This window comes from Pipra filicauda, unplaced genomic scaffold (assembly GCF_003945595.2).
Source record: "Pipra filicauda isolate LSUMZ 115617 unplaced genomic scaffold, ASM394559v2 scaffold13_size5146498_pilon, whole genome shotgun sequence".
NCBI classification, from domain to species: Eukaryota; Metazoa; Chordata; class Aves; order Passeriformes; family Pipridae; genus Pipra; species Pipra filicauda.
The window spans coordinates 3,741,792-4,024,679 of record NW_024103874.1 but is presented as its reverse complement, the minus strand read 5'-3'; the positions used below and the strand labels follow the sequence as shown (position 1 = coordinate 4,024,679).

The 282,888-nt window shown below is 47.5% G+C and overlaps 7 protein-coding genes across 12 annotated transcripts in view; 5 read left to right on the top strand and 2 right to left on the bottom strand.

Moving 5' to 3' along the window:
• GATA5 (GATA binding protein 5) overlaps positions 1 to 5,406 on the top strand; it is a 12,582-nt gene extending 7,176 nt beyond the window's left edge. The window contains exons 4-7 of the mRNA XM_027710701.2: positions 2,082 to 2,207; positions 3,128 to 3,215; positions 3,781 to 3,905; positions 4,911 to 5,406. Of these exons, the coding sequence (XP_027566502.1) occupies positions 2,082 to 2,207; positions 3,128 to 3,215; positions 3,781 to 3,905; positions 4,911 to 5,066 (495 nt within the window). The 3' untranslated portion in view covers positions 5,067 to 5,406. The remainder of the gene's footprint in view (positions 1 to 2,081; positions 2,208 to 3,127; positions 3,216 to 3,780; positions 3,906 to 4,910) is intronic.
• Positions 5,407 to 58,128: 52,722 nt separating this feature from the next.
• RBBP8NL (RBBP8 N-terminal like) lies at positions 58,129 to 71,785 on the top strand. The gene is made up of 13 exons (XM_027710685.2): positions 58,129 to 58,195; positions 59,497 to 59,539; positions 60,004 to 60,099; positions 60,449 to 60,561; positions 61,586 to 61,658; positions 62,929 to 63,095; positions 63,577 to 63,659; positions 65,068 to 65,231; positions 66,244 to 67,048; positions 67,454 to 67,562; positions 69,543 to 69,604; positions 69,894 to 70,020; positions 71,192 to 71,785. Exons 1-13 carry the CDS (start codon positions 58,129 to 58,131, stop codon positions 71,308 to 71,310), a joined length of 2,028 nt encoding a protein of 675 aa, XP_027566486.1. The 3' UTR covers positions 71,311 to 71,785.
• A 7,944-nt stretch (positions 71,786 to 79,729) lies between these two features.
• On the top strand, positions 79,730 to 102,685 carry CABLES2 (Cdk5 and Abl enzyme substrate 2). Of its 2 annotated transcripts, XM_027710577.2 has the most exons (10): positions 79,730 to 80,232; positions 92,817 to 92,888; positions 93,086 to 93,178; positions 93,890 to 93,967; positions 95,408 to 95,516; positions 96,073 to 96,238; positions 96,991 to 97,094; positions 97,503 to 97,609; positions 98,924 to 99,128; positions 99,579 to 102,685. In XM_027710577.2, the coding sequence occupies exons 1-10, from the start codon at positions 79,730 to 79,732 to the stop codon at positions 99,717 to 99,719; spliced, it is 1,578 nt and encodes a 525-aa protein (XP_027566378.2). In that variant the 3' UTR covers positions 99,720 to 102,685. The 2 variants fall into 2 exon arrangements, with proteins under 2 accessions (XP_027566378.2, XP_039234469.1); XM_039378535.1 differs by lacking the exon at positions 92,817 to 92,888.
• Positions 102,686 to 103,759: 1,074 nt separating this feature from the next.
• Positions 103,760 to 107,567, top strand: RPS21 (ribosomal protein S21). 2 transcript variants are annotated; one of them, XM_027710432.2, is made up of 6 exons: positions 103,760 to 103,777; positions 104,200 to 104,287; positions 105,306 to 105,369; positions 106,402 to 106,473; positions 107,268 to 107,323; positions 107,505 to 107,567. In XM_027710432.2, the coding sequence occupies exons 2-6, from the start codon at positions 104,238 to 104,240 to the stop codon at positions 107,512 to 107,514; spliced, it is 252 nt and encodes an 83-aa protein (XP_027566233.1). In that variant the 5' UTR covers positions 103,760 to 103,777; positions 104,200 to 104,237; the 3' UTR covers positions 107,515 to 107,567. The 2 variants fall into 2 exon arrangements, with proteins under 2 accessions (XP_027566233.1, XP_039234483.1); XM_039378549.1 differs by lacking the exon at positions 103,760 to 103,777 and having other exon boundaries at positions 104,164 to 104,287.
• A 31,261-nt stretch (positions 107,568 to 138,828) lies between these two features.
• LAMA5 (laminin subunit alpha 5) lies at positions 138,829 to 226,848 on the top strand. Of its 2 annotated transcripts, XM_039378531.1 has the most exons (81): positions 138,829 to 139,182; positions 145,094 to 145,246; positions 176,585 to 176,702; positions 180,393 to 180,511; positions 180,877 to 181,047; positions 181,250 to 181,347; positions 186,183 to 186,298; positions 187,181 to 187,299; positions 188,109 to 188,199; positions 188,354 to 188,488; positions 188,928 to 188,990; positions 190,176 to 190,316; positions 190,676 to 190,813; positions 191,064 to 191,198; positions 191,688 to 191,822; positions 193,343 to 193,480; positions 193,626 to 193,678; positions 193,870 to 193,969; positions 194,429 to 194,481; positions 194,888 to 194,993; positions 195,815 to 195,914; positions 196,114 to 196,270; positions 197,929 to 198,067; positions 200,858 to 201,000; positions 201,095 to 201,201; positions 201,885 to 202,038; positions 202,375 to 202,535; positions 203,026 to 203,134; positions 203,617 to 203,714; positions 204,256 to 204,457; positions 204,853 to 204,979; positions 205,154 to 205,293; positions 205,969 to 206,084; positions 206,362 to 206,573; positions 206,804 to 207,008; positions 207,184 to 207,328; positions 207,883 to 208,023; positions 208,384 to 208,548; positions 208,708 to 208,809; positions 208,895 to 208,978; positions 209,225 to 209,455; positions 210,002 to 210,115; positions 210,361 to 210,488; positions 210,732 to 210,812; positions 211,241 to 211,455; positions 212,080 to 212,180; positions 212,643 to 212,823; positions 213,030 to 213,173; positions 213,255 to 213,406; positions 213,489 to 213,599; positions 214,473 to 214,584; positions 215,154 to 215,324; positions 216,172 to 216,368; positions 216,464 to 216,580; positions 216,657 to 216,811; positions 217,034 to 217,175; positions 217,405 to 217,507; positions 217,593 to 217,706; positions 217,827 to 218,006; positions 218,126 to 218,268; positions 218,481 to 218,657; positions 218,921 to 219,057; positions 219,499 to 219,652; positions 219,795 to 219,928; positions 220,045 to 220,207; positions 220,700 to 220,828; positions 221,039 to 221,190; positions 221,573 to 221,705; positions 221,986 to 222,126; positions 222,319 to 222,449; positions 222,533 to 222,700; positions 222,796 to 222,928; positions 223,041 to 223,198; positions 223,306 to 223,492; positions 223,773 to 223,925; positions 224,012 to 224,171; positions 224,278 to 224,408; positions 224,509 to 224,599; positions 225,175 to 225,294; positions 225,435 to 225,585; positions 225,797 to 226,848. In XM_039378531.1, exons 1-81 carry the CDS (start codon positions 138,895 to 138,897, stop codon positions 225,798 to 225,800), a joined length of 11,076 nt encoding a protein of 3,691 aa, XP_039234465.1. In that variant the 5' UTR covers positions 138,829 to 138,894; the 3' UTR covers positions 225,801 to 226,848. The 2 variants fall into 2 exon arrangements, with proteins under 2 accessions (XP_039234465.1, XP_027566504.1); XM_027710703.2 differs by having other exon boundaries at positions 204,259 to 204,457; positions 225,435 to 226,848.
• A 101-nt stretch (positions 226,849 to 226,949) lies between these two features.
• Positions 226,950 to 233,858, bottom strand: ADRM1 (adhesion regulating molecule 1). 2 transcript variants are annotated; one of them, XM_027710712.2, is made up of 10 exons: positions 233,746 to 233,858; positions 232,809 to 233,019; positions 232,444 to 232,560; positions 232,241 to 232,364; positions 231,725 to 231,811; positions 229,551 to 229,632; positions 229,200 to 229,321; positions 228,622 to 228,779; positions 227,783 to 227,885; positions 226,950 to 227,175 (listed from the first exon to the last, which is right to left on the bottom strand). In XM_027710712.2, the coding sequence occupies exons 2-10, from the start codon at positions 233,016 to 233,018 to the stop codon at positions 227,069 to 227,071; spliced, it is 1,110 nt and encodes a 369-aa protein (XP_027566513.1). In that variant the 5' UTR covers position 233,019; positions 233,746 to 233,858; the 3' UTR covers positions 226,950 to 227,068. The 2 variants fall into 2 exon arrangements, with proteins under 2 accessions (XP_027566513.1, XP_027566509.1); XM_027710708.2 differs by having other exon boundaries at positions 229,092 to 229,321; positions 233,746 to 233,799.
• Positions 233,859 to 234,841: 983 nt separating this feature from the next.
• OSBPL2 (oxysterol binding protein like 2) lies at positions 234,842 to 269,961 on the bottom strand. 2 transcript variants are annotated; one of them, XM_027710705.2, is made up of 15 exons: positions 269,868 to 269,961; positions 268,939 to 269,037; positions 256,023 to 256,187; positions 249,648 to 249,795; positions 249,360 to 249,435; positions 248,041 to 248,175; positions 246,875 to 246,972; positions 246,015 to 246,197; positions 243,370 to 243,477; positions 242,594 to 242,683; positions 241,822 to 241,942; positions 239,853 to 239,981; positions 239,576 to 239,699; positions 238,816 to 238,906; positions 234,842 to 237,564 (listed from the first exon to the last, which is right to left on the bottom strand). In XM_027710705.2, the coding sequence occupies exons 3-15, from the start codon at positions 256,057 to 256,059 to the stop codon at positions 237,462 to 237,464; spliced, it is 1,443 nt and encodes a 480-aa protein (XP_027566506.1). In that variant the 5' UTR covers positions 256,060 to 256,187; positions 268,939 to 269,037; positions 269,868 to 269,961; the 3' UTR covers positions 234,842 to 237,461. The 2 variants fall into 2 exon arrangements, with proteins under 2 accessions (XP_027566506.1, XP_039234467.1); XM_039378533.1 differs by lacking the exon at positions 269,868 to 269,961 and adding an exon at positions 269,311 to 269,606.
• Between the last annotated feature and the right edge of the window lie 12,927 nt (positions 269,962 to 282,888).

The window sequence follows — 282,888 nt, the reverse complement described above, 5'->3', positions numbered from 1 at the left end:
TGTATAAATAAACACTGAGCACAATGTTGAAGTCAACAACTTCCTAGACAAGGTCAGAATGGTACAAAGGCTGCGGGGTGGAGCCAGGCAGAAATGCATTTTCTTTCAAGAGAATTGCTGGGAAACCAGCAATAATGTATTGTACCCTCGTCCTTCAGTGAGCAACAGTAGCCTTGACTGTCTCTTTCTTGCTAATCTGGCAGGTTGTTGTGCAGGGGCAGGTTCTCATGGGGTTTCTCAGATTAAAATTGTAATATTTGGTGGTAGAGGATGTTTTTTTCTCTCACTGGCTGCGTGAGGGGGAGCCAGCCTGCAGAGTGTTGCACAGGAGATGCAGAAGGCACATGTCGCTGCCCCAGCAGGAAGCCCATGAGCAGTGCTGGCAGGGTGGGCCAAGCTCTGGCAGGGCTGGTATTGCCCTTGGGCCACCAGAGCCACAGGTCTCATTGCCATCTCAACTGGAAGCTGCAGACAAAATGTTGTGTGAAACAGGGACAACCTGTCCCTGCCTCCCAGGGACCAGCAGTGGCCCAGAAATTTTGGGGCTTTCCAAAAGGCTTTGAATTGGCCTCCTCCCATCCACAAGTGATGACAGATTGCACCAGGAACAGTTGTTCCAGGCTGAGTGCCTCCAAATTCCCCTCTGTGCCCACAGCAGGAGTTGGACCTCAGAACCCTTACACCCATCAAGTGTTCACCTTCCTCTGCTCCCATCAATTGCAGGATGAACGGCACAGCCCCAGCAGCTGAAAGGCTGTAGCTGCTCCTGGATCTTGCTGTGACACCATGTCCCACATTAGAGACAAGGTCTGCTATCTCATCCCCTGTGCCAGGCTTGTCAGCTCACACCCCCATGTATTATTATTATTGCCTGGTTTATTTCTTGAAAGCTGAATCATTTCCAAAGCAATACCACTATTTGCAAATAGTTGCTGAGACCTCTTTGCTGAGCAACAAGTGAATCAAACCTTGGCCATGTCACTTATGCCTCTTGAAACTCAAAGCTGATCTTTATGTGACTGCTAACCTTGTAAAAACATTTCATTTTTATTCCTACTCTTCCCACCTCATTTGTTATATTGCTCAGTCAGGATATCAGGCAATAATGGAAAAATAAACAAACAGGGAGTTCTTTATTGCCTGCATCACCTATCATCTGCCTTTGAGTGGATTCAAAGTGATTTTTCTCAAGGCTGAAGAACATCTTTACACACCTGAATGTGGAGAGCCTGAGATATTACTTATGCCACAGGTACCTTATACCTAGTGAGATCTTTTACTAGAATAGGTTTAATACTTAGTGTTTAGACACTTCCAAATGAAATGTCTACTGAGCAGACAAGTCTGTATAAAGAGAGATGTGAATTTTCCAGTGGCTTGGAGGAAAGTTGTCAGAAATAAGTTTGCTGCTTCTGCCAGAACATTTTCCTTCTCCATTTGGAATTATTAATATTTCAGAGCCAGCAATCACTGCACTCATAAAATATGTCATTAATTAATGTCTGCACGGTGTTTCTGCAGCCTTTAAGAGAACAGATGATCTGTGAGACGTGAAGAATAACCTCCCTGGTGTCACCATGGACCAGTTCAGTTCGGTTCTGCTCAGTTCAGCCAACTGATTCCAGTTGTCTTAAACCAGAGATTAATTGGGATGTTGATAACTTTAGCAGTAGTTCTGAGTGCAGAAAAACAGAGGAATTCATGTAAAGCATGAGGAGTTTTCTTCATGCTTTTAAAGTCCAGCTGATATTTTCCACCTCTTTCTCCATCTGAATGGATCTCCTGGAGGGAAGTTCTCTCTGCTCTGAGTCCTGATCACTTCCAGAAGATTTGTTGGAAGTTTGTGAAATGAGTTGCAAGGATACTTGCCATGTTTATAGATCTCAATAACAAAAAAACCACTTGCAAATTAGAGTGATCTCATTTGAATGTAATTTCTTTGATCTGAATTTGGTTATCACGTGTGTTTCACATTTTCCAGGAAAATGGCGTAGTTGGAGATTTTATTTTTGTGGGAAAGGAAACTTCCCAATTCATCATTCTTATGTGTGCACTCATGTGTTTGTTTGCTTGTTTTTAAGTCTTCATCGAGACGTGCTGGCCTATGTTGCACTAACTGCCACACAACCAACACCACCCTCTGGAGAAGGAACGCCGAAGGGGAGCCCGTCTGCAACGCCTGCGGGTTGTACATGAAGCTCCACGGGGTGAGGAACATGTCCACACTGGGAGGGACCCTTTGGTTGTTGGGATCACTGCCCAGCAGCTCTGGGAGATCAGGTGTGGAGCGACCAGCCCCTAGACTGGACCCAGAAGAGCTGAAACCCAGTCCTGTCTCCTTGAACAGTTAAAAGCTCAGTCTACTGGGGTTTCCCAGGCAGGATAAGGCTAAGGGGGTACTGAAACACTCAGAGTGCCCAAAGAAACAGTGGATGTCCCATCTCTGGAAGTGCTCAAGGCCAGGTTGGATGGGGCTTGTAGCAACCTGGTCTAGTGGACAGTGTCCCTGCCCATGGCAGAGGGGTTGGAACTAACTGGTCAACCCAAGCCGTCCTAGGGTTCTATGACAAAGAAAGCTTACCAGGCTCCAGTAGCTGGAGACTGAAGGTCCCCAAACCCAAACTTTTATATATACTAATTGAAAATGTGTGAAGGATGCTGAGGAGCCCACATGGAGGCTGGCTGATGACATTTATCCCCAGAGGATGGGAACTGTTGATAACATGCCCATCAGCCAAAGAGAACACTCCATCCCTCCATACAGGCTTCTTCAAACTTCTGCCATAAGGGTTGAAGTCTCTTTACCCCATGACTCTTCCATCTGAGCCATGTAGGCTCTCAGTGTGCCAGTGTAATTTAATAAGGCCCTGTCATAAAGGTCACTAATAAATCAGGAAAAGAAAAATAAAAAATAAAGGAAAAAACAAAATCTGTGGGAAAACCTTAGCTGTTAGCCTTATACATCTTCCAGCCAAGGCCTGTTGCAGAGAAAAATAGCACTCAGTGAAGGACAAGGACTTTAGGTGCTTTGCATGAGCTACAGCACGTAAATAGGAGAGCAACACATGTGTGGAAAGGAGCTGAGCAAAATACAATATTAATGATTCCAAACTTTATGAATGTCAAGGTACCACGACCTCTGGCCATGAAAAAGGAAAGCATCCAGACGAGGAAAAGGAAGCCTAAAAACATTACCAAAGGCAAAACCTCAACAGGTACAGTGCTGTTATCATCCATCCTGAGGGCTTGGAACACAGTTCACCTCAACATGTCTTCTGCAAGAAATAGATAATTAGAAAATAATATTGTGATTTTTTTTCCACTGATGATTGTTTTAGATCTAGGGTCTGTATTTATTCTCATGTGAAAGGAAGATGCTGGGTGGGAATCCCAGTCCTGTCATATTCCTGTGGGGTTCCTTATGTGGATACCCAGATCCAGCCCAGCAGTGCCCACGTTCAAGCAGATTTGGGCTAAATTGAGTAATGGGAAAATATATGGGTGGGAATGGCATATTAAAGATTGAGGGGAATGTATCATGATGCATTCAACATTAGCCCATCCATCCTGTACCAGCACTGCCAGACTGTGAAAGGGTTCCCTCCTCCTCCATCAGCATCTTGGCAGCCAAATACAAAGACTTACACTGACAGAGATTTGGTAGAGAAAGAACAGTAGGATCACTCCATGAGATGTGATTATTGTCATTAAAATATAAATTTCTTTAAGAGTAGGTTTGCACCTACATTGCTTCACCACCCTCTACCAATTATCTTCCAGGATCTACAACTTCGGCCACTAACTCCCCTTCTTCCATTACCAACTCAGACAGCACGGTCACTTTAAAATCAGAGCCCAGCACAACCTCGCAGTATCCCGGACAAACCATCGTGTCAGTGTCCCAGGTGAGGCACAGGGACCTGCAGCCATCCCCTGCTGGGCTGGATGATCCACACACCTCCACAGCCACTGACCTGGGAGCCCCTGACCTAAGAAATTAGGTCATTGCTGCCTCAGATTGAGGAAAGCAGGGAGCATGAGCCAAGACATCACAGACCAGGAAGGGCTCCAGCCTGTTGGCTCCTCATCAGCTCTTTCGTCTTGCAGTGGGGAACTGGGAGGTCTGAGCCCTGCTGTGAGAGGCGATCGGTGGTGAAAAGGCTTCAGTGCAGAGCTGAGTTTAATTTCCATCTTCTGCCATGAAATCCTGGTAGTCACAACCCTGTTGAGTTGGTGAGATCAGCCCAGGGTGGAATCCTCTGTAGTTCCCAAGGAAAGGCTCCCTGGGCAAACACTGTCTGCACCTTATAGCCCCGAGGTGCTCAGCAACCACAGACCTGTCAGAGGCCTCAGGGTGCTTGTGCCCTGAGCTTTCCTTTGGGGTTGGCTGCTATTTCATATTGATGGAGGAAAAAACAGGTCTAAATCAAGCCACACATCAAAATTTTGTGACCCAACACTGTCTTTCTGTTGAGTCTAAGCTCTTGCTGAGTTGGACACATGTGCATGGAGGGGAAGCTCAGCCCCAGCACCCAAGTGTCTGGCGCAGCACCAGTTACACCGTATGGGATAGGGGTTTTTTTTTGTTTGAAACCAAGAAATCTGGTTTGTTCTGAGCTCTGAAAAAATATATCCACACCTAGAGATCTCCAAACTGGACATATTTAATCAATAAATAAATGCAGGTGGGCCCTGGGATGCCTCCTCCCTGCCTGGGCATTGTGCTTGCTTGGAATGGAACACCCTTCCTGCCCAGCTCCAGGCTGTTCCAAAGGACAGTTGTAGGCATCAGGGATAACCCACGCTATTCCATCCTAATCCTACCACTGTGCTGTGACACAGGGCTGAGTGACCTGTTGGCTAATAACTATTGGCTTTCTAATGCCTTTCTGCTTCCCTCCCTGGGGCAGGCACAAAGCCAGTCGGACGAGGCGCTGGCCAGCGGCCACGGCGAGTTCAAATTCGAGCCCGAGGACTACACCTTCTCCCCCACCACCATGGCCCCGCAGCCTGGGCTGAGTGTGCCACTTCGACAGGACTCCTGGTGTGCCCTGGCACTTGCCTAGAAACCCTCAACCTCCAGCAAAAAGCCTCGGGACCAATGTTTTCGGCTGGCCCCGCAAACGGCCGATGGACAGGAGGACGGGCTGCCCCAGCGCCTCAGGACTGCAGGGTGTCCCACAGCCACAGGACAGGTTTCTCTTGGAGGATGTATGTGGAAAAGCTGGATGGGGCTGAGATGGCTCTGCTGTGGCACCAGCTCCCCAAAAAGCTCATCCTTCCCTGGAGCAACCCAGGGCTGCCTCCCCAAGGCCAGAACCTGGGGGCCACCTCCACTTTCCCGGGGAAAGCCTTCCTCCTTTGAGATGAAAACAGCAAATAAATGCATCCCAGAATCTATGTTTATTCGCAGTGATTTCTCCCTCCTATGTCTCCTCTGTGTGCAATTTATTCCACTTTCCAATAAAGACTGTAATAACATGGCACCAAATAACTTAATTTTATTAAAATGTAAACTATGTGGCCTGCCTTATGTTTTATTGGCCACAACAGGAAGAAAAGAGAAAAAAAAAAAAAGCAACGGTTGTTTTAAACATTTATTGTTTTATATTAAAAACGATCATCTCTATAGAGTGTTAGCTTCTGAAGTGTTTCGCGTATCAACACTGAGCTGATGAGTCATACATGAAATAAACACACTGCTCTTCCCTTTCCAGCTCCAAACAAAGAGTTTTTCATTGTTATTTTAGGCAAATGACATGACAAAAATGGTCAAAACCTCCCAATAATAAAAGAATACAGAAATGCTGTTTTCTCTTTTTTTATTTCCTCACAGGTTTTGATATTGCCAGCTCTGAGCATTAGAAAATCAGAAGTTAGTCCTCCAAAACTTAACAGAAAGGTTTGAAGGATTGAAAAATAAAGGATATGTTGGAGTTATATCTTTTGCATCCAGTTTTGGGGATGTTTTGAGTGGAGGATTTCCAGCTTTCAGCCATGCAGAGCAGATTACTTTTTAATTATTTTAATGAAAACCAAGTAGAAAACAATAATTTCTTAGAGCTGAGCTGTAGAAAAAGATCTTCAGTGATGCAAAAACATCACATTTTCAAAAGCTGGCAACAGCATGTTTCTACAGCTTCTTGCAGGTGGGAGATGGAGAGATATGCTCTGCTGGGGCATGCAGGGGGGTCCTGGAAGTCCTGAGGAACCTGGGGGTGAAGAGAAGACCACAGTGAGGAGGGGAGATGGGTGGGAAATGAAGGGGGAGCAAGGTCATGAAGTTACTTATGGCCTACTTCATTTGTTATTTCTAAATAAAATCCCCAGCCTGGCTGGACAGCTATTTATGGCCAGGAAACTGTCAAGTAATAGTTCCTTTATATAGAAGTTGACCTGTCCACAGCTTCCTGGAGCAACTCTTCCTCTTGTCAGAAGAGATGGATCGCTTGATTTTTATTATAAACAACAGGCTAAAGATGATCAGGGAGAGTGAATCTGACATCAAGTCACAACTCAGCTGAGATGGAGGATGATGCTTTCCACCATGCAACCCTTGCTGGAGGAAAGGAGATGCTCCAGGCACTGGGGAGCACTGGTCCCCTCCAGTGCTGCCATAGCTCAGCGTTTGTTGGCTCAACATCACCCCGTGCAGGCGGGGGGGGGGGTTCAAGCCACCCTTTTATTAAAGCCCATGGATGAAAAACTGCCTCTGGAGGAGTATTTATTGTGTTTTCAGAGCCTCATTAGCAGCTTCTATGATGCAAAGCTCCAGTGCTGGGGCAAAGGCTGTCACAGAGTGGCATCCCTCCAGCGCCAGGCTCAGCACTGGCACACCACGTTTGCATGGCCAGGCTCTACCCATGGATCCACATCTCCACCGTTTGTTTTTCCACTCTCCAGCCTGCCAACATCCGCAGCACAGCCAGGCACAGCCATGCAGCAGATAAGCCAGCAGCACGGGGCTGGCGGGTGATTCCGTCCCCAAATCCAGCCCAAACTCTGCCTCTGGGAGTCAGGAAAAGGGGTGATGTGGCCCAGGCTCAGGCGACCCACAGGCGCCCGAGGTGACGTGCCAGGACACAGGCGGGCAAGAGGGAGCAGGAGCCCTGGGTGTAGCATGAGTAATGCTCCCGGGCAGCTCCCCAAACCCCGGACTTCACAGGCAAAAAAAAAGGCAGTGCAACACAAGTCATGGCAAGATGATTTCTGTGGATAGTGGCAGGGGGTCCCCGCTTTTTCATCTGCATGACCCCGAGGAGGAGAGTCATTTTAAAGGCAAACAAGGAGACCTAAACAATGCCAAGATGTTGACACCAGTGGCTCCAGCGGTTTTATTTATGGCCTGTTGGTAACCGTCGACCGGGTGTCGGGATGCTCCGGGGGCTGGTGACAGACGAAACAAGGCAGAGGGACAAGAAGTGAAACAACTGGGACATGTAATTTTTCCTTCCTGCTCGCTTCCTGCACTCACTGGGTGACATCATCCACAAGGCTGGTTTTTCATTTCTTGTGAGTGTCTCCCAATCTTTCACTCCCATTTCCAAGGCAGGAGCCATCCCTGCAGACTTCTGTGTCTTGGTCTCCTAATGACAGAGGCAGCATGTCTGCACAGTCCTGTGGGAGAGGGGGAATTCCTTCCCTCCTGGTTCTTGCACCCACAGAGGAGCCAGCACCCCTGTGCAGCTCCCAGCCTTACAGAGCCACGTCCAGGGGGATCCATGCAATATTTAGCCATTCCCTCCCCAGCTGCCACTTTGAAGACCTTCACTAGGGGATCCACATCCCTTTGTATCTCTCATTACATGACAAACAGGAGCATCTGCCCCGATGTGTGAACAAAAGCCAAGGGAAAGTTTGGGTCTTCCCAGCTCATGCTACATCCTCAATCCTGCTCCTGCAGCCTCCTGGCCCCTGGTGGCCCAGCCCAGCTCAGCCCCCACACTCTTATGAGTTTGAATGGCTGGGGTGGCTGCAATGCAGGATATCAGACACAAAACTGAGGTCTGGGAGAACCAGACCCCCCAGCTGACCAGGTTATGGGTTTCTGTCCCACCCCTCCTGGCTCCAGGAATTGGTTTGAGCCTGCCCAGGCTGTGCTAACAGCAGCTCCACCACCCTCTGTCAGCAGACTCACCCCTCCCTGCCCCATCCCCAAACAAGGCTGATTTGCAGATATACTTCAGAGATCGACTTTTACTTCTCTTTCCCAAACCTTGGTGCTCTCTCCCCTTCCCAGGCATGGGGTGTATCTGCTTTCCTACAGGTCTGGTGGCTGTGGACAACTATTATGTTTACTCTTGTTGTACAGCTGCCTCGGAGCTATCAATTGCCTTTGTTCAAAGGTCACCTGCCCAGATGATTTTACAACACAACTACAATGATCTGTTCCATTTTGCACTTTATACTGATGCCACAGTGATTTCTACCAAGTCATCGAGTGAGTAATGAAGCACTTGAGCCTATAAACACGTTGTCCTTTTTTATGATCATATTAATAGCACAATAAAATCATTGCTCACACAAGCAGTTGCTTTTAAAAAAAAGTTTCCTTTTGATTTCTTCATGAAAAATGGAAACTTTCGGTTTCTTGTCTGCTGGACCCCCAAGCCCCAGACTCTCAAATGGGGTGTCACTCCTATGCTGGAGCACAGAGAGACACCATTTTTACTGTGTTGCACACAGAAATCTCCAGCACAACTCGTGTGGCAGCTCAGCTGTCGATTGGGCTCTGCCTAAATTGCAAATAGCACCCAGCTGGGAGAGAGGTTTGAGTCTCCCTTGGCACAAGCCTTGGGGACACACAAACCCCAGGTGAAGCTGTGCACCACTCATTAGGCTGATTTGTGCTGAGGAATGTGCCCATCGTGGTTATAAGGGGATAGGGGCATTAAGTTTCCTTTTCTTTGTCCTGTGGTTGATAAGTCTATGAAACACTGTGTGAGTCCAAGAGGTTTTTCCTGGAAATTAGGTGAAAGCAAGGCTATGAGCCAGGTACAGCAGTGCTCTAGGGGCTGAAGGGGTTGTAGGGCCCTGTTGCTGGTTTTTAATCTCTCTGGAAGTGCTTGGTGATATAGAGAGGCAAATTCCCTTTTACCTCCCAATCCCTGTCCACTGCTTCCCTGCTCCTCTCCAATGCCTTTTATTGCCAAGGCAGTGTCATGCAGCAGCCAGCAAAACAACTCCTGTTGCTTTCCAGGTCAGTGTGCTGCAGTAATTAAATATCCAGACTATTTCCTTGTGTAGCAGCTAAACCAGAGCTGAATATTCAATCTCACCATTGTATGCATAGAAGAAGAAAACAAATAGCACCACTCCTTTAATCACATCAGGTGGTCCTTCTTGGAGAAAGCTTTGTGTCTAGGGGTTGGAAGGAGGTGGCATCTCCAAGAATTTCTTCTGTTCAGTATCAAATTTACATAGAATAACCCAAAAGACACTTAATCAGGAACAATAACAACTTCTGCAAAGTGGTTTTATTTCAAAGAAGCTCCTTTTCAAGGGGAAGCTTGGTGAGCAGCAGCACATTCCAAAAAGGCTCTTGTTAAAGGGAGTTTATACCCACACAGTTGTCTTCTCCAAAACTCCCAAAATCCCATGTTTCAGTAAAATTTCTGCCTGAGAGCATGACTGCATGGATACAGCAAGTGTTGAGAGAAAGGATGGGGAACAGTATTGGACTGTCTTTATAGTCAAACTTAACAAAAAACAGTTTTATCTACAATTTTCTAAAGCTCTGGGACTGCTGGAATTTACCAGCCTTTGTACTGTTCTTGCAGGCTGACTTTAATGTTGTTAGAAAATGCATTAGTATTGGAATTTAAAGAAAGATTTTTATAGCAAGGACTTCCACAGCAGTGTTAGATGCGGCCAATAGCAGACCTTGACTATTGTGTTGTTTGAAAATGTTGGAGTCTGAGCTGCTTCCAGGGCCAATTTCTCAGCTGACACAAGGTAATAGTGCTGAATCACTCCTCCATAAAAACAATTAACTCATTAATAGGTTGCTATTTGTGTTTCCTGATGATCTAGAAGAAAACAGGAGGAAGTGGGAAAATTTTATCATTCACGTAGAAAATTCTGTTTTGTCTTGGGTGCAAAACTAGTTTCATGCTTGGGAAAGCTTTGGGATCCCTAATCTTGGGAATGAGTGCAAATGAGAGCACATGTGGGGGAAAGGATGGCTAGAAAAGAATAAAGTAATGGTGCCTCTCACGATTTTCTTCCAACCAAGCAAATGGCTCAATGTAAACATTGGTAGAAACTTCCAGCCCTTGTCCCGGTCTCATCTGTGCTCACATTTCCCTTCTCCAGAGAAAGGCATGGGAATGACCCTCCTGTGGGCCCACCTGAAATATTGCCTGTGGGAGGGAAGCAGAGGTGGGCACAGGCAGGACATGGAGCAGGGCCCCGATGTCACTGTTATTTCAGGTGTCGGAATCGTTCCTCCCATCTGTTCACTCCCTGCTTGTAATACAGAAGAGTAGCTCTGGCTCGTGAAATGCATGGGAATGACGGGCATTCAGCCACGGGAGCCTGCTGTAACACCTGACTTGAAGAGGTGCTTCAGCTGCCTGTAGTGATATGGCTCAGTGAGGGGTTGGAAATGCTGCTGGAGACCCCACCCCTCCGTGTGCGAGCAGCAGGACTAAGGTGAGCAGCCAGGTGGAATCGGTGTTAATCATTTACCCCCAGTGTGATGGAGGTTGTAACAGACACTCTCTGTGTGTACAGGGATCTGTAAGCATGAGTGTTGAATGAGGAAGCTGCTGCTCAAAGGGCACCATAAAGTGGCCTTTTGGGGAGGCAGTTTATTCAGATCCACCTTTGTTTGCTTTGTGGGAACACGTTCCACTGCCTTGGTGCTCTGTCACTGGCAAGGCCAGCACCTCAAGGCAGCGCAGATGGGGATTGCAGGGTGACTGCCACTCCTGAGTCTGACCTTGACATCTTTCCTCCCTGATTAATAATGCCTCAGCACCAAACAAGAGCAGAGAACTCAAGGTCACCATTAGCCGTCGCCTTCCGTGTTCAGGAATAATGGTGGTGTTTGAGCCTCACTCCATTGGAATTCCCTTGGAAGCATGTAGGCTGGCTATTCTGCTGACCTAAAGCATTTTAAACCTATTATGTCATCATGGATATAATATGTATAAATTTCTGTATTAAATAATGCAGATATAATAACAAGGCAAGATTTGGGATTGAGTTGGCACTCAGGAGTAGATGAACATGTTGCCATCACCTTCCTTCAGGAGGAAAAAGTGTTAATCATGGACTGTTATCCCTCCATAACTTAGTTCATCCTAGTCAACAGCAACCCAGACCTTACTATCTTCAGCTTGAATTTCTTCAGGTCATGACCCAAAACAGGTTTTCCCCAGGAGCAAATCATGCCTGTGTGCTGAGTCACTAGAAGGATCTTACAGTTCCATGGGAGACAGACCAAGATAAAAGCAAAGATTAAAGGGACTTTATTCCTGGATGAGTTTTTCTCTTGGTCCATTGCAGAGCTTGCTCCTAAATCCAGCCTTGCATCCACAGAAGAGGCTCTGTGAACAGGAGCTTGGTCCTGTGCTCTGCATTCAGGGTGAACGTACATCCATGGTCTGTGGCTCCCAGGACAGTCCCAACACATGAAAGGCCTCACACCTTCCCTTGGAGGAGGCTGAGGACCTAGCAAAGCTGCCCCAGAAGCATCACTTCAGCAGGAAAGTTGGTCTCATCAGTATTCCCACAGCAGGCTTTGCTACATGCCCAGGAGCAATTGACAGTGGCTTGAGCTTTGCTTTTAAATCATGCAGCTTTGCCTTATATTAACACATGATTAGAAAGGATTTTGCAATTTAAAATATTAATAATGGTTAAATCATTTCTGAGCAGCAAGTTTTAATAAGACTGCTCCTTCTCGGACGGGCTCTGCTCTGATGTCATTGACTTTGACATTGCTGGTTGCCCTTTTCTATAGACAAAGATGCAGAACTGGTTTGTGACTTCCTCCCTTTCCCCTGCTGTCTGGGGTGCCCATGGCACTTCAGTTTCAGAGCCAACGTTATCTTTGCAGTGTTAATGGAAATAAATCTGGGGAGAGGGGAGTCACATCTGCCCCATCACCTTGAAGTGACATGACTGGGAGAGCAGGAGCACCCTGGAGTGATCATGGGGAGGAGGCCCTTGGCCTGCCGTTGTCATCCACCCCTGGAAATTGGTACCTATGTCTAAAACAAAGTGCAGACAGGAAAAGCACTGCCTTTTACCATTTTGGTGGGGGGGGAGGGTTGGACAGCCAGGACAGACTGGAGACACCACAAGCTGCTTTGAGATGTTGGTACTTTTCCTTCTCAGGAGTTCTGGGTTTCGGAAGGTCTCTGTGCTCGCACAGACTGGATTTTCTTAAACTTTTTAGAGCCTATGTTTGTTCTAAAATGAAGATACATCTTGACTTTTCTTTTTCTGGCTTGGTTCAGGCATCACCAATCATTTTGGTTACAGTGCTGTCAATGGGGCTTGTAACATAACCACAAAATCGGATACATCTGGAGAACACTGAGCAAGGTCACCAGGGACAGAGTTCCTTTTGGTTTTTAAAGGCAGCCTGGATAAATGGCAACCAAACCTTCTTGCATTTGCAGGAGGCAAAAGCCAAAAATAAAACCAGAATTGCATTCATGTTTTCCAGTTAAAATAGCTGTCTTCTATCCCTGTAATTAAATCCAGTTTTGATTTTTCAAAGAAAGGCAGGCTAAGGATCAGTCCATAATTAGTAGAAAATTGGTTTGGATAGGATAGAAATCTACTTATCTCTTCATCAGAAACCAAATCCAAACAAAACCAGAATCTGATTTGAGGTTTATAAGCCTTTTTAAATGCAGCATTTGAGTGCTTCTGAATTTCTCCAAAACTAGGAGTTAAAAAAAAAAAAATGTCAGGGAGAAATCCCTGTGATTTCTCAGTCTTACTCCGAAGCAGGAAATTTAGGGACTTCCTCCTAAGGTTTCTTGGGAGACCGACGTGCTTTTTGTTATCACTGATGCCTTTTCTTGAGGTGCACAATTGGTCTGCAGAAAACACGGCCCAAATGTTTAGGTTATTTTTCCACCCCAAGCCCAGGCTGCCCAAACGTGGTGATTCATTAAGGAGGCTGCGCTCCCGCTAATCGCCAGCTCGGGTCCAGGCTGCGGCCAGCACGGAGCGTATCCTTGGAGTGGAGCCTTATCTCGGGAGCTTCCTGAGTCTGCAGAATTGAATGAAAGTCTCACCAGGAAAAGTGGTTTGTTTTGCTTTTAGTTTGTTTTGTAAGAAAGCTGAGAATTTCCCTTCCCAGCCAACTCTGAATTGACGACAGGGAAGCTCACGAGTTTCAGTGCTTCAGATCCTCAGGTTCTCTGGACTTCAGAAGTGCTAAATTCCTTTAAAAAAAATATAGCTAAGCATTTTCAGTCCTCCACTGAAATTACTAATTCAGTTCTAATACGGCAAGAGGCTGTGAAAGTGCTGCCCCTGTTGTCAGTAGATTTCCTTCCCTTCCTCAATGAGATTTTTGGTAAGACACTGGTAAAATGTTTAATCTCTACCAGATTTTCAAGCTTGGCTCCCTACCTTTAACCCTGTATTCACAAGGGCACTTTCTGGTGTCATCTTCATGTAATAAATCATCTGTTGCATCCACACTTCAGCAGTGACTGGAGCTGGGATGTCATGAGGAAAAGTGGACCTTGACAAAAGTCCAGCAGGAGGTCAGGGGCAGAAACAGCCCTGGTTTCTTGACTCTGGATTTTGTCTTGCTATTAGGGTAAAACCAATCTACATTGTAAAGTTTGGATTGTGTTTGAGCAATGCAACCACTGCTGGGAGTAGACAGTGGGCCTGGGTTAGTCCTGCCGATGAAGCTGCATCTGCAAACCCATCCTGGAGTGGAGCTGAGCTGCTGTAGAGGAACCCTGGTCATCCCCGCCAGCACTGTGCTGTCCTCCTCAGAGCTGGCATAATCTTCCTAAGAAAGGTCATTTCAGGCTGAAAAGCAACAAAGATGCTCCATTTCAGACCAAAAAGGGATTTTGTTGGGGTGGGGGGAAATAGACTAAATTTGGTAAACACTTAACAAAGTTCCCTTAATTTAACAACAGCTTTTATTAGATTGCACTTGTCCAATGAGATTAATGGACGTTTTCCTTTGAAACTCTGGGAGTCTTTCCTAGACACTGGGAATAAGTAGGCTCCTTCAAATGTTCTGCTTCCTACAGGATTTACTGGCGAAAGATTTAATACAATTCAGCACAAACATTTTAACCTTTCCATCTAAAATGCTGAATTCAACCGTTTCCTGAATGTGTATAATTTAAAGGCTCGTGTTTTCCTGTGTCATGCTCTCTGAAGCATTTTATGTCGCCTTGCTCCTATTGACTCTTTTAAGAAAACACTCCATGAGTATACAGTCACTTTCAGATAACTCAGATGTTTACTTTATGAATGAAGGAGGAAATTGAATACTCAAATAAAGTTATGCATCTAAGTGCCAGGAGCTAACTGCCCTCTTAAATTTGCTTGTCTTCTTGAAAGAGTCTTTAAATACAATTTATGACGTAAAGAGCCTTTCCGTAGTGCTGAGTAGGATCTCCACTGTCTCAGTTATAAATGGATGCTCTCAGCAGCTGCATGTAGCTCTTGATGAAGTCTAGCCAGGGACAAATGCTGGACTTTCAGGAGCTCACGTGCATCCCACTGATCTGTGCGGGGTGCAAATAAGCAGGCTGCTGTTTTGACGAGGTTATCTGGTACAGACAGAGCTACAAGCGGGTAACTAAGGAAAAGGAGGGTTTCTAGCATCATCTAACCACTGTCACACTGAACTTTAATATTAGGTTTAGATCTCACAGCTGGGGGAAGTGGTGTGTGGCTGCCTGGGGGAGCAGTGTCTTTTGTCGTCCTGTTTCTCCTGCCCGTGGTTTGGAACAACTTAAATCTGATTTGTATTTAGGGATATAACTCAGGCTAGTCCCTAGTTATCCTTGTCTCTGCAGTGTGTTAGGACCAGAGGTAATTGTTTTTTCCTTAAAATAGCTGGCAAGCATGATTGAATTTGTATTGAATTAAAAAATAAAGCAATTCCCCAGTGAATTAACCTTGCAGACTCCCCAGGCTGTTTCTCCACCCCTTTCCTTCAAGGGAGTTTCTCCCAGGACCTCATTCCACTGCACTAATGAATTGCTACAGTAATGGGAATATGATTGACATGTTAAATGTCCTTCCTTGAGCCAGAATGATTATAGGAAGATAAATATGAACAGGCACATGTGGCTGGTTTGGCTCTGCCAGCAGAGCTTTGTGGAAGGCTTGGAGGATGCCAGGGTGCCAGAAGGACTCAAGTGAAGCCCTCACAGTAGAGATCTAATACTCCTAAGCCATCATTTAGCACAGGGCTTTTCAGGTTCACATCCAATTACAATGCTTTGACATATATATATATTTGTTTATTTACAAAAAGAGGAAAGGTTTCAGAGTCCCTTTGGTTCCTGTTGGCTGGGATTTGATCACAGGATGGGGGAACAAGGTTTATTTTCGTGGATCCCAGTTGGATGTGGGAGTTTTGTGGCCTTCAGCTCTTTTCTTCTCAGCAAAGCCACAACATGCTCAGAAGAGAGTGACCATAAAAATCTGCCTCCTAATGTCCAACACCCCTGTCCAGAAGCAGGACCAGGGGCCAAACTCTGCTTCACACAAATAACCTTTGAGCCAAGGGCTGATGTCACCTGCACCCTGGGCAGTGGGCAGGGAATGCAGGGACTACCCCTGAATGGATTATTCAGGGGCCAAAAAGATGAGGTCTTTTAATGCTGGAGTAATTGAGCAAGTGTAAGATAAAGGATGCAGGAACTCAAATGAGACTGTGACCTCCAGGGTGGGGGAGAGGGCCAGATCTGGAAGGGTGAATTGATGGGAAGAGGCATTGATTTGCATCCAACCTCCCCTTCAGCCTCACTGTATCTCCCCAGCATGGAATTCTCCACATTTCCTACAGTCCTTTCTGATGTAAGCATAGGAAGTTTTTGGGACATGAAGGAGATCCAGAGAGATCTGAGTATTCCTGATGGCTGGTCCCTCTTACAGAGCACTTTGCACAAGGGCAGTGACAGGAGAGGAAGGGTCCTAGACCTTCCTCTCCTCTCCCGAAGTCACAAATAGCCCTGTCTGAGGGAGGTTCTGGGGGGTTGTGGCAGGTGAAGGCAGACCTGTGGGCCAGGCAGGGGTCACTCACAAGGTCCAATCTCTCTCGCAGCACAGGCTGCACCACCAGTGGGATCCCTATCGCACACTAATATTGGATTATGATCGTGAGACTCCACAATGTCACACTGATAAGGGTGAGGGGTTTTTCCCTCTATGAGCCTGTTTCATTTTAACACGTAGGTATGTCAAGTGAAGGGAATATTTTCCCTTCTGCATCAGACTCCAACTTTGCTGAGGTCATTCACGGGAACGTGTGTGCAAATGTCAGGGCTGGCAAGGAGAGTGGTTATGGGGTGCACGGTGTTCCAGAGGCTGTGGGGAAGGGAAGGGGCTGGGTGGGCAGCCCTGGATGGGAATGGGATCCTGTGGATCCAGACATGGTGAAGGAAAGACTGATGTTCATGAGCCGCTCTGGCTGAGCTGCCTGGGTCTGTGTTTCAGAGGTTACTGCAGTATTACAAGGACAGTTAAATCATGAATAGTTCCCAGTTTTCCCAGCCTTATCCAGGTAGTGTTTCTGGAATAGGCTAGAAGAGACCTTAACTTTTACTTTCTCAGGTCCTTCTGAAACATGCAAGAGCTTGGTACAGTCTGTGAGGATACCTCAGATCTCTGTACTGTCCATTAGTGGCCAACATGAGTGCTTCAAATGCAGAGGTGGACCAAGGTGTGATGGAGGAAACAGCTTGCTTCACTGACTGAATGAGAAAGTGCTTTTGTAATCCTACATAGAATTTTTCACCAGAAATTGATGTTACTGAGAGAGAAATACCCTGGGGACCGAAAAACTTAATACTGCTTCCACTTGAACATGGCCTGCTTGCACAGTGCACCCCCAAGCCAGGTGACATTTGAGGAAAGAGAGGTAGGAGTCATTTGAAGGAGAAAAATATAGTGGCAAAAAGCAAATATGCATTTGTAAACTCCATTGTCTGGGGCTGGTTCCCACACAGGCAATCACCTCCTCTGTCCCTCCAAACCCAAGGGTCCCTGGGGGAGAAGATAATGTGGTGCTTGAGGAAGTGCACCGTCTTCTCTTGGGCTGAGCTCTAATTAATGAATTAAAATGTAGAAATGCATCACAGCTTGTGTTCCCCGGTCACTTCCTACTGAACAACCCCTGCAAAACCTCTGCCAGCTCCATGAGCATCCAAGTCAATACCGTACACCAAAATGTCAAAGGGGACAATAGCAACTAAAAATAGGCAAAGACAGGAATTTGCCTATAATATTTTTATCCTTGGAGGATTGCAAAGTTATATATAGCTAATAGAGAAAAATGGGTTTTGTTACTCAAATGAGGAAAATAAAAGTTGTGTCTGTTTAGCTGGGTAACTGGTTTAGTGTCGGTTTAATTTCAAATCTAATAACCTGCTTTTGGCACTGTACCTGTCCACACTTATCCTGGGGCTGTTGCACAGCTGTGGGCTTCCTGGGGGTGCTGGGGGTCAAGTATGGGTCACATATTAAAGGCACTGAGTGTTAGTGGGGGATTTTACTCCCTTCTCTTAGTTGCTATTAAGCCAAGTAGGAGAGACGGGTGGAGGGCAGGGCTCGAATTGCAGAGGCAGTTTGGAAATGGGCTTGTGCAGTTGCTGCTGCCTGGTCTCTGGGCCACAGACCAACATGCAAGGTGGCTCCTGACATCATCTTTTACTCTTCCAGTTTGTGCTGGAAACCTGCCATCCATGTTGGTCCTTGAAGGGACAAGGAGACAGGAGCAAGTCAAGGCTTCTGCTCCCTCTGCTGACTCTGGCTGTGGGCAGGAGGCTGAGCCTGGGCAAGCTCCAGGGCCAAGTTCCAATGGTACCTGTGCCCAACTCACCATGAGCATCACCAGGGTGGGAACCCACTCCCAGAAAAGCCATTTGGTAAATACTCAATAGGGCATTTTTGCCTTACAGCAGAAATAGATGAATAAACAGGAAATAGGGGGTTGAGCAACTGTTTCTTTTTTCTTATGTATCCCTATGACAAACTATGACTTTCACCAAAAAGTATCTTGATGATAAAGCACTCAGGATCCGACACTGAATCAAAGAAAACTTTGTCATTGAATTTAATGGGAACATGTTCAAGTCTGTAATCTGCAACTAGAACTCTTTGCTTTTTTTTTCCTGCAGATCCCTTTAATCCTTTAGCAACCATGTGTATTTTCCAAAGAGGTTTTCTGTATGTCCCAGGGGTATAAAATCACAGTGGGAAAGAAGTGCTGCTCATAACCTGTGAGCAACCACAATCTGCCTCCCTCTCTGCTGGTAACACCCTGTAGATATTTGCTTCTCAGAGATTAGAGGAACAAAGCTAGGAGAGAGCAGCGTTCCATTATGGTGGAGCATATAATATTGTGATTATTACTCATGCCCTCTGTCTAATTAATCATTTTGTGTGTTATTTGAAGGCAAACAGGGCCTTTGGTTCATTATCGCTTATACATACACAGAACTGGAGTCACTTCAGTGCTGTCAGACTCAGTTAATCCCTGCCTGGGTTTTGTACATGTCTGGGTATCTGAATCATGTACATGGCAAATGATCTACTAATATGTTTGCTCCACCAGTTTGTTCATATGGAGCCAAATATATGAAAGCATTCAAACTCCGGAAAGTGCAGATATGGTCCTAATGGATTTGACAAAGGCACCTAATGTTAAAGGTTGTGGAAAAAGGGGTGCTGATGAAATGCCCTTTTTTTTTTTTTTGCTTTCTTTTCTTTTAAAGTATTTTGTTTGTACTTCTTTTATTATTTATATTTTATCCTGCTCAATGTTTTAAACTGAGAGGCAGGAAAAGGGATCAGGAAAACTCGGAATTCTATGAGAATAGAATTAGGGAGCAAAAATATCCATTTAATCTGAAGAAGAGGAAACGGGTGATTGCTGAAGATGGGTGTTTTGTGGTACCCAGTACAGGAACCAGACTATGAGCTGCAGCTCAGCCAGTTACCAGTTACTGGGGTGCTGCATTGGTGGCATTAATCACAATGGCCACCAGGTTATCCAGGTAGCTACAAGGTGCAGTTATCCTGCCTGCTCACCCCATCCTGCCTGCCCACCCCATCCTGCCTCACTGCATGGCAGCACTCTGAAAATCTGGGCCATGAATTTTAAAACTTAAAGGATCTCTACATCCTTTTCTGCACTGCTCATCTGTACAAGAACAGAGCCTGCTTTCAGGCTCTGCACTTGGAAGGCTTCACATTAAGACTGTAACATTTTGATTACAAGTGATATAAAATGCAGTTCGCTTTATTTCCTAATTAATGACAGTACATAAGGCAACAGTAAACTCAATTGCTTCCAACAGCTTTTTATATTCACTTGGAGGCATTTACAGAAATATGACTTGTATACCCAGCAGAATCTTCCCTTGACCAGATGTAGAAGGAAAGCACTTTTATTGGCTCCATGATAATATCACTAAAGAGGAAACAAGCTATAAAAAATAATAAAAAAAAAACAACCCACACTGAATTTGAGAGTTGCTAAACTGAAAGATACAGAAACAAATACAGAGAAGATAATAAGACCTTTTACTTGATAGTGCTGTCCTGTGTAAATAACGCAGACACACTGAATAAGTCTCTCTGCAGTGGCACTCATTAGAAAGACATACATCAGCCCAGAGCAATCACTTTGATTGTTCCCCAGCTTCTTTTCACAATAAATGTCTGCAGACCCTCCAAGGCTGGAGTCATTCTGCTCACCATGTGTCCCTGCAGATACACAGCCATGCTGCAAACAGGGAACTGCCATGTATTCCCCACTCAGAATCTGGGGCTCATTGCTTTATAGACCAAATTTCAGAAAAAGTCCTAGTCCAGGAGAGTTGATTAAACAAGATTGTTCAAACAGGCAAAGAATGAAGCACCCTCTTCCATAAGGAATGAGCTCAGCCAGGGAATATATTGACCAATGGCTTTCTGGCACATAGATCTTGCCTCTGGTTTGCATCTGCAAACAGGTGAGATGCTCCTGAATTGCAGTGAAATCCATGTGGATGTTGTCTTCCTAAACATCAAACCTGTTCACCAATGAGTCTAATTAACACTTTTTTTGCTTGAAATTAAAGATAATGGAGTTCTGCACACATTGACACTGCAAGAACTCAGCAGTAGATTTTCAGAGGTGTGACATGTCTGCGTCTCCCTGGAGCATGGGGAGAAATGTGGGATTGCCATGTTCTGCCTGGAACTCCAGGTTGGAGAGTCATGTGTCCATAGGATAACATGGGTGTCAGGAGCTCAGCACCAAGGCAGGAAGAAGTTACACCTTGTGCCACCCAGACACAACAGGAGGGGGAAAAACAGTAAGTCCAGGGGAAATCCTAAGAATTTAGATGAAAACCTACAGGTGGGTAGCTCAGATATACCAGCTCTGGTTTATTGCTTAGCATCAAGTCATAACCTGCCTAATAAACGACTGACACAGTTTTGAGAGGCTGCAGCAAGGACAGTTTTTAGTGTTGGGATCACCTTAAACAGCTTCTTCGACTGGCATAATGCCCTAAGAGGAAAAGTGCCATCAACTAATCAGAAACATCAGCAATCTCCTCCTCAAGTGATCTGACTGGAAAATAAGAGCTACTGTTAGTACGTGCAGAACAACAGAACAGGTTGTGTACCTCATTTAAATAAGTATAAAATTCAGGTGTTGTGCATGCAAAGAGCTTTATTAAAGGAAAATTGAATCCTTTTGCATTGCCGTCCTTCTTGGATGAAATGCCATCACCTCAGCTTGCAGAGGCACAGCACAAGAACCCAGAACCCACACTGAAAACCATGTGACCCCTGGGGGAGCTGCAAGAAGTCTAGAGAAGTGTTTGGCTGAAAGTCAGGAATGAGCTAAATTTCCTAAGGTAAATTTTCTTTTTTTCCCTTGGTTTTAAATATTTTGCCTGGGGAAGGTCCAATGAAAGGACAAAATAAGCGGGCATGGGAGACTACAGCCTTTGGCAGCATGATAGAAGTGTAATGTAATAACAAAAATAAGCTGAAATCCAGTCAGAGTGAAAATGTATAAGTTGAGGACAGATTTGTCTTTGTATTTGGTAGTCTGAAGCTAGAGAGATGGCTAAATGATGCCCAACAAGCAGAAACACTAAAGCTGACTTTGAAGCATAAAATTTCACGGTTGCATGGGAAAAGATGAGCAGTGAGAGTTAAGAATGAGCAAGACATCAAATAAATTGTATAGCACTGCTCCTAGGTGACAATAACCCATTTCTCTCCTCTCGGTGTCACAAGTGTTCTCTTCTCCATACATGTTTTACAGAAGGATGGGACAAAGCCAGCCCAAGCCCTTCTCTTGCAGAAGGAGGGCAGTTGCTGAATGTCCATCTTCTGAAGGCAACTCTTACTTTGTCCTGAACATCCTGCTGTGACAATGGAAAGAAAGATATCACCTTTAGCAAGGCTGGAAAATGGGAACTGGAAAGCATAAATATATGGAAGGGAAAGCAAAGAGACATATGCATTTCCTGAAAGCCCCTTCCTTTGTGACGGTGCAATCCTCACAACTGAATCAGAAGTTGTATTTGCTCAAAAGAGTTAATCTTTATTAACAGCCCCAGAATGCCCTTCAGCTGGTGCACAGCCTGGTTCAAAGGTTTTCAAGAAAAACAACATACCATAAACCAAAGGGCAAACACTAATTGGAAGCAATGTAATTCTGAAAACAGCAATACCTTTTTGTGGGTTAATAACCGGAAATTAAATTTCATGTATGTTAGCAAAACCCATCATAAAGCACCAGGTGAACAAGGGGCATGGGCAATAAGGGCAAGGGTTTGGAGCACACATAGTCACTGTCTGACAGCAACCCTTATTCCTTGGCCACAGTCAATACGCCCAAAGGATTAGTCTTCAGCCTTGAACTCCTGTTTCAAGGAAATGGTTTGTACAACGTGGCTCCTGTTGCTGCTTTGGTGGTGGAATAAGGAGGGTCATAATTCAGCTGTCCTCAGAAGCAGCACTGCTCTGCTCACATCCAGGCACGTGGAGTCGGAGCAGCAGCAAAGGGTTGCTGTGACTTGTCCCTCCAATCTGATGTTCTCCCAATTCAGTTCTCAAGTGCTTGGAATGACCTTGCTGTCTGCACTGGATACACAACTCAAAGACAAGTCTTAAAAATGAATAGAGTTTCAATGTTAAAATGTCATGAAATGGAGAGCAGGTACAGGCGCATGCTGGGATTGGGTTTGCTGATGATGGCATTGCCTGAAATGGAAACTCAGCTAATATTTGGACTGCAGGGTGTGTGTCTCTTATAAGGAAATGGCCTAATATGGAAAAGGAGGCAGAAACACAAGGTCAGATCCTCTCTCTTCTGCCCTCATTTCCTCTTCTGGCTGCACTGGTTGCCCTGACACTGCAGCAGAGTCAAGGGACTGATGTCTCCACGATCAGTCTCCAGGCTGCCTCTCACCAGGGATTCCTGCAGTGCAAACCCCCACCCCATCCCAGGGCACTGGCAGCTGAGAGGGGTGGATGCTGGGCAGGGATGACAGATAACCTCGAGTTCAGTGAATTCTTGCAGCTGACACAGGCCTGAGGAGATGGATCCCACCCAGAAGTTGTCCTGACTCTGCACAACATAATAAAGTCACTGCTGGTCAAGCCAGACTGGTCACAACATTTGGTTGGAGATACCTATGGACCATCTCTGTTCCTGGGAGCTCAGTTGTGAATAAACAAAAATATGGCCTTAGGTAGATGTTGTGTCTGTGGTGGCAGTTCCTCCACCTGTGGAGCCCACACCTCTGTTTCTTGATACACTACAGAAACATTTGCTGCTATTTGCTTTATTTCCAGCTGTTGGTGGTTAAGCTGAAGGGTGGGAAGGCCAGAAAGCCAACATATGCCTGAGCAAGAGAAAAAGCTCTCCATCCACACCATGGGCTGCAGAAAGGACAGTGACAACCAAGTGTCCCCGAGAAGGGACAGCTCTTTGCAGCTGTGAACCGTAAGCTCTGCTCGCAGCAAGCTGCTGCTGCTCAGGGTCTATTTTGTTTTTGCCTGTCGCTGTGTTTGTGAGACTTTTTGTCTGTAGGCCTCTCTCCCACTGAACCCATCCATCACCAGCGCTGACAGAGGTTCCTGCTGCCCGAAACGGCCAGGAAGACTCAGTGGAGCCAGAACCTCGGGGGTCAAGTCCAGGTTGTCATGTCTGAGTGAACGCTGCTCAGGATACACGTGGCCCAACGTCATGTTTGGAAGGCAGTGGAGGACCGAGAGGGAGGAGAAGGAAGGATAGGATGTAATCTTTCATCCCGAGGGGAGGCATGTGGGATGGGAATATTTCATTTTGCTGCTGCTGATGGTCTGGCCCCGAGTGGGTGGAGGAAGGGAGTCCCCAGCACAGGCGGAGAGCAGCCACTGTCTCTGCAGCCCTGGCACGGCTCTCCTGGTCGCTATTTTTGGCTGCAGAAAAAACACAAAGGCAAGGAATGTTGGGGACATCAAGCTGAACTCAGGGATGCTCCTTGTGTGAACAAAGAAATAGGAGAAGGTCTAAAGGTGCAAGCATCCCATAGTCAGGGTCCAGAGCACATGTGAGGAAAGCTGTAGGCGTTGCACTAAAGTGATGGACACGGGAAGGAGCTCAGGATACGCCAGAGCAGCTGCCTCCCAGCTGACCTGAGAGAGCAGGTGATGGATGCACTGGGCTTCCTTACTCTCCACCTTCCCCTTCACTCTCACCAGCAACTCCAGCAGCACCAGTAACTAAATAATACCTGCAGCTGGTTTTACTCAGAGCTATTGCCCAAAGGTCCCTGTAACACATCTCTCAATATCTCTGGTGTCAATGCCTGACTGGTCCAGGCTGGCAGCCTCAACCACAAAATGTCATGTCTGTCATGGGTTGGGAGCATTGCCCTGAGGCTGAACTCTTATGGGCTATCCCAGCCAGTGGGGACAGTGACATGCCACAGTCCACCTCAGCACTCCACTTTATATCAGACAAACCCCACAAAGTGACCCTTGCTTCACACAGTGGGACTATGGCCCCAGGGATGGGCACCCCCTGAGCTTCCCTCAGCCAGGCAGATGCCCTGTTGAGCAGTGACAGTGGGTACAGTGGTCACGACCCACTCCCAAACTGCACTTTATTTGGTTCCATATCCCTGGAAGAATGCTTTATCCCCCACAGGGCTGCCTCCTGTCCTGGGAGCAGCCCCAGCCAGCACACAGAGGAGCGAGCACCCAGTCACACTCACATTGTTTCAACACATTTGCTTAATTAGTTTATCAAGAAATGTGTTTGGCCTCGTCTGAGGGAAATGCTCTCTGTCATTCCCAGGCATCCTGCGGGGCCCCGGGGAGCTGACAGACCCTGGCTCCTTCCTATCTCTCCTTAACTCCATTTGCTGGGCCTATTTCCCATTATTTTTTTTTTCCATGTAGCACTCCCTACCATTTTGGGATTAAAGTAATAGATAACAAAATTATGCCTAAAAGAAGACCATGACAGGTAGAAGAACAATGTAAGTAAGAACTGGGAAGCTTATTTGGAAAAATGTTAAATTGATGAAAGTGCAGGAACTTCAAGTCATTTTTTTTACCACTCCAGCTAAATTCTCTGTAGATTGGAGTCACTTCATAGAAGTGGTGGTGAATGAAAATTACTAATTAAGCGTAAAATATTAATTCTGTGCTTCCCTATGTGGAGCAGAGGAAGCTCCATCAATGTTGTGTGGCCCAAATGAGAGATTGGCATTACCACATCCACCCCAGCTGTAGTACACGGGATTACTGGGGTGATACAGGGGGTCCTGGCTGCTTTAGTAGCTAAAAAACCAGCTTTGCTGCGATAACAGCTGATCATTTTTAAGAGATTCTTCCTATTCTAATCCTTTCCATGACTCCTGATGACAGTTTTGTGTGTATCTCATGTTGTTGTTTCCTGTTGCTTTATAACCATCTTCTATAAATTAAATTAATAATGTGGGAGTTTTTTGGTGAGAAGAACATAATCATGGGGCTCTCATTGGTTCTCCTCTCACAGCTGTGCTAGTGGCAAGCTAGCAGACAGTGAGGAAGTCAGCACTTGTAGGTAGTAACCTACTGCAGCTGGTCTTCTGGTCCATACAGCCAGTTAATTATTGATTGGTGAAGTTCCATGGTGTCTTAATTGATGTTTCATGGGCTCAACAGCTTGTTTTCCAACTCCCTTTGTGTCTCAGAGCCAGGGAGCTGCTGTCAGCCTTGTGATCCTTACACAGCAGCCAGTTTATTACCTGACATTGGTACTACCAGAGCAAATTACTGCTCTGGGCAGGGCTGGGGCAAGAGGGATCTGAAGAGTGGGACCTCAAAAACCAGTTCTTGACTTGGTGGGCTTGGTGCAGATACGTCTATTCTGAAATGAAAGCCTGAAGATGAGATTTGACTTATGCAAGCTGCAGAACAAAGCAATACTAGTTTTTTTTTTCCTCCTGATAGTCACCCTTCTCTGTTAAACTAAACCAAAATAGCCCTGGTCAGGCAAAAAAGAAACTTAGTTCAATGCCTGGAAGAGGAACACAGGAGGTGTTTTCAGACTAGTTCTCTCTTCCTAAAGAATATTCCCCCTAAAGGATTCAAAATTTAGCTGTGGAAGTATCACATGCTATGGCATCAGTGACATTCAGCTATCACATCATCAGTAACATTTTGGTCTCTGGGCAGGCAGGTTCCTGCTCCTGCAGAACCAGCTCCAGGAAAGACAGGAAAGCTCAGCATAGACCTGTGGCTCTGATGTGGATGCTCCAAAAGTCCTGTGACTATTTACAGTGAATCTAAAGGGGTTTCTTTATCTTTAACACTATTACTTAGAGCTCAGGATTGTGGGTGAATCGTATCACCTAAACAGTAGATGATACCACCTGAACAGCAGCATGGCCTGGGTGTGCTGGCAGCCCAATGCCAATGCTAAATCTCTGCCCATCACTAGTGGGGTGTGGAAAAACACCCTTTAACTGCTTCTATTCAAGTTTTAGTAGCACTGATGGGACCACTGTGTGATAATGTATAATGGCTATTCTGTTGCCTTTGTCTTATTGCTCCTGCTCATAATGAAACTTGTGCATCCATGAGGTCTGTCCCCTCTGTCCTAAGTCAGACAGGAGACACTGTAATCATCCATCTGGACAGTGATGTCTTTCTCTTCCCTTAAGATTGATGTCATTCCACTTGTCCTGGTTGGGATTAGGAGAAGCATGCTTGCAGCTCCCATTATCACAGTGCAGACGATGCGGGATGGAGCCAAGGGCAGGTGGTGTTGAGTGATCTTTGCCAGGGGCCCAGTTGGCATTGCCAAAGCATTCAGGGCTTTCCTCCAAATGCTTCCACCACAGAGAAACATGAGTTCTGCTGCCAAGGGTACAGGAATGTCACTCAACTCGGAGACAACACGCCATTGCACTGTGACAGCCACTTCAGCAGTCAGTCCAGCAACGCTCTGTAAAAACAAAAGGTTGTGTCTCTGTGCCAGGAGGACTATCTTCACTTGCAGTGGAATACATTAGATGTCTGGCAATTTCAGAGAGCCTTTCTCAATAAAAACGTGTGGGAATGGGAGTGATGAGTTACACAGCAGTGTCCTCTATAGTTCAAGGCATGTTGGCTAAATATATGTTGCATTCCTAGAGCTCTTGTTAGGATAAATGTTGTACATGTTACACCCAAAGTCTGCTTTCCTTCCCCATCAAAAGCCCCTCTAGATCCAAAGCTATCTGATCCACTTACATCCTGGATTTCTTTTGGTTTGTTTTTTTGGGGGGTTATTTTAGCAAATGAATAAAGGTGGGTGCTTGCTTCTCAGACAAGCTGTGTTTGAAGGAGTCCCTTCCTTTACAGAAGGTCCTCCTGCAGCTCAGTAACAATAGCATGGTGTCCACAAGGCCACTGCAGCCTGCCAAAAATCCCAAAAGTACAGTGTGAGACACTTCCAGCACTAGCACTCAGTATAAATACTCATTGCTGAAGAATAAAAAAAACCCCTCCTTATAAAGGGTCCTAAACTTTAGGTGACATGTGAGTTAAGAATACAGGAAACTGTTCCCAGGGCTATGAATATGTGCTTAAATGAGCATGGAACTGAGTGATAGTGTGGATAGAACATGTATATGACTAATGTATATGAACATGTATATGAAACAAAAGCATCTTATCCCCTCCTATATTCCTTCCAAATGGTTCAGGGATGGTGTTACTTGCTGGAGTATTAGGAAGCACATAAGTATACACCAACCTCATTCAAAGTACATGAAGGGCAGCTAATTAAAACACTTCAAAGAATCTAGTAATCCAGACTGGGATTGAGAAGGGAGCATCAGTCTGCCACCACTGCTCTGCTGGAAGGGCTGTTTGTTGCCTTCTATATTCCAGATTTCCCAGGGCTGTCATATTGTCAAACACTGTCATGATCTGTGAGTCTTTATTCCCAGATAAAGATGTGAACTCCCGGCTCTTGTCACAGATAACGGCACAAAGCAGTACAACGGCGATACAAAGACTTAAAACTCGGCTTCAAATACACAGCCATTTGTTACTGTCCTCAGCCTGAGCCAGTCGGCTGCAGGTTGTTCACAACTGGGAGAACTGAGCTGTGAGAGCTCATCTCAGCCTTCTCTGATTCCTTGTGGACTTTTATCCTTCTGTGTTGCCGGGCCAGTGCCTCTGTACCTGCCATCAGCTGCTGCGGGGCTGCTAAAGGCTTGTTACAAAGTGAGGATGTGTAGCCTTCAGGTCCCTCATGCCAAAATGCCAAAATTTCTCATCTGTGGCCCCATGGGCATCATTCCTGGCAGAAGGTACTTCATCAATGCTGTTTGATTCTGTAAGAGCTGGCACAGCTGGAGTGGGTCCACATCTGGCCCGTGGGTTTCTCTCCTGTTGCACTGAAGGTCAAGAGCTGAGATCTCTTTTTCCTGTTGTGAGTGTCAGACTCATCTCTACTGGGAACCTCTGAGTCTGGTTCATTTGCTACATCACAGGAAAGTTCTCAAAAAAAGTCAATTTTTACAAGAAAACATGTTGTTAAATGAAGACACATCTGGAATCTTCTACTTACAATGAGTTTAGAGTACAATTATATTATCTTTGGAGTAGTTCACAGTAAGAACCACATCTTCTGAAGATTCTGCCATTCCTTTAAGTAGAGTTGCACCAACTCTGGGCTCAGGTAGCTGATTTTTGGGGACTATTTGAATTTCAGATGATGTATTTCATTACCTACTTAGAGCCAGAAAAGCTCCCATGTCTGTCCCTGGTAGAACACACTTCAAAAATAATTCTCTGCTCTCCCGTGTTGCAAGTGACCTTTTCCATTGAGGTGGAGGCTTGTTCTGTGGTGGTCTCAACATCCTCCCTTCTCTCAGCCCATGCCAGTGCCTGTGACGAGGCAGGGACCGGCAGCGCCTGCCGGAGGCAGGGCTGGAATCGGGATTCCCGGTGCGGGGCCGGGGCCGGGCTCCCATTGTTCCCGGCCTGCCCGACAAAGGGTTAAGTAAATGTTTGGAGAAGATAAGGTGCCCTGTTGACAAGCAGCAGGCTCCAGCGGTCTCAGCAGGATCTCTCCCAGCGGTGATAAATGGGGAGGTTTTCAAAGTGGGATCAGCAGACGCCATGGAGAGGGCGGTTGCTGATGCCGTGATTGGCAGGGGGGAAGGAATCTGAAGGTGTTTAATGATCCCACACTCTGCCGCAGCTTTTTTAAAGACTCTGTGTCTAGCCAGAGGAAAATCCTCTATCGGCCGCACAGGCTCATGCTCTTTTTTGTTGTTGTTACCTTTTTTTTTTTTCCCACTAAAACATGGGAACATCCACTGAAAGGGATTCTGATAAGGACCCTCTGGGATTCCTCATCCTCTCGTATCGGTTTTGTCTCCTAATTTTCCCTTTGAAGTGCCCCTGCATATAGTAGGTGGACTGTTTAGTTTGGCTAACTTTGGTCAGGAGCTGTTTGGGGGAAATAGTGTGTATTAAACTAAACATGTGGTGGTGGTTTTTTTCCTCTGCATACTGTATTATTCCAATTACTGGCTTGCCATTCCTTTGCTCTAGCAAATATATAATCAAATGACATTAAGGGTAAAACCCTCAGAAGGATGTGACATTATTGGGTATTCAGACCATTAAAGGTCTGAAATAGACCCCAAAAGCTGTTTGAAGGGCTGAAGATCAAATACTTTTTTTTCTTGATAGGCAAAATATTTTCTGTCCTCGTCTCTGGCTCAAAGCTGCCCTTGGCACTAGGAAAAGCTGCAGTGGTAGTGTGGGAAATAGAATAGAATACTTGAGTCTGGGAGGACGAAACTTTGCCATGTGCATTCATGGGCTGCCTCTCAAATCAGGATTTTGGTCAGTTGTATTCTCTGCGGAGTGAGAAACAGGTAAAAAATGCTGTCTGGTCCAATCTACACCTGATTTACACCAAGAGAACTTAGACAGCTGGGAAAATTCATGGATAACAGGGATCCAGGCACAGGGAACAAGCTCATCTTTGGGCCAACCTCATCCTAGAAAGACTGGGATGTATGGATAAGTCCTTTTTGGGGGAGAAAGCAGCCTGGCTGGTGCTGGTGCTGTTGACCTGGGCGGGCTGGAGGGAGCAAGGAATGGGAGGCTGCTCCCCTGGGCAAAGATGAAAGGAGCCGGGTATACCCCAGCAAAGGGCCAAATGAGTCGGGACATGAAAAGCGGCGGAAAGTATCTGAAGAATGTAAACACCAAGGTGGAAGAGGAATTATTTAGCATGTTACAGGCTTGGAACTAGGTGTGAGGGGATGGAACAACAAGGAAAACTCACCCTTGCTAACAGGGAAGCTTTGTTAGCGGCCGAAGGTAGAAAGGGAAGAAATGGTTTCAGCAGAGCAACTCAAGAAGTCTTCTCGTCTGGAGGTTGCTGGGGCAGGGAGGCAGTTGCAGCCACTCTCTAGTGGTGTGTATTCCTGCTCTCTGCTGCACTGCCGAGCCTGGGCTGGGAGCCAAGGGGGTCACGCCGAGAACAAATAGGATTTAGTGATCGTAAGAGGGGAATGCGAAATGCCCGAAGGAATTTTGATTGAAATTTTATAACTTCAAGAAAAAATCTTTTGCAGATAAATCAGGAGGTGGTTTAATAAACAGTTTGAGAGATTAGTATTGAAACAAATCCTAGTTAAGTCTCAGCAGAGGAGTGAGTAAGGGAAGACCACTGCAGTGAAAGGACGTCAGGGGTATTACATGCACTAAACAGAAGGCTTTCCAAAAATATAAACAATCTGGGGAGGGGGCAGATTGGGAAACCTGTAAAAATAAGCAGAACCACACTAAAACCACATTAAAAGTCTAAGCAGTGGAGCACAGTCAAATATTGAACATGGGACTGTGAGGGTGCTTTCATCTCATGGCATTGGCCAGACCTGTTGTGCCCAGACGGGAGCCCAGGCCAGGTCCCCAGGGGCGTGTGAGGGTTGAGGGCCACAGCCTGTGCCATGGTGGGACCCTGGTGAGATGTGGCAGCCTGCAGCCACGGTGACCAGCATCCTCCTCCAAAGATCACACTTGAGATAACAGGGGAAATATCCCTTTAATGAGTATCCTAAATGCATTAGACACTAAGCAGATGTCTTCCACACAAGATTTCCTAGTATCTGAAGTAATAAAAGGGACTTGCAGCTAAAAAACTTAATAGCAAAGTCCGGAAGATCTGCAGGACACAGTGATCCAAGAATAGACAAAAGGAACTGGCAGAGTGTGTGCAGGTGACTTACACAGAGTGAAAGCTGGGCCAGTAAAGTCTCTCTGTAAGCAGCAACCTACAAGCCCAGGAATAGGTCTGCAGGGATCTTACCCATTGGAACAAAACCCAAACTCATTTCCACTACAGAAATCTGTACATTGGTCAATAATGTCACTAAGAAAGGATATGGGGTGGAGGCAAGGTTCTTTGACTTGGGAAATAATTTGAAGCCAGGGTCCAAAATGAGCATGTAATACATCTTCAGCCCCACATCCCACTTTCTCTAAAGCACCTATGGAAGAGCAGACACATTGCTCTTTGCCCAGATCCTGGGTCACTTGCCTGCCTGCAATGAAGCCACAGTGATTCCCACGTGAACAGACCAGGAGCTTCAGTTCAGAGCCATCCATCAGGTACATTTGACTCCCTGGATACCTGTTACCAGCATCTCTGTACCCACACTTCTTGCATCAGTGTGGGCAGCCCCTATAATGAGAGCTGCCATGCAAGAGGGTCTATAACAGCAGAACCTCCTCAGCCAGAGTGGTGGAGGGAGCTGCACACTGATGCTGCAGGCACAAGCAGGTTTTCTTGGGTGATGTCCAGCACAGGAGCAGAGTGTCCAGACGGAGCTGGTGGCAGCCTCAGGTATCACTGTTACATCTGCCAGGACCCATCCAGACGAAGCATTGCTGGTCCATCCAGCTCATCTTTTGACTACCAACTTTGCAACTGTGCCACCTGGGCTCGAGCAACCAGCCCTGGTCTGAAACACTCATGCCACCATCAGAAGGAAAAGGAAATGGCCCGTCCTTGGATGATGTGACCTCTGCTGAGGGGAAACTGAGGCACGGGCAGAAGGGGACTGCAGAGAATGATGGAGCAGATGGTGCCTCCATCCTGGTCCTCTGGCCAACACTCCCCACCAGCAGCACAGTGACAGACCCTGTAGATGTTCATGGAGGGCCTATTTTTAATCACCTTTCCACTGGGCTTTTGCAACGCCCCATTCACACTTGCTCTGTGAAAAAGGATGTCAGAGCAGATTAACAGCTGGTTCCTGCCTGCTCCAACAGCTCTGACAATGCATCCCTTCTTCTCAAGGTGACAGGAACATGCAGCTGCCTAATGGGTACAGAAGTGTCTATTCTTTCCCAGTGACATTTATTGTGAAATATCTGAGTGGGACTGAGAGACATGCAAGGCTTTCCCTCCCTTATCAGGCGACCCTGGTCAGTGTCCTGCTGTCAAGGACTAAAGTAATTTATGTCAGAGCTGCAAGTGTTTACTTATCTGCCCCAGCGCCCAGCTCAGCCGAAAGCAGCCAGACTGGCTCCAGTGGGGCTCACCAGCCTTTTCCTGCCGGTGGGAAAAGCTGGGTGCCGGCCCTGTCCCAGCCAGCCGGGGCAGGAGGGGCGAAGTGGGGCAAGGAAAACCTTCCCGTGGCTCCGGCGTTGGGGGGACGGTGGTCACAAGGATGGGAAAGGCAGGGCTGCGTGGGCAAGAAGTGACATCCCATAATGGCAGGGACTAAAGCAAAGCCTGAGCAGTGGCACAGGGTATCTGCACACATGGCATGGGCCGAGGCATGAACTTAGAGAGGGTTTTTCCAGTCGGAGCAGAGCAGCATCCAGCTGGTGAAGGCTGTGGCAGGTCCCTGCATGATTTCCCTGGGCACCACACCTGGGAGCCCACAGAGCACTGGGGAAGGGTAGGAGACCTGCTTGACATCTTCATACCCTCCTGGTTTCTCATCTTGTGGACCTCTGGGGTTTTATTGAGTGGAGGGTTTGTAAGGGCAGAGGGGCTCCAGGGAGACAGAGCTGTTCAGGGCACAGGGACAGCCCAATACTGGGGATTGCTGGCTCCATAGCAGCTTGGTAAGAGCATCCCAAACCCGCATGAGCCTTGTGGGTGCCTTTAAAGGACTTCTCCAGTGCTTCTGTCTTGTGTCATGACAGAAACCAGAGATTTTAGTGCATCTGATCCTGAGATTGTACAACTTTCCCTCAGATTCAGTTCCAAAACTCCAGTTTTGTAAAGCAACACAATTATCCAGGCAGTCCTTCCTGAAGACTGGCCACCATCCGTCATCCCAAACAGAGGAACAACTTTCATCTCGTCTGGAATCACACACCCGTCGTGGCACAGGAGAGATGAGCACGGGCCTGGTAGCTCTGCTCCCATGGGTGACTCCTTCCTGATGTATGTGCCCAGAGATAAATATTAGGCTGTGGTAGTTTCCTCTCCGAAGCTCACAAGCTCTTGTTGTCAGGCCGGGGAAACCTTTAACCAGTTGGGATGTCACAAACAATAGATTAAAGGAGACAGACTATCTCTTGCTAAATGAGCTGTTATTCTAAATCAGCTTTTTCTTCTTTTTCTTTTTTTTTTTTCAACCCAGGACACTCCTCGGGAAAAAAAAAATATTCCACTGACATTGTATTTCTCTTGACAAATATTTTTCTGAGCTGTCTAGCTGTCTCCTCTTCCCACCCATCAGGGCATGATCAAAGGGCTGGTCCTGCACCGGGGAAGAGCTGCAAGTGCTCAGGGTGGTTGTGGGGCCCTGATCCTGTGCTCCCATCGCTGTCCAGTGGCACTGTCCTGAATGCTGAGGGACCTAGTGTGTTCTTTGATATTGCAGCAATGTAAAATCCTCCAGAGGTGCCCTTTAGGGCCATTACAGTGCCATTGGTCCCCTACCCCACATCTGCAGGTAGTGGCTTGGAGGAGCTGGTGGAGGAAGGAGGTTGCTCCCTTTGGGCCACCACCATGTCCCTGTGAGTCAGACAGGACTCACTGCATGACTCGTGTCCTAAGGCAGCTCCTCCACCCCAGGCTTGGTTTTGTGCCAGCGTAGGGACTGGGCAGGGCTGTGAGACCTCTCACCCCAGGAGTGATGCCAGAGGGATGGCAGAACGAGTGAGGCTCCACAAGGTGCCTTTCACCTGGGAGAAAAAAGTGCATCTGCAGCAGGCAGAGCAGGAGCCTGATGCCTGTTCAGCTTGTTGGTTTGGTTTTTTTTCAAACACTGATAGATTCCTGAAGTGCAGGCTGATCCCATGAAGTGTAACCCCTCCTATTTTTTGCTCAAAACCCAAAGCTCAGCAGTCAATAACAAACAGCACCAGAGCTAGTCCCTCTGCTATCTGACAGAGGCTCATATGCAAAAGTACAAAAGCCTCACTTAAAAAAAAAAATCAGATATTTATTATGCCTTTGATGTTCCATAAGAACAGTTGTGGCTTCTGCTTAGTCTCCAACATCCGATTGACAATTGTTTATTAGTTTTAAAATAGCTGAAATTCATGTCAAACATTCCGCATGTTAGAAAAATGTTTATGAAGTGTTATCATAGTTTATTTAACTGTGAATGTTTAGGAAACCAGCATAAAATATAATGGACCACACAAGGCTCTGAGCAGCCCAACAATGGTAGGCACGTTTTATGGACCACGGGGAAGAGCAATGTCCCCTTAACTTCATGGAGAATCCTTGTGGCCCTTGTGGCATCAGGAGACCAAGAGAACAGGGTTTTGGTTAATTTTAAGGGTGTTCCTCTTAAAAAGTTTTCTAGAGCAATGCTCACAATTGCAATTTTTGCAAAACTGGGTTGATCACAGGTTTTAAATCCCAGGAGGGAGCGACCCCTTTCTATGAGCCATGAGGCTTTGCTGATGGACACTAAGTGCCTTGAGAGAGGTTTCAGATGCAGGACATTAATATTCATGCATCACGAACAGTCACAGTACACAAGCATAATATACTCTGCCTTAATATTTATGGTGTCCAAGGTATTGCAAATTTGGCTTCATATTTGGGATAAATATGTCTTTCTCACAGGTTTGGATGGAATTTTTAGTCTTTCTTTCTCCACATTTGCCATTTCCAGGCTGAGGGTGTGCTGGCAGCTGACCATGCAGCCAAAGCCTCTTCGCGTGGTCCTTTACATGTGCTGGGCTGGAGCAGGGCAGGCAACATCTTCCAAACACAAGACGCCAAATGCAATCTGGGCAAGCAATGCCTATCCTTTTCCAGACCCTTCTGTTCTGCTTTGCAGCAAAACCTCTTCACCTTTAAGGGATCAGAAGAGGTGCAGCTAAACATCATAGAATCCTAGAGTGGTTTGTGTTGAAAGGGACTGTAAAGATCATCTTGTTCCATCCTCTGCCATGGGCTTGGACACCTTCCATTAGACCAGGTTGCTCAAAGTCCCATCCAACCTGGCCTTGAACACTTTCAGGAAAACCTGTGCCAGTGTCTCACCACCCTCATAGTGAAGAATTTCTTCCTAATATCTAATCTAAATTTACCTCCTTTCAGTCTAGCTAAAGACATGTATTAAACCAGGAAATGCTTGCAAGCCTACTCAGCAGCATCCCAGTATCCCTGTTCTGTTCAGGATCCCTGGATGTCAGTGAAATATATAGCAGAACCATTTCTACAAACAGTGGCCAAAACCAGCTGTTTGCCATCCATGGTTGCACACGGCAGATCAAATTTTAGAAATTCCCCATTTTTGTGAGCTTTCCCTTGAAACCTACAGATTTAGCAGCAGAACAGGGGAAGGAAATGCCAGGTTATTCTTCCCAGTGGCTGACAGAAAAGTGGAACAATAGGAAGGGATATTTTAGTCATTGGGTTAAAAATGCTTTTTTCCCCTGAGAAAAATGAACTCATGGGTCTCCCTATTGTTCCTGAGCCCAGATGAACCCAGGAAGCAGAGATGCTCCAATGCTGTGAGCTTTTTCTAGGACATTTCTCCAAGCCCAGAATCAAAAAGGAATGATCCACGCCCATATTAACTGATTTTATCTCTGACATTTGAATTTTACTTCAAAACCTCATTTCTTTCATTGGTTTTATTTTTGACCACTGGCACACAGGTGGGTCTGGTTTAAGTAGTTTTGCTTGCCTCTTGTTTTACAATCTGACATTACTTTGTGCCTGTATCTCTGACCTCTGGGGCCCAATCCTGTTCCCATTTAATAAAAATTGCCACTGGTTCCATGGTTGCAGAATGGGCAGAGGGAACGGTTGACACACCAGGCTCAGCACAGCAGGGTCACTGCCCTCAGTCACTGCCAGCACCACCAAAGTTACCAGTGTCTTACTGCTGTTCTCGTCACCTTCATCTGAGCATTCTTCCCCTCCAATCATAAAATTTCTACTTTTGATATTTTAAAATCTTATTTCTCATAAAACTCCAAAGTATGAAAATTTCTTTTAAAGAAATATACCATTAATGTATCTTTATGATGTGCAGCTGATGCTCACAGCATGGGCTATGACTTTTTTATGTTCCCTACTTGTCCTTGAGACATTTTATTTTGACACCATATCCTTACATTCTAAATTAAACCATATTTTTATTATCTGTTATATACCAGTAGACAGCAGTGCCTTAAAGCTGTTGTACAGCTCCTCATGTCCATCTCAGGGCACCTTCCCCTCTTCCTCTACACTTCCCCCATCCCTCCACCTCTCCAAAAAAGCATGGATTGAGTTATCCATGCTGACAGCAATTTACAGTGCCCATTAACAGTCATATAAATTCCAGTGGATCAAGGAAGCTTGGAGTATATGATATTCAGGCACAGCTAATAGCTCTGGGCTAATTGCCATCTCGTGTTTCTGCTCTCGAGCCCCACTGTTTATATCTTCAGTACAAGCAAGCAGTAAAACAAGTTTCCAGGTTCCTGGAGTCACCCAAGGAGGGCTGGGAGCTGCTGGCTCCAGTAGCAGGCGGAGGGCTGGAGGTGGCAGTCATTTCCCATATTTAATGTGAGCTGCTCCTCCTGATCTCGTAGGAAATGAGGTCGGTCTGATAGAACCTCTGCAATAGTTGTATGGGAAACAACAGCGTCAGCTTGGTGTTACTATGGCTCTTATCATGGTTTGAGGGAACAGTGGTGAGGCTGGAGACTGTCCTTGGAGCCACAGCTCTTTATGTTGCCCTGTCCATCGCTCCCACATCAATCCATGGTCCTGGCAAGCACTGCTGGCTCTCTGCAGGGAGAGGCTGAGACTGGCTCCAGAAGAACCTCATTTATACAAGCCCCCCCTAAGGGTGGTGATCTGCCACCTCATACAGACATCCACACACACCCCAAAATCTGGGCATCACACTCTCTTTTTGGGGGGAAAAGAGGAAATGTGTGTGCTAGCTTCCAGGTCTCCTGTACCCAAAGAGGAACTTCCCTCCAGTGCAAACCCTGGGGTGGTCAGCAGTGCTGGCCCCCAACCCTGTGATGATGGGCTGCAGGGACCTCGTGGGGGTGGCACCCCAGCCTTTGCAGCCCTTCCCTCTAACACACCTTGCTTCCATGTCTTTCTGATCGTGTTTCAGCATGGAGAGCAGGCCAAACCTATTAATATTGGGTAGGAGTTTCACCCTCCCACCCCAAACACGCTCTCCCGAGCTGCGCCTCTCCTTCCCGGAATTTCAGAATTTGCTGTTATCCCCAGCTATTTGCTGACTCGCTCGGTTCGGTGGCTTTCATCCTCCTCATCACTCCCAAAACTTTTGCTTTGACTATTTGTAGAGCTGATCCAACTCTCTTCCAATATATTTCTCTTCTTTTTTTTCTCTTTTCTTTTTCTTTTTAATTTGAAATTAAAAAAAAATGGTTTTCTGCTGCATTTTTTTTCCCCAGAAATTTATCAGCAGGGCTGAAATTCTCTTCCTATGAAATATTTGCATTGATAGAGACCTGGGACTCTGGGAGGTGAATGTGTTGGACTGTGAAGGATTTGCAAAATTCTACTATCATGGCAGCCTGGCCACTGGTCCCTTCTGGGCCACTGCTGAGGGACAGCAAGCCTGAAACTCCTTGGGCAAACTTTTTGCACTGCTTCCCACTAGCTCTGCTAGGCATTGATTTTATCCTTAAAAACCCCAGAAATTAAAGTAGAGGAGAGGCTACATGGGATCTGTTGGTATATTGGCTTGCACTGGATGATACTCGTCCAGAGTGAAGTGACTTCTATACACCTATTTTTCCTTTCTTTATTACTATTTTATTATTTTGACTATTGGAATGACTAATACAATAGTCCAACATTATTTTGAACATGCAGAGTTGCACTTTTCAGCGAATAATCCAGTTCCACCACAATGAAGTTCACACGAGGGTTTCAGCAGCCCCTTTTCTCAGCCATATCCTGCATTCCCATCCCAAACCCCGGCTCACGGTGGGCTTATAAGACAACCAAAAACCCTAATGGAGGAAACAGGCCATTTCCTCTTTTTTTCACAGTTTGTTTTTTCAGGTTGGGCTCTTGGTCTCCTTGGAGAGGTCCAGTGAGAGGGACTCAGGTGGGCAGCCAAGCAGGGAGGGTGACTTGGCTGGTGTTGGGAGAGGAGCCATGGTGGGGGGGAAGCAAAGAGGGGGCTGTGTGAGACACGTTTCTCCCCACAAAGAAGCAGCAAAGCCATGGACACCAAATGAATTCAGGTTTTCTCTTCTGTGATTTTGCAGTAAACCCAAGATCAGTAAATTGATTTTCGTAGTAATAAAAGCTGAACACTCATAACCCCCAAAGCGATAAACATTTTACTGCTGTTTAGAATTTATATTTTATTTCTAGGCTTTTCCTTGGATATGCCCTGAGGGGGAGGATTTTATGCGCAGCTCTATAAATGAACTGAGTGCAAATATTTTTATTTTCTGCTAAGCATCAAAATTTTTATGCATTCTCGTGAGGCCAAATGCACTTCTTAAAAGTACAGTGAGCCAGCAGAACAACTTGGTTGGGGTTTTTTTCTGAAGAAAAAGCATTATCAATAAAAAAGGTGGGCACCAGACACTGGGCAAAATAGACTGGACACAATAAGTACCAATATCTGATTTTAACTCTCTCATTTCTTGACATTTAGTTGGAAATAATCAGGTTATTTCCTGTGTTTATGAGTCCCTGTAATTCCTACTCTGAGACACAGGAGAAGATACTTAAGTGCCTCAAGAAGAATCATTCATTTCCCTCTGGTTCTTGGATCAGTATTTCCTTGTCAAGGTCTCAGAGTCAGGTCTTCTGCTGCTGTACAGTAGCAAGGCTTGGTAGCTTGGGCTGGTGCTGAGCTGATTTCCACCCCTGAGAAGCTGGTCCACCTTCTTAACTGTAGTTTTTAATTTCTAGGAAGATGTGCAGAGAGGACATGCAATGCTGTCTTAGTGCCTTGGGATGTCCCAGGATGTTGAAGCTCAAAATAACAGCGTGGTGATGGATGAGGAAGCTATTGCAGGTGCATTTTAGAGATTTCTGAAATGTTAGAGCTATAACTCTTCTCTCTTTACAGTCCTGGGAGGCCAGAATTCATGGCAAAAAGGTACACCTGGCTTTTTATGCAAAGGGATAAAAGAAGCAATTCATATAAATGATATTAATGCTCTCTAAAACATCCTGGAAATATTCCTTCTGTAAAATACATATGACAAATATCGATGACATCTCATAAGGTGACCCAGATGATTCAGCACTTGGCTGCACATGAGTAATGTGGCCATCCCTCTCCCTATAACCACTTTATGCCATGTAATGCCATCCAGGAGAAGATGTACAGTGTTTACTTCATATATAATTGGAGGCTGGGGGATCCAGATGCCAGATTTCATCGAGCTCTCTTAACCATTGCAATGTCTGGGAAAACTTGAGGTGGGCAGGAGCCTTGTTTGTGTATTGCTGTGCCCAGCTGAGGGGCTGCCAGGGCAAGGGCCTCTGCTCTGGCTTTGCCCCCTCAAACATGCCCATTTACACTCCCTTTTTATTTCCACTCAATATTAAAAGCCACTTGTATCCTACATCAGCACAACAAGGGGAGAATGGGAGATGGAGAAACTTCCCTCTGCTTGGCACCAGCTCCTAAATTGCCTTCTCATCAATGAACCCCTACAATGAGCCATGCTTAATGAATCACAATGTTAATTAACACACACATAAATTCAGCAGCCCTGGATGCATGATGGCTGCCTCCCTCTGCTGCTCTGAATTCCTCCCCCTCATCATCATCACATCTTCTGGCTCTCTCCTTCATTAGTTTTTATTTGATGATTTAATACCACCGTTAGCCAAAAAATTATCAGTGCTACCATGCATGCACAGCAGACTGCAAGTCAGCACTGTAAAACATGAGGCAATTCATGCTGCAAAGATGTCACACAGCTAAACAAATCTGTCCCTCATTTCCACTGAGGACCTAAAGGACGCAGAGATAGGAAAACCTGGATAGTAGCCATGGATGGCACTTGAGTCTTGCAGGAAGAAAAGCATGTAAAAGTCAGGTAAAATGAAAGAAAATGTATCTTCTTTGCAACAAATCTGGCTACTCTGACCTGAAAGGAGAGGGGCAAAAATAATAGGAGTGGTATTTTAATGTGTTTTCTTCTCATGAGTGGACAGTCCCACAGCATGATGGACTGCCCTGGTAGAATCCAATCACAGCCATGGGCCGAGGAGCTCTGGGCTGAATATAAAACCATGAGTTGACACTCACCCTCCAGGGTGCCTTTTCCTGCCTATCAGCATCCACTCAACATGCTCCCATCAGTTTGAATTTTGGGGACCCAGCATCAATCACTATGGGGAGAAGAGTTTGACACCAGAACCTCTGGGTGGGCTCAGACTAGCTGCTTTTCTAGTAGCTAGTACAAATTTTTTACAAATTTTTTTTGTAAAAAAAATTTTTTACAAAAAATTTTTTAATTTTTTGTAATTAAGAAAGATTACACAAACTATTAAGCCTTTATTTACCATTAATTACTTGAGTTGACCAAGCCGTGGGACTGACTTATCAGCCCCACACGTTGCAGACTCATCCTGAGCACCAGGAGCCAGAGGAGCCCTTGGACAAGAGCAGAATTGGGCTTCAAAAGGGGCATCTGGAGAAGGATGGGTGCTTGACAACCTGGCTCTCTAAAGCTCTTGAGTTGCCAAAGGTGCTGCTGCAGCCATTGCCTTTTCTGGGATTGCCCTGGGATGCTGAGCAGAAGGGAATATGTTAAGTGTCCCAGGCACTGACAGCTAAACATACACACAGCCTAGATAGCTTGTGCTCCAGATAAAGGAGAGAAAACATCTCCTTGAGAGAAAACACAGGATTTCTCCCTCTGCCATCCTTCATCTCTGTTGACTCCTGATTTCTATCTCCAGCCCACCGGGAGGGCGGCTCCCAGCTGCCATCCCTTGGCCACGGGGAGACACTTTCTGCAGGGCAGAGCAGCCTTCCCTGCAAACCACATCATCACTGAGGTTCCCTTCAGACTATGTGGGTTTTATGGGCTAAACTGGTGGTCTTTGCTGGTGGTGGCTCCAACAGGACAAGGTCCCAATGACAAGGCACACCCCGGACCACCCCTCACCCCCCCCCTTTTCTCTAGGCATCCTTCTGCACTATGCAGTGCAAAAAAATATTGCAAATGCCTTTCCTTTGGCTTAGAGTGAGTGAAATGTTTCTGGATCAAAACCAAATATTCAAACTCTTTCTTCCTAACATCCAAAGAAATCCAGAGGGTTTTGTTTTGGGAGAAAGAAGAGAATTGAAAAGTGGTCTGCACAGGTTAGACACAGAGAGAGGTGCATGTGGGGGTTTAAAGAGGAAAGCACCTTAAGAGTAATGTTAACTATTTAAGACTAAGTGCACTGAACGATATACCAGGAGGTTTTTGTCCATCAGGCAAGAGTTTGGATCAATTTGTTCTGCATTTGCACCACTATTGATTTCCACTCCTGGACTATTAGTGCTGCCAGGGACCTGCCTGAGGGTGAGGGCTGCAAGCTCTACTGGAAAATTTTTGGCCTCATCTCCACTTTTCACGTAAGAAAAAAAACCTCAGAGGCTGTGCAGCCCCTCAGAGGTCCCTTTACCTGGCTCATATTTGCCAGGTGATGGATGTTGTGATCCCAGGCAGATCCCCCCATACTGATCTTCAGGAAAGCTGCTGAGCCCAAGACAAGGATGGATTGGGTGAATAGGCACGAAATCTTCTGCTAATGGCCAAATCCTGCTGCCAGCCCAGACAGCTGGAAGGCTGCACGTGTGCCAGCGTGAGCAGACTCCCTTCCTAAAATAACTTTTTGGGACTGATGCTCGCAGGGCTCAACATTTTCAAAGGTGTTGGTGAGATGCTTTGTTATGACGCGCCTCGTTGGCCCGATGAACAGCGCGCCGTCTTCCCTGATAAGCATCAGAGGGACCAAACAACCTTCAGGGAAATTAATTGGAAAACCACATCAGTCTTTCTCCCCCCCCACCCCAGATTCACAACCCCGTGTACCCGTGGTAATGTCACCAGCTGCCCTCAGTGACAGCAGAGCAGAACTCTCTCATGGAAAAGCAGAGATTTCAGGGATTTCCTTCCCTCCTGCCCCAGGCAAGGCAAAGTCTCTCTGGATGTGTGTTAGTGTGAGTCACGTTTGTTTGACCGCAGTGTTTCGGAGGATTTAAATTCAGGATTTTGCACACGCTGCTTCAGTCCTGCCTTTTTGATTTTCCTTATTTCTTTAATACAAACAAAACACCTGAAAATGGAATATTTGTACCCCGCAGCTCTGCAGTCCTTGGATGTGAGAAATCTCTCCTGGAATTTTTATAATGCTGAAATATCACAGAATGGTTTGGGTTGGGAGGAACCTTAAAACTCATCTTGTTACACCCCTCTGACATGGGCAGAGACACCTCCCACCACGTTGCTCCAAGCCCTGTCCAACTTGGCCTTGAACACTTCCAGGGATGGGGCATTCAAGGCATCCACAGTTCCTCTGGGCAACCCGTTCCAGTGTCTCACCACGATCACAGAGAAAAATTTTTTCCTAATACTTTATCTAAACCCACCTAAATATCTAATTATGGTCACTGCAGTCTAATATATAATTATAGCCACTGTCTCCCTTTGGGACAGGGAGATATCACAGTCCTCATCCATCAACAGCAGAGGAAAAAGAGATAAACCACTTCCAAACCAGTGGGACCAGCATCACCAATTAAGTGATAATTACCTTTAGTTATTTCTCTACAACCTTGTCATTTTGATAATCTTCAGGAGGGGGGTTGAAGCTGCAGGGACAGGGTCTCTGCATTTAACCTGAGACTGCGCAGCCACCACGCTCCTGCTGGGATTTGCACCAACACCAGGGTCCTGTTGGAGCAGCAACACAGAGATGGGGGAAAAGATTATTGAGAAAGGAAAGGGCTCTACTGCACCCAGATATAGATTAATAAGTGAACCATTCATCTGATAGGGACACGAGGGAAGTTTGCAGGTATTGAGCCCCACTGCAATTCAGTAATACCACTTGGCTTTATCTCTTGCCTGAGTAACACAAACATTTATGGAATTACATTTTAAAGCTTTTAAAGGTATATTTAAAACGTGTTTTCTTTGAAGTGTTATCTTTGCAAGCTCTCATATGCTGATAAAACCCATGTTTAGCAGCCTCACAAGGAGTGCTCAGAAACTGTCATTTTGGAGATATTCCACTGTCTTTGGCCAGGGACAGGGTGGCCTCCACGAGGGCTGTGCCGCTGGCATTTGCCAGGGCCCTTTCCTGGCAGAGCCACAGTGTTTGCAGGAAAGCAGCAGTGGGAGGTCTGTTGTGGTGGGACCAGCATGGCGGTGAGTTGATCCTTGGAAGTGGGTGACATTCTCAGAGGCTGAGCAGCTCCTCCAGGGCTGTGATGCTTTAACACAACGAAGCAAGAGCCCTGGGTTTTTGCAGACATCGCTGCCTGAGAGTTTCACTTCCCTCCCTGGGAACCTTCAGGAGAAGGGAAACAGCGTGGCGAAACAAATGACTTCATTCCAGGCTGGTTCCAGTTAGCATCCCCAATCCCTCCTCCCAGCCCTGCCCAGAGATGAAGACATTGTTCAACAGCTCATCACTCACCGGCAGGCTCCGCGCAGGCAGCCAACGCACATACCCCAAGCCTCATCCTGCAGGCAGAAGACTTGACCCAAAGCTCCTTGACATCCATGGAAAGGCTCCAGTGGATTTCTCTGGGTCTTGGATCTCAGCAAATGTTGGCAAACTCCGACGAGGCTAATGGGAACGTTGCTGGCAGCACAGACTGACGGGTCAAGCAAAGGGAGAAAATTAATTTATCAACCAAGAGAATTTGTCTTCCCTTGAAGTTTCCAAGGAGTTTCTTAACAGGATACTCGTTAACATACCTTTGAGGGAGGAGAGACGCCTCTCTACATGCCATTTTACATACCAACAGCTCTGGATTGGCAGTGGCCATATGGCAAATAGCTCAAGGGCGTGGAAATATCTCTCCCATTCCCTTTGCCCCTTTTCTGGTCCTCCCCAGCTCTGTAAAAGCTGTCTTGCTCCTGACCTCCACCCTTGACTGGAGCCGAAATCTTGGTGCTGGAGCCCAGCCACGCTCGCTCCAGCCCTGCTCAACCGTCTTTATGGAGTTGCTTTCATTCATTTTCTTCCCCCCAAACATACCCCCCCACCTCCAAAATCACCAGGCACAACTTGTCTGAACCTATGCCGAGCCTGATAAGCTTTTGGCAACTGCAAGAATAAATTGCTTTAATAAAAATGAAAACCATTTTGGGGGGTGGGGGGAACAGGGAAGGAGGGGAAGCAAAAGCAAAAATAATGTGCAGGCGAGGGCCCATGTGATCACCTGGCAGGAAGAGGCATTCCCAAATCAAGGCATAAATCATGGAGCTGAGAGCAACCGGACCAGCGTGGGGGCAGGCAGGGGAGCCCTTCACCTCCGGGTTTTATGTGCATGTTCATTTCTGCAAAGAGCACGGAGCGGGTGTAGCTTCTAACGGGTGATGTAGAGGAATGTGCTAAAATACTTCCCAAAAGGAATTGCACGCTGGACTGGGCTCCTGGGGAGGACTTGGCAGTGGTTTTGCTGGGGCGGGTGTGCTTGGAGCCCTTTGGGAAGGATGCACAGAGGAAGGGGAGAGGGAGGGTTTGCAGGAGCCATCCCCCATCCATCCTTGTGTGCCAAGCACGCTTGCTCCATACCATCCCACACCAAGGCAAGGGAGGAGATGGGCAAGGGGACCCTGCAAAAACCACATCTGGAAGGTTGTGAATTGGACACAGCCCTTGGCATGATAGGGGAGAATTTGTCCCAAATCCACCACGGTACCCCAAGGAATTTTCACACTTGGAGATGGACTTCACAGAGGTCCTTGTAAATACATTGGATGATGTTGTCTTTATTTGTGCTCAGGAGGAAGGGACATAAATCCTGGGCTGGCACAGCTTGAGCTGTGGCACTGCACAACTGCATATGCCACGCTCTGAGTGTCACACCAGGGAGACACCGGAGAGCAGTGAGGGGGTTTTGCAGCCTAACTTGGTGGGCAGCCACTATTTATTGCCTAAAGGTTGATCAGCCACCACTGAAAAACAAATAACTAGGTTTTCTAGGGGTTTTTTCTTAAAAAATTATTATATAACTGGAGACTGGTGAGAAACCAGTGATAGATTAGTGGCACTGGATACTCCACAGCTGGTTTGACATTCACTTCAACTGGACTCAGGCAAATCATCTCTTCATGACTTTTATTGTGGTGTGATCACTTTGCTGCTGATTTTCCATCATGGGAAATAAGAGACGAAAACAGAGAAAAAAATCCAACTTTGGCACGTTCAGAGTTTGTAAGTTGGGTGTTCAGGTGCTGCCACGCTGGAGATAACACATTAAGGAGAGCCAAGGAGAGCTATGAAGCATCTTTCGTTCCAAGGATCTGGGCCAGAAATGAGGTTCAAAACAAGTTTTCTTGTCTTTAAAACTGAGATATTATTGATTAATTAATTACAGAGGAATAAATGACATAGTTGTGTGTTATGGGTAAACCATTTAAAGCCTAAGGGCTGTCAGGAGCCTTTCCAGTGAAAAGCTTTGCTAACGAAGCAGTTGTGAAAAATATTTACTGCCAGAGTTTCTTCGATTGACATTTGTATCTTCTCTAATTTGCCAAACTGTGAGATTGGAGCCATTTTCATGGGACTATAATTTATGGGCAGGGTTTTTCCTTCACTTTGCAGTGTCTGTGTAAAAAAAACCTAAAGCCTCTTTTACTCTGAAAGTCACACTTAATTTTTTATTTCTTTTTGGCCAGGGGAGGAGGGAGGGGCAAGGGAAAATGGATATTGTAGGAGATAGAGCAGAGATGGAGCAGTAAGAGATAGGAAGGACTGTTAAGTGCAGTTTCTCAAGCTATGGGTCATGACTGCTTAAAAGAGAGCCAAGACACTTCAGAGGACAGCAGGGTCATCCCTGATTTGTCCAAGTGGAAACCAGCTGAAAACAAACCTGGATCCTTTCTTCCTGTAGAAAAATTGATGAATTTTCTACAAGATCAGCATCCTGGTAGAGCTTGGATGGGAGCGTGAGTTGGAAGAGGGGCTGCCTGGCTATCCTCCATTCCTGGGCAGTGGGAGTTGGCTGTGATCACTACCTATGTGTTTCATGTTAGTGAGGAAATGGTTAAAAAAAAAAAACCTAATTGCATTAATGTCCTCCTTGCAGAAGGAGGGGAAGGCAGAGTTGGGGGGGGGAGAACCCCAGCAGTGCAGCCTGTTTGTGTTTCCCCAGCCTGGGCCGAGCCACTGCTGACTGAGGGGTGGCATGAAGATGGATGAGGCAATAAGAGGACATTTTCGTAAAGCTTCAGAAATGTTGATTTCAACAGGCTGATTTGCTGAGAGAGAGGGGAATAACTTCTGGCACAGCCCACCCAGTCTTCAGCATCCTCAGCATGGAGCCAGGCACCCTGAGCTCTGCAAGCCACGCCATCCACAGAGCCAGACTGGTTTTTTAGGGTATAAAATATTTATACCTTGGGCTATTGGGAAAGTGCGAGCAACAGCAATAAGAACAGGTGAATTTAAGTGGGATCACAAAAACTTACGTGTTTCCTGACTAGACAAGTTGTGCCAAAGCCTGACATTGACAGCTACCTTCCCATCATCTTTTTGCACTTCATTGAGAACACCTGTCACCCATTTTTCTGATGTCTTTGTACTCTCCTGCATGTTTCCAGCACCTTGGAAGGAAAGAGCTGCACACCCAGAGCGTTTGCAGCCCAGATGGTGCAGGTTCGAGAAGGTAAAGGAAAACTGAGCCAGAGTGGAAAGGACTCATCTGCTTCTCCTTCCAACAAAGAGAAAACACTCACACTGGCTGCCCTTCTCCCACCTGATCTGGTGTTTTGTCTTTTAGTAATGGAAATTTAAGGTAGGTTTTTCCATGAGGACTTCTGAGATCTGAGCATTTCCTCCAGGATTAAAGCAGCTCCCTCTCCCCTGCACCCTGTGCCACCCAGTGCCACCCCACGCAAATTCAGGATGAGGTGGTGCAAACACAGTGCACAAAGGCAGGATGCCTTTCTTATTTTATTTAAGTGCTTACAGCACCATAAAACTGGTTTTGCTTAGCCTCTCCTTATCCCACTTTTATAGAGCCTTTCCATCCCTTCAAGGCGAGAGAAGCAACCAGCAACCTCCTTGCCCTTGTCCTGCAGGTGATGATGCTCCATCCGCATCCGTCGGGTCTGGCAGCCAGCGCTGCCCGGTGTGATGGGACCCCTCCCAGTTTGTGGGCTCCCAAATCCTGACTCAGGCGATGTCCCGGGGCTGTGTCCTGTGCAGGCAGCTGCAGGCAACGGAGGCGTTTCAAAGCCAGAGAGCAGCCTCTGGTGGAAGCTGCCTGCTATGCGTGTGCTGCCTTCTCGGTGTGTGCTGTGTGCTCTGTGTGCTGCCCTGCCACAGCTCGGCAGTGCTGGCAGGATGGGGAGGCTTATCCAGGGAATATTTCGTTCTCTCATTGCAGCACCTGCCTGGTAACATTGACCTACTTCCCCTTTATATTCTGCCTTTGTTTCTGACTGTCCTGCTGAAATGAGCCCAGTGATGCTGCTTGTTCTTGCTGCAGGAACTCTGAGCATCAGTTGGTGGGTTTGCTCTGATGGGGTTTGATGAAAAGCCCAAGAGGATCAGGCTCTGAAGTGCCCTCAGGCTGATATGTGATGAGTGACAGGACAAGGGGGAATGGCTTCAAACTGACAGAGGGCAGGGTTAGATTAGATATTAGGAAGAAAATCTTCACTATGAGAGTGGTGAGGCACTGGTACAGGTTGCCCAGAGAAGCTGTTTGCTTGATCCCTTATGTCTATAAGTTACTGCTAATGATGTAGGGATGTTTTTGTCAGCACCCTAATGGGCTTTAACAGCCCTGAGCATCCTCACCTGGGGGCTTCACTCACATCCGTGGCCTAGGAACCCATTTTAGCCCAGCAGGAGACTGTCAGCCCCTGTCCCAGTGATGCTGCAGGATGCTGGTCTGTAGCTCTGGCTGTTTCACCATGAAATCACATGGTGGCCTGGGCTCTTGAATGAACCTGCATGTGATCTCCAGCTCTGCCCTGCTCTGTGCTCAGGTACTACAGCCCAGCCCATGGGGAGCATCCCTGCTGGGTGTCTTTAGTCCCCTGTGGTGGCCCCCTCAGTGGGAACAAATAATGTCCTTTCTTTCATGACATAGGGGAATTTTTTCCATTTTATTGATCCTATGGAGTGAAGGACAAGCTGCATCCATAATAAATGTTATTTTTGGTGACCAGTTTGGGCGAAAGCCTAACCCTCTCTTATCCTTTGCTTTTGGGTGGGGGTCAGTATGTGTTTCTTTCCTTATTTTTATTTTCTTTTCCTAGAAAAAAGGGGTTTGAAATTTTTTTAAAATTTTTATTTAAGTTCCCAGTTGTAAAGAAACTGATGTCCTGTCCCTGGCTTTTAAGCCTGGAGGCAGAGCAATCTTTGGTGCTATCACAGTTCCTGAGAGCAGTCTGTGTGATCACCAGCAGACACCTGCAAGACAAGGTGGAGGTTACATGGCGATGCTTCCCAGAAATGTCCATTTTTCCTTCTGCATCAGCACAATGCTTCCAGACAGCTGCTCCTGCCTCGAGCCACCTCACTCCCACATGCAGCTGCTACCATTAATCCCACTTTTTGGTGTTTCCCCTCCCAGTGCCCTGTGGGAGATGCAGCAGACGGAGCAGTCACTGAACCATTGGAGGCAAGCATGGGATGGTGTTGGTGCCCCCATGGCTCATGCCACATGTCCCACCATCACTGCATGGAGGTCTGGCTGCTGCAGGTGATCTCCCCAAGCTCCACACCTCCCTATTACCCCACTGCCCCTCCCGTGATGTCACGGGGCTGGTCTGAGCAAGGACCTCTCTTCCACGTGGTTTCCACTAATTCTACCACCACAAACATCAGCCTGAGGTACCAGACCATATCAAGCCATCAATCTCTAATTGTTGTATCCACCAGTAAAACAAAAAGCCCAAAGGGAAAGGGAATACTGAGGCCAAGAGCTCTCTCTGCCCATTGCACGTGGCTCATGAGAAGCCTTGGATGGAAAACAGCCCCCTTAGCCCTACACTGTGTCCCTCCTGCAGAGAAATGAGTCAGGAATTTCATGCACGTAGAGCAATCACCAAACAGTCCCTACAGGTCTGCCCGGGACCACAGCCTCCCGAGCAGCTGCTTGTTTACCTGCCACCCATTTCCATAGCATGGGCGTGCAGCTGCATTCCTGGGAGCCCCAGCTGCTCTCACCTGCCTGACCTGTCCATGCTCGGGGAGCAAAGCTCGAAGCCACTGTTCAGCAGCAGAGCTGCAGATGGGTGATGTGATTCCTCCAGGGAAACACTGCCAAGGATGCTCAGCGCTCCTCTGGGATGACTGAGGAGCCAGACCAGCAGATGCAGTGTAAGGCAGCACAGTGTAAGGCAGCACTGCTGGTGGATGGATGGGACTTTACACCAGCTGAGGGTCTGAGCTGTTGGTTGGGCCCTGAGTTCTGGGGACGCACAGTGCAGGATGACTCAGAGGAGAAGAAGCTCAGCCTATCCAAATCCCCTTCCAGAGGAGTTTTCCCTATCCACTAGTCCTGGAATATCACAGGGAAACCACCCTCCCCAGCTTACGTGTCCTGTTAAGCAACAGGGACGCGTCCCTCCCGAGTCGGAGCCACGCTCGGAGGTGGCTGTGCCAGCACAGCAGGGCCCCGCGATCACCAGGCAGCTTTCAGCTGAGCAGGATGTGCTGTCTGGGTCCCAGATATGTAGGCAACAGCTTTTTATTGCTTTTTATCAGTGCCATGCTGATGGGGAACAAGTGCATCTCTTTCTTTCACAGTCCCTGCGTGCTGCTGCTCTCTGCAGCAATGTGGGGGAAGGGGGAATCCGTGCCAGCATTTTCCCCAGGGGATGCTGCACTTCAAAGGCTCAGGAAGTGTCCATTTTGCCTTCAGCTCCACCAGCCCACGGTTCTGGGTGGAAGCTGCTTGTGTCAGCAGCTGGAGCTGGGATGCAACCCAGGCTAAGCCAGGGCTGCTGGCCAGGATCAGCACCCAAGTCACCCAGCCTTTTCTCACTGGTCCCCAAAGCATCCCCAGCCACTAAAAAGTGCCCCCAAAAGACAGTTCAGGACCACAGGCTTTCATTATGTACTTGCAAATAGCCTTTTTGTCACTTTGGGTGCATCCCTTCCCCTCTCCCAAGTGTTTGGGCTAGGGGCTGTTGTGTGCCCTAGTTTAGTTGGACATTTCTGCTGTCACATTTTATTTCTCTTTTTCTCTTCCTCTCAGAAAGTGCCAAGTTATATAAAATGAAAAAAAATCCCATCTTAATGGTGGATGAATTATTTAAAAGGGTCTGTTTGCTAATGTGATTGACTTCAACCAACAGCACAGGTTGAGCCGTAATTATGGGAAAACAATCAAATCTCTATCTGGGTTCACACCATACTGGTCTTGCCACTTTTTGTATTATAGCAGAACCTGTTGGGCGACTTTAGTTAAGCTGAGCCTCCTTTCTGCTGCTGGGGCAAAGAAACACAAACCAGTAGAGCCAGTCAGACTGCAAGGAAAAATTATGGCTTATTGTCTGTGCAAGTTCACCCACACTGCTCACTCCTGTCTCCTGCGTCCCAGATGACCGTGTCCGGATCACAACCTAACTGAGCTCAAGGAGTCAAGGAAGAGACACAGACACAGTCCTCCAATGTGAGTATTGTGCTTGCACTGACTTTTATCTGCCCCCTGGCATCCTGGGCTGTGTTACGTAGTTGGGAAGGGAGCTGGCGTGAGCCATGCACAGAGAATTGCCCAAAATTTGCTGAGCAGGGCACCGGGAGAGCTGTCACTTGGTGCTGGCAGATGGAGCCTGGTCCAGCTCCCATTTGATGGGCAGAGGCTGTTGTGTCACAGATTTGCTTGCTTTTCTGTCCCCTCTTGGAGTTCGAGGAGGAAATTTGGATTTCTCTAGCAGCTGGGGAGTCCAATGTTTCTGTCAAAGTGGCGACTCTGCCTCTGCAGGAGTGCAGGGTCGATGGGGAGCAGGGCTGAGTCCATCTGGGCTGTGCCGCCGCTGCCCAGCCGGGACCCCAGGGCTCTCCTCTGCTCTAACAAAAACTTTTCCTCTGGCATTTTCCACTTGAGTGTGAGAGGTAATGAGATATCCGTGCAATACAAAATGCAGAGAAATGGCATCCAGCTCTGGCTCAGGTGGAGTGAAATAGCTGTGGCGGGTCAGAGCGATTTGTGGGTGTCAAGGTTTATGTGAGTACCGGGGAATCTGGTGGCGTTTGCGTTTAAGGAGCAGGGACCATCAAAGCCTTCCTTAAGCAAACACCCAGGCTGTGTGACAGCCGTGGTGTGAGCAGAGATGGGGCTGTGGCCGTGTGGGATGCCCTGTGGGAGCGTGTGGGCTGGCAGAGATGCCCATCCTGGGCAGGCAGCACTGCTCACCTGGGCATTAGTGCTGGGCACTGAACGGGCATCTGATCACACCTGATCCACCTTCCATGCAGCATCTCAGGCAGCACTGGACTGCACCAAACCATGCACGTGCTCAGCAGTAAATAAGTTTCAATGGGGTTGTGGGTCTCCCTTCCCACCCTGTTTCACACTCTGAATTGGTCACATCTCTGTTGCCAAGGCTAAGAATAAATTTGCTCCTTTTTTCCTCCGTGGCAGCTTGGAGCTGGGTTGTGGTGGCCCCTGTTAACCAGGTGAGGTGGCCCTCTGTCCCCCTCCTCCATCCCTGTTGTGTTCTTCATGGGACATCGTGACAGTGCCCTCCTGGGTTGTCCAGTTCTGTTCCTTCAGGCAGCACAAATATTCAGCAAGGCTGGAGCTCACCTCCAGGCACAAGGTACCTGACTGTTACTGACTGCTGTAGTCCCTTTTTCCTACTTTCAATCCTGGAGGAAGGAAGTGATGGTGGGATTGCTGCAGGGGAGAAGCTGTGTCCACACACGCTGCCTCCTGGCACAGGGGTTTGTTGCTGTGGGTTGAACTGTCCCCACCGCCTGTTCCTTGTCCCTTCTGCTGGAACAGTCCCCCAGTGGGGAATTTTCTGAGTGCTCTTACAGGGTAGATGATCACAGATCCTCCCACAGCTTCACTAGAGGATAGAGGTCACTGATGCACAGTATGGATTCAAAACCCAGCCTGGGTAGCAAAGTGTCCCCAACACCAATGTGTCACCAGGCATTTGGGACAAACAGAGATGCCTCAGTCCATAAAAATGCCCAACTGTAGCTGTCCCATCTGTTGGGTGACACAATGTGGGGCTGAGCTCATAAGAGAGGACCCATCCTTGGTGCTGTAGCAGGGCTAAACACCTGGGATGGTTTTTCAGGACTGACTCTTCCTAGCACATTACTCCATTGTTAAACAGTGCTGAAGAGAAAAGTTGATTCAGTCAAAGACTTCCTCACCAAGGGAAAGAGATCTGTTCTTTCCATTTACATGGCCATTAGCTTGACTCAGGGTGCCCGTGCACTCACTGACACAGCAGGAGCAGGGGTTGCCAGTTTACAGCAGAGTGGTCGCAGTAGAACTTCATGCCCCTTACCCCCTGCAAGGCCTGCTTTCCCACACAGGACCAGGAATGATGAATTCCCCATGTCAGGAGCAGTAAGGGCTCCAAGGCATGCTGCCATGGAGGTCTTCTGCCATGGAGGAGAAGACAGTGAGACCAAGATGCTCTCCAGGCACCATGTACAGCATAACGGCATCACAAGCAAACTGTGGGGTGATACCATCCTTTATCAGAGATTCCCAGGGTATTTTCCTCCCACTTTCCCCAGCCAAGGGCTCTGGGGCTCGGGGAGAGAGTGGGAGTGTGTTAGCTGGGCTGGTGGAGGCAGTGACCACGTGCCTCCGCTCCCAATGGGGCCTTGAGCTATTCCCTGAACATCACCACTTCTCCATTAAAACACCTGAAACACGCGATAATGCTTCGTTACCCACTTCCCAGAGCATTTTGAGGTGTTAATTAAGTAATGTTTACAGAAGCTGTGGTTACCCCAAGATGCACAGGCAGATAAGTGGCTACTCTTAACAATCTTCTGAATCCTTGTGCAGGCACACAAACCTGCCCATGGATCTGTCCAAAGCCCACCATGCTCTGTGGAGCATCATGGCATGACTGGTGGGTCCAAATGTCATTCCTCCTCAAGTGGAGAGAAGAACAAATATTTAGTGTTAAACCTCAGCAAAGCAGCAGAAGCTGAGGAGTGGGAGGACAAAATCTCCCTACCAGCTGGGTACAGTGCAAGGAGAGCCCCCCAAACTGTTCACTTGGCTATATAAAAGCCAAAATCCATTTCCTGGGTGTATTCAGGTATTGCAGAGGACCAGCAGCTCCTGCTTTAGTGATCCTGCAAGGCCAGGGCAGCAAAGACTGTGTTGGGAGGAGGGATGTCCCAGTTCCCAGGGAAAACAGGGGGTCTCAAGCAGAAATGAGGCAATGAAAGAAAACCCCCATTGTTTTGGTGGTTGCCACAGCAGTTAGAAAAGCAGGAGCTGCCTCCATAGGGCTGGGGTGATGGGGTAGAAATTAAACTGCTGGGCTTGTGATCACCGTGGCTGTGCTATATTATGGCAACAGAGACTTTATGGGGTAGAAGTAAATCTGTGTGCAGGTTGGGACTTGAGGCTGGAGCTTTATCTTGGAGGATTCACTCCTGTTTTCCTCTCCCTGCGATGGGACACGTCTGTGCACACGTGAGCAGGGACAGCATCTCCCCGGTGCTGCCGGTCCCATTTAACCTGTTCAGGGGGCTGTGACCAGCACCAGTCCCCAGCAAACCCGAAGGGTCGTTGAGGCAGATCATAGCCCTGCTGGAGCTTCACAGCACCAGGGTGGGACCCCCAGCAGAGGCGACTCTGGGGCTGGGTGTCAGCAGCAAGAGCTTGCTGCAAACCGGCCCCTGGGCTGGCAGAGCAGCACGGAGCAGCTGCCCTGCTTCTGGGAGGATTTTCAGGTTGTGCGAGGTGGAGAAAGGCACCAAATCCTCCTCCCTGGAGAAGCAAGAGCCAAGGCTGCTCCTCCTGTCTCACCTGTTGGGGGGTAATTTTGCAATCTGCCAGCCCCTATCCAGCACCCACAGCAAGCCCAGTGCAGCGGAGAGCAGGCACTGGGCTCCATTTTAGGACAGCCTGTGCCATGTTAAGTCATGTGAATAAATAAATACCCAGCAAGAAAAAGAAACCCTCAACACACACACAAAAAAAAGCCCTCTTCAAACTGTCAAGCTCACAGTACCTCAGCAAAGAGCATTAGCTCCACAATGGCCTGCGAAACACTCCTGGTACTGCAGATTTTTCATGAGTGATCAGGCAGTTTTTCTGAGTATAAATTTGTTTTATAATTCTAAAATTAGACCAGGAACATAGTAGGGTAGCCAAGGAAAGAAAGTTTGGCTGGTCAAAGCAGGTCTGCCCGGCAATCACCCAATGAGGAGTGTATTACATCAATCCAGCCTGGAGCTGAACAACTCCAGCACTGCTGATGGGGAAATATCTGGTGGCAAATCCATTAAGCTTCACTGATCCCCACGGTGTTAGAATGTCACAGTTCTGCCTTTTTTTTTTTTTTTTTTAAGATTTAAGCTTGTTTAGCTAATGAGCTTCTTTATCCTTCTGAAAGGAGACAGTGCTGAGGGTGGGGATGTGTGTTGCTTACTGTGAGCATGGCAGGCAGTGCTGGGAGGCCAGGAACAGCCCAGGCACCAGGGAATGGGGGACAGCTGTGCTGTTAGAGCCGTTGTCTGAGTCCATCCCCTCCCAGGGCCATCAGACAGGACAGAAAATAACCTCCCTGCTGCTCTTCCTTTCCCCAGCCGGGAGCATCCCGCCCCAAGGATGCCATCAGTACCCAGGCATTGCCTAGGGCTGTTCCAGTCCTGTGCATGAGAGCTGACGTTCCTGGGGGACCCTGTGCACCAACCTGGACCCCTTTTCCTGCCCTGAGCTGACCATCAAGACATGAGGAGAGCAGGTGAGCAAAGCCACGGCAGTCAACAACTGCCCTGCCCCGGGTCTTGGATTTTCCAAACCCTCCAGATTTAGGGGCTGGATGAGGAGTTTGCCTTTGGTCCCTGACACTGGGGCTCTGTTTGCAGAGGGCACCCGTCACTTTGAAATACATCCAGCCCTGCCGGAACACCAAAGGGCTGCTCCCGGCCCCTCCGCGGGGCCACATCCGGCACCGCTGGGTGTATATCACAGTGACAGCTCTGGAAAGGGCTCAGGGCTGTAAATGAAATCCCTGTCTCAGGGAGTGAGCTCCACACCGAGGGACTCTGTGGTCTGGGCTTCGTCAATAAATCTCCTTCAATAAATCCTCTGGAGTGGGACAGAAGAGTGGGGGGCTGCGGCTTCGCGCCTTGACCAGTCCACACCGGGTGAGAAGGGAGCAAAGCTGAACCCCTCAGAGAGCCTGGGTTGCTCTGCTGCAGCAAAAGGCTGAATACCGGGTACAGATACATGGGGAGCAGTGCTCATGCAGGATCTCTGTTACAGCGTGTGTGCACAGACCAGAGACCCAAAGTCCTCTCCAGGTTTGCCACAGAGAGGCTGTCCTGTCTGCAGGCAGGGTTGGGTGCTGGCATCTCAAAAGCACCAAAAACAGCAATAGCATTTCCCCACTGATTGGATTTGCAGCAGGTCACAGGTCCCTGCCCACTTGAGGGCTCTGAGGAAAAGAAAATCAGGAGTGAACCCCAACCCTGGTGGCACCACAGCCGTGCATGAAAGGCAAAGCTGCTGCCCACACCCCAGCCCCGAATCTTGATCTGCCAGGCTCTGCCCACAGCGCTGAGTCACAGCTGCAGGGATCGGATCTGGCACAGAGCACCTGGGCTGCCCCCGCGCCCTCCACCTCCCACCACATCCCAGCCCAGCCCTACCTGCCTGAACCACAGGCTGGCACCAGTCCCAGCCAGGGTGTCACCTTGCCAGGATGTCCCAGCTGGAGCCTTGTGTCCTGAAATGCTGGGTTCAGCCCTTGGAGACACCAGCCTTGGGGAATGGGCAGCACCAAGATGGGCAGGGGCTGATCCAGCCCAGAGAGCATTGTAAGGAGCTCATGCAGCACCCTGGCTCTGTTCCCAGTTGCAATCCCTTCCCAGATTACAACAATAGGGAATGTAATGGGAATTAGTACCTAAGCACTTCAGAGCCTTCCCAGCCAGCACTTGGGCTTTCAGTCCCATGACAGCAGTGGTGGGTCTTACAACCTCCCTTCAGCCCTGGGGAGGTGCTGTGCTCAGGGCAGAGCCAAATTTAGGACTTAGTGATCCTGGGAAGTCCTTCCCATGAGTATCAGGGGTTGGGGTTTTTTTCTATTTTGCAGTAGAGTCAGGTGTTGTTTCTCCTGACTGGTTATTCAGCTGTGGCTCTTGGGGCTGAGTAGGAGAGATCAGTTCCCAATCCCACTTCACAGTAGCCCATCTCAAGCTGCGTGAGCCGCCACAAGCCACAACGTGCCTTGGGTAGCTTTTATTTGCTGGGATAGATCACTCAGCCCTGGGAAAGGGTGGGTTATTCCCGGGGAAGTGGGAGCAATGAATATTTTTAATATTTTTTTCCCAGAGAGTGAGATCTCTCTCTACTTGCACCAGATTTGCTCAGAAGCCAAACGAAGTGACTCTGGGATGGTTCATGTTCAGGCAGCTGTTCTGCTGATCCGAGCGTGCCGAGAGCACGCGAGCCGAGCTCACTGTCTGTGCTTGCTGGCGCGTGCCTCATTTCTTTTGAAAATCAGATGCTTTAGGGGAAACTTTCTTCTTCCAGCTCTGCATGCCCACATCTTGCATATGCAGGCAATCTGGCACACCTCTGCTCTGCGCGCAGATAAAGGCACAGGCGGGCTGCCGGCAGCGAGCCGGGCTGGGAGAGGGCTGGAACCCAGTGGAAAACTTCTCATGCCGCCGTGGGGCTGTAAAACCCAGCTCCCAGCCCACTCTTCACTTTCCAACAACAGAGGGAAGGTTTTCTCCCTGGTCATCTCTTCATGGCTGAAGGCTCAGTGTCCAGGTGCTTTGTTGGGATTGGGATTACTGGCCATGACTCACTAACCCAGCATGACTTTTAGGGGAGAAGCTTCTGTGTGGTAATGCTGAATGCCTTGCTGTGGAAGTCTGTCTTCTCCCAGAATGGTTTTTGTGGTTCTGGAAGACCCCACAGGTGTTGTGCCCACCCCAGCTTCCCGCAGGGCTTGGCTCTGCACACCACCTCCCCTGGTTTTCTGTAAAATTGGGTGAAAAACTCTGGTGTCTCCGAAGGTTCCCAAGAGGCTGCAGCCAGCAGCCATGCAGAAAGCCTGGGTGATGACAGTGAGGTGGCTGAGTGGTACGTGTTGCCTCTGTAGAAACTGTGTGTGGTGCCAGAGGGAGAAGTGATGCTTGGACCCATCTCCTGCTGGGCCCATCGGGGTCAAGCACCAACGCTGCTGCGAATTTTCCCACCATCAGTTCCCATGTGGTCCTGGCACAAGTCCTGCAGTCCCCTCTTTATCCTCGAGAAAATGTCCTGCCCCACCTCGTCCCAGAGAAATGCAATTTAAACAGCTCAGCAGGTAGAGGAAAAGCCTGATTTTCCAGCTGGGCTTTCAGTTCTCCCAGTTTCCAAGACATGCTCTTTGCTGTGCTCAGAGCTGAGGCAGGGTGGACAAAAATGCATCTCATGGTTTAGCAAATGATTTCCTTTCCTAGCTTTGGGCTTTGCCCCAGAACACCACATGCACAAGACTCATCTCTTTTATTGGACTTTTTCTTTCTATTTTAGGCTGAAACCTGAATAATTTGAAACAAAAGGACATCCTCGTGCAGGAGCAGCGTGTGGCTCAGCCCTGAACATGACCACAGAGAGTTTTGCAGAGTTCCTGAACAAGCTCAAGGAAATCCATGAGAAAGAGGTCCAAGGTAAGGAGACATGAGATGTCTGATCAAAAACTGGCCAAGGTCCATTTCTGTGTAATGCCACTTTGATCTGTTTGGTTTCAAATAACCAGAAGGGAGGAGGAGCAGGTGTGGAACTCTGGGGATTAGTGCTGAGCAAGCATTACCTGTGGGGATGTACTGGGATGTGGGATCACAACCTGGCCCTCAGGGGAACACCCCCTCTGATGGCACCTTGGTGCTTCTCACCAGTGGAGAACAAAGTTTACTGAGAAAATCAGTAACATTTTGGATGATGAGGAGGAGCAGAAGAGAGCACCCAAGGCTCCTGGAGAGCGAGCCATGGCGGTGCTCAGTCCCTGCGGGAATCCCACTTGCTCCAAGCGTTAGCCATGGGGGATTTGGCTCCTTTCCTGCTCCTGGTGCCATAATCTGTGCTAAAGGTGAATTGGGAGGTTTGCAGAGGTGACACACACACCTGCTGGGCATCTGCTCCAAGCAACGAGGATTGGAGTACATTTGGATAGTGAAGGATCAAAGGGAAAACAGAGAGATGCAATAATCTATAAGACAGAAGCAGCAGGAGATGAGGCTCTGTTAAAGAAAGCATTAGAGTCAGGTTGGATAGTTTATTCCTCTAGGGAATAAATTATTCCTCAGGTCATACATTATTAAAATAAAACCCATTAGGTTAAGCAACCAAATGCCAAATACAATTGTTTTCCTATTAGAATAATTCCCAGTATCAATATTATGAACAAAACATCAGCACTTTTGGAGGATTCTGGCTTATGAATTCATTCTTCACTTGTGTAATTTCAAGCCGTGTGAGAGTTAGAGGAAGCTGTTGAGCAATTTAAACCACATGTTTACATCTACTTTGCATAAAATGTATTTGACAGGATGTAATGTCTGCAGATCCATCAACCAAAGCCGTTCTTGTTCAGCTGTAAATATTCTCCAAGATGCTTTCCAACCCTGAGAGCTATAAAATACTGCCCACCTGGGAAATGTATGCTGTAGCAAGAAATAAGTAGAAACAAAACTAAACCAGACTTCTGAGGGGGTGGGAGGCAAATGCAGATGCATTAAATACTCGGAATACAAAATGTGCTCACATCCTGTGAGGTTTTTCCAGCTATATTAAACTGTGGTGGTGTTTCACACACACAGTGTGTTATTCCTTCTCGGAAATACGGTTTGTAAATCGATGAGATTTCTGCAAAGCCACGCACCTTCCTGAAGTTCCATCGCTGCAGTTCGTTTCTGAGTGCCAGGGGACTGGCAACAAACACCCACCTCTCTGCCTCTGTTCCTTGTTCCAGGTCTGCACAGCAAGCTGACGGAGCTGACGACGGAGAAGTGCCGGTGAGCAATGCCGAGCCCACCCCACCCACGCCGCGGTGGGACAGGGGGTGGAGGGGTGGTTACACTGCTTAATTTTCAGACCTCCCGAGTTCTCCTCCAAAACTGATGGATTTGGAGAGCACTGCTTGCCTTTCTGGCTCTGCCAAATTCAAACCTTTCGGGAGTTTTTACCACACAAGTCCCCAGCACAGGCAGGGCTTGGTGTGATCCCAACCTACCTCCAGTTCGCCTTCCCACTGGCAAGTGATGCTCGTGCCAGCTTGTGATTATTCTCTTGGGAAGCAATAAACTGTGAGGAAGCGAGTTCCTAACTCCAAGGGAGGTGTCACAGGGCAGCATCTGTGCTCTAACACATTTGTTTCCCCTCCTGCCCCACAAGCAAAAGGGCGCTGTGAATCGAGGCACAGATTTTGGGGAGAAATCCAATAACTCCCTTTTTTTGTGTGTTCTGTTTTTTCAATTAGTGATGCTCAGAGAATTGAAGAGCTGTTTGCTAAAAATCACCAATTGAGAGAACAACAAAAGGTCCTTAAAGAAAATGTAAAGGTGTTAGAAAACAGGTAGGATTTGTTTTTTAATAGGGTGCTGCTTAGTGGCAGCAACTGCATCATCCTAGGGGGAGACTTCGGAATTTGCTGTCTTCCCAGTAAATAGCACGGGAACCTCTGTATTGCTCATACTCAGCTGCTGGGAGAGCTGGAGGAGTCTGAGCACATGCAGAGGAGCTTTCCTAAGCTCATGATGGTGGGACTAGATCTGGGGGGGTGGAAGGGTCAGTGATAACCCCTCTCACCAATTTGGGGTGACGGGCTGGGTGTTCACACTTCTCTGTGGGGAGGGCAGGAGCTTATTTCCCCCATGGAAACTGTGTGGTAACAAGCTGCTGGCCGTGGTTTTTCCTTCCTCCAGGCTGCGAGCAGGTCTCTGTGACAGATGCATGGTCACCCAGGAGCTGGCCAAAAAGAAGCAGAATGAGTATGAGACCTCCCATTTCCAGAGCCTGCAGCACATCTTCATCCTCTGTACGTACCACTGCCCGCTGTAGGCTCAGCTTTGGCTGGCTCAGCCTTTGCTCAGTTAATGCCTCTCCCAGATACTTGCACAGGAGCCCTCGTGGTGACCATGCACCCAGAAGGGGTTTGGGGGTGGGGAGAAGGGAGGGAGCAGAGCTGTGGATGTCAGCCACACCCCCCAAGCAGAGGTAACAAAGCAGCAGAGCTGGGGTTTGCAGTCCTCTGCGCCTCCAGAAAAGAAATGCCAGGCCATGTCAGCTGCAAGGAAAAAAGATGCATTTGGCATGGCAGGAGCAACGCTCTGGCAAAGACAGGAAAGTCACAGCAGCAGCTCAGCACAGGTAAATGGAAATCAAGCAACACGTGTGATGGATCTTCTCCTGAGCTTTTGGCAGGGCTCCCAGCACTGCTCAAGGGTGGGGGGTTTTTTCCCTGGGGATTAGGCTGACCTCGGGAGGGTCCTGGGGGTAAGGAAGATAAGGCATTTAGGAGGGATGGAGAGGTGCCAACAGCCCTTGGTTTATCTCCCCTGCTATGCCACTGCTCCCCGAGTGCTGCTTTTGAGCAGGAGCAAGCCAAGGCAGTCACCCACCCTGCCCGCGGCCTCCTCACTGCAGAACCCGCCCGGTGGGTGATCTCAGCTCCCTCTGGAATTTGCCTGATCCCACCCCAGACCCCCAGTCCTCCCCCTAACTCAGCACCTGCTCATCAGGGGCGGCTGTGGTGTTCAGGGCAGGATGTTGGCTGTGTCCAACCCACCACACCACGGCCGCTGCTGCGTCTGGGTCGTGCTCTCCCCCTGAGCTGGACGAGCTGCAAGCAGACCCAGTCCTGATGAAACCTGAGTCAGAAAGTTGCTCCCTTTTATCCCTTATCCCTGCACATTTTCAGAGAAGGAAGGAAATTCGGCATCTCTCCAAAACCTGCTGCCGTTTCCCCCCTCCTCCTTCCCTGGGGACCCCAGCGAGCTGTGGGGAGTATCAGCTCTCTCCTTGCAGCACCTGAACCCTCAGCACAATCTCTGTCCCTGCAGCTAATGAGACAAATCGCCTGAGGGAAGAGAACAAAACTCTCAAGGAAGAACTGAAGAAGCTCCGGAGCATGGAGTAAGTGCTTTCCTGGGTTTCATTCATTCTCAGGGGTGTTAGTAAGGACAGGGGCATCCCCACAGCTGAGCAGGGCTATGTCCAGACTGCAGCATCCTCAGGGGTATTTTAGCATCTAATTCCTGTGGATTCCTGTATGTATTAGACATTGACACATTCCTAATAGTCTCAAAACCCTTGTTGACCTTTGCTCGCTCCCCTGTTAACCAGCATCCAAGGATTCAGTGTTTGGGGAATAAGGGTATTCAACCCCTCTCCTCCTCATGGGGTACAGCTCATGGGAAGCAAAGTCCTGGGCTGCTCAGCTTGGCCATGGACCTCCACCTGGGCTCTTCCATGGCACCAGCTCCCCTCCTGCAGCAGCCAGGTTGTGTTTTGGAGGAAGGAGAGCGACACACAAGGAACTGTGATGCAGTTAAAGAGGGAGAAGAGATCAGCACCAACAGGTTCATATCCCAGCAGAGCACTGTGCTGAAAGCCAAGTAACCTGCCAGGCTGGCCAATATATACAAATCAGCTCATTCCTCAAGGGTTTAAAGTCCAGAGGAATTAGCACTGAGGAATTAGTTTAGAAATGTGTTTTCTTTGGAGCACAGGAGCACCATCCACTTAAAGAGAAACTCTGGCTTTTACTCCCCAAATGCTTCTCAAGACCTGACTAATTCCAGAGCTGTAGGTTGGGCAGGGCTTGATGAGTGCTCCTGCTCTGCTCTGCTCTCCCTGGGATGCTGGATAGGAAGATTTCCAGCCAAACATCTATGTCTCAGCATCAGAGTCCAGCCAGGACTTTGTCCATGACATAAACATGTGTCTCCAAGACTTAGTCATTCCCTCATAGTCATCAAGAGCATCAGCCCCTCCATCCTGATATGGTGACAGAGCACAGCCACCACATCCTCATTCTGAATCCACCCCTACATCAGGCTGAAAGCCCAGCCAGGGACATACAGGTTCCCACAGGGCTTTTGCAATAGTCACAGCTGGGTCCTGGCTTACCCAACGTCATGGCATCCTGCGATGTTACCCACAGCCAAGTGGGGCAATCAGACCTTGAGCTGTCGTGCTGGCTCTGTCCCATGCTCCAGACTGCAGCTGAGCTAGTGATAAGCTTTAGTGGAAGGAGATGAGTCTGAAGATCCAGTATATCCACATACACACTTACATAAATATGCATATTTGTATATCGGGCTCAGAGCTCTCAGTACAGTGGCTCCAAAACCTTCCTTCTCCTACCCCTTCCCATTAATTCATGTCCTTTTCCTTTCAACAGGGACAGGGCAAAGAACCCAGGAGTCACCTCCAGAGAAAGCAGCTCCACGCCAAGCTCCCCATTGCCTTTACTGTCCCCGGTGAGCAGAAATGTTGGCAGCGAGAAAGGAGCTCACAGGGAAGCAGAAGAAGCCCACCATGATGTGGCAGACCTCAAACTGGGAGAAGGTGGGTGTTGCTGGCTCCTGCCACCCTTGAGGGACCTGGGAACGGGAAGAGTGACAGAGTCATGGTGCAAAACTGCTCTGGGAAAGGGTCTGGAGAGCGAAGGCCAAGCTGTTGTCATCTCAGATGGACATTGCCATGGGTAGAACAGGTGCTGGGGGAGAAATGTACATCAAAGGAGAAACACACTGCTCTGCATTAGAGAAAAAGAGTGTTTGGGAGCCCTCACTGTAACACAAGTGATGTGCAAGTGTGGATCCACCACCTGTTTCATGCAGAGACCATGTTGTTGCCTTGCCCAACCACATGTGTAATGGAGGGAACGTTCAATCAGGTGCTGGCTTGAGCCAAAAGGAAATTTTGACTCAAAGTTTTCAGTAAGGGGTGGTTGGTACCAGCCAGTGGGTCCCTGGGAGGCTGTGAGACTCCAGCACACTGCAGGGCAGGGCTGCAGCAGCTCTGGATGACTGTGTCTTTTTTGCAGAAAAACCTGCAGCACAGAGAAGCTCTCCAAGCAGCAGGACTTCCCCAGGCACTGCCCTCCAAGAAGTCAGCCTTGCAGAAATGGTGAGTTGTCAGAGATGGTCCGATGTCCTCAGGCCTTCTTCCCACCGCTGTGGTCATCTGAACTGGATCAAGACAAGCAGATTGGGATAGGGAAAGAGTAAGAGGCACTCAGAGGGTGAAACAACTAACCAGACTTGGGCAGTGCCAAGGAGGGCACCTACCAAATGCCAGGTGCATTCTCTCTGCAGAAATTGCCACTTGCTGCAAGCAAAGCATGTGAAGTTTGGCACAGGCTCCTGTCCCTGCTGTGAACATGCACATCCACGTTTGCTCCTGTGTTTATCCTTCATGACAACACATCCAGCATCCTTGAGTCCTCTGCCCATTGCTCTGGTTCCTCTCTTAGATGTCTTGCTGGGGAAACCTCTGCGGAATGAAGGAGCTGGGGAGATTGTGCTGAGCCGCATTTCAGTGTAGCTTATTCTGAGCCATAGAGCCAGCTCTCCATTACCTGGGTGAGCAAGGAGCTGGAGCACAGTGAATGTTGGAAAAGCCTGGAGAACGTGTAAACTGTGGGAGTTGTGGGTACCAGGAACAAACACACCACAGCAGCCCTGCCCAAGAGCGGATACAGGTGTCTCTCCATGTGCAGCATAATGAATATTGGTATTTTCAGAGGGCCTGGTGTTCAGTGGTTGCCATTTTGTGCATTGATGCAAACACAAACACAGAGAGTGTGCCAGCTGAGGGTTGCTGAGTGATATGGTGACACTGGGTGCTGGGAGGTGAGACTGCAGGACCTGGAGCCCTGTTCCTGGTCATGGGAAATCAAGCCCACAAACACACCCACATAGGTGCTTCTGTTTTGGCACAGGTTTTGCTTACCTGACCTCCACAAAAAACTTGAAAGATCAGATGAAAAGGGGCTTTGGTAAGGCTGCAGGCAGGCTGTGGGAATAATTAATAGGGATCACAGGAAGGGCTGGTGACATCTCCAGGTGGGCAGGGAAAAGTCAAGTCAGAACATGTGGTGAGCCTTTCATGACAGCTGATGGAGATGATGATGTCCTGGCCTCACAACCAGGTACTCCACTAGAAATACACCCACCAAACCTGTGTGTGCCAGGAGCTTACATGAGTAAAGGCTAGGGAATTTGCAGGGTCTTATCTTGGTTAAGCCACTGAATCATGACTTGAGCAGAGACACAAGACCTCCTGCTCTACAAATCAGGGCAGCCCAAAAACTGAGAGTGCAGTAGATCCTGCCAGAAAGCATAAGGGGGAAATTTCCCAGTAAAAATTAATAAAAATCTGGTCAAGCTGTTGACCAGAATCATCAAACAGAGCACTCAGGAGCTGCTTGTCTTGTTCTCACTGGTAAAGAGATGCATCCCAGCTCAGCTGGGCTCCCTGTAGCCCGGGGTGCACAGCAGAATGGCTCACCTGGACTTTCTCCCCTCTGCCACAGGCATCCCAGAGGATTTCCAACCAGCTGCATGGAACCATTGCCCTGGTGAGACCCGGTTCCAGGCCCTGTCTCCTGGAAAAGAGCCACTCAGGGACAGCAGTGTCACCACCAGCGAGGAAGACTCCTCTCCCTCCGGAGCGCGAGCACAGCCCCAGCCTTGAGGCGTGAGTACCAGCTCCTGGGTCGTGGTGTGGGCCTGACCCATGGCCCAAGGCACTGTCCCACTGGGCAGACTGAGATGGCCGATATTCACTGTGTCTGTCCACCTTCCCCTCCAATCTTCTCCCACAGCCTTGGGGAGGGGGGAATCTCCCAGTTTATACCAGTAAAAAATGACTGGAATGCAGCCCAACAAGATCAGCCTCTCATTATTCCAGCTTCTCAGATAGACCCATAAAGTGAACCAGGTGCCCCCACCTCCAGCTAGGAGAAGGACTTGTCCCACGGCAGGCAGGAATCCCTGCTCCTCCTTATCTATTCTAATGGGCTCTTCTACAGGGCTCAGCACTTACCAGGATTTCATGGATTTCAGGAAGCACAGAAGGCTGAGCAAGGCTAGTGAGTTCACCTGTAGCAAGCTTTCCAGAGTGGGAGTAGCTCTGCTGAGCATTCCTGGGAAAAGCTTGCACTCATGGAAGGGAAATAACCAGTGATAGCAGGGACTGGGTTTACAAAGCAGGTTCATGCACTGTACTAACCTTCTTAGCATGGCTGTAAAAGGCTCCCATTGAGTAAGATTAGGGCAGAGTGGGCTGTTCTTCTGTCCTGGGTGTCTTCAGGCCCACCAAGGCACTAAGAAAGCCCAGGAGGGTGGGTAGGATGCTGCTGGCTGTAAGGCATGATTTGAAAAGTTATGTCTCAGCAGCAGTGCTGATGTGAGTGGTCACTGCATCCTCACCCTCACTCAACCCACTGCTGGACCTGCTGTGGCCCAGGGACAGGGGATTGCTGCTGGATAGGAATGGTTTCCTGCAGTGTGTGCAGTGAGGAGACCTGCTGCCTGAACCCTCCATCCACCAGGACCTTCTTCCCCAGCACCCAAAGGCAAGCATGATGCCAAGAGCTGCAAGAGGGCACAGAAAGAGCAGGACAGACCATGTACATACCCTGCAGGGCTAGGAAACCACAGGAAAACCCTCTGTTTAAAATGATGGTTTTTTTCATTGCTTTTTTTAGTTATTTAACAGCAAGTAAACTGGACTCCCCCAAGGCTGCTCCATCCTACGAAAACCTAAAACTGACCACCCGGAGAGAGCAGCTCTGCCTCCTCCACAAGCACCTTTCCCTGCACCAGCTAGGGCTGACGAGTCACTGCACCTCGGCTGAGCGGGACGGCAGCAGCTTCTCCAGCCATTTGCTCAGGACCAAAGATGCCGAGGGCAGGACACGGTCACGCGACGGCTGGGAAGATCACGCAGCCTTGCTGAAGCTCCCTGCCACCATGGTGTACGTGAGGGATCAGCACCTGGAAGAAAAACTGCACCTCCTCAAGCACCGGGAGCGGCTGCAGCACCTCCTCATGCAGCAGTGCCAGCCAGGCCAGCGGGCAGAGGGAGACACCAAGCTCGCACCTGAGGAGCGGCCCCTCTCCCCGTGGCTGAGCATCGCGGCGGGATGCAAGGAGGAAAGGTCCTTCCTGGAGGATGCCGCGGATGGGAAGGAAGAGAAGGAGCTTTGGCTGAGCCGAGACCGCCCCGAGCTCCGAGCAAAGGTGAAGGAGGCAAGGGATGATGATGCAGACACGCCACTGGATCTGTCAGACTCCGGCCGTGGCAGGGAAACAGACTGGCACCACCGCCGGGAGCTGCGGGGGTGCGGCAGCCCTGGGGAGAGCCCTGCTGAGCTGACAGCCCGCGGCCCTAGTGGGAGACACAGGGCACAGCGGGACGACCTGCGCTTCCCCTACCACTGGCCCAGTGCCACCCGGGCACTGCCTGGTGCTGCCAAGCAGGAAGAGGAGGAGGAAGAGGATGCAGCTGTGGTGAGTACAGCTCGTGTTGGCACCAGCTGTGGCCCCTTCCCCTCCCCAGGGTGTCCAGCACTGCTGCTGGCACCATTGTGACCACTGTTAGGAGGATGGCTTTGATTTATGTGATGCCAGCTTACACATGGCAGAGCCACAGCTGCTCAGCCTGGGCTCTCATTCCCCATCTCCCCTCCAGTGCCTGTGGGGTTTCCATCTGAGCCCAAGGACAGGCAGTGTCTGTGCCCCTTCCTGCAGGCTGGTGCAGGAGGTGTGCTGGGCTCCCTGCAACACACCACAGCACACAGAAACACCTCCGTGATGCTCGTCCCCATGGGTGTCGCACATAAGGGCTGGGGACAATCCTTTCCTCCTGCCTGGTGGCAACAGCCTTTGTGCTCCCTGTATCCCTGTATCCCACAGCTCACGCTCTCACGGGCACATCTGACAAACAACTCCACACCGAGCAACCCGGAGGCCCTTCCTGAGTCTGGGGTGAGACGGGATGTGAGTGCACAGAAGGGAGAACCAGGTAAGAAGCCCCAGGCAAATGTGACATTCGAGAAGGCAAGAGCAAAAGGTGCATTTTGGCAAAGGCATCTCCCAGCCCGGAGCTCTGTGCTGGGCTCTGCACATACCTGCAAACACACTAACAGGAGAGACCCTTCCAGGGACCCAGGTGCTCCTGGCTCCCAACACTTTTGGGCCATTGGGGGAAATTCAGGTTTCACATTTCTGCCCTTGAGAGATCAGTTTTCAACCCTAGAGATGTCCAAAATTCAGGCTCAGTATCTATAGGGAGAAAGTAACTTCAGCTGTTATGGAGAAAAGCCCAGTGTCTCTGCCCAGCACAGTCAGGAGCCACCCATGGGGTGCCCTTGCTCACCTTGCAGAGCACCCTCCTCTCCATGCCTGGTGGCATGGAATTCCCAGGAGCTAAAGAGGTCAATGTAGCTCCAACCTATTGGAAAACCCACTCCAGAGTGAGCAGCAGCAAGATAATGTTGCTGCTCCAGCATTACCCCCCCCGTCTCAGGGAAGTAGAAGCTCAGAAGTCCCCAGGAGAGATGGGGAAAACACAAGAGGTTTGCAGGACCAACACTGGAAAACCATCCCTGTCTGTCCCCTTACTCCAATGCGTGCCCTGTGCTGGCACAGCACACAGGGTTGAGCATGGAGACAGGGATGCTGGTACCTGCAGCAAGTAGATCAGGATGCTCTCCTGCTTTTTCCCCTGCTCCATCCCCCACAAGAGCCCTCTCAAGGCATTCTCCCTGCCTGACCACCAGGGGACACGGGTGCCATGTTTGTCCAGGTGGGTGGGAGGCAGCAGCCATGGAGATCAGAGCAGGAAGCACGTCTGCTGAGAGCTGCTCAGTACCAGTCTTACTGGCTTGACCAGAAAGTTGAGCTCTCCTGGATTAGTTGGTCTGGGCGTGTCAGAGTGGTTTGGGAACACTCTCCGGAGCAGGATTTTTCACGGTGGAAAAAAAAAAAAAAGGGAGTCCTCTGTGATTTACATGCTAAGGAGATATCATCATGGCAGAAGAATTTCAGCTGATTACATTCTGAGTGTGGGAATACAGGACTTTCTTCAGTTCTCACATTAAGGTTGACACAAAGCCCAGGAAACAAGACACAAAAACTTCTGCACTTTCTAGTGAACCTTAACCTGCAGAAGGATAAGGTGAGGATGGGATCAGGCCACAGGGACTTCAGGAGTGCCTGGAAGCAGCAATGTCTGCTCTCCCACCTGGGCAGGGAGGCTGCCCTGCTGAGCCCCACCCCAGCCAGACCTGGTGTCATAACCAAGAAGTACTGAGCTTCTGGAATGCTCCTGCCCCTCTGAAGAGGGCACAGCCCTGTCCCCAGCCCTGTCTGACCTCCACGGCCAGCCCAGGTGTGCTGCCGTGGGTGCAGTCAGGGTGATGCCACCAGCAGCAAGGTTTGGCCCCCAACTTGTGCAGATTCACTCTGTGCAGAGGTCGAGTGTGTGCAGGTTTATGTCTGGAGTTCTGTAGCCTTGAGGTCTATGTGCAGCAAAACCTTTTGCTGGGCAGAGAAGTGTCACCCCTGCCTTTCCTTCCTCTGCTCCTCAGCACATGTTTCCTGCCAAGAGACACTGACCAACACCAACAGCAAATGTGTGAAAAATATGTCCCCACCTGGGGCTAAAATGGGAAGGTGCAGTCTGGGGTTTAAATACCCCTCAGCTTCCCACCTGAATGTAGCCACAGATGTAGGGGCAACACTTGCAACTTTGGTGTAGCAAAGTCCTACGGATACACCTTTACTGGGAGCTGGTTTCCCAACAGAGTCCTGTTGGATCATCCATAAACATTCATTCCAAGCCACTAAGCTCGCAGTGTCTCTGCTTTGCAACACAGTTTATTGCTAAACCTGTTTTCTGCCTCAGTGGCTCTCAGAGCACGGACCAGTGGCTCTGTGTCTGCTCATAAGCTTGTCAAGCCTCCTGCCAGCCAAAAAAGCCCTTCTTTTTGTGTTTCCTTAGATGAAGATGATGCTGAGTCTGGGAAGCAGGAATCCGATGAGCCAGACACAACGGACAGCGAGGTTGGTTTGTTCTCCTCAGCCATCAGCTTAGGCTGCCGGGTCCAAGAGGCATAAGACAGGTTGTCCCTGCCCAAGCTCCCTGCAGAAGGTGCCAAAACTCATTCCCACCCTGTTACACAACTTGTTGCTGAGGGATAGAATTATCACTCTTTCCAGCTAGACAAGAGTGTTTATGAACAATAGCATTTGTCATCACTCCATAGGAATGATCACAAAGGTCCCTGGCAATGCCACTAGCTCCCTGGGAAATCCAGGGTAGTTTGTAGACTGACTGTTCTCATTGCTATAGGGGGCTGCCCCATATGAAGACGAGATCCTACAAGAAGCCGAGGCTGATGGGAAATACTTTTGCACCAAAGACAAAGCTCATGTGCAGCAGAAGAAGAGAAAAAGAGGACAGGATCTTCGGCTGAAAGGTAGGGAGGAGGAGTCCCTCGGGGCATCAGCTCGGGGTCACAATTTCTGCTGCTTCCCAAGAGGCTCCTGTGAGAAAAGCGTGAGGGAACCGAGGGCAGAGGGGAGGAGGGTTCTTCTGCCGAGCACATACCACGCTGTGCTGTGTTTTGGCAACACCTGTCTCCAGCTGGAGGAGCCCCCTGCTAATGGTTAGCCAGGGCAGCCTGGGCAGGGTGACCAGGAGAGCACTCCTGAGCACCTAAGCTAACAGAGCTGTGTTTGCTTAGCAGGTCAGGGAGGCAGTGACTGGGGAAGGCCAAATTCCCAGGGGTGAGTTATTCACATGCAGAGAAAGGTTTCTGTCCATTCTGTTGATCTCCCAGTGTGGCTGGGGAGGTTTCCCTGCTGACAGAGGAATGTGTTGTACTCATGTTTTCTACAGGTGAATAAGCAGAAAACTGCTCCTGATAAGGGTAAGGATAAGACAGACCTTTGTCTGTCAGGCCTTAAAAAGTGCTCTGTCAGACAAACCCTGCTGCTCACCCCCTCTGTACCAGCCATAAAGACAGGGAAGTGTTGACCCAATTATAAATGCAGAGAGGTCTGCTGCTGGAACATGAAAGGAGATTGTTTAACAGCCCAGCCTTCAGAGGGGTCTGCTTACTCAGGGTACACCACCAGAGCTGAGTGACAAGAGGATTTGCTCTACAAAATCAGCCACTCAGAGCAGTGGGGGGGAAGATGCCCTGTACACCCCAGGGCAGACACATCCAACCTTCTAGGACAGGATGGAGATGTCCCGAGTGAGGACTGAATGCAGCTGTGGTAGGAATGGGGCGATGGAGAGGCATAACACTTCTCTCAGCATGTGGTGTGGGCCATGTACCACACTGGAAGGGGGGAAAATACAAGGAATACATCCTGCTGGTCTGGGTACCCTCTCAGGTATGCTCCTGCATCAGGTCAGTTCTCTGCCTATTTCTGCTTTACATGTTGTTTCTGTGTCCGGGATGACAACAGCCTCCCCTGGATAATCCACACCTCACTTGTGAGGTGTTTCTCTTGGTCGTTCCTCTGCTGAGTTTTGCTTCCTCCTGCACTGTCCCTATTTTGGGATGAGGCCATGCTGATTCCATACGTGTAAATCCATTGCTCTGTGGTTGACTCCTGCTGTCATCTTGCTGTTTACAGGAGCTAAGAAGTCAATGAGAGGAAGAAAGAAAATCAAAGTGGAGCAATGCTCAGTGGGGATCACAAAGGAACTGGAGAATTGTTCTGCTTCCCACAACGATACCTCTGAGGAGAGTTAACAGCAGGGCAGGATGAAGTGACATGGAGGGCTCGGAGGCCTCAGCATCCCACCCACGCTGGGAGTGAATCCTTCTGTCATGCTGGGCCTGGCAGTGGGAATTCATAAGGACCCACTAATGGGTAGAGCACTCAGAAACTCCTCACTCAGTGCCCCAGGAGAGGCTAGGCAAGGAAGAGCCATGCAGGTGATCCCCAGAGCAGCCAGGTCATTGCTGGTGGAGCAGCACATTCAGCCACCCCAGCCTTGCATTGGAGCAGACCCTCAGACTGGTGCTAAGAGGAGGAAACATCTCTTTGCAGCACTCACCCTGGATCAGAACAATGATTCTTCCCTGGGATTTCATGCTTGGAGAACAGACTACCCAGACCCCCTTCCTCATGTAGGATGGCCTGGTGGCTGGTCAAAGGGTGGTGACCAAGCTAAATGCTGCATGTACAAACTTGCTTTGATTAAATCCCTACCCAAGTTTCATACATATGTGGATCTTCTTTGACCTGGAAAAAAGTCCATGGTTTCCTTTTCCAGTTAAGTGAGGAGCAAGCACATGAGTGGACAGGTGGGATGTGTCCCTAGAGAGGGCAGGGAGAAGAGCATGGGAAGGGAGGGCTTGGGTGCTCCCTCTCCCCAAGGTGTTCTGCATGCCTGGAAAAGGTCAGTGTGTGAGACCTAGCTGTGGCTCACAGCAGAGCACCAGCTCAGCAATTCACACTAACTTTGGCAGGATCGCTGGGAGCTGTTTTTCACATGGATAAACTGTTCTTAATAATATTTTTTTCTGTTGGGCTGAGATGGGAAGGACTGCAGTGAGCATCCCTGCAGCCACAACATCGCTCCAGGAGCCAGGCTGGGGTGTTCCTGGAGCACAGCTGGAGAACAGGGGGACAAAACAGGAGACCAGAGAAGGAGTGCCAGAGCCAGTACTTTCCCTGGTTGGTGCCCCATCATTTCCTTTACCCACAGTTATTTCTATTTAAACGTGTGTTTGTCTGTCCGTTCACAAGAGCGAAGGCGAAGCGCAGCCAGCCAAGAGCAGCATCTTTATCCTGCAGCACCTTCCCGCCTCCCCAGCACCAAAATCTCACTTTAAGAGGGGGAGCAGGGGCGAGAGGGGGTCCAGCCCTGCACGGGGCAGTCCTGCACCCAGCCGGGCGGGAGCGGTGGAAGCGGTGCGGGAGCGGTGGAAGCGGTGCGAGAGCGATGCGGGAGCGGGAGCGGTGGAAGCGGTGCGGGAGCGGTGGAAGCGGTGCGGGAGAGGTGGAAGCGGTGCGAGAGCGATGCGGGAGCGGTGCGGTTGCGGGAGCGGTGCGGGCGGAGCGGCGGGCGGGCAGTGCCGCCTGCTGGGCACCGCCGGGCAGGGCCAGGGCCGCTCCCGGAGCGCGGGGGATGCGGTTCGGCCCCCGGGGAGCACCGCAAGGTCTGCCCCGGATGGCTCTGGAGCCACGGAAAGCGGACCGGCAGCGGGGATGGAGCGGGGGAGTCCCGCGGGGCGGCTACTGCCAGGATAGCTCAGAGCAGCTAAACTTCCCGGGCTGGAAAATAACTGAGACGGTGCAGCAGAAGGGTCTGGAGCACAGATCTGCTGAGGGAGCTGGAGGTGCTCATCCTGGAGAAAAAGGAGGCTCAGCGGGGGACCTTATCGCTCTCTGCGACCACCTGGAAGGAGGTTGTGGCCAGGTGGGGTTTGGTCTTTTCCCCCTGGTAACAAGTGATAGGTAAACAGGAAATGGCCTCAAGTTGCACAAGGGAAGGTTTAGATCGGATATCAGGAAAAATTTCTTCACCAGAAGGGTTATCAAGCACTGAAAAGGCTGCCCAGGGCAGTGGTGGCGTCACCAGAGTTGCAGGGCTGATTTTTTCCAGCTCAAAGCGTTCACCAGATCACGGCCATGGGAAGGGGATCAGGGTCACCATTGTCGCCTTCCCCCCTCGGTCCCGGGCAGACAGCACTGAGCCTGCCCCTCCTCAGACCGACTTGCAGGGGGCAGCAATACCCAGAGCAGCACTGAACACGGTGGTGAACTGGATAAAACTGTCTTTTAAAAATACCACAGCCAAAAAAAAAAAAAAAAAAGTCGAAGTGTAATCCCATAAAGAGGCCCCTCAGACTGTAAGAAGTAGCCTAGGATGGGGAGAACTGAAGAGGGAGGGAACTTTTATAGCACATAAAATAATCACCTCCCTATGACAATCCCTTGATAAGCAAAGGTGCAGAAGTCTTGCCAAAAATAATGAAGTCCTCAATTTCTTTTTTTCCCACAGAATTTTTTTCCCTCCCTTTGCACAAGACCACCACAGAATCCACTTTAATTTATAGGACTTTAATTTTTATTTATATTGCTTCTTGCCTTCTTGCAGCAGGCATTTTCACTCGTATCTTCTGCAGGGTGTGTTTGAGGGGCTGGCAGGGACACATATTTCATAGTTAGGGCAGCCCCATAACTATAAAAACAAAAAATAGTTTTGTCAGGTCTGACTAAAGTGCTCCTCTGAGCAAGTTGTTGCCGTAAATTAAACTTTATATGCTGCACTTGATCTAGTGCTGGAATTTCTCTGCTCCAACCTAGGCCCTGGCTTGCTGTTACCTTCTCACCATGTTGCAGAAAGGTGAATAATTGCTGAGGTCCATTAATTGTCATAATTATGCTTGTCAGTCTTTTGTTCAAGTCATTCTTGACAGGTGTGTATTAATCTGGTGATATGCAGGCAGCAAGCCTCTGACTTGAACTATTCTGCTGTAAGGAAGAAATCTGAGCCCTGCAAGGAGCCCTGGAGCTTCACAGAGGTTTCCATGTGGACGTTCAGCTCCGCCCGAGGTAACGTGTTTGCAGGAACACACAGGGCAGCGTTCAGCCCAACAGGCAGATCCTGCCTTCCCTGCAGCCCAGCAGCCTTTAATAACCCACTGAAGTTTGGCTAATGACTCCAAGGGGCATCTGTGTGCCAGACCCAGCAATCTATGCTTTTTGCAGAGTTAATCCATTTTGTTGCCACAGTCCTGCTTAGTACGAGAAGGAGGTTTTACACAATAATCTTCAGAAATCCACTGAAATTACCCTCAGAGCAATACAGCAGAAGGGAAGCTGTCCCATGAGCAGATCAGTCCTTCTGGCAGCTCACGTTTGTTTTGTTCAGACGACTTACAGCTCTGATGTCACCAGTGATGTGGTGTAGGTAGGACATCTGGGCAGGCAAACTGGTTTCCCAGAGGAATGGGTTCAGAGCCCAGCTTGGGTTCACTCAGGTCAGGGGCCGGATTTGAAATTGCACAGAAGTCTGGGAGAGCGATGGTGTAACCATTTCTGTTCGCTTTTAGTCCATCCAAAATAGCAACGAGTGGTTCCCTTATTGCCTGTCAGGCCAAACAATTCTGGTAACAGACCATTGCAATTCTTTTGCTTCCTGATCCTTAAGCATCTGCACATGCTTAATCATCCTCACAGCACAGATCCCTGCTCTTAGCTCACAGAACCCCCCGATCCTCCCTGTGCATCAGCCTCCCACTAAACTGACATTTTCAGCTACTCTCTAGACTTGATTTGTAAAATTTTGTGAGAAATAAATTTATGCAAGACAAGCTGTGAGTATAAATCTCCATCTCAGGCAAAAAAAAGAAACCTGCCACGACACAAAGGTTCCTCTGTTGCATGTGTAAGGGAGATGGTGCTGGGCAGGAAAGTAGGAAGTGCAACAAGCTCAAAGCAAAAGGGAACTGTGCTGGGGATGTGGCTGGCTGCAATGCAGGAACCAAAAACCACCAAAACCAAAGATATGCATGTCAGATCCTCCCCCCTCACAACCTTCTGTGGTGGTATTGCTTTCATGGCAATAGATGACTTGAAGGTGATTTAATCCATGCCCTTTTCATGAGCCTGAGCACCACCTTCTCTGCAGTGAAATGCTTTCAGCTGGGGTCTGGTCAGCCTGCAGTGCCCATTTATAGTGCTGGCTTTGGAAACACAGCTTCACTCTTCCGTTCACCGCAGGAAAACTCATTCCAAGCATTACTGAAGCCTTGCTTAAATCCTGTTTTGGGAATTTAAGTGGGATGGGCATTTTTATGTAGGTCCTTCCCAGGGTCATATGTGCCCTGAATGTCTGAAAAAGGCAGCACAGACCCTGGCAGCCTCCTGTGGTGCACAGGAAGGAGGGGACAGGGACAACTCAGGTGTTCAGAATGGAGACAAAGACAAGCCTTTAACTTTTGAAAAGAGGCTGTGAAGTCATGGATAGGTTTAGCAAGTCCAGAAAGCAGTGGTGGTTCTTGAAGAGAGAGATTTTGGGGAGTTCCTTTGCTCCTTTATCTCTAGCAAAGTTTACTGTAGGAGTTTTTAAGCCAAAGTTCATGTTCCTCTTGCATCCCTTGGGTATCACAGCTTTCTGCTCTGCCTTGAACATTCTCACCAAGCCTTCAAGAGTTCCCCAGCTCCAGCAGGGCTGTGCTGCACACCCTACTCATGCCAAACCTGCTTTTGGATGTGCTGAGCTCCAGGAGGACCACTCCAGAAAGCACATTTTGCAAGATTCTCTCATGAAAATTATTGATTTATTAATAACAGCGCGTAGTACAGCACCACGTGCTTCGGGGGAGAGGGTTTGATTCGTTTATTCACAAATCCTCATGTAAACACCGCGTAACAATTTCGTGACTCAAGAACAGGGCCCTCCTGGGTGCAGAGAGAGATGACTCAATCAATCAGCTCCTTATCTTTTGAATACTTTGTGTCACGCAGGAGAGCCTGAGTCATTTTCCCAGGCGCACGGTTATCAGCACAGAGGTCTGCTGGCAGTGTTTGCCTCCTGGGGATCAGCAGCTGATTTTGCTGTAACTGTGACTCTGCAGCGAGAGCAGAGGGTTGTGTCACCCCTGCGGGTGAGCACATGGCAGTCCAGGGGACACGGCCACTCCGCTCCAGCAGCGGCCAAGGGAAACCAGGACTCACAACTGGAACCCTCTGGAGGCAGCTTAAAACCACAGCAGGTCACGCAGGTGGGACTGACAGCTTGAGTCAAACCTGGCTTGACAGGGTTTGGGATGCGGGAGGAAGGCGATGAAGACGGATGTGCCAGCAGGGAGCAGGAGTGATCCAACATGTGAGCGCAGTTCGGAAGGGTCTCATCATTTCTTACATACGTAACACACATAGGAAATGTGTTTTCTGAGACATACTGAAGAGGAGGAGGAAAATGAGCTCAGGAGAATGCACAGTTCCAAAAATGCAGTGGTTGGTCTTTAGATGGATGTGGTGAGTGTGAAGCTGAGCTCCAAAGAGCGCTGGTTCCCTTGGGTGTGTTGATTTCAGGAGAGAATTTAAAAGGATCAAGCTATGATAGAAATTTGGGTCAAATTTCCAAGGTCCTTGGATTAGAGCCTGTTCAGAAGAGAGGGGACAGTAAGCTCTGGGTGCATGTGGCACTTACGAATCATCCTCCCAGAATTCTGAGACCACCCTGGTACCCCATGAGGCCTCTTGGATCCCCATTCCCACTCTCCTTAGGATGCAAAAATGTGTACAGAAATTTCTGGTACCTTAATACCACCAGTTCCTCCAAATGGAAGCTGCTCTTCTGGTTCCCAGCCTAAATATACTTATGACCTGTTTATCTTTGCTTGATTTTGGGCCATGATTTTGCAAAAAATATAACACCCAGCCCACATATGTACTTTAAAATGCTGTCTCATACCAGATGCTTAGACCAAATCCTGCAGTTCTTGCACATAGAAAAATCCTTGTGACCTTGGTGACTCTACTCCCCATATATTATTGGAATAAGGACTTGCAGGCTTGTCCTGTTCCACACCAGTTCCTTATTCCAGCAGCCCCTGACTCCTCAGACATGTATCCACACAGCCCAGGGCTTCCTTTAAGGCAGAGCAGAAGCTCCAGGAGCAAAATGAGCATGAGTTGAGTATTGGAGATTCAGAGTGATGCTTTATATCTGTGCGATAACATTGTTGTAAATGCAAATCTATCTGTCTTCCTCTTTGTCCAGGGATTTTGAGGTGGTTAAGGCTGGAGTGGCTTCAGCCCAGAACTTGAAGCTGCTGTGCAGCAGCAGGGTGGAGAGTCCAGCCATGTTCCAAAAGAGCATCCCCCTCCATGAATGAGAGAACGTGTATGAGCTCAGGGCTCCTCTGTCCCCCCACACCAGGGATTCCCTGCAGGGAGGAAAGGTTGCTCAAGGTCGTACCCAGTCGCTTTCGTTTGTGGGAGTGATGCTGATGTGCCACTCATCTGTTTTAGCGTCAGATTCCTTGAAACAGAGCACTGTGCTCTCTGTACTCAGACACCGGGAGCGAGTTCACCTGTCAGATGTAGATGAAAGCTCCCCAACATTAACAGCAGCAACACTCAAACTGCTAAATTCAGCTTTGAAGTTAGCAACCCACTAAGCCACGGAGGCTGCTCCTTTCTGTGCTGACTCAGTGGGACGATTTACATCCCACAGCTATTTTTACAAGGAAAGAATAACAAAAAAGCCACACATTTATTTTTCAAAATCCAATCTTGGGTTCTAGAGAATTGTTTGCAGCAAGCCTACATAGGTTTCCATGCCTATTTATCCCTTGGCTTATTTGATGGTCTTGCCAGCAGGAAGGATTTTAATTCCTTTTTATCCCAAACTATTTTTTTCCACAGCTGTGATATGAGATGGTTCTGCCAAATAATTTAGGCTCAAAACCTGACCTATATTGAATAGCATAAGATACTGAGGATGTTCTCGAGATTTTAAGAGGAGACTTTGTATTTCACTGTAGGATTTTTAATGAAAGCCTACAAGAACACATTGTCTTATGTTTCCTATCCTAATCCTATTATTATTAATAAATACTGTAAGACATGTTGATGGCCCACTTTCAACAGTATACAAAAAAGGATCTTATGAAACAGCCATATGAAAAGACATAAAACCTGTATGTGTTTTATAGGACAGTTTCAAAATCTATCTTTTGTTCAGTGCCCATATTTCAGTCCAGACATTGGTTTGATTGCTGATGTAGACCATAAGCAATATCAAGAGTTGTCATGTAGCTTCTTCAAGCATGTTTGGCAAGAGCATTCACCATTCTAAGGGTCCAGTGCAAATACATTAATACCTACTTAATTACATACATTTCAGTAGTCCCTCATTAATGGCAAATTTGATCTGTACCTTAACATATGTACTGTGTGGGCAAAATCCCGCTTGGGAGCACAAGCTGCATGTGAAGTGGGAAGCATGGGAGTCTGCATTTCAGTTTCAGAGGAACACAGAGGCCACCAGCACCCACACGCTGCTGTTCTCAGCCCCAAAGGGTTCATCACGTCCAGCACAGCTTCCAAACCTCCCCTAGCACAGCTCCCAAACTTTCCCTTCCAGGCCCAAGGGCATGGGCATCATCAGAGCACATCGATATCCCCAGAGGAAAGGAAAGGGCAGAGCTTTCTCTCTTGGCAGGCAGTCAGAGCATCATCCTGGGATGTGGCAGACACCAGCTCAAGAGCCTGAGGGGTATGTTTATCCCGAGCAGTATAAACACGCCAGTCTGGGAAGCGACTGAGATGCCTTGAGTTACTTTGTGGAGATAAATACTAAGTTTATGTTCTCCCAGCCCCGGGTCTGACTTGCCCATATACGGCCCACGATCAGCATTGCCTTGGTTTTGCTTCAGAGGCTGGGAGCGTGGGGATCCATCCCTTTGCACGGGTTTCGGGGCTGCTGGTGAGTCTCGGGGCTGTGCACGGGGGTCTGCACCCTCGGGGTCGGCGAGCTGGGATCCACCTCAGCCCTGCGAACTACAGGAGGGCTGGGTCCCAGGCTGCTGGGATGGAGCAAGAGGATCGACCGCCTTCATCCGCTTTTGTAGGAGCGCTTTGACGCGCACAGCCGCCCGCGATGGGTTTAACAGATGTGCCCTCCTGCCTGCAGGAAGTCCAGGAGGCCTTGGAAAGGGAGACCACCAGTGCGACCGAGGGTTTGGGTGGGGAGACGGTGGGTGGAGAAGTTTTAAAACAGTCATGCAACGGGACACGGTGGGTATTTGCGAGGGGACACGGTGGGCGGTTGTGCGGGGACACGGTGGGCGGTTTTGCGAGGCCACGGTGGGCTTGTAGCTGTGGTAAGGAAGCACTCGGGGGAGGAAAGGGCTGGCAGCGCGACGCCCCGAGGGTGCCGGTCCCGGTCCCCCCGTCCGCCGGGGCAGCCCCTGCCCGCCCGGGCCCCCCCCCACCAGCGCTGCCCGGGCCGGCGGCGCTAGGACCCAGCGGAGCCCCACGGGCCGGCGCGAGGAGGGGCGGGGCCACCCGCCGCGGGCCAATGAGCGCGGGGCCGCGGCCGGTTTCATTTGCATTCGTGCGCGACGCAGCCAATGGGCGCGCGGGCCGCGGGCCGCGCTGCGCTCCTGCCGCCCCGCCCGGGCGGCGCGGCTCATTCGGAGAATGGCCGCGGCCACGGCGTGCGGCTCCCCGCCTCCCCGCCCGCCCCGCGAGCAGCCGCCGCCGCGCAAGCGGGGCGACTCCCGGCGGCGCCAGGCCGCCCTCTTCTTCCTCAACAACATCTCCCTGGACGGGCGGCCGCCCTGCCCGCCCACCGAGAAGCCGCCGCTGCCCGCCGGCCCGGGCGAGGGGGAGGAGGCGGCGGAGCCGGCCGGAGCCCCCCCGCGCCTGCTGCCCCCGCCGCCCGTATGCCAGCCGCCGCCCGCCCTGCTGCTGCCCGGCGTGCCCGCGCTGGCCGCCGCCGGAGCCAAGGGGGATGCGGACACCGCCCGCGGGGGCATCTTCCTGCCGCAGCTGCTGCTGGGCGGCCCGCTGTGCCCGCCGCCCCCGGCGCCGCCCGCCCTGCCGGGGATGCTGGCGGCCGCCAAGCCGGGCGCCCCGGGGCTGCTGAGCCCCTCGCAGAGCGCGGCGGGCGGCGGCTTCGCGCTGGAGGCGCAGCGGCAGAGGTGAGTGAGGGGACGGGTCTCGCCGGGCCAGCCCGCCCCTGCAGCCCTGACCCCGCGGGGCGTGGGAAGCGCTGGGACCCCCCGGGGCCCTGGGAAGACACGGACTTTCCCAGGGCCCTCGGCCGGGCGGCGGCTCCGGGAGGGGGGAGCGGGGCATGGGAAATGGGCGCCCCCGGGAGAGCGGCCGTGGGAGGCGGCGCCGGCCCCGCTATGGCCCCGGGAGGGAGCACCTGCCCCGGCAGCCCGGCCGGAGGTACGCGGGGATCCAGCCGGGGAGCGCTGCCCATCCCGGCATCGGGAGCGCGGCTCGGCCCCGGGGAAGGAGGATGCCCCGGAGGATGAGTGGGATCTGCGGAGGGGATCGCTCGCTGAGGCTCTGGCTGCAGGTCTGCGGAACCCCGAACCTTGCCTCTTGCTTTTCCCCAGCCCCAGTTTCTGCGTTTTTCTGTTTCCAGATGGAGCTGTCAGGGTCACTGCTAGGCAGGACGCTTCCTCCGTGCACGCTGCTTGTGTCGTGCCTTCTCCTGCTCTCTGCTGCTTGTCTCTGCAGTAACTCTGTGTATTAATGAATGCTTGTGCGCTGGGAACTTGGAATCAGCCTCGGGGGAGGATGCTCTGGCCTTCAGAGCAGGATTACTATTGCATTTCCAAGGGACTTCTATCAGCTTGGAAGTGTTGGTTTTCTAATCGACTGGAAGGCAGGCTCTTGCTCAGATCTTGGGGATTTGAGCTCTGAAAGAACTCTTTTCAGGCCCTTTCTTGCATAAACAGCTCTGTAAAGTGAGCTGGCCCTCTGAGCCTGCAGATAGGCAGCAGTATCAAAGGCTTTAAGTCTCTGTGGTCTTTACAGTGGCTTCCAGAGCTTTGTCAGTGAGCTGAAATAGAGATGTTGTCAGTGCCTTAAAGCTGGGGAGCTTGCTAATGCAGTTGATGGGTATTCTGTTTCAGTGTGCATCTCACAGTGGAGGTGTTCTGTGTATCCCCAGGAAACAGCTACTTGGAGGCTCACGTGGATTTGAAGAGAAGTAGCTGTTTTTCAGTAATGTCTGGGGGTCCTCGTGTGTTGTCCCGCCTGTGATGTTTTTCCTTCTCGAACTGTTACTTACCAGCCATTGCTTTTCTTGGAGAAATTGAAGCTGGGCCTGCTCTCTGGATGTCCTGGATGCACAGATTGCACTGTTGTGTGCTGCTTGTTGAGCAGGAAAGTCTGAAGTGAGGGCGTTACTGTGGCACAGCTCCTTCCCAGCACTCTGGTCCACAAGATCCAGCGCACGAGGTGCTGTGCGATTTCATTTCATCGCTTTAATATTGTAGGTAGAGCCCCTGAGGGCAAGTTGTGCATTAAGAGCTTCACAAGCACAGTCCCCTCTGTGGCTGTGGCATTTTGTGTGCCCGTGTGCATGGAGTTCTGAATTGATGGATCTCATGTAAATGGTTCAATCCTTCCCCTTCCTGCTCCAAGTCAATAGGATGCTAAGAAAATATTCCTAGGATCTTCTCATTTGATGTCCCCTTTCTTTGGCACCAGGTTTTAGCTGTTCCACTGGAGTAATTTCAATCAATCCACCTGAAAAGAATGATGAATCAGAAATAAAAGGTAGAGAGAAGTGCAAGGGGCCAGTCAAGGGAATCAAAAGGCTTCTGCCTGAGTAATGACAAAACAGACCATGATTTTTCTGCTTGGAAGAGATAGCTGAAAGGGTATGTTGTATGGCATCAGTTTGTATACTACTTTCAGGGTGATTTGGAGTGAGAGTTCATCTGGTTTTTATCTTTAAAGAAAAAGAGCATCAGCTGAAACTATCAGACAGAAGATCCACGTCTTTACATGGAGATACACACGTCTTCTGACAAAAGGACAGTTTTATGCTGCCTGTGGGGATGTGTCGGACCCAACATATCTCATTTTTTTTGTTGGCAACTTGCAGGGTGAGGGACTTAAAGCACTTTATTTTTTCACTGGACAGTTCTGTGCTTTGTACTGCAACAAAGCATCCCTTCATCCCCATGGAGCAGAGGCATCTCCTCTTGTAAATACACAAGGAATGATTTGGGGACTTCCTTTGCTGCTGGATGGTGGTGGTTGAGCTTCCTCCCCTTCTGTGTTGGGTGAGCTGTTTACAAAATAAGATTCAGAAATCAACAATTACAAAATGGGTTTTCTTTTACTGGGAGTTGAGAATCTGAGTATTGTTTTGCCATACAGTGATGTTGCTACTCTAGATTAACTGCCTGCATCCTGCAATGGTAGAGGCATGTGAAGTGATTGGAGGAAAGCAGGAGGTGGAATCTGCACTGCCATCCTGGACTTTTAAATCCTTGGTGCCCGCTTAAGTCAGGTGTTCTCAGAGTCCTTTTTGAGTCACTGTCAAGAGCTGCTTTGAATTTTCTTCACTGGAGTCTCTCTTAAATGTTCCAGGAGCACAGTCTGAGGGTCTCCAGGTTCGCTCCACCCATGTTCAGTGACCAGTGCTGCTGCAATCTGTGCCGTGACTGGGGATTTCATTGTGCTGGGGCTTGCCCCAATCCATGAAGATCTCTGTCTAGAACTGATGGTATCATTGGGCAGAGTTTTATTGCAAAACTTGATCTTGTTTGACTTGATTGAGAAGTTGCAAGAAGCTGATGAGACCGGCCAGTGTGGCTCGGGGCAGGTCGAGACGGCACCTCTGCCAGAGTTGGTGGTTAGTTATTAGCAACAGGCAGGACATTCAGCCCAGGGAACAAGAGATCTCACCTGATGTAACCTAGAGTTCCTTGGAGTTTCTCAATAGCTGTCAGATCCTTCAGGATGGAAACTTCAGCAGAGGAGGCACCTTCATTCTGGATGCTCGGTTTCTCCATGCTGCTGGCTGAGCATTATAAACTTAATGACTCTAACCTTCCACTTTTGTTTTCCTAAGGAATATTCTGTTTACAGGATCTTAAATTACAATGCTGTGTTATACCAGCTTGCCTAATCTGCTTGCCATTTCTCTTCCCTTCTCCTTTTCCACCTTGTTCTGTTCTTTTGTTCTTTCAAAGAACAAGCCTCACAGAAACCAGTGGAGGGAGGGCAGCAAACGGCGAACAAATCGGCATTCACAGATTTTTAATGAATTTCTGCAGCTGGGTCTGAAGCTGGCAGAGCTTTGTGGGGAAACACAGATAACAGAGGGCCCTGGAAATAGCCAGGTTATGAAAGCACGGAAAATGGAAACAACAGCCCTGAATGTCAATGTTTGTTGTGCTTCTGAGGCTTCAGTATAGTGTAATGTAAAGCAGCTGGTTTGGCCATAATTTGCTGCATTTTGCTGGGCCTAAGAATAAATACAGAGAGTAAATTATTTGCGACTGATGCTTTAATGTCCTTGGAGTTCAGTGGTCAGGGAGCTGAACTGAGTGTTCGTGATAGCTCAGTCATTTCTGATTTATCAGCAGATTTAGGTCATTTTAAGAGTGGGAGTTCAAACAGTAGTTGATAACAGCAACACTTTGGAACCAACTTTGCTTTTAAGTCTTAATTGGATGCCAGATTGCTGACATAGGTGTGATCAGATTAGTTCCTTGGGTGGAACAGCAGAAATGCTTGGTCAGGATTTTATGGTTATGATGGTTAATGTGTTGTTTTGTCCTACTGTCAGCTTAGCTGCTGTTGTCACTTCAAGAAATATAAATATTTTTATAAAAACCCTTCTCCTAATAAACAGATTTTGTTGAGATGGATGAAATAAAATGTTCAAAAGTCTTAGTTTTGATTTTCAGCCTTATTTGGAATAAGCTGAACACATGGTGCTTTTCAGAAAGCAGCAAGACCTGTCAGAGCTGGAAAGCTTTGACCTTTCAGAGGTGAACAGTACGCTGGGATGTGCTGCTCGGGGCTGGAAGTGAACATATTCTAAACCTGAACTTTATTTAAAAGTCAGCTGAAATGTGAAGGCTGCAGACTCCTCCCCAGCAAGCGGGTTGCTTCAGCAGATTTCTCTCATATTTGCAACTGCAGGTGAATTGCATGTGCCCAACATTAAATATTTTATAGCTGCCTGTAGTCATTCCCAGCCAGGTATATTAACCAGGAGAAGTAAGTTGTCTGCCTAGCAGGAAACTTGGAGATCAGAAAATCCATGACCTTGTATCCTGCACACCTCTGTGAATGGGTCTGGATCAGACAATCTGAGACACTTGTAGCACCAAGGTTATTTGACCTCTTACATTTAAGAGAGTCCAGAGGCTTAAAAGTAACAGTGCTCTCCAGGCAGGAGTGGTCTGTGCAGAATTAACTACACTTGCAGCTGATTTTACCTGTGGACGGATTCTGTAGCTTTTCAAAGGGATTGTGCAGGAGCCCTGGCAGCAGGTTTTGGGATGCTGCAGGATAGGAGATGCTCTGGAAGTGCTGTTTCCACCTTTCCTTTTCCTTTGCTGCCAGCTCAAAGCTCCTCTCCACAGGAGGTGATGAGGGTGGTCAGAATGATGTTGTCATGCTTTAAGTAAAGAAGTCATCAGCCAAGAAAGAAAATGTTGCTAAATTAAATACAAAAAAACTGAAAAACTTACTTTTTGCCCCCCCATTCAGATCACCAGTGAGCAAGTCCTGTAGGAGTGTTTCAGTCAGAGGTTCCTTATCCTGGTGTTCCACTGCTGTGGACTGGAATGTACTGTCAAAACCTTCTATAGCAGCACAGCATTCATGGCTGTTTAACATTTTACTTTTCAGATTTATTTTACAGGCTTCCTTCGAGTTAGGAAAAATAACAAAAGCTTCACTGGACCATTATTTTTCAAGTGTAACTCTTGACCCTGGAGTCTGCAGGATCTCTGTGTACTGGGTTAAAACATCATTTCTTTGAATCACAGTCAAAACCAGTTATCTCCTCTCTCCTCCTTGCCTTCCTCCCTCTCCAGATCTCAGCTGGTGAAGTGCCTCCTCCCCAGTCTGAGCACTCAGAGTTTCCAAAACTCACGTTGAGCAGCAGCTGAGTACTGTGGGTGCACGAAGGACATATTTAAGTTGTCAGTGTCTTTGCCATAACTCTGCTTAGCCCCAAAGTCCTCTTTGATACTTGCAGAGACGTGGGCTGCCCAAATTTGGATCTGCTTTGCCAACTGGCAGGGATGGATATCTTGCCCAGGTGGGGGTGAAGCTCCTCCATCAGGGCTACGTGTGCTCTTGGCACTGTGACTGAGCTGGTTCAAAAGAGTTACTAGCAGTGGTTCTCAGCATTTTGTAATTTACTGTGAACTGTGGGATGAGGCAGAGATGGAAGAATCTCTGCTTTCCATTCAAAGGAGTAGTTCTGAGCCACAGACAAGCTCTTCTGCTCTGGGTTTGGGTATGGTTTCTTTGGTTTGAAAGGGAAAAGAAAACAGATGGAGAGGAAGTGAGTCGCAAAATTCTCTATTAAATATATTTTTTATTTCCTGCACTGTGTGTTTTTTAGCTATATTTAGTATATTAAATGTAATTATTTAGTTATATATAGTATATTAAACCCTGTGTTCCTCCCGTTTTCCATCTGTCAACCAGTTAAAGCTGTGAGGCTGTCAGGCTGAGTGAGCTTGAAGATGTTTTTGAGCCCTCTTTTGAAGGTTGTTCTGAAGTCATCAGGCTCTGTGGTTTGAGTTTAGAAAATGCACAATGAAACTTGGGCTCTTTAAGGAGCACGAGATACTGTTGATAGAGCAGGTGACTGCAGATGGAGGGTGCTCAGCTAAAGCCACTCTTTCAGGCCAGCTCTTCAAACACAGAGCTTTAAACTCCTCTAACCTTTGGTTTATAGCTGTTGTCTGTTTAACCTACTTAAATCATTATAGTTCATTCCCTGGAAAAGGTGTTCAATGAAGAAACTTAATCTGGTCTGGTAAGTGCAAGCAAAGCAAAGTGTTTCACAGGGCAGCCCTCTGATTCACGAGAATACTGAGTCTTTTAAAACTAAGAGCTTGGTTCTGGCTGACCCCACTGCCGAGGTTCCTCTCCCCTTTCCAGGGAATGCTCCCCTTGTTCCAGCCCTTGCTCAGTGTGGTGGTACCCAAGGTGTACCCAAGCTGCAGACCTGCCTCGGAGCTGGGTAGCTGTTTCATTCTGGAGTCCCCACAGCACAGGCTGAACTGCTGCTGGTCGGAGCTGCTTGCTCAACAACATGGACAGATTTGCACTTGCTCTGCTGTGGTTGCTACAATTAAGCATAAAATTTTGCCCTGGTGAGGTTGCAGCCTCTTGACTGTGGGTTGGAGGGGATACCTGATGCAGTAGGAAGAACCAACTGCCCATAAAAACACTGTGAGACCTCTCTAAGCTTGCTTTGACTGGGTTTTGTCCAGTCACCTGTTTTAAATTTTCCTTTCCTTCCCAGTTAAAAGCTTCTCTTTTCTTTTTTTCCCCTTTTTTTTTTTTTTTTTTTTTAAACTCAGGATTTTTGTTGTGCTGAAGGCTTTTATTTAACAAGGCACGTGATGAAATGACAGCATCATCTCTCAGTGGAGTGCATGAATATTTCTAGCATAATGCCCATAGTGTCATCAAGGACACACTTTGCGTTTCACGTGCCTGTTTTGGTCAGCAGTTCAGTGCTTAGTAAGCAGAGCACAGAGCACAAGGGAACCACGTTGGTGAGCTAAGAACACCTCCAGAAACTGGTAGAAATCCAGAGAAATACTGGTGGTGTCCTGGCCAGCACATCTAATCTGCTTTGTGAGAAGCAGCGGGGATTTTAGGATTGGGCTCTGGGCACAGCAAACCTTACGTCTGGTTTGGTGGTTCTGTCGCAACAGCTGGCTTTCACAATGCTTACTGGAAGGCATCATTTGATCCTTGGATTGTCTAAACACTCTTAGCACCAAAGCAATATGATTTATGAAACGCAATGAATACAAAGCTCGTTTTCTATTAGGTCTTAATCATATGTGGTTGTGAATCAGCAGTGAAGTAGCAGCTGCTGTGAAGATTATCTAATTTCTTGCCTTGTTAGTATTTAAAACTCTCCAGGCTTGGTGAGCTTCTTCCCACTTACTCTGCCTCCACCTTCATTCAAATTATACTTCAATTCTGTTCCTTCTCATCTGTCCCGCAGGCTGTGACACATTCTTGCCTTGCATGTGGTTTTACTGGTGTTGGAGGAGTGCAGCAGTGCAGTGTTTGGGACCAGCAGGAAAGCCCCTGGTGCCCTTTCAGTTTTGCGAACAAACCTTGCATAAGAACACAAAGGTGAAGGAATTAGACCTCTTCCCTCCTCCTGAGGTCTCACAGAGGGACCTGCTCTGAAGCCTGAAAGTACTTCTCGTGCTCATGTGCCTGATTTCAGTTTACTCTCTAAAATTAAGATTACTGGAGGAATAAGTTAAACTACCCCTACTGTGAGACTTGTATTTATTCTCTGGCAGTCTGATACTTAAACAAATGTCAGAAAGAGCTCCTGGGACGGTGGCCTGCAATCCAAACTGCACGTTTGTGGTGCCATAAAACAGCAAGTAGCTGACTTTGTGAAGCAGGAGCACTGATGTCTGTGCTTACTGTTGGTGATGCAAAGTGTCTTCTCTACCACTGCCTCTCAATGAACATCAGAGCTGAAACCATCTGTCCATGAAAGTGGCATGCACAGTGCTGGGCACTTCAGGGTACAGATTCCTTGTGAAGTCATTTGTTTAACAAAGACATGGTTTTGATGTGATTCAGTATAAATGACTGACTTCGTTTTGGCTTTAATTACTGAGAACTTGTTGCTACCAGTGATCTGTACTCAATCTGCTTTTTAGCAGGAAACTCGTTAATGTGAGCGCCGAGGGTGGAGAGGCACAGGGCACTGATAGCAGAACAGGGATGCTCCCACTCCCACACTCTGGGATGCAAGCCTGGAAACATTAAATGTCTCCTGGGCAGCATAAGAAATGGCTGTTGCTAAAAAGTAAGCTTAAAAACTGGGACTAGTTTTCTCAATCCCTTGATGCCTGTGTTTTACCTAGTGAAACCCAAGCACGGTTCATATCTGTTTGCTGGCTTGCCTGTGAGGAATGAAAACAATACAGCTTAATCTTTAAAGTATGTCTTGGAAAAACAAATCTGACAGGTATGTCTTCCTATTGTAAACAGGATTTGGGATCTGGATTTCTTGTGCAAATTGCCTTTGACAGTTGTTACTAAGCTAGTGCTTCCAAAAACCAATAAATTATTTTTGTCCTTGTTATATTAATAACTCAGCCCCTTGACAGCTGTGATTGTACTGAAGCCTGTAAAGGACCTTACAAAGGGACATCTCATTAAAATAAAACTCGAGTGAGAAACAGGAAACCAAATTCTATTAGGCCCTAATTTTACACGGTAATTAAAAATCCTTGACCTCCCCCACGCCACCCATCTATTAGCAGTAGGGATGGCTAAAGAGCAACAGAGGATATCAGCCTTGCTGCTAATTTTAGTCCAGTGCCTGGGGTGTGTGCCTGCGTGGGTACAATAAGCAGCATCAGCAGGGGGAGGGATGCAGCTCCATCTGAAACAAATCCACCCTGCAGGGCCCTTTGGAGCAGGTCTCCAGCCATGTCACTGTCCAGCTCTTGCAGCATCCTTGAATGGTTTTGTCACAGGGCTTGGTGATGCTGGAAGTGATGAGGGTGAGAAGTCGTGGCAGGAGGTGAACTCAGGGTGCAGCTGAACATGGATTGAACTCTGGCTGTGTGGTGGGCTCAGGGTGCAAGCCTGTCCCTCAGAGGGGTGGGGGTTAATCAGGGTGGGGGGAGAATCCCAGTAAGGTTTTAGAAACTTCCAATTTCACCCTTCAGGAGGGAGCGAGGCCACCTGGTCTGTTCACCTGCTGTGGCAGAAATGAAGGAATCAGAAGGGCAAAAGGGAAAGGAGCTTCAAAATGGCCAAATGGCAACTGCACACAGGTTTAAGAAAGATCATTGGCCACTGTAAGGTCCAGTATTAGGGGTTAAGGCCCAACATTAAGGGGTTAAAATGAGTTTTTGAGGGCTGTTTGTTGCAGAACCTGGGAGTGCTGAGCAGGGTCTTGGGTGTCCAAAGGGCTGCCCCACTGTCCCTCAGAGGACACAATGGCCCAGAAGCAGGAATGGAAGAGGCTTGTCTGAGCCTGAAACCACATCTGATAGCACAGGATTAGCATCTCTTACATTCAACTGTAATAACCTGCTAAAGAATCAGAAACTTGGGCTTCCAACTACAGCAACATCCCCAGACTTTATCCTTGTCCTCTTGGGTGTCTGCAGGTAGCCCATTGTAGGTGGGAAGCTGGAAAATACTCTTGGCAAGCCATTAGAAAGGTCAGTGCTCTTTAATCTGGAGCTGTGACTTAACCAGCTTTTTCCTTTCAATTTACAAGAGGGGAAGTGTAGGGATTACCAGTTGCTATACATAGATTGCTCTTAGCTGTGTCCTGTTCTCCTGGGAGCACTTAAGAGCTGTGTCAACCTTGGGGCTGGAGATCCCATGTGCTGCTTGTCCAGAGTTCACCCTCTGCAGAGAGTTTCTCTGCCAGTGCTTGGTGGGCAGGACCAGAAGAGGACAACTCTGAAGCTGAAACCACTCAGAAGTTGGGTTTCCTCAGTGGGAGATCCATCAGAAAGGATAAATGTCTGGGCTGCCTACTGCTTCCCAGGGCAGGAGTCAAAATGTAGCGCTGAATGTAATTTGTTGTGGTTTCTCTGAACATAAGGGGGTTTTGTGGGCTTTTTTAAAGTGCGTGTTTAGCTCATACAGGACTTGGCAGCAGTGTTGGATTGCGTGAGTCCCCGTGTGCTCATGGAGATAACAAGCCAAGGCATAATCCAGAATTCCTCTGCTTGATAGCCCCTTATCTCTGGGCATGTGGGGGTGTGTGTGTGTTTCTCTCTTGGTGGGTCCCCTCCAGGTGCTGGCTGTGTAAACACAGTTGCTGTTTTTAATGATATAGAAGGGTCCTGCTTTGGCCTTTACTGGCTCCTGAAACAAAGGGAAGCAACTGAAAGTGACTCCTGGCCAAGGACATACAACCAAACAAACCCTATATAGCTTATCAGGGCAACAGCTGGTACTGGCAAACAGGCACGTTTGAACTTTCTTTAGGGTACTGTTGGAATTACAGCCTGCTTCATGGAACCCATAAACATTTTAACATTGGATACTTCAATTTCTAATTGTCAGGTCGCACATGGGTAAGGGTTTGTGTAAGGTAACTCACAGCATATGTAGAGATGTTGGTATCCTTAGTATTTAGGTTGCATTTAGCAACAGACACACTGTGTAAACTACTTAAAATCCTTTGAATTCCAGCGGATCAGGCCAAAAGTAAGAAGTGTTATCCCAGATGAAGCTGCCTAGCATGGGATAGGTGATTCAACATTTTTGTGTCATCGAAGCTGGCAGTCACTGGAGCCATCCTGTGCAGCCTGTTGTTCAAGTGTGAGTTGGTGGCATGAGAAGAACTCTCAAACTAAAGCAGATGTGTGTGTGTGTGTGTGTGTATTTATAAGACTACTCAAAAAGTGTTAAATTTTGCTGCATACTCCAAGTACTGCACTAGCGAGTCTCAGACTGTGGTGAGGGTGCTGTGTTGCTGTAAAATGTTGGATTGAGCATAGAAACTATTTCAGGTTCTCCGGATTAGTTAGAGGTCTGTATGTAAACTCCATTTTGAGGTTTGAGGGAGAATGTCATGCTTAGCATCAGGGACTCCTTCAAGGTGACAGCTTCGCTGAGGACAGAAATTATTTACAAGTGTAGCTAAAAATGAAGTTTCCTGTTGGCAGAGTGGGGATGAGTCATTGTGGTTCTGAGTCAAGGGGTGGGATCTTCCCTTTGCTGCATCAGGGTTTTACTTCCAGATATGCTCTCGGAGCAGCAGGCTCAGGTGTTTGTCACTCTTGTCCCTGTTACTGAGAAAACAGGGCGGTGTTCAGAAGTGTAACACCCTGGATGGGTCTCCACCATGCAGATCCTGTGCTGACACTGGGGGTGGTTGCATCTGCAGCGCTGTGGAGTTAGTGAGGCTCTAGCCGTGGCTCTCCCAATCCATCCTGTTTCAGCAGCATCCTTTTACAGAACTACATGCTTTTTTTGTACCAGTGCCTGTTGGCATTGGCTGTGTTTTCCCTTTGCTTGCCATACATGGCGTCCTTCTGTCTCCATCCAGCCAGGTCTCCCCTGAGAGGGGAGGAAATCTGTGGATGTTACCGGCTGCCTTTGTGCCAGGAGGTTTGTGATCACCTCCTCATTTTGGGAGGGTATTTTTATTGCATTTTAGATGGCAACATAGACTAGAGAACCATATGTTTGTGAAAGCATCAAATGCTCCTGTGCTGTTCCTGTTGAAAAGCAAAAGAACAATAATAATTTTAAAACTGAAGTGCTGGCGAAGGGTGTTGAAGCTGTGCCAGGAATGTTCTCCAGCAGCACCTTAATGGCTGTTGATTTGTAGGAGGCTGTTTCTAGCAATACTGAAGGTGTTAGTCCTGTGGGAGGATTTACCTCTCTTGTGTTTACAGAAATGGACACTAATTTTTCATCCTCCTACCTGTTTGAGTCATGGGCTTTTCTTTCTTTTAAGAATGCCTGAGCAGCTGAGAGTCTGCTCTGATGCAGTTTAAAGTTTGATTTTTATTTTTTTGTCATAAGTAGATTTCGTCAAACCAGAGTCCTGCAACTTTTGTCTCCTGTGCTGCTTCTACACTGACCTTCATGGCAGTTGAGTTACTGTGTCACTTGGGAAGAAAACCTTGGATTTGAACACACATGGCTTGTGCTAAAAGTGTAGCACAATGTATGCTTAAAAAAAAGTAGAAAATATGGATTCTCAGTTGTGGTGTCAGCATTTCGCTGGTGGCAGTTTAATCCGAGTGCATTGTTCTATGGAAATTGCAGTCACAGTTGCACAATTCATTTGTAAATCTCTACTAACAAAGAAGGACTTCACTTGGACAAAAATAATGTATCTTACTTTGGCAAAGTCTATTTTTTTTGCTTAAACGTAATATCCTATTACTGTTGCACTAACTCACATGATTCCTACTATTATTCTTGCATCTTCCATTCTGGGACTTCAGATGTGTGCCAAATACTTTTTACTTCCTCTAATAACCCTCTCTATTGTTTTCCGGAGAGATCTGTCAGTTTTATTGAGCTGCAGCTATAGGCTCTCAGTCTGCTGACTCCTGCAGCTGGAGACAAGGGTTCTGAATTGAGAAGACACACAGATGTTTGGTCATCATACAGATATACCTATATCTGAACATAAATTAATTAAAAATTACTTGTTCCCTTGCTTTGATGAGGGGAGCTTTTTGCGACATTTCTCGTCAGATTTTAAATCGGTGTTTGGAAGCTTTTTGATGTTTTAATGCAGTGGTAGGTGTTCCTCTTTGTGGACAGCAGTGAATGCTCTTTTTAATGAAATTGGTGTAAATACGTATTTCAAGGGTCCTGGAGGGGGAGACAAGTTCTTGGCCTTTTTAGGAACTTCACACTCTTAGTTAAGCGCTCTTGCAACAACAACAACAACAACAAAAAATTCCAGAAAACCTGCCATTTGTCCTAAGAGCTCGTAGATCTGTTGCAGTTCATAAACTCAGAGGCCATGAACTAATATTGTTCACTCTTCGTGGTGTTGTACATTTTACAGAAGGCGTTTTATCTCCCAGCGCTGCTCTCTAGACTTTTTAGAAGACATAGTGGAATATGCCAGTGTACGAAGGTACTTTTTTCAAAAGCAGCATTAATCTCAACTCGTTGCATGCAGTCCTCTCCTCCCTCCACCCTCTTCCACGCCAATATCTGAGGTCCTGCATGCTAGTGCTGCCATCTGATCATACAACTGGCATGACTTTTTTTTTTCGGAGCACTTAACAGATTTTGGGGGTTTTCTTTTTGTTTGTTTTTTTATCGTTGCAGAACCAAGCATATATCTGGGTCTCCGAGACACAAAAGTTTGAAGAAGATGCACTTCATCAAGAACATGAGGCAGTATGACACCAAAAACAGCAGGTAACTTGTGGAGATCAAGGTTCCCCCTGTGCTCAGGTGCAATAGGATGTGCCCAGAAGCAGATTCCAGTTCCATGGAGCTAGATATTTAATATCAGTGGGAATAAGGGGATATCCTTGGGGCCTTGTTAGTTTTATACAGACTTCTATCAAAGGCATTAGGTGCTCATATCTGCAACGTTTGCAGCAATACACTGGTGGTTCTGCCATCCTACTTGGAGGAGGTTATATCATTCTCTCTTAACACCTTCCTTATCTCTCACACACAGAGAGGTCAGAGCTGAGGAGGATTTAAGGAGAATGACTTGGTTTAGCTGAATTCTTGGCTCAGTTGCTGAGCAGAAGAGAAAGGGGCGGCTGTGTTCATGTTTATTATTAACAGAAGTGTGAGGTTTCATCTAAATGTAAAATATTATCTACCTCTTTCCACAAGGTTTATATAAAAATTACGTAAATATAGATATATATTTGAAGACTCTCCTTTGAGGAGTTCCCAAGGTGATGGCACTTACTGAAGGCTGGAGTTTTATATAGAGCTTAACCCCAAGGACCTGCAGGGTCACATGAAACCTCTGCTCTTCTGCTGCTTTCTGAAAACATAACATACATAGCAAAGTCTATGTGACTTGCAGAGCAAGACAAGAAGAGTCTTGTGTTCATATTGCATAAAAAGCTGCTCTGTAACTTCTGATCTTTTCCCATCTGCTTACAGGATAGTGTTAATCTGTGCTAAACGAACACTGTGCGTGGCTTTTTCTATCCTACCTTACGGGGAGGGTTTACGGATCAGGTGAGTCTGTTGAACTGCTTTGTGAAATGTCTGGTCTGTTGTTTCAAAAGACAAGGCTCCTGTTTTGAAGCAGGTGAAGTTAATTAACTTACCATTCATGGGTAAGGGCAAGGACTTGCTGTCAGAGCTGTAAAACCAGATATTGCCACAGTGTCAAAGCATTCATTCAAAAGAAAAATAGCGGGAAAGGTAGACTGTTCTTCCAGTGTTTACTGACATTTTAAAGCACTCCAGTCCTGTAAAATCTCTGAAACCAGCTTTGAATAGATGGTGTGATTGGTTGCTGTGTAGGATTTTCTGTACTCCTAAAGTGGTCAGAAATCAGCTGTCTTTAGTGCCACAAACAATGGTATGAGCATAAACGCACAGGGAGCATCAGGGAAGGATGCTGCTGCCTTCAGTGGAAACCCTCAGGGGTTTATAGTGAATTTACACCTAAGTAAGTTTAAGATGCTCTTCTTTTTCTCAGCTCTAAGCCATGAATGTCACTGTTTGCAATCTAAGAAAAGCAGAAACAGTTTAGAGCGATTTGAACTGCTTTTAGTGTTTGGATTACATTTTTATATACAACTGTCAGTCTGATCACTTACGAGAAACAAAATCTGCAAACTAGATTTCCCTGCATCTCTCCTCAGTCCCTTGTGAAGTTTAAGTTGATTCTGTGAAGATCTGCAATCTGCAAATATACCATAGAAAATACTAATTCTATTCTGATCCAATTCTGGCAAAACAATTGTGTTGTCACTTCTGTCCTGTACGTAACTTATGGACAAAGGAAACGGATGCTTAGTGGTGGGAATTGTATTGTATGCAAATACATCACTATAAAAATAGTTGATGGGAAAATATTCCCTCACATAATAGAAAGGCAGCAAGGTCACTGGAGCTATTTCAGAGCGGTTCTGAGCACTGGGCTGCTCTGCTTCTAAGCTGGCAAGGCAGTTCTTCAACTGAAAGCTGGTTTTTTTGGATTGGAATATCAGTGACAAAGCTGTGTGTTGCCATTGCTGACACAAAGTCCTGCAGCTTCATTACTAATTTGAGTTTGTGTGCACAGGGGTTGGGAAATTGCACTTGAAAGGCAAGTTTCTAGCCCTGGAAAGCTAGTAATGTACGTCATGTTTGCTGTGAGGTGTTTGAGCATTAGTGTGTTAGGAATGGTGTGGTCTTGTGCAGAAAGACCATATCAGAAAGTTAAGTTTTGGTAGGTGTATTGGTACAGATTTGCATTAAAATGAGATTAACAACTCCAAGTTCTGAAGAGAGTAGTTAAAAATTCATGCTTTCTCTGAGGTGGGACTGAGGGGTTGCCCGGTTCCCACACAAGAGAACTCTGACCTGGTTGTTGGCTATATCTAGGGAATGGAACTGGGGTTTGCCACAGAAGAAACTGGGCTCGTACTGCATTTTGTAATAGTGCCCTTTCTTACCTGCATTTAGTGATCTGAAAATGGAAGGACAGAAGCAGCGACATCCTTCTGGGGGAGTTTCAGTCTCCACTGAGATGGTGCTTGGACTGGAAGGAGTAGAGCTGGGTGCTGATGGCAAGGTAAGGACACTTATATTTTCACCCTGGAACCATTTCATACTGGGACAAATCACTTAATTTATGCAGCGCTTTGCTGTCCATAAAGTGAAAGCTATGGCTTTTCACACCAGTGGAAGTTTTAGATCCTTAGTTTGAAATTCTGGCCTGTGATAATGTTTCTTCTGAGAAGGCTGTTGAAGCTTGTGATCACTTCTGCCTCTGTTTCTGGAGAACTGATTTGACTTTGCTATCTTGGGCAACATGTGAGTGATGTTTTGATAGAAACGCGGGTCAAATTTAAACCCCTTTAGTGAAATTTATATTCTGCCAGAATTTTACTGATGTGATTCTCCCCTTTGCCACACCACCAAATCTCCTAAAACACTTCCATTCTGAAGTTGTGGAAACAAGGCATACCTTATCCAACTTTTCCCTTTCTTCCCGTCCCACAATTTCAAGGTCCCGACTCCCAAGTACAAACTCCGGGGGCTCTCTGAGCTGGAAAATCCTAGATGTCTGGAAATAGGCTTTTCAGTAAACTTCCCCCCATAACTACTACAACGTTCTCTTCTTTCAGGTTGTGTCCTATGCAAAATTCTTGTACCCAACCAATGCTCTGGTTGTTCGCAAAGCCGACGGCTACGGTGCTGTTCCCTTGTGTCGAGCCAGTGCTCCACGGAGTCTTCCTGGATCAAGATACAAACCTGTGACAGCAAAAACAATACCAGCAGGGACAGACATTGGTAAGGACAGGCACCAGCTCTGTCATCTCTCATGCACACAGCAGAAAAGGCACAGATCTGTCTGAGACAATTGCAAGAGGTCAGTGCGTTATTGGGATGGATTTGCTGCAGCTGGAAGGAGACTGGCTTTAGCAGAGCCTAATGAAGAAGGCTCATTAGTGAAGTCTAAATGACAAGCCTTAGGAGTGAGACTTCCACATGTTCCTTACATCCTCCATATATCTGGCCTAGTTCTGATTATGCCATTTAAGGAGCACAAAGCTTTTCCTTGGAAATGTAAAGTTTTATATTACTCACTAAGAAGCATCTGGTGTACATGGATCCAGGTGGTTCTCCTTGCCTTCTAGCACAGGAACAATGCATAAGCCAAAGAATTTGTGCCAAGAGTCCCTTTTTCTCATGTAAAAGAGCAAACCTGACAACTCTGCTGTCTGTTAGATATAGGCAAAAGAATTCAGTCTTGTGCTCTTGTTTACTGGGTATATTTGTAGGTGGCAAACTCAGTTTGCACTAAGTCTGAAATGGTGCATCAGGCACATGGTCGAGAAAGAGCTTATTTGGGGGTTTTTTAATAATTTTAAAACCTGACTGGTATATTTACAAATGCAAACGTGTGACTGTAGCTGAAGTTTACCCACATTATGAGATCTGTCAACACTTAGTGTTTGCTGCCTGAAAACTTTTTTAAAGAGGAAACGGGGAACTTAAAGCTCTGTATCTTGTGACCCAATGTGCTTTCCTTATTCCCTCAGGAAGTGAAGCTGGGGAAGCTGCAGAGTATGATCCAAATCTTCTGGATGATCCTCAGTGGCCCTGTGGAAAACATAAACGTGTTCTCATCTTTGCCTCTTACATGGTGAGTGACTGGCACTCCTGAACAGGGGAGCAAGTGAGTGCCTGGAAGATCCTCCTATAAAGAATTTGCTTGAGGAAGAAAAATTCCTCTAGGAAGAAAAAGTTGAGTCTTTTTTGATAATTGATTAGGAAAACTACAAACAGTTGAGTTTGTACAGTGAACTTGTTGAGGGCCAACCCGGCACCTATCTTCATGTTGTCATTTACTTCTTGTAACCATTTGCTTACTAGTTTAAGACTGTCTGTAGTTGGGCTTCAACATGATCAATTAACCTTAGGACATTTCAGAAATGTTAAATTGTGAATAATAAAACTCAGGTTTGCCTTTGCATTAGTGTCCTTGGAAGATTTCTTCAGTTCTCAGTCCTGTTCACAAGACAAATGATAAATTTTGCCTCTTGTGTTTCAGACTACAGTCATAGAATATGTGAAACCATCAGACCTTAAAAAGGATATGAATGAAACCTTTAGAGAGAAGTTTCCTCATATTAAGTTGACACTGAGCAAAATTAGGAGGTAAGAAATAAGCACTGAGTAATGAGAACATCATCTACACTGCACGAGGCTGCTTTTATCTTCCACTTGTATGGAGCAAATACTAGATCTATTAATAGCATATATGATTAAACACTAATCTCCTGTTGCCAGTTGAGCTGACTGTAGAGTGACAGCCCTGTACAGGAATGTTTAGGGTGCTGAGAAAGGCTAGCAGTTGGTTTCCACAGTTCCACCTAGAAGGGTTTTGTTTCACCTACTGTGGGGTACTAACACTACCATCCAATTAACAGTGAAGCAGCATTAGCTTTGAAGCAAACACTTGTAACCTGATTGCTTGGCTGCAGTGCACTCCCACTCCAACTGGATTGGCTTCTGAGCCCTCTGGCTATTTTTGCCTTTCAATTACCAGACTCACTGATAACAATGGCCTCTAACAAGATTCTAGGATAAAGGGTGTGAGATCTGGGGAGTCTTGGTAAAGAAAAACATTTTGTGAACGTCATGCAGAATTTCTCAGCTTCCAGTAAATGTATCTGGGCACTCCTCAGCAAGGTGCACTGTTGCACCTTCAGAGAGCTGTAATCTTGCTGGTGTTACAGGGTGATTAATACAGTCAGGGCCTGCTGAAATAGCAGCTTAAACATGATTCTGCTGAATCAGCAGGGCCAGGTGTAACTCAGCTCCAGGTGAAGGTTTGCTTGGGCAGTCTGTGTTGAGCCAGGGTCCTGCATACTCCTCTTTGTTGCTGTTTGGAGTAATATGTTCACACAGAGAGCTTGCAGGTGTAGTGTGGGTGGCAGCCAGGAGAGGTACCACTGCCTCCAGGTCTACCTTAATGCTGAGGTGAAGGGCTGGCTGTTGTGGGGAGTGTGTAAACCAGGCTGCCTTCGCCCTCACACCTGGCTCTTATACAAGGTGTGTAGTAGACAGGTCTCTACACAGCAACTGCTGTGAGCTGCACAGCTCTGATGTGGTTTTCTGTAGGTCAGAGTGGTTCAGTCTCATGATATGAATCACAAACCATTTTGTAAGCCAAGAAGGAATCATACAGCAATAGCCTGTGTGTCAGTGAGGCAGCTAAGCCCTGGTTTTTGGGCAGATGATGAGAAACTGTTCTACCACAGCGGATGTTGCCAGCCAGGTTAAATCAGTGTGTGCAGCAGCACCAGCTTGCTGCCAGCTGGACTTTTCCACTCTAGGATAATACTTGTCATGGTTTTCCACATAGGAGTCTTGCCCACATGCTCCTCTGAGTTGCCATACTGCAGTATCTCTAGAGCATTTCATAAGAGCTGTCATGTTTGGGGGGGGTACCTTTTTTCCTATTCCCAGTTTGAAGAGAGAGATGAGAAACCTGAGTGAAGAGTGCAACCTGGAGCCCGTTACTGTCTCCATGGCTTATGTTTACTTTGAGAAGCTCGTCCTCCAAGGCAAACTCAACAAACAGAACCGCAAACTGTGTGCTGGTGCTTGCGTTCTGCTCGCAGCCAAGATCAGCAGCGATCTCAGGAAACACGAAGTTAAACACCTTATAGATGTAAGTACTGTCAGACTTCTTCCAGGTGTTGTCAGAACCTTCTCTCTAGTTCATAGGTGAAGACAAACATTAAAGCCAAGATTTTCAGCAACGCGTGCTTGCATTTAAGACCAGCTTTCCCAGGCAATTTTATGTCTCATTAGGGCCCTTGATTTATTTTTTTAATTCATTAAATTATCTGAGTGGTGCAGGCTAATGTCTTACTGATCCTACAGTAAAGTTATTTTTGCACTTGCATATGTTTGCCTGAGAAGCAGTAACCGTTGTGTGGGTGTCACAGCTGAGCTGATAAGCTGATCTCTGGCAACACATTTTGATTCTGTAGGTACAGCTCAGGCCGTGCATTGCTGACTCCTGTTTTATGCTGACTTAATTTAGCAGTGCCTTAAAATCATCTGGATTAACTGATTCTTCCTCCCCCTCCTTTGTTTTGTTTTGTTACTGTCATAGAAACTAGAAGAGAGATTCAGATTCAACAGAAGGGATCTCATCGGTTTCGAATTCACCGTCCTTGTAGCTTTGGAACTGGCTCTTTATCTTCCTGAAAACCAAGTTTTACCTCATTACAGACGGCTCACACAACAGTCTTAACCAAAGCTCCGTTCCCAGCTGGCAGCTGGCAGTGCCAGGGATCGCATCCCTGGATGCTGCTGGTGGAGGTGCCACTGGCCTCGCCGTGCGCGTCCCGCCGCGGCTCCAGCTTGTTTGGAAGGCTGCAGGGTGTTGTCAAACTGTCGAGTTGTGTGTTGTGGACACGGATGCCAAGCCTGGGGGATGGTACGAGAAGAGTTAATGAACTTTTTGTTTTCTTTTGGACGTTTAAAGCACAAATATTCACCAGTCAGCTGTCACGGCTGCTTATTACTCCTTATTTATCTTTTTGGTTTTACTAAAACTGCTCTTCCCTATGAAGAATACTATGGTATTGGTTCTTTTTTCCTTTTTTTTTTTTTTAAGCATTTATTCTATTCCTTGAAACTAAGGGAAGCATCACTTCCATTCCAGTGCACCATAAAGTTCAGATATTTCTAAGAATCTTCTCGCATTTTTACATTAATGAAATGCATACTTTATTTTTTTAAAGATGTGCCTAAAACTGGCTGGTCTGGTACCAGTGCTTTTTAAGTTAGTTCTGTTATTTAGTGGGAAATCCTGAATTTGTATAGCCATTTATTCTTTACCTGCATTGGCCTTGCATACAAGGAACATAATTCCAGTATGTCTGCACTAAGGATACACAGGGCATCTGTTCTATGATTCTGTAGATCCATAAGTAGTGAGATTGAAATTACTCCATTCCAATTTATTTACTGTTAATACCTTAAAAATACACATTTCACTTAAAAAAGGAAAGGTGGTTTGAAAATCTGTCGTGAAGTACCACATGTTGAACAAGGTAGCTGGGAAGTGATTGCCGTCCTCATTCACTCTTCAGTGGAAGAGCGCTCGACTAAGAGCAATTTGCTGTCAAATGTATCATTTAGGGTTTTTATTTGTTTCACTGTTCCATAGCCTGAAATAAGCACCTTTTTAATATGACTGTATTATATATGGTCTTATGTGCTCTGAGCAAGTATGAAGTCAGTAGAGTTACTGCTGCCAAACAAAGCCAATGAAACAAAGCATGCTCGGTATTTAAAATGCTACTTTTTTTACTCGGTTCTTCCAAGCGTTGCATCACTGTGATGGTCCTCATAAAACTGGCATTTCTTGCACATCTGAGCAGCCACCAGCTGGTGCCCAGCAGCGCTCTAGAGCGTACGCACAGGTTAAATAACTTCTCTGAACATTGGCTATTCCTTCGTTTGTTTTTTTAAATATCCAGGTTGGGAATGAATTCTTGATTGTACTTGGAACCTTCTGTGGTATTGGCTCTTGGGTTTATTTTCTGAAGCAATATTATAAGTAACTGTGTCCGTTTGCAAGGAACAAAACTGATACTTGGCTATTTGGATTGAGAAATTTGTAATTTAAGTTTGACTCCTAAATGAAACACCAGACCTTGTGCTGAGGTCAGGGACTTGCTATCTAACATGTAAAGTAATGTAAATTCCTGTTCCTTGTATTAAATGTTGGTCGTAGCCAAAACCAAGGCTGAATCTTTGCTCTTCAGCCTTCTTTTGTCTGAAGCTAATTTGGCTTCATTAGAATTGCAGCAAACTTTACTGGAGCCCCTTCCTCTTTGAGTAGGGTTCGAAGTGTATTTTTCATATATAATAGTTACAGTGACTATCTCTTTTGTAGCTGTGTTCAGCTGTATGTAGCTTCAAACTATTTGTGTAAAATTTAATATGCTTGTGATTTCTCTAACACAGAAGGATTTTCCAGTCTCCATAAGGTAGCTAATAGCTTAGACAATAAGCTTGCCAGTTATCTTCTCAAAGGTTTAAAAAATTGCCTACTAGTTAAACTTTCTACTGAATATAACTGTGCTTGCATGCAGAAATAGTGATGTACTAAACATCTAGTGTGTAATGAGCCTCCAAATTAGCAAACAGTGGTGGAGACAGCTGAGGTGGTCCAACATTTCCTCAAGGCTTTGTGGAGGGGACAGAGGTACAACTGAGCAAAGAAATTTCTCACAGGGTGTCTCCAGAAAAGCTTGGTTAGTATGAATAAAATGAGAAAATATCTTTTCTCTGGGAACTTCTTTGTTTAGTGTATAAAGAGCTTTATGTAACAAAATTAACTTTCCTTTCTCACCATCAAAGGGGAAAAAACTGCTCTTTGGTTTGCAACACTTTGCAGTCTCTATTCAGTGGAAGTTTGTCTAGTTGAAGTGGCCATCTGGGCTGTAATTACACTCCCAGAATCACGTCACAAACCGGCAAGCTTTTGTTTTCTTCCAGGAGAACAAATTAGGATAAGGAGCATTAAATTACAGAATGCTGAATGTTGTCTTAATAGTTATTCTAAAACTTGGCTTGGGCACACACTTGAGTTCAAAAGCTGTTGGGAGCACAGGCCAAAGATGACGCAGGGCAGCGAGTGCTGTGCCAGTCTCTGGCAGAGCCTGGGGTTGGGGTGATGCTGCCCAGAGCCGTAGCCTGGGGCTTGTACATCAGGCACCTTGTGTGTCTGTGCAGAAACAGCCCTTCTGCAGAGATACACCAGCTCTGTGTGTTTGTGTGTTGGTTTTTCCCATTTCCAGAGCGCAGCTCGCAGTCCTGTGTGGGGAATCTCTCTCTTTTCACCTAAAAGCTGCCACCATGTGGCAAAGGACTATTAGTACGTTTTCTGTTCGTAAACTCAACGTGGGACCCAAAATAAAACCCAGATCTGCCAGTTTACGTTTTCACAGCCAAACTCCTCTTGCTCTGAAGAGAAACAGGTTTACGTTCGGGGGGGTCTTTTGCTGTGTGAAGGTGCTGCTGGGGTGGCTCAGCATGGAGAACTCTCTTGATAAGAGGCTGTACATTTTCCTGTAAACAATACTGCTCTGGTTTTGTCATGCTCCATTATTTAAATGTCTGAGTTGTAGCCTAGTTTGTTTTTTGGGTTCTTTTTGTTCTTTCTGTGAAATTAAGATGCTGTGAAATAAAACCTGTTTTCATACATGTTTTGTAACCAAATGTCTCGTTCTGGAATCACAGAATGGTTGGGGTTGGAAGGGACCTCTGGAGATCATGCGGTCCATCCACCCGGAGCAGGTGCCATAGGAACATGTCCAGGTGGGTTTGGAATGTCTCCAGAGAGGGAGACTCCATGACCTCCCTGGGTAGCCTGTTCCAGGGCTCTGCCACCCTCGGTGTAAAGAAGTTCTTTCTCATGTAGTGGTGGAGCTCCCTGTGTTTTTGTTTATAGCCATTGCTCCTCGTCCTGTCACTGGGCACCTCTGAAAAGAGTCTGGTACCATAGAATCATATAATGTTAAGAGAGTCATGGACATGCCATGCCATGCCATGGACAGGGACACCTCCCACTAGACCAGGTTGCTCAAGGCCTTGGGGCATCCACAACCTCCCTGGGGAACCTGTTCCAGTGCCTCACCACCATCACAGGGAAGAATTTCTTCCTAATATCTAACCTAAATTTCCTCTCTTTCACTTTGTACTCATTAATTTTGTACCCATTAATCCTTGTCCCATCACTACCATCCTCTTCACAGGTGCCTTGGAGATATTTATATGCACTAATGAGATCCCCTATCCATCTTCTCCAGACTAAACAGGCCCAGCTCCTGCAGTCTCTCCTAAGAGAGATCATCGCTCTGGTACCCGCTGGGCCCTCTCTGGAAGCTTGGGATGAGGGTCTTCCATGAGGGGCCCGGGGGCGGTTTGGCCACGGGATTACAGAATAGTTCGGGCTGGAAGGGACCTCTGGGGATCACCCAGGCAGGGTCCCCTGGCGCGGGTGCCACAGCAACGCGCCCACGTGGGTTTGGAACGTCTCCTGACGGTCCCGCAGGTACGTGGCGCTGTGACCCCGGGGAGGGGGAACGGGACAAAGACCCCCCCGCTCTCTGATCCCCAGCCGGGGGGACACAGCCCGAGCGGCCCGGGGGTCAGTGCTTGGACAGCCCATCCCCGCGGGGACGGATGCCCGCTCCCGATCCCGGTGCCGCCAGGGGCGGAGCGGGAAGCGCTCCCGTGCCCGCGTGTTTCCGTGTCCGGCCCCGCCCCTCCTTTTCCGCCCCGGCCGCGCGCGAGGTGGGAGCGATGGCGGCGCCGCTGCGGAACCGGGGGCTCGGGGGCGCTCTGGGGGGCTTTGAGGGGGCTCTGCCCGCGGTGTCCGGGCTCCGGGGCGCGGCCCGGGAGCCCAGCCGGGCTCCGGCACCACCTCACCGCTTCCCCAGCAGGGCCAGCCCCGCTCTCTGTGACCAGCGACGGCACCCGAGGGAGCGGCTGGAGCTGTGCTGGGGGGGTTAGGTTGGGTATCGGGAAAAGGTCCTTCCCCCAGAGGGTGGCCGGGCACTGAACAGGCTCCCCAGGGCCAAGGCTGACAGAGCTCAGGGAGCGTTTCGCTCTCGGGCACATGGTGGGAGTGTTGGAGTGTCTGTGCAGGGCCAGGGCTTGGACCGGGTGGTCCTTGTGTGTCCCTTCCAGCTCAGGATATTCCATGATTTTTCCAGGTATTGCTGCTTAGTGCCTCAGCGGGGATCCCGACGAGATGCAGAACGACGCCGGGGAGTTCGTGGACCTTTATGTTCCTCGGAAATGGTGAGCGGGGCCCGCGAGGGGCCGGGGCTGGGAATGGGCCCTCTGCAAAGAGGCTTCTTGTAGCAGCGAGTGCCGGGGGTGGTGGGGAAGGTTTACTGTCAGTTTCTGTATTTTTAGGTACCTTGTGTAAAGTACGTAAAGCAAAGACTAGAGTTGAGAACGCTCTGCATCTCCTGTTCCAAAACTGCCAGCCGTGATTAGGGTGGCAGTGACAGCACATGGAATCACAGAATGGTTTGGGCTGGAAGGGACCTTAAAGCTCATCTCATTCCAACCCCCTGCCATGGGCAGCGACACCTTCCACTATCCCAGGTTGCTCCAAGCCCTGTCCAGCCTGGCCTTGGACACTTCAGGGATGGGCAGTCACAACTTCTCTGGGCAATCTGTGCCAGGGCCTCACCACCCTCACAGGGAAGAATTTCCTCCTAAAATGGTTCCCATCAGAAGTAAACATGTGTTTATAGCACACAGGTGTCTCTGTGACTCTGTTGCAAGCTATGGTAGTGAACCTGTTAAGTAATCACATATCCTAATAGCACATCATAAGTATAATTTTGGTATTGTAGTAAATGGACAGTAGGAAGCTTTTTAAAAGTGTGTGTATGCTAAAAAAATATTACAAATAAACCATTTATATGCACTTTATTACGTTAGGTTAAATATTATTTACTACCTGGGATTTCTGAGGGTTTGCAACTTGAGTGTCTTTGACAGCTGTAGTGGCTTCCAGTGAAAAAGGCATAGAAACTACAGTCTTATGAATTACCTTGATTGCTACATCTTTTGCATTTCAGAAAAAAAAATAATATTCTGTGTTTTCAAGGCCTGCATGATGCTACCAAGTGAAAGTTTCCTTTAAATATACTTAAAACTGCATTTTAATTTTCTAAGTACTGAAAGTTTAAACTGTTACTGCCTAAATTTCTTGAGCAGTTTTATTTTGCCTTTAGTCTTGGCTTTAGTAGTTTTTTTTTGTCTGTCTTCTTTTTGTTTAAATATATCTTGTTTTATTCCTTAGCTCTGCTAGCAACCGAATCATTGGTGCCAAGGATCATGCTTCCATTCAGATAAATATTTCTGAGGTAAGTTTCTTAACAGAAGTATGTGATGAGAGAGCTACACCTTTAAACTTCTGATAGAAGTTGAGAAATAAAACAGCATGTGATGCATCTCAAATAATTCAATAAAGAAAGCCACAGTCGACCTTGACTCCTGCAGGTTCCCAGTTAATGCACGTGGGCCTCGGTTGATTTAAGCTCCTTTTAGCATGATTTGGGGGTTTTTTTCCTATTTGTTCGTTCCTTTTCACCTTTCAGGATTTCTGTAGACACAGTGTTCCTGTAGCTCATGAGCCATAGAGCTTGATTTAGTTCTTGAATAGGAGACCACAAGGCCACGTTCCCATTTTTTTTAAACATCTGAGTCTCTTGTGTTAGCTGACTTTAAAAAGTGCTCTGTTTGTGATTTCCTGTAAATGTTAAGGCAAATACTTTCCTTGTTCACCATGTTTCATTCCTTCAGTGATCCCTATTTCTTGTTTTCAAAGGATCAGAGATGAGCAGAATGTGGAAACAAACCCACCTGGTATTATAGGGTTCACCACACTGTTTAATTTCATGATTTATATTGTTTTGTCATTTTTCCTGTTAAATTTCTCAGCAACTGGAGAAAGTGAGACAATTTATGTCTCTCAACTTGGGCATTTTCCTAACTATGTAACAAGTCTGTCCCCTTCCCCCCTTCAGTTCAGTTTTCCAGGATACTGACCTTAGTTAAAAGAAACATGAAACAAAATTGTAAAAGTAGGAAAAACCCACAAGTAGACTTTACACTGAACTTTGTACAGAACTCAGATTTTTTTTCTTTTAGCTACCACTTCTTGTTACTCTGTGTGATCCACTAAATTTTATAGCTGCACTATGGAATTAACTATAAATTTGCTGTGCAGAGATCATCTGTAGTTGACCTTCTAACTTCAGTATTTGCCCGGAGTTTCTGTAGTTTACTTGCTCAACACTGCAAGTGTTTTTCTGCAGTTTTTAACTTTGCAAGTGTGATGTAAGAGCATAAAACCTTATAAGAATCTGTGTGCAGTAACTTGGCTGTAATTGCAGGTTGACAAGGTGACAGGCAGAGTGAATGGCCAGTTCAAGACTTACGCCATTTGCGGCCCAATCCGGAGGATGGTGAGTGCTTCCCTCACCTACAAAATCATTCTGCTTCCTGACGTGTTGATTAGTAATTAATGAAATGTATATTTGGCCCTGAAAACACAGTGTGTCTTCACCTCATTCTCAAGCAAGCACTTTTGTGGGGGTAATGGAAGACCAGAACGGTCGGGGGTTGGAAGGGACCTTAAAGATCATTCAGTTTGAACCCCTTCCACTAGAGCAGGATGCTCAGGGCTCCATCCAACCTGGCCTTGGACACTTCCAGGGAGGGGGCAGCCACAGCTTCTTTGGGCAACCTGTGCCAGGGCCTCAGTTTAAGTTGGAATAATCAGTTTCTTCTGGGTTCTTGTTTGTTTGTTTTCTTAATACTTTGGTTTGTAGAATTACGTATGTTTGTTTTTTTTAAATCATTGAAGGATGAAAGTGATTTCTTTTAAGAATGTACCAAGACACTGAATATCTGGCTTTTATCTGTTGTTTACAATTATTTGAGAGGATACTACAATGACTTCAAGTTGTTAAACGTGATGTGAAGCTTCTTAGAGTTCATCACAAGTCCACTTACCCAAAAGTATTATCTTGTAAATGCAAATGTGTATTTTATCAAGTTAAAACTGTTTCTTATCCTTAAGGATGACAAAGAATTAACAGTTTATTTTGAAAACACTAATCTGTCTATAAAATGTAAGGATCTGTGGAAGGCATTGTGCATTTCCCTGCCAGCATTAACTGCTGCAGCTGCCTCTCTTTTCAATGTGTGTCAGCAATTACTTGGACACTTCAGAATATTTTTATTTTCTTTCTTAAAGGGTGAATCAGACGACTCCATTCTGCGCCTGGCAAAAAATGATGGGATTGTTTCCAAGTACGTGTGTTTATCTTATCCTCTGACTCTTGCAGGGGTAACTTCCATACCCAAATCCAGCTTTTAGGATGACAGTGTGTAGGCTGTATTTATAGGATTACACAGTTGCTCAAAAATATTTACTTGAAGCTGTTGAAACAAATTGGTTTGTAATAACAATGTTTATTTCGTTTTCTTCTAGGAACTTCTAACTGAAGAAACTTCGGTATGGGACATGTGATGTGAAATAAACAGTTTAAACCTACATTGTGCTGTGTCTTTTGTTCGATTCGTAAACATCAGTGGATTTATTATGGTTAATCTTAAGAGACTTAGAGATGTGTCTTAAAAAATATACAGTTTCTGATTGTGAATTCTTTAAATAAATCAGCTTGTAAGGCAATGCCAGAGTTGAAATTCAAGAATTTCCACTTCACTCTTTGATTCACTGTCATCTTTCTTTTCCAGAGTTAATAAGTTTTGCAGTTGTAGCCCAAGTGCTTTTTTGATCTGTAGTAGAGTGTTTCAGCTTGCTGGTTTTTCAGTGGAAAAACTAAGGGTATTCTTCTCATTTTGTTATCACAGTTTATTGGGTTTTCTCCTCATAGAGGGTCACAATATTTATTCTGCCATTGACACATTCTTTAAGTAAATTAATGAAACTGAAATTCATGGAAAACTAGCTGGGAATACTTACATGCTAGTAGATTGCTTGCCATGTGAGAGAGACTTAAAAGTTTTGCATTTTTACTTAGGACTTCAATGTTGAAAAGTGGGGAATAATTTTTTTTAATTGAATCAGTTTTTTCTCAAATCATGAAGTAAATTAGGATTTAGAGTGCATGCCACTGTGTAGACACAATGAAGTACATAACTAAACCTTTATTTCAGGAGCAATTTCAGCAGTCAGAACTCAGCAGACTGAGTTTTAGCATAGCCATAACCTAAAACATCTTTGGCTGCACATTCTCTCTTCTCACTGATAACACTTGAATTTACTAGTACTCCTCTGAGCTGATAGTATTTTTAATAGATAAAGTCCTGGATGTTTTGAGTAGTGGCAACTCGGCTAAAAAGACCAAAAAACAGGCTTCATGTTGAATTCACATTGAACTTAAGACAGAAAGCACATGAGAGAGACCTTTTAAATACTAAAATTAGAGGGAAAAAATGAACCCACACTTCATTTTTGAGCTATGTTCTTCTGACATTTAAGTTAACTATGAAAAATGCATTTAAAAAAAAAAGGGGGGGTGGGGAATGGTGAGGGAGGATGACAGTTAGTTGTGATTCTCCTAGAAATAATTCATTTTTCCAGCAGATAAATCTGTGAAAACACTTTCTGGAAAGACAAATACAGTCTCCAAACTGGAGAGATTTCAGCTTGGCATATGTCCAATCCTTATTACTTTCCTTTGTACACAGTAAGAGCAGATAAATTTTAATTGGACTTGATGGGTTTTTTCTGACATATCTTAAATTAGCTGCTTCTGCCTTGGCATTAGGGTAGAACTTTAAATAAAACCACTAACTGTTTACTGCTGATAAATGCCTGGTTTACCAAAGAGTTTAGATATTGTTGACTTGTTTCTAATCCCCTGGGACTCTGTTCATCCATGTGGATTTCAGTGGAATTCCTCCATAAGGCACAGTGAACTGACAGCTTAAAAGTTCAAGACGAACTTGAGGTCTCTCAGATGTCTTTTTGAGCAATACAACCCCATTAGCATACAGCTGTACCAAATTTACACTTCTGTTTTAAGTATTTAAGAACAATGTTGTAATTTAAAATGTTCTGGGCTTTGTCATACTGATTGTTGCCATTTGGTTTTCAGAACTTAAGAAAAAAAATTGAAACAAATTACTTTTTCATTAATTTCTTGTCAAAGTAAGAAATGTAATGGTGCCATATCCTAAAACAGTTCAGTTGGGAATGAATTAGTGCTGTGCTAAAGGCTTCCTGGAGTTCATGCTGTTGTCACCAGCAAGACTGCACATGAGTCTTACAAGAATTTCTGCAGAATCCTAACAGGGGAGGACACGTGTCCCTTTAAAAATGCAATTTTCAGTTGCATTTTCTAGTATTGTGATGTAAAATGTTCTTTGTTTTCCTGGAACAGGAATAGTTCAGATGCTCGAGAGCCATGAAAGGGAATGAACTGTACTTGTACTGTACAAGATGGACAGAGTTGCCCTTACATGGTTACATTGCACCAAGTCGTGAAATTCTTTGCTGTTACTTACGAGGACTTGGCAGTGGCATCCTAAAGACATCTGATTTAACTGGGGCTATTTTAGTGTCTTTGGCCAAAATTTTGCTGCTCAGGCAAGAGCCTATATGCTCCTGAAAACACCTGGGGGTTTTTGTAGCTTGTAGATGTCTCATAATACTGATTTTTCTTCTAAGCCTTGACATTCTTCTAATGAACTACATGGTGTTGAAAAGCTGCTTTAGTCAGTCTCAGCTGTAAGCCTGTTGTGATCAGAGACCCGGGGTGAGGAGGTCACTGCTTCTTCTGTTGCCGTGGGCACAGGATCAGCAGCTTTGATAACATCACCCCTCTGCAAGGTGCCAAACAGGCACAAGGCTGGGAGAAGACAAGAGGCAACAACGTGCTTGCCTGGCATCATTCCTGCTCCACTGCACAGAGGAGCACTGTGACTGGAGAGGGATAAAAAAGGCCAAGAGTGTCCTTTGCCTTCATGTGTGTCCATCCACTGCTGCTGCTCTGCTGCCTGGCTCGGGCTCTTGAGGAGTTTTTCTGTCTCACTAGTGCTGCCTGCAGAAGGGAACCTGGGACAGCTGTGCAGGATATAATTTATTTTCCTAAAGCATGTGGTGATGCTGGAGGTGGCTGAAAGCCTACCTAGAGGCCTGAGCTAATCTAGTTGCACTAGATTTGGCAGCAATTTTGTTTTTCAGTTGGATGTTATGGAGAGCTGTCTATTCCCACCTCCTGTTTTGTTCAATTGCTGTCACTCTTAGTGATACACCAAGATAAATACACCTCTGCTGCAAATATGACTTTGAACAAGTTAAAGGAAGGTTTTGATTTTAGTAGGTTTTGATTCATTGATGGCTGTTTGCATTGAGGCATCCCGGGGGAGCAGCTTCCCTGTATGTATGCTGGACTAATCAGCCATGGAAAAAAACAAAGAAAACCAATTAGGCTTTTTTTTCCTACTGGGAAACACGCTGTTGTTTGATATCAAACAGGAGTTCTGCTTGGCTGAATCCTCAATAGGAACTGCAGGTGCTGAGATTTTAAGAATTAAGAACAGTTAATAATGTCAATGTGGGATTCTTTTTTTAATGCATGATGATGAAAAATGTATCGATGAAAAATGTACTATTTTAACATCTGTTCTGAGATAGCTGATAGTAAAACTAACATGGCCAGGCTGAACCAGGCATATTTTGCAGTGTACACCCCTGAGCTTTAGTTTGTTAACAAATCCTGTTCTTTGATTTCTTTCTACAGGATTGGGACCGTGGAGAAGAGCAGGTACATGCCTGTTTTGACAAGGACTGGGGCCCCTGGGTTTGGGAGTTCCTGTTTGCAGTCCTAGGGCTGACCATGGCCGGCTGCCAGTGCCCACCCAGCCACTCCCCACTCCTTCTCCACAACAGGACAGAAAATAGGGTGGAAAAGCACGTGGGTGACAGCAGGGAGATCACTTACCAATTACCATCACGGGCAAAACAGGAAAATCAATTTATTGCTTACTAAAACAGAGTTGGATGGGGAGAAGCCCCATCCACCCCCTTTGCCTAGGCTCTGCGTCAGGGGATACCCGCAGATCCCCAGCCCCAGGGCTCGTGGGGCTGCCCTTCACAATCTAATTTTTATTTACCTCACCTGCTGCTCACTCCCACACCCCCTTTCCCCACCGTGCCCTGGCATTGCTGAGGGGCTCAGCCATGCCCTGTGATGGGGCAGCTGGAGCCATCCAGACCTGGCTGTGCCCAGCCTGAGGTGGCCGTGCCTCCCCCCTGGAGACCCTCCTGCCAGCGCTGGGCACCCAGCACAGCTCTCCCCTCCACCAACAGGTATTTAATCCAAACCCTTTTGTTCCAACAACTGCTGATGGCCTTCAGCAATTCCTCCGGTTTGTGTCACGCTTCTCCTGTGTCAGCTTTATAGGGATACGTGTGTGTTTATCCATGTTTCTCACCTGGGAAAGCAATGGTGCTCTGAGGGTGAGGTGTAGTCATCCATCAGGCACCTGATAGTGTCAGGACTAAGATGCAGATCGTGGAGCCCCAGAGCTGTACTTAATCTGCTAATTCAGGTGCTCTTCCAAGAGGATGGAGAACAATCCTTGTGCAGGGAGGCTGGGATTGTGGGGCATTGATTGGGGGTCACTGCAGGGATGGAACTAAGAGTCACACACTGCACTTTGGCAAGCTGGTTGTGAGCTGGGACACACCACATATATCAAATTGAGGTTTTACTTACCTGGCACTAAATGCAATAATCATTTCACTGTTTTCCAGGGCACCAGAGTCCTGAGAAGCACCTTGATCCATCCATCGATGCATACCAAAATACAATGTACTGATGTCCTGATGTGAAGTCACTCAGGCTGTCACACTCTCACGAGCTGCAGTGCCTGTCAGGTAAGAAAGTTAAACAAAAATGCTAAAATCCCATGTGTTGTATTTCACAAAACAGTATTTTCATTTAGTGTTTAGCACAACTCTGTACAGGTTACTCATTGAGCTGGGAAATGTGATAGTTTGTGCTCTAGGCAAAGTGTTTCGAATGTCTGAGGCTAAAAAAAAATAGCACTTCAAAATAAATTGGGTGGGGAGGTGGCAGAGGTTATTGCTTGCTGCTTGTCCCTGCTTCATTCAGTTCTTTCCCCTACAAGGGCTAGAAAGGCTGGGTATTTAATTTTCCCTTTGACCAGTTTGAGGCTAAAAGAAAGGGATTTACATGCCTGATTTCTGTTCTGGCCAATGGAGCCATGCTTACAGCAAACTCCCTCTGCATTCCTGGGAAAATGGGGTCATTTGTGCTGGATCACCCAGCCAAGCATGGATCTGTGACTGTACAGCTCACAAGCCAGCTGTGCCGAGGAAATAACAACCTTAAAAAGTTGACTCTGCAATTAAGTTCCGTGTCTGCTGATGGGACACTTTTGCTGCTGTCTTGTGTCTGCTCTCAAGTGCCTGGAACCAGTATCCCAGAGTTAAGTGTATTACCTGATAATCTCAAACTTGGAAGAGTTTCCAGGCAGGCTGACCAAAATCTGAGGATCTAAGACTGCCCGTACCCAAGAATAAGTAAATAAAAGGAAGCTGATCCCAGATGGTGCTGATTAAAACATGAACTACAAAGGGAGATTAAGGAAGCAGCTTTCAGGCTGCGAAGTATATTACCTGAGAGGGAGCTTGATCATTGTGCACAGAGCTCATATTTCTGGAAACCCAGCACATCTTGACACAGCACTGCCTTTGGAGAGCCTGCATCCTCCTGCAGAAGATAACAGAGCCAAGCTTTGGGTCTTCTGATTACAGAGGGAATTAACATCTCGGCAACACATTGGAGACAAACCCCATTCAGGTTAAAGGGAGGCAATTGGATAAGATTTTTCTGACCTTCTCCCAGATGCTGCACTTGTCTAGGGAACAGGAGGCTTTGCAGGTGTGGGACAGGTGACAAGGTGCCTGCCTGCCAGGAACACTGCAGCCAGTGTTCACTTCTGATCTCGGTTGAATGGGGACCTCCTTTGGTCTTAAGGCCCCAGGAGCAGATTTTTTGTTTTCCAAAATATATTTATCACATATCTCTGTGACAGTCAAGCTTGTTTGAGACTCTCCTGACGGGAAAGTTGATCCTTGCCTCACTTGGAACAGTGCTGACTCACTGCCCTAAGTCATAATTCCCAAAAAACTTTAAATATCCAGGAAAGTCTCATACACATACATGCATAACAGCTTTCCATATGGTTATGTAAAAATCTCAAACTATGGCATTTCACCAGGTACCTTGTGACTCATGTCTGCTCTGCTACTCAGCCCTCATTGTTTTCAGTGCCTTTAAAAAAAAAAGAGAAGAAAAAGTGCTGTTTGTTTCTGCAGAGCAGAAAGCTCCTCCTGGCGTGCTTCCCATGAAATGTGCATCACAGGCATTCCAAAAAACTAGAGCACTGGGATCAAGGCTCAGGAGACCTAGTTTCTACTTACAACAGTGATGTTTGTTTTGAGCAAGACCTGTTGACTGCTACGTCCTATACTGGAATTTACCCATCTCTCAAATGAATGTGATTAAAAAAGCAGGAAGCTTTGAATCAATTTAAGGGGTGCTCAGAAAATGCAATATGAGGTGGCGCAGTTCTTTAAATAACTAATACAAGAAGTATAAACTTTTAAGAAGATCTACAGTGAACTCAGTAGAGTTGAACCAGAGGCAGGTGTAATAATTTACTATTTTAACCCCTGGTTTTATCTGCTATTCAGCAGGGAAATTGTACACCCTCAATTATCAGGACATGCAAATAAAACAGTGTAATTTTTCCCATTTTTAATCCAGTACCATTTATGGAGGTAGGACCCTTTGAGTGTTTTTTCTTCCTTTAGGGAGTGGGCCATATCAAGGGAGGGTCATATCGAAGTTGATTGCTGGAAGGAATTACTCTGATTTACAATGCTCTGCACCTTGAGATAACTCCTCTGGTATTTGGAGACTCTGAAATGCAAAAAGCAGTGCTCATGGGGAGCCTGCTCTCCATGTCACCCCTTTCTTGTAGCAGTAGCTGGGTCCCAGGAGTCGTGAATCACAAAAAGGACTGGTCCTTGTCAGCCCACTCCAAGCTGCAGCTGCCATGTCTGTTCCTACTGCTCTGGCCCAGTCTAAAGACTTCTCGGATCTCTAAGGTCAATGGAGCCTTTAATGCAAATTCACAGGATACCATTAGCCTTAGATTCCCATCTTCATGAATTTGCAAGAGACACCCGACACTCTCCAGAAGTGCTCAGAGCTGGGAACAGAACAAACCAGGAGAAATTCCAGCAAAGGGGGAGGTGACTGATTCCAGCTCCAGATAACAGTTGTTATCAGAAAAGCTCATAAATCCACCCAGTTTAAACAGTGTCAGGCAGCATCTCCTGCTGCATTGTGTGTTGCCTCAAGGGATCTATAGCTGCTTGTTCTGATCAACGACTTCCATTCTATCTTTCAGGTTCCCAAAAGTCACTATTTCCTGGAAAATGTTTGTGGGAATACTAGTTCTGAGTGTCTGTGTAGCCTTAGGGAGAAGGAGCAGAGCATGTTGCTGTTCTAATAAACAGCCCCGAATTACTGTTTGGCTGTCACTTGGGTGGCTGGAAAATGCACTAGTGATTAAAACAACATATATTGGCAAAAACAACATGCCAGAAGTATGGGGTTTGTTTAAATGTTGGGACATCCCCTGTTGGGATCTGATTTTCAAATGTCTGGTGGAATACGAAGTCTTCATTGAGACACAGTGCCAGTGTTTCTCCTGGCAACTGTAAGTAGACACCTAATAGCCCCATGCTTTGAGAAGCACAAATGCATGGATGCCATCACCTTCTGTGTGTCACTGTCACCCTTCTTGTGTCATCACTGCCACTGCAGAGCGTCCCTGCACCTTGGCAGATGCAGATTACTTGAGGAGGAGACATAAGACATGGTAATCTATGTATCTTAACTCTAGTTTTGCCTCAAGCATTTGTGCAGAGGTACTATGGCCTAATAACAATGAGGCAGACCTTTGGGAGAAAATAGAATTTTAATGTTTGGGAAAAAAAACCTACAGCTTTACCATGGAAAACTACATGGATTTGCTGTTAAAGAATGATGTGGATGTGAGAAGATGAGCATCCCTGGCAAGGAGTTGGTCCCAAGTACAGTGTCAGGCTGACGCTCATGTGCTCCGAGTGATTTCTCAACAACTCCTTCCTGCTACATGAAAAAAAATATTTGCATTGTGGTCAGCCATCCCTTTTAGGGATGTGCTGCAGCAATTATGAGAAGCAAGAGGGAGTCATGACCTTGCTATTATTCTAGCAACTCAGTGGATTTATTTGAGCCACATTTTGTCTCTTCCAGCAAACAGTTCAGTAGTTTCCAATGCACCAAAAAGAGCATAAGGGGATTCTGCCTCCACTGTCATCACTTTTGAATGACCTTGCAGAACAAAGAGTAGATGATGAAGTGACCTCATAAAATACTCTTTTAGGAAAACAGCATGTCATACACTGCTGGGATGAATTGTTCGGAACAGGATACTGGGAGTAACCTTTCACTCCACATAGTGAGAGAGAGAAAGGTATGAACCTGTGGGACTTTGTCAGTCAAGCAGATGTGTGAAATCTCTATGGCAGCCTTCAGTGTAGGTGGGGATATAGAGGGGAGAAGATTGTCTCTTCTCCCAAATTATAGTGTTCAGCACCTTGGCTACCTTCACAAGAGTGTAATAGCCCTTCCCTGACCTCTGTGGTGAGGAAACTTGGGTCACAAAAGCTGTGTCCTACTACATATCCAGGTAACTTCTAGATGGGCTGGTTGTGCCTAAGTACAACAGTAGCTGGTCGCTGAAACCCAGTGGCACCAAGGGTGACACAGTGCAAAGTGGGATTCCCAAATAATAGCTCTGGGGAGCAGCATTTAGGGGAAGAAACTGATAAAATGAGGTAATAGTGAGTCACCTTTTTTTTTCCCTTACTCTTGTAAAAAGTAACTGAAAGAAAGGAGCAGATGAAAATGTTTGGTGTTTAGTGAAAGGTTGGGCAGCAGGCTCTTCTTACCATCCTGAAAGGAGCTGCTCAGCACCGCGTTCTTCTGCACCCTCTGGTTAATCTTGGAAAGAAGCAGTATATCCCTCTCTGCTCCTTAGAAATGACCTGAGCTGAACACATGGCTGGAATCCTTTTGATAAGGTCCAAGACACAGAACAGCTTCCTACATGCTGCCTCGAGGGCAGACCTGACCGTCTGACTCCCATTGTAGTGACATTTCAGGAGCAATTTTATTTGTTCCGGTCGGCTTTAATTGAACATCTGGGTTAATAACAGGGAGATTCCCAAGGTTGGCATAAGAGTCGGGAAGGAAAAGGAGTCATTTTGGAGTTCTTCCTTAATCACAGCTCCTTTGTTAGAAATGTTGGTGTTATTTAATTGAGTGTTAAATCCCAGTCACATGAGCACCCTCGAGTGTAATCTCCTGTGATAAATTGCCCAGTACTCGTGTCAGAGACACATTCTGGTCTCCAGCCTGTGCAAGACTGAGGGCCCTGTGATTACAGCTGACTTTTGGAGAGGGAATGAGGGAGGAATGGTTTTTATTTCAGTTTAAATTGATTTAAAAAGACAATTGACTGCAGATTTGGATGAGGACACTGTTCTCTAATCTGCTTGAGGTCTTTACAGATGTAGTTACTTTTTCCATGCTTTTCAGAAAATGTTTACAGGGTCCAGGTCTTATCAGACAGAGGCAGACAGCCCTTAGGGGAGAACAGACGATTGTACAAGGTCATCTCACAGGTGGGACAGAAGGAAGGGAAAGGGCTTGTTAAAGGTTAGGTGGGAGCTTGTTATCTGTTGGAAGCAGTCAGATCTCTAGGATTTGGAAAGAGAACTTGAAAGTGGAAATGGAAACTAGATATGAAGAAGCAACTGAGCAGATAAGAGGAGGATGGGAAGGAAAACCTGTAAGTCTTCAAGAAAACCGCTCTTGTGCTACATTCTTCTAATATTTCTGCACGTTATTCTACTCATTCTCCCCCTTCAGAGATTTCACCCTATGTTTTGGGGTCTCTGAGATCAACCAGAGCCAGAAAGATAGGCCAGAGGCAGAGCAAGGTGCTGGCATTCCCGGGGGGCACAGATGCCTGGGGTGAGCATGCAGGGGACAGTAAATGGCTTCTGGGATGCTCCTGACTCCACTGGCACTGTGTTCCCCAAACGTTGTGAATTAGAAAGGTGGCAGCATCTTTGAGCTGTGCACCAGAGAGGTCTCTGCTCTCAGACCTCCACACTTGGATAGTGGGCAGAATTTGTTGGCCTCAGATGCAGGTCTTCATTCCACTGTGAAGCCACTTACATTTATACCCAGCTGAGAGGGCAGGTTTAGCTTTGCTCAGTCAGTCTCCATTTAGAGATTCCTCACCTGATGTTTCCTTCCCTCTCAGGGCAGCAGCAAAACAGCACAGGGCTCCGTGCCTGCACCCAGGAAGGTGGTGGTGTGCACCAGCAGCCGAGAAATTCACTGGGAATAAAGCCAAGAAACCATGGATCTGCAGCAGGAGAAGAGCAGCCCTGTAGGAAGCAGTTTGGAGCATGGACACATCCAGGTAGGACAGAGATGTGGCCCAGACTGGCTGCACCTGTGTGCCAGATACAGACAGCTACATCTGGCAGAGGCGTGGTCTGGAGTGACCGGTCCTGGTGTCAGGCATCTGTCTCCCTTCTGGAATGCAAGGCTTGTGCTGAGACCAGCTCCTTGGGTGCTGTTTCCCCTGTAATGTTAAAGCTCTGGCACTAAGGGAAATGGCAGTGTGTGCTGTGGTGTGCTCAGGACACACAGCCTGGCTGAGTCACTGGACTGGGATGTCCCCTCTCTGGGGTGCCTGTTCCCGGCGTGCCGCCTGCCTCCAGCCCAGCAGCAACTGTGACAGGACCCCTTGTCCCACCACACACACAGCACATCCTCTGGCATGGCCCTGCTGATAACAGCCTGTTCCCTCAGCCCATCACAGGCACATCACAGCCATCTCATTTTATCCAAACACCACTTCCCTCCCCAGTCCTGAGTCATCAGTAGGCTGATATCAGTGCCTGTGTGTCAGTACCAAAGAATGCCTGGTAATATCCCTTTTTCTCCTCAGCTTTTCCCAGCTCCCTTTAAATTCAAAATAATTTGTGCCTCCTTATGACCCCAAAGGCACTACTAAACAAATGTATCAACATGAAAGTAAGCATTTTAATCAGTAAAATGCAAGATTTTTTTAAAAAATAATAACAAGACCCTGCAGGGAGAAAGACTGAGAAAAGAAGAGCAAATGAAAAGAAATGCTCTGTATGTTCTGGCTGGGAGCCAAAGGCCCTCTAGGCCAGGTTTGGATAAAATAGGGCTTAATTTCTGGTGTGAGAAACCGCTAGAGTGAATCTGTAGCAAACAAAGGCCAATTCACAAAGGGACATAGGCCAGGGTTGGAGGAGGAGAAGGCAGCCTGCCAGTTCTGCCAGCTCCCGTGATTTTATCATATCTTGCAATATCAGATGTTTTACTTGCAGCTTCCTTTTCCACTTGCATTTTTTTTTAAAAAACTGCATTTCTACTCTTGAAACCTGTAGGGAAGAACGTGAGGTACACTCCAAAGATGGCCCAGAAAGCAAAATGAAGATAAAAGACACTAGAGTTCATTAACTTAAAGAAAATTAAACTGAGATTCTTAAACAAGCCTCAGGGAGAGGAGGGTTTTTTAAAAAAAAGTTTGGGCTGGGCAGTGTGAAATGCCTTCTTGTACCATGAACAACTGTTTACATTTGAAAAGAAATGCTGTGTCAGCAGTGCTAGGGGGCTCATCGCTCAGTGACAGCATTATCTCCCTGGAGAGCTTCCAGTGCCAGAGGAGTGTGAGATCCCCCAGATCTCCCAGGGCTCAGCAGTGCCCTCTTCCAGACCACCACAACCTCTCCTCTGCACATCACGGGGGTCAGAGAGATGACATAAAGCCAACTGTGGTAACAGGGTGGTACAAACCTACCAAGGGAATTCTCTCCATAATGGGAATCTTGCCCAATTCTTAAAAGTCCATTTTTTCCCTTGGGAGCCTAGCAGAGAGCATGTACCCAGAACAGTGGCATTTCCATCACATCCCACAGCACGGGTGGTACCGACGGGAACGAGTCGCGCTCCCGTTACGTTCCCTGATTCGTTCCAATAAACAGAGCAGAGAGAATGGCTTGTTCTGAAAATCTAAAGCTTTTCTATTAGCTGCACGCTGTGCTTAATACCCTTGATAATGAAACAGTTGGCCAGTAGAATATACTTTGTTTTTTCTCTAATTGCTCAGATCCAGGCAGTGTGTTCGGGAGTCAGCTCTCAAACAACCCGGCATTTAGTGCAGCTACAGAAACCAGTGGCACTGTGTGCAGCGGTGACAGCTTTAGAGTCCCTCTCAAGAGGCTGTTGGGGATGCAGGATTGCTTCCCCAGGGGTCATCCCTGTATTTTCCCATGATATTATCTGATTTTTGAGGCCAGTTGCGGATGCAGGAATTCTGCCCACGCACATTTCTTCTGGCTGCTGTAGGTCCTGGGATGACAGTAGGTCGGCCCACACAGGGCAGCCTGTGGCCATTTACCAGCCCACACCAACATAAGCTCAGTCCTAATTCTTGATTTTGAAAACACCCTTATGGGAGTTGTAGGAAACACAACTTTGGTGTCATCATGTCCACTTTGGATTTACCTCAGGCCACCATGATTTGGGCTTTCCCCACACAATTTGTGATTGAGCACAAGCAATGTGAGGTGCATCTGTGGAGTGCTTTTGGCTGTTTTGGGGTTCAGTCCCAAAGGAGGCACTTCTAGAAACTGTTGTTTGAATTGCTGTCATTTTAGCAGACAAAATAATTAAGTTTTGAAGATACTGAGCTAAGGAGCTGAGATGTCATGATGTAGTTGGTTGAGAGGAGCTGGGTGTTACTGGAGGATTCAAGCCCCATCCCAAAAGCAGGGACACTGAATATGGTTTGGGAAGGTGAGGGATGAGACAACACTGCAGTTTGCATGACAGCTTGTGGTAGAAATCCAAATTGCTCCATCCCCTCTGTGCTGGAGGGGTGCTGCCAGGCATAGGTGGATACAGACTTATATACACCCAAGGCACCAGCTCCAGTGACAGCCACTCTTGTAGCACCGGTGACAGATGTGTTACCTTTCAATACAAGTGTACTGGGAGTGATGCAGGTTTTCCACTGTGGTACACAGGCTCAATGTGACTAATGGAAGGGAAACAAGGAGCGTTTGACCCTCGTTAGTGTCATAATTTCAAGTGATGCCCACCCTTTCCCCATTTTACAGCCGCGGGGCTCTGACAAAGAGGGCTGTGTTCTTGCTGTGTATGATTAACTAAATCCTGTGTTACATGTAACAGGCTGAATGGGGAGCTGAGGACACTGTTTGCAAAGATAAAGGACGTGCAACTGTACTGGCACAGGCAGTGCCTCTGCAGGAGTGGGTTTTGAGAAAAAAGAGAGCCTAGGTCATGTTTTCATCTTGTTTGTAGCTGTGGTACTTACAGTACATGAAATTTGAAAAATCCCTTTGTTTGGCTGCCCTCAGGCTTCCCACGTGGAAAAAGGGTGTGTGGGGATGGGAGTGCCCACACTGTGAACACAGTGTGCTCTCTGCTGCTTGCACTGCCCAGGCTGATCCAGGCAACGGGGAGGGAAGGAGAACTCATTCACCCACGCAGGCAGTGGGAATTGCTTGGTTACCACCATCATGGAGGGGAGCCTCTGCAGGTCACCCATCAGGGAAGCCCCCCAGGGACAAGGTTCTCCTTTACAAAACCTATTCTCTTCCCTGCCTCAACCCCAGTGTTTCACACTGTTCAGACACAGACATGCTCAGACACCACTTTTTCCCTACTGTTTCCACTTGCCTCTGTTCTCCTGAACCAAGATCACATATATCAAAATATTATAAGGGTCAGCTGCTTGCAGGATGAGGAGGTACAGAGATTTCACATGCTAATTCATCTCAGCATCACCTGTCTCCTCTGCTCATCATATAACACTGTTTTTATTACTCATAAATTTTCAAGTGGAGTAAAGAAGTTTGGGCAGCTCAATTTGACTGAAAATGCTTTTGGAGATTGACAGGAACAACACTTATGTTGTCACATTCCAGCATAAGCATACCTTTCACCTCAGATAACTGGGATAAAAATGATATATTATGATGGTGTTCCAGGTTTAGTTTCACCTACAGCTTCTGTACATTATATGGCAGCAGCCATTAGAAATGAATGATGCCAGAACCAGACAGAGCCTGTGCTCTTAATTGTAGGGGCCATTTGCTCTGCTGATGACAGACAGTGTCTGCCTGTGTACACTGACTTCACCTGCTCATGTGTTTCTGATTTTGCTGCAGTGTTTGGTATGGAGGCAAGTGAGAATATCCCTTTCGTACCATCTGTGTTGGGTTTTCTTCCCCCCAAGTGTTCTGAAAGATCAGCTTGTACTCAGAGAAGTGTGATGCCTTTGAACTGATTGGAGAGACGCCCACAGGAATCCATGCCCACTTCAGGACCTGGTCTAGGGGACACAATTTGGAAATATTATAGTCCAGAAACTTCTCCACCTCCCCCTGGTGTGGCTGTGTCTTAGCTGAGGTTGCTGCCCACAGCACAGCCCCTTCCAAGCACATTTGCTCAGGGGAGGAGCAATTGTGGGGGCAAAAATGATACAACAGCCCTTGCACTTTATTGCCCAAATATGAGTCCTGTGCACGTAGAAGTAGCTCAGCATGTCCTAGTGTGGTGTTTATTAACACATAGGGCATCACTTTTAATGGGTTTATGTTGGTGTAAATATTCAGCATGAGTTAGGGTAGCCAGTAGGGTTGGGACAAGCGTGAGATCTATACTAGATGCTTTCTGAAAGTGACATTAGGACAGTATATTTTGCCTTTTTTTTTTTCCTGTTTGCAAATATCTGCTTGTCTGTGTATGTACACAGTGAGTTTCTTTTGTAATGAATCTTCCCCTGTTTGCTAATTGCTGCAACGCAAAGCCCTGCTGCATTTGGCATCTGGTTTCCTATAAACACCTTCACTTCTGGATATTGCTTTAGTAATCCCAACAAAGCCATCCTGACAGCTCCAACTGATTGTCTCCATTCATAAAACTGCATCTTAATACCTAATCCTCACCACTGCTGCCAGCCGGGCAGTTTCATTGTTAAAAAGATTAAACTATTATCCCATGCAAACACCAATCTTTAATTTTTAAATGTTAGGCTAGAGTCTTCTGATGATGGAAAATGCCAGGATGCATGGGACACTGTATTCTCTAGAGCTTTGTGGCCAACATGTTTAAAGCTCAGTGAAATATAAGTTACTGCCTCATTCGTTACTTCTGTGGGTGAATTAGTGTCCCTTCCCCCAACCCAAACTCAGCTGGTTTGAAACTCAGAAATGAAAGTAAAGCATCTTTTGTTTTGCTTTTTAAAGTTTTTTTTAAATTCTGTTTGAGTCACGAGCTAAAATTATAGTTGATTTTGGACTATTTACAGCACAAGGATTTTAATAGCAGGCGCTCACTGAAAACTCAAAGAACAGTCCCCAGACATGGACAAGTTAAACTCTTTGCTGGGTCTTGTACTAATACCAACTTTTTCCCATGGTTTAGTATCAGACAGACATGATCTAACCGAGGTGCATTTTGAGTCTGATTCCTGCTCCCTCAGAAGAGCAGACTGCTTGGCTGACATATTTAGGTGGCTTTCATGAAAAGTCATTTGTACCACACTGGGCTTTCAAGCACCTTTGTGTTCTACCGAGTTCTGCTTTGAAAGGTGCGATGACACCCCAAGATGCTTTTTAAATTAAGCCGGTTTGGCTGATGGGAAACTAATGTAGAACAGATTTAAGTAGCTTGAGTTACAATCACAGATCCCCGTGAGATTGCTTTTGGCCAGCTAAACACTTGCTAAAGGATGACTCACTTAATCTCTGTCAGCATGGCAGACGGTGCATGGTAAAGCGCACCGGCGGATGTGTCGAACAGAAAACCTTTGTCCAGGCAGCCCCTGGTGTGGGCACTGCTGTGAGCCCTGGAGAGGCTCACGGGGTGGGTGCAGATGCCTGGTCTTGCGTGTGAGCAAAGGCATCAGAGGCTGGATACGTGGGGGTGGGACACCAGGCCATGGGGGGGGGACATGGGGCTTTGGGGGTGGGACATTGGGCCATGCACGTTCGTTCACGTCACTTGCTGGAACTGCTGAGCTGTTCCATGCAAGACCTGGAAAGTCAGCATGTCTAGAGAAAGTGATTAAACAAAGATACAGGGCCTAAGGAAATGCCCTGGTTAGCTGAGATTTATGAGCCATGGTCGGATATGTCACTTGAAACTGCCAAAACAGAGGGGGATGGGTTCTGGTCCCTCTGGATGTGCTGGAGAGCTGCAGGCTGTACTCTCCCATCCATTTCTTGTCAGTGCTACAATACAGCTGTCTGAGTGTTGCCTGTAGCTTCAGGTACTAGGCTTTTCGTGGTGTTTCTTACCCTCTTTTTTTTCCATTAGTAAAAAGAATTCTGCAATCTCGCTTATATTTTATATCTTCAATTAAAAATTATTAACATTTTCTTCATGGAGTTGGCTTTTTTTGCTAATTTTTTACTGAGCAGGAGAGCTGAGTGCGATAGAGCTGCAGTATGGGCTGAAGGACAGATCCCTAGGTTTGATCCATAGCTGTTGATGTGGTTAGGGAGTCTCTTGCTGACATTGTGCATCTAGTCTATAGCAGAAGGGTTATGTTTTCATAAAGCAGCATCTCTCTGCTTTGCCTGAAGTACAAGGGTGATGAGTTCATGGCTTGTGCTTCAGTTATTTCTGCTCTTCTGTTCTGGAAATGAAGGGTAATCCCCAGCCTCCAGCTCCTGAGACTTCTTTTCAGAGCCAAAAAGAGCCAGTGTCCAAGCTGGGAAAAAGATAAAGCAGAGATGCACTAACTACAGTGCTCTGAAGATCCAGGAGTGACCTGTGGGCTGAGCACCTGTCCTCTCTCCTCTATTTCTCCTGCACAGCTGTGATAGGTGTGAGAAGTGTCAGCTCACCTGTGGCAGTTGTCCCCTTTGGCACAGATGTTTTGTCATGCCAGGAGGTGACTGGGAAAAACACCAGCCATGAAGTATGGAGATCCCTGGAGTGGTGACTGTCTTCATCTCAAAGAGGGGATCTTCTGGTACATTTTGTGTTGAAAACAGTTTATTAGGGGGGGAAGAGGAGATGCAGGGGCTAGAAATGGTAGTCAGGCAGGCAGGGGGGTGATTTCAGAGGAGAAAAATGCTCATGAACCTCTCTGCTCCTCCCAGGCAAAGAAGCTGCCAGCCTTCATGTGGCATGTCATTTGTCAAGCTGTCACCCGGGGGCCCGTGGGTTCACCCAGGAGGGAGCGCGGGGCACACCTGTAACCTTTGCCTCCAGAGCTGTCTGCGGTTGTCCCCAAGGCTTGTTTCTGACTGCAAAGGCAGCAGTGGGCTGTGGGCGAGGTGGGGAGGGGCTGTGGGTGTTCATACCTGCAGGGGTGGGAGTGGGGAGTGTGCTGAGTGCCCTGGAAAGCCTCAGCTCCTCTGCTGTAGGGCTGTGTTGTAGCTGAAGGCACACTCTCCCCTCACAGCGAGCAGCAGCACAGCTCATCTCTGCCCCTGTCACTGCAACCCAAACCCACAGAAGATCCATTTTTGGGGAGGGATCCCTAGTGCTGGATTTGCTCATGCTGTGGGTGGTTAAGAGCTGTTTCTGAAGACTGCTGGTCACCTTTCTGGCATGCAGAGCACCTCCCAGACCCGCAAGCAGACAACTCCTGCCTAAAGGTTGGGGCTTGTTGGGTTCTATTTGGAAGTAACTCTTCCTCTCCCCATCAAAGATCTGGGCATGCATGTTCAGATTTTCCATTTAGTGCTAGTTTCCAGATATTATAGGTGCTTAGTCTGTGTGGTTTATCTTGCAGCAAAGCACAAAAGAAGAGCCCCGTGCCCATTCCTGGCTGTGCACAGGCAGGACAGCAGCTATCCCACTCCAGCGGTGGGCTGGGCAGGCTTTGTGTGTGCTGAGGGTATGAGCTGCAATATGCCAACAGAGACAATATGGAAATGCAAAACACACCTGGTAGGAAAAATGAGTGGGTGCCAGCTTTTTCTGAAGCAATGTGTGAGTATCTGTATCGAGGGAGTGGTCTTGAAACCAGGGTAAAGGCTATCAGGCCGGTAAGTCCCACTCTTCATGGTTATTGTATAATTTATAGGGCACTTCAAAGGTATCAAGGCACTCTGCAAGAAAATACTGGGGGGAAATCCACTCCCCAGGAAGTCTGCACTATGACCTTACAAGCTCTAAATCCCCAGCTCTCTCTTTCTGCTGTAACCTGGAACCCCTTTCTACTCCAAAAAGTCTCCTGAGGTCCCTTTTCCTTCCCTTCCTCAGTTACTTTGTTCTTATTACATGTAAATTTATGGATTAAAGCAGACACTATTCTTGATATTTAAGAAGATGCTGTTGTGCATTGGGGAATCAATTTCATTTATTAGCTACTGAAAAATTACAGATATTTTTATTTTTTTAAGATCTTGCTCCTCCTTTGTTGTTATTTTGTTTTGTTTGTCGATGTTTAGTTTTTTAAATATTTTTCTTTTAACCTCTTAGCTCCAAAGGGAAGTGGAATCTGGGTGGCTAAAGTATTTCTGGTATCAGGGCTGTAGCACTTGCTGAAGATCAAAGGAACCTTTTCAAACATCATTGTTGCCATTAAGAGGTGGCAGACGCATCTTAAATAACCAGCCTTTTCATCCAAAGAATCCTTGATTGAGACACACTAAATCCAGCAGTGTGGGCTGGACTTCAGCTACTTTCTGTTCAATTTGGGCAGCCCAGCTCTTCTCTTGTAGCTGAGCTTTGGCTGCAGTGAGCCCCCAGGGGATGATCTGACCTTTAGTATGAATTTAGATCGGCGCTGTGACTTCTCTAAATTATGACTGCCAGAGGTCTTGGGGTCACGGTGCTCTATCGTCAGAGCACTCCCAGCTCCCAGCACACTCCTGGCAGTGTGGGAGAAGGGATGTAATTATTCATAGTGATTAAAAAAAAAAAAAGAAAGAAAAATGTGGATGTAAACTGGGTGTAAAAATGACAATCTGCTGGGGTGTGTGCTTGTTGTGACTGCTGTGTATTTAGAGATTCTTCTGATGATATAAATGGTACCACCTAAATTACTGGTGTAGGGCAGCAAGTTAGCTCTGCACATGTGCCAGGTGATGTTCTGCCACCTTATAAATGGTTAAAGTAGAAGAGCTGCTCTCTTTGCTTAGACAAACAGGGTCTCTGTGTGAATAGCTTGCAACCCCCAGTCATAATCCCTTTCTGATCTCTTGTTATAAAAATGATAGATGGAATGGAAACTCCATAAAGATTAGTAATCACCAAAAGAGTGGGGAAAAGTATTGGGAAGAGTTATAAGGTTTTTCTGCATTCCTGAGGATTTCTGCAGGGATTCCTTTTCCTTAGTGGAGCTTGTGCTTGGAGGAGCTCTTTTCCTTTCAAACTTGCTGTCTGGAGACAGTGGAGATGTTTGTGGAGGCTTTTCAAGTAGTTCTAAAGAAATCTGGCATGGATTCCTTGTAACATAGTGCCTTAATTTCTGCAGTTGTGAAGCAGGGTAACAGGATGTATGTACTTGTCAAAGAATTTGGGGATTTACTGCCAGCTCAGATGGTGCTGGGATGTTCTCAGGGAAGTTCTGACTGTGAAGCATCACTGCTACATGGCAAAACAGCAACTCTGTCATTCTATACATTTCAGCTTATTCATGTGGGTTCCCTTTTTCTTAATCTTTTGCATGCAGGGCAGCACTTTCAAACACAGATATTGATCTTGAGTGTCTGGTGTAGCATGTTTGATTTTCAGAACTTCATAGTTTACCTTAAAATGTAACCATACAAATGTGGATTGCAAGTCACATCTTTCTTTAAAAAAACTCCAAACTCGGTCCTATTTGTGAAATACTCTGGGGTTTAAAAATGTGAAGGTGGATCTTCCCAAAAACTGAATAGCTGAAAACTGGGTTATGACAGATGCAGACTTTGAAAAATCCAGCCCACTGCGCATATGTGGGATTTGCTGGATTTAAAATAAGTTTGTGCTAACTGGTGAGAGCAAGGTAATTTGGAGGAGAGGAAAATGCATTCAAATCAGGCTTTACCCACACCTCTAAGTTAGGATAACGTTGGTCTTGAGATCCATCTGTAACGGTATATTCAGAGGTTCGTGATAGATTGGAGGAGGTTAATGACTGATTAACTGCTACTGCAGGAGTGGTGAAACAGAAGAGCTGAACCTCTGCTGGCTCCTGCTTTGTGCTCCCTGGGTGTAAAACCAGTGAGTTCCATGGGGGTCCTGAGTGGATCAGCAGCAGTAGGTCACCACGAGCTGCTCATTTCACAGAGCTGTGCCTTGGGGAGGCTTTGGATGCACTCGACAACAGAGATGTCCCCATCCTTTGGGATTGGATGGGGTGGGGGGTGAAGATCTTAAGTCCAGCTGGTGCAGGTGGTTCAGTGGGTCAAGGAAGATCTGCTGGGAACAAACCCATCAAGCGCTTGTGGTGGTTGCACGTTGTTTCACCTACACTTCTGCTGGGTTTTCCCATGTACCTCCCACCCTCTGCAGGGCCTTTGGACCGTGTTCAGAGCAGCTGTGTCAGGTTGAACAGCTCCAGGGACAAAGTTGGGCTTTCATTAAGTAGGAAGGTGTTTGTGGTATGTTGCCAAGATGGTGTTTTATTGCAAATTATCAATGTAAGCAGCATCAGAGACCACCCAGATCTTTCCCTGAGAACATGGCTGTGCTTTGAAACTCCTGTCAGTGGCACGAGCTGCCTGTCCTCTGCTGATGCCATGTGCTGTGAGGTGAGACATTTTTCTGTTATCCTATGACAGTGTTTTATTTCAACGTGTAGCATCTCATCTGCTGTGTCTGCAGTCCTATTTTATCTACCTTACAGCTGGGAAACCGGGGTGCAGGGGAGCAATTCTGCCAAGACCATGTAGGACACTCATGAAAAAGGACTCAATCCAGCAGCCAGATAAGCACTTAAAATATTTTGATTTTTTTTCTCTTTTGCTGCCGATTACTGCAGCTCATTTATCTTTCCTGACTAACTCAGCTATCCCATTGCAAATCTGGATTTGGCTGGAGAGTACTTCAGCAAAACATTTGGGATTTTGCCCTGACAAGATCTGTAAGGCTGGCTGAAACAGCACAACTTATGCACGCTCCAAGAATTGAGAACTGCAAGTGCATTGACCTGTCTGTCTGTCCCACCAAATGGATGGATCACTTTCAGTTCTGACCTAATGACACTCTACTTTGCTATACATCATTGCTCTTAATATTAGGAACTGCTGTCTTAAATGTCCCTTTCAGCAACTTGTAGTGTATACCTGTGTTAACAGCCTCGCACAGAAATAGTTGTGCTTCTAGAGGCCTGACTTGTGCAGTCTCACAGGGAGGGCTATTCCTTAAATGGGTTAAGATAGCTTAAAAAAAATAAACTGTAAAAAGATTGTTTACACCCCTTTTTATAGCTGGGTCAGTTCACAGCCTGGTTCCACAAATGGTTCTGTTGGCACAACCAGAAAGGGAAGAAGGGCAAAAACTGATTAGGCCAAGGCTGCTGCCAAAGACAACATGTTGTCAGGCCACGGCCTCGGTCCCTCCTGTGTGGGGAGTAGGTCTCCTCCATTCCCTCCAGCCCTAAACATGATCAACAAATAGCAAAAAAGAATCTGATGCTTCCTCTCCCAAAGCCAGAGAGTGCCTGTAATAATAAGAATGCGATAAACATCCCAAAGCATTTAATCTACTTTTTCAGTGAGCTGCAGGCCAGGGAACAGCCAGAGAGATGTTAAGAGCAAAAGCAGAATAGATTGTAATTAACTTTAAAACGCTGTGAAACTCGTGCTGCTGTGTGTGGCAGGCTCACTTTGGAACAAAGTTGGGTTTAGTGCAAGTTCTAGTCGTGGTATCAAGTCAAGGCTTGTCCAGAGAAAGTGTATGTGCCTTTATTAGCATGCAAATCACATACCCTCTTTATTACACTGTCTCTGCATCTCTCCCTCTAGAGTTGTTTAATAGAAGCAGGCAAGAACTAATTAAATTCCTTTATTCCTACCTCATCCTTGAAGTGCAGAGCTCAAGGCAAGAATGCCAATGGGCACACGCCCATACCCTCTGTGCTTCCAGCACGAGCGTGGCATGCCTGACCTCCACCTCATTAGGGAAGGAATAAATCCCCTAGCATGAAGATGAGAATGTCAGGCACTATATGCATAAATCACATAAGGAGTTTCCAAATGGCTTTCATCTTGGGAGTCCTTAAAAGTTCAGAGCTGTGGATCAATCCAGAGTGGATACCTTTCAGCAGTAATTCCACATCTGAAGTACTTTAATAATCTGGCTCCTTTAAATAAGATTCTAAAAGCCCAAGCCAGACGAAATGGTAGTACACAATCAAGCTAATTACTTTAATTACTATAAAATTATCAGACAGTGTATTTGTAATTTTAATCTCCTAATCCGCAAAGTACCTTTTTCCCTTTAGTGTTCCTAAAGAAAGTAAAATAGCTTTTGGTTTCCTTGCCAGCTTTTCAAGGATCTTTGAAAACTGAGGAGAAACCTCCCACAAATAGCCCAGCTGTGGTTATGAGGTTTCATTTTTCTTTATTTAAAATATTATCCCCCATATGAACGCAAAGCATTTAAAAGCAGTAACAGGATCTATCCCTGCAAACCAGCCATTTGAGTTTAAGAAGATTTCTTTGGTTACCTGAACTGTACAAAGGTAATGCACAATATAAACCTTCCTTAAAGTGCTGAGGAAATTGGAGGTTATGGCAAGGGAAGGAAACCTCACGCTGAAAACCAGTAGTCAAAGAATGAACCCCAGGCTACTCTCTGTTATGTTTCCAGCTACCTCATTTGAAGTGTTATGGCTGGAAAACTGCACTCAAAATTTTGCACTGAAGGATCCCAAAGTGCTTCCTCATGGTATAAACAAGGGTTCTTGACCTCCAGGGCTGCAGACATTCTACATACCAGCTCATCTTCTGGGATGATCCAAGATTCTCCAGTGTAGCAGGGCTGCTTGTAGAGAGGCTGTTTCAGCATCCCAGCTGAACCTCTGGAGCTCCCAGTGTGGAGAATCCCTCAGGCTGCCCAGTGATGAGAGCTGGCAATGGCTTCACCACTCACCAGCCCTTGGAGCCGAGTGTAGGGCCCATTGTGTTTCTGATCTGTGTAAATCCTGACACACTGTCAGTTTTTGTGCTTGCTGTTTGACCTCCTGGAAGGCAAACTGGAGAGGCTGGGCAGAATGTGTGGGATTTTACTGAAGTTTATTGGACCTACAGGGTCCAAAGCAGGGCTTAGCTGTTAAATTCATTTTTTGCAAATTTAAAAATGTGCCTACACTGGATGGTTGAGCATCTCACAGCTTTTATTGTTATCATACCCCATGGCTGCTACTTCTTTTCAATTTGAGTTGATGAAGAGAGGCAAAGAGAAAGATAAATGATGTGTCCAAGGTCATGCAGAAAAACAGTAGCAAAAGGATTTGAGCCTCAGCCATAGTCTAAGTTCTTGGCTGTGGCACCATCTCTCTGTGTGATGTCTGAAACAGGCTCATTGCTCTTCTGTTTTGGAGAAAGCACTAATTTTCCTATTTGCTACCTCTTCCTACTGGAGGGGATTATTTTAAAACACAAACCAGCAAAGCTATTCCTATTAAGCTACTGTAGGAATAATCTGCATGGAAAAAAACCCTGAGATGCTTTCCCAAATAGGAAGCAATTTAGATTTCAGATTAATGGCTGTGACAATGGAAATATATAAGATCTTTTCCTGATAAGGAGCCCAAACCATGGCTAGTTCTTATCTGTGGTGGACACAGGTGTGAAAACTCACTTGTGCTGCACAGGATGAGCAAACACTAATGAAAGGCACAAATATCCCTGTTACACAGAGCTCCCAGCCTGCAGTGTCCATTTCTAGGGTGAGTCAGCTGGTGCTGGTGAATGGCTTAGGAGTGAGCAATATGCTTTCCTATATCCCCTGTAAATTGACTCTTAAAACCTGGTTCCCATACAACTTAGTGCAGCACAAAACCAAACCATGAGTCCTCGGTGCCGGCAGAGACTGTGCTGCTGTGTTCATTTTTTCCTTGCTGTTAAAGAAGCCAATTTTCAGGATCAGGCCATTGAGTCATTCTCTCTGGGACCCATAAATCCTTAGTCCTGACAGTGAAAGGAGCTTCACAAAAGGAAAATTAAGGATTGGAGTGGACAGCTGGGATGGATGGAGCCAGCACAGGGAGCAAGCCCAAGTTTGGAGCAATGATAGTGCTCTGGGCTGTCAGCTGCAGTTTACAAAGGAACCGCTTAAGTTTCCCCCACTGTCACTGCCCAGTGGGAGGGATGGTGCCAGCCTTCCTGGGGACAGCAGGGCTGCAGTCCAGGGCTTTCTTTGCAGGCACCTGCTCAAACAGAAGAAAATGTCTCTTTTGTGCAAGCCTTAAGCTGTACATGGTCAGCAGCACGTACCTGAGCAAGTCAGACTCCACACAGCACAGGGGCGCGTGTGCATGCAGAGCCAGGGAACTTGGGAGGGAAGTGAGGGGAGAGAAGGCTTGTTCAGATCTGAATTTTGTGGCAGAGATGTTGGTGAGGTCTGTACATTGAGTGCTTCTTGCTTTGCTTTGCATGAAGACCCTCAGCATTCCCCACGTGTTCCGCTCCCTGATAAGGTTAACGGGATAAAGAAAATGTTACCAAATGCATTTTAACAGATGACTGCAGTTAGCACTCAGCTGTTTGGCTGCTGGTTTTTCTGTCTTAGGAAATGCAGAATGAGAAACCCCAGCTTGAGCTACTGAGAGAGGCAAGATGAAAATGAGGGTTGCAGAGTGAAGCTCCGCAAATTTCTCTTGCACTTGGTCAAACTACAAATAATCAGATTAAGCCATAACTGTGTAAATGGGGCTTGAGTGTGTTTGCTCTGCTGACTTGGTCATGCATTCAGGACGTCCAGAGTGGTGTAACTACAGCCCAGGAGTATTAGTCACGCTGGGAGAACTTCAGTGAATATAAGAGGGCTTCATCTGGGCAGTTACCAAGGCAACTCTTGCTAATATTTCATTACAATGCTTTCGCCCTCTGCAAGTCCCATGGATTAGGACTGGGAATCTCAAAAAGAAGAGCTGATTGTCAATATTGTGCTTGGATTGAATGTATCCCAGAGGGGAAAAAAAAAAAAAAGGTAAAGCGTTTCCCATAGGCAGAGCCCACAATGCACAGCTGGAGCTAAACTCCATCTGTCATCCAACACTGCCTTGTGCCCTGAGGAGAATCTTGGGTAGTAACTAATCTCCCTCTTTCCAGCTCTGAAATAAGTGGAAAATGCAGGTATGGACTCATCCTCATCTGTGTTGAGATGATGCTAAGACACCCTGCAGCAGGGCTGTGCCAGGTTCCACTGAGAGTGGCTGCAGCACAACTTGCACCAGTACAGGCTGGTGCCCTCAAACAGGGCCTTCAAAATGTGCTGCAGATGTGCTTAAATCAAATAGTGCAAACATGAGGGTGTTTGACATTGATGGTGTGTGCCCTGGATACCAGCTCCTTCCGTTTGTCCTCATTGATCTCTTTTATTCCAGAGCAGTTATCTTCTCCCTCACCTGTTGTTGCCTTTGCCCTGTCTGAAGGGAGAAGAAAACACAAAACTTGTGTGTTGAGACTGGTTTTTATTTTTTATGGCTGGAATGTGTCTCCACTGCTTCATTCAATTTTGTGCATTTCTAAATATCAAAGTAAACTGCAGATTGGAAGTAACAGGAAAATTCCAACTGTAAATGTTTGTTCTGCTAAGTCCTACAAGTCTGTTGGGCTGCTGGCTCTGTGCACCTTCCTCTAACTGTATCTCTTGTTGCTGATTCCTTTAGGGAGCCACAGCCTCTGTGTATTGGACTGGGCAGCCCCTTCATCTGGAAGAACACACATGAAAACAAAAGGGTATTTGCTTGTGTGGAATATTGGTTGAGATGCTCCTTCCTCTGGGGCCAGCTTGGCATTTGTAATGTTGCTCTTCCTAATTATGCTTTTCATTAATTAGGTATTATTTCTCATTAATGAAATGAGACTTAATAGGAAAATGGTAATATTACTGTACTGTATGGCAGAGAAGATTAGAAGTCCTACTGTTTTTTTTCCTGCTACCAATAATTTCCACCTAGATTTTTAAAAAGTGGATATGATGTGATGTGTGTGGAAGCCAGCAAGGGCCTGTCATGACCCCATGCCTGAAGAATACTTGTGCACATAGCCACAGGGTACAGAAACAAGGCCGGGTGAAGTAATCTGTGGGAGGATGAACTTCCCGGTATTCAAAGAAGCTACAATGACATAGTAGGAAAAGTCCTACTCTCTGAGTCAGGCTTGACTCAGTTTCCCATTTGCAGTGCTGGCTGTGTCCCACCTTTCAGACAAGAAGCAAAAGCACGGTCTGTCTGTGTGTCTCCAGCTTGACCCTGCTGCTGTTTCACACTCGAATGGGTGCGTTAACTCCCATCATTGCACGGCTCTTCATCCTGAGCACATTCACTCATCCCCCTGCTTCCACCCTGGATTCAACTTGACACGGTGGCCTTCGTTCTCCTGCGGTGCTAAACAGCTACCAAGGCTCACCCCAGGAGTAGCTGCACTTTTCTGGTGGGTGAACTGATCTCTATTGACATGTCAGCTCGTTAAATCTGCAGGGCCCTTCTGGCTGAAGGCAGAGCTGTGTGGCAGACATTTAAAGCATGATTTAGTTATTAACATAAAAGCAGCTGTGCTCCTGTTTGAGTTGTGCAAAGAAAAACACATAGCTAATGATGACCGAGCCTGAAGCGTGCCTAGGAGACAGCACTTGTGTATGTTTTCCATGCACCCCAGAATAATACAGAGTTTAGGCTTTAAAAGAAAGTATTTGGGTCCTTGCCAGGTAGACAGACAGTATGAATGAAACACCTGTTCTGGCTTTGGGAGGGTTTTGCAACCATTTGATTACAGGGAAGGTACAGGCTGACCTTAAAGTGAATTGAATTCTCCGGTGTAGAGTAACATGTCCTGCTACATTATGAAACTTCTTGATCTCTTTGTGAAAATGTCCACAGCAGACAAAACACAGATGTTTGCTGCCTTTTGGTTTTAACTAAAAGGTGCTGCCCGGGCATTGCAAATTGAACAGCTCTGTCTCAAACCAGTCTCTTTCAATTTTGAATAAATGTTAAAAGAGCAACACTATAAAGGAAACAAAGATAAAACACATTAAAGTAATTTTACAAAGAGAGGAAAAATAACTGCTCCTTCCAGATGTGTCCTAATTCAGCTCTTTCTACTGCTCATTGGTGCTTGGCAGTTTCATGGGGTTGCATTTCCACACAGTGTAGTTCAATTCCAAGAAGACATAAAAGATCCTCTTTCCTAGAGTCACTTCCTGTTGCATCACCTTATCAGCCTGGTCAGTTTTGTACAGTTTTAACTATTTCTGTTAGCATGGCAAAACCAGCACCAGGAATACTTTCATAAGAGCAGAGCTGTGCTGGGTATAACACCATGGGGTAGAAGTTTATGGCCTGTAGCAGACAGCAGATGAGGAGGTGAGATGAGTTTGATCGTCCCCTCTGGCTTTATGCGTTTGTAAGAACCAGTCTGAGAAACCAAGGCAGATCCTGGTCAAATTCCTCATGCCTTCAACAAAACTCTTGAGTCCTTTCCCACTGTAGATTCAAGCTGTTCCCCAGCTCCCCCAATGCAGAAGGGTTTAAAAAGCTGTAATTGAGCTGTCAGTTTGAAGAACAAACGGAGGAAATGTTCGTCGGGTCTCTGTTTGTGGGCTGTTTGCAGAACTGTCTGTGTGTGCATGTGTGCAGGGGTCTGTGTGAACAGGAGGGGAACTCCTTTCTGTGCCTCTGTGAACTCAGCAAACTCAAACCTCACATGGAACCAGCTTATGCCTTTTGTGGGTTTGTTTTACAGTCTTCTCAGGTAGAGCCTGTGAAGGCTGTAAAATTATAAAGCTGGAGATGTGCTTGAAGGGTATTGATTGCGCTTCTGGCTTGTGTTGGTTCAACTCCAGCTCATGTGGAATTTACTTCTTAGCTTCTAGTAGCTGTTCTTGACACACTTGTGTCAAGACACGACATGCTTATGAAAATGGTGAGCTTGGTATAATTTTCTTGGATCACCACGGGGCAAAGCTCAGGAAACACGTTCCTTCACACAGCTTGCAGCAGGGTAGTAGAAAAATAATTAAATCTTCCGTAAGATAACGTGCTCCTGACCCTATACCATACAAGAACCATATGCTCACTTATTTCTCTTGGCTCAGGTCCTGCTCTTACTGGCAGCTCTGACTGTGGTGGTACCCTGGTAGGAAACATTGCTTGTGAAGGCAACGGGTCTTGTTCCATTGGCCATATGTTGGTTTTCCTGGAGCGAGGAGAACTCCTTTCATTTCTCTATGTAATAGACAATACAGACCCAGAGAATTTATTCACAGCAAGCAGAATGTGTTTGTATCACCACTGAATTACTAGACAGGCCTCGCTTCTGGCTGTGGGATGCTTCCCTGTGCTTCTGCTGTAGGTTAAAAGAAAGACATGTAGACAGGAAAAACTCACTTGTAACTTGCAGAATCTTTGTTCAGATTTAGGAACTGGGTTCCCTCATCAAGGTAAGTTGAATTTGTTCTCAGATCTCTTTTAAGCTCTTCCTGTCCCTCCCCACTCCCAAACCCTGTCTGTCACTCCGCAGCTTGCTTGAAGAAAGGGCTTGTGGTTTCTGGTGGCAGCTTCTGGCAAGTTCCTCGTGGTCCTGCAGTTTTCAGAGAAGCAAAAGTAAAAACTTCAGTGGAACTCAGCTGCCTTTAAGGGATGCAGATGGATGGCAGCATGGCTTAAATCATGTTGCTACATGTAGGCTCAGAGAAGACTGGAGTAGGAATGCTACAGGCTGGATTTTTTTTCCAGTTCTTTCTGCATTCACTGGTAATGGATTGGATTTAAATGGAAAAGTCTCTTCTGCTTCAACACCTCCTATTTGAGAGCATGTCACTGTGACCAGTAGCTTTGTGAAGCCGAGCCAAGAAGTACCATTGCTAGGCTCAAGAAACTAGTATAACTCAAAGAGGGATCAGAGCAGGGAGTAACAGGAATGGCAAATATCCAGGGATGTTGAAATTAATGCTTAGCAAAACTTCTTAGACAGAAGAAAGGCTTCAGTATTCAAGCAAAGTTCTAACTGCATAGATCAGGGGACATCTTTTTTGGGAGCAGAGTATTCCTTGACCATCCGCGGGGGGTTTCACCTGAAATGTTTGCTTCTAGTGACTCTCAGATGAGAATTTGGATTAGATGGGACTCATGTCCTCAGCGTGGCTGAACAGAGATCAGGATAGCCATCAGGATAGGAGTTCAAGTTGTTAACCTCAGGTTTTTGGATAACCTCTAAATCAGATATTTAGCGATGTTAGAAACCCTCTGTCCCTTTCTTTCTGTGCTGGAAAAAGACCCTCAGAATGCTCTTTCTTTAAACCATTTCCATTGCTTCTTGGTAAACTTCAGATCCCCTCAGTTTTAGGTGGCCTAAGTACAATTGCAGTCTTCAAACTGTCTTTGAAAGTAGCTCTGCGGTTGACTAGAGGCAGTTCATACTGCAGAAGGGTCATTTTTTTCTGCGTGGTGCTCCTGAGCCTGTGCCACAAACCCACGTGGTAACTGTGATTTCACTTTCCTTAATTGCATTTTGGAGAGGAGATTAATTACGTGCCACCACGTTTACCACTAGAGGGATTATGGATATTATCCTGGCCCGAGTCTTTTGCCTTGAAACTCTCGTGGGGGTGGGAGAAAGTTATTTTCTTAATCTGTGCCCTGCTTTCCTTGTTAGCTCCTTTTACATATTCACAGGTGCCATGGGGTGTAAGTAGCTAATTAAATACGCCATTTGATAAAGTTTGAGGAAGTTTTAATTCCTGTCGTGTGGAGTATTGGTCTCGGGTACATAAACATGTTAGTTAACCATTACTGCAGAGCACAAGTATTCTCAAAGGTGGCTGTTCCACTTTCCCCAGAGGAACTTACCCATTTTCAAGCACAGTTTAAAGGGCAAAGACTGCTTGCTCTCTTGATAAGAATTTGTTTTTAAAGGTTCTATTTCACTTCTAAAGGATACATTCATCTGAGGAGCGATAAGATCTTGCATTAAGTGGGGAAACCAGGGGAAAGGTCTCCAAAGTGACGGGCAAGCAAGAAGGGGTTAAATGATGTCTGAAAGCCCTTTAGGAAGTCTTTCTAACTGAATGGGCTTGGCGGCTGTGCTTCAGTGCTTCCTCGCCATGTGGAACCAGGCACCTCTCACCGCCCTGCGTTCACAAGTCCTGATGTCATGCTAATGCATCCCAGAGAAACAGCTGGCACGGGATGGCTCCCTGGCTCCTGATGGCATGTAGACCTGCGCTCCTCCACCTCCTGATGCTGAGACCCACCAGCGTTCCCAAGCTGCACCTGGCGGGAGGGCGGAGAGTGTCGGACTGCCTGTTGTGCTATCCCACGTATACGGTGCTTCAGATACAGCAAAAAAGATGTTTCAAAGGCCCCTGAAAGTGCTGAAATTAGTGTAATGGCACAGCCTGTTAGATATATGCCATATGTGAATGCAGTCTGTGGAACTACCTATTTGAACTACACACATCACAATGCTTTTTTTTTTTTAATTATTTTAAAGAACTTTTCCAAGAGGGCTGATTCCTGCTAGGCTGTCCACAGAAAAAAAGAAACAAAGAGGGTGATGTTTGGCAAGGAGCAAGTGCCCAGCAGCAGCCTGTGAAGACCTGGACATGCTTAAGAGCTTGTTTTGCTTCCTGTGGGGTTCAAATACTGCAGCAATCCAACTGTATGGAGTCTAGTCCAGTTCAGGCACAACGTTTTGTGAATATCATTTAATTCTTGGATTTAAAAAAAGGTCTGTGATTTGATGAGTTAATTTATGTGTTGATATATATACACAAACGTATATATATTTATATATATATACACATGTTAAGTTTCTTAGCTGTAAAGCGTCTTCCACCCAGCAGTAAATAAAGACCTGACAGTGTGTGTGTCCTTGCAAGTCACACCACGGAGGGACTGTTCGTGGACAGATTGGGCGAAGGTTGGATTATCACTGATCTGCTTTCTTCCCCCTGGTGAGAAGGTAAAGTCATTTCCCGAAAGCCATCCCTTCTGGGGAAAGTGGAAGTAAAATTTTCACTGCCCAAATTTAACGAGAATCCACATCATACCTCGAGGAGAGCCAACTGGAATCGGTGGAGCCTTCCCCTGATTTGTTAATTAGTAATAGAGTGTTTTCCTGTAGATAACCCGTCTATCGGTTAATGGAGTTTAACGTACTAAAACACCAGCAGAGCCTCCGGGCAGCGCAGCCCCGCACATACAATGGGCACATTGTTCCCCGGGGGGATCCTGTCTCCCCTTTATTCGGGAGGTGGGGAATCCCTTCACCCCACTTGGCCGGGCTGGAGCGGGGGGTTCCCGGGGCGAGGCCGGGCGGGCGGTGGGGGATTCCCGGGGGCGGCGAAAGGGTTAATGGGGGCGGCGGGGCCGGGCGGCCCCTCCCCGCCGCCGGGGCTGAAGTAGCGCGGCGGCGGCGCGCCCGCAGAGCCGAGCGAGGCGGCGGGACGGGAGCGCGGAGCCGCTGCCCCTGCCCGGCCCCGCCGCTCGGGCAGCCCCCGGTGAAGATGGCGAGGGCGGCGGAGCGGGGCGGTGCGCGGCCGGGGCTGCTCCTGGTGGTGCTGCTGGCGCTGCCCGCCGCCGCCGCCCGGCCGCCCGCCTCCTTCCCCAGCGATGTGAACGGGCACAGCCTCCACCCGCCCTACTTCAACCTGGCCGAGGGCACCCGCATCTCCGCCACCGCCACCTGCGGCGAGGAGGCGGCGGGCGCCGGCAGCCGCCGTGCCGTGGAGGATCTCTACTGCAAACTGGTGGGGGGCCCGGTGGCCGGGGGGGACCCCAACCAGACCATCCAGGTACGGCCGGTGCGCGGGAATGGTGGGGGGGAGCGCAGACCCCGCACACGGGCGGATCGCGGAGCGTCGCCGGGGCGGCACAGCCGGGGGGTGCGGAAGGGTCCCAGCCCCGCTTTGTGCTTCCCCCGGCCAGCGCTCCCTCGTCCCACCCGTTTCTCGGGGGCAGAGGCTGCGGTGGGGAATCTCGAGGCCCCACGGCCTCGCTCCGCGCGTGTTTTCCCACGCATCCCTTGTGCAGAGCTGGTCCAGCAGCTGCTGGTGTGTTCGTGCCGGGCCGCTCAGGGAGGGGGCGAAGGGCAGGCAGGGGTGGTCCCAGCGCATCCCCCTGCCCAGGCCTGTCCGCAGCTCCCCGGAGCAGCGGGGCGGTGGGACGCACGTGCTCTCTCTGTCTCTCTCCCCCAGCCTTGCCAGGAGTTGCTCACATGAAACGCAGCTCGCTGAGTTCCCGGGGCATTATTTTTACAGTTTGTGGGTTCTTTATGTTTATAAAATCCCGGGAAAACCACCTCTCACATTCCTCCTCTAGTCAGAGAATCGTTATGATAAACGTGATGTGTCTTAAACGTGATAATATTTACCTTGATGTGTTTTAACTCCGCGGTTCCCCGTGTGTTCGGTGGGGCGTTGGGATGAGCAGAGGGAAAGTAACGAGGGTGGATTTTACAAGCGAATGTCAGGTGACTTATCTCGGGGGTCCCATTTTGAGCTGCCCAGAGGGAGCTTGCAGCCAGGAATGTAGACGGTAAAAACTGCAGTGCAGCGTAACAGCTATGGCTCTCTTGAAGAGAGGAAAGAGCAGTTGTAAACGGGCTTGTAAAACACTAGTTTTAGTTGCAGGAGCTCCAGATCCTGTGCCTCCCCTCAGGGCAGCCCAGGCTGGGAAGAGCAGCTCTGATTTGAAATGCTCTCGCAGCCTGGAGCCACCAGCTGCTGCTCACCAGTGTTTTCTGCCTGGTGCTTGTGAGGGTTATGGTGCCACTTCACCTGTTCCCTGGAGCACTGGGGTTGTCCGTGTTGTAGGTAACAGTAAGGATGAGCAAGGGAAAACTGTCAGTTTCTTGGTCTGAGCCTTTTTTGGCCTCTTGGTTGGGGTGGCTTTGTTACATAGTTGTCTCTGAAGCATTTTTCTCATTCTGGCCACATTCTCCCGAGTTAGTGCTGTACTAGGAATTTTCTGGCTATTGTGTGGTTATGACATGGAATTCTGCTCTCTACATATATAAATTATTGAAGATGTTACTGAATGGCAAAAACTTGACTTATCCTCCTCTTGAGTTTTGCCACCTTCTGAAGTGATCTGTTTCACTTTGCTGCACTGTAAAATAATGTAACTTGAAGAAGCTTTGCTTCAAGTCCCAGTAGCAGGAGGCTTACAGGGACCTCGATGTAGTAATTGTGCCTACAGTGAGGCAAAGGAGCAAGGAAAGATGAAGAAGTTAACTGCTACTATGTGCGCTTGCAAATAAGTTGAATGGTCTGCCAAGTATAACTAGGAGGAATAAGAGTGCTTGGAAAAGCTGGCAAATGTGGGTGTGCATTTATCACTCCACATGTGTCCATCTGTGCTCTGGCCACCCTGCTAGCTCAGCGTGACACATAGCTCTGAGGATGCTGGTGACTAAAAGAAACCCTTCAGGCTGTACCAGCTCTGGGGGCAGCCTCATCATTCCCCTGCTGCCAAACACAGCTCCCCAGCTGTGGATTTCTGCAGCGACCCCCTTCCGTCCCCTCTGCAGCTCTGGCACAGGGTGGCTTTGATCTGAGCACCACTTCCCAGGCCAGTGGTCTTCAGTCAGTCTGAAAGCTTTAGAAAAATCCTTTTGTAGTGGCTCCTTTCCATGACCACAGGCAGCACCTAAAAGGGAGGGGAGGAAACAGGAGGCATCAGAGCAGAGGTCAGAGTTCCCAATTCATCCCCTTTAGGGTTTTCGGCACCACCCGGTGACTAAAGCAAGGAGGGAGGTGGGAGGGAAGTGTTCAATTTGAGCAGACTGGAACAACAATAATGAACTCCACATGCATGTCCTCACTGCCCGTGTGTCACAACAGACCAGAGTCCCTTCCCTTCTCCCTTCACCTGCTCAGTGCTGCTCGTCTGTGGTGTGGCCGTGGCATGAGGGGGTTTGGTCAGGAATTCTGGAACAATGCCTCGGGACCCTCCCAAGACACTTCCACATGCTGTGGTGGTGAAGGGACATTTGCTTGATTAAAGACTTAGAATAAACATTAATACAGTCATCTAATAAATTAGTTCAGTTAGTTCTCTGTTTTCTACTGTTTTAATTTGACGTTGTAGAAAACTTCAGAAAATGGAGTTCACTGACTTTAAGACATGATAGTCTTAAAATGCGAATAATCATTAAGCTTTCTGAAATAATGGTGCTCTAAAGACACTTGCAGTGGTTTTGGCACAGCTTATGGGAAGGCTGTAAACCTTTTCAAGGAGTTTCCTTTGCTTTATTCAGGGGTTTTTGGCAGAAGAGAGCATTTCCAACTGTGGGGGGCTTTTCAGTCTGGAAGGATGTGATGCACAGCAGTGCTGAGGTGTGCTGAAAGGGACTTGCCATGGAGGTTTGATTCCCTTGTCCAACTCACTCTTCAGCATGGGCGATCCTGCCTTAATGATTGTGTCTTGAAGATGAGGCAAAAGAGAGGTCATAGGTTTCTTTTTTTCTGATTGAGCTTTGCTGCAGATGTTTGTAGCTGTCTTCAAGACAGACAACTCTGCAAAGGCATAGCAGTGTGCTCATGTTCCCCATCCCACCCTTCTGCCTAGGGGGCTGTTCCAGCAGGGATTGTATATTGTGCTTGGAGTGAGGCAGGGTTGTAGACAATTATTTAAGGAGATTAGGAGTATAACAGTAAGACAAGTTACTAGCATTAACTGAAGGAATTCTAGACCTCAGAATTTAAGAACAGAACACAAACTTCACTGTTTTCAAGTCAGTGCAACTTCTGCCTTCCTCTAAAGCCTGTCTTCACACGCACCCTGTGTTCCAAGCACTGGTTTGCACAGTGAATTGTGGTGCTGAGCTGTATGTGGGCATTGACCAGAGGTCTGGTCCTCTCGCTCTTCCAGGTGTCACTAACAGATGAGATCTGAAGCTATTTCATACCTGAGCGTCTATGAATTTAGTGACATTCTCTTTTGATATCCTACAGTAGTCAGTGACCATTTGTCCTGGTACTTTGTAATCGCAGACCATGTCTGTCCCGTGTGGCACTGGGAATCTGGCTCAGCTCAGGGCTCTCCATGCTCCGGGTGACAATTGATGCTGTACCTCACTATACGTGTCTCTTTTGCATTTACATATGCGATAGAGTTGGACTTCAGGGGTTTAACTGTGGCTGAAAATGAAAGTTTTTAGAACAAGGTGCTGTTGCTCACAGAAAAAAACACCTGGTGAGACAGCACTGCTTAACTTTGCCTGAGCAGCTGATCTGCAAGGACAGCCCTGGTAGCAGCGAGTGTGCATTTTACTTGTCTGAAACAGTACTTTTTACCCCCCATTTCCTGCCCTTTTTACCTCATCCCCAGCAGCCCAGGCTGCCCCATGCTCCCTGTGGTTTTCTGATAAATCAGGTGAGGAGAGCTGATGTTGGGTCATGGCAGGGCCAGATAAACTGGGACAAAGCCACCTATTTTCCCCAAGGGGAGTGTTGCCAGTGGGGTGCCTGGCTAGTCTTCATGCTCAGGGGAAACTTCAAAGTTCCCACTGACTTGAGTAGGAACAGGACTGGGCCTTGCAGGTCTCTGTAAGCTGCCCTCCTTTCAAACCTCTTCCTTATCTCTCTCTTTGCAGTTTGCTCTGATAGTGGCAGTTTTATGTTCTCTAAGCTGCCCTGCAACTTCTTGCATTGCTTTCTTTTTGCAAAGTTTTTTCTTTGGTGGACCTTAGCGGTGTCCACACCTCTTCTGCTCTGGCAACCTGCTGTCTTCGCTAAGCCTGCTGCTCACAATTGCTTTTTTAATTAAAGTCCTCTGCTGATGTCAGAACTCCCCTGTAGAGAACCTGACGGCACTGCGCGGGAGCCTGTTTCTCTAAAATACAAATAGCTGGAAATGATTCTCACCAGCTTTAGGTCTGGCTCTAATGAAACAACTAATGAGCAACTGGTGCATCAAAGAGGCTAATCACGCTTTTAACAGCGAACTTGGTTCAGCTGTTGATGTGTTTCCAGCCCAGGCTGCACAGCAGTGGGGAGGGACAACAGCAGCATTACAAATGTGGAGCAGCTGATCCTAATTTTTAGTCCCCTCTAATTTAACTTGAGTTGACTGTCTTCAGTCGATGTGAACTTTGGGTCCAAAATGGTTTTTACATCTGTAGCAAGAATTTAAACTATGAGAACACTTTATTTTTGTTATTTATCCCCATTTTGTAACCTTGCCTCACTCCCCCCCCCCTCCCAGTGTTGTGCATTGTGCAGCAGAAATTTCCACACAACCTGTTGCACCGGTTCCCGTTAGAGGTTTGAGCTGAAGAGTTGGGTCAGTTTTATCTGGTCTGCTCTCCCTCCTGGCTCAAAGCATGTTCAAACGAGCCTTGTCCTGACCTCTCTGTACAGCGGGTGCTCTGTACAGTGGGTGTCAGGGTTACCTGGGTGGTTTTAGCTTCCTTTTTCTTTGGCCTTGTGCTTACCCAGTCTGCTATTTTCATATCTCCAGAACACTTAATGAAAATGTGTTCTTGTTCAGGACAATTTGTGTTGCATAATTGCCTGCAAATAACATAGGGCATGGCTGTGGGGAAGAATGCTGTGAAATCTGTTTCCTTTGCACGGAGATTCCTCCAGAGTTTGGAGCATCTGGAAAATCACACGCTCTGCGGTGGCTCAGTCTTGCTCAGCCCTTGTAGGGGTGCAGATGCAGTGAACAGGAAGGGGATTGCCTGTCTTGAGATCTTGTACCTGGTGTAATATTAACGCTGGCTGCAGCTGGGACAGGCAAGGGCAGCATTCCTGCCTGGGGATAACTGCGCCTTTAAAAGGAAAACTGACCGTAACAGAGTCCCCTTCTAGGCTGTTGTAGCAGCAATTCAAGCGACAGAACAGTGGCTCCACAAAAGAAATAACTTGCCAATTTTCAGGGCTATTTGCAGGTTTTTTTGAGAGTGGGTCAGATTCATTTGTCCCTTAATGGGAAAGAAAGAATTGCCCCTAACAGCTCAGGTCTTTTGTCTGGTCGTGCTGTTAAAGTTGCAGGGCTGTTTTCTCTGGCACCGTGTCCATGGAGCTGACACAACCACCCGCACCACAAAGGCAAGGCAGAGAAGTGATGGCAGTGAGGTGCCTGGCCAGCTGACAGCTGGGGCTGTCCCTTTCTGGCCTTGCATTGCAGCATCAGCAGCAAAAGGAACTCTGCTGTGAGACTATTAAGCTTGAAAATGTAGCTGAAAGGACTATACTGTGAAATGAATAGGTGGACAAGAAGAAGATTGCAGGGAGTTGGGCAGAGGAACTGCCAGTCTGAGTTTGTAGAAATGACTGAATGATCTGGGTCAGGATCTCTGGGCATCAGCAGGGGTGTGAATGGCAGCCTCAGCAGAGGAGCTGGTGCCCATGGAGCTTGAGCTACTGTTCTCTACTGTGGTGTGGCTTCTCCCTCTGCATCTGGTAACGAGTTCTTTGTGTCCAGGTTCCTTTGCCAGCACTCTGTGCATATCTACAATATAGAAGGGATGCTGCTTAGAGCAGCCAAAATTCTACACTGGGTGGTTGAGGGGGTTTTTGAGCCTTTTCGCGTTCCTTTTTCCATTCATGCTTCAAATCAGTGCAAACAAAAAGTTTATATATAGATTTGCATCAGCAGGCTTACACCCTGTATTTTCTGAATTGCTGTGATACCTGTCTGCTTTGTACCACGTTTTTCTGGCTGGGATTTAAGTGTTGGTTTTGTACTTTCCAACAGGGCCAGTACTGCGACATCTGCTCCTCTGCAAACAGCAACAAGGCCCACCCCATCACAAATGCCATTGATGGGACGGAGCGCTGGTGGCAGAGCCCCCCTCTTTCCCGGGGACTGGAGTTCAACCAGGTCAACGTCACTTTGGACCTTGGACAGGTAACCCAGTTCCCTTCTTTGTTATGTTGTAGGTGGTGCTGGTGAGGACCTGCTGCTGTGGTGCTTCTAAAATCCTTTAGTAGACCTCTGTGGAAGTGTGGAACAGAACCCACTCATTTAGTAACGTGGCATGAGGTTCTGGTTAAAATATGGAAGGGAAAACCTTTTGCCCGTTTGTAATATTAACTATATAATTATAACAAATTATGTGTTATTTATTGTTACTATTTGGATTCTCCCTAAAAGTTGAGTCACTCGTGGAAACCCACCACATTTTGTAGGTGCCATTTCCCCTTAGAGGGTACCTGCCTCTTGAAGGGGGACAGTTAGCAAGGCTTCACCCCAAAATTGGAAAATATAGCCCTGAGAAAGTCAAGGTTGCTCTCTAAAACTTTTAGCTGGTGCATTTAAAACTTTAAAAACAGCGAGTCCGTGCTGAAGATCTTCCTATAAAAGACAAAGGATGACAATGGATATTTGGTCTCTAATGCTGGCAAGTCAAAGGGAATTACCATTGTAATAGCAGGGCTGCCAGCCCCCACTGCCTCCTCGGCTGCTCCTATTCATCCACAGAGCTGTCCCTCTGGAAATGGAGTGTTCTCTCAGTTTTTCCTCAGCTTAGAGGGAAGCAGCAGCAAAGATGCCCTGGCTGGAGTGCAAAGGCAGGAAGGCACCGTAAGCCAGAGATCTGAAGAGCTGAGGGATGTGGGTCTGCTTTCTGGTATGGAGCCACTACTCTGGCTGTTGGATGGGGGAACTCCCCAGTCCTTGGCCAGGACAGGAGCTGTGTGAGACACCCCTTCTTCTGCAATGCTGAACAGTCCCAGCTGCTCCCTGGCAGTCTTAGCCCTTGTGATTCAGCATTTGTGGCATTTGCTCCATAGTTTGTAAGACTTCAGCAGACACACACTGAAGGGCCCCCACGAACAGGTAGGGATGGGCTCTCACCTCCTCTGCTGTGCTTCCCCAAGCTCTGCTACAAGCCACATTTGGGTTCTCCTTGACTGGAAGGTCCATGGAATGGGGCAGTTGTGGAACTGTGGGCAGCTCACCTCTTGCACAGGAAACCTGGCTGCTGTGATTGCTCAGCAGCCTTTCAGGGGCTGAGTCACTGCCCCTGTGTGATGTTGCACTGTTTGCAGGGATTTCGAGCCTTGTCGGACACTGAAGCTTTGCACTGGCCTTGCAGGTGGCTTTTTCATCGTCTGGTGGAGTAAAGGCTCATTTGTCACTGTGGTTTGTCAGGTGTCTGACTCCAGATTTACAGCCATGGATACCTGGGCTGTATTGATGAGGACACCCTTCTGTTAGATGCCTCCAACACAGACTGTAGTCCCCAGGATTGTCTCTGCCCTATAGCACTCATTTGAAGTCTCCCAAAGACCCTGCACAAATTTGTTCTCTCCCACAAGTGCCAGCTGTCCAAAGCTGTGCTGTGCACAGCACCAGTGAAATATCTGCTAACGCCTGGGGCACACCAGGCATCACACAATAGCTGTGTGGGCAAAGCCTCCCGGGGCTGCACACGCTGTGCTGAGCCCTCACCAGCGTGGGTGGCATCTGCTGTGTCTCTTAGAAACATCCCAGCTGGCAGGGATGTGCTGCTGAGTGGATTGCTTTGCTCTCCCCCTCTGTCCAAGGGCCAGCCTGCAATGTGCCTTTCTGATCATTCACGTCTTGTGGAGAGGGATTTTCAAGGACCAGCTTTTCCTGGGAGCTTCTCCTCCTCTTTGTTGTTCTCTGTGGCAACTTTCTGGCTTTAGGCCAGAGCTAACCCAGCTGTGCTGTGTTTCCTGCAAGCTGCTGCATTTGGCTCACCTGGGGGTTTGTGGCCTTCAGAGCTGTTGTGCTGGGAGCCAGAGCCTGGAATAATCTGGAGGGGCTGCAGTACTGTTAAAATGGAGCTGAACACCTCCCTCCTCTCCTGAGTCTATTTGCCCTTGGTACCCAGGGAGGTGGGATTGCATGATCCTTTCTGCAGGATTGGTACCAGAATTTGTACATGGTGCTGCAGACAGATGCTTTACCTGGTGTGGATTTTCTCTGGGCTCGCAGACCTTCTGTCACCAATGCAATACATCATACCCAGCTGGTCTCAACAGCTGGGCAAACCAAAGGCTCCAGCTCATTTTTAGTGGATTCCCCTTTATATGTGCCCTTATTGCATGTAATTGCTGTAATAACCTGTTTATGCTCCTGGTGAGAGTCAGGTCTTTGCTTTTCCCCTCCTTTGTTTTGGTAGGTCGGGCAATAGAAACAAGATAAAATGTTACAGAATCTCTGATTTCCTCCTTTTGAAGTTGAGTCTGGTTGAAAGGATGGAAGAGAGAAAGAAGAATTCTTGGGACCCAGCAGGGTGAGCGCAGGATCAGGCCAGCGTACCTGGCAGCCAGGCTTTAGAAATTCCTTGGATACCTGTGAAACAGCACAGGTAACAACACCCTCAAAGGCACATCTGAGAGCAGGGCTTTATTTTGGCTGGCAAACAAGGCCTCTCCTTGCTTCGTGTATCCCTCTAGGGAGCTCTTGGACCAATTAAGATTTAATTTAAGGGACTGATGGCCACTAAAAGCCTTTATCCCTCTGGGGAGTCATGAGTGCCTGGAGTGCTGGAGCTGATGGCATGGGGGCACAGCAGGGGCTGGCACAGGGTTTATGGTGTCAGCCCCTTCCTTTGCTGCTGTGCTTCCCTGCTGGCTTTGACCCTCTCGAGCCAGAAGTGCTTAATTACCTGTTGGAATCGGGTTTCTCCAGCATTTGGCGAGGCTGTGGCAACTGAGAGAGGGGCAGTTAATTAAGCAGCCTGTTTGGTCTTTGCTTTTCCTAGCTGGGAGCTTGCTCTCCTCACAGGGATGTTAAAATCCTATGGGAAGGAGAGAAGGAGGAATATTCACAGCCAGCAAATAAGTTAAAGAATGGCTTGGGCTGGCCACCCAGCTGGTGTGAGGATATTAAACACTCGCCTCACGTCATCTTAGTGCCAGCAGTGGCCTAATCTTAATGGCTTCATCAGCAAGGCAGATCAGGGCTCCCACAACGGTTTGGGAAGAGGCTATGTCTGATTATCTGCTGGGGAGGTTGGATTGGAACTGCTCCTGCTGGTGCTGTGTCTGTTCCTCCCTCCATGAGGATGAGTGATTTTTCTTCTTGGATTTTATTTCTTGTGGGGGAAAGGCTAGAAAAGGAGGAAAATTCACTTGAGGGTTCCCAGGTCAGACCCAGGTCTGAGGACCAGAAATATGGCAAACAGCTCCAGGGAGGAAAGTTAAATGGATTTTAGGAGCTGCTGAAGAGAGGAGTATGAAGAGGGTGTGTTTTTTTTTTTTATATTGCTTTTAATCATGATCTTGTGCTTAAAGATTTAGTATATTTAGGATGAATGGCTGGGCTGCTGCTTGGATTTGTTGTAAAATACATCATGGCACCAAGGATGAAGCACAACTCAGGTCTTGCAGGGCAGAAGAATTGACTTTGCTGTGTTGGGAGGACACTGGACAATCTGGACTTGTCAGAGTCCCAAACCTGGCTGTCCTACCTGGCTTGGAGGGAAGAGGTCCATGGTGTGATGGAGGCTCTTCAGCCTGCCCCACTGCTGCTCAGCTCCAAGCTATTTCCTCTCCTACCTGGAGGCTCCAGACCAGCTGGAAATGGGGAAGTGCCTCTGCTGCAGAGGGGCTGTGCAGAGGGCAGAGAGACAGGAGACCATGACTTACTGCCACCATGGGAATTGTGCCCTCTGATCCTGCAGTGATTAAGTGCCACAGTGGGTGGAGGGGAGGAAAGGGTGTGATGGAAGATTCTTTTTGTTGGGTTTTTTTTTTTTTTACAAGAAGGTCATTTGAGTCAGAGCTGACAAAAATCAGGAGGTTTAAAGAAACATGAATGGCTGGCTTTTTGCCAGGGCCCGACATCTTCCTCGCATGAAGGTGAACCCAGGCCAGCCCTTCCCAGAGATGTTTATGGATAGTTGGTGCTTTATGATAAACTCTGTGGGGAGGAATGCTCGCAGTCATGCAAGAGCAGGAGCTTCGTGCCAGTGCTTGCTTGAGGTTAATTACTGCAGTGAGAAGGTGGCTGGATTCATCCCCCATCTCCCCCCGCGTTGTCTGCTGGCCCTGGTGACACTGGAGAACAGAATTTCAGACTGAAGCTTTGCAGGGAGTTTTGATTTACACCCCAAAGGTATTTAATCCAGCAGTACCTCATGGAGGGCACACAGCCTCCCCTACACACCCGTGACTGGCAAGAAACACCATTCACCTCTGCTGCTGAGGAGAGAAGAGAAGCCTCCTCCTTTGGAGAGATACAGAGTGTTACTGCTTAAAATGCAGCTCCCTTTGGGGTTAAAAAGAGAAAAATAAAGTTTCATTCATTGGTAACTCATGAGGATGGAAAGGAAATTAAAGGGATTGTGAGCCAAGGCCCTGGGCCAGTCTGAAGGTGTGTTTCGGAGTCACTGTAGGATGTCTCTCTGCAAGGGAGTAGTTTGACAACTTACTGGGTGCTTTGGGAAGCATTTCATGAGGTTTCTAGTAATTACAATGCCAAAGCTGCCACTTTTTCTGGCCTCTGGACTGATTAACTCTTTTAGCTCTGAAGTGAAGGTGTTGATACACAGTACACACAGGGCACTTCAGCCCTTGGCCAACAGGCTGCTGGTCTTTCAGTGCAAAACTTTGCTCAAAAGGAGATGGGTGTTTTTCCCCAGGTGGATTTTCAGGGCATAAACCTACTTCTGTCCCCTCTTGCACTGCAGATGTGGCCCCTCAGGACTGGCTTTGCAGGATACCTACAAATGTGCAAATGTAGTCAAATGCCTGACTTGCGTGAACAGCTCAATCCTCCTTGTGTGAACTGATTTCTTGTTAATGAGTATTAAATTCCTGCTCATCTTTGGCAGATCTGGACTGGATTAGACCTGGCCTAATGCTAAAGGAACATCACCGAAGCAGTACCTTGTGTGTCACAATGCTCTGAAACCTTCTTTCACCTCAGTTTCTAACCTTCCACTTATTTTCATTTAATTGAAATAATATTGGAAGGTGCTGGTGGAGATCTTCAGGAGCCCTCTTTGAAAGGCAGCTGGAAGAAAAGCCTTGCAAAGAGATGGGCCAAGGCTTACCTCCCTCCCAAAAGCCTTCAGCATGCAGATGAATCTGATGTTTATTCCCTAGCTAATTAATTGGAAAATCCTTCTTGATGAGTGAACTCATGAAACAGCAACAGAATGCTTGTGGTTGTTCCTGAAGGGAGCTGTTGCTTAGTGGCTGCTTTCCCTAGGCTTGGTGTGGGATAGGGAAGATCAACCAAGAAGCATTTTCAGCTGAAAACTAGGTAGATTTCTGCCTTCTTTCACCTTGTTCCTTTGGCAACTTCATTTCCATTGCTGTGAGAACTCTTAGTGCCTCTGGGTGATGTAACTGCTGCCTGCATTTCCCTCTGAGACATCCTTGTTCATTCTTGCTGTACACAGGGGGAAAATTGAAATCAGTCTCTTCCTTTTCTTCCCCTTGATGGGGAATGTCTTCTGCAACGTTTTCCCCAGCTCATATTGGTGGGAAATGCACAGTGTCCATTTCTCTCAGGGCCACAGGCTGCCTTATCTGCCTGGTGGGTTTGTCATGGAGCATTGCAAGAACGGGTGAAGATTTCAGATATTTTCTTTTTTTCTACATGGTTTTTACTTTTCTTAACATCTCTTACTGTTAAAGACTACTTGGTCTTCACTGTGCTGGGGCACCACTGTGGGAAAGGGGTAGGAGGGCTTAGTGACATTTATTGTGAGCTTTTGCACCTTAAATAAAGGGCTGGGGCGTAAAATCTCTAACAAAGACCTTCTTTCTCCAAATTGTTCTCCAGCTCTTGGAGCAAAAGCAGTATTAAAAATAAAGCATGTTAAGTAGGCTGAGCAGAAATCCTTTTTACTTACAACAGCTCAGCCTATGGTCTCTTCTCCTGTGTAGAGTCCTCTGCAACTGCCATTGAATCCTTCAAAAGTAGATCAAGATCTTCATCTGTTTAGAGGCTTCAGAATTGTAGTTCCCTAATCTGAGATGGTCTGGGGCTCCCATTTAACTACAGAGCCTGTTCAGTGCTGCTGTCCTTTGCCATGGCTGTGGAGTGCAAGTGGGGTGCATATTTGTAATGCTTCTCTGGGAAAAGCAGAAAAGGTGTGACTGTGGGAGCATACAGCACTGGGAGCTGGCACCAAGCCCAAGTGGATCTTCTCTTCCCTCCCAATTTATTTTCCCCTTTATTGTTTAAATTAACTTAGCTGTGAAGGCTGTTCTGTTTTCTTCAAAGTTGCAGTTCCCTTGACCCAGACCAGCAGCTGGCTTTTGGGAATTTTTTTGTGCCGATAAAGGGAGATTTTTTTTTTTTCCTTTGCTTGGGCCTTCTCGACCTTTCTGTGCTATTTGCCAACTCCCACCAGATTCCTGGCTCCAAGGGCTGCGCGGGAGCCGTTCAGGTGAGCGGGAAGGGAGCGTCTGGTTGTTAATCAAACGGGCATCTCTCCTCTGGCAGCAAGAGCAGAGCCATCCTCTCCTTTTCAAACAGCCTTGCCAAGCTCCAGGATCCAGAGCAGCCAAGGCTGAAACTTCTTTCCTCTTTGTTACTGCTGCTGTGGGTTGCTGTCAGGGAAAAGATGTGCAGAATAGCAGCGTAGGTAAATCATGGATGACACGTGAATTTTAATTGTATGTTATGTTTACTCAAGTCATGAACCAGTACTGCTTAAAATCAGTATTCCAGGGCTGCAATGAGTAGATGGTATTTCACTTGTAACACTTGATTCCCAAAGGACCTGCCCTGCCTCACGTCTACCAGGCTGTGAGCACGGAGAAGAGCACGGGAGCAGGAGTCTCTGGGCAGGTCACTCAGCATTGCGGCACCTTTTGTGGCCTCCAAGGAGGGTGTTTCTGCCCATCCTTTGCATCTTCTACAAATGACCCTTGTGCTTAAACGACTTAATCTTCCCAGAGGCTGTGCTTGCTCTGCCTAGACCTGAACCAGGTGTTAAAATAAGCCTCAGCCTCCTTGCTCAGAACAGCTCCAGGTAATGACTGATGAAAGGATAATTACTGTTTCTAAGAAGTGCGTGGAAGATTTCCACTGTAGTTTTTCCCCTAGATATTGTTGCCTATTTTAAATTTTGGTGTGATGAGAAACAAAGAGGCTAATGGAGAGGTCTCCTACCATTCCTTCCAGGCTGTCCCTTCCTTCTCAGCTCCCTGGGATTCTTCAAAGATCAGAAAAAAGCCTCGGGGCGAGCATGAGATGGGGAGAGGTCAGGGGAGCTGCAAGCTGGTGTATGGGAGGCTTTAGTTTGTAATGAATAGCTGGAAGGCAAGCCTTGTAATTTCTTGCTGTTCTCCTGGAAAGTGTCTGCTTGGCTGGGCTGGAAAACAAGAGCGTGCCTTGAATCGAGTGTGAATGTGAGTGGATACACGTGCTCTGGGGGTCAGCTTTGTCTGCTCTGTTTGTGGTTGTACCAGGCAAGTTAAAACAGAGCAGAACCGTCTGGGTCAGGCCCCTGTTTACTGGAGAGTTGTTTTCCTCCTTCAGGGAGATGTTACGGGGAGCGTTTTGGGAAGGTCGGTGTGCCCAGCAGAACCGGAGAGGTTCCCAGCTCTGGCACAGAGCGTGCTGGCATCCGAATAAGTGAGTTAGAATTTTCTGTGATTTGGCTTATCCCATCTCCAAAGGGGGAATACTGCAACCATCTCCGTCATTTTCTGTGCACAGCCTGTGCGCAGAAGCCTGTGCAGCGCCAGACCAGTGAGTACAAAATTGTTTGCAGAAGAGAATTTCTGGAGTCAAGCTCTTGGCTTGGCCCCACACAGCCCTTCTTTTCTGTCTGTAATCTTCCTCCAGCAAGTGACAGCATCCCTTACCCCTGTGGGGCGCTCGGCTGTCCATGGACTCGTGTCCTCCAAACGCACCCGAGTGCCAAGGGCTGTGAGCCTGGAGATGCTGCCAGTCGTGTTCTTCTTGAGGGACTGGGAGACAGGCTCATCCTGTGGCATTGCACAGTCAGTTCAGTTCTTGATGCTTGTCCTGATCAAGATGAGAAGCCCCTCAAGTGAACTTTTCCTGCTTCCTGGGGCATGTTTCCAGGAGCTGTCCTTGCAGTCCACAGCTCCAGCACAGCAGTGTACTGGCTCAGATCCACCGGGCCGGCACGGAGGATGCTAAATACACTTCTGATCATCTGCCTAGTCAGCTTCTCTGCTCTTTCAAGCCTGTTCTAGCCCCCTGCACCTTTCTTTTGATGCTTTACCAAGCCTGGCTCAGCTTTGCTTTCATCTCTGCCTTATCCTTTTATTATAGTCATAAATGTGGGCCTCTGGGCTGTGCCCAGCCTTGATCCTCAGCCGTTTCCTGTTTTCTGGATTCAGTGCTCTTCAAATTCCAGACCTCCCCTCCCATGTGTAATGCCAAGCAGTGAAGTAAATAGTACATTGCTTTCTGTGTGACAGAAATTAAAAGGGAAACCAGTAGGAAGACACAAGGTGAAAGGCACATACCTGGTATGATGGGTTGGAAGAGTCTTTAGAAACAGCTTATGAGGGGACTCAAGATCAGTGGCAGCATTTGAGAAAAATGTGGCCCATTCACACAGACCTGGTAGTTGAGATTTTGCTTCTGGAGGTGTGCTGAGGGGATGGTTGGAGAGGAGAGATTGGATGTACTGGGAGATCGGGGGAGGAGGAGGAGAAGGCCTTGACAAGACAAGAATGGGACAGTGGTTTGGGGCTACTTTGGTCACCAGATCCTGACAAGAATGAGGAGAATGATGTTACTTTTTTCTCCATAAGAGGACTTGCCAAGTGTTCTCCATAGAAGGACTTGCCAAGCATGACTATAAAAAGCCTTTGTTAACATGAGGTCACTGCTAATGGAAGGTGCATCTGGATGGTGCCAGCTCCTGTCTGTGCAGTATAGGAAGCCACGGTTCCTGTTTCCTCCAGGAACCCCAGCCTGGCCCCACACACCCTACTTTGACAGGGCAACCAGCCAGAGACAGGGAGAGCAGAGATGGAGCTGCTGGTATGGTTTAGGAACTCAGCACCCATTTCCCTTCTCAGTCCCCTTCCAAGATGGTTTATGTTCTCCAGGTGCACTGGGTATCACCTACTTGATGGCAGCAAGGATGTGTTGCAAACTGGATGTGCTGCCACTGCTGGATTGCCAGGTGGCTCTGGAGTAGCTTCCTGATGTGCTGCTTCCTGACAGGTCTGCTCAGGGCTAACAGCTCTGGCAGAGAGGATGAGCAGGTAACAGGGCCAGCAATTGCTGCTGCAATAAGACTTGCCTGGGCTTGTCAGTCAGAGCTCCTGGAGGACAGTGTTAGGATGGTAGTTAACTGTCTTCTTCTTTCTGTCAAACAACATAATGTTCATGGGGGATTATGTGGCAGGAAGCATCATGCCTGTTGTTCCCAGCTGCATCTACCTTCAGAAGTTTGGGCTCTGCCAGCAGGGTTATACTGGCTGAGCTCCTGTTGCAGGGATGTGTCTGTGTTGCATGGTGTTCATGGTTATCTGGAACTTAGAACAGCTTCCCTTAGAGTAAGTTGCCTTTATCCTAGAATATTAGCATATCAATGATGTCTTTTTTCCATGTACCTGTATGCTAAAAACTGCATCTTTGATGGAGCAGATTTCCTGTCCAAGCCTGTGTGTGTTAACTCGCTCTAGTTTGTGTGCTCTGCCTGAGAATCATTTTGCATCTTCTGCTTGGCATCCTGAGTCCTACCAGTGGTTGTTTGCATAACCCATGCAGGGACAAGCAAACAACCAAACTGAGAGTTGCCACAATTCTTTTTTTTTTTTTTTTTTTTTAGTTGCTCTTTCCTGTTTCTTTCTCTGCCTGCTTTGATACAGAGCTCTCCCTCACACTCTCAGCTGAGCTCTGTTTATGGGTTCCTCCAAGTTCCTGTCACTGTGGGTCGGAGCATGCCCCGTGACCAAAATCCAGCTGGCATGCTGCTGTAGGCATCTCTTGGATCTATTTAAGTGTGCAGGATGCCAAGCCTTGATGGGAAGAGGAAAAGAATGGCTTTCTGGTATTTGCACATAGTTACAAACTGTAATCACAGACTCATGACTGCAAACAGAAAGCTGTATCGCTGGCTTCGTCATGACTTCACTGTTGTTGTCGTCCTGGCTGTTTGCTAAAGCTGTTCCTTAATCCTTTTCCAGGCTTTTGCAAAGTCTGCATCCACCCAAACTCAGTGGGCACAAAGATTTTTGGCTGGACTCCAGGCTGGGGTTTGTTTTTTCATTTCTTTACCAGTCATTGCTTTCTGCCTCAGAGTGGTCTTGCTTCAAGTATCTGTAAATGGAGCTGTAAGTGCAACGGGGTCTTGGGGGATCTTGAGGACAAACCCTGTGTTCTTGTGACCCTCATGGGTCCAAACAGCAGTAAAAACTCCACACAAACACAGTAGCTGCAGATCTCTGCTGGTGTTAGCAGTGCTTTGGGAATGTTAATCCCGCTGTGACCCTGGTATGTGCTGCTGTTGGGTCAGCTAACCCAGCTATGAATGGCAGTGTCATGGTGGGGAAACTTGCTGACAAATGCTAACATAGCGTGCATGGCTGTAATGCAGATTTTTAGAAGAATAAACCTGCTTGCACATGTTGGGATTGGCTTTGTTGAAATCTGCTAACGACCAGAGCTTTAAACCCAGTGCTGTCAAAGCTTGCAGGGACCATGCAGAGGAATTACAGAAGGGCGATGCTGCTGAAATGCCTGGAAGGTGGGTGCAGTTGGGTTTGGTGCAGGGACCTAATATGTGGTGCAAGGGGCACTCTCTTCTGCTTGGAGCTGGGTCTTCTCAATCAGTGCTCCAGAAAGGGACCTTCTAAAACCACTTGACTCAGGGAATGGAGAATTAAGAAAGACAGGGAATGGAGAGTGGAAAGGAAGTGGCATTTAGGTATACTGCTCTCGAGTGCCAGAGGGCTTGGGGTTCCTGTGAGGTTTGTGTGAGTCATTCATCTTTGGCATTTGGCCATTTGAAATGAGAAGCCTTTCAAGGGTTTTGGTGGCAAGCTGAGACTTCTCACGTTGTGCCAATTTTCAGCTAATTCGTCCTCTTCCGTTTCCTTCCCCTCCTCACCCTTCCCATGAGCGCAGGTTTGTGACAGGATATCCACTTCATTCAAGGGAATGGGGGAAATATTTGCTTGTAGCATGGCCATTTGCCAAGGTTACTTTGTTCTCCTTGTCGCTGAAAGGAACGGCCCAAGGAAACCCTCAGAGCTGAAGCTGGCATGTGACTTGGAGTGGATTTCCTGCAGCTCTGGAAGTGAAATGTATGACATGGGGATTTTTTTTTAATTTTCCTTTTCTTTTTAAATCCCATAAATGCAAGGAAAAAGAGGACCTGGGTGGGTTAGACAGGTTGGGTCCGAAATCCTCTCTTTGATGGGAAATTGCTGTGTCACACCTGTACAAGTTGTGCCTTGTCAAGGTTAATATCAGTCTTGGGGTTTTTAGTTGAATTAAATGACTGAGCTTGCAACAGGCCTGATTTTTTTTTTTTTTTTAGTAGAATTCAGTTGTGTGGTGAAGATTATGGTTGCCCCTGCACCATTCAGTGTGTAGCTGGAGGCTCTGCTTGGTGACACCCAAGCGTTGCCATGATTGCAAAAGGCCTTTCTGTCACAAATTCAGAGCTGTGATGATAATGGCAAGCAAAGTAGTGAATTGCAGTGCCTGAGGCTTAACTCCTTGGTGTGGCCCAAGCAGTGATGTCCAGGGCTCTGGGGTGCTGGGGTGTATAGAGACAGCTCTTCCTCAGTGTGATGGGCTGACACCTGGGCTGGTGCTCTGACACCTTGCTCTGCCCACTGTGCCCTGTAAGACGGAGGATTTGGCTCCTGTTTGTCATAGCAGATCATGTGGCATTTGTCTGCATGCCTGCTGGATTGTGGTGGGATCATTACATCACTGCCCAAGACCCTCAGAAAGCTCTGGGAATGTCACAGACATCTGATTCACTGTTGGCCACAGAAAGAGCAGATGCTGTTTCAAGTCTCATCCAGTATCTAAAGCACAAAATCCTATTTGTATCCTGTGGAAGGGGACTCGAGGGTTTCTTTTTTCAGCCCATGATTTAGCCAAGGACTTCCTGAACAAACTTAGCAAATCAGCAAGGCTTTGGCAGTACTGAAAAGGGTCTTACTATAGCTCTTTTGTGGTATTTTTTTTAATTTTTAGTACTGCAGGACCTAGGATGCCTGACCATGGAGCAGGTCCCAGATTTGTACAGCTCCTAGCACGCTCTGGAGAGCCCGTCCCAACAAGCTTGTGGTCCTAGCTGATGGAGCTGTGCTTGTAAAACTCTGGGTGTAAAAACCAGCCTGCAAGCTGTCTAAAGCACAGACAAGTATTCTTTTGTCTGGCCTCTCCCTTTCAATTTTAAACTGGCCCAGGAACTCCTAAGAATATTTGAATACCTTGTGCAGTGAACCTGTATTGATACTACTTGCTACAACTCAAACAACCCATAGAATGTACAGTTGGGAACATTTGTTTGCTCTGGATGGTAGGAATGTCCTCTTGAAAATGTGCTATGCTTTGGTAAGTATGAATAGAGGGTTTTTCCACCCCCCTCTCCAGGTTTCTGAAGGCCAAAGTCTTGAAACGGCTTGGAAAGGCTGCTGAAGCTGTGCTGATAAGATATGCAGCAAAAGTGCTTGAGAGCCTAATGTAGGAACAGAAATGCCTAAGCTGTTTGCTTTCCCCTTAACAGTGTGAAAAATTAATATGTCTTATTAAGGAGCCTGGGGAATTGTGTGCTCACAGTAAGGGCTGCACTGAGATATTACTCCTGGCTTGTGTTATCCCTGGGGCTGGCAGCTGAAACGCTTGGTTTGGAGTTACTGGGTAGGAGAGTGGAGCTGATTTGGACCCTGCAGAGCCTCAGTTGTTGCAGTTTCACTTCTAGCAGTCTCCCTCTGGGTCTGAGCTTGCTGTAGAGATGGAATAACTGCTTCATACAGCAAGTCTCATGGTGTTTGGAGATGACTTTTTTTTTTCCTATGCAGTTAATTCCTTATTTTCTTCCCCCACGACTTTGTTGTCAGCCTTCTTCAGCCCAGGAGACACATTATCAAACGATTTTCATAGCAGGTCTGTGCACCTCTTAAAACAGTGTGTTGGGGAGCTTTTGGAGAGGCTGGGATCATATGCCATCGGTTCAGGTCAGGGAGGATGCTGCTCTACCCCCTCTGTTTTACACCAGTGCTGCTTTTTGTCCGAAATGCATGAGTGTTACCTCAGGCCTTGGGGATCCCATTCTGCGCACCCTGAGCTGCTCTGACATCTGTGAGCCATCTTCAGGGAGACACTTCCATGAAGGCCAGTTGGACATTTCATCAGACTGTGGCACCATGAGAATGCCAGTGCTGATTATTGCTTAAATGCTTGGGTTTTAACTTCTGAAGTAGATGACATACCTGTGCTATGCCCCCACCCTGGACACATGCCATCCCATGTGCCCGCCCTTCTTTCAGCAGTGGTCTTTATTTCAGTGGTGTGTACTTACCCAGACCTCTTATCTCCACTAAATCAGAGATTTCTTAAGCACTTATGTTTTCTGTAGCACTCCCCTTATCTCTGTTCCTTCCCAGAGCTGGGCAGTGGGAGCAGGGAAGCAGGAGGGGCTGAGCAAAGGTATAAATGCCTGTTTGCCCTGCAGTGTGTGGGGTACAGCAACAGCAAGGCTGAGAGCAATAAGAGCACCTGTAGACAGTTGGGTTTTACCAAATTGCTGGGCAGTTGGGGGTTCTGCAAGGCAATTTCTTTTTTTTTTAGGGTCTGAGGCAGTGGGATTTGTAGCATGTTAAAGCAGCACAGAACTGCAGCCTCTCATGTGGATGGCAGGTCATAGAGAAGGACTGAAAACTGGTTTGAAGGTCTGTCAGGTGTATCTGTGGTCTTGTCTCTGCTCTCTATCCCCTTGTCCTTCTTCTCAACCATCAGAATAAGGATGCTGTGATCCTGAGAAGTGCTTTCAGGGATTCCAACCAACCCAGGCTGTGCCTTTTGGTCTCAGGTGATATTGTCTGTAGGACAGCGTGGCTGGTGTCCTGCCCAGCTCATGAAACCACTGTTCTGTATGAGTTTTGTGGCTCCTTCCATGTTTTCTTTCCCTTTCCAACAGTGAGCATTCAGCCAGCAGTGGTTTCACAGCATGAAGTTCACCTCATGGTAGCTTCCAGGCTCTGGACCAGCCCTGTGTGTGTGTGCAGAGGGGTGTCTGTAGGTGTGCGCGTGCTGTTGTCCTTTAGTGGCTGAACCTGCACGAAAGTTGGTGGGTTTATGGCTGCTCCTTACAGGGACACTTTGCTGGCTTGTTGACCCTTTAAAATGGAGAGTGCCAAGTCTGAGCTCCACTTCCCAACGGGTTTGGTTCCCATGTGGGAGTTTGCCATCCATAATGAAGGGCAGCAGCTCCACACTCACCCCACCTTTGCCCTATTCTGTAGCCAGAGCTGAAGGTGTATGTGAGGCATGGTATCAAGAATCGCATTTTCATGTGCTATTTTGGGGAAAACCTGTGCAACGTGGGAGCACCTGGATGAGATATGATGCCTGCTGTGGTGTGAGCAGCTGTGTGGATGTGCATATCCTTCGCATAATGTGAAAATAGCTGTACAGCACTGTGGGTCCTGCTCAGTTTATAAGGCATCTGACCTTTCTTTTGCTAAGGCTTTCAACAAGTCAATTTACAGTCTTGGCAGGGACCACCCAGAGCCTGGCTTTGTGGCCAGGGGAGAAGGAAGGGAGGGAACTCTTCAAAGAGCAGAGGAGACGACATTACTACTGTGGCCTGTATATTGATTTCATGAACCGTGAGGCTCCGAGTCAGATGCCAGTCTGCTTTGCTGTGATCTTGGCAGAATGTGACCCCTGTCCCTCAGCAGCAAAGGAATGGAGGTGATCACGTTTCCCCAGGCAGATCCGATTTCTGGAGGCTGTCAGGGCGCCGTACCCTGTGCCTGGGAACGGTGCTGGGAGGCATCGCAGGGGAGGTTTTGGCTGTGCCTGGTAGACAAACCATCTAGTACAAACACCCACGTCAACAGCTTTGGAGGCGAGTGCCAAGCTGGATTGCTTGTAGCTATCCTGTTTGCATGAATGGCTTTGCCTCCCCTCCTTTGAAGATGATGACTCTCCTTTTGAAAATAGGAGATCAAGAATCTGGTATCAGACATGTTGAAAGACACTATTTACAAATGTTTATCATGGAAAATATTTATAAAGCTTCCCTTGGGAGCAGGGCTGTACAGTACAGTGGCCTCCCTTGGACTGAAGTACAACTGTCTAACAGCTCCTGAGCCAAACCTGCTCAGGTTAGCGTGAATCCTGCTGAGATCCTGCTTCTTCCCAATAGCCACTTATTGCAGACCCCATGGTGTTTATGTTGCTGTTACACACGGTGCTGTACTCGATGCTAAATTGCACTTGCAAGGACCCTGCCTCTAGAATAACTGTGCGTGTTTAGTAAAGGGTGGGTAGAAGTTATATGGCTACTCTCTGCAGCTGCTCTAAAGGTGTTTTGGGATATTTATATCAGATCATTAAAAGCTTCTTGCTGATCTCAGGATGTGCTACTGCCACCTCCCAAGTACCAGCCCCGTGTCCTTGGTCCTTCCTCCAAGGAGCAGCACAGGTTCTGGTGATGATCAGCAGTGGTGCAGGGTAATGTGCACCTCTCTACCTTGTGGTTACGTCCCTTTCACTGTCCCTGCCTGAGCAGATGGCAGAGCAAATCCCAGAGCCTGATGGAGATGAGCTCCCCATGCCTGCAGTGCTGGTGGTTCCACACCTCTCCAGTGAGGACATGTGCTGGGTGTTCCAGGCATGCTGAGTTTGTAATCCTGTGCTTATGCTGTATCCATAACTAGTATGTGAGTTCCGGTCCTTTTTACTTGTGTTGAGGGGTAGTAAATTCTCCTAGTGATGCTATTTTTTGGGCAGGGAGTGGGGTTAAGGGCTTGGATTTCTGCAGTGGTGAGACTGATCAGTTATCCTGTGTGTACGCCACCAGGAAGAGGGGAAACATGAGATGGCTGCTGTGCAGGCTGGGAAGTCGTCTTTGGTGCCGGTGTTGGAAAGGCTTTGGGGTTTATTTTCCCCACATCTCACATCAGCAGTGAGTACTGGTGCAGTCCAGTGTCCCCAGGGCCAGGACAGGATGTGAGCGTGTCCGTGGCATGGCTGCCCAGGGTCAGGTTGCTGAAAGGGAGAGGGGCTGACAGGTGCATGGCTGGGGCTGTGGCACAGCTCCCCGAGCTCTGCGAATAGAAACCACCCGGATTTGAAACTGGGTCAGAGGCGTGACCTGAAACGCACTGATGGGCTGCAGAAGTTCTGGGCTGCGCCGCTTCCTCCCATCCCTGGCTGCTGCATCAGCCAGAGATTCGGTGTTGGAAACGTGAGCAGGTGGATTAGTGCTGCTGCTGGCTCGATGCTGACTGAGCAGGAGCGCTCACAGCGATGTTTGCAGTTGGGTGTGCCGGAACCTTTCTAACCAAGATAGCTGGAGTTGTGTTGAAAGCATCAGTCCTCGGCGAAGTGAAGCTGTTGCAGTTGGACTGGGCTACTCTGTCAGCAGCAAGACCTGCTTTGGGCAGCACAGAACCTCCAAGGCAGCCCTGGGGCAGGTCAGAGAAAAGTGTGGCTCTACAGCGAGTGAAGTAAAGCCACTGCAGATGTCTGAGCCACGGGAGCCACTGGGGCTCGAGAGCAGAGTGACTGCACGTGTCCACAGCGTGCTCTGTCTTAGTGTGTTGTTTATTTGATGTGCTGTTTGTTCTGGCACGGCTCGGTCTCATGCTGAGATAGATAACGCTGGAGAACAGCGTGAGCTAACTCTGCTTCTCAAAAAGAAACATCTTGCGTTTGCCAGAAGCATCTTTTCTTCCAGTGGCTGGTATGTGGCAGCCAAGGATTCAGGGAGGGAGGGGAGTCTCTTTGCCTGTCCCCAAGGTAGGAGAGGTGGCACAGTTCATTTTTGGAAGTGTATTTGATGTTCAGGGTAGGCGCACCTGACAAAGGCTTTAGTCTTCACTAGCCCCCCAGCTATGGGGAACAGAGTGCACTGGATGGGGCACCTGGAAAGGCTTTGGCTCTGCCTTCCCTCTTCCTTTTTATCTGCTGCTGGTCCTTTGAGGGGTGTCCAGTGCTTTCTGCAGACTCTGCTACACATCCAGCAGTGACAGCCAGCACACAGCATATGGCCATGGTGGGGACAGCCAGCAGCCTGCCCCGGGGGGACTGCCTTGTGTCCCACCACATAGCGAGCCATTAATTTCCTGTTATTGGTTACAATAACACAGCGCCTGTTTCAAAACAACCCACATTAGTCCTCCCTCCGAAAGAATTCGAACCTGTCATGAAAGTTAGAGGAGAAACATTTTCCCAGACATCTCATCCAAAGTGGAGCGTTTCTGTTCTCCTCAGCTGCTCGCACTTCTGGGAAAAGCAGTCGGTGCCTCCAGAGCAGGGATTTTCTGAAGGTTGGGGGCAAGGAGCACTGTCCTGGGGAGTGCTTATCTGGCAGGACCTTCTGTAGCCTTTCCATCACGAATGAAGGCAGGGTTGAGCAGCCTGGCATCAGCTTGAAGTTGTGATTGAGCCATGATGAAGGGCACAGGTTTGTCAGCAACTACTGTATAGTCCTCCTACATCATCAATGACTGGCTCCAGACCTTGGGGTGCACTCAGGGTGCAGAGAGTAATGGTGTAACAGTGGAAGGAGAGGAATAGGAGTCTTCTTATCTGGAAGGCTTAGTGTGAGGGTCTGGCCTGGACAAAACAGTATTTTGCTTGCAAGCATGTGTGCCAGTTGTCATTCCTTGTTCATGCCAACCCAGGCTGAAAGAGCTTGTCCCAGGGACAGCTTGAAGCTGAAGAGTGAAGGTGGCTCACTTGCCATCCTGGGGGGAGAGGAACATGTCAGCATCACTCAGGGTGTACCAGCTGAAAAGATGTGGGATGGAGAGGAAAAAATTCCCTGATACTTCAGTGGCTGATTGAAACCATACTAAAGATCTCTGCCTGGAGGAGTTGCTGCATTTCATTAAATAAAAACAGCTTCTCTTCTTCCTCCTGGAGTCGACCTGCCAGAGGCAGACAGAAAACATGTTGTTGATATCACACTCATAATATGATCTTATCAGCCCCTGCCTCTGAATAGCGACCAGGTTTAATTGACTCGTTCCTTGGGTTGATTTGAGAAGGCTCCTCTTCCCCAGAAATGAGTTTTCCAGATGCTTACTTTAAAGGGAAGAAAAAAAAATAGGGATTTTCTTTGGCCACCTTTCCAACTTCCAGCTGTTAAGTACTGGAAATGTGTTCTTCATTATGTCCAAGAGAGAAATGTTTCTTTCTTCCGATTGGGGAGGCAATAAATATTTCAAAACATAATATGCTGTAGACAAGCGAGTTAGGATGGTTAGGATCATTTGTTCTCTGTGCAGCAGGACTGGTAGCTGCTGTGTGATGGACGGGGCAGGGAGTCACTGTGGTCTTGCCTTAATACATCAGCTGTCCCCAGGCTGTGCAGAGTCACTTTGCTGGGTTATAGATTCAACAGTCAAGTGTCTGGTTCTGCCTTCAAAACCAAACCCCAAAACAGAAATCATCAGCAGTCTTTAACAGCCCCTTTGTGTGAACCTTCCAGCACTGCCACTTCCAGCCAACATGCTGCTGCCTTCATAGCACATCTCCAGCCTACGAGTCCTTTCTCCTTATCTGACCCCAGAGCAGTGAGTTCTGGATTGAGCCTGATGAGCCAGCAGTGGGGCTATTTTGGATTGAGAGGAGGAGGGGTGAATTCCAGTTTCATGGAGCATTCCCTCTTCTGCCAGTGTTGGCTTTGCTCCTAGCAAGGATGCTCCAACTTGCTTCCAGTGATCTTGGCCAGCCTGACCAGGGCATTTCCATAAATCAGAGATTTGCAGGATAGCACGCAGTACTTATTCCATCTAATTTTAGGCGATTAAGTTGCCAAAGTTTGGCACATAGTTTCCCTCTTTGATCAAGAAGTTGCATGGAGTTAGAGCACATAAATTTGGGCAATGGCAAGAGTTTGTCTGTAGTTGCTGCATCCAGCTTGGGCCCCCACAGAGGTGGTGATGCCAGGGACAGCAATGACAGCATCTGGATTTGATGGGAGCTTCTTGGAAAAGGCAGAGATAGAGAAAGGAAGCTTTCATTGATGCTAATATCAAGCCATGATCTAAATCAGCTCATGAAAGTGGTGTTGTAATCAGGGTGTGCTCGTGAAAGAGCCCTTGGAGCAGAACAGCAGTGGTTGATGCTGTAGATGATAATTTATAGTGTGAAAGGAAAAAAAGCGGGGAAAATTTTGCTATGGACTAATTAAAATTTGGAGGAGTATGAGCCCCACAGGGAACTGAGGTGACTGAAAGAGAGCAGAGCTGGAAAATGGAACTGAAATATTTCTTGGACAGGAAAGGAAGGAGTAGCCCAGCGGGTGGGAAGGTGGTTAAGCCACAGAGCTGGGGTCTCTGCTGTGGTCCCTGAGTCTTTTGGGGACATAAGGAGGCACAGGTACCCATGTGGGAATGGATGGGAATGCTGGGCAAGTGATCAACAGTTTGTGTTGTAGCTGCCACTTCTGCAAAGGCTAGCTTGAAGCTTAGATCAGCTGTTGTGCTCTCTCCTGCCTATGTACCTTTAAAAATATACATCCTTTTTGCTTCTCACATTTTCTGTGGTAACAGCCTGAAGCTAATGGGAAAGGCAGGATGGGACTTTTCAGATGTTCTAGACCTCCATTCCCAATATGGGAAATGCTTTAAAATATGTTTCTCCCACAAAGACTGCAGCATATTTTTCCCTTTAAAATAACGTTTAATAAGATTTTTTAGAAAGAATTAAAATACCAATAGAAGCAGGAGGGCATAAGCCAAACATTAAGAAAACACCCTTGAGGATAAAATGAGTTTCTGAGCAATTTAGTCTTGAACTCTGTGGGAATGGGACTAAATCTGTGAAGTCTTCCCGGATATCCCTACATAATTTGGAGCCCTAAAAATAACCTAAAACTTGAATAGCCTGGATGACCTCAAAGCTGCTTTTCAAGAGACTTGCAGCGTAGTCAGAATAGGTGAACACCCTGCAGCACATCTACGTTTCAGGAACCCCTGATGAGTCAGTTGGGGGATTGCTAATTGGTTACTGGTCTTTGTTAGCATCAGGCTTTGATGGATTGGGCTCCTGGGTTTGCCTCTGCAAAGAGCAAAGAGTGGTGGGGGACAGTGGCCTCTTTTGGAAATGTGAAGCGAGTCTAAAGGGCCCAATTAAGCCGGTCCCAGGGAGGGCTGTTTCACAGAAGGCCGCAACCCTCGCTGCTGCCGGCTGTGCTGGCAGGGAGCCCACTCCAGTGATTTATTCCTGGGCTCCAGAGCTGACCCACTGGGGCTGAGCAGCTCAACGGAGGAGATGCGAGGGTATGCAAAAAGGTACTTACAAGGCAGCTCTGGTTTGAAACAAAGCAGCCAATTTCCTTTCACCACAGACAAACCTTATCTCGGGAGATTACGTTTGTCTCGAATGGAGCCTCTGGTGTCATAACCAGGCTCTTCCTGGGCAGATAGAGAGAGGCTTGTGCAAAAATCCCACAGCGGCAGCTTGGGCTCTGGTGTGACCGCAGCTCACGAGCCCTGGACTGTGTGGGATGAGCTGGGACCAGGCAGTTTGGGGCTTTTTGATTTGGTATTTTGTGGTTTTGGTGCCTTTTGAGACATCTCACCAATACCTGGCTGCTGTTAGGTGTCTGTGCCCCTGCAGACATGTACATCTTGCTGTGCTGTTGGGAGACGGATGCCTGCCACCTGGGATTTGTCTTGCTGGTGTGACAGGCATGGGGATTTCTCCCAGTTGTCACGAATGGATGTTGTCCATGGGAAGGGTCTTCTCTGGGACATAGTCTCCTCAGCCAGACAGAAAGTTTCCTCCAGCTCTTCGGAAACACTTCTTAGTCCACTCTCACAGATACAACAGCAGGAATCAACTACTACACAGTTGTCATCCAAAAAGGTCGCAATGTGGATTGCAGAGAGGCTGCTTAGTCCATCATACCCAAGAGTGGACCATATTTTTGCTCTTGGCACAAACATAGCTGAGATGCGTTTGCCTCTTTTCCTCCTCCTGTGATCCCAGTGGATGCTGCCTAGCTTGGGATTAGTGATGGGCTGCAGATAGGTCGGTCTGGTTTGACCAGCGCTTAATGCACCGGGGAAGTCTTGTAGTTACCCTGTCCTCATCAGCCAGGGGAGGTTGCTTCTCCTCATTGCTGCAAGCAAAAGGTCATCCTGCCTCCACAAGTGTACTGGGTAGCCAGGCTGACCAAGAGTTTGCACTGGGTGTTTATATATACTTTTTTTTTTTAGCTCATTCATATTGTTCTGTGATGCTCAATGTTCTTTTTGAAGCTGGGGCAGGAAGAGGCTGGAGATAAGACAACAATAAAAGGCTGGAGTAAACCCTGCAAGCAGAGATAATGCACTTCAGAGAATACGGGTGAACTGGAAGACTGGGAAGTTCAAGGAAATTTGAACTTTTGTCCAGTCAGGGTGATTACTTTTCCCACCAACTGCTCTGCACAACCAGTTTGGTTTGTGATGTACCTGAAACAGCTTTTAGTTTAACTTGGACTACCTGTTAGATACAAGTTCATTATGTTCAGAGCTGTATGACATCAGGTATATTACTTCACTGCATTTTTTTTTTTGTTATATTCATCTGTTCAAAGGATTTTGCTCTTAATACCTGGCTTAAGTCAAAAGGTTTTTCATGTACCCTCCTCAGCTTTTCCTACCTTCATTCTTATTCCACAAATCCATTATGTGATGTCTGACACTTCTGCAATGAGGAAAATTAATCATTGTGCATTTTGCCTTGATTTTCCACCTTCCCACTCCAGCTTGTTGGGAAGTCAGCATTGTATCATTAGGGATTTCTTCACCCTATGGAGAGAGGTCTCCTTCCTGTCTGCATGGCAGGTTTGTCTCTAACTCCCTGGGTTTGGGAGGTGTTGAAGGCAGAGTGATGACAGGGAGATAGTGAGCTACAGAACTGGTTGCAGGGTCACACTGGCTCCTGGGGGTTTAAGACACATCCAAACAAAAATCCTTTCTTCAGGCATGGTTTTGAAAATTTCTGAGTATTACATCTCTCAGGGCCTTGATTCTTGGGTTGAACCTGAACTGAGAACCAAACCAGACTCTTTTCTGACTGTGCCAGTTTCTTTGCTTGCCCTGAAATGGCTTCAGGGGTTCCACATTGGTAGGCTCCCCATCTTTACTGGGGTGTAATTTACTCACCAACAGTGTTTGTTGAGCTTAGATATCAGCAGTACAATGTAGGTGCCACATACTCTGTCACGCAGAGATTTACCTCAACACTCCCCAGTTTTCAGCAGCCCACACTGCTTCCATGCAGAAATTGAGGTCTGGGCTGTGCTGCTTTTTAATTGTGGAGCAGAAGAAATGAAGTGGTATGAAAGGTCAGATCAGATTTTTTTCAGTGAGGAGCTGTTTGGAGGAAGTTGAGGAATTTTGGCCCAATGCACGCTGAAATTCCTGCTTGGTTGTGTGGGAGCTTCTGCTCGGGGGAGGCAGCTCCACTCACAAATCCATTGAGGCTTTGCCTGGACTTTTATTTATAAGGACACGAATGATTTGCATCTTGCAAGCTGTAGTGTGGTGGCTTGCAGGAGTGGGAGTTGGAGGAGCTGTGCAGAAAGAGCCCCTGTGCTTCCTTCCAGGAAGGCTCATGGGGAAGGGGCTGTGGCATGGGCAGAGCCTGGAGGAGCCAAGCACACCAGAGGCTCTGAGTGGGCTCTGCTGTGCTGGACCGTGGGCCTGTGCTTTCTCACAGCTGTGCCCATACATCTGGATCTGGAATGTGCCAGGGTTTAATGACTTAGTTTCATCACCGTCGCTGCCAAAGTCACGGATTCCTTCTATATGTTTTAAAAGCAAACAATCCGTGACTGTGGACACTGTTCTCTGCATCTCAGCACACACTGCAGCTGGTGAACAGTTAACCAAATTAACTGAGAGCTGTTCAATTATTCTTGGAGGAAATGAGAAAGATGAGCAGCAATGCCAGGCTATGACTGACAAACTCTTGGTGAAGTCCTTAGTGGTGATGTCACTGGCTGGTAGAGAAATGAACATGGACTTTTAATGGGATTGTTTCTTGTGCTCAAGGTCATAGTTTCTCCTCCATTAGGCTGCACGTTGATAAACAGGAGTACCAGGCAGGGCTGTCATTGCTGAAAAATTTCAGATTTAGGATGCAAGCACACCAGTTAGTATTAGCCATCAGGAACTCCCTGGTTTTTCTATTTATAGGAAAGCACATTGTTTTCTGTATGCTTTGGGATTACTAGAGTTTTTACTGGTATAGTTTTCATTATGCTAAAATTAGTCTCAAACTCATATTAGTTCAAGGGAGAAGAAATAAGGCAGTGGACCCAAGGGCCTTGGAAAAATCAGCCTTGAGAACAGTGAGGGGTTTGTTTTTTTTTTTCTCCTCAAAACCATCATCAAGTAAGTGACTGGATATATTTAACTGGCTGAATTTGAACGACTTCTAGTTAAACTCCTCTAGAATATCAAGTGTTCCTGGGCCACCTGCTCATTGCTCACCTGTCTACTGAGAGCTGCTTGCAGACACTTTGGTTGGAAGACCCTGGTATGAACTGCCACTAATCCTGCCAACTAATTCTTGATGCAGATACTTTCCCAGAACACCCAACTCCCCAAAAAACATTCCCAGAAGCTTCTTAGGAGTATTTAACCATCAAAGACAATTGACACCTCAAGGTAAATAGTCTGAGAATCTGAAATCCTTGAAGCGCCAGGAAGTTTTAAGGCCCTTTTTACAGCCACCTCTGTGCTGGGCTTCTGCTGCTGCTTGCAAGAGGATTAAAGCAACTGGGAAGGGTGGGAGTCCTTTTGATGTCCTTTCCATGTTCTCTAGCCTCAGTCAGCTCCCAGGCTGGGCTGGCCTTGGGGGCCAAGTGATTGTATCCCTTTATGGGGTGCCCAAGGCTGTCCTCATTGTGGTGACAGGAGAGTCACCTTATCCCTTCCCTGAGGATGTGCTGTCTCAAGTTTGGGCTAAAAGACAAATGTTTAAGTCTCCTCTTTGAGTTACTTTATACTTCACCCAGCAACCTAGAAAGTTACCAAGGTCATCTCAGCCAAGTGCAGGGAGTCTCCTAATGCACAGTGAGAGCCTGGTGTGGGCAAACTCCTATCTGTAAGTGACTGAAGCCTCATCCCAAGGAATTGCAGCCATCCCCTTCTGTCCTGACCCGTTTTGCTCTGCAGGGATGCCTCTGGTTACATGTGCCCACCTTGAGCACGGCTGGCTGCAGTGACACCTGAGTTTCAGCACAGGCTCATGTTTGAGTGTGTACAGGTTGGTGTCTGAGCATCCCTGAACGCTGCCCCTGTAGCTCTGTGGCACTTGCTGTTTGCATCTCCAGGCAGGCAAGGATTTAACGGGATGCTCCCCAAACCCCATGTCCTGCCCGTGCTCCTCTGTGCCAGCTGGCTGAACCTGCTGCAAATCAGGCTCTTGCTGTTGCTTTGTTGGAGGTCATTTCTAAAACTTGGCTGTCCAAACCTTCAATTCAGTACTGTGCAGGCTACAAGTGATGGCACTGCTCTGCCCAGCCTTGTGCCAAGTGCCACAGATTTGGTCCCCCAAGGATCTTTGGCCGGAGGTGTCTGGCACTGGCAGGGAAGGACAGCTCACACAGGAGGATGCTGTGAAGATAAAGCAGTGCTGTGTGTGAAATCAGTGAATGAGCCAAATCCTTCTCAGAAGTGGCATTTAAATAAAAAATCCTTTGTGGAAAATGCTCCATCAGCTGTTCATCTAAGCCAATCTGCTTAGGAAGGGAACAGGCGCTGTTTAGAAAATAGCATCATAAAGCACTGGTTTGCTGTTGCTGCTTGTTATGACACTGGGCAGGTTTCATGCTGGCTGGTAGTTCTGAATCTGTATTTTCCTGGAGAGTGTTTTCTTTGATGTCTCTCAGTAAAACTCTAGAGTTTTAAGAGAAAAATTTAAAAATGGGTTGGTGCATAGCTGAGTCCTTTTCCTGTGCCCCGAGTTTCAGTGCTTGTCTCTCTCCCCAACCCTGCAGAGATATTTAATAGCTGCCACTTTGCAGCTCTGTCACCTCCCCAGGGGCTCGGGTCTGTGCTGGGCTCTGGCTCTGTGACCCCTGTCCTCAGCTGGGCAGGGGCTGGCTGTCACCTCCTTGAGCAGCTCTGGGCAGCCAGGGTACTGCTTCTCCCAAGCCTCTGCCTTGTCCCAGACTTTTTGGAGGAAGAGAAGAGCTAACCCACCTGCTTACAGGCAGTTCTGGTTTCTCTGAGAGGTGTGGGGCACCTTGAAGGGTTTCAGAGCATGGGCGTGGTGAGTTGCAATGGACACTGCAGACAGCGAAAGGGATGGGTGGTTGTTTCCAAAGCTTGGCAATCAAAATCTTGAGCTACAAGCATGGGGAACCTTCTCATTCAGAACCCTGTAACCCTGCATGAGTAACTTGGGAAAAGATTGTTTTTAGGTGCTGTGAGCAAAATGGGGGCAAAGTGTGTTTTGGTACCACACCCCTCTTTCAAACACTGACTTTTGTGCCTTTTTTTTTTGTGTGTATGGGGAGGGGCGTTTGTTTGCTCTCCAGGACTTGAGTGTTTTATAAAAAAATGACTGGATAAAAAGCCATGCCTGCTTGGAGGGGAAGCACCCTTTTTTTAGCTGCCTAGTAGTGTTAAAGTAGTTCTTGTGTGAATGGAAATAAAAGGTAGGGACACAGTTGCCCATAGTTAAATGTGAGAGATTTTAATAAAGGATTCTGATGGATGGGCTGGGGAGAAATAAATCTGCTGTAGGACAGCAGAAGCTCAGCAGGGGGACAGTCAGTTGTTAATGAATAAATCCATTGCTTCCAGGAGAATAAATGATTACAGGCAAAGGATGCAAAAAGGGCAGATCACTGACCTAGAGAAATTCAAAGTGAGTCAGAAGCTCTCTGCCTTTCCAGGGCTTTTCCACCTTCCACATACTTGTTTGTGGGGATAAAAAGTGCACAGAGAGGCTTGATCTCTTGTTAGCTTTAGCTTCTGCCACTGGTGCAGTGCCAGCTCTGCCGGGCATTTCCAAGCCTGACGAGAGCTCATGGCAGCTGAGCAGCCACTTGCTCGAATGCTGGTGACCAGGCTGTGGACAGAGGTGACCTGTGCTCCCAGAGAGCTGCTTCTCCCTGCTGCTGTGGACTGATAACCCCATCCAGGCTCTGACACCTGCCACATCTTGCAGGTGGGCTTGTGGCTGCAGTGCTGGACCAAGGCAGTGCTTGGGGGATGGATGGACTTGGGAGGGAGCAAAATCATTTGGTCACTTTTGGAAGTGGGGAAAAATAAGTAACACTCCTCCAAACTTTCCATGGTGGTTCTTTTTCTGCTTTCCCTGCCTCTAGGTTTTTACAGATGTTTGGAGCTGCTGTGCAGTGACCCAGACTGGGGGGCAGTGCACCCCAAAATGCTGCAGGTGCCTGCTGTACATGTCCTGAAGCCCTTTTCTGTGTGTGTCCAGGAGGCCTCACGTGCCCCAAAACAGTGGGATTTATTGCCCATGCACTGGCATTGAGCTGCACCTGCTCGGCAGGTCCACCTGATCCTTCCAGGAAATCCCAAGCAGGAATAAGCAGCGCTGGCAGTGCTATCCACACACAAGCTCCATGGGGATATCCAGCAGCAGTTGGGAAGAGATGAACTGCTTTGTTTTCACATGGTACTGTTTTCATAAGTCAACGCCAAAGGTAATAAATCTGTCCTATGGAAAATTAGTGAGTGGTTTGCTGTACAAACTACTCCTGTGTGCTCCAGGAGCAGGGCTCTGTGGAGCTCTCGGCCGGCACAGCCTGCTCATACCTTTTTGTCAGAGGACCAAAAAGGGCCCCTCTCGTTGTTGATCAAAATGTATTTGCCAATGTTGCAACAAGATGAAGATTTGTTTGTTTATTGAATGTTATTGTATGGCTTTGTGGTGCCTTGGAAGTATCAGTGAGACTTCACCAGAACTCCCTCACCAAAGGAGCACAGGATATGGCTGGTCCAGCTTGTTGTTTTGTTCCCACATGTGCCTCCCAGAGCTGGAAAACTAAAATTACTTTCTCAAGGGAGGGAATAGAGCAGAAATGTGCAAGTTTTGCCATTGTGTGCTGCTTAGACAGGAGGATGGATGAATGCATGGACAGACAACATGCTGCTCCAAAAGCAGCTGAGTTTTTCTTGTCTCTCTGAAATCTTTTACTCTTCGTGTCTTTGAACTGTCACACTGGGCTGCAATCAGAATTTTATTTTCATGGGATTTTGGTGCTTGATAAAGCTGCCCACCATCCAAAGATGCAAAGGAATGGAGTGTGGGAGATGGAGGAAATGCCCTCATCTCCATCTTCCTCTCCTGGCTCCAGTGCTTTCTCCATCCTTCCAGGCAGTGATAGTCACTAAGGAAACTTGCTTCTAAACCACTAACAGCAACATTAACTAGATGTAGGGATGTTACTATTTTGAAAGAAATCTGGTTGCTAATTAAAATACTGTCAGAATTTCCTGGCTGAAAGCTCATTTCATGAAATCCCAGGCGTTGGTCAAAGGTTGAGTTGTACCTGGCATGCTTTCAGAGGTGGGGAGAGCAAGGAATCTGTGTGCCTGGAGACAAGTGTGTGCATCAGATCTGGTGCTTTACCTCCTTTCTCCATGAAGAAGGGAAAAAAATTGCCAAAGCAGCTGGGAGCATAGAGGTTTTTATTCATCTGACTGATAATAGGAGCTAAATAAAGGCTTTGGAAAAAAACCCAACCATTTCTCTTGCAATATTGGTTGGGCAGAACTATACTGGAACTAAACATGGAATGAAAAGTCTGGCTTTTCTGCCAGCTCTATTTTTAGAGCTACTTCTCCATCTTTGCATCTCTCTCTGAGATTTCTCAGCAGATGCACTTGAACCAGGCAATCTGCTGTTATTTTTTCCGGCAGGCTGTGATGTTCTGCAGGATAAGGATGTTGGATGGAGGGGCAGGAGACTCACCAGACTTGACAAAAATCCCCCTGAATACCAGATGCGGGTCCTGTTCCAGTTTTGGGTTCACTGCAGTTGCAGACTGCTGAATATTTTCTGTGCTCTGTTAGGAATGACCCTAACCCTTCCATGCTGGAGGGGAGTGACTGTGCAGTGTTGGCTGGCTTCTTTGTGTCCCAAAATTGCAGTCATGACTGGAATAAAATTCAGCAGCAGTCTAACAGCACACAGCGGTGCTAGTGATGGGTTTGGGTATGGAGGGAGGAATTGCATTTGGCTTTGAGAGTGAATATGTGCACTGGGCTTCAGCTGAGCTGCTGCAGCTGATCCAGAAATAATCCAACAAGAACTGAGTTTTTTGGGGTTTGTTTGTTTGGTTGGTTTTTTTTGCTTCCCTGTGAAAAGCAGTAATAAAAGATGAAAGCATGCCATCCCTGGTCTTGGACATCTAACCCTGCCAGTGGGGTTGGGCCTGGCCTTTCAGAGAGCTCCCAGCAAGCACGGACACAGTTCTCCCCAGTGCCCACTGTGTGTACGTGTCTCCCATGACTCAGAATGTACTGAAACCATCTACATCATCTTCTTTCAGCTGAAGAGGGCCCCGATGGGTCAGGAGCCTGTGGCTGCCTGACCCTACCCCTCCCTGCCCCCGGGGGCACTTCAGCAGGACTTGCAACCACCAGCACTGAGTTCTTTTTCTGGCTGTTGTTTTCATTTTGTGAATCACTGAGCCCGAGGCTTGCTTTTGTGTCAGATTTTGGTGTTGCTTCAGTGTTTGTGCAAAAGCTGCACCAATTTGACTGCATGGTAATCCATGCCCTCCAGAGGGAGGGGACTTCTGAGAACTAGAAGCGTGCAAGGAGTTTGGACTCAAGGACATTTCCTTCCAGCATAAAACTGGACATCAAGGAGGACCCCCCCAGAAACTCCATGGGATTTATTGACTATAAATTTGTAACTGGCATGCAAAAGGAAATGCAAAAGAGAGGGATGCATGTCACATTTCTAAATTTGTGTTTGTGGTTGCTGTTCATTCAGAGCATAGGCTCCCCCAGTGCCTGAGGCCAGAACATGTAAAGGCACTCTGGAGCTGCAGGGAATTTTGTCCAACTAAAGGCAGTGCTAGATTCCAGCAGGAACATTAATTTATTCCCTGGAGAATAAAGCTGGAGGAGGGTTTACAGTGGAGAGAAGGTGTAACTCCACAGGCTGGTGCTCAGCCCTGTTCCCATGCCAAGAGGCAGATGTTAAGCTGTGAGAACTGGTCCTGCAGAGAAAGCAGCTGCCTGAGCTGAAGCCTCTTGGGTTTCACTATCAAATAACAGCTTTGCTGAGAGTGTAAATGGGCAGAAAACACTGCTCCTCCAAAAAAGCCTAGTCTTGTGTGCCTTGAAAACACATGGAGGTTGCAGAGGGGAATTAGGGCAGCATTTAGATCTGTTTTCCCTCAGTTTTTACTAACTTTAAAGGGATGTTTGTTTCTCTTTGATTGGGTTTGCAAGTCTTTTAGCATTAGGGAACTGTGCTGGGTGGCCACTTTGGTTTCTCCATTCTGGATGGAACCAGTCCTTACCAGTGCAAACCCTGAGAGGTGACAAATCCCACCCTCCTGCCCATTCCCAGCTGGAGATGGCCTCTGACCTGCTGTGCTTCATGAAGATTTCCCAGATGGATCTACTTCACTCCTCCCCGAGCATCTCTCTCAAGCCCCCTTAGCCTACTCCCAGGTGTGAATTCAGGTACCACCAACCTGCAAAGGGAACCAGAGCAATTCCTGATAAGTGGAGGAGAGGCTGCCCCAGAACCAGAGGAATGTTTGGTAGGAGCCTGAGAAGTTTTTGTTTGTATGTCCTGCTGAGGGGGTGACTGAGGTGGTGCCAGTCCACAGGGCTGCACCATCCTCTTGCTCCATACCCACACACCAGCACTTGGACCCCTTGTCTGAATGACCATAACAAGATATGTGCTTTTTGGATGACTTGGTAGATTCAAATGCCTCTTCCTTGTTTCTTCTGCCCTTTAAAAAGTCTTTTTTGGATTGTCAGGGCTATTTTGGAGGCATGTTATTATTAATATTTGCCCTCTGGCTCAGCGATGTGTGTGGCTGGGGCAGGGCTGAGGTGGTGGCTGCTGTTCTGGCCCTCCTGCAACTGGTCATGGCTGGGACAAGTGGGCTGGGATGGGCACGGAACCGTCCTTGTCCTCACCTTGCAGAACTGTACCTCTGGATACCTGTTAGTCTTTGGGGGGTATGTGCTCGTGCAGCTCCAGCTCTGCATGAGGAAGGACTCCTGAGCTATAAATCTCTGCCTTTCAAGCACTAAACTCCCTTTTGGGTTGTTTTTGACGTTAGGAATTTTCTCTGATAAGAGAACTTTATTTGCCTTTAAATATCACTTTGTGACAGGATGATGGAGTGGGGATTCTTGGAGCAAGCCAGTGCCAGCCGGGGAAGGGAAATTCTGCTGGGGCTTTTGTTTCTCTCTAGCACTGACATTTTAGCTCTTTAAAGAGTACGTTTATTTTATACTTGGCAGGAGTGTGTGTGCACATGTCAGTGCCCAGACAAATGGGAGAAGCCCAGTGTTGGATCTGTGCTGAAGCCAAGTGGGTCTCCTGCTCTCCCTTCCCTGTGGCATCTGGGGAAGAGGGAGCTGTGCTGGGGCTTTTCTGCAACCATGTTCAAAACACAGATTGTGTGGATGAAGCAGGGCTGCCAAGTGGAATGCCTTATAAAAAAAAAAAGAGGATTTAGTGATACTGTTTGCAAGGTGCAGTTGGATGTTTCCTGGCTGGCAGGTCAGTGTGTCACCTCTCACCTCAAGAACAGCCCAAAAGCCGAGTCCCCCAGAACAGTGTCATAGCTGGTTTATAGTGCTGGCTGCTTAGGTCAAGGCTAAGTCTAAGGTGTCACCCAACACAACCTGAGTACAGCCCATAGCCACAAAGTCTGTGCTTTGTTTGCACGCAGTGGGAGCTGAGCTCCCTAATCTGGCTCCCTCCAGCAGCCGTGTTATATCACCATCCTTTTAGATACGGAGGATTTTGCTCCACAGGCTGCTTGTGAGCAGCAGGATCTGCAAAGTGCCAGCTCATTCATTCCACTTGGATCCCACTAAGCTTTCCCTGGTTCTGATGCCTCAAGCAGCCAACTGACTCTGTGCTCCTTTCTTTCAGCTCTTCCACGTGGCATATGTCCTGATCAAATTTGCCAATTCCCCCCGTCCTGACCTCTGGGTGCTGGAGCGATCAACTGATTTCGGCCTCACCTACGAGCCCTGGCAGTATTTTGCCTGTAAGTATTTCAGTGTTGCAAGAGAGCTGCAGCTCAGTGCCAGGTAGTGAGGCCGTGGTGAAGAGGGCTCTTCGTGCAAATACAAGGCTGGGTTTGGAGCTGTTTCCGTGTCATTACTGTGATGCAGCACATGTCCTGGGTTTCTTCTGCCCAATAAGGCTGCAAGAGTTGAAGCTTAGATGCTCCTCAGGGCAGGAGAATGTTTTTACTCTCTAGGACTAAATGTCTTTTTTAAAGTATTGTCGTTGATGCCCACCCAAATCTATGGGAATGCCAAAGTTGGCGCCGGTGTCAATAGTTGGGCATTGCTGATCAAGGTCTGGAACTGAGATTTCTTGTCATCTCCTCCCTGCCCTCTTCTCTGTCTGCTCTGTACTATCCCAGGCTGGTGTATTTCAGCTCTTCCAGATGCAAAACAGCAGCTCACTTCCAAGTGCCTGCTGTCACAGAAAAGTCTGGAAGCCAAAAACTGTCCCCTGTTCTTGGATACAGCCTATGCAGGGCAGGGAACCGCTGTCCTGCCGCTGTGCAAGGTGGGATCAGAGACAGCTGGCTGGACAGGATGGCTGTGGAGATCCAGTCTGTGCATTTGGCTTCCCCATTCTCTGATTAAAACCTTAAGAAACAGCTGGTTCTACAAAACTCTTCTCCCAGAGGGTCTATGGGGTAGCCGGATGCTGAGGAACTTGTTAACCACCAGCTCCTCCCAGAAGCAGCAGCAGTAATTGGGAGAAGATGTGAGTTAAGATCTACAGCCAGAGCTTAAAACCTGGCAAGGAAGGACCTGGGAGCACTCGGAGGCCTTGCCCTGGGCTGTCCCTGAAGGCTCATATTTCTGGCTTACCTGTCAGCCTGTGCTTTGGATTTTGAGCCCCTTATTGTGCAAGAAAGAGCTGCAGACATGTTACTGCTGTGTTGCCTTAGTGTGGTAGCTCCTCTCCAGTGCAGATGTTTTCTTCTCTGCTGTGTGCTAGTAGGGAATTAGTGCTGTCGAATTCCTGCTTTGCTTTTTTCTATAGTCTCTGAGAATTTATGTTCCAGCTCTGAAACTTCTCTTGGGGCCCATTACAGTTGTGTTTTTGCAAGGTCTGGGGCTGCATGGAGAGCTCTTGCCCTGCTGGTTTATTCCTGTGTGTAGTGGCAAAGCTGCAACATCTGGAGTCCTCTTTCTTCCTGCAACATCAGGCCCTGTTACCACCCCTCTGGAGAAGTGACATGCAGTGACACAGCCCAGTGGAAAATTCCCATGGAAATAAAGAGGTGGCTGCTCCAAAACCTGCCAGATTTGCTAGCACAAGAAGTCCTTTTCGGAGGTTTATTTCTGGCATGGGGAATTCTGTAGGTGGTCTAATAAAAACACGTGTCAGGTCAGTAAGAGGGTTAAAAGCAGCTGGCAGAAATGCAAGTGTTCTCCAGAGATGCCAGCAAGCCTTGCCAGAGGTGGCACTGTCCACCCCAACTCAGCGCTGCCCCTCAAACCACGCTCATCGTGGGAGGTGTTTGATTCCCCAGGCCCCCCAGCCAGGCTGCTGAGGTGCTTTTGGGCTTAGCTCTCTGGGAGTAGGGAAGAAGTGCCTGCTGTGGAAAGCATCTGCCCTTGCAGCTGATGGATCCTCTCAGGGAGGGGGGCTGGAGGGACTGTGGCAATGCGGGTCTGTTCATCATGGTGGGGAGGCACCGTGCTTTCCTCAGCCACCAAAAGAGAAGCAGGAGCGCTGGGGAGAGATTTATGGGGGTGTTTATCCCCATGAAAGGCTCCCCACACGGCGTTTCAGATGGGGGCAGGATGTGAAAGATGCTCGGTCCCACACAGCCTCGTGGTGTTGTGCAGGATCAGGGTGCAGGATTAGCCCCTTTGGTCTGGCTTTGCTGGGCAGTGCCACTGCAGAGGGGAAGGCAGCCACAGCACAGAGCAAGGCTCCATCCTTTTCTGTCTTTCCTTAAAGCACTGCTGGGGTTTAAAGCTGATGGGTTGCTCTGCTTTAGTTCAGAGTGCCCATTATCTGGCTCACACAGTTCTGTAGATTTGGAGGAGTTCTTTGGTTTTCCTCATGCTGAGCATCCTGTCTCCATGCCCAGCCGTGGCAGCTCTCTAGAAATCAATCATCTTGAGCCAGTGGTGACAGGCTCCTCGCCTGGGGCTTTAAAAGTAAATTACCTTTAAAAAAAGCACCTGGTAAAGGAAAGCTTGGCGGCCAGAGACCTTATGTTAAATGTTTCCACATCTTCCTTTGGATGCAATTGAGCTCTCACTGTTGCCAAAACAGTGTTTCATGGAGTGAGGCTGCATTGCTGGGACAAGGTGTGGGTGGGTACAGGCCAGGCGTGAAGGTAGGGAGGCAGAAGCTCTCTGCTCCCCCTTTGCTGCTCCTTCTGCCTGGCTCAGCCTACCCGAGCAGCACATGGAATGAAGGACCTGCCTTCCTGAAGCACATTGCGACAGATTTTGGAGGATTATTCCCTTGAATTGGGTTAACGTTTCCCCATCAGCTTCCTGTGTGAGCTGAACACTGCTGGCAGGAACAGCAGGTTGTGTTGGCTGCCTTTTCTTCCTTCTTGTCCACATGGAAACACCCTCAGGAAAGCTGCAGCAACATACGCTTCAGCACGCACTGCTGTGAGGTCCTGGCACAGGTGGAATGGGAGTGGGAAGACCAGCAGCCTTTGTCCAGGCTCTTCCTGTGGGAACAGTCCTTGAGAATGGCACAATGTAGGTTTTTGCATGGGTAGATGTAGATGTAGGACCCTGCATGATCAGGTCCTGAGCTGTCCCAGCACGTTCGCAGTGGTTTGGTTGGCCCTGCCAGCACAGGGATGTCAGACATCCTGGGGATAAGGGTGCTGGACTTGCAGGAGAACCTATACAGGGGCCAGGACATCCCTGAAGCTGCAAGGAGAGTCTTGGCATGCTGTGTCCCCAAAGCAGGTCGCTGAGCCAGCACCGTTTCTGTCCCCTGGCTTTACCCAGCCTTGCATTGCCACTTAGTGGCAGGAGCCCTCGTTTGCTGTCCCCAGGGGGTGGTTCTTGGTGGCTTTGGCATTTCTGTTTTGTAGTGTTGGTTTAAGAGCAATTGCAGAGTTCATATTAAGGTGGGAGAAGGAGACATCCTGCAGGCAGTTGCTCTGCCTCTCCCAAATACTGCAGGTCCCCTCCCCACACCTGCATGTCCACCCTAAGTGGTGGGAGATGTCCATTGTGTGATTCTGTGCTGACTTTGGGACTGACCCAAGAAGTTTAGGAGCCTCGTAAAATGATGGAACAGCTCCTTCATCAAGAGCAGAGCCCTGGCAGCAAAGGGCCCTTCCACAGTTCAGTGGAAGCAGTGCAGCAAATCCAGTGCCAGCCAGGCAACAGATCCAGACCAGGGTTAGATCTCAAGCTGGTTCAGCTGTGAGATTGATGCCAAAATAAAGGGGTGGGTTCCTCTGCAGGTGGTTGCAGTAGGTACAGTAGCCATTCTCACTTTCCTCATTTACTGCAGAGAGGTGATTTGGGGCATTTTCTACCTATTACTGTTACAGTGACTCCCTCACATGTGACAGAGTTAATGATACAAAGCAATCTGTATGTAGTAAATGCTTAACGAAGATCATACACCCATCTCTCCTGTGGTCAGCGTGGGAAAATCCATACAGGGCTTGGAATTGTTCCTTTTCTCTTAACTGCTGTCTTCCCTGGTTGATGAACAGCTTCCAAGAGGGACTGCATTGAGAAGTTTGGACAGCACACTGTGGATCGTATCACCAGGGACGACCATGCCATCTGCACTACTGAATACTCCCGGATCGTGCCTTTGGAAAATGGGGAGGTGAGCAGTTGCACATTTTCATCCCCCGGAGTTTCCGGGGTTTCTCAGTGGCTGTAGATACTCCTACTAATTGGTTCCTTCTTGATTTTCAGATGCCACTTAAACTACTCGGTTAGACCAAATGAGATTGGCAGGGAACTGATTCGGTCATGTGGATAACTGGGTTCACCTAAGGGAGAAATTAATTTACCCCCACTCCACAGGATTACACAGATTTTTCTCATAGAATCCCAGAATGGTTTGGGTTGGAAGGGACCTTAAAGACATATTGTTCCAACCCCCTGCTGTGGGCAGATGCACCTTCCACTAGACTAGGTTGCTCAAGGCCCCATCCATGCCGGCCTTTTCCCTCCTTCCATTCACAGATTGTTGTCTCCCTGGTCAATGGGCGACCAGGAGCCATGAACTTCTCCTACTCTCCTCTCCTGCGGAATTTCACGAAAGCCACCAACATCAGACTGCGCTTCCTGCAGACAAACACTCTGCTCGGGCACCTGATGGGCAAAGCTTTGAGGGACCCTACGGTGACAAGGAGGGTAAGGCAGGCCTTTGATGCCTCTTGCTAGTGAGATGGAACTATTTGAGGGCTGTGCATGCAACCTCTGGGGAGAAGACATCCCTGGATGTTACCTTGGGGGGGATCGTTTTATTGGGTAAAGTCCTGCTGAATCCTCAGTAGAACAGTTACAAATCTTATTTATAAAGATACTAATGGCCAACTCTTCTTGTGCTCTGCAGTATTACTACAGCATCAAAGATATCAGCATCGGCGGGCGCTGTGTCTGCCACGGCCACGCAGACGTCTGTGATGCCAAGGACCCCAACGACCCTTACAGGTACCTTTTTCAAAGTCCCAGTTCTGTGTAAAAGCATTTGAATTATTGTGCTAAGAATGGAGATGCTGGTGTGAGTTGTGTCCTGTCCTGAGCTCGTAATTGTGCCAGCGCTGCTGATCGTGGCTCTGCCCTGAGAACGAATCAGAAACTGCTCCAGACAAAGTAGCAAAAATTAAATGTTTTGTCAGACTCTTTTTTCAGCCAGATCAGCTCCCTGGTCTGGTTTCCCTGTCCACAACTTTGCCATCCCATGGGAGCAGAGTGCTGGAATGGAAAGGTGGGATACTAATGTTGAACACGGAGGTTTTCCATCCAAGTCTAGGGCTGGTTTCTGAACTTGTTCAGAGAAGTCTCTTGCTTCCCACATGACTTCTTAAGGATTGGCACAATGCTCTCATAAATAGATGAGCATTGGCTCATCATAAATAGATAAGAATGAGAGTCCCCATGAAACCAGAGGCCATTTCTAATCATAAGAACCATAAATTGGTTATGTATGTAGCTAAACAATTACTCTTTGCAAAAGAAAAAGAGCATGCAAAGCAGTTACATTTTGGCTTATGGGACTCTTCCCATCTGCCTTGGCAATTTGGAATGCCAAAGAGCTGCTTCCAGCCACGAAAGTGTTGCTTTTAGCCATCTGTTTGCAGCTTGAATGTTGCCTTTATAAAAGGGACGGGTAGATTCAGCTGGATGAGGGAAGCTTGTATTTCTTTCTCATCAGGATCATGTGGAGCTTTTGGATCTTCTAAAATAAAATTCCAGTGAGTCCCAGCCAAGGTTAAAGCTGTTAAGTATTAAAACAAAGATGTATTGGTAAGCAAGTCTGCCTTAGTGTGCCAAACTGTCTGACAAAAGGAAGTTCATAAATATTTGAATGTACAGTCCCTTGTTTTTCAGACGTTGGTGTTGCTGGATGCCAGTACACCTGTGTACCAGGGCAAAAGGCTCCATGGGGCCAAATCATTCTTTAACATGGAAATGCTGTGACATTTCTTGAGTGAATCAGTGGCTTGGGGCTCTCCAGGAAGGGAGCGAAAATTGAGCAAGGAGAGATGTGTTGGAAATTCTTGTTCAGTGCTACTTCTACTTGCAACTGTCTCTTGCTTTCCAGAATTTTCCTCCTTCCACTCTCATTTGGATGCATTTGGCATCTTTGCTCTGTTCTCTGATGTTGCAGCACATATTGGTAAGCAGCTGTTGCATTTCACCCAGAGCAGATTGCACTGGACTGGAGGAGAAAACATTTCCTACTCGGGTGCTTTGTATAGTCATCACATAACAGCTGTAAGTCCTTTGGGATACAGCAGGAAAAGGTGCTGGGTAAATAGAATTTCTCATGGCACTGCTGTACCCTGTTAGCAAGCCCAGGAGCACGGAGGAGTCAGCAGAAATATGATACTTTCAGTTGAGAAAATGAGTAATTGGTGAAATGCTGCCGTTCTCCAGGCTCCAGCAGCAGCTGTGTCTAACCTTCCTGCTGAAGTGGGCACTGCTGGGAAGGCATCCCAACCCTCCTACCCTGACACAGGGTAGAGCCAGCTCATTGATACCTGCTGTAATGCTACATGCCAGCTGGGGCTCAGACACACTGTCCTCTCCAGTCATGGGCCCCAGCTGACAGAAACATGTCATGTCTTCAGAAATCTGTGCAGCATGTCCTTCTGCACATGTCCTGCCTCTTCAGATGCTGATGGGTGACAGCAACAGGGCAAGGAAATGCAAACAGAGGAATGTGGGTTGGCCTGGCCCTGTTAAAAGTCCCAATTGTTGTCTCCGCTTCTCATTGTAACTTCCCTCTTCTGCACACCCTGTGTTTCTTGTGCCTGTTGCCCAGCAAGGCAGGATGAGCACTGATAGAGGTGAGGTGAAACCTTGGCAAAGACTTTGGGACATGATGAAGCATGTCTGTGAGCTGACTTCCTGGTCATAAATGATAATGTTTATCCAGCTTTGGAAAGTTTCTGTCAAGTGCCAAGCTAAGGAGGCTGCACATCCAGCTGTGTTAAGCTGGCAGCACGTCTGGGCCCTGTGAGAGTGTGGATGAGCAGGGACCTGCAGTGTGTGGGCAGGTACAGCCTCCTCCAGGCTCTTTGCACTTTTCACTACTGTCTGTCTTTGCCCCAAGATGGAATGGGCTGAATTAAACAGAGGGAAGGAATGTTCTCCTGGTTAAAGATGAACACCAGCAGGATCAGGCACAGCCCTTTCTCCTGGCAAACCCTGGGAGCAGTGAGATAAGCATCAGCAGGAACCTGGCACGGAGAGCCCAGACAGGAATCCTGTGTTGACATGCAACTGCTCAGGTGTGTTAACATGATGTGAGCTCAGGAGAACTCTGCAAGGGCTCTACATCCGCCTGATAAGAGCAACTGTTTCTGTGGGTACACCCATCACAGATGCCACAAGCTAGAGAGGAGACAACTGGAGAGTCCAGCTCTGCCTCTGTGCCTGATGCTGAAGATAACCAACAAGACAACAGCAGCCAGATACACGTCTGCAAATGAAGGATGCTTTCCCTCTGCTGGATCCTGAACTCTAACTTCCTCTTTCCCATTTTGGAAGGAAGAGCACCATGTGTGCTGGTAGATTTGTGCCATCTGTCAGTCTCTTTTTGCAGGTGGTTTTTCCTCAGTACAGTCAGAAGCAGAGGAAGGGGCTTTTTTTTTTTCTCTTGATTGTGCGATTCAGATGTCCCAGCCAAATCCAGATGCTGTAATGCTTGTGTGCTGCTCTCACCTCTGCCACAGCTGCTCACTGCAAACTGTTTAGTCTCTCTTACTGAGCATCAATTCCAGTGAGAAGGCTGCGGTTTCATCTCTTATGTCAGGACAAGCAGGAAATATGTGCTATGTGAACACAGCCGCTCCCTCTTCTTCCTTGTATATATTCAATCAGTGAAACATGTAAATATTGTAGTTTATGCACATTTGTCTATAATTCATTAGCAGCATGGATTCAGCACAAGGTGCAGTAAAGCCATGATAGATGAACTCTCCAAGAGGTCATTCCCAACTCTGGACAGCACAGACTAAATAAATAACTCCTTCTCCATCTGAAATGTGCATCTTTACTCATGGAGTGCCATCTCTTTGCATTCTGGGAATGGAACCAGTGCTTTTCAAACATCTTGAACATTAAGGAGCCAGGGTGTGTGGCTGGGGCCACATCCTCCAGTCAGGGAGATTAACGCTGCTCAGCAGGTTTATAAGTTCCCTGACTCAGTGACCATCTTTCTCCACACATATGTATATGGATGTTAATTTTGATCTCCAGCTGCTGCCATGGAAAGAAACCCCTAAAATTTTGGTTTTTTGGAAGTGCTGAGTGGTAATCAGCCAGGTGAGAGGTCTGTGGGTGGTTTTCTTACAGAGACATGGCCCAAGTTTGCCTTTCATTGTGTCTCCCCCCTGGGGTCTGCAAAACACTGGGAGAACAAGTTCCTACTGAATATTTCAAGGCACTTTTTTGCCACTTAGGCTTCAGCCAGGACTCTGCCAGCCACAGCCCAGCCTGGGAATTTGGGCAGAGACAGGGCATGATAAGTGCTCAAAGGCCTGACTTCGGCCAAGTATCCCGTGGCATCTTCAAGGGGAGGACCAGCAGCAGGGCTGGGAGCAGCACTGGGACCTCCTGCCTCTCAACCCCTCTGGCTGAAGCAAACATGCTGAATGTGGATCCTGCTTGCATTCCCGCAAAATTTCAGCTCATCCCGTGTTTGATTACAGTGAGATCGTGCTGCTGCTTCTGTCTGGCAATACATACACTTGCAGGTCCCACATCTTAAAATTACATGTAGGTGGAAACCCTGGCACTCAGCTCACTGCAGCCACGGATGAGTGTGTCTGCACTCCTGCACTTTACCCTGAATGACTGCTCCTTTTGTCTCTGATGTTTTAAAAAAATTACATTTATTTTTAAACACTGCTTTTGAATGGAAAAGCATTGGAGGGAGGGAGAGATGGGAGTGGCAGACGGGCCCTGAGGGGAAATGAGTAATTGCACAGATAAAAGCTGGAACATGTTGTATTATCCATAAGTCTAATACAACAGAACGCGTTTGTGTTGGATGGGAATCGCCTTCTGCTAAGTGGAGGTTTTGGAGATGATGTCACTGCTGTTAATGAATCACCGTTGCGGTGGAGCAGGGACGAGATCCCTCGGTTGACTGTCGAGATTTCTTGCCTGGCGCCTCCGGAGCCGCCTGTTTACCCAGCACGGCCCTGCCTGGAAAGCAGGAGGTGCATTTCACAGGGAGCATGGGGCCAGCATCTGCTAAAAGACTTAATTCAAATTTTGTGGCTCCTCTGTGCAGCACAGGTACACCTGGGGGAGCAGATAGCACCTGTGTGGCCTCTTCAGCTCTGAGCTGTTTCACGCTGCCCCCGCACAGTGGTGGGGACATCCTTGTGTTCCTGCACCACACTACCCTACACAAGTAATCTGCTTCAGCTCAGCCTTCTACCACTGCCACCTGCAACCATTTCACATTTTATTGTCTGCAGAGCTGGCTCAGCAGCGTCACGCTGATTTTTCTCTAATCCTTGTCTCCCTATGAAAAAGAGAGGAGTGATGGTGGAGGAGAAGGAAGGGAGAGAATGGTGCTGGAAGAGCCAAGTTTGGTGTTCAGCTCAGAAAAAAATAAATCAGCAATTAAAAAGTTGAAAAAAATGCCTTAGAAGCCTCTTTTCCAGAATATTTGGATTTGCAAATATCAGTCGTTCATGTATCTGACTAGTGGCAGCTCTGCACAGCGGGGTCACGTGGCAGGTCCCCATCCCACACATCCCTGTCATCACCCCAACCTTGTCTGTGCCCTGTTCCCCTCCCTGCAGGCTGCAGTGTGACTGCCAGCACAACACCTGCGGCGGGTCCTGCGATCGCTGCTGCCCCGGCTACAACCAGTTCCCGTGGAAACCTGCCACTGCCGACAGCGCAAACGAGTGCCAGCGTGAGTTGGAGTTGGGATTTTCCCTTCCTTTTCCAGCTACTTTGTAAGCACACCAGCCCTGGATGCTGCGGTGCAGAGGAGCCATTCGCTGGACCGGTGGGGTTGGTGGTGTGCGGGACTGGGTGACGGGGAGGTCACTGGCACAGTGGTTGGTGGTGCTCAGTTGAGGCTCACACAGGGAGGTCCACCAGGTCTGTGTGGGATTTGGACTCTGCTTATGTTCCAGTTCCTCCTGCGTGTCCAAGGGTTCGTGCAGGCAAGTCTCGTTGCTCAATTCTGTCTCCAAGATGAATTACGTTTGGACGTGTTTACATACAGGACATCTTAATTTGTCCAGAGAAGCCTTTGGTCAGTGCCGACAGTGGAATTCCTGCTGTACTAGGAATGCAGAGCACGGAGCACAGCTACACCACACGGTGTCTTATACGTGTAGGGTGGCAAAGGATCTTAATCCTGTGCGTTTATAAAGCCCCCTCACTGGGTGCTGAATTTTACAGCTCACCTCCATCCAGGGTGGGATACAAGAGGCAAGAATGTTGTTTTCTAAACCGGACTCTCTGAGGCCCCAAAGCTGGGTAATTTCTCTTGCTCGTCCATACACGCCTGCACATATTTTACTTGTGATTTTGTGCCCACCGTGCTCTCCTGGTTGCCGACCAGACTTTGTGAGAGAGTTGCTGCTTCTGTGCTTTTGAACTGAAGGAATTCTAGGAGCTTGGGAGATCACGTAACCCCTCCCGATGCATTCAGGCATCATTTCTCATTGCAAAGTAACCCATTGAACATCAGACCCACAAAGGAGCTTTCACATCTTGAGATGCAGCTGGAGATTGAAGGATCTCCGTGGGCTGGTGGCTTAGCTAATGTCTCCTTGTATTTCAGCTTGCAATTGCAATGGCCATGCCTATGACTGCTACTATGACCCGGAGGTGGATCGCCACAAAGCCAGCAGGAGTCGTGAAGACAAGTTTGAAGGGGGAGGTGTTTGTATTGACTGTCAGGTAGGGCTGAAGAGCTCCAGTAGAAAAGGCTTTTTCAAATTTTTGTGTTTGTTTCCGCTGTCAACCTGGAGTTCAGCCTTGCTGGCACCTCCACCAAGCCCCTCACACACCCTCTGTTATCTACATTAGGTCTTTCCCTGGAAGTTTAGTCTATTTGCCATGGATTAAAGGAGTGTGCACCAGTAATTAAAATAGCACTTGGGTTTCTAGCCGTCCCCTGGGTAGCACCACTACCTTCCTGATGCTTTAGGGTTTGGTCTGCTGAGGCACTGGAATTGGGAGGGACAGGTTGCTGCTCAGCACTTTTGGAGGTCCCTGCCTAGTTCACAGCACTCAGGTGCTGCCATCTCCCTGGATCTCTCTCTGCCCACCAGAATGCCGGTCTTAATCTCTGAATTCCCAGTGAAAGTGGTAAAGTAGCTCTTCCCTACCCAAGGTGACTGTGCCCTGGTTAATTCACGTAGTGGTATGAAACTTTTCACTGTGCTTTCCTGCTAGGAGGAAACAGGTTGCTCCCATCCTGCAAGCACAAAGTGGTCAGGACATTTTATCATCTGAGGGAAGTGAAATGGGCTTGAGGTCAGATATGAACCTGAAACTCACTCTGTGTTTATGGGAGGATACAGTTTGGAGGAAATGCTTTGTTTTCAAATCGGAGTATGCAGCATTTTGAGCAGATTTATGTCTTCTGCATGCTGACACTCCTGAGCTGCTTCCTCTGTAACCTGGGGCTGTTAGTATATCTGGCAGATGAACATGGAGTCCTGCAGGCACAGGAACTGATGCCCCTCTAACCCACTGTCTTTCAGCATCACACCACTGGCATCAATTGCGAGAGATGCATCCCGGGATACTATCGGTCCCCTGACCACCCCATTGACTCTCCATACATTTGCTATCGTGAGTGTGAACTCCTCTGTAGGTCATAGATGCCCTCCTGGACTTGGTGGCACTGGGGAGGATGGTCTGGAGGATTGGGCTGGGAGGTTTTTCTGGTGTAGGGGGTCTGGGGTCTCGGGCAGTGACACCGCTGCCGGCTTGTCCCTCTCTGCAGGCTGTAACTGTGAGTCTGACTTCACTGATGGCACCTGTGAGGACCTCACTGGCCGCTGCTACTGCAAACCCAACTACACTGGGGAGCTCTGTGATGCCTGTGCTGAGGGATACCTCAACTTTCCCCACTGTTACCGTAAGTTGGGGTGATCAGATCTGGGATCCCGCAGACCCAGGGGGTGCGGGAAGAGCCAAGAGCTCCAGTTGTGGCTGCTCTTCATGTACCTTTTCCCCATGCCACCTGGCACTCTTGTCCCAGGAAGAGTTTTTGCAGGTAGGAACAAGCCCACATTTGGCTTGGGTGGAAGCTGGACCAGAGCTGAATGGTCTGAACTCAGCTCTGTGGAGTCAGTGGGAGCTTTCCATTTTTGCTGGAGTTTCCTCTCTCACTTCTGTGAAAGACAGTTTAACAAGGGCTGTAATGGATTGTTGTTTAGTGGGATATCTGTGCTTTGTTCCATGTTCCACATTTTCATTCAGCCTGTTCAGCTTTAGGATTGTCAGGCCCTTGATATTCTGACAGGATTTCTTTGAGGGTGTGTGATGACCTGTGCAATGTCTCTTTCTCTGCGTAGCTGTTCCAGCTTTCACTCACAACGATACTGGAGAACAAGTGCTTCCTGCAGGACAGATAATAAGTAAGCAGTGCAGTTTTCCTTGATGTTTTGCTAATCACCATGATATCATTTTTGTTGCATCTCCCCATCCAATGCAAGATCAGGTCTTCAGCTTACTGGGCACGTACATTGTATGAGACAGGGAGTGGTCTGAGAGAGGAGACAGCTGAGGGTGGGGGAAAGGAAGTTTTATGATCCCTGCTTTTATAGACATGAAAACTTTAGCTTTGAATGCCTGTGTAATTACTTTTTTCTGGGGTCCAGGCCACATGGGGATGCCCTTTCTGGCCTCCCTGTGAGAAACCCCTGAAATACCATGGAGGGGCTGTGGCTGAGCTGGGAGCTCTGCTGTGGGTGCCTCCGAAGTGTGCACGGGCAACTGCTCCCTCTGTGTCACTTTCTGTGTTGTTCAGAAAGTTCACCCATGCCCTTATCCCTGCTCCCCTCCACCTCCCTCCTCTCTCATGCTCACTCCTCTCAGTTCATCTACTCCCTTGTGCTTTTTCTTGTCTCTTTTCCCACCGAATCCTCCTCTGTCTCATGCTCCCCAGAATGCTCCAGATAACCTTTTCCTTCCTTCTGATATTTTAAACTCTGTATCTTCCAGACAGGTTTTTTTCTTTCCTGAGCTGGAATTTCTCACTTCCCTTCTCATTTCCTCACCTTCCTCTCCCTCTAGTTCTCAGATATTTGCTCTTCTCTCCCAGCCCAGCACCCCACACCACTGCTGTCAGTGATGGCAAGGCTGGCTCAGAGCCTCAGCACTGCTCACCCAGAGCACCTGCCTGCCCTGGCAGTGGGGAGGCCTCGCATGCAGCTGAGCGTGGAGTGACCAGAGAGAAAGCTCAAAGCTCACCCTGGTTAGCTGAAGGCTCTGGTTATTCCCGCACTTAGGTAGTGCTGCACTGAATCAGCTCTGCCTGGGCTCGTGGAAGCAGCATTTGCCTGCCCTGTGCATTTCCCTGCTGCCCACCCAGCACCTTCACACCTGTGTGGTCTGAGCTCTCCCAGCTATCCCACGAGCCAGGGGTGCTGGTTGCCTGGGGAGGGTTTGGTTAAAACATCTGCATCTAATAGGAAGGTTATCAGGGGGGGCAAATGCTTGAGCTGTTGCCTCTCATGGCACCTTCTGCCCTGTCCTTGTGGAACCTCAGAGCTCGACTGACAGCCGCGTGTGGTGTTGCCTGTTGTGTGTCCCCTCTCCAGACTGCGATTGCTACGCCGGTGGGACAGAAGGCAACGCCTGTCGCAAGGACCCTCGTGTGGGGATGTGTGTGTGCAAGCCCAACTTCCAGGGAACACAGTGTGACCAGTGTGCCCCAGGCCACTATGGACCCAGCTGCCAGCGTGAGTAACTGGGGGTCAGTGGCCCCAAGCTCGCCCTGCTCACCCCCCTGCTGGGCAGGAATGTGCCTCTCCTTGCTGGGGAGGAGGAATCCTCCAGCCCTACTTCCAAGTGACAAATTCCCATGACTTTTGCTGTTGTTTTCCACCCATCCCTGATGCTCCCAGGCTGAGGGGAGCCCTTGAGAAATTCCCTATGGATGTGAGCTATGGGCCAGGCATGCTTAGTGTCAACTCTGTCTGCCAGGGTTTCTCCAGCGACTGCTCCTCTACCCCTGAGGAACAAGTGCTCTTGGTTCCTTCCCTAGGAAGGGGAAAGATGAAGAACCTGCTTATTTATTAGTGCTCTTGTTGCTTTCCAGCCTGCCAGTGCTCTGGCCCTGGTCAGTATGATGGCACCTGTGACAGCGAGACCGGGCAGTGTCTGTGCCGAACAGGATTTGAAGGGCACTTGTGTGACCAGTGTGCTCCAGGCTACTTCAACTACCCTCTGTGCCAGTGTGAGTATCCGTCCTCCCGTGGGCCTGGGTGGCTACACACAGCCAGAGTCCTCTGGCAGAGGGTTGAAGGACTGGAAAGTGGGGTTTTGGGCGTTTTGAAGAGTATGGGCAATGGACACAGAGACTGACGGGTTGAATTCTTAGAGCAGCACCTAAATACCCACCTGAGAAGCTTTCAGAGGAAAAGACACTTGCCATGAGCTTTGCTGTGTGCTCTCAGCACAGGGCAGATGGTTTCTCTGTGTTGCAGTGTGTGGTTGCAGTGCTGTTGGGACGCTGCCGGGAGGCTGCGACTCCGTCGGGAATTGTTTCTGCAGACCCGAGTTTGCTGGGCCACGGTGTGAGCAGTGCAGTCCTGGGTACCACTCCTACCCCCACTGCTATGGTAAGGGCCTTAACCTCTGTTTCCTGCTGGTCTGTCACTTTCTAAAAAACATACCTGTTTTTGTAAGGCTTTGGTGTTTCTCGACATCAAACCCATGTGGTTTGCACTGTGAATTTGGCAGGCCTGCTTTGGAGGTCATGGATCACATCAAAGCCTGGAAGACAAAGCACTTTTTATCAGTCACACTTCCACATCGCAACCCTGCTGTGACCTGGTGTCTCAGCTTATGCCTTTTTTGCATGTCACTTTAGTGCATTAACCTACTAAACTGCTGGGGAACATTGAATGGGCTGTAAAAAACCCTCAGTGGCATTTTCCTGGTATGGCCATGACTCCAGCTGAAAATACCACCTGACATGCCAGGGAATTAACAAATTATTTTAATTCTGATAGAAATGGCTAATTCTTGGGGGGGCTGAATGACAGACCAGCAGTGGTTGGCCACAGATTGCAGGGTTCATCAGGCTGTTGACAGTCCTGCTCTTACAGCTTGTTCCTGCGATTCCCGGGGTGCTGTGGACAACAACTGCAGCCCAGCTGGCCAGTGCCGATGCCACATGAATTTTGCAGGACACACCTGCAACCAGTGTGCCTTGGGCTTCTATGGGTACCCCAGCTGCACTCGTGAGTATCTACCTTATTGCTCTGCCACTGCCTGAAGGGAGGGTGTAGCAAGGTGGGGATTGGTCTTTTCTCCCAAGTAACAAGTGATGAGGCAAGAGGAAATGGTCTCAAGTTGCACCAGGAGAGGTTTAGATTGGATATTAGGCAAAACTTCTTTATCAATAGGGTTGTCAAGCACTGGACCAGGCTGCCCAGGGGTGGTGGAGTCACCATCCCTGGAGAGATTTAAAAGACATGTAGATATGGCACCTGGGGACATGGTTTGGTGGCGGGCTGGGCCATGCGTAACTGTTGGACTTGATGGTCTTAGAGGTCTTTTCCAACCTAAACAATTCTGTGATTCTGTCCTTTTCCCTGGGCACTGCAATGCTCCTGGACCAGAGCTGCAGTTGCCAGGGCTGAGCAACGCCTGTGGCAGATGCCTGTGGCCCAAAATACTCTGACCAGTCCTCCCCAGCTCTGGGCAGAGTGTCCTCGTCTCCCTCCCCGTCGGCAGCCCAACTGGAAGCCAGATGTACTCTTATGTCTCCCAGCAAGAATTTACTGCTCATTAAAAAGTAATCCGTGATACAGTTTCCCTGAGGGAACAAAAGAGCATCATCACCCTCTTGCACTGTACTAAATGTAGACTCCTGAGCTGTGCCAGCTGGCAGAGCACTCCTCCCAAATGCTGATGCCGGCAATATGCCTTTGAAGAGGCTGGAGGCATAGATGAAATGGTCTCACAGGAGTTCAGCAGTCACCTTTTTTTTTTTTTTTGTCTCATGAAGCAGTGTCCACATTACAGAGCTGTAGAGGAGCCACAGCGAGGAAAGAAAAGAACCACCTGATTTTTATGGGTTTTTTAGTCCATTGTTTTATGAGCAATGCTTTGCTATCAGCCAGTCTGGGGATGTCAGCCTAAAACGTCTCCTTTGGCAGGGATTTGAGGAGTACTGGCTGGGCAGGGAAGGCATGGGCAGCTCCCCAGCAGCTTGCTGACCTTTCCTGCAATAGGGCAGTAGGATCTCTGCATGTGTTCCTGGGAGGCAGGTTGTGCAGGAAGCCACAGAGCCATTGCCCTGCCCTTGCCCTCAACTGCCCAGGCTGTGCTGCTGGCCTGGTGCTGCAGCCCCACTGCCCACATACAACATCTACAGGGCAGACCCTGAGGGCCAAGTGCTACTCTTGGATGTTTGGGCTTTTGTAGAGCCTGATGTGTCACTGGCAACTAACTTTTGGGGGATGAGATCACACTTTTCCCTTCTCCTCAACCAAAACTTTTCCCTGCCTCCAAAACACACATAAATGTATATGAATTGGTGTGATAAACGTTGCAACTTGTACTGTTTTTCTTAAAAGATGGGGTGGTTTTAACCAAAAGCGAAGAATGAGCGTGTGTGTTATTTATAACCCATATTTCTGGCTGCTTTGATGGCGGAGAAGGTCAGGCAGACAAAAAGAGGCTGCTGCTGGGAAGCCTTGAATGCAGGAGTCCCCGTGCCCTGCAGCTCCAGCAGTTGCTCTCCCTTCTTTTGCAGCTTGCCAGTGCTCCCCGGAGGGCTCCCTGCACAGCACCTGTGACCAGGACACGGGGCAGTGCAGCTGCCGGCCCAAAGTGACGGGGCTGCGCTGTGACAGCTGCGTGCCAGGAGCCTATGGATTCCCCCACTGCGAAGGTAGTCCCCTTCTCCCTCATGTCTTGGGACACTCCAGTGTCCTGGGACATAGTGGTGTGGTGCTGGTAAATGGGTTTATTGTTCCCAAACAGCCTGGGTGTGTGAGCTAGTTCCATAAATCCTTCCTTGTGCCTCTGTTTTCCAGTGGGCTCCTGTAACCCAGCAGGGTTGGAGATTGCAGATCCCTCACTGGCCCCGGTGAGTATCAGATGAACCCACCCACCCCTGCAGGTCATTTTTGCATGATCCCCTTTATCTCATTTTGGACCAGGTTCTACCTTAAGCTCAACCCAAAAGCAGCCGTTACCCACACCAGAGCAGCAGATCCCACGTTCAGCCACTGTGCTGCAAATTCTAACCTGCTCTTCTCACCCTCTCCCTTTCCCCAGGGCTCCTGCGCGTGTCGGGCATATGTTGAAGGCCCAGCTTGTGACAGATGCAAGCCTGGATACTGGAACCTGACTCCAGAGAATCCCTACGGCTGCCTGAGTAAGGAAATGGCATTTGCACAGCCCCAAGAAGTCCCCTTCGTGCTGTAAAGGTGCAGAACCCAAACTGGGGGGGGGTCATCATTGCTGGATGGAAGTGATGCCCTTCCTTCTGTCTTCTCCCAGAAGTGACATGTCAAAGCTGGAGTGGTCTGGGTAACCCCCACATAGAGAGGGGAAAGGCTGGAGCCTGGAGCTTTTTGCTTGGATGAAACATAAGGCTTGTGCCATGAGTTGTGCCATTCTCAGCCCTCCCTACAGACTTTGCACGCTTAATTTTTCATGGCCAAATATGCAGAAAAGGCAAATGTCTTTAGTCATTGTGTCCTCAGCAGTAACTGTCCACAACGAAATGTAGCCCTTTTCGGTGTCCTCTGGTGTGATGGGTGCTGAACCCAACAGGCTTCTTCTCAGGGACTGATTGACCTTCTGGCTTTCTTGTTCATCTCCCTCTCTCCAGACTGCAAGTGTGACACCAAGGGCACCATCAGCAGAATCGCAGAGTGCCGGCAGGTGGGTTTGCTCCTCTGCTTCCAGGCTCCTCTGAGTGTGCTGTGTTGGGAGCGTTCAGCTCTGTCTCTCCCTGCAGCTGCTGGAAAGGCCTGACGCTGAGCTCTCAAAGCTTGCACCACAGTCTGGGCTTGCATGAGAACGTGGGATTAAGACCTGTCATAAATTAGGCACCTAAGTATTTCTGGGTCTGTCCCAGGATGCCTGGATTTTTGTTTGCCTGCATTGTTGGGTAATTTAAGTTATCTGGCCCTTATCTGGCCCACCCACGCGCAGGAAACCATGTAGAGCATGAAACTCAAAAATGCTTCTGCAGTGTCTCAGACCAGAACCCAAATAACTGAGAAACAGCTTAGCCATGACAAGGAACAGGAGGGAATGAGTTTCCGTGCCTGCTTTTCCCTCCTAGGGCGACGGGCAGTGCTTCTGCAAACCCAACGTGTGCGGGCAGTTCTGCTCGGCGTGCAGGGACGGCTACTTCAACGTGGAGAATGCAAATTACTTTGGGTGCCAAGGTGAGTCCCCTCCGTGATGGGTTTGAGTGAATAGGGGGGGCTGCAAGAACTGACCCTGGAGCACACAGCTCTGGATAGACAACTGATTGTTGACCGTAGAGAGAAGAGGCAAGAGATGTTCCACCTCCTGGTTTGGGTCATTGTTTTTGGGTGATACAGTTTAGCGCTTTAGGGGTTACAGTGGTAGCACTGGGTTGATGGTTGGACTTAATGATCTTAAAGATCTCTTCCAACCTTGGTGATTCTATGATTCTATACCCTGGCCCAGAGCAGGGGCTGGATCTTCTGTGGATCTGGAGACCTGAGTTCACACTTTTACCACCATTGGACACAGCTCTGTCAGGCTGGGGAGCAAACAGACAGGAAGGGTGTTCCTCAGAGTGCCACAAACTGGTGTGTGTGAACCACTGGCTGTGTCCTTGCATCCATGTGCCATCCTCCTGCTGAGAGTGGGTGGCATGGACATGTGGGGTTGGCTCCTTTCCATCATGCACATGGGAAGAGGTAAAGGAGGAGATCCGGACGCTCTCAGCCAGCCCACACAGTCCTGGCAGGGCTGGGAAGAGGGAGCAAGGCTGCTGCTGGCGACACCCATCCATGAGGGTTTGCAGACCTTGTTCCTCCCGCGGCCGCCTGGAAATAGCTCAGCACTGAGGTGGAAGAAGAGACGATCCAAGTGGGGCCGGGGCCAAATATGAAAACGGATACAATGGAGTAAAAATAGCGGCCCAAGGCTCCCTGCCTGCTGGGACGTGCCTTTGATTAGTGACCAGGAGCTTGTTAGCGTGGAGGGAATATAAACAGGCTCTTCCTGCCCGCAGGCTGCCGGTGCGACGTCGGCGGGTCCCTGGGGCCGTCCTGCGAGGAGCGGAGCGGAGCCTGTCGCTGCCGGCAGAGCACACGTGGTCCCACCTGCACCCAGTAAGCTGCCAGCAGGAGATGCACCTTGGAGTGCTCTGCCTCCCACTCCTTGCCTCGGGAATGGTGTCGTCTGCCACCACGGGGATGAGGACCTTGTTGTCTGGGCAGCTGCCACACCAGCCACGTGCCTGGCAGAGGTGTCCTCTTGCCTCTCCCTGCAGGTAGCCCAGTAGGTAGCAGTGCTCTCTCTCTTCCCCAGACCTGCGCGGGACCATTATTTCCCTGACCTTCACCACTTGAAATTTGAGCTGGAAGAAGGCACCACACCGTCTGGCCGTGCCGTGCGCTTTGGTTACAATCCCCTGGAGTTTGAGGGCTTCAGCTGGCGAGGATATGCACAGATGTCCTCCATCCAGGTATGCCTGTGCCTGCATCCCAGCCCAGCTCCCTCTGGGGAGGATGTGGCCGGTGGAGGACTGATGTGCTTTTGGCACACATCTTTCACCCCAAGTGCTTCTCAACCCCCCAAAGTGACATGATGGCCAACATAAACAGCACAGTGTATATATAGCCTGTTTGTGCAGATACTTCCTGTAGCACTGGGGATGGCATAGACTGATGAGGGGAAAGATCCTAAATTGGAAATCCCGTGACATCCTAATCCATTTAGACAAAGGTAGCTTGGTGATTACTTACAGGGATGTCTGTAAATGCTGTCTCTCAGTTTCCTTGTTGTTCTTTCATCTGACTGCTCTTTCCTACAACTCAGCATAACCTTTCCTCCCTTTTCCAAAAATAAGTAATATCCTCCTTAGCTTCCATGTTCAGCTTGGACCTCTTGTTACCCTTCAGCCTCTGCCCCTTGCTGTTAGCTGGTTTGCTGTAGTGATGGTTTATGCTAATGTGGAGTTGTGTAAGCCCTAGAAGTGAAGCTGTTTCATCTATCGACCCTTTTTCCTCCACGGTGGATTCTTCTGCATGGCCCTTGCAGAATTGTGTGTGTTGGGGGCTGGGATGCAGGGCAGTGATTCTCTTGACAGTCTTGTCCCATGTAAGATGGTCCTTACTCTCATGCATGTACTTTCAGTTTCTTCACTTTTTCATGCTTAGGTAAAGTAACAGAGGGGCCATTTCCCATTGAATCTGTAGGTAGGAGCTAAGCAATGAACTCCTGTAGGCTTCCTCGAGAAAATCCTAGCGTTAAAGCTTAAGGATGGAGCTCATGCTCAAGCTTGCGGCTTTAGTGTTGCATCCAGTTTTGGCATTTGAGATAGAAATAGGCCTCAATAAAAGGGCTGGCATGTGGCTTCCTGCTGGCAGGTTTCACCTGTAGTTTGTTCTCCTCAAGATCATACCACTTTGCTCTCCAAGTGGGAAGATGGAGTGTAACTGGAGAATGCACAGCCCTCATTAGAAGTCTCCCTGGGCAGACCCCAGTTTTACTCTGCAGGCAGGAGGTTATTTAAGCTTAGATCTCTTTGAAATAGGTCAAACTTAAGCATCTCCTTAACTGGGGTCTTGCCAAACAGCGTCCAGGCGGGCAACGGGCTGGTGCACCATCAGTGGCACAGTCCATTAGCCCTTGGGATGGTGCCTCCCAAGGACGAGGCACCAGCTCAATTCCCAGCCTCTTCTGTAGGTAGTTGAGCAGTGCCCCATAAACACAAGTGCAGGTGCTTCAGCATTTGGTACCTGCTGGCTGGTTATGGCACACAAAGCCCAGATGCAACGTGCCAATAACAAAAGCAAGAGCTTCTTAAAACCTTTCCCTTGGCATGGTGTGTGCCCCAGGATAGCCCAACCCCCCTGCTGTGCCACAGCACCTTCCAGATGTGGAAGAGCCTTTCCACCCCCTCCCACAGGCAGGTTGCTCCCTCGGTGGCCGGTCCCAAAAAGAGGACAGTGCCATGATGTGCCGTGACTGCAGTAGGGTCCGTGTGCTTGTGTCCTCCTCGCACTGTGGCATGTTGCTTTGGGAGCAGTGAGCCGAGCGGCTGCGCTTGGGCTGGCAGTGCGGGCGGTGGAGGTAATTGAAGGTGTGCTCTGCTTCTCTCCCCTTTCTCTCTCCCACCAGCCCAAGGTAGTGGTGACTCTCAATGTGACCTCCCCCGACCTCTTCCGCCTCGTCTTCCGCTACGTCAGCCGGGGGCCCGCCAGTGTGGAAGGGAGGGTCTCGGTCGTTGAGGAAGGAAAGTTTAATGTTTGTGGCAACTGTAAGTGCATTTTTCACTTCTAGACTAACTCAGAGCATCCCACGCTGCGACACTGCTCCTCTGCCCCTTCTCCTGCCCCAGGTGTGCCCGTCCCAGGTGTGCCCATCCCAAGTGTGCCCGTCCCAGGTGGCCGGCCAGAGCCGTGCCATGGGATGGCGAGGGAGGGGGAAGAGAGGCAGGCAGGTAGACAGGTAGGCAGGTGGGTCAGGCCCTCCCACAGAGCGGGTGGGCTGTCAGGAGCTGGCCCCCAGTGACGTGTGCCCCATGTGCTCTTTTGCTTTTTGCAGAATAAAATCAGAGTCACTGTAGACGTGAAGGAGGCAGAGCTCTATCTGTTCCATGTCATCCTGAGGTATATTAATTCAGGAGGGGCCACTGTGTATGGCAAAATTACAGCTTATCAGCCACGAAGGAGAGGTAAGGATCCCAGACTGCTCTGCTCCCCTGTGCCATCGCCACCTCCTCCCCATCCCAGGCAACCTCCTGCATCATCCTTTCCAGAAGACGCTTCCATATGGCTTTACCCATTAGTCCTGCCCTTCCAATTGAAAGGCTGATTTGAGTTTGCAGCCCCCTTTATCTAACAAAGCAGCAGCAGCAGCCCTGGGGCTGCACACTGAGGACTGAGATCAGCCACGCTTGTGGGAGATAAGACTATTGTACAATTCTATACAATCTTTCCAGCATGGGACAAGATCACCCCAATGCCCCAAACAGAATTGAGCTGAGTTTCCACAAAACCAGAAAGAGCCAAGTGATGGGAAGTGGATCCAAACTTTGGCAGCTGGATGTGGTTTTATTTAGCAGATGCCCTGATGTGGCAATCGTGCCCTTACTGTGCACATCTCCCAAACTAGGCTGAAGGCTTCACACATGGTGTGGGGTTTGGAAGTGGAGTGGAATTGTGCATGTTATACAGGCATTGCACTCTGGTGCAGCGTCTTATCAAGCCGAGAGCTGCTGGAGAAGAAGAGACATCAAAAGATGTATGAACAAGCCTAGAAACCTGGATAACAAATATTCTGGGAAACAATATGAGCAAGACTGCATGGGGACAGACCTGAGGCTGTGCAGGTGCCCTAATGGGTGGTTGACTGGTTGATTTTACCCCCTCGAGTGCCAGAGCCACATCATCCTGCTGAAGCTCTTCCTCCAGACCATACATGCACAGCACAAGGCTGTCAACAGCAAACACCCAGTTTATCAGTGTGTGATGTTCTCTCCTCTGTCTCAAATTGACATAGAAGGTGATCTGCCTTTGATGTGATATGCAAAGTTTGAAATGCCAAGATACTATTTTTCTGCTTTTTATTTTTATAACCAGTCATATTGCACAGTAGAAAGACAAGAGAAGCATGAGCCATGGTCATGCTTTAGGATCCCACCAAAGGTCAGGAAGTATTTAATCTGTCCTATCCAGCAACAGAGCTCATTTGCCTTATAATGTGCTTCACGCCATGTGCAGAAGCAACACTTGATTTTTCTAGTGCTGAAGACAAACAGCCAGACTGGTTCACCAACCACAGGATCTGGGAGGGCAGCATCCCTGGGAGGCTCCAGAAATGCTCAACCACCCTCTATCTGAGTGGAATAGGCTTCACCTGATCAAGGACAAGCAGCCTGGAAAGAAGTAAAGTCGGAAGACGTGGCTTGAAAAAAGGGAAGCCTTTTCCAAGCATAGGAATTGCAGCCAATACTGGTTTCTCCCACCCCACCTCCAGAAACCACCTCAATTTGAACTACATATCATCTCAAAGGGTTGTGAAACTTCAGCTTATCAAGAAAGCTACCCCATTACCTGTTCAGGGAAATCTCTTGATTCCTTGCATCCTCACCTCTCCTTTCTCATCTGGGAAAGCAAGGGCTCAGCCTCAGCTGATACCGGGCATGTAACAGAGCTGGCACACATGGGGAGGGATTACCCATCCCAGCAGTAGCACAAGCCCTTGCTTTAGCTTCTGGTCCTCTGCTTTGTACCTTGATGTCCACGTACCACACCAGGATAGTCAGTGTCACATTCTCCACTCCTGCTTCATCCCATCTGCTCACCGTGCAGCCATTCTCGGTGAATCCCTCTCATCTGTGCTCTCCAGAATGCTCCTGAGACTGCTGGGCAGGCAGACAGGCTGCTTCTACCTGCTGTATCATTGTTGCATCCAACTTTAATGAATTCAGAGGTTGTGGGACTGTCAGCTGAGCTGAGGAGCTGTTCAACAGCAGCAGGATCAAGCCTTAAACCCTTTCTGTCCTGTCAGTTAAAATCAATGTCTAAATCTCAGTGCAGAGTTTGTGGCTGGCGAGAAGGAAGACACGAGCACAGCTTGGGGGTCTGAGAGTTTACCAGAAGATAAGTATCTTGCCTGTGGAGCTGGAGTCAGAATATCCCTAAGGAAAAATGCATCTGGGCAATTTTTTTTGTCTGTCTCACAATAAGTTCTTCACAGATGAGTTCCTTCCTTTTCTAGCTGGCAAAATACTCATTGGCATGTAATACTCCATGCTTTGCAGTCTGGGGATGCAGAGCACACTGTGAGAGCTATGGATTGGCATTAAGGATTGCAGTGATTTTATTTTTTTTCTCCCATTAAGCTACTGAGCAGGTTCAGAGTGGATATCTCTGTTCCAGGACAGTGTGGAATTGGGGTGCATCTGCTCTGGCAGCGCTGAGAAAGTGGGAACCCGGGACTCCCAACTGCACCACAGAGCTGCTTCCCTGAGCAGAGCCACCCATGTGGAGCCCCAGGTTTTCCATTCCAGTCCCTTCACAGCCTCTCATCCCTCCCACTCCAGGTACAGAGCAGACCAAGCAGATTGTCTTTGCTCCCAGCACGGAGCCAGCCTTTGTCACCGTCCCCCAGAACAGCTTTGGGGAACCCTTCGTACTCAACCCCAGCACCTGGTCTCTGGTTGTTGAAGCAGAGGGTGTGCTGCTGGTAAGGATCTGTGCTCCATCCACCATGGGGGCTTCAGCAGCTCCCTGGGGACAAAGTGTCCCAAACATAACAACTCTCCTATTTCTCCTCTTAGGACTATCTGGTTTTGCTACCCAGCTCATACTACGAAGCACCAATCCTGCAGCTAAAGGTCACAGAGCCATGTACCTACCAACCAGCCCCTGAACAAGCCACTCAGAAGTAAGAATCTCCAAATCTTTGTGCTGTGGGGGACCTACTCAGCTCCTCTTGGCCTGGGTTTAAGGAATATACAGTCCGTACTCTGTGAGAGTCTGGATACGGTAAAACTGCTTAGTCGAGCACTTTGCTGGGATTATAGAGCTTGTGGAACCTGCACTGGCCCAGAAAGCCAACCCACAGAGCTCCTCATCCATGGCACAGGCAGTTTGTGTGTTCTCATGGACCCTGGAGGGCCAGCTCACCCAGTAAGAAGACCATAGCCTGCCTCCCTGCTAGGCTGGATTCCCAGTGCCAGGTTGTGTGTCAGTCAGCAGTCCTGGAAAATGGCTCCAATGACAGACTGGTAGTGCTTGGAGCATCTCAGTGTATCTGCTTGCCCAGAACCTCTGTCCATGTTGGCAAGAAGGCTGGTTGGTCTCTGGACACCACTTGTCCCCTCCACTATAGTAATGGTCCCCAGGATAAAGGACAATGCAGGGGGAGAAGGTTTTTATTGTTACTGCCCTCACTAGTCCCATAATACCCAGTCTCTTGCTCCCCACTAACCAGAGGTGCTCCTTGGCCCTCCTGATAGACCAAAGCCTTTTGCAAACCTGGCTGGGACCAGGCTGTGTGGGTGCTCTCGACTCTTACAATCTTGTTGTAACATTTGTACTTTGCAATTTTTTTCTGTATGTTTTCAGCTGCCTCCTGTATCAGTACCTGTCCATGGACGGCTTCCCTGCTGTGTCAGGGGTGGATGCCGTGTGCAGGCTGGACAACAGACTCCCCAGGTTGTGTCCCACAGAACAGCTCACCCCCTCCCACCCACGGATGGCCACCTGCAGTGGCAGTGATGTGAGTGGCGCTTGTGTTTCATCCCTCACACGGGCACTGCAGTGCTCACCCCTCTGCCCCCACTCTCTGGTGCTTTACCTCCACCTGGGCAGGCTACCAGAAAGGTTTTACACCCACATGCACCCCACTGTTGCCCCATCAGCCTTGCAGCTGTGTGCTTGCATGCCCTGCTCAAGGCACTCAAAAACAGTCTCCCATGTAAAGGGCTTGCAAGGACTTGGTGAGAGTTGTCCCATTGTCCTCTCAGATGCAGAGGAGGTTTGTAGCATCCTGCACACACTCACTGTGGAGAGTGGGACTGAAGACCCTCCCTCAGGTCATCCCTCTGTCCTCCAGGTGGAAGTCCAGCTGTCCCTGCCTGTTGCCCAGCCTGGGAAGTACGTGCTGGTGGTGGAGTATGCCAACACCAACGCCCTGCAGACGGTGGGCATTGCCGTGAGCTCACCACACTCAGCCATGCAACAGGGCACGTTCACCTTCTACCCCTGTGTCTACAGGTATGTTCACCTCTGAAAGGGAGAAAGGGCACAGTCCTCCTGTGCCATGGCAAGGATATCTCCCCCCTGAGTGGAACTTTTTCTGGTTTATCACATGAACAGAGTAATGCCTCAGCTGGACACAGATTTTAGTGGCTGGCCATCCACTGGAATTGTGTTCTTGTGCCAGCATAGTCCTCTAATGCCTCTGCCAGGAGCTAATCTGTTGCATTCATTTACAGCTGGATACACTGGTAGGGGCCTTGACTTAGGGAATGACCTACAGGCAGGTTTATTGGAGACAGGTCAAACCCTGTCTGACTTCAGACTGCAACCTTTGCAGTAGGAAACAAACGTTTGAGGTGTCCTTGGGAAACTTCACTCATGACTTGCCAGAAAAAACATCAAAAGGAACATTGTGTAAATCCCTTCAGGACATATAGCTGGCAAGATAAGAAATGGGTCATGACCCTGCTCAAGGCTGGCTTCAAGATCTGTGTTTCTCTTGCAGTTTCCTTTGTCGAGGGATTGCTGTAGATTCCCAGAGCCGTATGGCAACTTTTGAACTTACCTCGGAGGCCACCATTCGGTTCACCTCTGATCTGGCTGACTTCTTCCTGGTAAGGCTCCCAGCACGGGCAGCACTGTCAACAGGTTTCAAGGAGTGGTACCCAGCCTCTAGAAGGATTTTCTAGTACTGTTTGGACTGGATACTAGATCTTAGCCTGTGTCATGACCAGTCCAAGGTGGAGAACATGGTCAATGGGGTGTTTTGAAGTAGATCATGGGACTGGAATTGGGGAGAAAATGGGGCGAAGCAGCTGCTCTTGCAGAGAGATCTCTGCAGCACTGGGGCAGTACCTCTTTTATATTGAAGGCATTCAGAGTAGCTCAGCCAAGGATAGAAGAATCCCATAAATGCGTGGAGCCTCCTAAATGTGTTAGGAAGAAGGGGTAATGAACAAAGGTGTCACCTGCCATGCATTAGCTGAAGTGTCTGAAGTGTCATAGTTGGTCAACCTGGTGGGCACAGGAACTGCTGTGGGCTCCAGTGGCAGAGGCTGTCACATAACCAGGTGCCTCTCTCTCTCACGTGTGGCAGCACAAAGTGTACCTCATCCCTGCTGCACAGTTCACCATGGAGCTCATCGAGCCGAAGGTGCATTGCATCAGCGTCCATGGCACATTCTTCTCCAACAGGTACGAGTCTCAGGTCCCTCATGGTTTTAGCATGAATGTGGCTGTTCAAAAAACTATTGCTTCTCTTACTTCCCTAGGATTTGGAGCCATTTAAGTTCTTGACACAATAGTGAGAGATCTCTGGCTGAGGTGAAACTCCTTGCCTGTGTCCACTGAGCAGGCAGAAATGGAATATGGACTGGGAGTCAGGCTGCTGGCCCTTTATCTGAGCACCACACTGCCTCCTGGGGCAGACACTCAGGTGTTATCCCAAATAGGCATTCCTCTGCTTGCTCTCATACAGCAAGACACTCGCTGTATCCAGATTTTTGACACTGCTTTGAATAAATGTTTGCAGAGGAATTTGCCTGTGCCAGATTCCTATTCTTCCTGCTGAGCTCATGTCCCAGAGCCCCAGAGGTCCTGGTAGCGAGCTCTCCCTCTGCAGGCATGCTTTGTAATCCACCAGGAATTACAGGGTGTGCTTCTCCTGCCAGGACCACAGAACCTCTCTCTTTCTGTGTCAGAGATCTTTAAATCCTGTTTTCTCCTTGTTTTGCAGCAGCTCCTGTGTCCCCTCAAGGTTCCTGAAGCTCTCTCAGTCGATCATTTTGGAGGGGGCCCAGGTTCTGCCCATTGCCCCTGACATCCCCCTGGCTCAGGCTGTCCATGTGGTTCCATCTGGGGTCCCGGTGGAGCCTGCTCCTCGTCCTCCCACAGCGATGGACCCCACTGCAGAGCTCATCCTCCTGCAGTCCCCACAGGTAGTGAGTGTGGATTGGGCTGGTTTGCTGGTGCTGTGCCAGTGGACCAGTGGGACAGGGAGAAGTTTTCCTTATCTACTGAGTAGCTTATCAATGAGCATTTTCAGAATTGAATATGGACTTTAAACTTGTCCCTGAACCTGTAATTCCCATGGACTCGCCTGAGTTAGCTCCATCCAACCCTGCTTGGTTCTCTGGGATCCCAGGAGAAGCTTTGCGGGTGGGATTAGTAGAGGGAGGAGTGTGGAGACATAAGGGGTTTGCTTCACCAAATTCTCAAGACATGACAGTTGTGCAATAAGAGCACGAATTTGTGCAATAATTAAAAAATATCCCAGCTGTGAGTACAGGCATCAGACATGGATTTTTGTCTCTGTTCTCCCGTTTTGGGCCAGGCTGCAGTGGTGTTCAACAGCCGGATCCAGAGCCTGGGACGCTATGCTTTCATCCTGCACTACTACCAGCCCAACCATCCCACCTTCCCTGTGGAAGTGCTGATCAACGGGGGGCGCATCTGGCAAGGTGAGAAGAGCGAGGACCTGGGGGTGCTGCTGAAAACTTTTCATGCCAGAGAATAATTTCAGGTTCTTTGGGGATCGCAAAGATGAAGCAAGACTTGCTCATCCCTTCCAAACTGGAAGATGTGATAGGGGCTCCAAGGGAAATGTGGGACCAATACATTTGTTGTCTTTTCAGGTCAGACCAACGCGAATTTTTGCCCACACGGCTACGGGTGCCGGAGCCTGGTAGTTTCTGAGGACCAGATTGTCCTGGATGTCACCGATAATGATCTGACTGTGGTTGTTCGAGTGCCAGAGGGCAAGCAGCTGTGGCTGGTGAGCCTCTCTCCAGGGAGCTCCCAGGGCATGCTGGACCAGGCTTCAGCAGGGCTGGAGTTTTTCCTTGGATTTTTGTCTCTGTGTGACCACAGGAATGTTTCCCACTATCGCTCATTCTCTGAACTACCCTGGAAAGTTACAATCTCTAACCTTAATGGTTAGTGGCTTGTAAGGCCTTACTCCTGCCCTAGCAATATTTTAAACCTGCATAGTATTGTTTATCCAGACAGGTCTCATAATGGGGGCAGGTAGCCCTTGTTATCCTCAGGCAACAGGATGAGAAGATTGACCAAAATTTGGGTAAATGGCTAAAAGACAGAGTTGAAACGCAGGTGCCTTTGTGTCTAGAGATTTAAGATGACAGTGATGCCAGCGACTCCCTCCCTGCTGAGGCACAGCCAGTGCTGCCCTTTAGGGTGTTCTGCCTGTTTTAACTCCAGTGAATTTGGGGCACTCCTCACATGGAGCATTAGATTAGATGGATCATGATGGACAGACCCCAGTAGAAGGGTGACCCCTAGTCTTTGCAGTGCTTGGGTGCTTTGTGTGTTACGTTCTGTCCCAGCAAGGGATGAGAGGTTGAGGGTGCATTTGGACTTTGGAGTCATTTTGGGTGGTGTCTGCCTGTCTCAGCTGAGAGCCTGGCTCACCCAGCTTGCCCTTGCTTTGCAGGATTACATCCTTGTGGTGCCTGAGGACAGTTACAGCTCTCAGTACCTGCAGGAGGAACCCCTGGACAAGTCCTATGATTTCATCAGCAGCTGTGGCATCAACAGCTTCTACATCAAGTGAGACTTTGGGTGCCCTCTCTGCTGTCTGCAGCCTGCACCTTCCTCAGGGAGCAAAACCACATTCCTTTCATGTGGGGCAGGGGAGGGGGCTGGTTAAGGCTTTCCTTATCTATTGTCCAAATGTGGGTATTTAGGGGGATATCTCCATGTCACAGGGCTCTCCCTCCCTCTAACTCAGTACCCGCTGCTGCAGGAGATCCTGCTGGATTTTGGGGTGGGGGAGAGGCTGTGGGGAGATGTGCAGCCCGGTGACTCCTCCTGCCTTCCCCCGCAGCCCCAGCACGTCGTCGAGGTTCTGCCGCGACTCTGCCATCTCCCTGTCCCTGTTCTACAACAACGGGGCCCAGCCGTGCCGGTGCCACGAGGCCGGGGCTCGGGGCAGCCAGTGCGAGCCCTTCGGTGGGCAGTGTCCCTGCAAGTCCAACGTCATCGGCCGGGAGTGCTCCCGCTGTGCCACCGGGTACTGGGGCTTCCCCAACTGCAGGCGTGAGTTGTCCCATCTCCCGCTCTGCTTTCCCAGCTCTTGCTGGTTTGCCTCTTACAGAGCTGAAGGCTGTTTTGGGAAATGGCTGTGTTCTCCAGCCCTGTAATGGCTCCACCTCGTACAGACAGCCCAGCTGCCCTCAGAGCAGTTGAGCTCTGCATCCATTCCCCACACTCTCCTTGGGTTCCTGGGTCTTCCTTCACCAAACCCAGTCCTTTTCTGCCCCTTCCAGCCTGTGACTGTGGGACACGTCTCTGTGATGAAGTGACGGGGCAGTGCATCTGCCCTCCTCACACCCTGAAGCCAGAGTGTGTTGTCTGTGAGCCCCAAACCTTCGGCTGCCATCCCCTCATCGGCTGCGAGGACTGCAACTGCTCCCGGCCTGGCGTGCAGGAGCTGACAGAGCCAGGCTGCGACGTGGACAGCGGGCAGTGCAGGTGAGGGAGCCTTGTCCCGGCACTGGGGACATCTGGCAGCATCCCTGGTCCCCGCTGGAGTGATGGGACACATCGGCAGGCTGCAGGGAGGAAACATGCAGAATGGGGGAAACTCTGAAAGCCCCTCACACAGCACGACAGAGGTTCTAACACTGCGACTCTTGTGTCCACCCAGGTGCAAGCCCAACATCATCGGGCGACAGTGTGACCTCTGTGCCCCTGGCTACTACCACTACCCCGAGTGCCGGCGCTGTGACTGCCACCAGGCTGGCACCGAGGCGAGCACGTGTGACCCGGTCACAGGGCAGTGTCACTGCAAGGTCAGTCCCTCGATGCCTTCACGTGGTGCCTTTCTTCTTGGCTCCACTCTCCTGCTCTGGCTGGCATTTCGGAGGGCTGTGGGTGCCTAGTGTACCAGAGGGAGCAGGGATGAAGGAGGAAAGTGTCTGTGTGCCTGAGGTACAGCCAGCCTGCCCCATGGGGTGGTGGGTTGAGAGCACCCTGAAAGGTCTTATCTCTCCATTTTTTCTGGCCATGAAGGCTCACTCCTTGTGCTGTCACTGAGGAGACAGCCAGTCTGGCTCCACTGCAGTGTCAGAGCCCGTTGCAGGTAAAGCTATCAGCCCTGTTGACTTCTTCTGCTCCTGCATGGCAGCAGAGTAAATCAGGCTGCTGCTCAGCTGCCTGCTCCAGCCTCTTTGAAGGGTGCTTTCTCTCAGGGAATTTTCTGTTTAATGAACACTTTGCAAGCAGACGTGTTCAGGGACTGCTTTATTGTCTTTTGACATCACATCATTGTGCTTTAATCACTCACACAGCCATCCCTGTCCTCTTGAGAAGCTGCTGACCCTGTTGAGCTTTGCTTGTCTTCCAGGAAAATGTGGAAGGCCTGAGGTGTGACCAGTGCCGCCTGGGGACATTTTCTTTGGATGCCACCAACCCCAAGGGCTGCACCAAGTGTTTCTGCTTCGGTGCGACCGATCGCTGCCGCAGCGCGGAGAAGCACCGAGCTGAGGTGAGAGGGGCCAGGGGCCACAGAACCTGCAGGTCAGGTGTGCTCCATGGGCTCCCTGCTGCCCTTGGGTCTCTGTCCTGCATTAATCCTACCCCTCTGGAAGTTACCCTGCGAGGAGGGTTATCTTTGTCGCTCTGTGCCCACCTCCCACTTTCAGCCTCTTTTCCTCGTCTTTGGGGTCTCCTGTCATGGTGTGGGGGGACTGTACTGGGTGGGAGGCAGGGGTGATGCTCAGCTTTCCAGTGACTTCATCAGGATGCATGTGAGGTGTGAGCCCTTTCCACTGCTCTGGGACTTGCTCTTCACCTGAATACTTTCTGTAACTCCACTAGAAGATTCACAGTTGCTCTTCCCCCACAGTTTGTCGATATGAACAGCGGGTGGCTCTTGTTGAGCAGCGACCGCCACGAAGTGCCAACCACTCTGAGCCTGAGGGAGCAGCTCATCACCGCTGACCTCAAGAACCTCCCAGATGCCTACCAGGAGCTGTACTGGGTTGCACCCAGCTCCTACCTTGGGGACAAGGTAAGAAGCCGGTGGTGACTGGACCACCCTGACCCCACCAACACATATGCCAGCAGCATTCCTTCTGACACGCAGGCATTGCTCACGCTCCAGTTGAGCGTGACATCTCTATCTTGTCTCAGTGGTGTGGACTTGCAGCAACATTTGTCTCTCCCTCAGGTTTCCTCCTACGGAGGGCACCTGCGCTATGAGCTGCACTCCAACCCACGGAGGGGTGACGTGTTCATTCCCATGGAGTCCCGCCCGGACGTGATCCTGAAGGTGCAGCCCGAGAAGTTCCCTGGTGCCCCCTGCTACTGGAGGAGCAGGATGAGGTGATGACTGACTCCTTCCTTGCTTTTCCCAGGGAAACCAGATGAGCATCATGTTTCTGGAAAGCACTTATCCATCCCCAGGGGAGGTGCATGAAGGCCGGCTGCAGCTGGTGGAGGTGAGTTTGCACGCTTCATGTGCTCAGATGCTACTGGAAGATCAAGACCAGCATGTAGACAGAGGGGCAACTGCTTTGACCTCCACATTTTATATGCTGCCTGTTGGCAGCAGAACTGCCTGTGAAAAACCAGGGCTGTTTCACCTCTGCAAAGGGGAGAGATCCCAGCAGCAGGGAAGTGGAGGCTGGGCTGGATTTTCAGGTGCCTGTGCTTCCTGCCAGTAATGCTAGGTTTTCTCCCATCAGGGTAACTTCAGGCACACAGAGACACACAACCCTGTGTCCAGAGAGGAGCTCATGATGGTGCTGGCAAACCTGGAACAGCTGCAGATCCGGGCACTCTTCTCCCAGCTCTCTTCCTCCGTGTCCCTGCGCCGCGTGGTCCTGGAGACGGCAACAGACACAGCTACAGGCATCCGTGCCAGCAACGTGGAGCTGTGCTTTTGCCCAGCTAACTACCAGGGAGACTCCTGCCAGGTAAGGGGGAAAGTGGGCATGTTGTTCCAGTCAGAGGGAGTCAAACAGTCACGGTTTGGGTCTCAGCAACCCCTCGTGCTTGGTGTGGGTGGCAGCTGTGGGGTTTGGATGCCTGTGCAAAGCAGTGGTGCCAGGGCACCAGCTTCTGAGCTGACTCCTGAGGGCTTCAGTTGAAGTTGCAGCTGGGGTTGTTCCAAAGGAAGGAACGTCTCCCAGGCTCCCCTCCTACCACAACACAGTGCACCTGGGAGATGTTCAATAGCTGCATCTGCCTGGAAGGGGCACGATGGGGAAATCATTCAAGTGTTGCAGACCAAAATTATGTGCCTGCAATACCTTGAAATAGGTCCTTCTGTCTGGCCAATTATCTCCTGGTGATGAGGAGCAGGAAGGAGCTACACTGAAAAATCTTCATCGTTGCTTTTAATCTCTTCTCCATCAGTACAACCCTGTGGGAATTTTGTCATGGAAATTAAATCAGTTTCTTTGCTTTTCCCAAAAGTATCAAGTTGTTTTTCAGATCTCTGACTTTTTCTGTCTCCTCAGGAATGCGCTCCAGGTTACTACAGGGACACCAAGGGTCTCTTTCTGGGAAAATGCATCCCCTGCCACTGCAATGGCCACTCAGATCAGTGCCTGCCAGGCTCTGGGATATGCCTTGTAAGTAAACAGTGAAGCAGTAGGATATTTTGGAGTTATGAGGTCTTCACATACTAACTGAGCTGGCAGGACGGTGCCTGAGTCGGAGCATTAGCTGCGTGTGCCATTTAAGGGATGGTCCTGCTCAGGGTCAGTGTAGGGTACAAGGCAGTTCTGGGAAAGAGGCATCCTAGTGGAGAATTCTTAGTGCAGTCCACCACTTCTTGCTGTCAGTGCTGAGCCTAAAGCTTGCCTTTTCCTTGTAGAACTGCCAGCACAACACAGAAGGAGACCACTGTGAGCGATGCAAGAATGGCTACATGGGCAACCCCTCTGCCCAAGAGCCCCTGCAGTGTGTTGGGTGTCCGTGCCCTCTTTCAGTTGCCTCCAACAAGTAAGCACCCTTGGATGGAATTCCCTGCCTGGCCTCACTGTTTAACCACTGGGAGCCACACTGTGCTCCACTGGGGCACTGGCTTGGCAGTGGCAGGTCTCCCAATGCCAACCATTGTCCTTGGCTCCAAACCATGTCCATGGCCTCTTACCTGGGGTCCACACGGCCCACAATGAGTGATCAGCTCCCCTGGCACCATGTCAGGGGTAACTGCACCTCCCTGTGTACCCCTTATCGTTTCAGTTTTGCCATTGGCTGTGTCAACAAGGGCTCCAACATGCAGTGCCTCTGCAAGCCTGGCTACACTGGACCCAACTGTGAGCGGTAAGGGTGATGGCACCCATGTTTGTGGAGCCTCAGACACACTAATCCTGTGCAGCCACTGCTGTGGCAGAGGAGAAGTTGTCCTAGTAAGGACTGCAGTGAAAACGGTTGGCTCTGCCCCCGTCTGCTTTGTTCTGGCAGCATTTCCTTCAGTCCTTTCCAGCCTGAAAATGCCCTATTGCTGTGTCCACTGCTGAAATACTGTGTTACTGTGGGTGTATGACTTAGCTGTGCTTTACCTTGACTTGCAGTCTGTGATAAGGGTACTGTGAGGCAAAGCACAAAGTACTCTGAGATCCCAAGGGCTGCAGCAGTTACAGGTGTTGGATGCTCACACTGTTACAACTGTGCAACTCCAGCACCGTGCAAGATGAGCTTCGGGATCCCCCGATGCCTTCATGCTGTTTTAACTCGCTGTATTTCTCCAGGTGTGCCCCAGGATACTATGGCAATCCCTTGGTGATCGGCAGCTCGTGCCAGCCCTGCGACTGCAGCGGGAACACAGATCCCAACATGCTGTTCAGCAGCTGTGACTCCCTGACGGGTGCCTGCTCGGGCTGCATGCACCACACGGCCGGCGCGCACTGCGAGGTCTGCGCCCCCGGCTACTACGGGGACGCCGTGGTAGCCAAGAACTGCACACGTGAGTTCTTGCTGCCTTGTGGGGCAGGCAGCAAGCACAGGGGGAAGGGGAGCTTGGGCAGACTGACTGTGGATGTGCATAGCACCTTAGCCAGGCTGTGTGTTGTTCCAGTGACTCACGTGCTTGGGTGTGCGCATTGCAGCATCCTAGACAATAATGAGGAGGTTGACATGGTGATGTTAGGTCGTAGGTTGGACTTGATGATTTCAGAGGTCTTTTCCAACCTAATTGATTCTGTAATTCCATGGGAAAAAAAATCTGCCCTCAGCATCATGACTTCCAATCCACCCCTGAATGCAAAACTGCACCCAGGCTGGGTCTTGCCATGGAGCAGCTACTGCAGCAGTGATACTGATGCTCCTTCTGGAGCATGGGTTTGCACAGCCCATTCCAGCACTGCTTCTCTCCCTCAGAGGAGCAGCAGCCCAAGTGCAGCTCACGAAAGCGGGCTTCCCTGGCAGGTGTCATGAGAATAATTTGTGAGGAACAAATCCAAGAGGAGAGAGGCTCTGTCTTGCTCTGACTATGATAAATAAGGGGGAATAGGATTCCTTGTTGGGAATAAGTTTTGTGAGAGGCTGACAGGGTCTTTAGTGTAATACTGGGTATATTTTTCCCTGACAGAGTGCAACTGTTCACCTTGTGGGACTGACTCCTGCCACCCACGAACTGGCCAGTGCTTCTGCAAGACTGGAGTGACAGGCCTGCACTGTGACCGCTGTGAGGTGAGGGTCGCCTGTGCACTGGGATGGTGCCTGTCCTGGGGACAGGGATGAGGGGCAGCCCCACTGTATCATCCCCAGGCCGGCAGCCATCTGGTGAAGTCTGGATTTGCATGAACTGCCCATAGGCAAAAGCCTATTAAAGGTCTGTCAGCAAGTGGTGGAGGCAGCGTTCCACTGCAACCAGGGCAGGAATGTGGTGTCCTTTGGGAAACTGCAGTAAACCCCATTTTTGTGAATACATCCAGCATGAGAATTGCAGGGCAAGGGCGGGTTTGCAGGGCAGTGCTGTGGTGTGTCTGGGTTCTTACTGCAGCTCCACATCTTTAACCATGTTGCTGTGAGTTTTGTGGTGATCAAAACACACTGAGAAAGCAAGGCTGAGGTCCCACATCACTGCCCCCGGGAGGGAGGCACTCATGCCCTCTTGCTGAACAGGGCACCCTCTGTCCTGCTTTTCCCTAGGAGGGATACTACGGCTTCGAGGGATGCTCGGGCTGCCAGAGGTGTGACTGTGATGTGGGCGCTGTGGGGAGCAGCTGCCACGAGCAGAGTGGGCAGTGCAGCTGCCTGCCCGGCGTCAGCGGCTCCCGCTGCCAGCAGTGCGCCCCGGGATACTGGGGCTTCAGCCAGAGTGGCTGCACAAGTGAGTGTGGGGTCCCAGCGTGGGGGAGTGGGACGGGGCTTTGGTGACACATGTCCTTGTCTGGTTGTTGAAGGTGGAAAACAACTGGCTGCTGTCGGAGGGCCTGGGTTGTGCAGGGAAACCCCCGGCAGCGGCGTGTGGATAAACACAGCTGGAATAAACACAAAATGATGCCAAGGGCCTTTCCCTGTTATTCAACTCTGCAGAGTGTGAGTGCAGAGGGGGCTCCTGCGACCCACGCACCGGGGAGTGCACGTGCTCCAACGGGCTGACGGGGAAGCAGTGTGATGTCTGCATGCACGAGTATGAGATCCCCGTGGCCAACAGCCCCGACGGCGTGAGGTGTGAAGGTCTGTATCCTGCAGTCCTGGGGAAGGAGGTGAGGGAAGCCTGGGAAAGGGCCTGTGCTGACCGCTCCGTTCCCCTGGCAGTGTGTGACAGCTGTGTCCTACTCCTGCTGGAGGACCTGCAGAGCATCGAGATGTCCTTCCCCTCCATCCGCGGCCAGCTGGTCAACCTCAACGCCAGCTCCATCGCCTGGGCTCGCCTCCACGGCCTCAACAGCACGATAGTGGCCATTGCTGTGCGTGGAAGGTTCAACATCACTTTGTACTCATGTTCCCTGACCTGTTGGCCTGATTTTGTCTTTTTCTTTTTTTTTCCAGAACCAACTCCGGGAGTCCCACAGAGCCATGAGCAGGATCAGGCAAAGGGCTGACGAGTTGGAGGATGAGAACATGGATCTCACCCAGGACCTGAATGCACTGCAGCACAAAGTAGGGTATTCCTTTGCCAGAGCACAAGTCCCTCCTTTTACCAAAATGAAGGCTGTGAGGAGCCCAGTTCAGGCTGGTGGATCTCCTGCCCAACCAGCACTAAACTTTGGTATCACATTCTCCAGCTTAGGTGCTCAGGCTGGGTTACCTGCATTCCTCCCTTAGGGAACTGTTAAACATGATGTGATATTGATGGTTGTTTCTTGATTTACTACTTTCTTTTGAGGTGGCTCTACTTTAAGCAGTAAAACTAAATTCCATCAAATGTCATTTATAGAAGGAGCATACAAGGAAGGAACATAAAACATCTGGGTTCGTCATGGATGCAGTCTATATACAGTCTAAAACCAAGCAAGATTTGCTTTAATTTGATTTGATTTGTAAGCTACCTGCCTGTAATCTAAGAGAGAGGGAAAAATCTCTACTTGATGACATACTTCCCCAGACAGCTGCACAGACAGACTGCCCCTGTGTGTACATATGTCTGTGCTCCAAACAGCCAGGCTGCAGCCCTGACACACTGGTCAGGACCCAGCTGGGCCTGGATCCAGGCTCTGGGGCTTTTTCTGTGCTAACAGCACAGAACAATGCTGTCCTCTGTGATCTTGAGATTGTTTCAGCATCCAGAGTCTTTGCACTGGAGCTGCATTTACTGCCTGTGCTTCTCTGAAGGTGCTAAATGAGACCACCACTAAATGCATGGCGGGAGAGCAGCACAGGGCAGGCTGTTCTGGTTCATGAACCTCAAGAGCTGCACATTCCCGAGCCTTGTGTGCCTTTTGGAAGCAGCTTTCCTGCTGATCACATGATTTTCCTGACAGATCACATAAAATGTCATCTCATTCTTCAGCTAAGCCCATGTTTTTGTTGTAGATGACCATGACTCACAGAGAAGCGATCCGTGTTGATCAGAACACGAAGGAGACCCACCAGAGGGGGGAACAGCTCCTGCTGCACATCCAAAGCATCCAGAGGGACATTGCAGGTCTGTGAAGAAGGGTCTTCACTTTGGGGTTTTTTTCCTGTGGTATGCCATGCTGTTGGTTTCAACCACCGCTAAGTACTTCATCACTTAGGAAAAGCCTTGGAGAGAACAAGGGGAAATAAAAATGAAATTAAGATCCCTGCATAATTCCTACTTTTACTCTGACCAGGTTTTTGTGGATCTCAACTGCTTGTCTAAGCACAGTCTTTGGAAAAAACACATTAAACTTGCACAAATGTTATTCAAATGCATAAAATGGGGGCAAACTGCACTACAGCTTTAGGGGAGATTTAGCAAAACAGAGTGGCCAGATCTGGGAGAGAAGGTAGAGCCACAGAACAGTGCTTTGGATGTAGCACATGTTACTGGTAGTGGTAGTTTCTACCTTCTCCTGGCCAAGGAGGCAGAAATGTGGGACAATGTCTCGGGTGATCTCAAACAATTGTGGTTTCTGAGTACTGCTTGAAAGCTGGCTCTTTGTGAGGGTGGTGTAAGAGGGGAAAGATCCCAGGGAATTATGCAGGGCCTAACTTGACTGATGCTAATGGGGAATCTGGATTTCTCTGCAGACCTGGTGAGGCAGATGACCAGATTTGGGGCAGCAAATACCAGCACCACCTCCACTGAGGAGTTCCGTCAGAAGATGGCCGAGGTGGAAAGCATGCTGAGGGAGATGAGGGAGCGCAGCCTGGGCAGCCAGGAGGAACTGGCAAAGCGTGAGCACGAGGAGGCTCAGAAGTGTGAGTCCAGCTCAGTGGTCATGGGTCAGGGCTGCACAGATCCCACTAGGTGTGGCCATTTATGGTTTGGAGCCCATGAGGACGCTACTCATTGTGGTCATGTTTAGAGAGTGCTGTTAATAACCAGGCACCCCCAAAAAAATTTTACAGGAGTTTCAGAGTCTCCTGTGGCACTGCAATGGGGTCATTTGTTATTTCTTTTCTGAATTTCAAAGCAGAACTAACTGGGCAGTTCTGTTTGGTGACCAAAAATGACAACACTTAGAACAAGGAGTCAGCATTATTATGTGATGTATTCACATTACGTGTGGCTGTGAATAAGTCACATCATTTTTCTTCGTATTTTTTGTCCCAGGAGAGGGGTTCAGTGTAATAACCAGCAGCCTGCACCACAGTAGCTCCACTGTCCTGAGGGCATCCTTGCAGGAGTGAGGGCACTGAGCCCAACTGCATAACCAGGCACGGTGGCACTGTGGGAATTGAACGCTTCTGATTAACAGGCCCTGGCAAAACATAACTCAGCAGCTGAAAGCTGGAATTATAAACTGGCTATTGTTGGAAATAAGTAATTTTTTACAGGGGAAGTAATCGAACACTGGGACAGGCCTCAGATGGGGTTTCTCCATCATCTAAAGCCTTTCAGGCATAGCTGTGCATCTTTCTGACAGAGATCCCATTTCTCTCACCAGCACTGGGGGGAGGGAGGGAGAGAAGATGGTCACTTCTGGCCTTGATACCTGCCAAGAGAGACCAGAACCAGGCTTTAAGGCAACCAAGCACAGAAAGAGCCTGTTAACACAGGAGGATGAATTAGTAACAGTTCTCATCTCCTCCGTCCCATCCCCAGTGCTGCATCGGGTGAGGAGTGAGCTGCACGCCCGCTGGCAGTCCAACCAGGACCTGGTGAGCAGCATCCAGGACCAGCTGGCACAGCACAGCTCCCAGCTGATGGACCTGCGCGATGCCCTCAACGAGGCTGTGAACAAAACCAGGCAGACAGAGGACTTGAACAGCCTGAACCGAAACAACCTGGAGGAGAGCCAGGTAAGACCTTCACCAGGTAGTCCTGGCCATGCAGTTAGGGGTGGGGGGGGCTATCCCAGCCTTGCTGGTACCTAACCTTGGGTCTGTGTGTCTAGCAAAAGAGCCAGGAACTCCAAAAGCAGCACGGACTGGTGCAGGAGACCCTGCGGATGGCCAAGGACGCCCTGGGCCAGGTCTCCGACTTCCTACAGAAGATGGAGCAAGCAAAGGAGGTGAGTGGCAGAGGCACTTTGGCATGGGCAGAGGGCGGGGGGTGGCAGCCCTCAGGACTGACGTGTGTCCTTGCAGGCCTACGAGAAGCTGGCGGCACTGCTGGATGGGGCAAAGCTGCCCCTGACTGAGCGGGTCAAGAAATTCTCCCCAGCCAGCAGCAAGATCCCCATCGTGGAGCAGGCAGAGGAGCATGCCCGGCTCCTGGATGAGCTTGCAAGGAACCTGTCCAGGTGAGGCACCAGTCCTGACCTTCACTAGTCAAACCATCTCCTACCAGAACTGGGGATGGGAAACTGCAGCTCCACACCATGGCAGGGGAACAGTGGGGTGTCACCTCTAAAACTTTATCCTGGAGCACGTGTGTTGAGGATCCCAAAGGCATTTGTCTGTGGGGGCATGGGCAAGAGCCTGAGCATTTTCCATGGATTTGATGGCTTCATCTTCCAACACAGCATTATCCAGGGCACAAACCAGGATGGCTTTATCCAGCGGGCGATCGATGCCTCCAATGCCTACGCCAGCATCATTGAAGCTGTGAAGAAAGCAGAGCAAGCAGCCCAAGATGCTGATGAGGCAGCCAGCGAGGCCTTGATGGTATGTGCTGTGGGGAGCAAAAACCAAACTCCCTCAACCAACTCCCTTCCCTCTGGCACTTGGGGACTTTGTTCTGTGCCACAGAGCAGCACCTCTGCCACAGCTGGGGCCCAACTCGATATTTGAGTCTCCCCATCTCACCCCACTTCAGTTGTCTGAATAAGCATTTTGTGCTCAGTCAGAGCCAGAGCCTTGAATTCCTCTTCAGAGTCCCATGTTTGTTTCACAGAATGTCATGTCAGAAAATCTTGGGGCTGTCTCCAAAGCGCTGAAAAGGAACAGCAGCAGCCTGGAGGAGGCTGTGAGGAGAGAGCAGACCAAACTAAATGGAGGTGAGAGAGGCTCCTCTCAGGATGTGATGTCCTTTGGGCTGGACCAAGGTCCCAACACACCACATGTGCATTTCTTTAATTGCAGCTATTAAAGGCACTCTGCAGACAGCAAAGGACAAGCTGGCTGACCTCCGTGTGAGGAAGGAGCAGCTCCTGACCCAGCTCCAGTCTGTGCAGGACATGCTGGGCAGGGACCAAGGTTTGTTCTGGGGTGGCTGGACTGATACTCTCTGCTCCCTTCCTCATGCCCAGACTATGACCCAAGGGTGCCTTCTCCCTGCTCCTGGCCATCCCAGAGATATTTCTCCTCTCTTTCCAGAGGACACAAAGGAGACAATCCAGAATGCTAAAGCAGCTGCTGCTGAGGCCAACGAAACAGCTGCAAGAGTGGAAGATACCCTGAGCACCATGAAGAAGAACCTGGATGAGTGGAAAGACCAGTACGGAGGCCTTCGAAATGAAGACCTGAACCAGGCGGTCCAGGATGCCAGGAAATCTGGTGAGTGCTGAGCCTGCTGGGCTGCCAGGGCTGAGTCTGACATGGGTTTCAAGCTGCCTGAGCTTCTTATTTCCCTTCCTCGCTAACCTCCAAAACTCCTGGCTCCTTTCCAACCCCAGTGTCCAGCCTGGAAAGCACCATCCCACTGCTACTGGAGAAGCTGAACAGCCTGGAGAACAGGAGGAACAAAAATGCCACTGTGTCAGAGAACATCGTGCGGATCCGGCAGCTCATCACGCAGGCGAGGAATGCTGCCAGCAAGGTGGGCTCAAGGGAATGGAGGGCTCACCTGAGAGTAGTATGCACATGGGAGGGTATCTAGGAGAGCTCTGGGGCCACCTGGAAGGGTCCCTTTCTCGTGAGACGACTCCAGAAGGTGCTTCGTGTTGGTAGAGCTGGCACAGACCGGACAGGCAGCAGCAGCAGCAGCAGCAATGGGTTCAGTGCCACAGGGCTGGATTTCTTTCCCTGCAGGTGAAAGTCCCCATGAAGTTCAATGGCAGCTCAGGGGTTCAGGTCCGGATGCCCAGCAACCTGCAGGATTTGGCAGCCTACACATCCCTCAAATTCTACATCCAAAACCCTGAGCCCAAGAGCCAGCAGGACGAGACAGAGGAGGGGCGGTTCGTGTTGTACTTGGGCAGCAGGGAGGTGAGATGGGGCCCTGCGGGCGAGTGGAGGGAGATCATGTTGGCAGCACCAGTGGGGGATTACACCTCGACTTCAGCCCCTCACCTGCTCCCTGAATGTCTTTGTGGGGAACATGAACAGCCCCTGGATGCAGCCATCAGCCTGGCTGGGAGTGCATGGGAATTGGAATGGAGGTGTTTGTCCGGTGCAGCCTTGGGAGTGTTAGGGAGAGCTCCTGCCTGTCCCAAATGCTGACATGTGGCCCTGTCTCTTCCTGTGTTCAGGCCACAGGAGACTACCTGGGCATTGTGCTCAAGGACCGCAGAGTGCAGTGGATCTACAAACTGGGCGATGAGGAACCAGCCTCCCTGAGTGTCGACGAGGATATTGGAGAGCAATTTGCCACCATCAGCATCAATAGGTAGGAAGGAGACTGTTGGGACACATCCCAGGAAAGTACAGCAGGAGACTGCCCCTGCAGCAGATGTGCTGTGGCCAAGCCTGGACAGGCCCTTGCGCTTGTAGAGGTGCTGTGGACTCCACCATCCAGTCATCCCTAAATGACTAACACTGAAACACCTCTGAAAAACTAGCAGGGAGATGTTTTCTTACCAATTCGTGGAGGGTGTGGGGGTGTTTGCAGAAGAGGAAAGATGAAGCTCATCATGGAGGGTCCATTCACTCATGGCAGTGCTGGTAGCATGAATTCTGGCCCCTTTCAGTGTACTGGCGTGGTGCTCCCCAGTGGAAGATGCACCGTTTTCTAGTAGAGCTGTGCGGGGGTGGGCCTTTGCTCAGGGAGGGCAGAGTTGGCTCCTCATTGGGGATGTCCCCTTGTCCTGACCATTGCTCCCTGCTGCAGGATCCTGCAGTACGGGCACATGTCGGTGATCGTGGAGAGGCAGACGGTGCACGAGACCAAGGGAGACAGCGTGGCCAAGGGGGAGCAGGGGCTGCTCAACCTCGACCCACGCAACGTGGTCTTCTACGTGGGGGGCTACCCCTCCAGCTTCACGGTGAGTCAGCAGGGAGAGGGGGGCTTGGCTTTTAGGAGGCATCAGCGATGCCTTTGGAGATTCCTGGGGGGGAGAAAAGCCCACTTGATTACATGAGGAAACCAGAATCAAACTTGCCCTAACTGTTGGGTTTCATTCCCAGCCTCCTCCCGCTTTGCGCTATCCCAACTACCGGGGGTGCCTGGAGCTGGACACTCTGAACGAGGAGGTGGTGAGCCTGTACAACTTCCAGCACACCTTCGAGCTGGACACCACTGCTGAGAAACCCTGTGCAAGGTGGGGCACTGCACCCAGGCCAGGAGCAGCTCTACTCCATGGCACTTACCCTGACCCTGGGATTGGTGTGGGATTGGTGTGGGATTGATGCCTAGGGCCTCTTCCTGTTGTCTCAGGTCCAAGTCAACGGGAGACCCCTGGCTGACTGACGGTTCCTACTTTGATGGCACCGGTTACGCAGAGATCAAGTTTGAGAGCCAGTTTGGCACAACCAAGCGCTTCGAGCAGGAGATCCGTGTGGTCTCCTACAATGGCATCATCTTTTTCCTGGAGAACCAGGCATGTGCTTGCTCCCCTGGGGAGCCTTAACCCCTCAGTGGGTGGGCTGGGACAATTCTGGGCCTGCTTGCAGGCATTCCAGTTCAGGACACTGGGGAGAGGGGGGCTCTGGAGGTCTCAGGGCTGCTTGGAACAGGATTTCTGCACTGTTGGGAAAAGTCACCATGAGAGGGCTGAACCCAAACCTCACAGCAGTCACTCATCTGGTTCTGGAGAGGCTTCCCAGAACTCAGAGAGCACCCATGCACAGGCCCTCCAAGCTGGGCCAGGGTTCACTGGGGCAGGAGCATTTCCAGCTTGCAGTGTTATCCCTGTGCCCCTGCACAGGGCCACTGTTCGCAGATAAATCCCAAATAACTGTACCCATAGTGTGTCAGGGCACTGGCAGTGGGACCTGCTCCCACTGGTGCTAAAGGGCAGGTGGGCTCCGTGCCACAACTACATCCTGGACACCAGGACATGGGGCTGAGTGTCCATCCTGCCTCCCCCCAGGGTCAGTTCCTGTGTCTGGCCATCCGGGATGGGAAGCTGGTGCTTTACTACGACTTCAGCTCTGGCCTGGAGATGGCAAAACCCAGCAACTCCTCCTCCCTCACCATCAGCAGCACCACAAACAAAGCGGTAAGAGGGGATGGTGCCTGCCAGGCTTGCTGGGAGGGGAAGAGCTCCTCATCTGTGGTGGGGAGGCACATGGACCCTTGTTTTTGGGGGGCAGGGGAAGAGCTGCAAGAAGTTCTTTGACTGGAGCCATAAACTAGACACCTTGTGCTGCCCTCAGTGATGGATATAATTGGCCCAAATTGATGGATCATTTCTCTCCTCTGTCTCCAGATCCAGATTTTCCTTCTCAAAATGAATAACAAGAAGCGCATCCTGGTGCGGCTGGAGCGCCTCACCATCTTCGTGGTGGAGCAGGAGAACTCCCTGGAGAACGCTGTCTCCTACTACCTGGGTGGTGTTCCCCCAGCTGTGCTGCCCCCCAGGTGGGTCCAGACCGTGGTGGGGTGGGATAGTCAGCATGTTCCCCTCTCTAGTCCCTGCTAGTAGCCCTGGCCCTTTCTCAGCCACATCCAGGGTTGTTGGGGCCCTGCTTAAGCTCTGGAGGAAGATTTTCTCTCCCTGTCCATCATCCTGAGCATTTGAGGATGGGACATCTCCATTTCTGGTGTGGGATGAGGTATCACCAAGTCCTCCTTTGCTGTGCTGGGTACTTTGGAGCAGCCTTGTGCCTGAGGCACTGGAGATACCCATGACCATCACGGCTCCTTCCCAGACACTTTGTCTGAAGAGCTGCAGGGCCAGATCCTGCCCAGGGCTGGGTCCTGCCTGGGGCTGTTCTCATAACACTGCTTGCTTCTCTGGCAGCTTGAAAGCGCTTTTCCCCACGGGTGGGCCCATCCGGGGCTGCATGAAGGGCTTGAAGGCTCTCGGCAAATACGTTGACCTGAAGCGCATGAGCACCGTCGGCGTGAGCTACGGCTGCACCTCGGACCTCCTGGTAAGCACAGGAGGCGGCCTGGCCAGCCATGCTGAGGAAAGGGTCTGTCAGGGAAGGGGAGCATGGGAGCCCCAGGACAGGCCCCATCTCCCCTCATTCACACAGAAACAGGGATAAAACCCCCAGGTCCTCAGCGTGGAGGGGTCATGGTGAGGTGCTCTGTGTGGTTGGCCATAGGACCAGCCAGGCCCAGTGAGGACCACAGTGCCTCAGTCATCTCCCAGCACCCCAGCAGCGCCAGGGCCAGGCTCCCACCTTGCCTCCATGATATCCCTCACAGATTGCCCGTTCAGTCAGTGTCCATGGCCACGGCTACCTGACCCTGGCTCTGAAGGACGTGCCGGGGCTGCGGGACTTCTACAGCGGCTTCAGCTTCCGGACAAGCCAGCGCGAGGGGCTGCTCTACCACCACACCACCCAGGTGGGCACCTGCAGGACCCCTGGGTATCCCAGCAGTGGGGCTGCTGGTGATGGTGCCGTTTCCCCTTGGGGGAATTTTGGTGGGGCCAGGGGGTGACTGCAGTGAGATCTGCACCCTGAGCTCCTGGGGGGCAGTGGGGAAATGGGCCCTTCCTTGGGCTGCTGAGCAGCAATGGGGTGATGCTTTCTGCAGGAGGGGACGTGCCAGGTGTCCCTCCAGAGGGGCCAGCTGGCCTTGAACCTGCTGGGAACCGAAGTCACCACTGGCAATGCCTATGCAGATGACAGGGCCCACTACGTGGCCTTCTACAGCGATGCCCGTGGGTACGTGTCCTGGTGTCCTGTGGGGGCTGGGGTGCCAATGGCCACAGGGACCTGCTGAGCCCCCACTGCTCGTCCCTCCCCAGGGTCCGGCTGTACGTGGATGACGAGCTGCAGGACACAGCGACAGGCCCCGGGCCCGGCCGGCGGCAGCGGCGCCAGGACGGGCGGCAGCTCTTCCGGCTCGGGGGTTCAGCAGATCCGGGTGCCCTCAGCAACCTCACCGGCTGCATCGGGAATGTCTTCGTCAAGCGGTGAGCAGCTCCGTGCCACTTCAGAGAGCAGGGCTCAGCCCTGTCCCACCTCCTCTCTGCTCTGGGTGACAAGGACCTCTTCTCCCCGAGTGTAGGGTGTCAGAGCCACAGATGGTGGTGGACCTTCAGCAGAACGTGGAGAGCATCAATGTCACCATGAGCTGTCTCTGGGGTGAACAGCCGCAGCAGCTCAGAGTGACTCCAAAGAAGGACAGGAGGAAACCCAAGGTACCAGCTGTTGCCAAAACTGCCCACATCCTCATCCTCCTCACATACCACTGCTGAGCACCTCTGCTGGCGCCTGCTCCCCTCACCCCATTCCTTGGTGTGCGTTGTGTAGGTGCCAGGCAAGCCTGCCCCCAAGGGTCGCCGCCACGACCAGGATGGGCTCTGCCAGCTGCACCCCCAGCCCCGTGCAGCCAAGGGCACCTTCCGCTTTGGGGGGGCCCCGAGCAGTCGCTGGGAGTTTGATGAGATCCCAGCCTCCTTTGGGTGGAGGTGAGCCTTGCCCCATGCCCACCCCACACAAGCTTGGCCCTGATGACCGTGGCTTGGAGAGCAGGTGTTGGAGAGCCGGGTGCTCCCATTACCCCCTGTCCCTGCAGGTCCCATTTCTCCCTGGAGGTGAAGCTGAACTCTTCCAGTGGGTTGCTGTTCTACGTGGCGGGTGAGAGGGGCTCCTTCATGGCTCTCTTTGTCTCCAACGGGCGCTTTGTCTTCCTGGTGGACGTGGGCAGGCGCCGGCTGCGGATCCGCAGCAGGGACAAGTACCGGGACCGGCGGTGGCACACGGTGAGCAGGGGTCGGGGCTCAGCGGGACCTCTTCAAACCATATCACTGCCCCCTGTACCAGGAGCCCCTGCAGGGGTTGGCTCACTACAGCCCTGCGCTGGTAATCGCTTCCTGATACCACATGGGACACCTGCAGTCCCATGGAAGCAAAGGAGAGAGCAAAACCACAGCCAGGGCTGGCTGAACCTCTGAGCTGAGCCTTTCTGTCACTAGGCACATCCCTGGGGCTCCTTCCAACCGGAAAGTTGCCAGTCCTGGCACTGACCTCTGGTCCTTGCAGGTCTTCTTCAGCAGAGACCAGAGCCGGGCCCAGCTGGTCATCGATGGGCTGCGAGCCCAGGATGCTGCAGTGGCCACCACAGGGCTCTTTGTGGCCCAGACCCCCTTGTATGTGGGAGGGGTCCCAGCTGGAAAAGCCAAGGCTCACATACCGGTAAGGGCTTGGCACTCCCATGGCATCGCCTTGTGCCTCCCAGGTTTTTCCCCCTCTGTGCTCAATCCAGTGACCTCTCTCCACAGGCTGCATTGGCCTTCAGCTTTGATGGCTGCCTGAGGAACCCACAGCTGGATGGGAGGCCCCTTGGTTCCCCCTCACGCACCTTTGGGGTGACACCCTGCTATGAGGGCGCACTGGAGAGCGGGGTCTTCTTCGCTGTGGATGGCGGGTCCATCACCCTAGGTACCAACAGCAGCCTGGGCTGCCTCCCACAGCCCTGGGACTGGGTGGAACATATCCTGTGGGAATCCCCTTGTCCCTCTCCTCACCAGTGGCATTTCTCTTCCAGCTAATGCAGTGGTGACTGAGCAGGACTTGGAGGTGACACTGGAGGTGCGTCCCCGCAGCACCTCTGGCCTCATCTTCCACATCGGCACGAGGAGAAGCCACTATCTCCTGCTGTACATGGAGGAGACCAAGGTAGTGGGAGGGTGCCTTCCCCACAGGTTTTCAGAAGCAGTGTCCATCTTCTGCCTGTCCCACTCTGCTCACTGGGCTCTGCTGGGTTTGTCTCACTCAGGTCACTGTGAGAGCAAATGCTGGAGCTGACGAGTTCTCTGCGTCGGTGACATGCCCATCTCTCTGTGATGGGCAGTGGCACACCATTGCAGGTGAGGTGACAGCCACTGCTTGGCTCTGGGACCCTGCCCCACTCCTGCTTAGCCTACACCTCCTGGGGAAGCCCAGGGCCCTTCCTCGGGTATTTAAACCCCAGCCCCACCAGTATGCATTTAATTTGGGAGATTGTAGCTGTCATTAAGTAATTTCTTAATTAATAAAAGTCCTTGCCTGATCTTAGTGCTGTCAGATCTGGTGGGCAGGAAAGACAGTGTTTTTCCAGGTCATGGAGCAGCCAGTGAGGACAAGGATGTCCCCGTGGGACTGGCTCCATCCAGGACTGTCATGTCCTGCTGAAAGTGGAAGCCCAATTTGCTTTGGTGTTGAGTGGGTCCAGGGGGCTCAAAGCCCACAGCTGGGAGGAGGGATTGCAGGATTCACACCTGTACAGCAAACTCAGCCGTGAACGTAGCTGGCATTGAGCAAGTGCTGAAGTTTTGCATCAAGCTCTTTTTGGGGCTCGGGGTCAGTAGTTTTGCTCTGCTCCAGCACTGGACTGAGGCAGAGGGTGGAGATGGACTTGCTCCCTGGGTAAGGAAGCAACGCTGACTGTTGTTTTTTTTTGAAGTTACCAAATGGAAAAACATAATCCAAATTGATGTGGACACAGAAGGCAACCACACAGTGGGACCCAGCCAGCGTCCTGCACCCAGCACAAGGGCGACCTTCTCCATGGGAGGGCTGCCAGGTGAGTTGGGAAAGGCATGCTCCAGAACAAAATACCCCAAAGCCAAGTGAGATACTCTTCCTGGTGCAAAGAAGAGGTACTTAATCCCCTGCCCTGTTATGAGCCAGACTAATGCCTGCTTTTCCTTGTTCAATCTGCAGAGACAGACAAGGCCAGTACAGGGCTGCTGTTACCTCCCCTCCCTCATTACGTGGGCTGTGTAAGGAACCTGCTGATTAACCGGAGGCACGTGGACCTGCTGCGAGCCGGGACTGCGAGGGGCTCCGTGGGCCTGAAGGGCTGCCCCGTGCTGTAAGTGCCACATCCATGCCCAGCCTGAGTGACACAACGCTGCTCCAGGTCCCGGTGTCACCACTCGATGGCATCGACCGTGCTCAGACAGACTTGAACTCCAGTGACTGCAGGCACAAGTCTGGGCCACACCAGAGGGGCCACGAATCCAAGGGGAAGGAGGGCAGGGGAGGACGGCTGGGGAGAAGGGGGCACTTTGGGTGTTTCACAGATAGAACCAACAAGTCGGAGTGGGATGTGGCGACAGGCAAGTCCTTCCCTGGTGGTGAAGCATCTGCAGCAGGACTTGTGCTGCCACGTGGCTCGTGGTGGGAGCGACTGCCCGTGACAGAGCGTGGGCTGGAGCACACGGCAGCGTGTCCTGGATCCTGTTCCCTTCACCCCACACTCACAATGCACATAGATTTAGTTCACAGAACACTCAAGGCTATTAATAAACTGTCACAGACTGTCTGCTGATAAAGGCTGCAGGCAGTTTCTGTTTTATCATAAATGCAATTAGGACAAACTGGATTAATTCTGTCAGTTTTGTGGTTTTATAAGCAAGGGCACATTTAACCTCCCCCCGCCAAGGGCAGTCTCAGCTCACCTGCCACGCTACGCAAAGAGCTCTGCAAGGGGGAACTTGGACAAAATTCTGTTCACAGAATTAGCATCTTTTAATCAGAGTAATTTATAAAAATCAAAAGAAAAGAACAGAATATGCTGGGAGAACTGCTGAGGGAAAGCAGAAACACAACCACTCTGCAGTTGCATTCAGCACTGGCAGTACAATGACTAAAGTCCTGTTGTGTGAAGCAAGAAACTATTGCTTGAAAGGGAAGAAATAGAAAGGTTACCTCCACATCTGGCCAGGTGTGCAAGGTGACACCTGGCCCTCACCCACCCTGGCTCCTGCTCGGCCTCCCTCACACCTGGTGTAGTGCAGCCTTCACTTGAAAACAGCTTTTTTTTCCTCCCGAGACACCCAGTTCACTCGTGCACTTACACGTCATTTATATATTTGTGTGTGTATATATATATATCTGGCCACTTGGGGACAAAATCTTGCTTCTGAAATGGACTTGTAACTTATATCATTATATTGTGGGGGGTTTTTTTATGAGGGGTAAATATTGTAAAATGGGTTTTTAACATGTCCATCCTAAACAAATGTAATTATGACCTGTTTTTAAAGTTGTAGTATTAAAAGATGGTCTTTGTAAATCACTGGTACATACTTTGGAGTCAAATAAAGTTTTATGTTACTCTCTTTCACTTTACTGGGGAAGAGTAAGGATGAGGCTGATGACCTGGAACAGGGATAATCAGCATCTCAGGAAGCAACACAATAGGGACTAGTGTACAGACTGGAAAGAACAGTATGGCAGATAAAGAAAATTCCTTTATTTGTAGATTTATAGAAGCATAATATGAAGTTAGTAATCCTACTGCAGTTGTTTAAGTTAGTATCTAGGAATATCTGTAAGGAAGAGCAAATAACTTAATCTAAACTCATATCTTCCTCTTCATCTTTCTTGTCCTTAGAGTCTCCTTCCTTTTGCTCTGACTTGACACTGTTCTGCATGGCTTTGGCAAAGGCTTCCACATCTAGAAATTAAACATACTGGTTACTGAACTTTGCATTTTCTGGGCCAGACATTATTGTCCACATGAGGTTAAGCTTCATTACTTGGAAAGCAAACAGGTGCTTTAGTATGAATTAGCAGGGAAAAAAAATTAAACACTTAATATACATCCAGATCTCTCTGACACAGCCAGCACTTTTTACGCTTGAACTGTGCATGGGCAGCCTAAGACCAGATTTCCTGCAGTAATGGAAGGGATGCTAGAAGCTCATTAGGGAAAAGGGATGCCCCCTACCCCCCAGAGCTATGGGGCTGTGTTGTTTTCAGATGAATCAGTAAGGACTCCCACAAAAAGGCATTCCTGAACAAGGTGACTGTGACACCTCTAGAAAGAAAACAAGGCCAAGGCTGCTCAGCAAATCTCTGCAGAACTCCCAGTTCTCTGAATCTGTGTCTGACCTCACTGTGCCTGCTGGGGAACACCCGAAATACCCATCTTTTCCTTGTAAAAATCAGTGCAGAGTCAGCTTTGGACAGTCACATAGAAGCTGATCACACTCCACACTCAGTGGCCAAATAACCCCAACAAAGCACCACCTCATCCTGTCCCCACCACCACCAGTACTTACCACCTTTATTTGCTGCATCTACTGCCTCTGCAGGTAACCCAAACTGGCTCATTAGTGGGCCCAGCTGTCCCGAAGCTAAGGCAGCACTGAACATGCTCAAAGCCTGTGAATCAGAGTCAACAGCATCAAAATAAAGTTTGCATCGTGTTCCTGCAGCATCAGGTGGGTGCTGGGCAATAACCCCAGGAGGAGAGTGGTCCTGTCAGGGCACAGGGGCCACACACCCGGCTTGGGAACAGATACTCCATCAAATAATCGCCAATTAAACATCCCTCACTTCTGAGTCTTGGCTGCATGTAGGTTTGCTGCAGTTTAAACTAAAAACAGTAATTTAAGCCACGTAATTTTGCACATTGACAAATTTCAATCAATCTGTGTAAATAACTAGTTTGCACTGGACTGTAACACACCAGCTTTAATCACACAGAGTGTCCTGGAATTAAGGACTGGTGTTTCAAGAGGAACAAGGGATGCATTGCTGTAAACATGAGCATCTCTTCCCTTCAGTCACTTGAAATGACTTTTAAGGAGACTGTTCAAGCCACTCTTTGACAAGGAGTAATGATTTTGGTGCTAGTCCTGTCATTTGCCAGAGAGCATTTATAATAAAGAGAAAGGTAAAGCCCAACTCCAAAAGAAAAAGTAAAATCATTCCTATCTGCCTTTGGGTGACTGCAGGAAGGAAGAACCAGTGCTCCTTTAAACCATGTCCCTCCTCCTTTCCACTTCTACTGAGCAACTTCCCACTCCGAAAAATGTCAAGGAACCTGTAAAATCAGGAGCATGGTGCAGGAGGGAAGGAGAAGTGCACTTTCCCCCACAGCCAGGCATCCCTCTACCTGCTGGAACTGAGGAGACGTCAGGGTGTTCTGGATCTCTTCCGCAGTCTGCGGCAGGGATTCCCCTGAGGGAAGGTAAGGCATCAATCGTTCCTGAACTTCAGCGTTGGCCAGGATGGGAGCCATTATCTCAGGAGTCAGAACAGCTGCCAGGTCCACTAGGAGAAAATAAAGGGTTGGCCATTAGACTATGCACAAAACCACGTGGTTTTGTCATGTAAATCAAATTATCGAGTCTGAGTATTAAAACATAGTTAGCACACTGCCAGCATCCTTTCTCCCTTTCTCAGTTTTGGAGTGAGAATAAGACTTCAAGCACCAAGAACAGCATCAAAATTTTAAAAAATTTAAAAAAAAAGAACCAAAAAAAATGGTAAGAGACCTTTCAAACCAGTTTGGAACAGGACAGGACAGTAAAACAGCTCCATAGGATTCCTGGATCCAAAGCTGTCTGGCCAGAACACTGTTACCTTGCTGTCCTCCTGCTCCAGATGGCACATTCATAGTAGCTAAAATGTTCTGAAGGTCACTCAATTGAATGGGCTGGGTTGGGCTTGTGGCTGAGCTGGTTCCATTACCCGAGCTGGGAACGGGGCTGGGACTGGTCACGGAGGCAGCCGCAGGAACGGACGGGGCAGGCGTTACACGGGTGGAAGAAGTCGTGGAAGATGGAGTCACTGCAGCTGACTGGCTGCGAGAGCTGGGCAAGAGAATTGGGAGAATTAATCCCCTGCAAAAACCTCTTGTACCCTGAAAAGCTTCTTTTCAAGCCCTTAAGAGTATCAAAAGCTCCTACCCCACTTTAGAGAGGTAATAAGCAGCCCCAATTTCCACCGTATTCCCCATTCAATAGGCCAGGATTCCTCCCACAGAAGTGGCAGCCTCACGTGACAAACCCTCCCCAGAACCAGGGCAGACAGGCCTCCTACCTTGATGATGAACTGCTGGTCGGGGGTCCCCCACTCCCGAGCAGACTGGCCAGCCCAGGCCCCGTCAGCGCACCCAGCCCACCTTCCGTAAACACAAAACAAAAACGTGTTTAGACATTTATTCCTTCAGGTTTTCTGCACCTCTCTGCTCTAGAGAGGTCGCTCTTGTACCTGAAAGGTTTTTAGTTGCTAAAATAGAGGAGGGGATGAAAGAGCCCAGCCTAAGGCCCCCCCACCCCCTTCTGTAAATTATCAGCTCTTGTTCTCTGATCTTGCATTCCTGAACATTTCCAAATGACTCAATTTCTAGGTGTACACAAGGATGAAATTGCTTCAGTTTGTGCCATACATACATAATCATTGTAACACCGCCCTCTCCTCTTATCTACTATCCTGAAAATCCAACTTCTCTCCAAACTTTCAAGCCAAGGCCCTCAGCAGAAGATCCCAGAGGCACCTTTGAGTCAGCACCACCGTCTCCCCCACACACTGGGGTTTTGCAGCTTCAAACCTAACGCAGAGATGCAGCAGCAGAATCAGCTGAGCCCTTAAACACTTCGCAGGCCAAGTGAGGAAAACCCTGCACAGCAAGTGCTACCAGGGGAGCGGTCAGCAGGAAACCAACAGCCCTATGCCAAAGAAATCAGAATCAGCCTCCTCCATCACACATCCAACCAGCAAGGACTTATCGTGGCACTGAGAACCTCAGCTAACAAGAGCTGGGGAAAGGCCTGGCTGCTGGGCCCCCCGGAGCTGTCAGGGACTCAACTGTCCCCCTGCAACTCCTCTGAGCCACATCAGCCAAACACTCCAATTCCCACACTCTTCCTATCAGCAGTTCCTTGAGCCACAACTTATTAGACACACGTCCCTACAACAAGCACCTGCATCATCACCCACCTTGGGAGCTGCCTGCGAGCAGAGGACAGACAACAACAAGCAAACCTGTGGCCAACTGCAGCTGCAGACTCTGTGGGTCAGAGTGAGCCCCACCAGTCCCTCCTTCTACTGGACCCATCCCATGGAAACATGTCCCAACACTTCTGTCACCCATCCCAGAGCAGCAGGCACAGCAGGTGAAGGACCCCTGGCTGGACCACCCTGCTCTGCTCAGTTTGTCCTCACTAGGAAGTGACCCACGAGCAAGAGAGCTCCTTTGGAGCTCTGCAGAGCCCTGAGAGATGCAAACCAGATGTGAAGAAGATGACACTCCCAGGAGAAATGACCCCCAGGGATTCACCGCAACCACAGTTTGCAGAGGCAAGCACATGGCTCTCCTTTGGTTTGTCAAGCTGGCTTACGGCTGGATGTAAAGACAAAGGAACATGAGCTACTGAGAAAAAGTGGTGAGAAGAGAAAAAGTCTCAGGATTATGTAAAGCTTCAAGAAGGAAGAACTTTTCCAAACACATCCTAAAAAGCCAGAATCTTCCAACACTAACATGAGATTTGCATCCGAACATCCCACCAACAAAATTTGCATCTAAAGCTAAAAAGACACAAGCCAGATCCACAGAAATGGACTTTGGAGCTTAAGCACAGAACCTCAGTCACTGCCATCTGTGTGCCTTTGCCTACTTTCACTTGAGGGTCTGACCTCTCAGAAAATGCTCTTGGAGCTTGATAGAACTGAGAACAGACCACAGCAGGGACTCCAACACATCCCTCGCCCCTCAGAAACCAGCACAGTGATTGAGCTCTCCCCAGGGTAGCCCAGGAGAGCCTTGCCCCTCTGACCAGGTGTGCTGTGGGCTGGGCAGGCTCCAACCTTCCTCTTGAACTTTCTCTGCTTTGCACACAAATATTCACTGAATCAGAGACAACACTAGCAACTCCACAGCCTGGTAACCAGGACATGCACCAGGAACAAACCCCTGGTTTTCAGCCCCTGCTCCAGTGAATATTTAGGAGGAAGAGGAGGAGTAGAAAAAAGGAGGGGGAAAAAAAAGCAGAAAGATCAGTGCAGCAAGGAGTAGACCAAGGCTGCAGATCAAGCCCTGAGATGAGTGCTGTGTAGAATGAGGTACCCTTTCTTGCCCTGAGCTCATCTCTGAGGCAGGGCCTTGCCTTCTCACGCTATTGAGATCAATAGCGCTACTTGAAAATATTGTCAGGTAAGATTTAACCTGGCAGGAGAAAATACCATTTTGGCATAAAGATATTAAAGCATTTTACCAAGTCCTCCTAAGCCCGTTGGTCCGATCAGCTGCATGAGCTGGTTATGGCTCATGTTTCCAAGAAGGCTTTGCAAGCCACCCTCACCTAAAAACAAAAACATTCTGAAACACAACATATTCACATAGGTTTTTTTACACAGCACTCCAGCTCAAACAGCAGGAGATTAATTGGTATCACATTCCGTATGGAAAAACAGTTTCAAGTGTTTACTGATTCATGATCTTCATAAAAGATAAATGCAACTTGGCTTTTCATAAAGAGGTAAGACTCCAGAGAATCTACTGGAAACAAAAAGATTTCTCCTGGCAGTCTTAACTTTCAGCCTGCACCTATTTTAACAGCACAGTTTTTTCTGCTAAAAAGCACGTTTACGCTTCTGGTATTAACACTGTCCCCAGCTCACCCTCCACAGCCATCAGGAATGTCTTCCTAGGGAACTCTAAGTGCTTATTCTAGACATAAATTTTTTAAAAAAAAGGCCTCTGACATGAAGGAGCAGAGAATGGACTGTACCTCCTAGTGCTGAGAGCTCGTGGCCTCCGCTGGCATTGCCACCCAACGCCCCCGGCATGGGGGGATTGTTGAGATACTCGTTCACCTTACGGCAGTGCTCCTCGTCCTTGTCTGTCTTCGGCTCCTGCAAGAGAGTTGCTCTTGGTACCAGTCAAACTGGGAGTATTTTGGTCCCAGATCTTTGCCACTGACTCCCCACAAACCTGCATCCAGAAGAAGAGTCGTTTTGATCCCGCCTTGAACTTCAATACATACACACGGCCCGTGGTGCACTGCGGGACCCTCTTGAACTCACAGTCGTCAGGAAAAATAATCAGATCCTGGAAAATGTGGCAGGAGGAACAAATGTATGAGGAAATACACCAACATTCCTTTTTAGCTCCCAAAGGCCTCCACCCCCCTTCCCAAACCTTCTTCCATCTGCTCCTCAAAGCAGAGCGGCCGTGGAAGTGCAGGTCTGTCAGTGACATTCTTACCCTAATTTGTCCTGGAGGAGCTCTTTCAGCAATACCAGCAGAACAGAAGAAGACAGGCCATGACTTAACAAACACCTCAAGCTCGTACTCACATCCTCCACGTTGCCTGAAGTCCTGTCCTTCCAGCAGAAGTGAATGAGGGAATCATCAGTTTGCTGGATGTAAACAAGGCCTTTTCTCTTGTCTGGGGTCACAGTGCTGCCTTTCAGGGACATCTTCCCTGCTCGAAATTCCACCAGGTATTTGCTCGAGGAGCCACGGGAGCCTGGCACCAGGCTTGGAAATAATGCACCTGAAGACATCCTGGAAAGAGAGAGAGCAGCAGGTGCGATGAGAAACCTCCCATTCACTCTTCCTAGTATCAAATTTCAACCTTTATCAGGTGGGCTCCACAAAAGCAATCTGTCCTGCTGCCTGCAGAATTCCAGGGTGATCCAGCTGAGCTAAAGCAGAACTCTGGATGAAGCCAGGAGGCTCCACAGACCTCCACTAATAAAGGTGAGCCTACGTGCTGAGGTACTAGAAAATGAAACCGCCGTCCCCTGACGCTTCCTTCTTCGGTTCGAATTACGGTTCAAAGCTCAGGGACGCGAAGGAAGCCCTGCTGTATGTTCAGACTGCGGTTCCAGCATCCCAGCAGAGCCCCACAGGCCGCACCGCGCCCGACTGACCCTCATGGTGCCCCCCTGGCTCTGCCCCCGCTCCCTCCCCCCCCACCATGTCCCCACCGACCGACCGGGCGGCGATGCCGGGCCCGGGCGGCCCTGCGTGACTGTGCGGCCGTTCCCGGGCTCGCCCCGCGTTCCCAGCCCGGCCCGGCCCCGCCGCAGCCGGAGAGGAGCCGGGCCCGGGGTGGGGGTTCAGCCCGGCCTGGCCCCGGCGTCCCCCGCCCGGCCGGAGGCCGCGATCTCCTGCCGGACCGTCTCGAGGCCGCCACGCCGCCTCCCCCCCGGCGCCGCAGGCAGGAGCCCCCCGGTGCGGCCCCACCGAGCGCGGGGCGCGGGTGGTCGCGGGGGATCCCGGCGGTACCTGTTCCCTGCTACCCGTTCCCTGTTCCCTGTTCCCTCCTCCTCCGCCGCCTCAGCTCTTCCTGCCCGGCGCGCCGGAACCCCGCCCACCGCGGGGCGCGCGCCGCCGCGGCCCCGCGCGATTGGCCCGCGCCGCTGTCAATCACGTGGGGGGCGGGACCGAGCGCCCCTGCTGTGTCACGGAACATGGCGGCGTCCCCCCCCCATCCCTCTCATCCCCTCAACCAAGCACAGCCCGGGGCCGCCGCGTCTCCAAAACCACCTTTATTCCCGTCACACCCGTCAAGTGTTACAAAAATAAATCTTTCCATGGAGGAGCTCTCCTGCACATGCCCAAACTCTGGGTTGCCTCATAGCATTTCAGTGTTGCATCACTGACCCAAATCCCAGGTGTTTTCCAAGGAGCCAGCGGTGTTCCATGTGGGGCTCGGCCAACACTGGTGTATTCCCAGCGTCGCTAAGCGAAGAGTCTTGGGTTTGTTTTTTAAAGCGGCTTTCAGCAAAAAATTTCCTGGGAACTTGTTTTTAATAAATAAACAAGAATAAATACTTCTAATTAGTTCTGTTCTCACTGGGTGATTTAGGGTGGATGGTTCCTGTCCTTGTTAGTCCAGGTAACAATAACTACATAAAGGCCAGATGTCTGAAAAGCTGCTCCCAATTTACAACAGGACGTTGCCCTGAAGACAAACACATAACTACAAAGTTAATTTTCACTTCTATTACATTTTTAATAGAAGTCCCCTCGCTCCCTGGCTCCAGCTCAGCCACGGCCACTCTGCTGTCACACCAGTGTGAGGTCCCAGTGCTGGGAGCGCTGCCATGGCTCTTCCCGCTGCCCCTTCCCTGTCCCCACACAGGTTTGCAACCCTGTCCTCGACACCCCCATCACCCCACACACCACAGGGTGCTAAGGAACAGAGCCCACCACGGTCAGACACCTCCACCCAAGGCTGGAGGTGTCCCAAGCTCCCATTTAAATCATCTTCATCCAATAAACATCACGGTGAAATCTAAGTACAGCCCCAGTGCTGGCTTAGCAAAGCCAGAATCCTCCTGCCCCACCTGTACGCGTCTCACACAAATCTCTGTCACCATCCAGAGGCCCAAAGGGTATTTATTAAGTATTTATTATAATTTCTTTCTAGCTGGTTTCTCTACGTAGCTGTATTAACATATACTAACACAGTTATCTTATATACAGTGTTTCATCAAGTTATAAAAGTGACATTCTTTCAAAAGGTGCAAAGTTATTAATGTTTCAACAGGTAAACTACTGAGGCGAGATCTGCATCGAAAATAAAACTTTTGGACTTTGAGAGCATCAGGAATGCCAGGGCTGGCCAAGCACAGCCGTGTCAGCAGCACAGGGAAAGGGTTCTGTAAGTGTTGTCAATGAAGAACAATAAATTAGAAGAATGGGTTTGGAACTAATCTGAAATTTTACTAAAAGCTTTACACTAAAGGAAGGGGAGAAGGGGGTGAAGATGTAACTAATGAAGTGTTTCTTACTTTGGAAATGTTCCCAGTTTCTTTTTATATCCCATGAAGATTCTCTACTGAAGTTTGGATTAAACATGTTGGTACAATTGTTTCATGCTTCCACATAATGACAAGGCTTTAGGTCTTTGAATTTAAATCATGGCTTAGACAAGAGGGATGCTAACCTGTACACCTCCTCTTAGAAACAGAACATCTCGTTAGCAACTACTGTACAGTTTTTTCCATTCAGGCAATTTCTATTTATATGCATTGTTTTAAAAACACTAATCCAGCATTAAACATACCATGTAGTTTAAGCAAGTTTTAAACTCCCATGAGATGTTAAACTGGTCTAATACATGAATCCTTTCAATCCTCACCTAACATAGGGTTTCCTAACCTGCTTGCAGCAAGTTTGGAAAAGGATTAGAGTGCCTGGCACGGTCACTGAAGTTCAGTTTTTTATCAAAACTATTTTTATGCTGTTCCATGTGGCTCAGCAATGTCTTTTTAGAAGTGTCTATGCACTTACTAGAAACAAACATGACCCTGTTGCCTGCACTGTGTCACCAACTCAGCTCCTAAGTCCTGAGGACCTGCATCAACGCAAACTTTGGCAACAGAATCATGTCCCCACAAGTATGGTTCAGATCAGGCCCTTCCTTACTGCCTTGAAGTTTTACAGCTTCTCTTATTTTTCCAATGAAGACAACAACTAAATTTCCCCCAAATTTAATCTAATCATTAGATGCATGATTTGATAGGAAAATGTTTCTCTATGAATATGTTTTCTTTTGCCTTTTAATCCTGTGGCTGGGAGAGACGCACTTCAAAAATCTGTCCTCTGGATGAAACCACAGATGTTTTGGACATAAATCAGACCAGTTCTTTCTTGAACTCCTCATGTTGCTGGCACTTAACACCAGCAATGTCTAAATTACTATAAACTTCACAGCAGTGCAGCCGCTCTCCATGTTCACCTGGTTACTCAATTAAAAACTTTCATAAAAGAAGCAGCAACATTAGGACTAGTTTTAATTACTGGATCTAATTTTTCAAGCCTCTCTCCCTGCCTTACCCCCTGAAGCGTACCACTTCAAAGAAAATGAATGCATCAGTTCAGTAACTGATTATTTTCCAGTATTCTATGGCTTCGATGGTTTGATATGGAACCAAAAAATCCCACTTTTTGACATCACGTGCTCACAGGAAACTTGTAATAGGTATAAACTCTGCCAAAGCTTTAAATTGATTCTGCTTTTTCACAACATACAAAACAGACATGACCTATTAATGAAAAACATGCAAACCAAAACTTCCCCAAAAATATGAACCTGTGTGGATATACATACGGAAGTGCTTCCAAAGGAAAGTTTAGCCTAGGAGCATACACAGTGCCAAAGCTGCCAAAGGTAGTGCAGAAGTTAAGCCTCCAAGTGGTAGCAAGCAATATATTGTACATTGTAACCACCTCAACATTCCTGCTATTGCTTCCGAAGCTTCTCCTATTTTTAAGAACAGCATTTGACTTCAGAAAAAGCACGTTTGGACTGCGCCCTTCCCTTCTCCTAAGGTATGCTTTATGGGATTCATCACAGGTACACAGTTTAATGCTCACAGTGTCCCAAAGTTGTGAAGACTGTAACAGACAACTACAGTGTGAGAAGCTCAGGTTGGGTTTTGTTTCCATGAGTCTCTCAGTTATGGAATTGTTTGAGGGGGGGGGCCGGGAGCTCCCGTCCCCAGGGAGTGCTACATACGTACGGGGAGTATGACAGGACTGGGTTTGATCCTGTTGGTACCATATTGGCTTTTCACCCCTGCTCTGAGTTCCAAAAACTTCAGATTCTTCGCTATCGTACTAAGTAACAAGGATATTATCTCTATTTTATTTAAGTTACGTAGTATTCAAGGATGTTATGTGCTCTACCGGATACAGTGTACCCTCCTGACAGAGAAACTAGGGGAGAAGATGGAGAACCAAAGGTCCCTTTGAAAATTAGTGAAAACACGGTGATTTCATGGTGCAGCTTTACGGAATGAGCACAATGGTATTTAAATATTTGGCAATCCAACGTTAGTGATAATTAAATCATTGATTGTTGACTGATAGAATTTTTGTTAAAATTTACTTAGAAAAGCTGGTTTTTGCTGTCAACAAAACCACAGGAACTGGCTTGGAATGAAATCTAGTAACTAAATGTCCAGATGAGATGAGCAATTGGTTCTGTAATTTCAGTATATGTCTGGACAGTCTGAGAAATTTCTATCAAAATAGCCACCTGAGTACAGCCAATCTGAAGTCCCAGTGTATGGGTTAGTGCCTTGATGAAACCACCTGTAAAAGAAAAAAAAGAAAAAGAAAAAGGAGAGAAACAAGAAAACAAAAAAAGCAAACAGAGTGAACAGTTATTAACAGGGGAAAAAACTCAACTTTGCCTCTTTCACTAAACATTATAAAAACATAGTGGTATTTCTTATTAGAAAAAAATCTCAGGAAATTATTCAGGAAATACTCTGAACATGAAAAACAAGGCATTAAACTTCCTACACAATTATCACCACCTTGTAAAACATCTTTTTTTTTTTTTTGCATAAAGTCAAGAAAGAGAATGAAATTAGTTTTAAAATTGCTGTCCTATTTTTAATAAAACTAACAATGATACTCTAGTTTATATAACATATATTAATTTACTTTAAAATAATGCCAAAACAGTTACACAATCGTTTTTGTAAATTCATCCAAAGAGGAAACAGTTTTGTTCTCCAGAGCTGTGCTCTGCACAGAACATCAGCAGCTGCTCATTTTTTAGCCACGTTGACTGAAAACAATTTTATGCTCTCTGGAAGAGATTTTCAAAGGCATTAACTGGAATTGGCCCGTAGCTGCTCCTCCAGGCTTTGGGAAGAAAATGTTTTCTCTTCTGAATTTCATGAAAGCACGGGAGCATCCCAAAGTTCTTGCCTTTGAAGGAAGCACCTGCAGGGACTGGCTGTGAGCACACACTTGACTGCACAGCACTGGCAGCTGCAAAAAGCAACTTGTGGGAGCACCAGCCAAATCACACATCACTCCCTGATGCACTCTGTGACTGAGAAGTCATTTGAATATGCAATTCAAAAAGCACTTTTTCAAGTATCCAAGCCAAGAAATCCAAAATGTGTGAAAATAAAAGGCCTTAGAGGGCCACAACGTCTCACTTGACTGCCAAAAGCTGGACAGGAATTGGTTAAAGGAGAGATGAGACTTAACATTTTATTAATTCTAACAAAAATATGACCTCTGTAGGTTAAAAAAAAAAAAAAAACAAACACAAAAACCCACCAAAAACCCCCAGCATTACCATACTAGTTAATTATGACAGGTTTCAGCATTTATCAGTAGATAATTTGTCCAGAACAGAGTTATCAGCAATTTTGGCTTCCAGCTACATATTTAATTGTTGACCCAGCAATGCTTCAAGTGACACTACAAACTGTGCTGTCACAGAGGAAATCAAACACATGCTGTCCTGAAGAAAAACCATTCAAGCAGGATATACCCAACTATGCCCATCTTAAACAACAGCCCACCCTCCTGCCCCCTTACCGTGTGTGCCACTCCACCTCGTCCTTCGCACGCTCCTTGCGAGCAGCTCTTTGTTTCTCCTCTAGTCTCTCCTTCTCTTTGCTTGCCACATCTAGCCAACATTCCAAGAGAAATTGGTTACTTGGCAGAACAGGAGCAAAAATTAAGAAAACACAGAAAAAACTGCAGAGAAATGAAGTAGAGTTCATTTAAGCAAGACAGAGCATTTGCTGTACTCAGGTAACGAAAGCCTAAAAAAGCTATTTCAGAAAAGTTGCTGCTACAAACTCAGAGTTGAAACTGAAATTTTGGTGTTTTATCTATCAGACACCCTGCACTGAGACAGCAGGAAACAGTTCTGATTAGGTATAACAGAGAGAGTGATTTTTTTTCACTATTTGTCCATGTGTTTTCTCTGACAAACACCAGAGCAACAGAGCACGTCTGCTCACCACATGTCTTTCCAGACAAACTCCAGAGCAAGTGAGCATGTTGAGCACGTCTGCCAGCCCCCCCCCCAAGCTAACAAACATGCAAACACCCCATAACACAGGATAGCAGCCCTGGGATCCACCTGGGATGCATCTGCTCTCCCAGACTTTTCTGGGAGAGAACACACATTATACATTGTTCAAACGCATGTTCATTACAAAGGATGAAAAAGAGTTAAGGCTGCTCTGGGAATGAGAAACTGAAGACAGTGTTTCCTGTATCAACCTCCCTTTGGTCATCCCTCTCAAAACTTATTAATGTGGAAATATTTCCTGCAGCAAACACATACCCATGTTCCCGTTCTCCATATTTCTGATATCCGGACGTAGCCGACAGTCAGTGGGAGCCAATATTGCTTCCATGCCCTTTTCCAGCTCATTGAGACTCACAGCAAAACTGGTGAAATTGTACATCTTAAAAGCAAAATAAAGATAACATACAAGTTATTCTGGCAAAATGGCACTAGATTCCCTACACTCATTGAACACAACAGAACTTCCAAGGAGAACTGTTCCCTTGGATAAGTCGCTGGCAAGAGCAACGCACACGGTGATTGAAATGGTTACCTGTGATGAGTTTGGTGGCCTACAATTTATTCTCCAAAGCAATTTACTGCCTGGTATGAACTGCACCGTGTCTTGAATCTCTGGCATATCATCAGCTTCATCATTTTCAGATTTAATATCATCTTCACTCTGAAAGAGAGGTAACATTTGGCAGGGGAATAAAGGAACATTGGACAGTTTCATCCACTCCACAGTGGCTGTTGAAGAATCTGTTCAAATTTGAGACACTAAACACTCTCCTGTATTTCTGCCTCTCCCATCATGTTTGCTTCTCCTCACTCTGCACACTGTTCCTCTCACTTTTAATGTAATGTCTTGCTCCTGATATCCCTGAATAGTCTCCCACCCCTTAAGTACAACTTGAATGCCTCTTTAAAAAAAAAAATCAATAATAGTAATAACAGTAAATTAATGTCTTTCAGAAGTGTTCTCTCCAGCTTCCCTTCTATTCTATGCCATAGCTTAATTTCACCTAACATGACTATTTGAGGTTGAAATGAGCCAGGAACTGCAATTTAAACCAGTGCAAGTTCCCATAATGGCCTTAAGAGTCACAAATAGGGCACACCTGCTTTCGGATATTGCTTCATCATTTACAAAAGATCTGAATGTGTGGTTAGAAAAAGATAAGCCCTTGTTTCAGTCCAATTTCCTATGATCCAGACTCTAATCACAATTGTCACTGCCAGTTTTCTCACTGTGAATACCGTGTACTTCAGTTTATGAATCCAGTGTCTTTCCTTCAAAGTTCCTTTGTTACCAGCTGCACTGCCATAATGCACATATAAAAATCCTAAGTTCAGAAGGCTGCTCTCAGAATCTGAGAGAATCTGACTGTTGCAGGACACAGACAGCTACATTGTGGAATTTTAGAGGATTTCTCCATAAGAACCCATTAAAAACCACGACAACCAGAAAGGAAGTTTGAGGCAATAACATCCTGGAGTGACAGTATCAGAGTTTTCCTCATTCCCACCCCCTTTTATTTCCTTTCTGCCTTCTCTGACATGGCTCATTTATTTTATTCAAAAATACCCTACTAAGTTAAACAGGGCCTGTTTTATACACTAGAAAACAGCTCCATATGGTTAAGAGTCTAATTTCAATCATTTGGTTTGAGTATTCATTATTTAAAAAGACACTTCTAGGCTACTTTCCATGTCAACATCTGGTTTACTGTTAGACAGTTCCCCATCTAAATATAGACACAACAGGAAGGAAGGAAAGAAAGAGTTGATTTTCTTAAGATGAACAGAACCTTATTATTTAAAAAAAAAGTCAAAATATAAACCTGTACCATGACAGAATCCAGAGCCAAAAGCAAGGCCTGTTGTTGCTCTAGATTCTTCTGATGTAAATACTTTTAAAGTTTGAGCCTCTTAACACTAAGAATGATTGGCTGCTGTTCAACCTTTCGTTTTCATTGAGCAACCAGGGTCTGCAAGACCCTGTTGATATCAGGAAACCCAGCAGTCCTTTGCTGCACCATTCAACATTTTCCATACAACACTGAGGCTTTTGAACTAATCACCTGACACTGCTTATAAGTGGGGGAAAAACCCAGCATGTTTCCAAACCTCTTTGTTGTCAAGGTTGTCTCTGTCACAAATTCTGATACACCAAAAAGTGTATCTGACTTTAAAAAAATATAATTTTTTTTTTTACTGCCCAAATCCTAGTATTTTTATCCCCGGAGTTGGCAGCAGAGCCACTTTCCTCACAGACCGACAGGACACCAGTTTGGGGGTTGATATTTGATGACTTCTCTCTGACAAATTTCCAGCAAACACCATTCCATGAGCTCTCTTCTATGCCAGCAGCTCACACTACATCTGCAAAGTGCCAAGTGCCTTTTCACAGCCTCCATCCAACCCCTACCAAATGACAGACAGTTTTTTAATCCTCCATTCACACCTGGCCATTTCCCTAAATAAGATGTTCTGTTTTCATTTCTGATATTTCACCTTACCAGCTTCTTCTTCTGCTCTCCACCTCTCTTCTCACTCTTTTTGTAAGTCTCATACGTGGTGGGATCAGTGCACCACAGGCACTCTGTCCACTTGCCATAGATCACACACAGCTTCTTTCTGCTGCAGAGAAAAGCAAAGGAGACTGAGCTCTTGCTTCTTATTGAGCCTTCCAAGCCAAGCCATGCAGATTCTGGTCTATATTAAACACCCAGTTTCTACTTTGCTGCATTTTATGTTTCTGTTTGCAGATTTCATAGAATCACAGAATGGGTGATTCCTAGAAACCAGATATTTGATAATGCAAAGAAAAGGATTCAGCTCATTCCAGTCTTTCAGGCAGAACACATCCTCATGAGAGTCACATGTTTTTGCCACTGTTAAATAAGAGTGGGTACATCAAAGCCAACAGTTTGCAGCAGAGACTCGGAGCCAGGAAACAGGTTTGGGTTAATTAAAACCTTCTAATAACCATATTCTCATTATTTTAAACTGAAGACTGGAATTATGACTGTGCAACAGTGAAATCAGTTGCAAATACTCTGTATTTTTCCTGGATACCTTTATTTCAAAAGACTTGACTGTAGAGTTTTTCTAATAATGCTTAAAATTATCACCCTTGGAATCAAGGGGGTTAGTGCTAAAACAGAACAAAAACGGGTTACAATCTTCATTGGTAACAACTTTACAGTCACATCAGTGTGGTCACTATGTCAGCAAAAGAAATGCCCCAGTGCCCAGAAACAGAGAGACCAAGAGGCTTTTATGACTTACTGTTTGTCCTGAATGTATCCCTCTACTCTGTGAAGCTCTTTCCCAAACAGTCCACATGGTTTAAAATTAAGGACACATTTATCTCCAGTACTGTAGAGGAAATAAGTACAAGCTTGAAGAAGCACGCCCCTAAATACATCAGCAAGTTACCTTTTTTTACCTTATTTAGGTTTTTTTCATATAGTTACAGTTAGTTGGGGGCTAGTTATTTATTATTTTTCTTTAAGTATGGTTTATTATCTGACCAGGGCATTAAAAAAGGCACACAAATTTCAAAATTCCACACAACAAACAAAAAAAGAAACAAATATGCACATGAAGACATCAGCCTGTGCTGTACCCCTAATTTAAGACATTCTCCATTATCAAAACTAAAAAAAAATGACAAATCACAATCAACATGATAGAGGTTTACTCCAAGACTCCAACAATTATTCCATTTAATGGTTCTGGAGTTAAATTTCAATTCTGTTCTCTGTCAACAGGGCTGAATTTGAATGGGTAACTCACAAAAGTAAAACCTTTGCAGCCCATAAGACATTTGGCCTTATGCCTTTTCATTAACACTACTATGACAAGTAAGCCCAGTCCAAGGGATAGTTTGCATTTGTCAGAAATGGATTAAAACAAAACAAGCAAAAATAACCCCAAGGCTTTGGAGCTACAAACCAAAGCTCCCTGTGTCTCTGACAAAAGTCAAAACCATCTGCTTTGTAACACAACTGACCACACAGCAGTGCCCACGAGCCAACCCTCAGGTCCATGATTAGCATTACCTGTGATTTACAATTTCTACTGTCCCGTACTGTTCTAACCACAGTTTACCAATAATTACATTATGTACACAACAGGTTGGATTTGTCCATGTGTAAGCTTCATTGTGCCTGTAAAGAAAACAAAGAAAGAAATCAATTTCTTGAGTTTGAGATGGAATGCAAGCCTGTTTACAGTTCTGTTCGTGGCAGGGCAAAATATTTAGCAGTCCTATGAACAGCCAGCACTTAACTTCAAAACAGAAAAGAAACAGACTCTTCTTTACAGGCCAACAATGTGTCGTATCCAAACATTAGTGCAAGTTAATAAAGTGATATTGCCTTTATTTTTCTCCCTTCTCACATAAGTCTCACAGTTGCTGTGCTTTGGATTACGAATTTCAGCCCAACACAAAGAGCAGCCCAGGAATTCATCTTTTTCACTTGCACTTTTAAAGTTGCAGGCAGGAGAACCAGACTGACAGCCTAACACCTAATAGTGTCTTCTATTCAACTGCTGCAACAACAGTAAACTGCAGTAGTGGTTTTCACAAATATGCCACAAGTTTCCTCGTTAGTAATTGAGGCCTGTTCAGTGCCACTGAAGGCAATTTTGGGGGTGTGAGTGTTTTTTTCTTTTTTTAGGTTGTTTTTTTTTAACACCAGTGGGAGAAAGAGCGCTATTTCAAGCTTGAAAAACATGACATTTAAAAATTGTGTTTACTACTCAATTCCATCCTTTCCCCAAAGATTTACTGAGAAGATGGAAAAGTCCTAGAATTGAAGAATTTTCCACTTGGTTTCACTTTTGTTTTAATGTTTTGTGAAAAGCTTTAAAGGTGAGTTAACAGATCCTAAATCCTTAAAAAACACTATCCTATAAATGGTCAAAAAATTAAACAACAGGATTCCCATTATTACTAGCAGAGTCAAAGCCATCTATTTTCACTCATTTTCTGTGCTGGTAAAAGAAATGTTGAAGTTACTTGCTTGGCAGTCAATCCATCTTAGGAAAGCTTGCAAACTCTAATACAAAATAATACAGAGACAAGCAGTGTCATCTGTAACAAATGTCTTGTACTTCTATTTCCAGTAAGTATGGAGAGAACACTCCTATTTAATGTTTCTAACCTGTCATTTTCCAGTACAGAGAAGTAACAAATCATTGAAGTCTGACTATTTCCACAGCTCCTTTTCTTCTTTAGAACAATGACTACTCTTCAAGTGGGGAGAAAAATACCAGAACTCTTCAAATTCATCCTACCAGCCTTTAAGCACAGTTTTATTCCTGAACTACTTGACACCAAAAGCTGTACAGTATAAACCAAAACCCCACACAAGGCACTTATGGCGAGTGCTGATAAATTGAAACACTTTTTGTGCTGGAGAAGTGCCTTGTAATTCCTGTTTTGAAAGCAGTCATGGTTAACATAAATGCACGATTTTATACTGACACAGTTTTGCCAAACAGCTCCTTGTTCACTCAGGCCTTGAGTAGTTCTCAGACTCCTCAAACCAACAGAATGGTTTGAATCACAACACTGAGAGGCTCAAAATTTGATTTCAGCTTCTGCTGCTAACTTGAAGCAATTATTTAAAATAAACCCTTTAATTGTTTATATTCCAGTTTAAATCTGAGCCCTGTCATTTGATTAGGCTGAGGAAGAATTTTAATAGTCTTCTAAATAAAGGCTCTCAAGCAAATGTTATTTTGGTCACATCTGCATTCTGCACTAACATTCATAGTTATTTCTGCATTCAGAAGAAATTTCCTCTCATCACCAATTATATCCAAGACCAGTTCATACTTTTATAAACTTTGGAAGATTAGATGCCAACAGCTTGAAAATTAATCTGCTTCCAAAAGGAAGTACAGGAAAAGTCAATGCTTGCTATGGCAGGCAAGTTGAGTCTTTATTGAAACCAAATGTCTAGAAATTTCTTAAAACAACATTTCAAAACCCACTCAAAGTTAAGCCTCATGAAAGCTTTTCTAAAAACACCTTGAAGTGCTCAGCTGCAGAATACTTTTCCTGCAACTATTCCAGTGCATCCTCATGTCCCACTTGGGAAAGCTCCAGTCTTTGTGCCACCAGGGCACAAACCAGCTTATGGGAAGTCACTCGTAATTCATGAGACAAGCCTGGGAGTAATTAAGGGAGGCATTCTTGATTTTAATAGGAAGTTGATCCTTCCCAGGAAGTGTCAAGGCAATCCTGACAAGTTTCTCATGTTCCCTTATCACAGAATTGTGAGATGTAGTTCTTTCCACACAAACGTTGACGCAAGCAACCGAAACCAAAAACAATATTAAGAATTGAGATGAGCTTGAACAGCCCAGTAACAGAACTTTATATCTACATTTCAATTTTACGTGTCTTCACAGAACTAGCTTTCAGTAGCATTCAATTTTTAAGAAATGCTTATTTTCACAGTGGAAAAACTGGGTTGAATTGCTACAGCTATGCAAGATTGATATAACTTTAAAAAAAAAACAGAAATCAAGCAGTGAAAATTAACTTGGAAATCAATTCTTACAACCTCTTCAGTAAGAGGTTTTTAGGTAATCACCCTGAAGAGCCAACAGAATGATTATTACCCATCCTTTTATTCAAGTAAATGATAAGGAGATCAACATAAAAAAAAAGTTATTTACTTCTCATACTTACTTCAGAAGCTCCAAAGTAATTGTTCCCCGAGGCTCTGCTTCTATACTCTTCCCCCAGAATTTTAGTTTGGGATAGATTGATCCATGAAATATGAAGTCCTTATTTAGGCCTTCAGAATAAAATGCACTAATAGGTGGGTGGTGGCTGACTTGCTCAGATATAAACCTAAATCCTAAATCCTCCCTAGCAAAAACAAAAAAGACAATTAAACAGTAAGTATTTTGTTTTAATATTAGAAAAGAGTGACTTGATACTTTAAAAAAATTTGCAGGATTTCAAAATAAACTGAAGGTAAGACCTCCTTTTCTAGTTTCATAACACATTTACAATTGATGAAATGAAAGGATTTGTACTCTGAACACTTTCTTTTTATACCTCAAACCAGCCTTCTATCCAGAAAGGCACCTGAACTAGTTTCACTGAAATAACTCATGAAAGTACAGAAACTCTTTGGGCAGCAGGAGAAGGTCTGACTGAAAATTCTTTTCTCCACTGCAGACACATCACCCATTTATTTAATCAAGCTGGAAGTCCTTCAGACTAATTCCTCTATCTGACATGATCAACAAAACAATATTTAAATTAATTAATAGTGTCTGGTCAGGAAATGTCTTTGGTGGAAGAACATGGACTGATTTTTCTCTGAATGATTCAAAGAAATAATTCTCTGCCTAAAGCTAGAAAATACAATTATTAGCTTTTATAACAACTTCTCAAAGATTTTGAGATAGTTTGACAAAAAGAATTTTAGCTCTACTCGGAAATATAATTTAGTAGTATTTTACTACAATCAAACCAGTACAAGTCTGCTAACTCAAGAACACAAACAGGCCCAGTTCCGAATTTAAAGTAATTATTACCTGGTTAATTCATAGGTTTCTCCTAACAGTGGGTTAAATGGTTTGCCAGTTCTCTCCCACTGAGAAGCTACAGCAGAAACTGCAAAAGCAGCTACAGCCTGTAAGGAAATTAAGAACACACTGCTATGAGAAGAGTACATTAAAACTTTAAGTTTAATGTATGAATTTGTTGCACATTACAGTATTTCATTATTATTCCAAAAAGAAACTGCTAGATTTTGCTTAAGGCAAAACCATTTGTAAGCCACGGGTAAGTGACACAGAAGTGGGAAAACAGAAGCATTTATTAAGATTCTCATTTCCCAAAGGAACTATTTTCTGTAGTAAGTTCAGTCAGGTTGCACTCTGCCCTATCTTCTCTACAGACTTCTATGAGGTCAGCCTGGTTTCTAATATCTACTTTCCCCCCATTTTGACTGTCCCCCTCTCTCAGTTCATTGGGAACAGTGCCCTCCTTTCCCAGTGTCAGGCAAGAATTACTTCTAACAGAGATGAGACCTCTTGAATCACCCCAGCAGGTACAAATGACACTCAGGAGCTCCTGCAGGCTGGGAAGCACAGGTATGGACTATACAGACACAGAATACAAGATAAATATTCCAGTTTCACTTTCAAAACAGAGCTGTGAGTGATACCAGTATAACCTAATGCACACAGGCCTGGTTTCACCATATTTTCCTCCTTGGTGTGAAACCAGGGAGGTACTATATTCTACTCCCAATAACAACCAGTTCTGGGGAAGGAAAGTGGTAAATCTTGTCTCTGCCACAACAATTTTTCATCCAGTAACTTCTAAATCACAAGGCCACTCAACAAACCAATTTAGAGTGGCTTAAAGCCAAGATTTCATCTTCATAACACATAAAACCACAAAAGGAGTCACAGATAAAGCAGCCCTGAAATGAGTTGAGGTTCCTGGGTATGGTCAGTTGTGGCACTTTCCTCCTTTTGGCTCAAACCCCGTGCACAGCACTGAGTGTGAAAGTGTCACAAATATTTGATACAGCCACTTTGAAACAAGAAACTTGTCTGGACAGACAAAAAGGGGCATTCTTATGGTAATGCCTGAGAAAGAAATACACTCAAGTGAGAAATTGTCTTAAAATCAAAGACTGGGAGAAAAAAATCTTCTTCTGAAGCACCCAGAAGGTGGTAGGTGTTCTTACCTGCATTCTTTCCAGGGGATCTGCATGACTACAAGCCTTATTAATGAGGTATATGTGTTCCATATATTCTGTTATCCGTTGAAGGAAACTCAATGGCTCGTTGAAGACAATAGGCATGGTGATCTTGGACAGCTCCTAAATGACCAAAGGGCAGGTTAATTTCTTAGACACAACATTAAGTTAACGAGTGACAACTACAAGAATTTTGAAAATAAGTTGTGGGTGAGTTTATTAACAGCATTCTTCAGAGGACATTTGGCAAGCCTGTGGCAGACCTCCAAGTGCTACAGCCAAAAGGGGCTGGAAGCACTGCAGAACTCTACTAGCAACCTGAAATGGTAAACAACTTCAGAAATTCATTCAGCTAACCTAGCAAATTCACAAAAAATGTTACCTTCTCTTCTGTAAAGCAGAAGAGGTTAAGATTTCCACAGATAGAGGTAATAATGTGCCAAGCAGCTCCATACTGATACCAAAGAGCCACATATTCCTTTGAAATCCTCACCTATTTGCACAATACCTATGTATTGTACTGTAGCAACCACAAATTAATTTTTGAAAGGAACAGTTACATAAAGAATAGTATGTGAATTGCTCTAACAAATTTTAGTGGCTTTCTTTAAGCAACCTGCTATTTGTGTCAGAACGTTTCTCATTTCACATGTATAGATACAAGACAGACACAAAGTTCACGGAGATTTCCAATTCCCCAGGTCTTTTACTATATCCAAGCAAATCTGGCTGTTTAATTATAAAGTTGCACTCATGACTGAGCATTAAAGCATTCATGTAAGTGCTTAAAACTTAGTGGAAAGGAGAATGCAACATTCTCCTCATCTTGTCACAGGCAGCAAGGGAAAAATAATGTTAACTCTTACTGGCTTAAATTGATTTGGTCCAAGCAAAGATTCTAGTAAATAGACCACTCATCCCAACAAAAGGAGTTTTGGAAGTTCAGGTGTATCTCCTAGATGACATGAATTAATAAAATAAAGCCCGAAATGACATTTTGCTAAGTAAAGAACAAAAAAGGGCAAGATAAGACAACACTGTGTTATTCAAACCATATTTGACTATATTTTTAATGGCTTTGGTCTAGTTCTTAAAGGACAGCTTCAGAAATGCAGTCCACATATTCCAACAGTGAAAGAAAGTATGGATATTGAGACCTAGAATTGCAATTTAAAATTATGCTCCTTAGCGAAACAAAAATGCAAAATGCACCAGGTATTATTCTGTGTCTTAATGTTTAAGCAATAAAATTAACCAGATGACACTGGCAGACCCAACATCAGCATGCTTCATCCAGGCTAACTTACCAGTCCAATGCATTTTTTTAATATGCTCCACACACTAAAATCACTTCTAGAAAACATTGGGGCAGGTAATGATGTCCTGCAATAGAAAAAAAAACCAACTGTCATTATCAACCCTTTAAATAACAAACCATTTTCATTCGTAGGTATTGAAGTAATGTGTAAAGGAAGTAAAACTTTAACCTAGACTTGCCACAGGAAGCAGAGACACTATATGAACAGTAATGCTCCAAAAGATAATGAGCCAGCAGATGCTCACTTCTCATTCACTGTGTAGCACTGTGTGTTTACCTGTGTCTCTTAATTCCATTTTCTTGAATCTCTGTCTCCCCGTTATGCTTTCCCGTCCTATTGCTTTGGTGTGGATCTAGATCAAGCATTTCTGGAACTTTATGATTTGCTTCTGAAAAGTCTCCTGAAGAGTTGTCGGAATCAAAGCCTGCATAAAAACCATAAGGTAACAGTTTTCTTAGGAACCTTATCATGCCACAGAGTGCCACTCACACTTTACAAGTCTCACACCTTAAGTACACTTATACCAGGTTAGTTTATTTTAAAGAGTATCAGAGTGAAAACCCCTCATTAAGCCACCTAATTTCCAAGAGTATTATGAGCCAAGTATTGTATTAGAATCAAGAATTCTCAACTCATTTTTCACACTGCTGAATATAAAACCAATTTAGAATCTTAAAAGAGAGTAGCTCCTAATCAGATTAGCTGTATTGTCTCCTCTTCAGAGCTGCAGTGTGATTACTGTAATTTTGTTCAGTTACGTAGTTTTCCTCAAAGGCCTTAAAATAATTTAACTTACACTGCTAACAGGCAAGGAGAAAAAAGAAAAAAAGAAAAGAGCAAGGGACCATTTCACAATCCAGGGGCAAACACCCAGACAACTGGAGGCACAGAAATGCAGGATATCTTAACTTCTTTTTCCACCCATATGTGCAAACCATGTAACACTTCCCTAAAGGTTCCAGCAGGAACCTGTGGACTCCAAGATGAATTGTTCCCTGAGCTCTCCAAGTGACCCACAGCATGCCCTGCTGTTTTAAGGAATACATAACATAATTTTTGCACTCCTTTCATTCCATCTATCACAACCTGGGCAGCCACTTGTCTATGTGCTGAGTTACCATCACACTCAGCTACAGCCTATCCCAGAGTCCAGCTGTGGGTACAGAAAGATTCTGAAATATTACAAAGCAAGTGAACACTCTAATGGAGTAAAGAAATCAATTTTGAGACAGATTATTTCAATTTTAAATAGAGCAAAATGTTGTGATCCTCTGTCTTTAACTTTCTAAATAAACAGATTAATATGTTTTTAAAACCTTCTTAACAGCTTTGTGTTAACCTCTCCAACAGCTGCTTTTACTGTACTTTCACACCCAAAAAGCTGCATTTTTTTCAGATATCAAGACCATGACAGTAACATCCAAAACTGCACCAGGAAGTACCACTGATATGATCTTATTTGGTAAACAGCAGGTGTAATGGGTGATGTCACGTCTTACCCCGTCTCCTACGTTTTGATGTCACAAGGATTTAATTACAGAGCAACAACCACACCTGGCCAGTCACAGTATGATAGTCACATATAGATTCAGGTAGTTAAAATGAAGACTACCCTGAAACACCTGTCTTCAAAAAATACACATGTACAACTTCAGTGAACTCACAACAAAGTATTTACGATCTTAAAATGGTATTTCTAATCATGTATTGGCTTTTTTGGAATCTGTTAAAGTACAAGGAAGTAGAAAAGGCAAATACTTCAGGGCACAGCAAAATAACTTTTATTAGTTTGACTGACAAGCTAATAAAGTTGGGAAAAAAACCTGACAAAGTTGGAAAAAAAGGATGAGATACATGTGCCCTCACCTAGAAAACCAATCAAGTTCACACAACACAAGGAACAGCATCACTTCAATCACTGGCTTATAGAAGATTAGTTACAAAAACATGTTACTTGAATTTCAGTCTTTACATTGTACCTGAAACCCTGCAAATCCTATCAAATGTTCATTATGTTATCCACACTAGTTTTTCTGCTTCTCCATGATTCAAAATTGTTTTGCCCTGTTCCTGTACAGCACAACAGTAATTTAGATTCTGGTATATATATTATTTATGGACGACAATATGTCACTGGTAAGAAAATCAATGCCAATTCAAACAAGTGTCTTGCAGACAAGTAACAAAAATTAAATCCCAGCTCCAGAAAAGTAAGACACATCAGAATGGTAAGTCTGCTTTATTAGAGTGTACCTCCACCTAATTACTTTAAAAAAAACCCAACCAAACCCACTTGGGTTAATCCCAGCCAGATCATCACTAGACTTTCAACTACACTTTCAACCTCAAGCAGCACATGGCTTGTCCACTACAAGCCCACTGAGAAAGTTTCAAAAGCTGCTTCTCAGTGAAGTTCAAAGTGCTATAGTTTTGTGAACTACCCAGAGAATGTTCTTCACAGAGGAAGTAGATCTGCAATAAAAATAGTTTACTGAAACGATCTGTTGTAGTTTTGCTTACACCTCTCCCATTTAAGTTTTGAACCTGAGAAACTGAGTAGCTAAGTTTTACTTACAGGACAGTTTTCACACTGAAAAGCCACTGAAAGTGAGGATAAAAAAGGGAATAGGGAGCCACACACAGAAATACAATGTCAAAAATTAATCAGACATCCCAACTTATGTGCGTTAAGGGTGAAACAAAAGCTTTTAAGAAGTCTTAAATTTTCAAAGTAAAATACTTAGGTTGGGTGCCAACACGAATCTATTTCAAGAACTTAAAAGAAAAGTGACTTGCCAGTAATTCTAGTTCTCTTAGCCTTCCTCTTCCACATCCTGCAAATGAAACAAGTCCACACAGACTAAACTCCACATCAGCCAAGGGAGCAGAGGCACCCGGTTCTGTGAGTCATGTACATGAGAACACCCCTTTGTACAGTCAGCAACTTCCCTGAGCACTAATTAAGCCTTGTCAGCCCAGACAGAAAGGGAATCAAAACAGCAGAGTACTGAGAGCCTTCAGTCCTAAAAAGGGCATAAGGAATAGGGATAAATATGCTAAAAGTGTAGACAGCAAGTGAAGCAAGAGGTATTTTTTTCTTTGCCAGAAATTAGAATTCTACACTTTCCAAAACAAGTCCATCTTCACAACCTGTAGCTGATGGGAGGCAGGTTGGCCTTTCACAACATCTGCAGTATTTAAACATTAAAGCAGAATCCATTGATTCAGTCTGATCCAGGCATTATGAAAATATATTCATTTGGCAGCAGATCCTTCATTTCCTCCTCTCCATGTGAAACCAACAGTTTACAGTGAACAATATCCTCACAAATACACCATGCTAGATTAACCTCATGGTGGGCACAGAACAGATTTCCATGGAACGGCGGGTCAATATTTAAAAAAGCAAAATTAAACCATCCATGTTCTCAAAAATAAATTACTCTGGTAAATAGCCAAGAATTTTCCTGTTCTGTGGCAGCCCTTTCACAAAACACTTTGGCAAATAGGTATCTGACAGAATTAATGAAGGATACAGCTCTGATAGAGCAGACCCTGGTGGCACATAGTCTTTATAAAGTCTGCATCAAGATCAGCACACCCAAGGTGACATAGATCAAAGTATGCTTTGCTTTGAGAAAAAGCAGATTATTGACAGCTGTGCTGTCGGGAATTAACTGTCAAGTTAACGTCAAGAATCAGCTGAGACCACAAGTAACATTCCCAAGGGATTCCCAAGGGGAGTACTCATTCATGAAGCAAGGATGTCAAGTGTCAGCAATGCTAATAACCTCTGAATGCAAAGAAAATTCTCTCCATGGAAACTCTTTACTGGTCACTAACTCGATTCATCACCTGAACACCCCAATCCATCCTGCACCCTCACGAGTGTAATCACCACCCAGTCAGGGGCAAACCATCTGCCAGGAGGATGATTCCCAACCACACAGCTTGCAATTCCATCCCACGAGAATGTCTTTTGGATGCGATGGGACAGTGTCAGAAGCAGGACACTTCTCAGCCAAGGAGTTGAAATCCACCACAACAAAAAATCAGGGGTCTCCTTAGGACAGATTCAAGTTCTAGAAGTGGATGCCATCAATTAATAACTACAGAAAAGTTGTGGCTTCCTCAAGGAGTGAGCCCATATTATCTTAAAGGTGGCAGCATACTACCTGGGCTGCTCCTGAGAACCCTGCAGAATTCCAGAGAGTAACTCCCCACGGAGTCCAAGTGCTCTAAGCCTGGTTTGCTACTTACAGGACACAAATCACGGTACCCAATTACTAAAATCACTGAACTTGTGGGAACACTTTGCAGCTCCCTCTGGGGAAACCAGGGCCCAGGACTTGGCAGGAGCAAGAGCAGGGCATGGTGTACACACTGTTTTCATCTCAACATGGAGCTGAGACACAGATGAAGAATGTGCTTGTTCCTGGCAGCGATGTCCCAGTCCTAGAGTTCGAGCAGAACAAGTACATGTCTAAAGGTGGCTTCTGCTCATCTACTCATCTGATGTAGAAGTAGGAGAGTATCCTTGGAAAGAACAGACCAAGGAGTCTGCCAAGGGTATTTAACTTTTTTTAATCAAAATTTGGAACCCCAAATCCTGAAGTTTTTACTGCAGAATCTGGAAGCTAAACTTGGCTCAGAAAGGACCTTGACTGTGAACTCTGGCAATACTGAGTCTACATCTAACATGTCCAGACCATTAAAAATATAACACACAGATAGGCATGATCAAGACCCATAAAACCTAAAAAAATCAACAAAGCACTATCTAAAAGATACAGGAGCAAAGAGTTGCTACAGCAGCTGAGGAACATGAACGTAGAAAGACCTATTTACAGGTTGTTCTTTGCATCAGATTTATGTATGACTTGGACAAGACACAGCTACAAAGAACCAGGTCTGGCTTCAAAAGGTCTGTGCAAGTAATTCATCAAACTGTCAGCATCTTCTAAAGCATCCAGCTAGAGAAAGGGATTGAGCATCTGTCTTTAAAGGCAGACAGTCCTGAGGGAGAATGAAGCAAACTATTCAGATTCCAAACTCAGCTTACTTCTCTTAAACCAAGTACCTGCAGGGCATGTTCCAGGGCAACACATATAACATATATATATATAAACTTATCTCCTGCCAGTACATTCCTCCCTGTGGAAGAATAAGATTAGGACAGGACAAGGAGTGCTCACAGAACTGATGCACAACATCCCACTTCTGAGCAGAGTCAGCCCAGACTGCAGGAACATCTCATGCACAATAGCTCAGAAGTCATTACCACCTGGAGTACTTGTGGGGGGAATCAACTCTTTGAGGTTCAGGCAAAAAAGAAGAGGAAAGAGGACAAAACTAGATGAGTCAAACACCGAGGGCTGTGCACTTCTGCAGCAAGAGACAAAGGAATGCATCGACCTCACAGCTGTACCACACAGACCTCATGCTCAGAGGCACATTTCTGTACACCTATTTCAGTGGAAAAAAATCTAGTTCATTCATGGCATTGGTCCTGAGCTCTTGGAATTGAAAGATTACCGAAGACATATGGCAACAATCCACTGTATGTTCAAGATTTTAATGGTACAACAGTTTGATTTTACAAAGGATTTTGGAATACTACCCCTATCACTCCCAGCTGGCATGAATGCAAACCAAATTTCCTCCTCTTCTCTGTGACACAGTTGTGACAAGTCCTATACAGCCTGCTGTCAGTCACACTGCTTCACCCAGCCCCCTCTGTTTACTCTCACATGCATTTCCAACCAACCATGTCTAAGTCCACCTTACCCACTTGTATCTACCATGTACTTCCACTCCTTCAGCTTTCAATGCTTCCCATTATTCTCTTCTCATTCCCGTGATCCTACATTAACCACTCCACACTCAACATTTCTCATTTCCCCCGTTACAGGACTTCTCAAGAGACATTTCAGTGGAAGACTTTAAAATTGTCTGAGATCTTTGAATAGATTTCCTTTATTAGAACACTTCAAGCATTTTATTTCTCCACCAAAACCACCTAAGGCTCTTACAAATAACTATTCATCCTTATTAGTTCAAAGCAAAGTACCATTTGATACACTGCTCAAGTGTGAAGTGATTTAGGTTTAATTTTGTAGAAAAAATATGGGACTGCAAAGACTTTTGGCTCCCGATTTTGAAAGCACACTTCTACAGTAATTTGTTTCTGACTAGAAAAACATTTTCTACTTCAATTCCTTAGCATAAATCTTCCATTAAAATAATAAAAAAAAAGAAAATAATAAAAAAAAAGAAAATAATAAAATAACAATAAAAACAACCCATGGAAAATATTTCACCTTTCAAAGGGTCTTAAAAGCATTACTTCTCAAGCTGCTATTAAATTACCTGCTTTTCCAGAAAACGAAAGTAAGACCTGGCCACTAAAGGACTGTTATAATGATAAAGTGATAGCCAGCATTAAGCTTCAATAACAACCCCTCATTTCCAAGCCTGAACACAAATTATAATTCTCTCTGTCCACTTTTCAGCAGACAGAACTACAAGTTTTACCAACAGAGGCTTCGTTTTGATTTATTATTAACAGCTACATGTTACTGGCCCCTCACCACACACACAATCCAATTTATAGCTTTTTTCCCCCCCCTTGGCACTGTGCCCATCACTCACCCGTAACGGCATCATAAAACTCTTCTTCACCGTTCATCCTTCAGTGTGAAATCTCTGCACAGCCAATCCAGCTCCCTCTAATGCATCATTGAATTTGATTTAGAGATCAAGTATCTGTGTGCTGTCAGGGTCTTCTTTTGCAAATTCCCAGCTGCTTTAGATGATCTATTTGACAAGACAGGGAAACAGAATTAGCAACTTCCACATTTCTTACGTGCACAAACACGCACACTTGACAAATACTAATTTTCCTATTTCCTCCCATAGTAAAAGATGGATTTTTGCATTCATAAGTAAACAGCCTTCTTTGATACCAAAGTAATTTTGAAGATGAATACTGCCTGCCACAAGAACAGTTGCTTTACTATGCCACCCTCCTCTCTCTATAAATACTTCATATACATTACTGTAAAATATATCTTATTTACTGCAAGTTAAATTTCAAGTACAACTGAAAGGAGCAGAGAACTGACAGAAGAAAAAGACAGCTAGCAAACCAAAAATTCTTTTCAGCACAAGGACAAGCCTTACTGCATCCTTAACCAAGAATGCCAGAAACAAGAAAGAGAACAGTTGTATCTCAAAATCTGACCACTGCATAAAAAGGTTGGGCCTCACTCTACATCATGCAATCAGTACATAGTGAGCCTTAGAGAAGTTTTCTCAGGCTACTGCTATGAACCCTTGAAGAGACAAGTGGAGATTTTTCCATCTAGGAGGAGTGTAAAGAACCAACAAACTTTTCCTTGGTAGAACCAAGCGCACTGCAAATAACTTACAGATTTATGAAGCATTCCAGCTCTACTTTATGCATAGACTAAATCAGTTTTTTCCAGATGGTTGGCAATGGTGTAATGCAAACATTTTTACTTCACCCAACCTTAGTTTAAGGAGAGAATGAGAAAATTTAGTTTCCACTCTTACAAATGTTCACCAGGTACCAACAACAAGCCAAGTACACAACAACAGACAACAGCATGGCAATGCTATCGATATCTCCTCCAGAACAACCTCAATCTGTCAGTCTCAATTTTTTATGATCCTTGAAGATTCCACTGCTTTTGTGGCAGTAGTTTCTCCAGAGTAATTATAACTTGCACAATTCCATTCCAATTAGGAGAAACAAAGCCAGAAGCGCATTCTGCTCCTAGCAGAAGAGTTTACCATGTTTGAAGCCAATTCCTTCTTCTCTACAAGAAATCAAACTGTGTTTCAAGCCTTTTTCCCCTCACTGCCCAGAACAAAAGCTAGTTGAATGTCTCACACACATACAGTCCTTCCAATTGTCCATTCAGAAGGAGGAGCTAAAACAGCTTATTATGGAACTCATCTCAGCTAATGAATACAGTGTTCGCCTTGAAGTGTTCTGTCTGTCAAGGACAGGTATTTCAGCTTGTCACTTTTCCCTTAGGAACTTCCCATTTCCTTGCTACTACAGGATTTTGTATCGATCTCTGCATCAGCAATATCATATTTATAAGTCCTCACCTCCACAAGAAAAAAACTTTAAACATCTGCTTCTCAACTGTTGCTACACTGCTGTCGCAATTGCTCTCAGCTGCATGAGTTTCCTTCCCTTTTCCCTATGCTGTTCTACAGACAGAGACTTTTAAACCTTTTTCAGCTTTCTTTCTCATCAGCAACAAGCTTCTGACTTCTTTTGCCAAAGCTCTGCACTCTCCTAAGCAAGGATGCAACAGCTCAGAGCATTTAAGGCAGGGACATGTCTGTCCGAAGGATTCCAGTGCAAGGCTATCAGCAAGTGCTCACTTGCAGCAGCTCGGATTTCTGCATGAACTAAACACCAGATTTGGTATCACAGAATAGCTTGGGTTGGAAGGGACCTTTAAGATCATCTAGTTCCAATTTTTCTAAATCTGTACTGTAAGTACGAGTCAGTGTACTATCCCTGTGTTATGCTGTCTAAGGGAAATCAATTCTTGACTCTAAAAAAAGTGCCTGTTCATATAAAAGTTTCTCCAAACTTTCCAGCGCCACCAGCAATATATCTGGAAGTATCTCCTCCAAGGACTCCAAATATGTCATATCTTTGCAGAAAATCTCTCCTTGAGGATGCAACTATGTAAACTTTTCTACAGGGCTGGAGGGAAGGAATCCAAAGAAAACTACTGCTACAGAAAACCAGGACTCACCTCAGGACAAGTGTTCACCCCAGATGACCACACTGAACTCCACTAATTTGCCAAAAAAGAGGTTGCATTAGAGGACTACTTTAACCCTCCAAGTATCCTTGAAGATGCAAGACATTTATGGTTTCAGCTGTCCACAAGCATGACATCCTCCTGGCAAAACAGCAGCCAACATTTCCAGAAGGACACTTGGATACACACATGATACAACCCTCTCATGATCACCACTACAGTTCCCTCATTTTCTCCATGTTTTCTTGCATCTTCCCTTTTTCTGTTTTGTCTCAGTTTTGTAACAGTCTTGTATAGAAGGCACTGAGAAATAAAAATTATGCCTTAAAAAACCGTCAATTATCGTTAAGAGCCTTAGAATAAATAAGGTCACACAGATGAATGCCAGTTTCTCCTCTCCCCTCTCCTGCACAATAAGAATTGCATTACAAAAGGATCCGTGAAGTGGAACTCCATCCCACAGCGTGCAGATGGAGACAACCCAGATTTCCTATAAAAACACTCTCCAAGTACAAATGAAGTGACCAGAATCAACAACTTGACTTAACCTCACACCACTCCTGAAGCTCACTGCTATTTGAAAATGAAAGTTCAGTCAAATCCCTGTACGTTACACACAAGCTTTATAACTATTACCTAAAGAACAAAATATTCATTGAAGTCACTTTAAATAATAGTCACGAATTGTCCCAAGGTGCCAGGAACAATTTTAAAAGGATAAAGTAATATATTTTGCTGAGTTACACTGGGAATAACTTCACACTTATATCACTTCTTTTACATTCAGTTCTTTTATACAGCAGAGATTAACATGAATTTGCATGTAGCTGAACACAGTGATAACAGCATTCAGCTTTCATGAGCCAAAAAGCTAGGATTAAGTCCTTTTCTCTTACTGAAAGCAACAGCAAAAGTTACTTTCAGCTAGGCTGAAATGTCAGAAGACAAAAACATCCTGGTTGCTTCATATTCAGTATTTGTAATCTGCATTTCCTCCTCCATGTCCCTGATGTATCCAGAAGAATTCACTTACACACGAGCAACTCTAAATAACAGGTTTTACCAAAATTGCCACTGGAGGAAGGGTGCAACACTCCTGTGGCAGACAGACCTTCAGGAGCTCAGGACCACCTGTCTTGGAAAAATCCCTCATAAAGCATAAACATGGTATCATGTTCTCAACTTTTAGTCCTACGGTGTAGAAGAAATATAAACTATATTTGGATATTTTCTTATATACATAGTAATCACTAGGAATGGAGCAAACAGGTTTCCATACAGGATTTCACTGGCTCCTCGTTGGAGAGAAAACACTGTTTCAGCCATCAGGGTTTGCTGGTTTACAGCTTAAAGTTATCTTAGTGGGTTTACAGGCAGTGCCAAGGGCTGAGCCTGAGTGCTCAAGGCACAGACACTCAGAAAGGTGCTTTTTGTGGGGACCTCAGCCCAGCTGCCACACTGATCACCAAGTCATTTTATAAATGACATGGAAAAGCTGCAAGTAGTGGCATCCTGAGAGAACTGCAAATTTGCCATTAATTGATGACAACACACTCCTAGCCACAGGCAGCCCAGATTTTGTGGTTTACAGCAACAAAGCTTATCTATTTCCTCATATTTTAAGGGTAGGTATTGGTACAGACTAATCAGATTTATTATGGGATTTGTGTGCATGAGCAAAAACTGGCACATTTATTTTTATTTTTGTATCAAACTGATCTCCCTACAGGAAAGACACTATTTTTGAAGCTCAAACCGAAAGACAAGAGATAAAACCATCCAAAAAAAGTAATAATACCCACCCCAACAGTACAACTTTGGTTGGTAAATCTGTACTGCAGCTGTATTATCTTACGTTCACTCTGACAAATTCTCTGTCTAGAATATTCACAATAAGATGTCACTCTTTGAAGTTACCCTTAAAGTGAGTGTCAAAGCAATTTACAGAAAAAACTAAGCCTAACATAATTTATTGAAGCAAGTCTTGGACAAGTTATTTGGGCAGAACCTAGTTTTTCTACTCATTTTGCTTATTTGCACACCAATGCCTAAAATATACAAACCCAAAGAACCAAGAGTTAAGCATAGCATGTGAAGTCAAAAACTTGTAAGACCTTCTGGCATCTTCTTATCAAAGAACAACCACTTCAGTTCCTCTGAAATAAGCTTTGCACTTTGGTGATGTTTTAAAGCCATCCACAAACAGGTTAAACAAGATATTAGGCTGTCCAATAACACAATTTAGAAATGCAAATACCAATGCTGAAATAAAAATGCTATTTTTGCCCCAAGCAAGAATCCCCAAAACCTGAACAGGTAAAGGACAGAAATATAACTAACTACTAATCACATGGGCACAAGTGATTAGTATTGTTGCTGCACAACAAGTCAAAAGGTTACCTGAAGGGAGCCTACGAGAAAGGTGGAGAGGGACTTTTTACAAGAGCATGTAGTGACAGGACAAGGCAAGGGGGAATGTGAATTTGAATTGACAGAGAGCAGATTTAGATTAGATATTAAACAGAAATTCTTCTCTGTGAGGGTGGGGAGGCCCTGGCACAGGTTGCCCAGAGAAGCTGTGGATGCCCCATCCTTGCATCCTTGTCCAAGGCCAAGTTGGACAGGGCTTGGATCAACCTGGGCTAGTGGAAGGTGTCCCTGCCCATGGCAGGGGGTTGGAACTGGATGGTCTTCAGGGTTCCTTCCAACCCAAACCATTCTGTGATTCTATGATACACATTAAAATTCCTTTAAATTCTCATAGTTCATCAGGAAATGTCACATTCCTGTATGACTGATGACCACGGACAGTCCCTTCCTCAAAGGACATGGGGATGTTTTGCAAAGGCAAAGGACAAAGCAGTTGAAATAAATACTGCAGAAACACAAGAAAATACTTGCACCACATTCACAGCACACCTTGAAATAGGTTCTACAGAGGGAAGGAGTTACTCAGAATGACATCCTGCCTTTCAGAAGTCTGTCACAGACAGAGAGAACAAACAGAAAGGGCTGTTCCTAAATGTGTCTGAGACAGATCCCCAGAGGCTCACGCTCGGGAGCAAACACGCTCCTCTCAGTGATCCTCACAGCCCTGATGCAGAGAGTGTCACTATTCACACCACCCACAGTGACAGCCAAGGTCCCATGACAAAGGAAGAACGAAGTTGTAGCGCATCTGTCAATCAGCTGGTTATGAATAATGTCACACAAAGTGTTTGTCAAGCGCAGTTGAACCCGTCACTCACTCGGTGTGACACCTACCAGGTGATCTGGCTCCCAGGAACACGCTTTGCTTTGCAAAGATTAACTCTGTGCAGGTCAGAGCATCCCCTACAAGGTCACAGTCCCCAGCTGTAGAAGGTACAAGAACTCTCCTCCAGAAATACATCAGTCCCAGAGACTTTGCACAATTCCCATTTTAAGCCGTTTCCTCCCACTTGAATTTATTTTTAAAACCAGGCCAACAAAAGCCGCAAGACTTTGCAAAATCACTTTATAAACTCATTTGCTCAACGCGCTCTGTGACGTGCATGTGAGCACTGAGCACCCCTCTGAGAAGAGATGCACATTCCACCTTCATGGCTGCTCTCCAAAATCAGACTGTGGGGATCCACTGCCTGCAGAGCACCCGTGCTCTCCACACCTATATGCCAGATGAGGGGAGCTTCGGGTTGGACATTAGGAGGAATTTCTTCACAGAAAGGGTTGTTAAGCATTGGAAGGGGCTGCCCAAGGAGGTGGTGGAGTCCCCATCCCTGGAGGTGTTCAAGGAACAACTGGACGTGGCACTCAGTGCTCTGGTCTAGCTGAAAAGAGTCACAGGCTGGACTCCATGATCTTGGAGGTCTTTTCCAGCCTAAATGATTCTGTGATCCTGAGGCTGTGGAGATGACCTGCAATGGTTGTCCATAACATCATTTCATCTGCTTACAGCTCTATCAAGCACTAAAAGTTGAAATTTCCTATGCCATTTATCTGGATACGTCAGCAATCCCACAATTTTGTCGCCTCGTGTGCTTGCTCCTTCTCAAAATCCATTTGTCAGCAGAAAAATAATAAAAATAACCAGCTTATGCCTCTGTCACCATGATTCTGGATCCTTGGAACTTATACACGATTAAAAAAAACCCCAAAAAATTGTACCCCAGAACAACCTGTAAGAGTTTATACATGCAACTACTCTGGCTTAGTTAATTCGACTAGTTCCTCCATACTAACTTGTTCTTCCAGGTTAATCCCCAACAAAGACCCGGTTTGATAACCGAAAGTTACTCCTCCTTAAAGAAACATTTACATTTCTATAGAAAGACCAGCATTTACAGCCCAGTGGCTCATTGGGCTGGAATGTGGCTCAGCAAGCTCAGGTTTGAAGCTGGCTCAAGAAAACTGCAGTGCTTTTTTTCCTCCAGAGACCTGAAGCAGAAATTTCACATCATGCAGCAATTCTGGAAAGCTTTGCTGACACCATCCTGCTACCTTTACAAATCCCATTTTTTTTCACTTTGAAATCACATGTTCTGGCTCTGTGAGACCCATAAAACGCTCAGTCCTGCTCATTACACTGACATTAAATCTACTTGTGAGATCAAGGAGCGTTTAAGTAAAACCAAGTACAGAATCAATAGGCAGTCAGGAAAATAACCACAGCATGAGCAGGTAGGGTGTTAGGAGTTCAATACACTGGAATTAGAGTGCCACCAAAGAATTCATGAACTAGCACATTCATCAGCTTTTTCACATGCCTAACAAGGTTTTGTTGGATCTGCACTTCCACAGCAAATTTTAAAATCATTAAAGTTTATTAACTTGAAAAGAGAATAATTGCAAGGAAGAAAAATTAGAAAAAAAGGGGAAAAAGGAAAAAGGTCACTTGGGACTTCCTCACGAAAAACATTTTCATTAGTTTGATATGACAAGAATGAGAGGAAATGTGAATTTTCAAACTGAGAGAGAGCAGGTTTAGATTAGATATTAAACAGAAATTCTTCCCTGTGAGGGTGGGGAGGCCCTGGCACAGGTTGCCCAGAGAAGGTGTGGATGCCCCATCCCTGCAAGTGTCCAAGGCCAGGTTGGATGGGGCTTGGAGCAACCGGGAATAGTGGAAGGTGTCCCTGCCCATGGCAAGGGGTGGAAAGAGATGGTCTTTAGGGTCCCTTCCAACCCAAACCATTCTGTGATATCCTGGATGCACCTTCTGTCCAGAAAGAGACTCCAAGAGCCAGCAGAAGACCAAAGATACACACTCTTCACATTAACACTAAAATTAAAAAATGGGGGGAAAAAAGGACAACAAAAAAACCAACAGTCTACAGCATGGTTGGGGGAATAGGAGCCAACCCCATCATCTCCTGAGTTGCCTGCTGAAATAAAACAGAGCTGTAGTACTTCAAGGGATTGAAATAAATAACTCAAACTGGAAGATAAATATTCATGTGTGTTTGCTTCATACACATCTCCTGAAAACATCAAACTGCAGTGTTTCATCTCTGCTTCAGCAAGAATGAATCCTAATTGACTTATGAAATTAGGTTACCAACAACACTGGATCTAAAACATCTACAAAAATTAGCCAAGAAGTCAATTTAATTGGCAATTTAGATACCTGCTGTAATTATTATGCACTTAAAATCTCTTTAGCCAGAGAACAGCTACAGATGGCAGAATCCAGAAGAGGATTTTCTTTACCAAATTAGATTTCTTTCTTACTCCAAAGTTCGAATGTAATACCATCTTCCACCAAGATGTCTTGGTAAGATGAAACTCTCTCTACATCCTCAGCAAGAAAAGGGCAACTTCCTTCTCAAGTTAACAAAGTGCAGAGAGGCTGAGTGATGAGGATCAACACAAATCAAACTGATTTATGGTTCTGTTCTCTCAGGAATACCAGCTTCTGGTGATACTTCACAGGAATTAGAGCCAACTGGAACTCTGCAAGTCTGGCTTTCAACTGAGGAAAAGCTACAAAATTTGTATCTGCATCAGAACAAATGACAGTAATTGTTGCACACACAAATACTGCCCCCAGCACAAAGCTACAGTGCTGCTACCAGAGGTATTATTTATTGAACATAAAAATTGTAAAGATGAAACTGGACAGAAAATACCCTTCCAGCATAGTGCTCAACTACCTGTGGAACCAATGGCTATTCCCCACTTTCTCTTCAGCCAAAAATTCTGTTCTACAGCCAAGGATATTGGCTTGAATTTCCATAAATCTAATAAACAGAACAAGGAAACTTGATTCCAGCAGATTAATATCTTCTGATGCAAAACGCTTCGCTGAAATTCCCACAAAACTCTGTAAATGTTCTCCTTTTTTAACACCACCTCAATGTTTGAGACATTTTTCCACCTGAGAGCATCTGGTACAGCATTTCTTGGACTTTGTAACCTTCCCTTGGAAACTATTTCATGGCCCATGATTGTAAAATATGACAAAATTCCATTTTGCATTCCTCTCCACGCATGATGCAGAATGTTAGGTTTGATCATGAGTGATAAACCAGCTCATTTCTAAGCACATTGTTAAAAAAAAAAATCATTCACTACTGTATTGTAAAACTAGTTACTTCTTAGTAGTTTCCTGATGAACTGTTCTATCTTACAGAGATAAGGTGGGAAGTAATCAATAACTCCAAGCACAGTGACACAAGCGTCAGTAGATATGTAATTAATCATTTATGAACACTTCTCTTTGAAGGTAAAATTAAGGATGCTTCAGTATTTCCCATCACGATGCAACCACCCCTACAAATTGATCACTGAAGCTTATGAATGTGAAGACAATTACAGCATAAAACACCACCGGAGAAAACCCCTAGAACCGCAAAAAGTAGTTACATTTTTAAGTTTATAGATCTTCCTACTCAAAGGCACTTTTTAAGCTTTGTCTCTGTGGGCCCATTCTCTTCAGGCAAGTGCAGGCTTACATTTATTCTGTACAAGGTATCTTACAAAATCATTTTCACAGAGACTCTTAAATAATTATGATAGCAATTATATGACAAACAGAGCAGGAAGACAACACTGATGAACCCAGTGCAAAGCCCTACAGCATAAGAAACCATATTTTCATTACCAACAACTCCTCACACACTGGAATTCTGCAGCACGAGCTCATGCACACAACCAGAAGACTGTTAAAGAGTTTTAAGATGATACCACAAATTTACAAAAGCTTTAGAAAGTCAGAGATTATGCCATGGGTGAATTTCATTTAAAGCTACATTTGTAGTAGATACCTAATGGATTCCAGTATAAGGTTGCTACTACGTTTGCTGTTGTCAAGAGATTAAAAAAATAAAATAAAATAAATGTTGACTTCTCAAGACAGGACAAATCTCTCTATTTAGAGTTCAGTTTTAGTAAAGAATCCACCCAACTATCTGCTCAATAACATTAGCCCACTTGGGTAACAAAACGTGCACAGCACTTTGTTTAAAAGAAAGACCATGTAAACAAAGTTATTTGCATCTCTGAAGATCGGTAGCATTTTTGTTTCACTATTGGACAACCATTCAACAGTTTCATTGGTGCAAAACCTAGAAAGAACCCCACACAGGGGTCAGTTTTGTTCTCCTGACAAAGTTCTCATCTCAGTGAACACACGCTGCTGAAGGGCCTCTTATGAACGGGCTGGTGAGGGAATTTCTCCGCAGCCTCAACACACACAAGTTTTATAATTGAGAGTTATTAAAGGGATTCTTGTTCTCACTTGATTGCACTGACATGTTGCAGGGAACAGAGTTTACATCAGCACCTCAGTGGCCAGAGCTGTGGGTGAGTTAAAGAGCTGAAGTGAGTGATGAGAACCACAGACACCTCAGAACTCACACACCACCTTCAGACTTCCCATCACTGCTTTTAACTATCATCACAACCAAAACACAATGAGATCTATTAACAGGCTCTTTTGGGAGCATGAAAAAGAAAAATTACTCAGAAGAGTAAAAATATAATGAAGTTATCCATTCATGAAAATGCATTTCTTGAAAAATACCCTAAGCATGCAAACTTTACAAAACTCCAGAGGTTCACAGCATCCCAACAGCCACAACCTTTATCTCATTCAAAACTCTGGACAGCACAGCAAAGGAACTGGACTCCACCAGGAACACCACAGACCAAGGTTTCCACTCAGTCTAATGCCAAGCACAGAGCAAAAGACAGCTTAAGTTTTGGACTATAAAACCCAGAGGGTCAAAACTAAAAGGTTTCTGCAGCTGCAGGGACAATTCACCTTTTGTGCACCCTCCCTCCCACTAGATTGATAAACAACCCCAGGAAGACAACACTCTGCAGCCTCTGCATTTTCTGAATGGAGGCTGCTGTAATTTACTAAAAATCTGTCTCATTACGTGCACAATATGTGCATAATAACAATTATGTGCATAATAAAATATACTGAACTAAATCTAAAGGATCTGTCTAGACCAGCAAATGAATTTCCAATCGTAACTGTATTTAAGGGAAAGAAAAAAATCAAGTTTAAGGCAGCTTAGTCTATTCTTGTCTGTTCTTTCGTCTATTCTTGTAACTTATTGATCCTGAAAATTAAGATATTATCTTTGTGCACTGAATCAACAATACATTTTTTGAAGAGTATAACTGAACGTTATGGTAAGCCACATTTGACACATTCTAATTGCTTATTGCTCTCCTGCAACTTGCTATTACAAGCCTTTAAGGATACAAAATAAATGATTACATCATCATACATCTATCTGCACACTAATTATCAAGAATTCAAGGATTGAGATAATGTATTCTGTAATTCCCAGTTCTATGGTGGTCTATTCCATAAAATAATAAAACCTATAAAAGAATTGCTATAATGCATAACCTATATTCTTTTGCAAGACCAAGCACATCAAAGTCCCATATCTCCAAAGTGGCAGATGCAGGGTGACCAACTTGTTCATTGCTCTCATTTTCCAATTTATTCAGCTTGGAGAAGGTGCCCCTGTGACCAGTTACATGTTCAAACTCAGCAAAAACACGAGCATTCCATATCTAACACATATTCTTTGCACGCCCGATTTTGTGCATTTCTTCCGAAAAATGTTAAGAGAACCAAACATTTTATTTACTTCACAAAGAAGTGACTAAACACTAAGCATTTTAAACATCATAGCAGCGTCACATACAGACATTTCTTGTATCTCCATGACTCAGGTGGCAAAACTGATGCTGAAGTGAAGGACTAGAAAAACGCCACCCTGTAAATGGAAGCCCTAGATATCAACCAGCATGATGTAACATTGCACTTGCTCAAGGACAAGTTACTTCAAATACCAAAGCTAATAACTTATCTGCTTAAAAATTCAGCGTACTTGCAGGCAAACCTTGCTTTCAAACAACGACCCAATAAAAAAAAAAAAATCATCTGACTGGCACTACAAACAGTGGTTTAAAAATATAGCCTTATCAAAGCAAAAAAAGCCTGGTTGGGATGTTTTCCAGCCAACACTAAGATAACAGAAAGCAAAGCTTTCCACCTTTGTTCTAGGTCAGCGTGTGTGAAGTTCACACAGTAGAATTCACAAGAAGAAAGACTGAAAGAAATACCAGTTTCAATCACAAGACCTGTCAGCTTAAGCAAGTACGTATCATGGAAAGCAGTAACAGTATTAAAACTGATTTAAAGAAACCATCCAAGAGTGAAAATGCTCCTCAGTGATCAGTTACTGCCTAGAAGTCAGCAAACAAATAACTAAAACCCACACTGTTTTTCAGTATTGCACCAAACGAAACCTTTAACCTATCTAGTCTTCAACTACTTGCAGGCACGGGGTTTGTTGTCTAATCATCATTTTCTATCTCCAACTTTTGGCTTCTGTTTCTAAGATTATATTGGCATGGCTGAAGAACCAGTTCTGGAGGAAAATGCCACATTTATTCCTGGACAGCAGACGTCTCAGTGCTTCCTTTCGAGGACTCCCTGAAGTTACAGGTTCACCATGAGGTGCTGTTGGTTCAGGAAAACAATACTAAGAATCACTCCTGGTCTTATCCCAGACTGCCCTCAACTTTCTGTCACGTGGTCAAACATTCGCATGGCTTGACAACTATTTTAAGAAAAAGCTTTGTTTACTGTCACTGAAAACCCAAAGGGTTCCTTAGGGGAAAAATCACTGCTCGGAATTTCTTGCTTCCATGCTAGTTTAGCCAGTTCTCCCACTTCCATCCCACGGCGCAGGGCTTTATGTTTGGAAGTTACCCAAGTCACTGCTTCCAGACATTGCCCTGAGGTTTTACAAGTCCCTGAGCACGGTGGTGCAAAGTTGGTTAAGGTGACATGTACATGGTTGCTCCCAGATGGCAACGTGAACGTGGAGTTACAGAACTTCGGAGGGTTAAGTTGGAACAATCCAATTTTAGTTTTTCCTGCATGCAAAGCTTTAGAAGAGGAAACACCACAAGAGGAGTGGTGCAGTGATGCTAATCAACACTGCATATCCATGTCTCCTTTTTAGTTTTCCTGGGATCAAAACTGAAGGATCTGTACTTTAACAGAGCAAACTCACAGTAAATGGAAGCAATATCTGCTTGAACTCAACATGCTTTGGCAGATACTCCTGAGAGGAAACACAAGATTATGGCATACACAAAAAACAGAAGGTGATTTTGAACCCACATCTGAAATTCTGGCCTGCAAGTGCTGCAGAGTCCAGAAGGAGTCCTGAATCTGAACACACAGAGAGCACAAACATGATCAATACCCAGATTAAATAAATGGCAACATAACTTACACCTTTGTTACCATGCAGAAGTTCTGGTGGCATGGTATTTAAAAAAAAGCCTTTTTTCCTGCTATTTTTCCCATCTTGCTTGTCTCCCTTTCAGGAGCTCTGTAAGAGAAACATCGGGTAGGTAACTGAAGAACAGCAACAAAAAAAAAAAAAAGCCAAACTCAAATAAGCCCTGACTGCTCGCTGCGCTTCAGCTGTGGCCTAAAAGGCCCCTTGAGGCTCCCGTGCTGAGCTGAGCCGAGCCCAATACGTTCCCCTGGGGAACTGCCTGTCGTAGACTCCTCTGCTAAACCACCCAGCTGCAAAAGCAATCGGAAAAATACAATAAAATTAGAAAAAGCCCAGCGCCGGGGCTGACAGAGCTGCGCTGACCTGCACCCTCTGCAGGGACAGCGACGTCCTTCAGCCCCCGCTCCCTGCCCGGCCACAAAGAGCCCGAGGGCTGGCAAGAGGGAACCGGGAAGGGCTCAGCACCAGGCAGGGCTCAGCATCGGGATCAGCACCGGGAAGGGGCTCAGCACCGGATGGAGTCACAGCACTGGGAAGGGCTCAGCATCAGGCAGCATCAAAGCACTGGGCAGGATCACAGCACGGGGATCACAGCACCGGGCACAGCACCAGGCAGGATCACAGCACCGGGAACGGGGGGAGCTCAGCACCGGGTGGAATCTCAGCACCGGGGAGGCACTCAGAACCTCACCCCAACACCCTCCACCCTGCTGCCCGACTCTGCGGGATCCCGCAGCGCCCCAAGACCCCCGGGCGAGTCAAGGCCCCCCCGCCCGCCGCCGCCGCCGCGCTGACAGCGCGTCCCGCGGCCCACGGGGGAGTGACACCCCCGCGGCCCACTGCGGGCGCTGCCGGGGGCGCGGGGGCCCCGCGGGGAGCGCAGCGCGGCAGCCCCGACCCTGCCCTGCCCGCGGCGTTACCTGAACCAGCCCCGATCCCGGCTCCTCTCCCGCTCCGGCCCCGCCGACACCGAGGCGGAAGTGCGGCCCTGGCCGCGCCGGAGTGACGGGCGGCCCCACCAATCGCAGGGCGCGGCCTCGCCCCGCCGCGGCGAAGGCGGCCAATCGGCTCCAACTCCCCCGCTGGGAGGCGGGGCGAATGCTAATGAGGCGTGGAGCGTCTCCGCCCCGGGCCGCGCCACCGCTGGGGAGAGAGCGGGCCAATGGCACGGCGGGGGGGCGGGGATATGCAGATGAGACGGGATACCATGGAAGGCGTGGCTATGCAGATGAAGGTAGTACCGGCAGCCCCCGGGGCGCGAGGCCGCCTCACCGGGTAAGATCTGAGGGGTCGATGCGGCCCCTCCTGCACGAACACAACGATGTAGCCACTCTTACCGGTTGTGTTTTGTGGGAAAATTGCACCCTCAGCCCCTTGCAGAGCGGGACCTTGGTCACCATAACCTTTTTGTATAATGGGTTGCTCTTTAATGACAGGTGAAAGAAGGTATAACCTCCGTATCTCTCACTGTTTGTCGTTGCAAGTGGTGTCTCAAAGTCGGGCCCTGTAGCTGCACATGTTCTTGTGCACTCTGCTGCTTGATCAGGACTAATATGAATTTAAACGCTGTTTTGGGGATTATATAACTTTCAGGCCATCCTTGAGGCACGTCACGTCCTGCTCTGAGCAGCAGGACGACGCACACCTCAAAACCCCAGAGAAATGGCCAACAAAGCCATGTGCTGATAGCTCACGGGTCAGAATCGCTCCCTGCCCGGCGAGAAGCCAACAGGTGCCTTTCTTTCCCTCACCCCAAACTTGCACTTGTTCGTGCACAACAGGTGACTGGAGGCAAGCCAGTAATAATCCCCTCCGCCTCAGTCATTACTGGCAGGGTAAAGCAATTGAGGCTGTTTGTAGCTGTTGGTGCAAGTATCAAAACTGTGAGTCAGGAGTTTAAAATGAATTTGATTCATGGCATTTCTCTCTCATGCAACACCTGTTCCGCTCTTTTTATTTACCTGCTCGTTTCTGAGTCTGCGAGGTGTTTGCACAGACTTCTGCCATGAGCGGGGGTTTGGAAATCTTTTCCAATGAAATGTCTGCGTTTTTCTCTTTTTGTACCTGAAAGCTAAGAATTGGCTTAAATCTCGTTGGAATCAGCAACCATGACCTTAAAAAGGAAAAAAAAATTAAAAATATCACAAAACACGCACAGGCCAAGGTGCTTTAGGAGATCAACCACAGAGATAAAAGCTTCCATCCTGAGGAGCTGGAAACCGACCTGGATGAAGTACAACTCATATCACTAACACAAAACATGGATATAATTGCTGAAGGAGATTTTCTTCTCCTCTTAAGTAGGAAATGATATGGGGTATTGGGAGGGTCCAGCACAAGAGCGAACAAAATCCACTCAGGATGATAAGGTGGAGCCTGAATAAGGAACGGTAGGGAGTAAAGGAGGGAGATGAGTCACAGAAACATTTATCCTCAAAATTATCTTCTCCTACCATTGACTCAGTTCTCAATGCAAAGCAAATATAGGGATTAGCACATTAATTCTGTAGCACAGAACTCGTTCATCAGAGGTGGTTTTAAACATGGGAGGATGTTTAAATGGTTTTAGCAAGGGAATGGCTGCAAGGCTGGTGGGAAAAATCATCACAAAACACAAACCACTTCTTTGCTGCACAGCTCTCTCCTGCCATCCCCAAATACTTTCCTGGCACACTGTTGATTCTGGAGTATTGCTCACCCCTAGATGGGCTGACAGCTCCTGGCCATCAGCCACATGCTGACAATGTATGAGGCACAAATTAACTCCTTGCTCTGGCACAAACAGAAGGTTTTAAATGAAAATTCCACCGAGAATTTCTCACACGTGTTGGGATTGAGGAGTGTTTTGGGGTCGGCACAGCTGTCTCCACGGATGTCTGTTGGTCCCCTCAATGCAGGTTGTTTTACCCCTGCATTCACCTAGGGGAAGCTGCAAGGTAGGTGTTATTGGACACATCTTTAGAATACAAATCTTTGGGAGCAGAGGATAATTTGCATATTTCTAAATCTGGATATAAGATTTTTTTTCCTGATTTTCCCAGAAAAATTATTATTTTTTTCCAGTGACCCCAAATTCAGCCATCCTGTTTTGGATTGCCCAACATTATAGGCTCAACACAAAGCACAGAAATATTTCTCCTGTGGCTTTTAAGCAAAGGTCCACAAAAAAAAAGTAAGCATGAATTTATATTATTATTTTCTGACTGAGCAGGCCTTTGTCATGACTAAGCAGCTGATCTGGAAGAGTTCTTCAAAAGGATCATGGAAAGAGAAAACCCACTGATTAGGTGGCCAAAGAATACCAAATTTGTGTAGCTGCTTCAGGTCTAAAATCACAAAACCACAAAATTGGACAGGGAGAATAATCTAATTCCATGTTTGTCTCTCTCCTGTACTGGCACAGTTACCTTTTAAAGGAGATGGTATGGAAAATTCTGCCTTGCTGGCAAAGTTTTGCAACATTAAAAGTAATTAAAAAGAGGGTTTATAGTGGAAAATATTGAGCAACTGTCTCAGGCATAGGTGTAACCATAAGCTCCACCTATAATAAAGCCAACTGTTTCCCTCCTGTGGAGCAACACCATCTGCTTAGAAAACTGATCCTAACGAACCTTGTCACTGCAGCAGATCCAGGAAACCAAAATTGCAGCAGAAGAAGGAAGGGAAAAATGGAAACCGGAAATCTAGAGATGCTGATGTAGAGATATTGCAAGGCAATGTGGCACATTACAGCAGAAACACTGATTGTCAGCAGTCAGTCAATCACCTGTTGTAAACAGGCAGGGACAAAGGCCTCTTCCCTCCTCCTCCAAATCATCCAGTAGCCAAAGCAGTCACTCAGTCCCAGCATGTTCAGGCAAGTGCCATGGGAAGCCCTTTTTAGACAATGACTCCTTGCCAGGGAGTTTCAAAACCAAACCCATTTTTTTAGCAAGTGCTCCAGCATCTCCAGCTTGGTGCTGCATGTTCGTCCTCCACACCACAGAATTCCCAGCACACTGTGCCTTCCCAGCCTTTCAGAGACACAGCATTGTCCTTACAGTCCTGTGCCAAATGTGCTTGGAAACACTCCCAGGCCTGTTCACCAACAGCTTCACCTCAGAGGAGCACGGGGCTTGTCCACACTTGAGAGCTAATTTGGATTAAGGGAGGGTGTGAATTAAAAGCAGAGCAGGAATCCCAAAATATCTCTGGGCAAATAAGCCCCAAATTATCAAAACAATTGATTAAATGTGCTGTCAGTAATGGCAAGATCAGCACAGCCCACACTGCCTGGTGGGGTGGCTCTGGCTGTCGGGACAGGTACCACCTGACACCCACACTGTGCCCATTTGGAGACGGTAATTTTCACATCCTGTTCTCTGCAGCTTCCTTGCTAAATGTGGATTGTGATTATTATGAGATGGCACACCCCCATCACACTGTGCCCGAGGCCGTGCAAACATGGAAGAGAAAGAAAATTGCTGCCTTAAAGGGTTTGCAAGGCTTTCTCTCTTCCCTGTGCCCCGATACGAGTGAGCCAGACACCACTTTGCAAAATGGGAACCATCCAAATCTTCCATAATCCGAATAATAAAGATTTCCTCCTATGGTCTAGCTCACCTCAAAAGACAGGAATTTTGAGTTCTATTGGCAGTGACAGTGTCTTTTGAGCTGCTGGTGCTGAAAGAGGGAAGATACTGTGAAAGAGCTACAGTCATATACATATATTTAATATAAAAAAAGAGATTAAAAGAGCAGACATTGGTAACACTGATAAGGCTATAATGAAAAACACGGTAATGCTGAAACCACATGAATTTTAACCAGAATCTTGAAGAAAAGCAATTCAACAGAAAAAGGAATCCACAAATAATGAGGAACATGGCAAAAGCTGAATAAGTAGAAATAGCCAGTCTGTTAAAAGGCTGAATAAGCATGTTCTTTGTAAGGGCATGGAAAGGAAAAGACACAACAGCCTGTATCCTCCGCTCCAGTGATAATTTCCCTGGGAGGTGCACCCATTCAGCTGAGGGCAGTTCAGAGGCTGAGCCACTTCCCTCCAATACAAAGTAAAGTTTTTAAAATCTCTGTGGTCAAAGTTGTGAAAGCTTAAAAACTGAGTGCTGAGAGTACAAGGGCCTTTCCACAGGAAGCCAGAAAGCTTATTAAAAAACATGCTTTGTCACAAAGTCTAGACGGAATCAGAAAATCACAGAATTGTTAAGGTTGGAAAAGACCTTTAGGATCATCAAATCCAACCATCAATCCAGCATCACCACCTTGTTCACCACTAAAACATGTCCTCAAGTGCCACATCCACATGTTTTCTGAATGTTCCCCTCTGCTGAATCCTAAATTCCTCTAATTCCAGGTATGACTCCTGGCACTGGAAACTCCCACACCTGGAGCTGAGTAGAGATGAGCAGGAGGTTGTGCTCGGGATAAAAATATGTGGGCCAAACTAGCTCACTTTCATACCCCGTATCACCTTCCCTGGGATGGAAGTCCATGGTTTTCTTGCACATCCGTAGCAGGGGAGATGAGGGTAGATCAGCTTTGACTCACAGCTTCAATCCTTCACACACTTGTATAGGATTTGGGAAGCTCCATAGGGGATACCATGAAACCCATCTTTTAGAAACCCCCTCCCAGTGAGGGCTGCCTACCCACAAGCTTCAGCCTGTGCTTCAGGAGCAGATCTGAAGGAACTCTATTTTCCCAGTGCCTGTGCACCATCACACTGCTGCCAGTTGATCTGTCAACAACCAGTGATGCTTTATATCCTAATAGATGTTTGTTTGTCCACAAGAACATCTTATTTAGAATTAATTACCACCTCTGGGTTTAGCTACGCGTACAGCAGCATGGCAAGTTCCCCTCGTACACTTTGGAGCACACTTCTCTCCAGGGATGGCAGTATTTCTATCAGAGATCAATTCAACAGCTCGTGTGAGGCTTCTTTCTGGAAATTCAAGTCAATAAAAGTTAATTATGCTTATTGATGCAAGATCAGAATTGACGTGTGAGCAAAACTTAACCTGTCTAAGTCCTTCCCTCTGTCTCCAGCATCTCGTCCATCACAAGCAGCTGAGCAGGATGAGTGTGCACAAGGCAGAGTGAAGGGATGCTCCTCACGGACCACAGTATAAGGGATATTTCCATCTGGATACTCTCCACACTAAGTCAGAAAGTCAAACAGATGTTTGCTGCTCAGGTAATACAGAGGTGTTGCTGATGTCAGGTAAATTAATTTAATTATTTACTGGATTAGATACTATTGCTTCAGCAGCACCATGGGTGTTTCCCCAAGGCAGCACCATCTCCCTCTCCATTTTGCTGGCTTTGTGGATGAACAGACAGCAGAGGAGTGTTCTCTGTGGCGTGCACATGTATTTTTCAAGTGTTCCTCATGACACATCTGCAATGTGCCCCATAGCACAGGGCAGAGCCACCAGACCAGCAGGGTTCACAGTACAAGGACAACTGCCCCGACACCCAGGGTGCCACCTCCTCACACTGCAATACAGATCTCAGGCATCTACTGATGCTGGGAATTGGCTCAGGACAGTTCAGCCCTGCAATTTTGTCAAAAACCCCTGGATTTTAACCCTATGACTTGTGGCAAACAGCAACACCTACGAAAAGAGAACAAAACATTTAAAAACAAACAAACAAAAAAGTCCCCAACCAAACAAAACGCCACCGTGTAAAGCAAACTGTCAGCTTTTTTCCTGATACACTATAGACTGTTCCAAACCAATTCAGCATGTAATTTTCTCCAGCTTTGTAAAATTGGCACCTTTGATCTAGCAAATATTTATATACACATATTACTTGCTGGGACAGTCTCCCGTACTGAATGTAACAAAGTCCTCGCTACTTGTCCCTAAGCAACCACTAGAACAGACTAATTAGTAACTACAAATTCACACATATCCATCAAAACAAGATCCAGACTAATTTTATGGTGCCTCAGTATCTTCTGTGCTTAAAAATTAGCATCTCAACTTCCCTCCAAAAAATGATACTAATTTACAGATTGGTTTTAAAAATAAGTATAAAAAAGGTCTCATCATGAAGTTCCACCAAAAAAAAAAGTAATAAAATAGATAGGATATTTGAGCATGAACAAAAAGAAGAAAATCAGATCCTGTCCCAGATCCTGTCCCAGATGGAATTGGGAAATTTGGCTCTGGATCTGAAGGCTGCTACACAAGAAAACCCCGACAGGCAGACAAACTAATGTGCCTCCCTCATCAGCTTCTGTGTCAGCTACAGCTGACTCTATTTACTTTTAGCCCAGAGGAGGAACTGGGAGCAGAAGAAAAAGAAAAAACCTTCATTGATATTCACAATGATGTCTTACATGTCCAGCATTATTTTTGTCCAAGGGAGCTCTTTCAGAAAATAGGAGAAAACAAGTGATGAGGTGGAAGAATGGCTGTCAGAAGGGAAGAAAGGACACTGTTGTGGAGGAAGGGGCTTGTGTTACTCTGTATTAAAGCACCATGAATCATTTTGGTTTCTGTGTGTATATTTGGTATGAGAAAAGTAAGGTGGACTCAGTCTGGGCACTGTGAAAAAACAGTGTTTTTTACCCTAAATAAGCTAAATGCCAAATTAGACATCTCTAATGATGAAAGCAGATAGGTTGGAATTGCAGTTGGCAACAGTCTCCTCACCCTGATGGCGAAAATCCCTCCCTGTCCCCATTTCCACACAAAATAAGTGATGTCCTGAACCCAAAGCACAACCCTGCTCCAGACCATGGGTGGAAATCCAGCCACTGAGCTTTGGCAAGACAGAACTCACCCCTGGGTGTCTGCCTGGCTGGGCTGGCCATGTCAGCATTTCCCAAGCTCCGAGCCCGAACACCCACATTCCTGGCCATCCATCTGGCCCCACAGCCGCGGGCAGGCAGCAGGAAGGAGCCCTGCCAGCTGGCTCTCTGCTAAGGGTTTCCAGCAGAGCTCTGCCTGCCTTGCTGCCCAGGGTCCCTTTCACATTTCCATTGATTTTCCCATCACCAGGGATGGGAACCGGGCTAGAGGGGAGGAGGGGGAGCTCCTTTACCTGTGCTCGGCTGCTCTGGATGCAAAGCACACTTCGTATTTTTCAAGCTCTGTCACTCAGAAGTGGATTTTGAAGGTCCTCTCTCCTCATTTACACATAGGAAGATTTTCTCCCTGACTGACAGAGCTCAGTTTTGGCATTTACGCTGGTAAGAATCATGTCCAAGAAGGTACGACTCCCAGGAAACTTCCAGTTGACCAAGATGTGATTCATTGGTAGGCTCTCACTCTGTGAATTAAAACAGCATCACAAAAAAAAACCAAAACCACTGAAACCCCCAGACTCTCTGGCAAGCAAGTGCCCCAGAAGTCCTGATGTGCTGGTGGGGGATGGCCAGGGCTTCTTACCAGAGCTGCTGTAGCCCCTCAGGTGCAGACCTGGGGTCTGCTGATGGTGCAACTCGAACTGGTCCCAGCAATGCCTCTCCAGATGGGGCCACTTGTAATTTGGCAGAGGTTTTGCTCTTTGAAGCATGGAAGTAGGAGTGAAGAATGGGGCAAAAAGGAGTGGGGTGAGGAGGGGACCAATGAGCCTCCAATTTCTTCAAATTAGTCATAAAAACGTAGGATAGTTTGGGTCAGAAGTTCTGGTTCTATCCCCCTTCAATGAGTAGGGACACCTTCAACTAGACCAGGTTGCTCAGAGCCCTGTCCAACTTGACCTTGAACCCTTCCAGAGATGGGACATCCCTCACCTCTCTGGAAAATTTGTTCCAGTATTTTACCACCCTCATTGTTAAAATCTTTTTTCCTTATATCTGTACTGAATCAACGCTCTTTTAGTTTAAAGCATCACCCCTTGTTCTGTCACTACAGGCCCTATTAAAAATCTGTTCCTGTCTTTCTTGTAGGTCCTGGAAGGCTACTATAGGGTCTCCCTGGCGTCTTCTCTTCTCCAGGCTGAACAACCCCAACTCTCAGATGCTGTAGACACAGAACATCCCCTCTGGAAGCACAGAGCAGAGATCTGGGTGGATTTCAGGTAGGAGGAAGGATGAACCTCAGAGGGAACCCCAATTCCTGCCTCCAAATTGAAGTCTGGAGTGAGGTTTGTTGTGACTCACCATCACCTCTGCCTTGTCAAATCCCTTCACTCACGCAGGGCCTGCAGCAAGGTGGATTGCTTTCCTGGATTATTCCTCTTCCCATCTATTCAACAAACTCAGGAACTGGGGTGCATGGCCCCAGACTGTGGCCCCATGGATATCCCAGCACTGCTTCTCCAGGCAGCTCCAGAGGGGGGTCTCCTGCACATGTCTGTGTGCACACAGGGAAAACCAAACACTCAGAGGTGACTGGAAAGTCAGGAAAGTGATGACAGGGGCTGGGGAAGAGTTTTCATCCCACAAGCGTGAGCAAGGGGTGGTCACAACCTCACTTGAGGTCCACCTGATGATGTCCAACAAGCTCAACCCTCTATCCAGTTGTAGAGAGGAATAGATTACCCAGGAGAGGGGCACTGTGAAATTTGTCCTTCCAGATTCACAGGCACCAAGGTGACAAGATGCAATGTTTGGAAACTAGACAAAAAGCCAGCCCTGGCCGTGCTCAGATCAGCTCTGGGGGTTCTTTCAGCCCAGAGAGGGACGAGTTCAGAGTGTCCCTATGCCAAGAGAGGAGACACAAGTGCCCTTTGAGGCATGGTGAACTTTATCAGGTTTTTAGTAGGAAAAAAACATTGTCTGTTCACAACAGCAGCCTTGTGAGGCTGTACATGCTCTCACTGCTTCGGGCACACAGAAGTGGAAGGGCTTTTTCCTATCTTTTGTACGTGCAGCCGCTATTTAATGTAAATGTACTTAGCAGAAACTGAATAACTCCCACGCCAGTAATTTTATACCCATCCAACATTTAAATTATGAATGCAATAATCTGCAGCACCACGACTTACAAGGCAAGGCTAGAATTCCCGAGGCAAGAAAGGTCTATTTTTAGACCTTTCAAGCTGAGATTTTTTACTAGATGTAGAAATTTCCTTCCTTCTGCTGCCATGGGTGTTAATTTGCATTAAAAGTTTCGGGATTCTGTTTTTCTGAGTTTTGGGTGGCTCCTGGTCAAATACCAGCAAAACAAATCAGCTGCTTTCTGGGGAAGGGATGCAGGTAGGACCCCCTGTGTACACAAGTGGCTCTACCTGGGTAAGGTGTTGCCTAATGGGCAGAGAAATGATTAAATTCATTTTTCCCCTTAGGAACATTCTCCATCTGGGCTGTAACCTGGCTCAGGAGTGGTGTGTGCCCTCCTGTGCTGGGATCATTCCAGCTTTAATCCGGTGTATTTGGCAGCGGTTTTACAGTGCTGCTGTGGACAGATTTCAGGGAAGATGCTCCTGACTCATAGTTGCAAATGCTGTTTAAATTCATTGGCTATTTTCTTCTCTAATGTTTTTTGAGGTTTTTTTTTAATATTGCAGGGACTTGGTGTTTTATTTGGTGCTCTTCTTCTGTGTGTGGTACCCAGGAGAGACCAAAACTGCCTGGAGAGATGTGATGCTCTTTCCAAATCAGGACTGTATACCAATGTTTTCCATGCCAAGCTCTGTCTGGGATTACAGCAGGGTGAGAAATCCCAGCCCTGGCACTCTCTTCTCTTGACAAATCACCCCACTGCCATTTCTTAATCAAATGCTGCCAAAATGGGAGCACTAATACCATCCTGCCTGCCCAAACCCAGCTGTGTGGCTGCTTGGTGGCAAGAGTTAAGCATAGCTATTTTACTTCTTAATACCTCTATGGACCATGTACAGAAAAAGATGCTAAAGCCGTGAAAGGCTCTAGCAGAGTAGATGGACCTTAATTTCCTCCCCTCTGCAAAGCAATGCACTGCCTTCCCCGATGTCATCAGGCTTTGGTTGTGCTTGGGGGAAAAAAAATATAAACCCAGAAAAAGATTGTGGCAGATGGAGATGCAATTCTTTTAAAACGTTGTCTTTTTTGAGAAGAAGCAGCAACAAAAATTACGTGAAGATCAAAGAGAAAAGAGGCTGTGCTCAAGGATAACTCAAAAATAATATGGGGCAGTTGCTGAGCAACTCTCCAGTGCAAAGTATTGCTATTTTCTGGTACCTCTCCTCATCTGCACAAGAGGGATGGTGTCTAGTACTAGTCAAAGGAAAAGTCTGTGTGATTGCCTGAGTACAATTAGATCTAAGGTCTTTGCAAACAGGTCCTATCAATCAACATCAAGCCACTGATCTTACATATAAAGCACTTATTGAAAAATAAATTATGGGGTTTTTTGATCTAATCAACTATTAAGGGTTCTTTTCTTCCTTTTTGAGGCTGAGTAAATAAAATTCTTCCATCAGAACTTGCTTAATAATTATGCTGGACACACAGTGGACCAAATCCTGAGTGTGAAGCAAAGCGATGACTCAGAAACCAAAGGCTGATTTCTTTTTCTCTGGTTGTCTTTTTTTTTTTTTTTTTTTTTCTTTTTTCTTTTTTTTTTTTCTGTTGGAATAGCTATTCTTTAACCAGGCATTCACACAAGTTGTTGCACAGTGCTTAAATGCGTTCCAATAATCAGGGGATTGTCTGTTATCTGCCTGGAGCTGAGAAGCACAGATGCCACAGGGATCTGCCTGCTGCAGGGTGGTACCCGAGGACTTTACCTTTCTCCTCCCAGAGTTGGTTCATCCTTATCCTGCTTTTGTGTGCCTGCTGGCACTGGGTTCCAGATGCAAAAATGCTTTTGTCCTCCAAGGAGGGGCAGTGAGCATCCATCTCTGGAGATCCTCCAGCATCAAGATTGCACTCAGACTATCAGATGGCACGTGGCCTCGGGAAGGGCCCCGAGGGGCAGATGCCATGACAACTCCATAGCAGGGCTGGGCCCCAGGTCAGGTGGTCACCATCCTTCCCTCCTGCTGGGGTCTCTGGGGAGATGTTTAGATCTCAGATAACCATGGAAATATGTTGCTTCATCTCATTTTGTCACAGAAGTGAATAAACCTGAGGCTTGAGAAGGTAAAGAATTAGCAAGACTGCCTTGGGGCTGAGGCAGGTGGGATGGGCAGGGAAGCAGGTCTGTATGTTCAGCTCTCTGCCAACACACATCTGGGGTACAAGGCCATGGCCCCCAGCCTGCAATCCCTTGTCACACAGAGAACAACACAGAGGAAGAGCCCAGAGCTCTCCTGAGCTCCACTTAAGCCCACAGAAATGGGGGGGACCCCACTTTTCCATCACCAGCAGAGCAGGATGGAGCTGGGACTCAACACCTCACTGTGCACCCCACTGGGAAGAGTCCCTGTGAGAATTTACACCAGAGGTGTCTAATATTCCTTGTCCTCAACTTCTCCTACCTCAGCCACAGGATCAGGGACTTGCCAAGACCCTGCACAAGGACTTCTCTCCAGGGGATGAACCTTAGGCAAAGCAGATGCTTGACCCACAGTGACAGCAGTGTGGCAGGGCTTGCCCTGTTATTTCCTAGGGTTGGTTTTTTTTTTTAAATACCTCTTTGAGAGCCCCACAGCCAGCTCAGCTCTGCCTCTTGCATGCTGGCAGGTTGCCACCCTTTAATTAAGTCTGCTGTTAGGTCTAACAATCATGGCAGCATTTCAGGGCTGTGGGAATGGATGCAGGAGATCAGGTGTTTGCAGAGCTGTGTGGTGACTTGGATGTTCAGGCTAATATGCCAGAGTAATAGTGTTGATATTATCATCCTCGCTGGTCAGATTGGTTCATGAGCACAGATCCAGCCAGGCCATGGAAAAACTCCTTTGCCTGCAAGAAAGGGGGCAGCCGGGAGCAGAGAGTGTTGGTTTGAAACCCAGCTCCTCACATCATGGCACAAAAGTGATGCCAGAGCCCTCTCTAAAGCCCCCTGGTACCGGGGTGAGTGCCCACAGCATGGAGCCAGCTCAGCAGGCTCAACATCACACTCACCTGCACCCTGGGGAAGGGGCAGCTTTAGCACCTCTCACTGCGCTGGAAGCCGGACTGTGGCTCAGGTGTGGATAGTTTTGCCTCCACTTCTGGCTGCTCCACGTTCAGCAGCTCAAATTCGTGTCATTCCCCGCATGCATCAATAAAATCGGTCTGTGGCCAAGTATATTTCAGTGTTATGGAGTCTCTTTCTTGCAAGTCACAACTTGATTTTGGTGCATTGTTCAGCCTCAGTTCTCCTCCCGCAGCCTCCCGGGAGCAGAGTCTGTTCCTCTCCCCCCACGCAGCTGCTGCTGCCCTTGTGCAACCCCAGGATTGAGTTCCAATGCCCCTGTGCAATGACTGCGCACAGGACACAGGGACGAGGCACAGCAAAGTGTGTGCCCATCCCAAATTCAGGCTCCAAGCAGCCACCGCACTGCAGTTCCCTGTCCCCACAGCCAGCCGTGCCCTGCAGAGTGTGACAGCTGAAGAGGTGCTATGGAAAACCAGCCTCCCGATGCAAAATGCGTTGGGATATTGGCTGGGATGTGGGACTCTGCCACCACCAAGTGATCAGCGGGAAGAAGAGGAGGGAACAGCCCGCTGCAGGCGGCACTTGTGTGACTGCAGGCTGGTGCACAGCACCCCGCGATCTGTATTCTGCCTCTTGATCTCCCCCAGCTGTACCCTCCTGCCCTGGAGAAGCTAATTGCTCCCTCGTCCCCACAAGGCAGGCTGATTTGATCTGCTCTGCTCTCAGATAATGCCATAAGACAGAGCCCTGCTGCAATTAAACACTTTCCCCGTTCTATGCTAATGAGAAGCAGGAACAGAATGCACAATGGCAGATAATTAGAGGCGAGCAATTATAGACACAATCCTCTCTCCTCCTTGTCCTTGCGCTGTTTTTTCCACTGTTCCATACCTTGCCGTGAGCCTCACACAGTGACCAGAGCTGTGAAGACGATGAACAGAGTAATAGAAAAGCTCTTTGAAGCAAACCCCTGAAGCTC

Excerpts from the sequence above, each read along its gene's own strand:
- RBBP8NL (XM_027710685.2), top strand. The coding sequence starts at position 58,129 with ATGACCACAGAGAGTTTTGCAGAGTTCCTGAACAAGCTCAAGGAAATC. Across the intron at positions 60,100-60,448 it reads GTAAAGGTGTTAGAAAACAG|GCTGCGAGCAGGTCTCTGTG; the intron begins GTAGGATTTGTT and ends TCCTTCCTCCAG. Across the intron at positions 67,049-67,453 it reads AGGAAGAGGATGCAGCTGTG|CTCACGCTCTCACGGGCACA; the intron begins GTGAGTACAGCT and ends TGTATCCCACAG.
- CABLES2 (XM_027710577.2), top strand. The coding sequence starts at position 79,730 with ATGGCCGCGGCCACGGCGTGCGGCTCCCCGCCTCCCCGCCCGCCCCGC. Across the intron at positions 93,968-95,407 it reads GGGGAGGGTTTACGGATCAG|TGATCTGAAAATGGAAGGAC; the intron begins GTGAGTCTGTTG and ends ACCTGCATTTAG. Across the intron at positions 95,517-96,072 it reads AGCTGGGTGCTGATGGCAAG|GTTGTGTCCTATGCAAAATT; the intron begins GTAAGGACACTT and ends CTCTTCTTTCAG.
- RPS21 (XM_027710432.2), top strand. The coding sequence starts at position 104,238 with ATGCAGAACGACGCCGGGGAGTTCGTGGACCTTTATGTTCCTCGGAAA. Across the intron at positions 104,288-105,305 it reads CTTTATGTTCCTCGGAAATG|CTCTGCTAGCAACCGAATCA; the intron begins GTGAGCGGGGCC and ends TTTATTCCTTAG. Across the intron at positions 106,474-107,267 it reads GCGGCCCAATCCGGAGGATG|GGTGAATCAGACGACTCCAT; the intron begins GTGAGTGCTTCC and ends TCTTTCTTAAAG.
- LAMA5 (XM_039378531.1), top strand. The coding sequence starts at position 138,895 with ATGGCGAGGGCGGCGGAGCGGGGCGGTGCGCGGCCGGGGCTGCTCCTG. Across the intron at positions 198,068-200,857 it reads GTTTAATGTTTGTGGCAACT|GTACAGAGCAGACCAAGCAG; the intron begins GTAAGTGCATTT and ends CTCCCACTCCAG. Across the intron at positions 221,191-221,572 it reads CCAGCTGTGCTGCCCCCCAG|CTTGAAAGCGCTTTTCCCCA; the intron begins GTGGGTCCAGAC and ends CTTCTCTGGCAG.
- ADRM1 (XM_027710708.2), bottom strand. The coding sequence starts at position 233,018 with ATGTCTTCAGGTGCATTATTTCCAAGCCTGGTGCCAGGCTCCCGTGGC. Across the intron at positions 232,365-232,443 it reads GACTCTTCTTCTGGATGCAG|GAGCCGAAGACAGACAAGGA; the intron begins GTTTGTGGGGAG and ends ACTCTCTTGCAG. Across the intron at positions 227,176-227,782 it reads AGATGCAGCAAATAAAGGTG|ATGTGGAAGCCTTTGCCAAA; the intron begins GTAAGTACTGGT and ends TTTAATTTCTAG.
- OSBPL2 (XM_027710705.2), bottom strand. The coding sequence starts at position 256,059 with ATGAACGGTGAAGAAGAGTTTTATGATGCCGTTACGG. Across the intron at positions 248,176-249,359 it reads TAAAAAAATGCATTGGACTG|GAGCTGTCCAAGATCACCAT; the intron begins GTAAGTTAGCCT and ends TTGGTCATTTAG. Across the intron at positions 243,478-246,014 it reads ATTACTTTGGAGCTTCTGAA|GCACAATGAAGCTTACACAT; the intron begins GTAAGTATGAGA and ends TTTTCTTTACAG.